General features: G+C 38.0%; 2 protein-coding genes across 2 annotated transcripts; one reads left to right on the top strand and one right to left on the bottom strand.

The window, feature by feature from the left end:
- Positions 1–136863: 136863 nt before the first annotated feature.
- Positions 136864–139283, top strand: LOC122307715 (probable O-methyltransferase 3). Its single transcript, XM_043120774.1, has 2 exons — positions 136864–137706; positions 138776–139283. The coding sequence occupies exons 1-2, from the start codon at positions 136912–136914 to the stop codon at positions 139079–139081; spliced, it is 1101 nt and encodes a 366-aa protein (XP_042976708.1). The 5' UTR covers positions 136864–136911; the 3' UTR covers positions 139082–139283.
- Positions 139284–210226: 70943 nt separating this feature from the next.
- Positions 210227–210951, bottom strand: LOC122306349 (secreted RxLR effector protein 78-like). The gene is made up of 2 exons (XM_043118777.1): positions 210831–210951; positions 210227–210675 (listed from the first exon to the last, which is right to left on the bottom strand). Exons 1-2 carry the CDS (start codon positions 210949–210951, stop codon positions 210227–210229), a joined length of 570 nt encoding a protein of 189 aa, XP_042974711.1.
- Positions 210952–288358: the final 77407 nt, after the last annotated feature.

The raw sequence follows: 288358 nt of genomic DNA, 5'->3' as shown, positions 1-288358 counted from the left end.
ATAATGTTCGGACGTTCTTTCCAACGTTAAGAAACTAGAGTTCGAACGCAAGAAGTACATTCGGAGGTTTGGAACGTTAAAAGTTTAAACATTCGAACGTAATTTTCATTTGTCGGTGTAAACGTTCGAACGTTATGTTACAATTTTGTGTGATTACGTTCGAACGTGTGTTCGAATGTGGAATACTGTTCAAACGTATTTATTTACATTCGAACGTACATATCATAAATACTAAACTCATCCCATTAATAAACATACCAATTATACCAATTGTATCATATTACATAACATATTTCACAACCAACAATGTTTGTAATTGTTTTCCAAGTAGATATTAAAAATTAATACACTAATAAAATTCATTTCTTTTTCTTTCTTCGTCCACCACGATTCTGTTGCAATGACATAACACGCTCCATTTGCAGCATCATCTCCCGTTGCACTTGCTCGTGGACTTCACTATATATTCTTTCCTCTTGGTCTCTTTGTTGATCCTGCAAACGCGTCTCTAAATGAGACTGTCGCTTAAGAGGGACTCCAACTCTTGCTGTCTGGACCTCATATACTCATTCTAGTGTCGTGCAGCTTCTAACTCTTTGCTAAGATTATTAATTTGTGAAGTCGATGAGGTTGAGGAGGATGAACCAGAATGCTTGAAAGATCATCCCAAACCTCTTGCCATACTAGAGTTGGGCCTGAGCACTTGTGTGAAAATGTCTATGTCACTAGTAGAGGATGCCCCAAAAGCTGACTGCAACTCCATCATTTTTTCCTGCAGTTTGAAAGATCAAAACACACAATAGGTAACGTATTAAAAGAAATACAAATAAAAAAGAATTTAACCATATGTTGCATAATTTATTTAACAAAAAGAACATTGATTACATAATTAATTGCAGCGGCAAGATCCATCCACTCATTATGCTCATTAGTGTGAGCAGCAGCATAAACATTAACAAGGGAAAAGTTTTCAGGATCATCATGTTTCTAACAAAACAACATTAGCAAAAATTAAAAAGATAGTGTTAGTACTTATATGAAAGAATAACAGGAAAATAAATGAATTATATAGATTATTAATTACCATTTTTTTAGCAAGACGATGGGATGATCTTGAACCAGCATGATGGTCAATAGTCAGAGCGGATCTATTATGTGCATTTGTAGAACTTAAGTGCTAAAAATGCACATTAAGGATGTTAATTGTAATATATATATACATATAAGATAAACAACAAATATTAATGGAAATAAATCTAGAATACCTGATATTCTAGAAATGCAAAAAGATCACAATACTTTATCCAGTCATCTAACTTCATCTACTGGAAAGGTGATTGCGCAGCCTCTTCAAACAACTCAAACTTCTTGAAGTGGTTGTGACATCGGAATAGTGTAGCCATTAACTTATTCACAGTTCTCAAATCCTCGTTACTACCAAAGTCGAGGTCAAATTCATCCTAATTATAAATTAATTAGGTAAAAAATATGATATACTAATGTAGGTGAAAAAAGTGAACTGTCAAAATAAATTTACCAGCACACGACTTCGAATATGTTTCTTAATCTCATTCGGCACATCTTGCTAGGAGCGCACATAAAATGGAGTATAAGCTCGAACTACTGTACCAATATAGGAGGAAAGCGCTGCTGGACTATCATCTACTCCTCCAGTGGAATTATCAGGAATTGTGACTTTCAGTTTGTCATACGTTCGGTTTTTCTCAAGTGAGATGCCGCGTGTATAGCCACGACCGCGACGAGCGGATGCATTAACTAATATAGATAATGCGTATAATTTTTATAGTTATATAGTTATTGAGACCAAAATATTAAATATATAAATAATTATCAATGACATTTCCTTACTAGTAGGTGTCGATTGGGCATCGTTCTCTGTAGTGTTAACTTCATATTCAAGAACGGACTCTTTAGGTGGGTGGGGAGCCCTCAAGGGATTCGGGACTTGGACTTGGCGGAGGAGGTACATTTCTTCTTTGTCTTTTTGGCGGCATACTTGAAATTGATTATATATACCAAAAAAATTTAATTAGATGAAATTAATTATTATTATAAAATTCTATACTCATATATGAATAAAGATTTTAGTACTTTTAGTCTTCATCTTCGGATGTATTTTCCATGCTTGTTTTAGAATCTCTCTCTATAACATCTTCATCATCATCGTCAACCTCTTCTTCATCGTCCTTATCCACTTCCCCTCCGGATTCTAAATCGTCTTCTTATTCTGACTCTTCTACTTCTTTCTCACTTTCTTGAATTGAATGATCATTTAATACATAGGGATCAAGATGGATGGGTGGGACGTCATCTCTACATAAGGGGAGCAACTCGAGTGCACCGAGGTCAGCAAATAAGTTAATACCCCCTCCATCTTCCTGGTAGGCCTCTACATTCAGAGTGTCATCTTCATCTCCACTAGTATCGTAATTTGCATTCATTCCTACCTTATATATATTTCAAGGGACAAATTTTTGTACGACTCGCCAAGTTATCTCTCCACTATCTTCATCAGCACTTTTCATTGGATCAATCAAGTAATAGATTTGAGTAGCTTGACAAGCCAATACGAATGGATCATCTTTGTATCATTTATATGCAGTATTTAACCTCGTACAATGATTATCCCTATATATCGAAACTCTACCACCGCCTAGATCCCACCAATCACATTTAAAGACATGTGTTATAGACCTACCCAGATATTTCAATCCAATAATATCACGAATGACACCATAATAATCAATATCATCTGTTCCATCACTCCCCTCGACCAACACACCACAGTTTTGAGTCTTTCTATTACGTTCAAGGTCCAGAGTATGGAATCTATAACCTTGAACCGTGCATGCAGTGTATCGAAGTACTCTATTTGAAGGACTACGGGCCAATGCATACAATTCAAAAGAGGACGTTATTCCAAAATCTAACAATTGAAATAATGTTATTAATTAAATATTACCTAGAGTTAAAACTTTTATAATCTAACATATCAAGTAGAGTTTAGTTCATACACGTTGTTCAAACCATCCAGAAAATTCTTTCTCGTGTCTTGCCACTATATTCTCTACGTCTTCCTGTGCTCACTATATATATATATATATATGCAAAATCATATTATTTTATGTCACAAAAGCTATAGTTAACCCCATTGAATCTAGAAATATTTAAACCTTTTACAACGACATACCTGGGATAGTGATCAATCTCCCAACAATTATTTAACACGTACCACCAAACTTTACCCAACTCTGTATCAAGTAAATCATAACTTGTTTATGCACCCAAGGGTCGTACATTCTGAGAAAACACTGATAGCTCATGAGGAGGTGGAGATATAAAGAGCAAAATGTTAACTATTCATCGTGTATATAGGCCTCTACTATTGAACCCTCAGTTCTAACTTTATTCCCAATAGTGCGCTTTAGTCGACCCAAATATCTTTCAGCTAGATACATCCAATGGAACTGCACCGGTCCACCCAACATTATCTCCCGGGGTAAATGTATTGTTAAATGGACCATAACATCAAAAAATGATGGTGGAAAGATCTGCTCGAATTTACATAATATAGTAGCAATGTCTTCTTCCAGTTTCTGCAGCATATCTCGCTTTACTACCCGAGCACACAAATCCTTAAAAAACATACATAGTTCGGTTATGGCAACACTTACGGCAGATGTTAGCTTCCCACGAATTCCCACTGGTAATAACTTCTACAAAAATACGTAACAGTCTTGACTTTTCAACTCACCAATTTTCTAGTCATCAGGGCTTACGTATCTACTGATATTTGAAGCATAACCATCTAGCAGCTTCACACCTTGCAACCACTTGCAGAAGTCCATCCTTTCCTCCCTTGTCATCGTAAAACATGCATGTGGCATGACCACCCTATCACCTTCCACCCGTAAATGCAAATTATGTTTAATTCCCATTCTCTCAAGATCTTTCCTCGTCTTAATAGTATCTTTCATCTTTTTACTAATGCTCATCAATGTACCCAGTATATTATCACAAATATTCTTCTCTATGTGCATTACATCCAAACTATGTCGCAACATGCAAGATGACCAATACGGCAAGTCAAAAAAAAATACTATGCTTTGTCCAATTGAATTCTACTGCACCTCGTTTTCTCTTGTTCTTTCCCCAACCTTTGCCAAAATTGCTCGCTGCCACATGTACCAATTGTTCCAGTATCTCTTCCCCAGACAACTCATTTGGCTCAATTCTATCCTCTACTCACCCATCAATTTAGCAGATTCTGTTCTCCATGCATGATTTGTTGGTAGATAACGTCGATGACCCATTAAACACAACTTTTGAGAATATTTTAACCACTCACTAGTAGTTTCTTTATTACACGTTGGACACACTAACTTCCCTTTAGTACTCCAGCCGAAAAGATTCCCATATGCCGGAAAGTCATTTATCGCTCACATTACTGCAGCATGCATCTGAAAAGTTGTCGACGTCGATGCATCATAAGTTCTGACGCCTGTTTCCCATAACTCTTTCAGTTCTTCAATCAACGGCTGCATATATACGTCAATGTCATTCCCAGATGATCTCGGGCCAAGGATAAGTAAAGTTAACAAAAAGTTGGGCGCGTTCATGCACCTTCATGGTGGTAGGTTGTATGGAATCGACATTACAGGCCAAGTGCTATAACTTGTACTCATATTCCCAAAAGGGTTGAATCCATCGGTTGTGAGTCCTAGATGCACGTTCCGAGCTTCTATCCTAAACTCTGGATACTGATTATCGAAAGATTGTCATGCAAGTGAGTCAGCTGGGTGCCTCATAAATCTGTCATTATTAACTCTTTTCTCCTTGTGCCGCTTCATATCATGAGTTGTTTTCTTATACATACATAATCTTTGCAACCTAGGTCTCAATGGAAAATATCGCAAGACTTTAATTGGCAGGCTTTTCTTACCCTTCCACCTCAACTTTTTGCATACAGGACATGCTTGTTTTTCCTTGTTCTCATTCCAAAATAAAACACAATCATTCTTACATGCATGTATGGACTTATACTCAAACCCTAATCTATTTTTCAATTGTTTCGCTTTATAAAAGTTCTTCGGCAATGCGGACCCTTCAGGAAGCACTTTGTTAAATATATCTAATACCATGTTTATTGCTTTGGTTGACATCCCACACAGTGACTTAATGTGAAGCAACCGTACAATAAATGACATTTTGTAATGTTTTGTACAGCCTGGATACAGCTCGTGCTTTGCATCTTCCCATATTGCAGAAAAATTCCCAGAATCATTCCCTCGGCCACTTGAGGCATTATCGTCAACCTCATCCATAAACATCTCAGCTCCAATATCACTCAACACCTCCTCAATCTCATCTTGCTCATAATCATCATCCACGTGCCCAGAATAATTCGGATGATTGAATAATCCATCCGCTAATTGTTCATATGGCTCACCATGCAGTACCCATCGAGTATACCCCAAATCCATACCATTCACAAATATATGACTTTTAACTTCATCTAACCCTATTGCACACAAATTTTTACAACCTTGACATGGACACTTAATGTAACCACGACTATCAGCAGATGTCCTTGCAAAATCAATAAAGGTTCTTACTCCACGTGCATAGGGTATGTAATCCTTTCCAAGTTTATCACCTAGTCACATCCAACTTTTATCCATTTCTATAAACATCTAATTATTAGTAACACGTAGTATACTATAATACACATGCATGTCATGCTCCCATTCAAATTACTCTTTCTCAAGGTAGTTGGTCCTATCTCATTCAAGATTATATTATTCATATTGCACAAGTTCCGTCACTCTACTACTTTCCACGTCAGTAGAAATTTTGCTAGCACCTCCCAATAGTTCTCCAAGTATACATGTTCACATAGAGGGATTGTGACCCTATGAATAGTATACCCGAAGAACAATAAAGGAGGACACCGAAACTTCATACTAAACGTGTTCAGTAGGAATAATAAGAATGTGCAATACAGATAATATAATCTCAAACTATCCACACTGGACAATTCAGGAATTAGTGTATATCTAAATGTACACTAATTCCCAAACGGGTCCAAGGTTATTTATGCAATGTCATACAATATCTTACAAAAAACACTACAAACAAATTCTCAACCATGTTCATTGAATTAAAAACTACAAACAAATATTCCCATGTGTTATATATTGTTAAACAATAGGTTAGATAGAATAACATACTTACACTTTACCTTTCTTGTAAAGAATGATTAAGAATTACCTAAAAGAACATGCCTAACAAGAATGTCCAATTACTTAACTGTCACAAACTATTTGACCTTGATAACCCTCAAGGCCGGATAGACTTTGAGAGTCAAGTAACTTGATAGACATTTCTTCAAGATAATTCTTAACCATTCTCTACAAGACGGGGAAGCCTATGAGCATATTTACAATATCTCTCTCTAGTTTAACAAAATAACACCTATTGGCTCACTATATTTATTATAGATAAATACTATATATAATTTTTATTATACTTAGGGATTCTTAATCTAATAAATTTTAATTGTTATTATATAATTATATTATACTATATAGTACTTATTTATATTATATTTACTAATAATATACTATATATTAGATTATAATATGTATTAGGGATTCTTAATCTAAAAAATCTTAATGTTATTATATAATTTCAAATATAATAAATATATAATCCACATATTACAACAAATAATCACACTACATAAATACTATAATATATATATATATATATATAAATTCTTTAATCACACATATTACACAATAAACAATCCTTCACACATATTACACAAATAATCCACAATAAACTATATATCAAAAAATTCACAACAAACAATCCTTCAACAAAATTGACAACAAAATTTAACAATAGAGTTTAGTATAACATACATTGTGCTCACAATATCCTCCTCTTGCAAATCACAAGTTTTCAACAATCCACAACAAATAACCTTCAAAACATTCACAAAACTAGGTAGTTAAATACATATAAAACAAATTGACAAATATAATATAAATTGTAAATACATTTACAGTTGAAAAATTTACCTTACTTTCTCCTTTGGGAGGGAAAAAATATACACAAAAAAATAAACACAAAATCTCTCCCTAACTCAATCTATCTCACTCTCACTCTAACTCTATCTCACTCTAACACTCTCTCTATCCTCTCTCACTCTAAGCCTCCTCTTTTTCCTCTCTCTCTCTAAAACTCTATCTCCCTCTCTCTCAATTCACGCATGGGATGAAGCAGAATGGTTCTGCTTTCTCGTGTGTGAAAATTTTATTTTTTGCTTCTAATACAATAAACATTCGGACGTTCATTAATGAACGTCTGAATGTTTCACTCTCTTGCTAACGTAACTAATTTTACGTTCGAACGCTAAGTTATCCAGCCCAGATTCTGCACAATACATTCGAACGTCTTTCCAATCCTGCCCACGATGTCAATTTAACATTCGAACATAAAAACAAAACATTCGAACGTTTTATGGTTCCACCTTAAAGCACAAAAAATCCCGCCCATTTTTCTAATGCGTTCGAAGTATAACATGTATGTTCGAACGTATTGGGACAAAAAAATATATATATATATATTATTATATATAATAATATATAATTTCATGTAAACCTAATTTTCATTGATTAAATGAAAAAATAATCTTCATTAATTGTATATTATATATCATTTATATATATAGTTGATATATATTATATAATATATATTCATAATATAGTAGTATATTATACTACTATAGTCTATATATAGTATATATACTACATATACTATAGTACATATAGTAGTATATGTACTATATATATTCCATACTATACTATTAGATACTACTATAGTAAATGTAGTATATATATACATAGTAGTATATAGTTATTATATTATATTAAATATTATACGTTATTATATATTAATACTATTATACAACCAAATATGATATATATATTAATAGTATTATATATACTATATTATATAATATATATTACATACTATAGTAGTCTTATATAATATACTACTATAATCTATATATAGTATATCTACTATATACTACTATAGTAAATGTAGTATATATACTACTATAGTAAATTAAATATTATATATATTTAATATATATATTATATATACTAGATAGTATATATATTTATACTATTATATATACTATATGATATAGATAGTATCTATACTATATATATAGATAGTATATATATTAATATAATATACTATTATATATACACTAGATTATAGATTAGTAACTATACTATATATATACTATATTATATAATATATATTATATATTATAGTACTCTAATATAATAAACTACTATAGTATATTATATTAGTAATAATATAGTTATAATATATATACTATAATATATTAATAATGTAAAATATATAATATATACTATAATACAGTATAGTATATATCTACATAATATACGAGCATATAATATATACTATATAATATATAATATAGAATATTATATATATTATAATATATCATCTACTGATATTTAATAAATTATATATATATACTATACTATCCCCTGTTATATATTAGTACTATTATATATAATATATATTAATATGTACATATTATATATAATATATATTTTAGAGTTATTATAATACATAACATATTATATATTATAATATATATAACTATATAAAAAAATATAATTTACTGGGTACGTTCGAATGTCATTTGTTATACGTGCGGACGTTAATGTGAAATGTCCGAACGTTAAACACCATACATTCGAATGTTTAATAAACGTTCGAACATATGTATGTACACGTTCGAACGTTAACTGTATATAAAGTCTTCTCTGACGGCAGCGGAAGACTCATTTCATCCAAAAACAATTCGAAGGTCGTTCCCTCTGCCACGCACGCCGCCGCATCCGCTGTCATACGCCGCCGCAACCGTCACTAAAAGGTAATGTGCCCTCCCCGTCTCATATAGTGACTGTTAATTTTATCGGTGGGTTTCAAACATTTGAAACCCACCAAGGCCAAATTTTCTTCTTGATTTTCCAGCCACCATTGGTTGTTAAGTGGTAAACAACCACCGTTGAAACATTCCCCATAGCCTATAGAGTAGTTTTATGGTTTCTTTTTGCTTTGAAACGCACGTTTCGAAGCTTTAGGAATGGCTGAGTTGACGTCTCATAACATTCAGACGTTAAAAAGCAAAGTTTGAACGTGTGACGTTATAGTTTATTTATGTCCGAACGTTACGTCATAACATGCGAACGTAAATGTTAACATTCAAACATTTTTATCCAACTGTTTTAGAGGACGTTGGATAAAACAGTTTAATGTAAACCATTCATATTCTTTCATTAGCAAATACGTCCGAACGTGTGACGTTTGAAATTCGTTACGTTTGAACGTTACAGCCACTCCCTTCATCAGCCCTCTCATTTCATCTTGATGGTAGTAATGTACTGAGACCTTCAACACATAATAAGAATATATAAGGTGAAAATGGATTACCTTGTCTTAGTCCTCTTGAGGGAATAATGGTCTCTCCTAGGTTTCCATTAATGATAACTGGATAACTGAATAGGATACAGACCTGACACATTTCATCAATAATTCTATCCATTTCTGTCCAAAACCCATTCTTAATAACACAGCCTCTAGAAAATCCCATTCAACCCTATCATAGGCTTTAGATATGTCTAACTTTATTGCCATGGCACCTTCTTTCCTTTTTTTTTTATTCTACATTGAATGAAGGACCTCATAAGCCACCATTATGTTGTCAGTTATCAGCCTTTTGGGGATGAAAGCGCTTTGATTCCACGAAATCACCTTATATAGCATACCTGTCATTTTGTTTGCCATAACCTTTTAGATGAGCTTATAGACCACATTGCAAAGAGAGATAGGTCTGAAATCTTGTACTGAAATAGGAGAGCTAACCTTAGGAATTAAAGCCAAATGTGTTTGATTTAACTCCCTTGGTAAAACTCCTGAGTTAAAGAAATTCAGTACTGCCTGTGAGATCTCATGCCCAACTAGTCCCTAATGTTCTTGGAAAAAGCCTGCATTGAACCCATCAGGGCTAGGAGACTTGAATGGGGACATTTGTTTAAGAGCCACCTCCACTTCCCTTTCTGTAAAAACCCTGTCTAGCCTTTGATTCATTTCAGCTGTAAGCCTTGGTTCCAGGCCCTGCAGACTTTGCTCAATACATGCTGAACTAGGTTGTGTCGACTTGTATATTACTGTGAAATGGCTCTTAAAACCTACTGCTTGACTCACTCAAAAATGAGTAGCACGAATGCTATCCCAAGTGCAGGAGGATGTCGTGTAATAATTAGGAATAAATTTCTAGATCGTCTCCTCAGGGAAAGTTACTTAAAATTAAACTCGTTGAAAAATGTGTGAAAAACTTCACAAAGAAAAAATAAAATGATGGTATGTGCAATGGATGGAAAAGGGTACTAGTCATGGACTAGATTCATGTCTTTTGATTTTGATTGTCGAATTGGAATGTGAAGGACTAATAGATTAAACTCAGAAATTAATAAAACTAAATTAAGAATTAAACTAAATTAGAAAGTAATTGACAAAACATGCACTGAAAATTAAAAATGCATAAAATCAAGATTCTAGAATTCGTCTTTGTATTTAAATCACAAATTCTTAAAATAACACATAACAATTGTAATCACTATTAAATGAAAGCTTAAAGAAACAATAAAAATAAATAACATGAAATAAGTAAACAATAATTAAATTACCCAACTAAAACAAAAAACAAAAGTTCTCCACCAAAACTTTTCTTGCAATAAATTAAACTAACATACTTGATTAAAAACTTAAAACAATTCTCTTGTTGCATGAAACCAACTAGCACACTTGAAAGAAATTAAGGTATTACAATTAATGAGATAAAATTCTAAAACAATTCTTAATACTTAAAAAAAATTCTTAAAACAACAAAGCATTATAGCCAAAAATAAAAACTGCTGAACACAACACTATGTTTAAGTTAAAACAAAAAAAAAAATTGCCGAACACAACTCTCCCCTAGAACAATCAAGTTCAGTCCGCAACGTGACAAGGAATGAGCACCAAATAAGAGACAAATAAACAAAGGAATGAACCGAAGTAAAATAAAATGAGAGACTTCCGGAGTTCTGTCCGTCCCTCCCTCCAACTAAAAGGAACCAAAAGTAAAAATGTGTCTGGAACGAGAATAAAATAAAAGCAAAGAAATCTGCTGCTGCCGCTAGCTTCTAAACAAAGAGAAAATAAGTCCAAAACAAAAACTGCCTCCTGCTGCTGCTGCTACCAGTTAATAAATAGCTGCACGTCCAGCTGCTCCAGCTAACCGAATACTCATTCCCTGCTGCTGCTGCTTCCCGTCCACATGAGAAAGAAAAAAAAACTCTGCTGCTGCACGTTTACTGGTCTGCATGTTTACTGCATGTGTGTTGCACTTTTCTGCATGTGTGAATGGGTGTCTTTCTGCTGCTGTACAGCGCGTGTGAGCTGGTGTGAGTGGCTGCTCTTTTTTTCTGCAACGTGCTGTGTTCCTACATGTGTGAATCCGAATGCTTTGCTGGTCTGCATGTGTGAACTGGTCCGAATGATTGGTTGCTGTCCTCCTGCTGCACGTCCAGCTACACGAAAAAGAAGGAATCAATTTGTTGCTGCTGCACGTTCAGCTCCAGCTCAATCCATGTGCTGTTGTATGTGTACTGCATGTGTGAATGGTCTGCATGTTTGCTGTCCGAAGGCTGGTTTGCTGTGTATTGCATGTGTGAGTGGCTGCTGTCACGTTTATTGCATGTGAGCTGCATGTGTAAGTTTGCAATGTGCTGTATGCTTTCTGTCCAGGTTGCTGCACGTTCAGGTTGCTGTCCATGTGGTCCGAATGAGTTGCTGTCTGCATGTGCATGGTTTGTTTGAGTGCTGTCCGAATGATGTTGCATGTCTGCATGTGTGTTGTCCGAAAGATGCTTTCTGTCCTGCATGTGCATCATCCATTTCTTCTCCTGCTGCTTGCTGTCTGCATGTGCATGGTTTGTTTGAGTGCTGTCCATGTGCTGCATGGTTGCATCGTGTGAGTGGCTGCTATCACGTTTATTGCTGCATGTGTGATTGGCTGTCAAAGCATGTCCATTTCTTTTGCTGTCCATGTGCTGCATGGTTGATTGGCTGTCAAAGCATATCCGAGTGAGTGTTTTGCTTTGCTGCTGTCCGAGTGAACACGTGTTTGTTCTGCTGCATGTGCATTGTGTGAGTGCAGTTCCGAGTGAGTGGTTGCTGCATGGTGTTTGTTCTTGATTTTCCTCAGCATAATCTCTCTTTGCTGAGATAACTTTGAAGCTCAACAAAAACAAGCCTCAACCGTAGCCTTCCATGATCGACTAGCGACATAAGGAATGCCTAGCAAATGTGAGCTAAACTTCCATATGGCCACTGCTATATTACCTCCGTAGAGAACATGGTTGAGATCCTCAAAAGCACCTTCATGGCAGCATTTGCACTTGGAAACTAGAGGGACACCAATTCTTCTAATCTGATAATCCATAGAAAGGTTATTATTCAATGCCTTCCACATGAGTATGGAAAATTTCTTTGGCAAAATACCATGCCAAATCCAATGAGACCATTGAGATTTAGGAGCAGTAACTCGAACAAAAGACCAAACACTCTTGGTAGGGAAAGACCCATCCGACGTAACTAGCCATATAAGACGGTCATCACCTTGCTTTCGACTCCCAAGATTAGAAACAATTGCCTCCGCTACATCAGTCCCCACCAACTACACTAGCTTCTCTACATCCCAACTATTGTTTAGGAAGCACAAGGAGAACAATGGTACAAAGATAAATGATAATAGAAAGCAAGAAAAATTATGGACTAGAATGCACAGTAATCAATAGTTGGTAGAATTCAAGCAGAAATTCATGCTTTTAATCAATTAAAATCACAACTTTGATTTATTCACTTTAACCATTTTTTCATTTAAAACCAATAATAATGTCATGATGAATTTAAAATACATTGGTTTTAAATAGTTAAAATATGCAATATTTCAGCTCAATCACACTCCCCAACTAGCATTTTGCTAATCCTTGAGCAAAATAGTGAAAATTAATTGAGATGAACATTGCATAAAACTTGAAGTTCAAACAAAAGCAATCAAACATAATTCTGAATTCTCACAAAAGTGACATGTTACCACTAAACCACCAGGGGCTATACCCATCAAGACTATCTCAACAATCTTTCACGTAGAATTGAGGCAAATTCCTCATAACTCAAATGTGTGTGTGGAGCTAAACTGGCTGTGCGTTCCTTATTACTAGTCATTATTTGTCATAGGATTTTTCAACCTTAAGATTAATCGTTGCTGATTCTAACTACCTTAAAGCCCAAGGGACTAGCAGTTTTCACGCCAGCTCTGTTTTTTAAAGGTTGGACACTCAACCCCCAAAGTCTTGGGTAACTGTTTCTAGCCCTTTTTACTTAGGAAAGTTCACTAAGTTGCCTTTATGCCTTTTCTCTCTCTCTTTTTTTTTTTCCTTTTCATTTTAATCTTTTCATCAATTTTTTTTTTTGGCATGGCTCGGTAGTCCTGCAGTTTACTTCTCCAGTGTTAAATCAATGAATGGTAAATAAGGAACACTACAAGTGTAAGCATGTACAAAATGTCCTTCAAAATTTGTCTTTCGTTCTACAAAAATTTTATCAAGTTTCATTTCAATAAGCATAACATCCCGGTGTTTCAAGCCACATATCAACAAAACATGATGCATCAAAAATCATGCTCTATGTTTAAGCTTGAAAATAAATTTTTCACAAATGATCCCGCTCAACTACTCCACCAAGATGCTCAAATTTCACAAATCTTAAATTTCAATTTTTTTTTTATTTTTTTATTTTTTTTTATTTTTTTATTATATGTGCACATATGCTACCCCCCAACTAGTGAGATACATAGTCCTCAATGAATCGAACGAAAGAAAAAAAAGTGCACAGAACTAAGCAAGCAAAACAAACAATCAACATGAAATATAAAATCAAAACAAAAGAACAAATAAAAACAAAGCAAGTAAAGAAAACTGTAAAGAAGGAAAAACAACTTAAAGCACTCCCATGGGGTCTTGCACAAGCAAGATCTCTTCATGTGGATCAAAGACCTTCAGAAAGGACTTTAGACGTTGTCCGTTGACAGTGAAGCTATTACCATTCTTCGGATTGACAATGTCTACCGCACCATGAGGATGAACGGTCTTTACAATGTACGGCCCACTCCATCGGGATTTCAACTTTCCAGGAAAAATATGCAAGCGAGAGTTGTAAAGAAGAACTTCCTGGCCAAGTGTGAAATGCTTTGGATGAATTTTTTGATCATGCAGAATTTTCATGCGTTCCTTTGCCAGTTGCGCGTTGTCATAAGCATTCCGACGAGCTTCATCCAATTCATTGATCTGCAATTTTCTCAACCCTGAAGCTTCATCAAGTGACATGTTAACATGTTTTATGGCCCAAAGAGCTCGATGCTGAATGTCAACAGGTAAATGACAAGCTTTACCATAAACTAATCGATAGGGAGACATCCCTAGATTTGTTTTAAAAGCTGTCCTATAAGCCCACAAAGCATCAATAAGCTTAATCGACCAATCTTTCCTATTAGGATTTACTGTTTTCTCCAGAATGATTTTTATCTCTCTGTTTGCCAATTCAGCTTGCCCATTTGTTTGAGGGTGATAAGGGGTAGAAACTTTGTGTGTGATACCATATTTCTTCATAAGTGTAGAAAATGGTTTATTGCAAAAATGAGAACCCCCGTCACTAATGATAACCTTGGGCATGCCAAATCGAGCAAACAAAGATTGTAAAAACTTTAGTACAACATGATGGTCATTGGTTTTGCAAGCGATGGCCTCAACCCACTTTGAAATATAGTCCACAGCCAATAAAATATATGTGTTTCCAAAGGAAACCGGAAAAGGTCCCATGAAGTCTATTCCCCAACAATCAAAGATTTCTAAAGTAAGAATGGGGGGCATCATGTTTCTTTTGCTAATGGCTCCCAACTTTTGACAAGACTCACATGCTTTACAAAAATTGTAAGCGTCCTTAAACATGGAAGGCCAATAAAAACCGCTTTGCAAAATTTTTGCCACTGTTTTATTTGCTGAAAATTGACCACCACATGCACCAATATGACAAAATCTCAATACCGAAGAAAACTCATCATCAGGAATGCATCTCCGAATCAATTGGTTCGAACAATATTTGAAAAGATAAGGGTCATCAAAGTAGAAATGTTTTACCTCAGATAAAAACCGACGCTTATCTTGGGTTGACCATTCAGAAGGCATTCGCTCAGTCACCAGATAATTGACTATGTCAGCATACCAGGGAGCTCTATCAACCATAAACAGCTGCTCATCTGGGAAACTATCATCAAGAGAAAGGCTGACATGTGAAGAAGGAGATGATGACAATCTAGAGAGGTGGTCAGCTACCACGTTTTCAACTCCTTTCTTGTCCTTAATGTTGATGTTGAACTCTTGAAGTAATAGAATCCAGCGAATCAAGCGTGGTTTTGTAACAGGAGAACCAAGAATATATGTGACGCCCCCAAATTCCATTTGGGATCGAACGGAAATTTGAAGCGTCGAGACATGCAACACAAGGTTACCTGTCCCCGTTCATGACATATAAGATGCAATGTTCCTAACATGCATCTAACAATATGCAATATTCGCAATGGATATTTTTTTTTTTTTCTTTAGCAATACTATGCACCAAATTGAAAATATCCCAAATGCTTAAAACATACTCCATACATAAAAACCTATTGAACAACTAAAATCACAACACTAGTCCAAAATAGTTATGATCCAAAAGTACTGGAGATGCAACTCCATCGTAAAAGTAGTAATTTAACTACTATATTAACATTAACGACGCACCGTCGTTCAATCGACTGTGTCTAGTTGGTCAGCTCCTGATCCTCCTTCAGGTCCTGTAACAAGATCTACCATTCGAAGGGAATGGTAGTTGGGACTACCACAGTGAGATTTGATTTCAAATCTCAGCAAGTTAACAAAAAACTTCCACACATGCTAATGATGCATGGATGACAGTAAAAGCATAAATGTATAATCAAATTCATAAATAATTAAAGCATAATTGACATAACTTAAATTGAAACATGAACTGAACTTGACTTAGTATGAACTTACTCTGAAACTTGAATTAACATGAAAAATACATACTCCACAGTTGTTGTGGCCCCATGTATTCTACATCTAAATACATACTCCACAGTTGTTGTGGCCCCATGTATTCTACGCAAACTTGACTTAACATGAAAAATACATACTCCACAGTTGTTGTGGCCCTATGTACTCTACGTGTAAATACATACTCCACAGTTGTTGTGGCCCCATGTATTCTACACAAACTGAATGTACTCAAGATGAAACGTGACTAGAAAACTAAAGGACTGGAGCCCTGACGTAACATAACTTGATTTGAATATAACTTGAAATACATGACCAACTTGAGATAGAAACATTTCGTAACATGGCATAACATATAATAGACAACATATTTAACATGACATACTTGTAATGTACAGTAATACATGACAGAATATATTATGTAACAGATAAAAATTGATGACAGAATAAATTCTGTATAATAGATAATTACGTGATAACTTGGCATGGCATGACATATATGATAACATACATACATACACTATAGTTCCTTTACTTAGCACACATACACAGTAGACTGCTAGTAAATTAAAAGCTAACTTACCTCGATCTCCGCGTTTCTTATAAAACTTCAAGTGCGATCACGAGGAACTGTAATTAGTGATTCTAAAAGTTAGAACTAAATCACTAATAATTTGAAATATGGAAAATACTAACTTAAAGAGTAAAATTTTCATTTTACTCTCTACATGTGGGAAAATGACCGTTTTACCCATAACTTAAGGATTTTGCGTACTAACTCCAAAAGTTTCCAAAATTTACATTCCTCATGTAAATTTTGTCCTAAACTTAAATATCAACTCAGAAAAATTTAAAACAAAACACAACTATGAAGAACACACTATGGTTGAAACATCCATAGGCCATTTCCCTTTATTTTTGTTGCAATTCCTTCCAACTTCAAAACTCATGCTTAAACCAAAATTTTGCAACAAACATCTTCCAATCCTAAGTTCAAAATCATACTTAAAACATCCATTTAGAAAAAGCTAATAATCAACACCAAACTTTTTTGTAAAAAGATCCAAGCACTTGAATCACAAGTTTTGACCTTAAATCAAAACATCTCCAAGAATTTCAAAAATCAAATCTTACTTCTAACATATTCATAATATCATCCTAACATCAACCATGCTTTAAATCATCAAACTAAAGTCACCAAAATCACAAAATAACATTTGGAGTTTTTGGTTTTACACTTAGTCCAAAAACAGGAACTTTTTCCTCAACTAGTTTTGATAAATCTCTTGATCTATGACTTATAAATATATGATCTTCAAACCAAACCATTACATGGTTTAAAAAGATGTCCTAAAACATATACAAGCTTCTAATTCAAGATCACATGGTTAGAAATTAACCAAAACATAAATTTAGCCAAGAATATCCACACTTTGGCTTATCTGAATATCTCTTTGCATAAAATTTCATATCTTTGAAACTAACATCAAATATCTACAAAATAATAATATAACATGTATATAAGATGTTTAGGATCCTCCAATAAAATTATCAAAGTCATTAGAATAGGTTTAGACCACCAAAGAGTTAAACTTTCTCAAAACAGAAACTGTTTTTCCTCTTCCAGTTTCTAAGTTTCTAAATCTAAGAACATCTTTCATCAAAACCTTTAATCATGCAAAAATCCTCAACCAATAGTCACATATACATGTTAACAATACTCCATAAAAATTTCGGACCAATATCTATCCATTAGCTTGGTCAAAACTTCAAACTATAACATATTCTCCAGTTTATCTCCCAGAATGACCTTTCTATAGTTTACACAATATTTGACTGACCAAATGATCTTCAAATGGGGAAAATAAGATATCCATGTAAACTAGACTCAAAAAGGAACAACTTATATGAAGAAGACTTTATGATAAAACACTTACAACAGCTTCGAAATGGGCGTGCAAAAGATCTCCTAAAATCTGTCCGAGAGAGAGTGTTTGATAATCTTTTATTAGAAGGAGTAATTGAAGATAAGTTCATGGGTGCTGGCTGGACACATTTATGGACGAGATAAGGGAGGTGATAAGGCTTGAGTTGAGAGTTGAGTGTGGTTTTCTCCTGCCCAAAATATCTATACAAGATTATCTCATAATATTCTATCCAATAATATCTACAGTTTTGAACAGACGTTTTGTCCGAAAATATGAAAAAATGTTATTGCGCCATAAGACTTTAAATAACCCTCCGAGTCTAATGGTACAAATCATAATACATTTTGACACTTCTAACTATCTCCAATAATAAAAAATACACTTCTTATACCATAGTAAATAATAACACTAACTATGTAGTTAGACAAAAATCTATACGATTAATGGATTCGTGAAAACTTATGGGTTTTTCACGAGATTCCTAAAGTTAATAGAAATTTCACAATTGAATTTCTAGCGGGCTATTACAATATAAGCCCGGAATTTATCAAGTGCAAAATCCACTGCAAGCAATTCTTTTTCAGTAGTGGTATAATTTTTCTGGGCATCATTCAAAGTTCTACTGGCATAATAAATCACAAAAGGTCTGTTATCCACTCGCTGCCCCAAAACAGCTCCTAAGGCATAGTCACTAGCATCTGTCATAATCTCAAAGGGAAGGTCCCACTGCGGGGGTTGCACAATAGGGGCAGTGGTAAGCGACTTTTTCAAGGTGTCAAAGGCTTTTTGGCACTCATCAGTCCAAACAAATTCAATATCATTTTGTAGAAGAGTGCACAAAGGTTTTGCAATAGAACTAAACCCTTGAATAAACCGCCTATAAAAGCCAGCATGACCAAGAAAAGAACGAATATCCCTAACTGTCCTAGGTATAGGAAGTTTAGATATTAATTCAATCTTTGCCTTGTCAACCTTTATACCCTCAGAAGAAACAATATGCCCCAATACAATGCCCTGAGTAACCATAAATTGGCATTTCTCTCAATTAAGTAAAAGATTTTTTTCCTCACATCTCTGGAGAATACATGCCAAATTATGCAAACAACTCTCAAAAGATTTTCCAAAAACAGAGAAATCATCCATGAATATTTCACAAATGTCATCAATCATATCAGAAAAAATACTCATCATGCATCTCTGAAAAGTAGCTGGAGCATTACACAGACCAAAAGGCATTCTAGTAAAAGCAAAAGTGCCAAAAGGACAGGTGAAAGTGGTTTTCTCCTGATCCTCAGGTGCTACAGCAATTTGATAATAACCAGAATAGCCATCCAAGAAACAATAATATGCATTACCAGCTACTCTTTCCAAAATTTGGTCCAAGAATGGTAAAGGAAAATGATCCTTCCTACTGGCTGAGTTAAGTTTTCTATAGTCAATGCACATTCTCCAGCCAGTAATCATTCTAGTTGGAATCAACTCATTTTTATCATTTTTTATGACAGTCAAACCAGATTTCTTTGGTACCACTTGAGTTGGACTTACCCACTTACTGTCTGAGATGGGATAAATGATACCCATTGCGAGTAGCTTAAGCACCTCCTCTTTCACAACTTCCTTCATGGTAGGATTGAGCCTACGTTGAGCATCACGAACTGGTCTAGCATCGTCTTCAAGATGGATTCTGTGGGTACATACAGCGGCATCAATGCCTTTGATGTCAGCTATTGTCCAACCAATTGCGCCTCGATGCTTCCTTAATACTTCAATCAACTGGGCTTCATCCTTCTGATTTAGCTTTGAGGAAATCACCACCGGAAAAGTTGACTCACACAAAAATGAGTAGCACTAATGCTATCCCAAGTGCAGGAGGATGTCGTGTAATAATTAGGAATAAATTCCTAGATCGTCTCCTCAGGGAAAGTTACTTAAAATTAAACTCGTTGAAAAATGTGTGAAAAACTTCACAAAGAGAAAATAAAATGATGGTATGCGCAATGGATGGAAAAGGGTACTAGTCATGGACTAGATTCATGTCTTTTGATTTTGATTGTCGAATTGGAATGTAAAGGACTAATAGATTAAACTCAAAAATTAATAAAACTAAATTAAGAATTAAACTAAATTAGAAAGTAATTGACAAAACATGCACTGAAAATTAAAAATGCATAAAACCAAGATTCTAGAATTCGTCTTTGTATTTAAATCACAAATTCTTAAAATAACACATAACAATTGTAATCACTATTAAATGAAAGCTTAAAGAAACAATAAAAATAAATAACATGAAATAAGTAAACAATAATTAAATTACCCAACTAAAACAAAAACAAAAGTTCTCCACCAAAACTTTTCTTGCAATAAATTAAACTAACATACTTGATTAAAAACTTAAAACAATTCTCTTGTTGCATGAAACCAACCAGCACACTTGAAAGAAATTAAGGTATTACAATTAATGAGATAAAATTCTAAAACAATTCTTAATACTTAATAAAAATTCTTAAAATAACAAAGCATTGTAGCAAAAAATAAAAACTGCCGAACACAACACAATGTTTAAGTTAAAACAAAAAAAAAAAACTGCCGAACACAACTCTCCCCTAGAACAATCAAGTTCAGTCCGCAACGTGACAAGGAATGAGCACCAAATAAGAGACAAATAAACAAAGGAATGAACCGAAGTAAAATAAAATGAGAGACTTCCGGAGTTCCGTTCGTCCCTCCCTCCAACTAAAAGGAACCAAAAGTAAAAATGTGTCTGGAACGAGAATAAAATAAAAGCAAAGAAATCTGCTGCTGCCGCTAGCTTCTAAACAAAGAGAAAATAAGTCCAAAACAAAAACTGCCTCCTGCTGCTGCTGCTACCAGTTAATAAATAGCTGCACGTCTAGCTGCTCCAGCTAACCGAATACTCATTCCCTACTGCTGCTGCTTCCCGTCCACATGAGAAAGAAAAAAGAACTCTGCTGCTGCTGCACATTTACTGGTCTGCATGTTCACTGCATGTGTGTTGCACTTTTCTGCATGTGTGAATGGGTGTCTTTCTGCTGCTGTACAGCGTGTGTGAGCTGGTGTGAGTGGCTGCTCTTTTTTTTCTGCAACGTGCTGTGTTCCTACATGTGTGAATCCGAATGCTTTGCTGGTCTGCATGTGTGAATTGGTCCGAATGATTGGTTGCTGTCCTCCTGCTGCACGTCCAGCTACTCGAAAAAGAAGGAATCAATTTGTTGCTGCTGCACGTTCAGCTCCAGCTCAATCCATGTGCTATTGTATGTGTACTGCATGTGTGAATGGTCTGCATGTTTGCTGTCCATGTGTTGAATGGTCTGCATGTTTGCTGTCCGAAGGCTGGTCTACTGTGTATTGCATGTGTGAGTGGCTGCTGTCACGTTTATTGCATGTGAGCTGCATGTGTAAGTTTGCAATGTGCTGTATGCTTTCTGTCCAGGTTGCTGCACGTTCAGGTTGCTGTCCATGTGGTCCGAATGAGTTGCTGTCTGCATGTGCATGGTTTGTTTGAGTGCTGTCCGAATGATGTTGCATGTTTGCATGTGTGCTGTCTGAAAGATGCTTTCTGTTCTGCATGTGCATCATCCATTTCTTCTCCTGCTGCTTGCTGTCTGCATGTGCATGGTTTGTTTGAGTGCTGTCCATGTGCTGCATGGTTGCATCGTGTGAGTGGTTGCTGTCACTTTTATTGTTGCATGTGTGATTGGCTGTCAAAGCATGTCCATTTTTTTTGCTGTCCATGTGCTGCATGGTTGATTGGCTGTCAGAGCATGTCCGAGTGAGTGTTTTGCTTTGCTGCTGTCCGAGTGAACACGTGTTTGTTCTGCTGCATGTGCATTGTGTGAGTGCAGTTCCGAGTGAGTGGTTGCTGCATGGTGTTTGTTCTTGATTTTCCTCAGCATAATCTCTCTTTGCTAAGATAACTTTGAAGCTCAATGAAAACAAGCCTCAACCGTAGCCTTCCATGATCGACTAGCGACATAAGGAATGCCTAGCAAATGTGAGCTAAACTTCCATATGGCCACTGCTATATTACCTCCGTAGAGAACATGGTTGAGATCCTCAAAAGCACCTTCATGGCAGCATTTGCACTTGGAAACTAGAGGGACACCAATTCTTCTAATCTGATCATCCACAGAAAGGTTATTATTCAATGCCTTCCACATGAGTATGGAAAATTTCTTTGGCAAAATACCATGCCAAATCCAATGAGACCATTGAGATTTAGGAGCAGTAACTCGAACAAAAGACCAAACACTCTTGGTAGGGAAAGACCCATCCGACGTAACTAGCCATATAAGACGGTCATCACCTTGCTTTCGACTCCCAAGATTAGAAACAATTGCCGCCGCTACATCAGTCCCCACCAACTACACTAGCTTCTCTACATCCCAACTATTGTTTAGGAAGCACAAGGAGAACAAGGAGAACAATGGTACAAACACAAATGATAATAGAAAGCAAGAAAAATTATGGACTAGAATGCACAGTAATCAATAGTTGGTAGAATTCAAGTAGAAATTCATGCTTTTAATCAATTAAAATCACAACTTTGATTTATTCACTTTAACCATTTTTTCATTTAAAACCAATAATAATGTCATGATGAATTTAAAATACATTGGTTTTAAATAGCTAAAATATGCAATATTTCAGCTCAATCACTGCTATATCTTCCTTCTCTCTCATTTCTGTTTCTTCCATATGAAGAATTCTAGTGATGGTATTCTTTTTTCTTCTATGATTTACACAGGCATGATAGAGTTTTGTGTTTTTGTCACCACCAATCAGCCAATGTCTCTTTGCCCTTTGCCTCCACCTTATGTCTTCTTGTTCCAATAGAAAGTCAAGTTCTTGCTGCAGGCTTTTTTGTTTCTTTATGGTATTGGGAATTTCTCGGCATTGCAACTCACTTAACAGCTGAGTCTTTTATCGTATAGCTCTATTTTTGTCTCTAACCAAGTGTCTACTCCATTTTTGAAGCCCCTTCCTAGTTCTGTCTAGCTTGTTTAAAACCTTTTTCAAACCAGTCTCTCCTCCATTATTGCTATGCCATGCTTCAAATACTACCTCACTGCATCCTACTTCATTGATCCAGTTGGCCTCATACTTAAAGGAAGAGTGATTTCTGTATGCTGAGCACCTCCCAAAACTACAGGAAAGTAATATTGGACTGTGATCAGAACAGATAGTTGGAAGTGTTTCCACTGAGGCCTTTGAATAATTTGCTTTCCACCTTGGATTGACTATGGTTCTATCAAGTCTTTCCTTTGTGAAAGACTCATCTTCATGTCAGTTGCACCGTGTGAATTTATTATTTTTCCACCCTAGATCAAATAGATTTCCTTCTTCTAAAGGGTTTCTAAACATCCTCATGAGATTTTCATTCCTGTATTTCCCCCCCACTTTTTTGTCATTAAACAAGATCTCATTAAAACCACCTATCACTCCCCACCCCTCATCACCAGGCTTGAAAGATGAAAGCAAATCCCAAGTCTGTTTTCTCAAGTTTGTATTTGGGTGCCCATAGAAACAGGTCAGAAGCCATTTAAAGTTGCACTGAGTATCATTTACCAATACATTAAAGTGATGTCTTGAAAAATTGACCAACTCAAGTTGATCCTTTTGTTTCCACAACAGGATAAGGCCTCCACTTCTACCAACCGCCTCACTTACATAACAGTCCTCAAAGTTTAAATTTTTTTCAATCCCATATGCTCTAGTATATGGAAGTTTGGTTTCCATAAGAAAAACCACATCAGGCAGCTTCTTCTTCACAACCATGCGAAGGGTTTGAATTGTTCGGGGGTTCCCAGGCCCCCGATAGTTCCAACTTAGGATCTTCATAACTTCCAGTGGGGCTGACTGGCAGCCACCACCTTCTCCAACTGTTCATTGTTAAGCTCCAAAGAGCCCAACACAGCAAGTTTTTTGGATTTCTTATGAGAAACATGATTAGTGGTACTTACCTCTATACCACGTTTTGCCCCTTCAGATCTTGTGGAGAGTGAAGAGCTTGTTGAGCATTTCTGCACCCTGGCCTGGCATTTCCATCTACGTAATTCTTGATGCATTGACTGGTTTTGATCATGGTTCGGTACTTCCTCAATTTCAATTCCTTCCAGGCTAGTCACCGTAAGAGGGCTGGGCCCTTTCTGTTTGAGGTGATGGCCCAGAGTACCATAAAAGCCCAATCTCTTCTCTTGGTCCAGAGTTAACTTCAGTTACCCTTTCATCTTCCAGCCTAAAACTGTCCCGCCCAGCATTGTACAGTTCTTTTCCTTTCAAGGTAGTAAGAAGATCAGCTTCCATCATGTCTCTACCTTCCTCAAGATTTGCCACCTTCTAACCCTGACAGGTAGTATCTACCTTGTCACCCCTCATGGATTCTATAGGTTTCTGTGCGTGAGGGGGAACAGAGCTCACCCGTCCTCCATCCTCTTGCAACACTTCCATCTGGTATTTCCTCCCTTCCCCCACTGTCGTTGTTCCGATTTTCCTTTGCTCCCCTTCCACTTGGGAAGCGCGACTGACCAGACCACCGTCTAGGAGCAATCTCAGCCCAAAGCCATGGTCTGAACTGTGACTTGCCATCATAGTCCTCATCTCTCTGTATTCCTTTTTTCGCTTGACACCCCTGCTCATCATGAAGGATCCAGCCACAATGGAAACGAATCCTTGGTAACATTTCATACTGAAAGTGGACCCAATGTTTAGTACCCTGGATGTTGATGTATCGGCCCCTGGCAATTTGCTTTCTAAGTTTTAAATCCACCTTAACCCGTAAACACTTGTCCCATCCCGTGCCATCCTCCTCCACGTCAACTTCTACGACCTTTCCCACCGAATTTCCTATTTGATTGCCCCATTCCTTCGACATGCAGCTCAAAGGTAGATTATGGACTTGCATCCAAAAAACTGCATTGTCGAAATCTATTTTCCCCGGTTTCATGATTCCGTTATAGTGCAAAAGAAGAAACAGAGCGTTGTCAAAAAACCATGGTTTACCATCCAATATTTTGTGTAGATCCGCATGTGTTCCAAAAGTAATAACATAGGTATTTTTATTGACTTCTTGGAAGGAAGCCTTCTTGCTAATCCTCCATATCCTTGCCATGGTATTGCTTATCAAGTCCTTCCCTATCACTCGGTCAAAGCAAACCCTCCCAATCAGACTCATTTCACCTTTCCGACATATGTCTTCATTCCCATTGCCCTCCACTTCTAGCACCTCCTCCTCCTCTTTTGTTAACTTTAAATTTCTCCATAGATCCTCTAGATCTTCGGCTCTGTGACTCTCTCCCCCATGCATGACGAAACTTTAGAAGGTTTCCAGTTAAGGAAACTGAACTATAATACTGAAAAAACTCCACCTCTGGTTTTGCTCGAGAGCTAACCTGAGAGGAGACTCCATAAATCCAATGGAAAAATAAAAATAAAAATCCAAACCCTTTAAAGTTATAATTCATCCACAAACAATAATTTAAATTTTTGTTTAAAATATTCACTAGCGTAATAGTTCAAAACATAAGAAAAAACATTGAATAGTTAAGTTTGTAAATAGAAGTGAAAGAAAAAAGTAATAAAGAAATAATAGAGAAATATTATTTTAATAGAATAGAGAAATGATAGGGAATGAGATCTAAGAGGCTTTTGAAAGATGAGTAAAATTTAGGAAAAATTTTTAGGGAATGTCATTTTTAGTTAAATTATAGAGAATTTTATGGGAACCCAAATCGGAAAAACAAATATTTAAAAAACTCTGCATAATGTAATCGGATAAAAACAAAATTAAGATTTGAATGATAAAAAACTGTATTCAATCAATTAATGAAAACCAAAGAAAACAGAACAAATCATATTAACCAAAAGCCCCACTTCGCGTGCATCAACCATAAAATCAAGTGAATTAACAAAGGAGCAAATGGACTTACTGTAGCCTCTAAAGCAGAGTTGATTAATATAGAAGAATTGACTCGGTCACTCGATCTTATTCGTAGGTTTTCTTGTAACCGGCCATGAAAATAGTAGAGGAGGGGCTTCTAATTCATGTAAAGAGAAAATACCGAAAGGTCTGGGTTTTAGAAACTAATTCACACGGAGAAAAACTCTCTCTCTCTCTCTCTCTCTCATACTTTTTTCCTTGAATGCTATTATCTTGGAATTGGTTTTTGATGGCATTATCTTTGAGTATCTTTTGATTATTTGTTTTGATTTTTCTGGATTTGGAAAGTAAGTCTTTTTTCAATGAAGGAGATTCATTGCTATGCAGGTTTTTTTATGGCCAGTAACAGGATATCTTTCATTATATGTGTTGATTTTTTTAGATTTGTTCTACAGATATATATGTAGAGTATCTGTTTGAGTATTTCTCTGATGGATACTTGTGATCAATTTTTTACACACTTATCTCTGAGTATATCTATATATGCTGTGCGAGTCTCTCTCTTACGTAATATATATTATACGTAGATCGACTAGATCGGTTTGGATCTGATCATCTGATTTTGGCATTTTATATTACAGTTTTGCCGTGGTTTGTTATACGCTGGACACTCTAGCTTAGAAGCAAGGAAGACATACATGGCTAAGTGCAGAAGTTATCGCAGAAGTGGGAAGCATGTCGGCAACGAGAAGGAGACCTAACATCTAAGAGTTGGGTATTCGGGTTATGGGCTTAAAGGGGAAACATAGCAGCCTGGGTTAGCATCAAAGGCTCGTGAACTATTATTAGTAAATAGAATAAAACAATGTATTCGGAAGCCCATTAAACTAAGGGCAGTTTAGTATTTCAGTCATTTCCTTTATTTAGTATAAAAGTCCTATTACGTCCCTGGAAGAAACATCTGGAATTATACTGTACAGTTCAATTGAACGTGGAGGTGCTCCCCTCGAAGAGAGCTTATTTTCATAGATCTAAATACAGTTACAATTGCAATCCCTTATTTCCATTACAATTACTAGTTGGTGGTAACAAAGTGGTATCCAGAGCCTCCGATTCTGCAATCATGGCTGAAGGAACTCGTCTCAAAGATTTGCAGGAAGGGTTTCAGACGTTCAAGAAGTCCACCGAAGTTCACATTCAACAATCTGTTTCTCAGTTCACCACCATTGAAGTTGAGATGTTGGCAATGCGAAGACAAATGGAAGCTATGATGCAGCAATTTTCAGCTGTAGCAGCAGACCTACACAACGTGAACAAGATTGTTTCAGCAAGAGCAAATCATCAGGAGGATAACAGTAGTTCACACCAACTCACACCTCATACTGGTGAGATTTTGCCTAGAACTCTTAGGCTGGATTTTCCAGTTTTTACGGGAGAAAATCCCCTTGGTTGGCTTTATAGGGTCAATCAATTATTTGCATTCCATAACACACTACCACAACATCGCTTAAGGCTAGTTTCATTTCATGTGGAGGGCAAGGCCCTTGTATGGTTCCAAGATCTAGATGAATCAGGCGTTTTATCAAGCTGGGAAGATTTTGTGAAAGCCTTATTACTTAGATTTGGTCCTAGTAGTTATGATGATCCAGTGGAGCAACTGACTAGGTTGAGGCAACTAGGCACGGTGGAGGAATATAAGTCCAACTTTGAAGCATTATCAAACAAGTTAAGGGGCATACCTGATTCCTTTAAATTGAGTTGCTTCCTTAGTGGCCTTACTGATGAAATTCGCTTAACTGTGAGGATGTTTGAGCCAGCCACTTTAATGGCAGCTTATGGGCTTGCTAAAATACAAGAAGAAAAAGTGTTACTCCATAAGAAGTTCAACCACAAATCCACCAACTCCACATACACTGACCCAGCCATCATCCAATATAAACCATCATACCATACACCACAGCCAATTTCCCATACACAACTCCAAACATCAATCAAATCTCCAAACACAGCCTATCCCAAAGCCATTGTTCCTGTCCAAAAGATTTCTCAAAACCAAATGAAAGAACGCAAGGAGAAGGGTCTTTGTTATCACTGTGATTCCAAATGGCATCCAGGTCATAGATGTAACAGCCCCAAATTATACTTGATTGAGGAAGTGGAAGAGGACCAACTTCCTATAGACCAAGATACGGGCCAAGTCTCACATCCTAAACAAGTGGTGGAAACGCTTGATATGGGTAAATCTCCAGAAATTTCATTGCATGCCATTTCGGGTTCTCTTAGTCCCAAAACAATGCGAATTCAAGGTAAAATTGGTACTCAAGCAGTGACTATTTTAATCGACTCGGGGAGTACACATAATTTTCTTGACCCTACCATACTAGCCCGAGTTCCCTTAGCTGTTAACGAAGAAGAGAGGGTGAAAGTGAAAGTTGCTACTGGGGATCAAATCAAAAGTGAAGGCAAAGCAATGGGTGTTAATGTTCATGTGCAAGGGCATCTTTTTACCATGGATATGTATGTTCTAGTCTTGGCTGGGTGTGATATTGTCCTTGGAGTTCAATGGTTGCAAGGCTTGGGGTCCATCCTTTGGAATTTTCAACAGCTCACTATGCAGTTTAATTATAAAATTGCAGTGGTGGTTTTGAAAGGGCTTAGCAGTACAAGTTTTATTGAAGAAGGGAAGCTTCCTAAATCTAATAGTTTAGAACATAAAGGGCTCCTGTTACAGTTAATAGAAGACACACCAGCTACAAAAAGCCCACCTATTCCTGCCCCTATACAGTCCCTTCTTAATCTTTATCCTGACATTTTTGCTACCCCTACTAGCCTACCTCCAGCAAGATCCCATGACCATAGCATCACCCTCCAACCAAACACTAACCCAATCTCAGTCAGGCCATACCGGTACCCATATTTTCAGAAAGATGAAATTGAAAAAATAGTTAAAGAGTTGCTGGAAACAGGGGTCATTCGCCCCAGTCAAAGCCCCTACTCCTCACCTGTGCTACTAGTGAGGAAAGCAGATGGATCTTGGCGTCTGTGTGTGGATTACAGGGCCTTGAACAGTGTTACTATCAAGGACAGGTTCCCTATTCCAGTGGTGGAAGAGCTCATGGATGAGTTGCATGGCGCTCAAATATTCTCAAAATTGGACCTGCGATCAGGGTACCATCAGATCAGGGTGCGGCCTGAAGATACCCCTAAGACGGCCTTCCGAACACATGAGGGCCACTACGAGTTTTTGGTGATGCCATTTGGTTTAACCAATGCACCATCCACATTCCAAAGTCTTATGAACCAGGTTTTCAAATCTCATCTCAGAAAATTTATTTTAGTTTTCTTTGATGATATTTTAATTTACAGTAAAAACACTGCTGACCATGTGAGGCATTTGCAAGTGGCTTTTGATATTCTAAGGGAGAATCAACTGTTTGCTAAGTTGAGTAAGTGCAGTTTCGGCTGCAAAGAAATATCCTACTTGGGACATTTAATTTCAGGAAATGGAGTGCGTGCAGACCCAGACAAGTTACAGGCCATGATTGATTGGCCCGTCCCAAAAAACTTGAAGGCCTTGAGGGGGTTCTTAGGCCTCACAGGTTATTACAGAAGATTTGTCAAGGGTTATGGCTCTATTGCAACTAAGCTGACCAGTTTACTGAGAAAGGACAGCTTTCAATGGGATGAGGAGGCCCAAGCCTCATTTGAGGAGTTAAAAAGAGCCATGACGGAACCACCGGTGCTAGCTCTACCTGATTTCCAATCTAATTTTGTCATTGAGTGTGACGCATCTGGGACAGCCATCGGCGCTGTTTTAATGCAAGGGGGCCGACCCCTAGCCTTTTTCAGTCAAGCTTTAAAAGGCAGGGCTATAGCACTCTCCACCTATGAGAAGGAACTACTGGCATTGGTTTCCTCAGTGCAGAAATGGAGACACTATCTCATGGGGCAACCCTTTGTAGTCAAAACAGATCACCAAAGTCTCAAATTCCTTTTAGACCAAAGAGCAGGTATAGTCATGCAGCAGAAGTGGATTTCTAAACTCATGGGGTACGATTTCATAGTTGAGTATAAAAAGGGCAAAGAGAACCTCGTTGCTGATGCTCTCTCTCGGCAAGGGGGTGAACCGAATATTCAAGTGTCTATGCTATCTTTACCCACATGGGATTGGATGGTTGAGATTAAATCCTATTATTTTTCTGACCAACAAGTCCAAACTCTTTTCAAGAAACATCAGGAGGGCCTATTACCATCACCATATTCAGTGAGAGATGGTTCACTATTTTACAAAAATAGAGTTTATATTCTTGCCCATAAGCCCCTCTTCCATAAGCTTTTGGAGCTAGTGCACAGCAGCCCCATGGGAGGACATATGGGATTTGACAAAACCATGCATAGACTACGGAGAGATTTTCATTGGCCAGGACAGAAATCAGATGTCAAAGAGTTCTTAAGGAATTGTGAGATATGTCAAACTGTAAAGGTGGACAACACTTTACCTAGTGGCCTTCTTCAGCCCCTACCTCTACCTTCCATACCATGGTCTGACATCACCATGGATTTTGTTGATGGGTTGCCGAACTCAGGAGGGTTTAATGCTCTATGGGTTGTTGTCGACAGGTTTACTAAATACGCTCATTTCATTCCCTTAGCCCACCCATACACTGCTAAAATTGTTGCCCAACTTTTTGTTAAACATATCTTCAAACTCCATGGCCTACCCCACACCATTATCTCAGACAGAGACCCGACCTTTACTAGTAAATTTTGGAAAGAACTCTTCCTTCTACAGGGGGTGCAATTGGCCTTTAGCACTGCGTACCATCCTCAAACGGATGGTCAAACAGAGGCAGTAAACAAATGGGTAGAAAATTATCTACGCAGCTATGTGGGGGACAGGCCTAAAGAATGGTCTCAGTGGGTGGCCCTAGCCAAATGGTGTTACAATTCTAGTGTCCATACATCAACAAAGATCACGCCTTTTGAGGCTCTGTATGGGTATAAACCCCCCAGGTGGGTGAGCTACACTAAGGGCACAACAAAAATACAAGAAGTCGAAGAGACCTTATTGCACCGTGACCAACTTTGGCTACTGCTCAAACAGAATCTGGTTCGGGCTCAAGATAGAATGAAGAAATATGCAGACAAAGGAAGAAAAGAGCAAATTTTTAATGAAGGAGACTGGGTCTACCTGAAATTACAACCTTACCGACAGTCCTCTGTGCGACACCGTCAAAATCTCAAGCTCTCACCTCGCTTTTATGGACCTTTTCAGGTGATTCAACGGGTGGGGGAAGTCGCTTATCGTCTCCAGTTACCAGATTCGGCTCAGATACACAACGTGTTTCATGTTTCACAGTTAAAACCAAAACTCGGTCAGCATCACGCAACACTCCCACGCTTACCACCAGTGGATAAAAGAGGAATCTTTAAACCAGAACCGATAGAGGTGCTTACCCGGAGGATGAGGAAGGTGAAAAATCGTCCCATGGTTGAGCTCCTGGTACGTTGGCAGGGACAATCTCCAGAGGATGCTTCATGGGAACCGTACCACTCTCTGTGTGCGGACTACCCCCACCTTGTGGGCAAGGTGTTTTAAAGAGGGGGACAGTTGTTATACGCTGGACACTCTAGCTTAGAAGCAAGGAAGACATACATGGCTAAGTGCAGAAGTTATCGCAGAAGTGGGAAGCATGTCGGCAACAAGAAGGAGACCTAACATCTAAGAGTTGGGTATTCGGGTTATGGGCTTAAAGGGGAAACATAGCAGCCTGGGTTAGCATCAAAGGCTCGTGAACTATTATTAGTAAATAGAATAAAACAATGTATTCGGAAGCCCATTAAACTAAGGGCAATTTAGTATTTCAGTCATTTCCTTTATTTAGTATAAAATTCCTATTACGTCCCTGGAAGAAACATCTGGAATTATACTGTACAGTTCAATTGAACGTGGAGGTGCTCCCCTCGAAGAGAGCGTATTTTCATAGATCTAAATACAGTTACAATTGCAATCCCTTATTTCCATTACAATTACTAGTTGGTGGTAACATGGTTTATCCCGGCCATTTGCAGATCTCTTGCATATACGACCCGTTTAAATGTAATTTATTAGGAGACTTTGGATTTGTTTTTTTTTACCACGCTCTCTATCTGTTCTCAGAAAATCTCTAAACCCAATCGGAGCCTTTCGATCTTTCACGAAATCCATTTTTTTTTTTTTAATGTTAAATATGAGATCTTGTTTTGAAATCGTTAGGTTGATTTGTAATTGTACAGCATAGATCTGATTTATATTAAATACGAGATCCCGTTTAAATTTTTTAATTTTTTTTATCAATTACCACAAATTTTTAAAAACCAAAAAGATAAACACGTGTATAAGAATTTAAAAGAGACGTGATATGTTAAGATTTGAAACCACAATCTTATTATTAAGGAATCAGAAAGAGGGAACTGTGGGTTTGACATTAAAAAATAAGGAATTTAAAAGAGGAAATTATTCATTAATCACATGTTTTTTTTTAAATAATATAAACATTAATATAAATTTAAAATACAAATAAAAGTTTAAGTTAATAGAATTACCAGTACAAAACTAATCAATTTTTGGTGAACAATTATATGCTATAATTACTAAGGTGATAATATAAACGTTGGAAAATTTTCTATTTTACCGGCACATATAAAAATGCTAGATATATAAACGCTAACAAAACTTATTATTTATCGTGCAAAATTAATAAATTAGTGGCAATTTTATAAACATCGGTGCAATTATATATTTGTGCCAGCACAACAATGTAAACACAATAAAAATTTTTATTTATTAGCGCAAAAAATAAGTACAGGCAATAATATATATATATCAACACATACAAAAATGCTATAAATATAAATGCCGGCAAAACTTATTATTTACCGATGCAAAATTAAAAAATTGGCAGTAATTTTATAAACATCGAAACAATTATATATTGTTGATAGAGCAATAATGTAAATCCCGACAAAACTTCTTATTTATTGGTACAAAAAATAAGCATTTGCAATATTATATATTTACCGGCGCAAACAAAAAATGCAAAAAATATAAACGTTGGTAAATCAATTTTTATTTATTTATTTTTATTTTTGTAGTGAATTAATCTTTCCAAAAAGACTAAATTATGAGCATATTATCAAGAAAAATGATAGGTCCATCGAGAATTTCTACTAGCATTTTGTTTTAAAAAAAGAATTGAAATTTATTTAAAAAATGTTTGTAGAAAAAAAAAAAAAACTACACTGTTCGTTACCTATTCATTACCGAGTTTTCCGTTGGAGTAGTACCGCAAATGATTTTGTGGATTTTTTTTAATTTTAAAAATGTTTAAATGATTTTTAAAAAGTGTGGTGGCGATAGCAGTAGCACCGTACCCCTCTCTATTGTAAATACATTTATTTCTAGAGAGAGAGAACGTGGTAAGAGTTCCAAAATACTTGAGGTCTGCTGAAATGATGAAAGAGAAGAGTCCTGCTATGGAACGTGAACCTAACTCCAGAGAGCAACCCCAATTAGCCCTCGACAGTACTACACCAGAGAACAACGACAGTTCATTGATCAGAACGAATAATGTTGCAGTTGCTCATGATCAAACGGTTCCTACAGATATCAATGATGAGTCAAACAATTTCAACAGCAACGGCAAGATTAAGAAACAAGATGTTCATGCCAATCTCCCTCCCGGGTACAGATTCCGCCCAACTGACGAAGAGCTCATCATATGTTACTTGAAGAAGAAACTATTGAACCAGCACCTCCCAATTCACAAGATCGTGGAGGTTAACCTATATGCATATAACCCAGATTTTCTTGCAGGTATATTACCGATCTTGTTCAAACGTCCTGTTTCTTTCTTGGTATTCTTTCATGGTTTGAGCTGTTTGGAACTGGATCTTTTCCAATGAATATAACGTCGCATGATATAAAGTTTCATTCTTGCTAATTATTTTTAATCTGAACGAGAGAATCCGGGTATATAGGATCAGATATTGTGCAGATACCTTTTCTAGATGTGCTTGTTTTGCTTGGAACTAATATTCCTGATGGGAACCATTTTCTTCTTTTTCATGTCGAATGCAGTACTTAGCAAAACTAGAAGGGAATAGATAAATAAATGAAATTGAAAGAAATATTCAATTTTGTTTAATTCATCGTGTTGGATAGTGCTTCATTTCGTTTGACTAAATGTGCATTAATTATGCTTGTGCTTTTGTACAGTGTTGCTCTGTCCAGTTAGATATATATTATCCAAGGGTGTAATGGAGTGTAATATGTAAAAAGGAGTATTTTCGCAGCAAAAATATGTTCCAATAAGCATTTTTCTTGTAGTCATGTACGTACTTAGGATTTTACTTGAAAATAAATTATATACATTTCAACATACAAAGTTTTATGTGAAGCTATGATATCAGTTAAGTACATATATATGTGTAGACGCAGACCAGATCAATGAGCTTTTAATTAATTCAATAATAATCCACTGGCATTTCGTGTTTCACTGCTTTCAAGTGGAACTATTTATCTTGCTTGTGAGTGCATATCACACTGCATGCATGTGGTTACACACAGTCATGACTTTCAATGCTACGAGCTTAAATTAAGACTATTTCACATTAAAGATCAGAAGTTGAACTACGAAAATAACGCTTTAATTTCTTCCATTAAAAGAAAAATACAGGGATTATCAACAACAATATCGATCATATAAAGGAGAATATCAATTATTCATTTTTACCGCAAGAAATCGAAAGTATCCAAAAGGAAGACGGCCAAATAGAGCGGCTGGTGATGGATATTGGAAAGCCAGGGGACCTGACAGGAAAATAATATCCAATGAAACCGTAGTTGGGTATCGCAGGAGACTGGCTTTTTATATAGGAAAGTCTCCAATGGGTGCCGAGACCGACTGGACTATGCACGAATTTAGAGTCGAGGATTCACCCTGTAGCTAAAGGGGCCCAAATGGCATGAAGGTATGTAGTTTTTCAACCTTTCACTAATTAATATGTTCGTTTTAAAACTCTTAGTTCTATTCTCAAAAAATGACCATTATCAGCACCAAATCTTGTACCATGCAGTTGGATGACTGGGTCTTATGCAGGACTTATAAAAAGCCTGCTAAATCAACCCGAACTCAAACTGAAGATAATGTTCCTGCGATGGTTGGTTCAACTTCTCTGCAAGATGATTATGATGGGGGCGGGGGGGTATGATGATCATATATGACTAGGATGAATTGTGCAAGTCTCGAAGGTGCCGCCATTGCTGACGTTAAAGTACCAATAATAGGTGCCAGGGATAGTATGCAGATCACCACCAGTACCTGCCAAAATGGGTTCGAGCAGCCAGAATCTGCTGCTCAATGCAGTAATGCAGCCAGAATCTGAAACACTACTATTGTTGAGTCATGACCACGATAAAAATGTACTATATATACATTACAACACAATTGAGATTTTGTGATGGTTTTGAATTTGTAATAGTCCCCGAATTGTCACAAAAAATTATTTTCTGTGACGGGTTCATGAAACCATCAATAAAGATGGACAAAAGAAATGGTTATACGTTCAAACTATAATAATATTTCGTTCGAACATAACTTAGACGGTGTACCACTAAAAGTTAAAACTATCTCATCTCTTCTTACTATTCAAATGTACACTTTTTTACAAACTATCTCATCTCATTTTAACTAAAAAATCTCATTACTATTCAAAACATCTCATCTCATCTTATCTGAACTATGTAATCAAATGAGGCCTTAGCATTCTACTTCAAGTTCCTATCATTTAAAGCGAACCTCCTTGATTCACTTTAAAGAATAAGACACACAATTGCCTCCATCATTCTCTCTACTTACTGAATCATCCATTTCGATGCATAATTGACACATTACCATAACCTTAACCATGCATAATACACAACTTTAAGCCGACCTTGAGGTTTAAACATCATGTACTCATGCTTAGGACAGATTATCCATTACATATAGTAAATCTGTTTGACACATATGTTCAATCAATTTGAACATGTACCGTACCCCTTTTATCACCTAAAATTAGCATTTAAGCCACTATACCTCTACTTGCTTACACAAGCTGCACACACTCCAATGCTAACATCTAACCAACACCTCACAACCCATAGCACCTCCAAACTATATAACTTATCTCGACACAGTTTATACGGTTTGTAAACTTAAATACCACCATGTTAGGATTACACAACATCCAATTACTTTACACAGTTTGTAAACACGAACTGTACAGTGACCCCATCACATCACATAGCATCCAACCATTTCACAAACTGCGTAGCAATCACATCGCTATGCACAACACCATCACATCACAACCCCATCACTTAATCCCATCAATTCACAACATACTGCCACATCGCCCACTACATTATGGCTGCACAACAACCCTATCACTTCACACAGTGCACAATCACAACACAATCTGGCAATAATACCCAACACTTCGACTAGATCACCACAGAGTACACTTCACAACTACACAACCATTTCATTAGTTCACAAATTACAGTCCACTACACAACTTCAAAATTACCAACAACTCAGTCCCAAAATCCGCAGTTCACAACACAGCACAAACCCAACATTATTCCATCCCAACTTTGCAATAGTATATTTGAAATTATTCCATAACGAGAGGTTGACATTGCTGCATCGCTTACTATCCGACAAGGTCCCGTAATGGCGGTTACACGCGTGTGAGGAGGGGTAATTGAGGTGCAACGATAACTGTCGTGACCTTAAAATGACAACTATTTGGGTGGAGCTAGGGTTTGGTGGGCTACATGGTGGCGATAGGAGGTGGAGAAAGGTGGCACTTGGTGGCTGGCTGAGATACCCACACCTTGATGTGGTGGTTTACGGCGGCTTGGGAAGGAGCTAAGGCGACGGGTTTAGTGACTCACTCAAAAATGAGTAGCACTAATGCTATCCCAAGTGCAGGAGGATGTTGTGTAATAATTAGGAATAAATTCCTAGATCGTCTCCTCAGAGAAAGTTACTTAAAATTAAACTCGTTGAAAAATGTGAAAAACTTCACAAAGCGAAAACAGGAGGATGATATGTGCAATGGATGGAAGAGGTTTCTAGTCATGAACTAGATTCATGTTTTTTTAGATTTTGATTGTCGGATTGGAATGTAAAGGACTTAATAGATTAAACTCAGAAATTAATAAAACTAAATTAAGAATTAAACTAAATTAGAAAGTAGTTGACAAAACATGAACTGAAAATTGAAAATGCCCAAAACCAAGATTCTAGAATTCATCTTTATATTTAAATCACAAATTCTTAAAATAACACATAACAATTATAATCACTATTAAATGAAGGCTTAAAGAAGTAAGAAAAATAAATAACACGAAATAAGTAAACAGCAAATAAATTACCCAAACTTCTAAGCCAAAAAAAATCTCAAAAGTATTCAATAAACTTTAAACTGAAGTTAAATAAAAATAGAGAACGAAAAGTCTAGATGAAGACTCCCCTTCACCATTCTATTGAAATCTAAAGCAAAAAGGAAACAACTTCTCACATACCACTCTTGAAAATTAATCTCCAAACCTTTAATGAAAACTTTAGAACAACTCATCTACTCCCCACGTATGATATTTCAAAAAAATCAAAAACAAAAGCTCTCAACCGAACCTTTCTTGCAATAAATTAAGGTAACACACTTAATGAGAACTTCTAAAACAATTCTTTTTGTTTAATGAAACGAACTAGCACACTTGCAAGAAATTAAGGTATTACACTTAATGAAATAAAATTCTAAAACAATTCTTAGCACACTAAAAAAAAAAAACTCTAAAACACCAAAGCATTTCAGCTCCCTAAAACTGCCGAACATGCACACTTCAATTTCAGCCCTATTCTCCTCCTTTTATAGCAAGGAAAATACCTCTAAAAATAGCCGAACTCTCTGAAAATTCAAACTGGAACAACGCCAGCTAGCTGCCTCTTGTTACATTCACACTCCACTAGCCGCCTCCTGAAGAATAAAGAAATAATCCCACCGATTTCTCCTCTCTCATCTATTCAATCAAGCACCGATTTCTTTTCCTCAATTCAAACCAAGCATGCTCAAACCATGTCCAACACGGCTACACACCTCCCCTCACGTCATCTGCAGCTTCAAAAAAAACTCATGCATCTACTTCCTCAATTACCACACGTCTCCTTCCTAACATAAAAGAGTAGAACCAGCCAATTAGATTAATCCAGCTGATTCCCTTCAATCAATTACCTCTAGCACCGACTCTCTCTTTCATTTCATGAATCTCTTTCACTCACACGTTCTCTCAATTCCAGCTGACCGACTGCACACTTTCAATTCCAGAAAATTCTGCTGGTTCACGTCAACTCAAGCACCACCGACTCTAAGAGAATAAACTCACCAAGCAAAAAATTAAGTTCATGCACACCGATTCCAAGCACAGCTCACTCTCCCTCCAATCAAATCATGCACCGACTTTGCTTTCTTTCCTTTTTATTTTTTAGTTTCAGCACAACACATTAAGCACCCACCGACTTCTCTCAATTAATTAAAGCACATCACACTTCAGCTCAAGCAAATTATGCACCGAACACCAATCACGACATCTCTCCTTTCACACCTTTATTCTATCGTCCAGCCACACACACATACACACACACACACACACATATATATATATATATATATAGATGGTTGAATTCGGTGCTTCTCCATTCCATCCAGCAATATATATATATATCAAGTCGACGCCAAACTCCCCCAACTACAATTCACTCCAGCCGACTTCTCTTCACAAGTCAAGCACGTCATCTCTCCTTTCTTTTCTTCATCCAGCCATATATATATATATAAATAAATAGCTGCCCCAAGTTGCAAACTCATTCCTCCAATTCACGGCTCTTCATTAATAATCACCACAAACTCCACAAGTCAAGTAATGCACGACACCTTTTTATTTCTTCTATGAGATCACATTTCAGCTCCTTCTTCCAGCTTGCCAAGTTGTTGCCATGTGAATGGATTAAATTCATGTGATATGCAAACACTTGGAAGACAAAAGAAGTATTTTTTTGTGGGTTGGAAAGGAGTTGGTGGATGATTGACGAGAGTGACTTGGGTTGAGTTGGTGGGATGAAGTGCATACGACACTCTTCAATCTAGAGGTGGTCAACAAGTCAATATATCTTTCCATGCCATGTGTATAGGACCTACAAGCCAAAATTCATTGTTTTGAGTCATGCATGCGTTAATGACTTCCAACCTATTCAAAAAGTTTAACATATGGATCACACACAAAATTTATCTCATACCAAGTTTTCTAAATAAAATATGCATATGAATAAACATTATCCAATTAAATCTCAAGTTATAAAATTAAGCATAAACTCATGCTATTAATCAATTTAAATCACAACTTGTATTTATTCTTATTAACCATTTTTCCTTTTAAAACCAATAATAATGTCATGATGAATTTAAAATACATTGGTTTTAAATAGTTAAAATATGCAATATTTTAGCTCAATCACACCCCCCAACTAACATTTTGCTAATCCTTGAACAGAATAGTGAAAATTAATTGAGATGAATATTGCATAAAGATCGAAATCCAAACAAAAACAATCAAACACAATTCTGAATTCTCACAAAAGTGACATTTTACTACTCAACCCCCAAGGGTTATACCCACCAAGACTATCTCAACAATCTTTCACATAGAATTAAGGCAAATATCTCAGGACTTAAATGTGTATGTGGAGCTAGACCAGTTATGTGTTCCTCATTAATAGCCATGATTTGCCATAGGATTTTTCAATCTTAAGATTAATCATTACTGATTCTAACTACCTCAAAGGCCAAGGGACTAGCAGTTTTCACGCCAACTCTGTTTTTAAAGGTTGGACACTCAACCCCCAAAGTCTTGGGTAACTGTTTCTAGGCCTTGTTACTTAGGAAAGTTCACTAAGTTGCCTTTATTCATTTTCTCTCTCTTTTTTTTTTCAATCTTTTCTCTTTTCTTTTTGGCATGGCTCGGTAGTCCTGCAGTTTACTTCTCTAATGTTAAATCAATGAATGGTAAATAAGGAACACTACAAGCGTAAGCATGTGCAAAATGTCCTTCAAAATTTGCCTTTCGTTCTACAAAAATTTTATCAAGTTTCATCTCAATAAGCATAACATCCTGGTGTTTCAAGCCACATATCAACAAAATATGATGCATCAAAAAAATCATGCTCTATGTTTAAGCTTAAAAATAAATCTTCACAAATGATCCCGCTCATCTACTCTACCAAGATGCTCAAATTTCACAAATCCTTTTTTTTTTTTTTATATATATATATGTGCACACATGCTACCCCCACCTAGTGAGAGACATAGTCCTCAATGAATCGAACAAAAGAAAACAAAGTGCACATAACTAAGCAAGCAAAACAAACAATCAAAATTAAATATAAAACCAAAGCAAAAGAACAAATAAAATAAATGCAACTAAAGAAAATTGTAAAGAAGGAAAAGCAACTTAAAACACTTCCCTGGGGTCTTGCACAAGCAAGATCTCTTCATGTGGATCAAAGACCTTCAGAAATGACTTTAGACGTTGTCCGTTGACAGTGAAGCTATTACCATTCTTCGGATTGACAATGTCTACCGCGCCATGAGGATGAACAGTTTTTACAATGTACGGCTCACTCCATCGGGATTTCAACTTTCCAGGAAAAATGTGCAAGCGAGAGTTGTAAAGAAGAACTTCCTGGCCAAGTGTGAAATGCTTTGGATAAATTTTCTGATCATGCAGAATTTTCATGCGTTCCTTTGCCAGTTACGCATTGTCATAAGCATTCCGACGAGCTTCATCCAATTCATTGATCTGCAATTTTCTCAACCCTAAAGCTTCATCAAGTGACAAGTTAATATGTTTTATGGCCCACAAAGCTCGATGCTGAATATCAACAGGTAAATGACAAGCTTTACCATAAACTAATCAATAGGGAGACATCCCTAGATTTGTTTTAAAAGCTGTCCTATAAGCCCACAAAGCATCAAGAAGTTTAATTGACCAATCTTTCCTATTAGGCTTGATGGTTTTCTCTAAAATGATTTTTATCTCTTTGTTTGCCAATTCAGCTTGCCCATTTGTTTGAGGGTGATAAGGGGTAGAAACTCGGTGTGTAATACCATATTTCTTCACAAGTGTAGAAAATGGTTTGTTGCAAAAATGAGAACCCCCATCGCTTATGATAACTTTAGGCATGCCAAAACGAGCAAACAGAGATTGCAAAAATTTTAGGACAACATGATGGTCATTTGTTTTGCAAGTAATGGCCTCCACCCATTTTGAAACATAATCCACAGCTAAAAGAATGTATGTGTTTCCAAAAGAAATCGGAAAAGGTCCCATGAAGTCTATTCCCCAACAATCAAAGATTTCTAAAGTAATAATGGGGGAAAGAGGCATCATGTTTCTTTTGCTAATGGATCCCAATTTTTGACAAGGCTCACAAGCCTTACAAAAAATTATAAGCATCTTTAAACATGGAAGGCCAGTAAAAACCGCTTTGCAAAATTTTTGATACTGTTTTCTTTGCTGGAAAATGACCACCACATGCACCCATATGACAAAATCTCAAAACCGAAGAAAACTCATCATCAGGAATGCATCTTCGAATCAATTGGTCCGAACAATATTTAAAAAGATATGGGTCATCAAAATAGAAATGTTTTACCTCAGATAAAAACCGACGCTTATCTTGGGTTGACCATTCAGAAGGCATTCGTTCAGTCACCAGATAATTGACTATGTCAGCATACTAGGGAGCTCTATCAACCACAAACAGCTACTCATCCAGGAAACTATCATCAAGAGGAAGGCTGACATGTGAAGAAGGAGATGGTGACAATCTAGAGAGGTGGTCAGCTACCACGTTTTCAACTCCTTTCTTGTCCTTAATGTTGATGTTGAACTCTTGAAATAATAGAATCCAGCGAATCAAGCGTGGTTTTGCATCTTTCTTAGCCAACAAATACTTAAGAGCAGAGTGGTCAGTGAAAATAGTAACAGGAGAACCAAGAATATAAGCCCGAAATTTATCAAGTGCAAAAACCACTGCAAGTAATTCTTTTTCAGTAGTGGTATAATTTTTCTGGGCATCATTCAAGGTTCTACTAGCATAGTAAATCACACATGGTCTATTATCCACACGCTGCCCCAAAACAGCTCCTAAGGCATAGTCACTAGCATCTGTCATAATCTCAAAGGGAATGTCCCACTGTGGGGGTTGCACAATAGGGGCAATGGTAAGCGACTTTTTCAAGGTATCAAAAGCTTTTTGGCACTCATCAGTCCAAACAAATTCAATATCATTTTGTAAAAGAGTGCACAAAGGTTTTGCAATAGAACTAAACCCTTGAATAAACCACCAATAAAAGCCAGCATGACCAAGAAAAGAATGAATATCCCTAACTGTCCTAGGGATAGGAAGTTTAGATATTAATTCAATCTTTGCCTTGTCAACCTTTATACCCTCAGAAGAAACAATATGCCCCAAGACAATGCCCTGAGTGACCATAAATTGGCATTTCTCTCAATTAAGTAAAAGATTTTTTTCCTCACATCTCTGGAGAATACGTGCCAAATTATGCAAACAACTCTCAAAAGATTTTCCAAAAACAGAGAAATCATCCATGAATATTTTACAAATATCATCAATCATGTCAGAAAAAATACTCATCATGCATCTTTGAAAAGTAGCTGGAGCATTACACAAACCAAAAGGCATTCTAGTAAAAGCAAAAGTGCCAAAAGGATGAGTGAAAGTGGTTTTCTCCTGATCCTCAGGCGCTACAGCAATTTGATAATAACTAGAGTAGCCATCCAAGAAACAATAATATGCATTACCAGCTACTCTTTCCAAAATTTGATCCAAAAATAGTAAAGGAAAATGATCCTTCCTACTGGCTGAATTAAGTTTTCTATAGTCAATGCACATTCTCCAGCCAGTAACCATTCTAGTTGGAATCAACTCATTTTTATCATCTTTTATGATAGTCAAACCAGATTTCTTTGGTACCACTTGAGTTGGACTTACCCACTTACTGTCTAAGATGGGATAAATGATACCCACTGCGAGTAGCTTAAGCACTTCCTCTTTCACAACTTCCTTCATGGTAGGATTGAGCCTACGTTGAGCATCACGAATCGGTCTAGCATCGTATTCAAGATGGATTCTGTGGGTACATACAGCGGCATCAATGCCTTTGATGTCTACTATTATCCAACCAATTGTGCCTCGATGCTTTCTTAATATTTCAATCAATTGGGCTTCATCCTTTTGATTTAGTTTTGAGGAAATCACCACCGGAAAAGTGCCTTCTTTAGGTCCAAGAAACACATACTTTAAATCTTGAGGAAGCGGTTTCAGGTCCAACTGAGGAACTTCTTCCTCTGAAGATCTAAGTATGTCTAGTGGTGGTAGAGCTTCAACTGGGGTTTCCATCTTGCTCCCGCAAATTGTACTTCAAGTGGTAAAGATGAATCTGCAAAACAATCAAAAAAATCAAAGTCATCTTCATTGATATGATCAATTTTCTCATCAAGTAAAAGTTCAGGTGTCTGAAAAATATAATCATCATCAGAGAAGGGAGAAGTTGAGCAAATAAAATCTGTTGGTGTCAAACTCTCCACAACATTCAAATCACTTGTGTCATCAAAATATGCTGGCATCTTGCAAGCGTTGAAAACGTTCAACTCAAGTGCCATGTTCCCAAAGGTAAGCTTCAAAACTCCACTTCTGCAATTGATCAAAGTATTTGATGTAGTTAGAAATGGTCTTCCTAGGATGACAAGAGCTTGGTAATTAGTGGAGACCGGCTGCTGCATGTCAAGAACCACAAAATCTACTGGGTAGTAGAATTTGTCCACCTGGACCAACACATCCTCTACAATACCCCTCGGTACATTAATTGATCTGTCAGCCAACTGTAGCATGATGGAGGTCTTTTTCAGCACACCCAATCCCAACTGCTCATATACTGAGAACGGTAGCAAGTTCACACTACTCCCCAAATCAAGTAAAGCTCTCCCAATGCGTGATTCACTAATCATAATGGAAATATTGGGAGAGCCGGGATCTCCAAACTTCTGAGGAGTCTTGCTCAATATCAATGCACTAACTTGCTCCGTTAGGAAAGCTTTCTTCTTTACATTCAGCTTCCTCTTCACTGTGCACAAGTCCTTCAAAAATTTTGCGTATAAAGGCACTTGTTGTATGGCATCCAAGAGTGGAATATTGATCTTCACTTGCTTGAAAATCTCTTGAATCTCCGTGTGATACTTGTTCTTTTGGCTAGCTGCCAATTTCTGAGGATAGGGAACCACAGGTTGGTATCCCTTACTAGTCTCAGCATCTGCACTCATAGGCTTCTTCAGTTCTGGTCTTACTACCTCTGGTTCTTTTTCAACTTCATCCGTCTCTGCTGCATCTTTAGGCGTAGGAGCAACTACCTCTGTGTCTATGGTCATCTCAGGTCGGGGAACTTCCTTCCCACTTCTCAAAGTAAGAACAGCTTTCGCTGTATGTATACTTGAGGATTAGGTTGAGGCTGTGCTGGAAATTTTCCTTTCTCTAGGGTGCTCAAGGTTGTGCTCATGTTATTAATAGTGCCTCGCAACTCATTTATGGCTTGAGTGTTCTGATTATTTGTGGTGTCCTGAATCTACATGAATTGCTGAAGTGTATTGGTCATCTGTGCCATACTGTCATCTAGAGTCTTCTTTGCAGATGATGAAGGTTGAGAACTTTGTACAGCTACATGAGGCTGAAATCCAGAAAGAGCTACATGAGGATAACTCTGAGGATTCTGATACGACGGATACTGATGCTGAGAAGCACCTTGATGAAATGGCTGCTGCTGAGGTGGTGGGAACCGAACTGGCTGATCATTTCTCCATGAGAAATTTGGGTGATTCCTCCACCCTGGATTATATGTGTTGGAGAAGGGCTGATTCTGTGCTCTATTGACCCAGTTAGCTGATTGCATCGGCTCAGACCCAGTTTCTTGAAATACTGGCATTATCGGGCAGTCTTAGGTCTTATGGGTTGAATCAGCACATATAGAACATGCCTCCACTACTTTCATAGTCTTCACTTTTTCCATTTCCATGACCTCCATTCTTCTAGTCAATTTAGTTATTCGGGCTTGAACATCAGTGTCTCCCTTAAGCTCATATCTACCCCCTCCAGAAATAGCCTTCAGTGGCTGTGCTGTTAATGGAACTCGATCAGTACAAGTGTTCCACTGTTGTGTGCTCTTAGCAAGGTAGTCAAAAAATGATAGTGCTTCATCAGGTTCCTTGCTAAAGAACTCCCCATTGCACATTGTCTGAACAAACTGATTGCATTTTGGAGTGAGACCAGTGTAAAAATAGCTCACTAGCCTCCAAGATTCAAAACCATGATGTGGATAGATGTTCATCAAATCCTTAAATTTTTCCCAACTGGCCTGAAAGATCTCATCAGGTCTCTGATTGAACTGGCTGATTTGCTCTTACAAAAACTGAGTTCTTTGAAAAGGAAATTTTTTTTGTAAGAATTCATGCTACATATCAGACCAACTAGAAATAGAATTAGGTCTCAAAGAATTAAACCAAATCTTCACTTTATCCTTTAAAGAGAAAGGAAATAAACGAAGTCTAATGAATTCATCAGTAACAACCCTAGTGATAAAAGTAGCACACGCCAACTCAAAATCTGTCAAGTGCTGGTAAGGACTCTCAGAATCCATCCCGTGGAATTGAGGTATCACTGACATCATGCCATGCTTAATAGAGAAATTAGGTGCATTTTCTGGTAAAACTATACATGAAGGTGTAATGGTACGAGTGGGTTGCAAATAGTCCTTAAAAGTGCATGGTGCAGGTGCAACCATGTTTTCTGGTTCAATTTCAATTTCGTCACCTGGCTCACTCAAAGAAAAGACAGACGAGCTATCTACCTCCAAGCTGTGTATACTACTCTCAACACTCGATGTGACTTTAAGCAACCTATTTGAAGTGTCTCTCACCCATGACATGAAACATCAATCTAATATGGTAGAGATGAGTGGTTGATGCAAATGAGATGAGTAACCGGAGATAATATGGTAGAGAAAAATAAAATAAAATAACAAGTTTAAATTTAAGTTAGACAACTGTTTCCCGGCAACAACGCCAAAAACTTGACTCACTCAAAAATGAGTAGCACTAATGCTATCCCAAGTGCAGGAGGATGTTGTGTAATAATTAGGAATAAATTCCTAGATCGTCTCCTCAGGGAAAGTTACTTAAAATTAAACTCGTTGAAAAATGTGAAAAACTTCAAAAAGCGAAAACAAGAGGATGATATGTGCAATGGATGGAAGAGATTACTAGTCATGAACTAGATTCATGTTTTTTTAGATTTTGATTGTCAGATTGGAATGTAAAGGACTTAATAGATTAAACTCAGAAATTAATAAAACTAAATTAAGAATTAAACTAAATTAGAAAGTAATTGACAAAACATGAACTGAAAATTGAAAATGCCCAAAACCAAGATTCTAGAATTCATCTTTGTATTTAAATCACAAATTCTCAAAATAACACATAACAATTGTAATTACTATTAAATGAAGGCTTAAAGAAGTAAGAAAAATAAATAACACGAAATAAGTAAACAGCAAATAAATTACCCAAACTTCTAAGCCAAAAAAAAATCTCAAAAGTATTCCATAAACTTTAAACTAAAGTTAAATAAAAATAGAGAATGAAAAGTCTAGACAAAAACTCCCCTTCACCATTCTATTGAAATCTAAAGCAAAAAGGAAACAACTTCTCACATACCACTCTTGAAGATTAATCTCCAAACCTTTAATGAAAACTTTAGAACAACTCATCTACTCCCCACGTATGATATTTTAGAAAAATCAAAAACAAAAGCTCTCAACCGAACCTTTCTTGCAATAAATTAAGGTAACACACTTAATGAGAACTTCTAAAACAATTCTTTTTGTTTAATGAAACGAACTAGCACACTTGCAAGAAATTAAGGTATTACACTTAATGAAATAAAATTCTAAAACAATTCTTAGCACACTTAAAAAAAAACTCCAAAACACCAAAGCATTTCAGCCCCCCTGCACACTTCAATTTCAGCCCTCTTCTCCTCCTTTTATAGCAAGGAAAATATCTTTAATAATAGCCAAAGTCTCTGAAAATTCAAACTGGAACAAGTCCAGCTAGCTGCCTCTTGTTACATTCACACTCCACTAGCCGCCTCCTGAAGAATAAAGAAATAATCCCACCGATTTCTCCTCTCTCATCTATTCAATCAAGCACCGATTTCTTTTCCTCAATTCAAACCAAGCACGCTCAAACCAAGTCCAACACGGCTACACACCTCCCCTCACGTCATCTGCAGCTCCAAAAAAAACTCATGCACCGACTTCCTCAATTACCACACGTCTCCTTCCTAACATAAAAGAGTAGAACCAGCCAATTAGATTAATCCAACTGATTCCCTTCAATTAATTACCTCCAGCATTGACTCTCTCTTTCATTTCATGAATCTCTTTCACTCACACGTTCTCTCAATTCCAGCTGACCGACTGCACACTTTCAATTCTAGAAAATTCTGCTGGTTCACGTTAACTCAAGCACCACCGACTCTAAGAGAATAAACTCACCAAGCAGAAAATTAAGTTCATGCACACCGATTCCAAGCATAGCTCACTCTCCCTCCAATAAAATCATGCACCGACTTTGCTTTCTTTCCTTTTCATTTTTTAGTTTCAGCACAACACATTAAGCACCCACTGACTTCTCTCAATTAATTCCAGCACATCACACTTCAGCTCAAGCAAATCATGCACCGAACACCAATCACGGCATCTCTCCTTTCACACCTTTATTCTACCGTCCAGCCACACACACAGACACACACACACACACACATATATATATAGATGGTTGAATTCGGTGCTTCTCCATTCCATCCAGCAATATATATATATATATATCAAGTCGGCGCCAAACTCCCCCAACTACAATTCACTCCAGCCGACTTCTCTTCACAAGTCAAGCACGTCATCTCTCCTTTCTTTTCTTCATCCAACCATATATATATATATATATATATAAATAGCTGCCCCAAGTTGCAAACTCATTCCTCCAATTCACGGCTCTTCATTAATAATCACCACAAACTCCACAAGTCAAGTAATGCACGGCACCCTTTTATTTCTTCTATGGGATCACATGTCAGCTCCTTCTTCCAGCTTGCCAAGTTGTTGCCTTGTGAATGGATTAAATTCATGTGATATGCAACCACTTGGAAGACAAAAGAAGTATTTTTTCATGGGTTGGAAAGGAGTTGGTGGATGATTGACGAGAGTGACTTGGGTTGAGTTGGTGGGATGAAGTGCATACGGCACTCTTCAATCTAGAGGTGGTCAACAATTCAATATATCTTTCCATGCCATGTGTATAGGACCTACAAGCCAAAATTCATTGTTTTGAGTCATGCATGCGTTAATGACTTCCAACCTATTCAAAAAGTTTAACATATGGATCACACACAAAATTTATCTCATACCAAGCTTTCTAAATAAAATATGCATATGAATAAACATTATCCAATTCAATCTCAAGTTATAAAATTAAGCATAAACTCATGCTATTAATCAATTGAAATCACAACTTGTATTTATTCTTATTAACCATTTTTCCATTTAAACCAATAATAATGTCATGATGAATTTAAAATACATTGGTTTTAAATAGCTAAAATATGCAATATTTCAGCTCAATCATTTAGAAAACAAGGGTAAAGATCCATGGGCTTCGGGGGTTTGGTAGTGGAGCAACGGTGGCCCATGGCATGGAGAAGGCTCATGGCGGTGCTGGGTTGGGGCCAAAGTGGAGCTACGTTGGTGCGTGGCGTTGGAGGGAGCCCGAGGGAAAGGAGAAATCAGGGTGCTCAAATTCGTGGGGGTTGACCGTGACAGGGGAGGGGGTGCCTTGTTAGCCCATGGTGGCACTAGGAAGGTGTGGTAGCGGCGCTAGGCACGACAGCTAATAGAGAGAGAGAGAGAGAGAGAGAGAGAGTTTCGACTCAGCATGGGTGCAGGGAGATAAGGAGAGCGAGGATCCTTGAGGTGGGGCCATGAAGGGGCTGTTATTGACTGGTGAGGGGTTGGGTCTCATGGCAGTGCATGGTGGGGCATGAAGGAGAGGGAGATCGAGGTAGAGAAACTCGTTGGTTTCAGGTTGGGCTACTGTGGGGTCAAGCTAGTGAAGTGGGGCCGTCGACATGCTATGAGGTTGGGCTGGGTGGCTGTGGTGGCATGTGGCCATGGAGGAGGAGAAGCTACGATGGGGGATGGAAAATCAGGAGAGAGAGAGAGAGAGGGAGAGAGGGGGCAACTAATTTTTTTTTTGGGGGGGGGGGGGGGTAGAGAAGGAGAGGGAAAAAAGTGAATGGTCTAGAGTTTTTTTTTTGTTGAAAGAAATGCCAGTTCATTGATCATATAGCATGGCTATCAGCCAATACAAAGTGACTAATACAATTAGCTAAGGAATCAACATCCAAAAGCTCAAATGTAAGGGTTACAACTTCTCTAGCCAGAGTGTGTGCTACTCTATTTGCTCCTCATTTAACATGCTGCAACTTTCAAGAAAAGCTTCCAAGTGCTCTTCATATCACAGCAACCGGACAATGTAAATGTCCATCTGATTTCTTTTGGTGTGGAGCAGCATCAACAACTTGTAAAGAGTACCCTTCGAATATAACATTCTGCATATGAAAGTCTTTACAGAATGTAACTGCTTCCAACCCATACTAGTTTATCTGAAACCTTATGACTCACCACAGCAATCTGCAAGATCTGAGCTATATCATCTGGAGTAAAAATAGCTTGAAGTAGCTCCATGTTCCACCATCCCACACTTGTATCAATGAGTTATGAAACTAAAGCATGCTCAGATAAAATACTGACAAGAGATTGAATCCGATGAGTGTTGGTTTGAGGCAGCCACTTAGCTTCCCAAATGTGGACTAGCTGGCCATCGCTAATTCTGCATACCAGACCTGCATTCAGTAATTGTGATGCCTACAAGACACTCTTCCAAATGTAAGAGGGCTTCGAGCCTAGAGTAGCAGCTAGGACTGATGAGTGTGGATAGTATTTGGCCTTGAAGATCTGACTTGGAAGGTAGGTTGGAGAATGTAACAATCTCCATGCTTGCTTAGCCAAGAGTGCATAATTAAAAGAATCTAGTTCCCTAAAACCCATTCCACCATAAGGCTTCCCCCATACACATTGCATTCTAGTTTTCCAATGAAGCTTAGTCACCCTATCTTGATTACCCCACTAGAAATTGGAGATCAAAGAGTTTAACTCCTTAACGAGGCATTTGGGCAACATAAACACAGTCATGTAGTATGTGGGAAGGGCTTGCAACATAGTTCTAATGAGAATTTCCTTCCCTGCCATTGATAAAAATTGAGTCTTCCAGATGAGCAGTCTACACCTCACTCTATCTACCAACTCAGTGAAAGCAATAGATTTTGATTGACCAATTAAAGAGGGGAATCCAATGTACTTATCCATATTAGATTGAACCCAACCTACAACCTCCATTGAATAATGCTTAGTAGTAGGAACAGTGTTGTTGATTAAAAAGAGGGATGTTTTATCTCTATTGAGGTGCTGTCCTGATGCAGATTCATAAAGGCCCAAAGTGGTATTGAGTCTCAACCATTCGTGTATATTGGCTTTACAAAATAAAAGGCAGTCATTGGCAAGAAATAAGTTACTCATTTGCACCACCCTTTTGGCTATAGGCACACTAGATAACACTGTTGCATAGTAGAAGTTAATTGAGAGCTTAAAGCCTCAGCACAAAGGATGAACAAATATGGGGACAACGAGTAGCCTTGTCTTAACCTGCTTTGTAGAAAGAACCATTGGAAAGGAACCCCATTCACCATGACTGAGAAGGATGAAGAATTAATGCAGGTGAGAACTAAATCAACCCATTGATCGGCAAATCCCAGTTTAGACAGGATAGATGCTAAACAGTCCCACTCCACTCGATTATAGGCTTTGCTCATGTCCAATTTTAAAGCCATATAGCCTTGCCTACCACTTAATTGGGTTTTCATAGTATGGAGTGTTTCATATGCCGCCATGATATTATCACTAATTAGTCTCCCAGGAGCAAAAGCAATATCAGGCAAGATCAAAGTTTCTCTATTGGCAAGCATCTTGGTGATAGCTTTGTAAACTACATTACACAAGCTTATTGGTCTATATTTAGTGATAGACTTGTCGTTTTTACCCTTAGGGATCAATACTATATAAGTATAGTTGATATCGGCAATATCTCCTCCATTTCAGAAAGACAGCACTACAGTACACACCTCTTTGCCAACAACAAACCATGAGTCTGATAAAAATAGGCCCTATAACCAACTGGACCAGGTGCTTTTAAAGGGCCCATCTGAAATATAGCTTCCTTGGCGTCTTCGCTCATGAAAGGCTTCAACAACTCAGCATTCATCTCAGGAGTTACTTTCTCTGTAGGAGCAGAAAGACGAGTGACAATATTAGTAGGAGAGGATGAAGTAAATAACTATTTGTAGTAGTTAGTGAAAGCACAACCAATCCCTTGTTGATCATTGAACACATTGGCCTACTCATCCATTACTTGCACTATTTTATTCCTTTTCCTCCTCTAGCTTGCACACTTATAGAAATATTTAATATTTTGATCTCCTTGCTACAACTAGTGGACTTTAGCTCGTTGTTTCCATTTGAGATGCATTCTTTTAAGATGGCTATTAATCTCCCTTTGAAGACCAATGTACTCCTCCATAGTGTCTGCAGTCAAGTGTTGCTGCTGATTCTCAAGCTTTAGAACTTATAGTATTCAACCATGCATTAGTAACAGGATGTTGACTTCTGCTCCATTTCTTCAGACTCAGCATACAACACTTTAATTTATTTTGTAACCTATCAAAACCCCCTCCTGAGTGGTGAGTTTGATCCCATGCTGTCTTTATTACCTGTCCACATTCAGCATAAGTTGACCAATTAGCCTCAAACCGAGCTAATCTATTTCCAGACTGTATCTAGTTAGTACTAGCTCTAGTGTTAACTAAGATTGGGAAATGGTTAGATGAAGAGGAAGGCAGCACTTGAACTTCCCCATCACCATAAGCATCGCACCAGCAGCTATTTGCAACAAATCTATCGAGTCTCTCTTTTGTGAAAGTACCATCGCTTCTTCTATTTGACCATGTATAATTCCTAACCAAGAACCCCAAATCACATAACTGGCATGTGTATAAGGCATTCCTAAACATCTCTAGCTGGTTATCACTTCACTTACTTCCACCAAACTTCTCCTTATGACAGAGTAATTCATTAAAATCACCAAGGCACAACCACTGCATAGGTTTTATTCTTGCCAAATGCTATAGAATAGAGTAGCCTTCATGTCTTTTAGCAACCTCAGGATGGCAATAGAAACAGGTTAGCATCCAAGAGGTATGATGAAATTCATCTCTGATCGAGGAATTGATGTGCCACTGAGAATAACAGTGAATGGTCAAGTGAACATCATCCTTCCACAACAAAACCAAACCACCCCCTCTGCCCCTACCAGCAACACTAGAAAAGCACTAATACCCCCAATAACCTTTTCAGTCTATCGAACTTACTATCACGTAACTTAGTTTCTATCAAGAATATAATACTAGGCTTTCTATCCTTAACCATAAGGTTAAGATCATAAACCGTCCGAGGGTTGCCTACGCCTCAGTAGTTCCAACTTAAAAGCCTCACAACTCCTGGTGGGGCTAAGTCTCAGCCTCCATCGATAAAGTCAAAATTGGACCTAGGGAACAAGTCCTTCTTGTTGATTTTGAGTTTACATCATCAACCAGAGCAGCACCCATAGATAGCTTCCTTTTTCATTCACCAGCCAACCTTTTTTGAACAGTGCTAGAACACCCTAAAGTACCCCTTAACTTCCTCTTCCACTTAAGTAGAGAATCTGATGAGTCTGATTCATCCACCTTCGGCAACATCTCCAATTGTCGTGCATCAAATTGGCATTGTCCACTACAATAGATTTTCCTTTTAGAACCACTTGAGAGCATTGGGCTACACTGTCATTTGATTCTATAAGTGTGTTAGTCATGTCTAGCTGAGGAGAAACACCAGCATCCCCTCTGTTAAGTCCAGAAGTGCTCTTACTAACCATCACAATAGCAGTTAAAAGATAATCCACCCCTTTAGAAACAAATCTAGATGAAAAGGTAGTCACAAACCTACCAATTCCACCACGTTGTAAACCAGTTGTGGCCCTCAACCAATACCCCGTATTGTTTAACAGATGATGCTCCTTCAAAATTTAATAATATCTTGCCTAGACAAACCCCTCCAGTATGCATTATCCTTCCACAATTGAAACAGAACCTGAGCAGTCTCTCATACAGGAAAGAGATGCAAATAGATTTTCCATCCAAAAGTGGCATCTTCCCTCATGGCAAAGGGTTCTGTATATCCAATTCAACTAGAACACGCATAAACTTTCCCCATCCATGACCCTTAGAGTCAGATTCCATATGAAGCACATTGCCAATAGACATACACAATTTGAAACCAATATCAGAGTTCATACATCCAAATGGTAAATTGTGCAACTGTACCCAAATGTAAATAGAAGAAAATAGCATAACTTTTGGTGGGGTAGTGCCATCAAACCACTTCAAACACAACAGATACTAGTCAAATAACCATGGTTGCCCATCCAAAATACGAAATAGTCCCCCCTCAGACACAAACTCAAAGAGAAATAGGTTTGCACCCACTTCCATGATGTTACTCGCAACAACAATGTTCCAAACTTTGAACATCATGTTTTTAAATGCATCATAGTTAATGCATTTTTCAGACATTATCTTCGCCACCAAACAACACTTCCCATGATCAAGAGTGGATTGCATATCTTGCCCCATAATCGGAAGTTAACTCCTTTCAATTTCTGTGAGACAGAGTTTATCCCATAATTGAGTGATTTCTTCAGCCATTAACCCATAATTCTTCAACCTTAATTACTAACAGAGACAGACTGGAAACCAACAAAACACAAAGGAAAACCTGCCTGTAGCAAAATCGAAACTTCCACCTTGTAGTGAAAGATCAAACTCCTTCTCAAGCGAAAATGAGAAGCAGGCCAAGCATAAAAATTGTCTCCTTAATCGCTGGAGCACATAATAACTGCTAGACGGTTTTATTTTGACTTGAAAGGTCCAAAGTTTTGATCTAGGATGTTCATCCTAGATTTCTTAATCTAATTCAATGGTGAAGATTTTAAACAAGATCAAACTTTGTTTTATAAAATCACAAGGCACCATTTTCATCATAAATAATAGAATTTACTAAATATGTTTAAGAAAAATAAATCCATCTAAATAATAGAGTTTTTAACATAAATTAAAATAAAATAAAAAAGATTACATAATATTCTTCAAGAAATTAAATCATTTAAATAAAATGAATTTCTAAACTAGACATTATTTTTGGAGCTTCAAAAAATAAAAAGACTTACTTTAAAAATTACGTTTGGTTGAATAATATAAAAAATACCCCTCTTTAAATAATTTTTAGACTTTTAAATATTTCAAAGATTTTAAAACACTTGGCTCCATTTAAAAATCACCCACTATATTTAAAAACGCAAACTTGATATTTAAAAATGCCAACATGAGACTCATGACCATCAAGAGAAAAATGAGCGGTTGGTCACATAGTAAGTGTTATGTTCATACTTTTATGAAATTTTCTAAATGATATTAAATGAATGAAAATGAAATGTTTTCTTTATGATGCTTTATAAAATGATTTATGACGGTATGCTATGTATGATTTTTAAAATTATATGTATGTAATGGCCTCATGTGGCAACCCATTTTTATGCACCCAAAGTAATAAATTATAAGCATGTGAATGGATAATATACGTAGTATATATTGTCTTTATTTTCATAAAAAGAAATGTTGGGGTTTATGCTTGATGTTTTTAAATGTTATTTAAAGTGACGCGATGACAGTGAATTTTTAAATGATGCTATGAAAGAGATTTTATACGATGCTATAAAATGGATTTTGAACAATGCTATGAACTGATGTTTACCATAATGATCATGTTTATGCTTTTAAAGAATACTTTAAATGTTGAGGTTTAAGTCTATGCTTTTAAATGATGTTTATGAAATAAATAAAATGATGAAAGAAAGGAAATGAAAACGAAAGGACTAAATGAATGAAAAGATAGAAATGGTTAATGTATGAAAATATGTAATGGATATGGCTGAATGAATGGGTACCAAAGGATTGGGTAGATTGCAAAGCCTGGTACATAGTACTGGCAATGCACCTAGTGCTACCCCCTGACTAAGGGATTCTTAACCCGCGATCACGGGTGGAATCAAGTCCAAAAGACTACTAACCCAACACATGAGGCATAACAGTGTGTATCGGCCAAAGGAAAATGAAAAGAATGAATGAATGCATGTATGCCCTAGATGTAGGAATATTTTTATGAAAGGAAAATCTTTTTAAGGAAAAACCCCACCTTGTAATACTTTCAAATGAAATGTATGCTTATGTTAAGTATGTAGAGAAAAAAAAAATTCTAATTTCGGTTTCCAGTTTTACCCTTTTTTCTCTCTACGTGAGAATTAGGGTTCCCGTTTGCTGCCTACGTCTGGACCTTTGGTGGGCTACATGGCACCGGTCGGCCCTCCTTTGTTGACCTGGTGGCCGCTGTCCCCCAGCCTATTCCGAAGACCTTTCTTCCGTTTAGAGCCCATAAGATGCTGTATGCTCGTTTATCCATAACAGATGGGGTCTCTCAACCTCTCCCGTTGTCTCCTCCATCTGACGGCTGAGGCATGTGTTTGTTAGGATGGCAAATGATGCAGATTTCACTAAGGCATTATCTAGAGATGTTTGTGAGATAAACGATATTCCTTACCGTGCGTTCAGGTGGACTCTAGATTTCACAGAGGATGAGGAGCCTTTGAAAGTTCCAGTTTGGATTTCTCTCCCAGGTCTTCCTCCTAATTTTTATTGTGAATTGTTCTTAACTATTCTAATGGCCCCGATTGGCACTTTCATTCGTCGGGATAATCCGACGTAGTCTGCTACTAGAACCGACGGAGCTAGACTTTGTGTTGAGGTCGATGCTGCCAAGGAACCGCTTGGCCATTTCTGGATTGGAGCCCCAGGGCTATCATCTAGCAGGAAGCAAGAAGAAGTGTATGAAACACTTCCTGCCTACTGCTGTAAATGTCGCATGCAGGGCCACAATTTACGTACCTGTTGGGCTGAACAAATCTCTCAACGAAACAAGACACAGGTAGGGGTGATAGGGTCGCAAGGCATGAAGACTCATGAGGATCTTGTTGATGTTCACGGGATGAAAGAAAACTCTGGAGTGGTGTCTGTTGTAAACCATGGTGTAGTGGGTGCAGTCGGGGGGAATGAGGAACCGGTTGCAGTTCTTGAGAAGGAACCGAATGGAGTGGGTGCAGTGGAGGTCTTGGAGATAACTGCAAAAGATGTTCTTGATAATAATGCAGATCCAGTTGGTGCAGCTGGGTTGAACGTCGATCCAATGGGTGCAGCTGGGGGGAATGAGGCACTGGTTGTTAGGCTGGAAGTGGAACCGAGCGTAGAACAGATGGGCATTTCTATGACAGAAAATGGTGTGGAAATTGATGCTACAATAGAGGAACTTCCTGCTCTAGGGGTGCTCCCAAATGGTGTTGGGGTTGTGAAGAGTGGTGGAGAATGCGTGGCTGGTTCTCAGGTGGATTCTTTTCCTGTTTTCTCTAACTCTGTAAATGTTGTCTCTCTTACAGGGAATGGGATTTCTATTTCTGCTGTGCCTACTTTGATTGCGCAAGAAAATGAGATAGTTGATATTGTTGTTGCTCCTGAGATGGAGGTGGTTGTGGGTGCACTGGACTATGGAACAGAGGAGACTAATGTTTTTCTTGAAGACACAGTTTCTGAACCGGACCCAGAACTGCATCCGGAAGTCTTATCTCAAGAGAAAGAATACCTGACTGAATCTGAAAGTAAAGAAGGCAAGAGAAAATACAAGAAAAAGAGTTTTGTTAAAATTCGAAGTTCTTCTCGGGTTCTTGCTCGAGTCTCTAATCCAACTCAATGATTGATCCAATATTAGTTTGGAACATTAGGGGTGTTGGGACCTCAAAAGGTAGACTAAAAAAATTGATTAGTAAGTGGAGGCCGAAAATTGTTGCTTTGTTGGAACCATTTCAAAATATTGATGTTGCTAAGCGTTTGGGTCGTGGTTTGAGGTTTGATAATTTTATTTCAAATGAGGCAGAGGGTGGTAAAATATGGGTTTTTTGGGATAGTATTATTGAGGCTAGATTGGTTCGAATGGGAAGGCAATTTATTATTCTCAAAGTGGGCAAAGGTTCTGAAATCTTTTTGCTTACGATCATCTATGCTAAATGTACCATGGTGGAACGGCATAGTTTATGGGATGCTCTGAGTTTTCAGAACATGGATTCTGAACCTTGTATTTTTGTGGGTGACTTCAATATTATTCGGAATGATTTTGAGCATCGAAGAGGTAGATCTCGACCTATTCAAGCTGTGGAAGATTTTAATAATTGGATTCAACAGGGGGGTTGATTGAAATGACCTCGAAGGGGAATATGTTTTCCTGATGTGATGCCAATATGGTCTTGCTCACTCTTGGGCAAGGTTGGATCGTGCTCTGATGAATGCCTCTTTTCTCTCGGTATTTTCTAATGCTATATGTTCTTACTTGCCTCGTTCTACTTTGAATCATGCCCCTATGATGATAGAGTTGAAGAAAGACCCTTGTTCTTATGGTCCTTCCCCTTTTCATTTTCAACAAATGTGGGTTGATCATCATAATTTTCTGAATTGTGTTCGGCAAGGTTGGACCGTTCGTGTTGATGGAACAGCTATTCAGAAGTTGGTTATCAAGTTGAAACAGACTAAAGTGGCTTTGCGGGCGTGGAATAGATGGGTGTTTGGTTACACTTTGGAACGGATTTCTACCCTTGGAAATCAGATTGAGGAGCTTGAGCTTTAGTCTCAATTAAATTGGGATGCTAATCTTGATAATGATTTACAGATGGCCAATGCTGATTTGGCAATGTGGCATCGTCGAGAAGAAATCCGTTTAAAACAAATGGCAAAAATAAAATGGGCAACTGAGGGTGACCAGAATATCAGGTTTTTTCATGCTTGTCTTGCCTTAAAGAGAAGTAAGCGGGTTCTTAGTATGCGGTCGAATGATGCAGTGTTTGAGTCTCCAGAGAGCATCCATCAAGGTGCTGTTGATTATTTCTCTTCTTTTTTACAAGGTGAGCCAACTTCTGAACACCCTAATTTTGATGGTCTTATTGATCCGGTTATTTCTGATGAGGAGAATGTCTCTTTGCTTTGTGCTCCTTCATTGGAGGAAGTTTATGCTGCCTTGCTATCTATTCCGGTTAACAGTGCTCCGGGTCCTGATGGCTTTGGGTCTGGTTTTTATAAAAGTTGCTGGGAGATGGTTAAAAATGATTTGTGGAAAGCAGTGTTGGAATTCTTTGATTCAAAATCCCTTCCGAAGTTTTTTACTGCTTCTTTTTTGGTGCTAATCCCCAAAGTGGACTCTCCAACAGGTTTTGATAAGTTCCATCCCATCAGTCTTTGTTTGGTTTTTCATAAACTTTGCTCCAAAATTATTGTCAACCGTTTAACTAGCCTTCTGCCTCGTCTAGTCTCAATGGAACAAGGAGCCTTTATTCCAGGTAGAAGTATCTTTGAGAACATTAGTCTCACTCAGGAAATGGTTCAGTCTATTAATAAGAGGAACCATGGTGGCAATATTATGTTAAAATTAGACATGGCAAAAGCTTATGATCGTGTGAATTGGAATTTCTTGATAAAGATTATGTTGCGGTTTGGTTTTTCGCTTCCGTTTTGTGACTTGATATATTTTTGCATATCTAGTCCCTGGTATTCAGTTATGATGAATGGGACAACAAAAGGTTTCTTTCTAGGAGGCCGGGGCATAAGACAAAGTGATCCCTTATCTCCTTATCTATTTATTATTCAACAAGAGCTCCTTACTCGGATGATTCATCGTAGTGTGGTTAAGCATAGATTTGGGCAATTTCACCAGGGTAGAGGTACGCCTATTATTTCTCATTTGATGTATGCTGATGATGTGGTTATTTTTTCTAATGGGAGCCAGAGATCGGTTCGGGAGCTTCTAAGTATTCTGGGACAATATGAACGATGGTCGGGACAAGCCATCAATAAACATAAGTCTGCTATGTTTTGTTCTAGTAAAATTTCCCTTTCACGGAAGAGATGTCTTCTTCGCACCACTGGTTTTGTAGATGGTCATTTTCCTCTCAAATATCCTGGAGTGCCCATTATACTGGGTCATCTTAAGCAAGTACATTTTGAAGATATGATGAATAAAATAAGGAAGAAACTAAGTGGCTGGAAAATGAGACTTCTTTCTTTTGGAGGGAAACTGATTTTATTACGTCATGTTATTTCTAGCATGGCTCTTCATCTTTTTACTGTTTTGCAGATCCCTCAAGTTGTCATAAATAAGATTCATCAAATGATGAGTTCGTTCTTTTGGGGTGAGTTGAATGGGAAGGATAAGAAGAAATGGGTAGCCTGGAAACATATGGGTATGCCTGTGGCAGAAGGCGGCATTGGGGTGAGGCTTCTCCATGAGGTTCAGACAGCCTTGCACATGAGGTTTGCCTGGAATCTTCTACGAGGTAATTCTCTATGGGCCAATTTCTTCAAAGCTAAATATGTTGGATCGAAACCTTGGTTATTAATAGATGATGCTAAAGGTTCAAGACTCTGGAGGATGATTGCTCGCTATATTCCTTTGGTTTTGAATAGTTCTAAATGGAGAGTTAAAGAAGGAGATATTTATTTTTGGTATGATAAATGGCGGGATAATGGTCCTTTGATAAATGAATTGCCTCTTGTGGGTCAACCTTTGATGAAAATCAAAGAATGCCGTTTGTCTGATGGATGGGATGTGAACTTGCTTGAAAATTTAGTGGGATTAGAGAATGTTGATGATATCCTTGTCTCCTTATCTGGTCCTAATTCGGGTAAGGATGTTCTTGTCTGGACCCAATCTGAGGAAGGGTTGTTTTCAGTTTAGTCTGCATGGCAGTGTATCAGAGTCAGAGGCATTTCTTTTGAATGGCATTCTTGGATTTGGCATAATAGTCTTCCTTTGAAAATGTCTATTCTTTTCTGGAAGGCTTGGCACAGGGCTTTGAGTGTGGATGATAGGCTGCGTCGAGTTGGAATTCCTATTGTCTCCAAATGTGATTGTTGTTGTATTGGTCACTATGAAGACATAAATCATGTTCTCTTTGAGGGCGATTTTCCAAGAAAAATTTGGTTAACATTCTCTACTCTTTTTGGGGTACCAATGGGTAGAAATTGGGAACAGCATGTTTCCTCTTGGTTCCGGCTTGCTAAGTCATCTTCTCAGGTGGGAGTTATTGTGGGCCTCATGCCTGTCATTATTACCTGGAGACTTTGGAGGCGAAGATGTCTAGCACGAATAGAGGGATCTTTAGAATCCTATGATACGGTTATCAAGTCGATATCTTTTTGGGTTCGATCGCTTGGTCTTATGGGTAATAAGTATCATACTTTATCTCATTTTGATGGCATGATCCAGGAGGCTTTACGCATTAGACCAATTCCTTTAAAAGAAAGGACTTGTAAAGTGGTGCAGTGGCATAAACCTCCATCAGGATGGTTTAAATTGAACATAGATGGAAGTAGTCTTGGGAACCCGAGCTCTTGTGGTACGGGTGGTGTCATTCGCAATGATACTGGACAACTAGTGAAAGCCTTTGCCTCTCCTAGTGGTATGGTTCTAATAATAAAGCAGAACTCCTTGCTCTTTTATATGGCCTGCGGGTGTGCATTTCTCTCCATCTTTCTAATATAATTGTAGAGGTTAACTCAATGGTGATTATTTCATGGTGGCATAGAGGTCGTTGTGGGGTTTGGTATTTGGAGGATTATTGGGATGAAATTGTTGTTTTAGCCCATTCCATTAATTGTAAATTCCAGCATGTCCTATGGGAAGGTAACAAAGTAGCGGACTGGTTGGCTAAAGTTGGTGCGGCTGGTGTTTCTTCAGATTATTCTACTACTTCTTCCATGCCTCGGGTTCTTCGAGGCTTGATTCGGTTAGATTTATTAGGGATTCCTTCTATACGTTGTTGTTAAGGTTTGTAGTTTCTTTTTTCGGTTAGTGTTTCTTTCTTGTTTTGTTTGGATGTATTTATTTTTGTTACCACAGTTTTCCTCTGCCATAAGTGAGGGTTTTATTAATAAATTTGGGCGGGCATCACTATTGGACAGGTGATGGCCCACTCTTCTTAAAGAAAAAAGAAATATGCAGATGAATGTGAATGCATGACTAAAAATCTATGTTAGTATATTTTGACTGTATGGAGTAATGTTTACTGAGTATTCGACTTACTTTAGCTTTTATGTTAGTCCCTCCCCCTCTTAGGGACAAAGTGAAGAAGAAGTGATAGGACAGATATGGCCCAAGAGAAGAGTGATTGAAGCCTAGAAGGGTTTTGTGTAATGTTTGAAATGGTAATTTTGTAAAAGGCCTTTTATTTTAATTTAAGATTTCCGCTGCAAGCTCTCTTTTAACTTATAGAGTAGGTTTTCATTTTAAACTTAGAATTCTTTCATATCCTGGGAAGGAAAGAATTTTTTTTTTTTTAAAAGATCAGTAATTTCCATCTCTTTTCCTAAAGTTATTTTTCCAAAAGTCCCACCACAACGACACAGGTGTTACATTTCAATCCTTTGCTTTTGATTCATTTCAGTCAATACTCCATTTCAATCATAAACATCATTTACAAGCATAGCTTAAACATCACCATTTAAAACATCATTTCAAAGCATAAGCATCATCATAAACATCAGTTCATGGTATCATTTAAAATCATTTCATAGCCTCGTTTAAAATCCCTTTCATTGCGTCATTTAAAAATACACTTTCATTGTGTCATTTTAAATATCATTTAAGAGCATCAAGCATAAACATTAACATTTCATTTCGTGGAAAATAAGCACAAGAACTACTACATTTAACATCCATTATCATGCATACAACTATTAGTTTGGCTGAGTAAATAGGGCTACCAAAGAAGGCATTTACATACTTATACCTTTAAACATTCATACATTCCATACTTTCATAAAACGTCATTTTATTTCATTTCATAAAACATCATAAAGAGAACATTTCATTTTCATTTCATATCATTTAGAAAACTCTATAAGAGTATGAGCATAGTACTTACCCACTCCATACTTTTCTCATTTCATGCAGTCTATTCATGTGCGTGTCAAATGGCAACCTACATGCATACAATAACTTACGTCATTCCTTTTTCTCAAGTGCATAAGCAACTAAAACATAGAATTTACATAAATTGCTCTTGACTTCTTTCAATTAGACAAACTCTTTGATCTAAGTACATCTTCTATGTTTTCCTTTATCACGTTTCCTAAATTCTCAAGCCCATAGCTTCTGACCCACTTGAGGTTACCTTTGCAACACATAGCACTCTATTTCGAGTTCTTATCCGTTTAAAGTGAACCTTCATACTTCAATCTAAAAGTTAAAACACACTATCACCTTTATCATTCTCTTCCTACCAAACTATCCATTTAGATACATAACTCAGACCAACTAAGTCATACATCTCAACCTTAGCTTTTTAGGACTAGGGTCTGGTGAGGCTTTGTGGTGGTGGTAGGAGGTGGGCTTTGGTTTGGTGGTGGCTAGTTTGCTTTAATGGAGGGGATAGGGGTGCACGACGATGAACCTAGAGAGAGAGAAGGTGGTCGTGGTGGTGCGATATAGCAGCTTGTAGCAGTTCGGTGCTATGATTTAGGCGGAGCTACAGTGGTGATGGAAACTCGAGGGGAGAAAAGAGAGATTGGGAGAGAGAGAGAGAGAGAGAGAGAGAGAGAGAGAGAGAGAGAGAGAGAGAGCTACAAGGTAAGGTTTTAAGCCTAGGGGGAGGGGCTGTTGACGAGGCTCGAAGGTGAGTTCTTAAGCTGCTCACAATGGCATAGCGTAGCACCATGGAGTGAAAACTAAGAGAGGAAGGAGAGAGGGGTTGCAACGTGGCTTCGGGAAGGAGCTACAAGATCTAAGGTGAGAGGAGGGTTGATGAGAGGTGGTGGAGTGGTTAGCGACGTCTTGAGGGGGAGGGTCGAAGGTGGCGTTGCAATGTCTAGCTAGCTACATTAGGGGTGTCGGGGAGAAGGGGGAAACATCAGTGGTATCAGAGCAATTACGTCTCTAGACAAACCCACAAGTTGTCCTAGGGATACATGGTACCTGATGCTAGATTTCAACTGTCATAATTATAGGCTTGAATCTTATAGCTATAGGTTTGAATCCTTGAGGAAGTGCGAATGGAAGTGAAGTATGCAGTTTAGACTATGATTGTGAAGTGAAGAAGTAGTTCCTCAATGAGAAGAAGCTGAAGAGCATTGGTTTTATGCATTTCATAAGGGAAAGAATTGATGGAGGGCAGACCACATGAGGATACTTCTCCAAGATCCCGAGATCAGGAGGCTAGGAACCCTTCACTGGAAAGAGGACAAGCAATAACGGAAGTTATCTGCAGATGAGGGAAGTAATGCAATACCAAACTTCATGGGTATGGAAGGAGCTCTGAGAGCCAACAAGTGGCTTATTGACTTGGATAGGACCTTTGATATTAGTGGGTGTACGGAGGAACAAAAGGTCCAGTACATTGACACTTGCTTCAAGGTGAAGTTGGCATATGGTGAGATACGAAGAGACAACTTTTGGCACGAGAGTTGGGGGACATAGCTACTCTCACTTGGGAACAATTTAGAAGAGAGTTCAATAATTGTTTATTTCCAGAGATGACCAAGTAGCAAAAGGCATTGGAGTTTGTGAACCTGACTCGAGGCTACATGATGATAGAATAGTATGCAGCTCAATTTATAAAATTAGGAAGATACCTCCCCTTCTTATGAGTACTGAGAAGATGCAAGCTAGAAAATCCCAAGATGGACTGCAACCACGAATCTGAAGTCAAGTCGCATGTTTGCAGATTGAGAACTTCAATGAATTAGTTAACATTGCTTTGATAGTAGAGACGGAGCAACGAAGTCTAATTTCTCAAGTCCACATGGATCAAAAAAAGGGGAATGCCTTACTCTTTGGAAATAAGAAGATTCCCTATACCAAGGACAAAGGGAAAGGGAAAATAGTCGAGAATGTAGTACCCGTTACACCACCACCCTGCCATGCAGATGAAGGCACAACAGTGAATGTCGATTCTCCATGAGAGCATGTTTTAGATGCAGTCAGACTAGCCACATGGTTCGAGACTATCCATAGAACACACCTAGAGGAACAACAATGCCAGGACGTAAAGGGAAAACCCCTTGAAGGCCAAAGTTCATGCTATCATGCCATGAGAGGTAGACTTAGAAACCAATGAGGCAAATGATGCCGGAGTGATTACTGGTAATATTTCCAAACCTAATCTAATTCGTAGCTTGTGTTTGTCAAAAATTCTTGAGTAATAGTTACCCTTTTAGGTAAGGTTAAATTGATGTAACACATGGCTTGTGCTCTGTTTGATTTTGGAACATCATGGTCTTTTATGTCTTATGATTGTGTGCAAAGCTATAAGTTGAGTGTGGAGTCCTTTTTTCAAAAACTTCAGTAGCTATTTTGGACAGGGAAGATAGTTGGATGCACTCGTACAGTTAAGGACTATCCATTGGAAGTCGTGGGTTTAACTTTAACCGATCACTTAGTCATTTCTCATTTTATGGAATTCAATTTGATCTTAGGAATGGATTGGCTATCTAAGAATTATGCTAAGTTAGATTGTCGAAGGAGGGAGGTAATTTTTGATTTACCTTTTAAGGACAAAATCTGTTATATGGGGGAAGTAATTGGGTCAATTCCATCAGTGGAAATAGCAGGTTGGTTGAAGAAAAGAATGAGGAAAGGAGGTGCTGCTTATCTCATAGTTATGACCATCTCGTAGTTTCTGTTGATGATTTACCTTGATTACCCCAGATTGGGAAACAGAGTTTGTGGTTGAAATAGAGCTAGCAAGGCACTTTATCGAATGGCACTAACATAATTAAACGCTTTGAAGGTACAAATTGAGGAACTCCTCAAGAATGGATTTATTCAACCTAGTTCATCTCCTTGGGGTGCACCAGTCTTATTTGTGAAGAAGAAGGATGAAACCAAGAGGATGTGCATTAGTTATTGGGATTTGAATAAAGTAACTATCAAGAATAAATATCCCTTACCACAAATTGACGATCTATTGGATTAGTTACAAGGAGCGTCAGTATTTTCTAAGATAGATCTTCGATCAGGGTATCATCAACTTAAGATCAAGGACCAAGACGTACCTAAGAAAGCCTTTCGAACTTGTTGAAGACACTTTGGATTCTTAGTGATGCCTTTCGGATTGACGAACACCCCAGCAGCATTGATGGATTTGATGAATCAAATCTTTAGGCAATACTTGGATAGTTTTGTGGTAGTGTTCATAGATGATATATTGATATATTCTCGTAGTGAAGAGGAGCATAGGGAGCATTTGAAGATAGCGTTGGAGACATTGCAAGAGCATTAGCTTTACGCCAAAGTTAATAAGTGTGACTTTTGGCTTTGAGAAGTGAGATTTTTAGGACATGTCAATTCTAGTAAAGGAATGGTTGTTGACCCTGCTAAGATAGAAGCCATGACAAAATGGCAGAGACAAACTAATGCCCACGAAATACGTGGTTTTCTTGGATTAGCAGGATAATACTGGAGATTTGTTGAAGGACTAAGCTCATTGACAAAAAAGAATGCCGAGTATGTTTGGAGTGAGGAGTGTGAAAGAAGTTTCCAAGAATTAAAGAGAAGGTTACCCATGGCACTAGTATTGGCTTTACCGAACCTTATAAGTCATATGTGGTTTACAGTGATGCCTCTAAGATGGGATTAGGATGTGTATTGATGCAAGAGGAATGAGTCGTCGCTTATGCTTTGCGACAACTCAAGGATCACAAGCAAAATTATCCTACTCATGACATGGAGTTGGTTGTAGTGGTTTTTGCATTAAAGAAATGGAGACATTATTGATATGGAGAAAAATGTGAGGTATACATAGATCATAAAAGTTTCAAGTACTTATTCAGTTAGAAGAACTTGAATATGTGGCAAAGAAGATGGGTTGAGATGATTAGTGATTATCAATGTGAGATTAACTATCATCCTGGAAAGGCCAATGTAGTAGCGGATGCCTTTAGCCACAAGACTCAGACTGACACGCCATCATTATTGGTAGGAATGAGAAATTTGTTGATCAAGAACCCGCCAAGAGATGTTGTATTGATAGGGTTACAGGAGATTGTACCATTAACTGAGAAGGAAATCATAGAGGGGTAGAGTAAGGATGATAAGCTGGATGAGCTTCGATAAAGATTCTAAGAGCTGAAGGACCACAACACTTTACGGCTAGAAAGGGTGGAGTGTTGTGTTATAAAGGATGGAAAATAATTCCTAATACCACCGAATTGAAGGATAAGATTTTAAGGGAAGCACATTGTACCCCTTATACTGTGCATCCCGCCAGCACGAAGATGTATTTGGATCTAAAAAGTTAGTTTTGTTGGGATGGAATAAAGAGGGATGTAGCGGAATTCATTGCAAAGTGCTCAATTTTCCAACTAGTGAAGGTTGAACATCAAAGGTTAGTCAGAGAATTGAAATCACTGCCAATCCCAAAATGGAAATGGTAGGATGTGTCTATGGATTTTGTGATTGGTTTGCCAAGAACGTCTTCAAGGAATAACTCAATTTGGGTCATAATTGACAGACTAACAAAGAGTGTGCATTTTCTACTCAAAGCTAACATAGACTCCATCGATAAGTTTTCTTGGATTTGTGTTAAAGAGGCAGTTTGACTACATAGAATACCTAAGTCCATAGTATTAGATAGAGATATGCGATTCACTTCACGTTTTTGGCAGAGTTTGCAAAAGATGTTAGGCATAAATATGAGGTTTAGTAGTTCATATCATCCATAGACAGACAGACAGACCGAGTCTACCACTCAAACATTGGAGGATATGTTAAGTGCCTGAGTGATGGAACTAAGCGACAGTTGGGAAAGCCATTTGTCATTGATAGACTTTGCTTACAACAACAGCTTTCAAGCCACAATATAGATGGCGCCTTATGAGGCATTGTATGAAAGAAAGTGTAGATCCCTTCTATATTAGGATGAAGTTGGAGAAAGGAAGATTTTAGGGCCTCAATACTTGTAGGAGGTGCGAAATCAAGCAGCACTGATCCAAGAAAGGATGAAGGCAACCCAAAGTTGTCAGAAAAGTTATGCCAATAAACTAGAAAGAAATTTGGAGTTTGCTATAGGTGATTAGGTATATGTTAAGGTCTCACCTATGAAAGGAGTTGTATGATTTGGAAAGAAATGAAAACTGAGTCCCTAGTATCTAGGACCATATGAAGTTGTGGAAAGAGGTGGTGCAGTGGCATACCAATTAGATCTACTAGTCATAATGCAAGGAGTAGATGATGTCTTGCACAAGTCATCTTTAAAGTAGAGCTTCGGAGAAAGAAAACTCGTGATAATAGAGCCCAAAAATATTTGACTTCAACCTAACTTATCTTACATGGAATGGCCAATGTAGATTGTGGATAGCATGGAGCTAGAACTAAGGAATCGAAAAATAACCTTAGTGAAAGTGCTTTGCGACAATCCAGCCTTCTAGGAAGCAACATGGGAAAGAGAAGACTTAATGAGGGCTAAATACACTCATCTGTTTGTATCTTGCAAATAAATATAATTGAGCACAAAATTTATAGTTAAACTTTTTTAACTAGAATTATTCGAAGCATGCAACGACATACCTGAGATAGTCTTCAATCTCTCGATAATTATTTAGCACGTACCACCGAACTTTACCAAACTCTCCATCAATTATATCGTAACTCGTTTGTGCACCCAATGGTCATACATTCTTAGAAAACACTGATAGCTTATGAGGAGGTAGAGCAACAAGATCAATATTTCACTATTGACGATTAAATCGTGTCTCAACATCACGAAGATATAGAGAGAAAAATGTTAACCATTCCTCATGTATATAGGCCTCTACTATTGAACCCTCAGCTTTGGCTTTAGTCCCAATAGTGGACTTCAGGGGACCCAAATATCTTTCAATTGGATACATCCAACGGAACTGCATCGATCCACCCAATAGTACCTCCCAAGGTAAATGTATTGCTATATGGACCAGGACATCAAAAAATGATGGTGAAAAGATCTGCTCGAATGTACATAGCATAGTAGCAATGTCTTCTTCCATCTTCCTTAACATATCTTGATTTACTACCTGAGGCACAAATCCTTAAAGAATATACAGAGTTCAAATATGGAACACGTACATTAGATGTCAGCTTCCTATGAATTCCCACCGGTAATAACTTCTACAAAAATACGTGATAGTCATGACTTTTCAATTCACTAATTTTCCAGTCATCATGGCTCACGCATCTACCGATATTTGAAGCATACCCATCTAGCAACTTCACACCTTGCAACCATTTACAAAAGTCCATCCTCTCCTCCCTCGTCATCGTAAAACATGCATGTGGCATGACCACTTTGTTGCCTTCCACCCACAAATGTAGATTATGTTTAATTCTCATTCTTTCAAGATCTTTCCTCGTCTTGATCGTGTCCTTCGTCCTTTTATTAATACTCATCAATGTACCAAGTATATTATTACAAATATTTTTCTCTATGTGCATTACATCCAAATTATGTCGAAACATGCAGGACGACCAATACAACAAGTAAAAAAAAAAAAAAAATACTACACTTTGTCCAATTCAATTCTGATGTGCCTCATTTTCTCTTGTTCTTTCCCCGACCTTTGCCAAAATCGTTCACTCTAACATGTACCAATTGTTCCACTATCTCTTCCCCATAAAACCCATTTGTCTTCTACTCTCCCATCAAATTTAGCACATGTTATTCTTCATGCATGATTTGCAGGTAGATAACGTTGATGACCCATGAAACAGAGCTTCTAAGAATATTTTAATCGCTTACTAGCAGTTTCTTTATTACACATCTGATAGGCTAACTTCCCTTTAGTACTCCAACTGGAAAGATTCCCATATGCCAGAAAGTCATTTGTCGTTCACATTACCACAGTATGCATCTGAAAAGATGTCGACGTGGATGTCTCATAAGTTTTGATGCCTGTTTCCCATAACTCTTTTAACTCTTCAATCAACTGCTACATGTATACATCAATGTCATTCCCGAGTGATCTCAAGCTGGGGATAAGTAAAGTTAACAAAAAGTCGGGTTCCTTCATCCATCTCCATGGTGGAAGATTCTATGGAATCAACACTACGGGCCAAGTGCTATAACTTGTACTCATATTCCCAAAATAGTTGAATCCATCAGTTGTGAGCCCCAGGGCATGTTCCAAGCTTCCATCCCAAACTCTGAGTATTGATCAACGAAAGATTGCCACACAAGTGAGTCAGTTGGGTGCCTCATATATGCGTCATCTTTAACTCTTTTCTCCTTATGCCATCTCATATCGTGAGCTATTTTCTTATACATATACAGTCTTTGCAACCTAGGTCTCAAGGGAAAATATCGCAATATCTTAACCGAATAGTTTTTCTTACTCTTCCGCCTCGACTCTCCACATATAGGACATGCTTGTTTCTCCTAGTTCTCATTCCAGAGAAAAACATAATCATTTTTGCATGCATGTGTGGACCTATACTCAAACCCTTATCCCTTTCTCAACTGTTTCACTTCATAAAAATTCTTTAGTAATGCTAAACCCTTCAGGAAGCACCTCATTAAATAAGTCCAATATCATGTTTATTGCTTTCTGTTACGCCTAAACTTTGACTCAAATTAATGAACCAAAAATTTAGTGTAGTTTTACCTGCAAGTATACAGGTATTGTAGTATCTTACAGGATCGAATCCACAGGGATTGACTTTTGTGATAAAGAAAATAAATTCAGACAATGAAATGAAATTACTAAAAGAAACGTGCAATCAAATGAAGATTGATAAAATAACTGAATCAAACTAAAATGATAAAATGAATTGATATGGAGAAAGACTAGGGTTTCTAGGATCCGTCTAATAATTTATGATATTGTTTTCGATCGATTTACTTCAATTAAACTAGAATAATAATTCCGTTTAATTGGAAGATTTAGCATTTAAGATCAAGAAAAATAATTTCTTATGATTGAGCGCGAACGATTGATGATTAAAACATTCACAAATCTATTTCACTGTATTCGGAAATCACAACGAATCAAGATGAGTATATAGATAATCAAAATATCCAATAATAAAATCCTTCAATCGATCAAGCTCGCAGAATAAATTTTACGTGGATCTAAAAATAATATTTAAAACATTAAACTTCACCTCTCACCTTAGTATTAAAATTTAGCCAAACATATTTATTACAAGTACTATAAAAATCACATAAATATCCTTCATTAGAAAAGTAAAATAAATTACAAGAAATACTAGGAAATAACTTAGAAACAACAAAATCTGAAAATCTAGCTGATACAGAGGAATAAATCAGAATCAGAAATTGAATTGTAAAAAATAAAAATGAAATCAATGGACGAAAACTCTCTTCACATCAATCCTTTTTTCTTCGTAAATGAAAAAACATGAAGCCGAAAGAAATTAAATTCAATCCGACTTTCTCCAAAAAATTCAACTCACGGACTCTCTACATTAATTCCAAACTCTCTCCACTCAATACTCTACTTCCCTCTCTATGCCCCTCTACTCTCAACCAAGATAAACCCCAACCAATTAAATTACTCCAGCTGATTCCCTTCAACCCCAGAAAAAGCATGCACCGACTCACTCATTACTCACCCTCTCTACTCACTTTTTCTCACCCTCTCCTATCTCTTCTCTCCCCACCGACTGACTCCTTTCAAAAACAGAACTGACCCCTTGCAAATTTCCTGCACCACACATCGTTTACTCAGCAAAATAAAATTCACCAAATAGAAAATTAAGTTCCTGCACCGACTCTCACTTCCTTTTCAACTAAAAGCATCCACCGAAAAAAAAATCCACACTCAAAACTTCCACCGCCTCACGTACTCTCTTTTCAAAAATAGCTGGACACCTCTCTTAACTCCAAGCACTGACCGACTCTCCCTTATGAAAACTCAAGAGAAACTCTTCCAACCGTACCCCACGTAACTCTCTCTATTTCTAGAAACTCCCCACCGACTCCCCTCAATTCTCCTACTCAACTTTAACGTCCCTCCTTTCTTTTCTCATCTTCCGTCCAACAATATATATATATATATATACAGCTGCCTCAAGTTGGTGCTGCCAAACTCCTTCCTCCAAGTCAAGCACAGCACGACACTTCCTTTTCTTTACACACCAACTAACTAATATTCAACTCATGCACCGATTTCTCTCTTCAATTCCTTTCAATCACGACACCTCACCAAGAATATAAATTCCCTTTCACGTACAACCTCCAACCGTCCTCACACAGTCCCCCCACCGATTATGATCTCTCCTCCAAAGTTAATACTTTCTCAGCACAATAAAACTCCAGCACGTCTCCCTTGGTTGAAAACTCAAGCACAACACTTCTCTACTCACCCACTCTCCTATCTCTTCTCTCCGTCCACTTTAGCTGCACCAACCTTCTTTCTTTTTTATTTTTTTCCAGCCCACATGCCTTCACGTTTCAGCTCCCTTTTTAGACTTTGACTTTGCATGTATTTGTCCACCGCAAAACATTTTCTTCATCGCATGTGTTTATAAACAATCAAGATAAGAAAGTCACCACCGAAGAGTCATCTTTAGTATCTTTTTTCAACTGCCAAGTACACTTCCTTCCTTCTCTTCTCAATTAATATGCACTTTTAGTCGAAAGTTCCAACCGAATTCCATTGAATTTTATTTAAGCTGAAAATAAAAAAAAGAAAAATAACACTCAAAAATAAAAAAAAAAGAAAAATAACACTCAAAAATAAATTAAGAAAATAGATTATAAAAATAGACTATATATGTGAGGAAATATTGTCCCATTAAATCATAGTTATAAAATTAAGCATAAACATGATATCAATCAATTAAAAATCACAACTCGTATTTATGCTTATTAACCATTTTTTTATCTAAAACCAATAATAGTGTCAAGAAGAATTTAAAATACATTGGTTTTAAATAGCTAAACTATGCAATATTTCAGCTCAATCACACCCCTCAACTAGCTTTTTGCTAATCCTTGAGCAAAATAATAAAAATTAATTGAGATGAACATTGCATAAAACTTGAAATTCAAACAAAAACAATCAAACATAATTCTGAATTCTCACAAAAATTGATTCGTGACACTCAACACCAAGAGTTGTTTTCATAAGGAAAGTCTCAATAACTGTTCACATAGAATTGGGGCAAATGTATTAGAACTTGGATATGTGTGTGTGGCTAAACCTGTGTGTGTTCCTCACTAATAAGCATGATTTATCATAAGATTTTTCAACCTTAAGATTAATCATTATTGATTCTAACTACCTCAAAGCCTAAGGGACTAGCAGTTTTCACGCCAACTCTATTTAAAGGTTGAACACTCAACCCCCAAAGTTTCGGGTAACTGTTTCTAGCCCTTTATTCAGGAAAAATTACATGATTTTTTTTTTAATTTCTTTCTTTTTTTCTTTCTTTCTTTTTTTCCTTTTTTTTTTCATAAGGCTCGGTAGTCCTGCAGTTTACTTCTCCTGTTTTAAATCAATGAACATTAATGAGGAACACTACAAGTGTAAGCATGTGCAAAATGTTCTTTCAAAACTTGCCCTTCATTCTATATAAATCATACTAATTCTCATTTTTGTAAATATTGCATCCCGGTGTTTTAAGTCACTCCTCAACAAAATATGATACATCATAAATCATGTTCTATGCTTAAGGTTGAAAATAAATTTTCACAAAATAATTCCGCTCAACTACTCCACCAAGATACTCAAATTTCACAAAAGTGCCAGAAGTGTGTTTATGTTTCAATGCACCTCACAAATTCTTTTTTTTTTAAATATTAATAAATTTTCAACAGAAAACCCTCCCCCCAACTAAATGTGACATTGTCCTCAATGTTCAGCAATTGAATGTTCGATAATATATGCTATACAAGCATGAATTGGAGCAAGATAAACACTGCAGAACATATATTGAGACAAAAATGATTAAACAGAGAGGAAATAATTCACCTGAGATACTCGAGCGCACATAAGAAGTAGATTTCTGTCAAAGTTAAAAACACAAAAAGCAAAAGAAAGAAAAACAAAACAAACAAATACGGTATATGCAATGGGGAATCAGAAACTAATTCTGATAAGCAGGATCCTCCAGAGTAGTGGACTCAATCTCTAGAGTAAAATCATCCAAAAATGGTTTCAACCTTTGTCCATTAACTTAAAAAATATTACCATTCTCTAGATTTTCTATCTCAACGGCCCCAAAAGGATAAACAGTTTTTACAACAGAGGGGCCGATCCATCGGGATCGAAGCTTGCAAAGAAACAAATGGAGCCTTGAATTATACAACAAAACTTTTTGGGAAGGCTCAAAAGATTTTTGAAAAATATTTTTGTCATGAAAAATTTTCATTCTCTCATTGGCAATGCGAGAGTTTTCGTTAGCTTCGTTCCTGATTTCCTCTAACTCATTAAGCTGAAACTTACGAAGAGAGCAAGCTTTATCCACATCAAAATTAAATTGCTTGATTGCCCAATAAGCTTTGTGTTCCAATTCCACAAATAAGTGACATGCCTTTCCAAATGTGATGACCCGCTTTCGCTTGTTTTTTTTTTCGCTGAAATGGTTGTTTTTATTTTAATTAATATATTAGTTATTTATTTTAATTTATTGCATTTTAAAATTTGTTTTTAATTTAATTGATGTTGTGTTTTATTTCTTTTCGTTGTTTACAGTTTTTAATATCTTTGCGGCGGTTTAGTGTTGTTTTCCCGGAATGAGGATTAGACCTCATCTTCTTTCCCTACACCTCTTTTCTTTTTCTTTTTTCTTTTTTTCCTTTTTCTCTTTTTCTTCTTTCTTTTTCCTTTCTTTTTCTCTTTTTTCTTTCTTTTCTTTTTTTTTTCTCTCTCTCCCCGCGTCGACCCCCCCGGTCTCTCTCTCTCTTCTCTTTCTCTCTCACGCCGGAAAGCTTCCCGCCCTCGAACCGCCGCCGTCCGGCCACCGTGCAGCTCACCGCCGGCACCGGTCGACTCGTCTCCCTCCGGCGCACCTCCCCACCAAAACCCACTCCCATCCGGCCGGCCATTTGGCCGGAAAAGCCCTCCAAAGGCTGCACGGTTTTTGCTCCGATCCGCCGCCGTCGCTCCACCTCCGGCCACCATTTCTTCACCACTTCATCCCCGGTCCCTTGCCGTCCTAACCCACCTATTTTCGGCCTCCAACGACCACCGGAACAGCTCCCACGAGCTAGCTTTCCTTTTTGGGAAATCTGGCCTCTCTCCGGCATTTTTGCTGCCACCCACGGCCAACCACCACTTCCAATAGCTTCACAATCATCCCTAGACCATTCCCTATCAATCCCAAGCCCTGGTTTGTCCCCGTTCAAAAGTGGGTATTTCACAACCCACGGCCACAGTGATTTTTCACTGTAACGTTGCTTTTTCATCGCTGTTTGCAACGCCGGGTGTTTTCTAAAATTACCGTATAGCGCTGTAGGTATTTTCCAAACCCTATTTTCAGATTTAAATATATCTCGCTCATTCAATTTATTTTATCTGCTGGTTGGTTGATTCCGGACTGAGTCCAAGGAGTTCGGGGTCGGATGGATGGAGGACGGAGTTGCTTGATTTATTGTTTTGTGCATTGATAATTGCATTTGCATGGTGCATGCACGTGTATTGTATTTTATTTGAGAAATCCTGTTTTGCTGGCGTGATTGAATTTTCGGGTGCGTGTGTCTCACGAGCCCAAGCCGGGATGGGTTATTATCTCGGTGGAGCTCCTCTGGTCACTTGGGAGTAGATAATACTGAGTGACGTCCCCTGAGTTGTGGCTGGGCGACGACGGGAGCGGGGCTAGAGGATGGGGCGCGAGTCTGGTCATCGCTCTACTCACCGACTCCGTGGCCCTTCGCTGGCGAGGGCTAGAGGATGGCCTGGCCAAGTGCGCGCGGGGCGCGAGTCTAGGCATTGCTCGTTTAGGTGTCACATGCGTAGTCGTTACCTGCGGTGTGGCACAGAGCCAGGGTGTGCGGATGATCCCTAGGGGAGATCATGGTGCATGCATAACCGGTTTGTTTTTATGGTTTTCGGATGTGGGCCATTTCCTGGGAAAATGGCGATGTTGGTTTTTCGAGGCTTTTGATCCATTTTCTGGGAAAATGGTGGAATAGCTTTGTATGTTTTCGAATAACTTTGTATTAAATAAGAAAAAATTCTGGTACTTAGTTATTGACTTGCTTTTCGCTGCGTTTTTCTCATGCACTTTGTTGCCTGTGCACACACTTGGCAAAAGTCGTTAGGGTGGTGACCCGTGATGTAATCATCCGGACGTCTCGATTTCCCCGTGTCCGTGCGTGGGGATTTGGGGGCGTCACACCAAAAATGAGTCTATATGGGGACACACCAATTGGGGTTTTGAAAGCAGTGCGGTATGCCTAAAGTGCGTCAGTTAGTCGTAAAGACCAATCTTTGCGGCTTGGGTTAACCGTCTTTTCTAAAATTTTTTTGATCTCCCGATTAGATACCTCAACTTGGCCACTTGTTTGTGGATGATAAGGGGTAGCAACCTTATGAGTAATACCATATTTTCACATTAAGGCCTCGAAAGACTTATTACAAAAATGTTTACCCCCATCACTAATAATGGCTCGAGGTGTTCCAAACCTTGATAAAATATTTTCTTTCAAAATTTTCATTACCACTTTGTGGTCATTGTTTTTGCATGGAACAGCCTCAATCCATTTGGACACATAATCCATAGCTACCAAAATGTAGAGATTGCCAAAAGAAACTGGGAAGGGTCCCATGAAGTCGATGCCCCAACAGTTAAATATTTCAACAACCAAAATTGGATTTAATGGCATCATACTCCAGCGGGTAATACCTCCCAACTTTTGACAACGCTCACAAGTTTTACAAAATTCATGGGTGTCCTTGAAAATGATAGGCCAATAGAAACTACATTGCAAAATTTTAAAAGCAGTTTTCTTTCTAGAAAAGTGGCCACCGCATGCCCTAGAATGACAAAAAGCTATCACGCTTTGAAATTCGTTATTGGGAACACATTGCCTAATTATCTGATTTGGGCAATATTTGAACAGATATGGATCATCCCAAAAGAATTTTCTTACCTCCACAAAAAATTTCCTCTTATCTTGTTGCGTCCAAATGTGAGGAATTTTACCTGTAGCAAGAAAATTAGTAATGTTAGCGTACCATGGCACTTGAGATATATCAAAAAGTTGCTCATCTGGAAATGTGTCTTTAATAGGAATTGTCTCTATGGAATCCGAAAGAACAAGTCTAGACAGATGATCAGCAACAACATTCTCAACTCCTTTTTTATTTTTAATTATCAAATCAAATTCTTGTAGCAAAAGGATCCATCTAAGCAACCTGGGCTTTGCATCTTTTTTCGCTAAAAGGTAACTTAACGCAGCATGATAAGTAAAGATGACAATTTGAGAACCAATCAAATAAGAGCGAAATTTGTCAAGTGCAAAAATTACTGCAAGTAGCTCCTTTTCAGTTGTTGAATAATTCATTTGAGCACTGTTTAAAGTTCTACTTGCATAATAAATAACACAAGGCTTTTTGTCCTTACGTTGGCCCAACATAGCTCCAACAGCATAATCACTAGCATCACACATAATCTCAAATGGTAAATTTCAATCAGGTGATCGCATAATTGGGGCTGAAATCAACATACCTTTTAGCTTTGTAAAAGCTAACTACAATCATCAGTCCACACAAAAGAATTTTCCTTTGACAATAAATTGCACAAAGGTCTAGAAATTGTGCTGAAGCCTTTGATGAACCTCCTGTAAAAACCTACATGACCTAGAAAAGATCTGATATCCCTGATGTTCTTTGGGATGGGCAATTTAGAAATTAATTCAATTTTGGCCTTGTCCACTTCAAAACCTTGAGAAGAAATAATGTGACCAAGAATAATCCCTTGAGTGACCATAAAATGACACTTCTCCCAGTTTAAAATCAAATTATTTTCTTTGCATCTAATCAGCACTCTTTCCAAATGAGTCAAACATTCATCAAATGAATCACCAAAAATAGAAAAATCATCTATGAATATTTCAACGAAACGCTCTACCATGTCACTGAATATGCTCGTCATGCATCGTTGAAATGTAGCAGGAGCATTATAAAGTCCAAATGACATCCTTCGATATGCAAAGGTATCAAATGGACATGTAAAAGTGGTATTTTCTTGATCTTCAGGAGCAATCTCAATTTGGTTATATCCAGAATAACCATCTAGGAAGCAATAGAATTTATGGCCCGCTACACGTTCAATGATTTGATCCATGAATGGTAGGGAAAAATGATCATTTCTAGTAACAGAATTCAGTTTTCTGTAGTCAATGCACATACGCCAACTAGTAGTAACTCTAGTTGGGATCAATTCATCATCAGCATTCTTAACTACAGTCACACCAGATTTCTTGGGTACCACCTGCGTGGGACTAACTCATTTGTTGTCAGAAATAGGGTAAATGATCCCTACATCCAGAAGTTTTAACACCTCTGCTCTGACAACCTCTTTCATGTTGGGATTCAGTCTACGCTGCATCTCTCTAGAGGGTTTAGAATTGTCCTCTAGATAAATCCTGTGGGTACAAATCAAAGGATTGATACCTTTGATATCAGCTATGGTCCATCCTATTGCTTCTTTGTGTTCAATGAGAACACCAATCAATTTGCTCTCCTGAATTTCATCCAGTTTTGATGAAATGACCACTGGTAATGTTTCTGCTTTGCCTAAAAATGCATATTTGAGATCAACAGGTAGAGGTTTCAAGTCGAGTTTTGGTGTTTGCACACTTGAGGGGAGAGACACGACATCATGAGGCGGTAATTCCTCAAAACATGTTCTCCATTTATCAGTGTCCATTATAGGAGTAGATTCTAGCAAAAAATTCATAGATGCAAGACAGAATCATCATCAAAATTTGCACCATGAACCAAACAAACCTCAAGAGGGTCAGAAAAACTTGACAAATCAAATTTATTTTGAACAAGAGTTTGGATCAGATTTACTTCATGCACATCATCATCATCGCCAAGTTGTTTACAAATATTAAAAATATTCAACTCCAAAGTCATGTTGCCAAAAGATATTATCATCACACCACTCCTACAATTTATTAAAGCATTTGAGGTCGCAAGGAACGGCCTACCCAAAATTATAGGAATTTGAGTGCAAACATCAAAGACAGGTTCCGTGTCCAAAACAATGAAATCCACTGGGAAATAAAATTTGCCTACTTGAACTAGCACATCCTCAACTATCCCTCTCGGTATTTGAATTGATCGGTCTGCAAGTTGGAATGTTACCTTGGTGGGTTTAAGTTCACCAAAACCCAACTCCTCATATACCGAGTAGGGTAGGAGGTTAACACTAGCTCCGAGGTCAAGTAAAGCTTTTTCAATTTTAAAATTTCCAATAATGCAGGAAATTGTTGGACAACCCGGGTCTTTGTACTTTGGTGGAGAATTGTTCTGGAGGATGGCGCTTACTTGCTTAGTGAGAAAAGCCTTCTTCTACACCTTCATTGTACGCTTCACTGTGCACAAATCTTTCAAAAATTTAGCATACGATGGAATTTGTTTGATTGCATCTAACAAAGGAATGTTGATTTTTACTTGTTTGAAATTTTCAAGAATATCAGCATTTTGAACCAACTTGTGAGAATGTTGCAATCTTTGGGAAAATGGGGCAGGTATTGGGGCTTTCACAGGCATATTTAATTCAAGCTTCTCAAGTTCACCATCACTCTTGGAATTTAAAGAGTTGTTGATCTCATCAACTTTCGTTGTTGAAATACTCTTATCAATTATTTTTTCACTGCGTAGAGTGGTGATGGACTTGGCATGTTCAAATTTTGAATTAGAAGGATTTGAATTTCTTACCTCAAATTTACCTTTGGGATTCGGCTGAGGTTGAGCTGGAAACTTACCCTTTTCTTGAGCATGCGATGCAGAGGTCAAGTCGCTAATAGAACTTCTCATCTCAGTAATGGTCTGCATTGTCTGAGTGCTGATATTGACTTGTCCCTACATAAAAGCTTGTAATGTCTCCTCAAGGGTTTTCTTATGTGGAGGCACATAAGGAGTAGAAGAAGATGGCCGTTGAGGATTTTGATTTAAATTGGACTCATTTCTCCAACTAAAATTGGGGTGATTTCTCCATCCCGGTTTTAAATCAAAATTTCCTATATTCATAGGAAAAATCATGCAAGATGGAGTACTTGTCCTTGTAGGCTGCAAATATTTTCGTAAAGTTCTCATTGGAGGATTATTTTGTGCCTCATCATTTTCTTGTTCATCATGAATACTATGATTGTCAGCCATGGTATTAGAATGATAAGTTTTAGAATCACCTGACAAAATATCAACCAATTCTTTTAAAACAATTTTCTCTCTTCTCAATCTACCCGTTTGACCACGTTGCCACGAGATCATTCATCATAGAGGATCGAGCACATTCAGAAAGTAAAAACAAAATGCAAAACAAGCAAGAAAGTAAAAGAAAAAACAAATTGGAATAAGATTACCAAATGGTATGAATATGGAAGCAATGTTACATGCTCTATTTTCCGTAAAAAATTGTACCTGCAAAAAGAATATGAAAAACAATTAGCAAAAGATTACTAATTGTTTTTCTTCTTTTCTTTTCTAAAAAACAATTATCACACGTTGCAATCCCCGGCAACGGCGCCAAAACTTGTTGCGCCTAAACTTTGACTCAAATTAATGAACCAAAAATTTAGTACAGTTTTACTTGCAAGTATACAGGTGTTGTAGTATCTTACAGGATCGAATCCACAGGGATTGACTTTTGTGATAAAGAAAATAAATTCAGAAAATGAAATGAAATTACTAAAAGAAACGTGCAATCAAATGAAGATTGATAAAATAACTTAATCAAACTAAAATGATAAAATGAATGGATATGGAGAAAGACTAAGGTTTCGAGGATCCGTCTAATAATTTATGATATTGTTTCCGATCGATTTACTTCAATCAAACTAGAATAATGATTCCATTTAATTAGAAGATTTAGCATTTAAGATCAAGAAAAATAATTGCTTATGATTGAGCGTGAACGATTGATGATTAAAACATTCATAAATCTATATGAATACCACAGAGATTCCTCAAGCATTCACTGTATTTGAAAATCACAATGAATTAAGATGAGTATATAGATAATCAAAATATCCAATAATAAAATCCTTCAATCGATCAAGCTTGCAGAATAAATTTTACGTCGATCAGAAAATAATATTTAAATCATTAAACTTTACCTCTCACCTTAGTATTAAAATTTAGCCAAACATATTTATTACAAGTACTATAAAAATCACATAAATATCCTTCATTAGAAAAGTAAAATAAAATACAAGAAATACTAGGAAATAACTTAGAAACAACAAAATCTGAAAATCTAGCTGATACAGAGGAATAAATCAGAATCAGAAATTGAATTGTAAAAAATAAAAATGAAATCAATGGACGAAAACTCCCTCCACATCAATCCTTTTTTCTTCGTAAATGAAAAAACATGAAGCCGAAAGAAATTAAATTCAATCCGACTTTCTCCAAAAAATTCAACTCACAGACTCTCTACATTAATTCCAAACTCTCTCCACTCAATACTCTGCTTCCCTCTCTATGTCCCTCTACTCTCAACCAAGATAAACCTGGTAAAGGGTTAGAATTGCATAATTAAGTTGTTTAAATGAGTGATTTCTTTTATCAAATAAGAATTGAACACTTAATTATGCATCAAATTCTAATATTGAATGTCAAATTAATTGATGCCAATATTTTTGCACATCAAAGTCTCATATTTGCCCTTGAAATACTTAAACTATAATATCATTTCATTTATATATTGTAGGGCATTTATGGAAGGAAAGAAAGAATGGGACCTATGAGAAAATAGAGAAGTTAATTATGGTTTTATGGAATCTCATCTAATAGAGATCAAATGCAACATCATTCGGATCACACCAATTCTCACATGAAGAAAGAAAATCACATGGACATCAACCACTCACTCGGGCACCACACGGACACCATGCAGCGGACTCACACATGCAAACATGCAGACCATTTACACAAGCAAAATCACATGGACAGCAACCACTCATTCGGACACCATGCAGCGGACTCACACATGCAAACATGCAGACCATTTACACAAGCAGCATCACATGGACAACACGTTGTAGAAAAGTGACACACCCACTCACTCGGATGTGCAGCAGCTGCTACAGCAGGAGAAGAGAAATAACACATGCAGAAAATGTGGACCAGCTCACACATGCATGCACACATGTACACATGCAGACCAGTAAATGTACAGCAGCAGAAAGACACCCAGATCACTCGGATGTGCAGCAGCTACTAGAGCAGGAGAAGAGAACTTACATGTGCAGCAACAAGACCACTCAGGCAGCACGTTACAGTAGACACACACATGCAGTAGACTCACACACGCTATACAACAGCAGAAAGAAACCCATTCACACATGCAGAAAGGCACTCGGACCTTACAGCAGACAGCAAAGTATTCGGACTAGTTCACACATGCAGACCAGCAAAGCTGTTCACTTCACCTTTCTTGCTTCTGCACATGGAAGTTGAACGTGCAGCAACAAAGCTTTTTATTTCTTTTTATTTTTTCATGTGGACGGGAAGCAGCAACAGCAGGGAATAAGCCATTTATTTAGCTGGAAGTTTCAGACACTAGAGGAGAAAAATTCTTGTTTTTGTTTTGAGAGGAGTGTAGTAGCTTAGTTTTGGAGCTTTTGCTTTTACTTTTCTTTCATTTCAGACGCTAAGGGGGGGGAGTAGTGCAGAGTTTTTATTTCCTTTCTTTTTTTCATTTAAGTAGCAGTCGGGTGGTTTCATTTGAGGGACAACTCTGTTTTCGTTAGAATCTCGGGGCAGCAGTCTTTAGTTTTTCTTTTCTTTTCATATAGACGGAAGGCCTAGAATAATAGAAAATCCCTTAGGAAAATATTGCAAAATCTTGAGCTTAATTTTTTTATCTTCCGATTATCAATACCTTCATTGGGTTGTTAATCGAGAAAATTATCTAGAATCCAAAATAAAGAGAGTCTCATGCCCAACCCAAGTGTTCGTTAATTTATTTTTTTTTAGAAACTCTAATTTCAACTTCGATTGTCTTTTTGGATTGCTTTTGAATTTTATTTTCATCACTCATACTTGATTCATTTGTTACTCACAAATCTCTTATACGCTTTGATAACCCATTGTCCCTGTGGAATACGATCCTAGACTTATCCTTGATACAACTTGACACTTCTACACTTGGAAGCACATTCGATCACGAGTCAAAACCCCAACCAATTAAATTACTCCAGCTGATTCCCTTCAACCCCAGAAAAAGCATGCACCGACTCACTCATTACTCACCCTCTCTACTCACTTGTTCTCACCCTCTCCTATCTCTTCTCTCCCCACCGACTGACTCCTTTCAAAAACAGCACTGATACCTTGCAAATTTCCTGCACCATCTTTTACTCAGCAAAATAAAATTCACCAAATAGAAAATTAAGTTCCTGCACCGACTCTCTCTTCCTTTTCAACTAAAAGCATCCACCGAAAAAAAAAATCCACACTCAAAACTTCCACTGCCTCACGTACTCTCTTTTCAAAAACAGCTGGACACCTCTCTTAACTCCAAGCACTAACCGACTCTCCGTTATGAAAACTCAAGAGAAACTCTTCCAACCGTACCCCACGTAACTCTCTCTATGTCTAGAAACTCCCCACCGACTCCCCTCAATTCTCCTACTCAACTTTAACGTCCCTCTCTTTTCTCATCTTCCGTCCAGCAATATATATATATATATATATATACAGCTGCCTCAAGTTGGTGCTGCCAAACTCCTTCCTCCAAGTCAAGCATGGCACGACACTTCCTTTTCTTTACACACCAACTGACTAATATTCAACTCATGCACTAATTTCTCTCTTCAATTCCTTTCAATCCCAGCACCTCACCAAGAATATAAATTCCCTTTCACGTACAACCTCCAACCATCCTCACACAGTCCCCCCACTGATTATGATCTCTCCTCCAAAGTTAATACTTTCTCAGCACAATAAAACTCCAGCACGTCTCCCTTGGTTGAAAACTCAAGCACGACACTTCTCTACTCACCCACTCTCCTATCTCTTCTCTCCTTCCACTTTAGCTGCACCAACCTTCTTTCTTTTTTATTTTTTTCCAGCCCACATGCCTTCACGTTTCAGCTCCCTTTTTAGACTTTGACTTTGCATGTATTTGTCCACCGCAAAACATTTTCTTCATCGCATATGTTTATAAACAATCAAGATAAGAAAGTCACCACCAAAGAGTCATTTTCAGCATCTTTTTTCAGCTGCCAAGTACACTTCCTTCCTTCTCTTCTCAATTAATATGCACTTTTAGTCGAAAGTTCCAACCGAATTCCATTTGAATTTTATTTAAGCTAAAAATAAAAAGAAGAAAAATAACACTCAAAAATAAATTAAAAAAATAGATTATAAAAATAGACTATATATGTGAGGAAATATTGTCTCATTAAATCATAGTTATAAAATTAAGCATAAACATGATATCAATCAATTAAAAATCACAACTCGTATTTATGCTTATTAACCATTTTTTTATCTAAAACCAATAATAGTGTCACGAAAAATTTAAAATACATTAGTTTTAAATAGCTAAACTATGCAATATTTCAGTTCAATCACTTTCGTCGACATCCCACACAATGACTTAATGTGAAGTAACCACACAATAAACGACATTTTGGAAGGTTTTGTACAGCCTGGATAAAGCTCACGCTTTGCATCTTCCCACATTGCAGTGAAATTTTAATAATCCATGTCTCAGCCACTTGTGGCATTATCGTCAATCTCATCCATAAACATACCAGATCCAATGTCACCCAACATCTCCTCCATCTCATCCCTCTTATAATCATTATTCACGTGCCGCAAATAATTCGTATGACCAAACAATGCATTCGCTGACTGTGCATACGGCTCACCATGCAGTACCCATCGGATATAGCCCAAATTCATACTGTTCACAAATATATGGCTTTCAATTTCATACAACCCTATCGCACACAAACTTTTACATCCTTGACATGGACACTTAATGTAACCACTACTATCAACAGAGGCCCTTACAAAATCAATGAACGTTCTTAGTCCATGCACATAGGGTATGTAATCCTTTACAAGTTTATCGCCTAGACACATCCAATTTTTGTCCATTTCTTAAAAAAATTTCTATTAGTAACATGTGCAGAGAAAATTCACATGCACTTTATGCTCCAATTCGAGTTGCTCTTTCGATAAGGTAGTCGGTCCTATCACATTTGAGAATATATTATCCATATTGTACATATTTCGTCAATCTACTACTTTCCACATCAGTAGAAATTTCGGCAGCACCTCTCCATAATTCTCCAAGTATACATGTTGACATAGAGGGATTGTCACCCTACGAACAGTATGCCCAAAGAAATGTATAGGAAAATACCAAAACTTCATACTAAACGTGATCAGTAGGAGTAATAAGAATGTGGAATATAGATAATGTAATCTCAAACTGTTCACACTGGACAATTCAGGAATTAGTGTACACCTAAATATACACTAATTCCTAAATGGGTCTAAGGTTATTTATGTAATGTCACACAATATCTTACAAAAAACACTACAAACAATATTTCCATCTTGTTTGAATTAACAATGTCAAACAAATATAATAGTGTTATATTGTTAAACTAGAGCTTATATGGAAAAATGTGCTCACAAGCTACCTATCTTGTTGACAATGATTGAGAATGATCTTGAAGAAATGTCTAAATTTATGTCTAATTACTTAACTGTCACAATCGATCTAGCCTTGACAACTCTCAAGGCTGGAGAGACTTTGATAGACAACAATTTGACGGATATTTCTTCAAGATAATTCTCAATCGTTCTCTCCAAGACAAGAAGCTTGTGAGCATATTTACAATATCTATATCTAGTTTAATAATATAACACTACTATTTGTTTGACATTGTTAATTTATATAAAAACTAAAAATTATTAGTTATGGAAAAGAAGCTTCAAGATTTTCAACAGGCAACAAAGTATTTTAATTGGAAGTTCCTAAATTATAATTTTAATTATTATTATCAATTCGAGATTATATATATGTTAGTTGTTATTATAGAATTGTTATGATAATTGTTATTATATTTGTTATTATGAATTGTTATTATATATATTTTATTATAATTGATACTTATTTATTTCTTATAATTTATATTATAACATAATGTAAGCACATATTAGTTATAATTAGTTATTATGTCTAAAATGTTTACTAATATCTATATACTTACTTGAGTGAGTTATTTATTTATAGAGACAATAAGTATATAGCATCTTCTAATTAAATATTTATTTGATCCATTGTTATTTACTCTCTATTTTATATTAAATACAGAGTAATTTATTCCTTCCAACTCTCAACTTATTTGGTTGGTTCAATGTCTCTTTTTTTAAGAGTATTTTACTTTCTTAATATATATATATATTTAATAATATTGTGATTTGGAAAGTCGTAAGGGTAGGAATATTTACTGTGTTACCACCAAATATACTTATTATATGTATATATATTATACTTTATATATAGTTAAGGTATTTACTTATAAGTTGCATAATAATCATATTCTAATTAAACTAGTATGAATATATTATATATACTTATTACATATTAAATATTTATTCACATATTAAATGTATATTAAATGTTAACAATAATCACAACAATTTCACATATTCACAACATATTTAATAAATATTCACACACAATAATCACAAAAATTTCAGATATTCACAATATACTTAATAAATATTCACACACAATTTCACAATCTATAAACATATTCCCCACATATTCAATAAAAAGTCAGAAACAATAATCACAATATATAAACATATTCCCAACATATTCAATAAAACAAAAAATAATCACAATATATGTATATATTAACACATTCACAATAAATTTACAACAAAATTTAGAAATATACCTAACCCAACAAAAAAAATCTAGCAAATCAAATAGTTGATTACAAGCTCTACAAATAATCATTCAAAAAATATACAAACATAATTAGTTCACTTAGAATAAATTTATTAACAAATAACTCAAAAATTTCTAAGTGAAAGTAATCTCACATTACCTCTTCAAGAACAAACTAATTTTTGTGAATTAGTAATTACTTTCTAACTCTCTCTCACACTCTAACCCTCTCTCACAGAATTTCTCTCTCTCTCTCTCTCTCTCTCTCTCACACACACACGCACACACGCACACACACACTCAAGCTCTCTCACTCTAACCCTCTCCCACAGAGCATCTTGCTCTCTCTCACTTTGTTTCGCGCACGAGATGAAGGAAAAATGAGGCCACTTTTCATCCCAAGCGTGATTTCATTCTAAAACATTTTGTGACACCCCCAAATCCCCACGCATGAACACGGGGAAATCGAGACGTCCGGATGATGGCATCACGGGTCATCATCCTATCGACGTGTGCCAAGTGTGTGAAAAAGCGACGAATGTGCACGAGAAATACGCAGCGAAAAGCAAGTCAATAACTAAGTATCAGAATTTTTCTTGTTTAATACAAAACTATTCAAAACATACATAAATAAATATTACAGGACACAAATATAATTTTAAACTAAATACAAAACATGACATCAGCACCCCGGCGGAGCCGCATCCTTGGGCTCAGCCTCCTCCTCCTCATCCTCGATCTCTGCACCAAAATCTACGGTACCAAAAAAATGGTGCCACAAGTAAGTAAACTCCAAACACCACTAGATAAAAACATATAAAACTCAAACAATATGCCTGAAATAAAAACCAATGCACATGCGCCATAAAACATAATTTTTCCCACGCAGGCCAAAAAACCCATTTGCCTCACAAAAAACACATATGCTTAAAACCAAGCCTCGCCATTATCCCAAATAATGGCCCAAACCACCATTTTCCCAAAAAATGGATCAAAACCTTGGAAACCAAGCATCGCCATTTTCCCAGAAAATGGCCCACATCCGAAAACCATAAAAACAATCCGGTCATGCATGCACCATGATCTCCCCTAGGGATCATCCGCACACCCTGGCTTTGCGCCACACCGCAGGTAACGACCACGCATATGACACCTAAACGAGTGATGCCCGGACTCGCGCCCCGCGCGTACCTGGCCAGTCCATCCTCTAGTCCCCGCCACTCTAGGGACCACGGAGTCGACACGACAGCGTTACAGTATCGTGCGATCCGGTCGTCACCCTGCGACAACCCAGGGGATGTCACTCAGTTTTATCCACTCCCGAGTGACCAGAAGAGCTCCACCGAGATAATAACCCATCCCGGCTTGGGCTCGTGAGACACACGCACCCAAAAACCATTTACGCCAATAAAACGAGATTTTCTCGATTAAAATAATATGCACATAAACACAATATGCAACTCACGCCTCATGGCTCAAATAATCAAGCAAACACAAATAAGCAAAACCAAGCACTCCGTCCTCAATCCATCCGACCCCCGAATTCCTCGGACTCAGTCCGGAATCAGCCAACCAACAACAATTAATTATTGAATGAGAAAAATATATTTAAATCTAAAAGTAGGGTTTGGAAAATACTTACAGTGCTATACAGTATTTTTAGAAAGCTTGCGGAGTTGCAAACGGCAGAGAAAAAGCAACGTAACAATGAAAATTCACTGTGGCCGTGAGTTGTAAAATACCAATTTTTGAACAGGGACAAACCAAGGCTTGGGATTGATAGGGAATGGTCTAAGGATGATTATGAAGCTAGTGGAAGTGAAGTTTGGCCGTGGGTGGCGGCGAAAACGGTGGTTGATGGCCGGATTTCCCAAAATGGAAAGCTAGCTCGTGGGAGCTGTTCCGGTGGCTATTAGAGGCCGGAAATGGGTGGGTTAGGACGGCAAGGAACCGGTGATGAAGTGGTGAAGAGGTGGTGGCCGGAGGTGGAGCGACGGCGGCAGATCGGGGCAAAAACCGTAGGGCTTCTTGGACGTTTTCCGGCCAAACGGCTAGCCGAATGGGGCTGGGGTTCGGTGGGGTGGTGCGCCGGCAGGATGGGGTTCGACCGGCGGGAGTGGTGTCGACCACAGTGGCCGGACGGTGGTGGGTCGGGGTTGGGCTGCAACTGGCGTGGGAGAGGAGAGAGAGAGAGACGAACAGGACGCGCAGGAAGAAGAAAAAGAAAAGGAAGAAGAAAAAGAAAAGAAAGAAAAAAGAAAAAGACAAAAAAGAAAGAAAAGAGAAAAAGAGAAAAAGGAAAAAAGGGAAAAGAAGAGATGTAGGAAGAAATGAGGTCCAATCCTCACTCCAGACAACAAAACAAATCCGCCGAAAACGAGATTAAAAATAGTAAAATAAATAAATAAATAAAACACAACATCCAACAAATAAAAACCAATTTTAAAACGCAATAATTTAAAATAAATAAACCAATATATTAATTAAATTAAAAACAACCCTTCAGTGAAAATACACGCAAAAGCGGGTCATCACATCCTCCCCCCCTTAAAACAAATTTCGTCCTCGAAATTTGTAAGATCAACTACCAACTTAAAGCAAGCCACATAAAATCACATAAACCAACTATGACCAAGATTAAGATACGTACCTTCATTACTCAAACAAGTATGGGTACTACTCCCTCATGTCCGCTACTCGCTCCCAAGAGAAGTCTTGAGCTAACGGATCTCCCCACGCCACCTTAACCAAAGGTATCGTCTTGGACCTCAACTGTTGCTCCTTCCTCTTGCTGTCCAAAGCTCTTCTTCAGGGATGATACGTGGAAGACATCATGAATGTCCCCAAAATACTCTGGCAAAGCAACTCTATAGGTGACGGGCCCTACCTCCTCCAGAATCTGAAAAGGGCCGACATACCTCGGATCCAGTTTCCTCTTCTTACCAAAATGCTTAACACCTCTCATGGGAGAGACTTTGAGATAAACCCAATCACCAACTTCGAAAGACAACTCTCTCCTCCTGGTATCAGTGTAGCTTTTCTGGCAACTCTGAGCTGCCACCATTTTATCTCCGATGATCCGGACTTGGCTTTTCATCTCTTGAATTATTTCGGGTCCAATAATCTTACTCTCCCTGACTTCATCCCAACACAAGGGCGATCTACACTTCCTCCCGTAAAGAGCTTCATAGGGAGCCATCTGAATGGTCGCATGGAAGCTATTATTATATGTAAACTTTATGAGCGGCAAATGGTTTTCCCAACTCCCTTGAAATTCCATGACACAAGCTCGCAACATGTCTTCAAGGGTCTGAATGGTGCGCTCCAATTGGCCGTCTGTCTGAGGGTGGTAAGCAGTACTGAACTTCAACTTAGTACGCAAAGCTGCCTGCAAACTTTTCCAGAACTGCGACGTAAACCTTGGGTCTCGATCCGACACTATACTCTTTGGTATGCCATGCAGCCGCACTATTTCTTTCACGTACAAGCATGTCAACTTACCCAAGGAATCGGTGTTATTAACAGGCAAGAAATGAGCACTTTTCGTTAATCGGTCAACAATCACCCAAACAGAATTTTTCCCACTAGGCGTTCTCGGCAAACCCACTACAAAGTCCATCATGATGTCATCCCATTTCCACTCAGGAATAGGGAGGGGTTGGAGCATACCTGCAGGTCTTTGATGCTCGGCCTTCACTTGACGGCATGTGTGGCATTTCTCAACATACAAGGCAATATCCCTCTTCATTCCATCCCACCAGTAATTTTTTTTCAAGTCCCGATACATCTTTGTACTGCCGGGATGAACTGATAAGGGGCCACATGAGCTTCTGCCATGATCCGCTCCTTGAATTCTGAATCCTTGGGGACCACTCTGCGCTCTCAGAACCGAAGTATCCCATCTTTATCCATGCTATAATGCAACGGCCCTCGAGATTTTCTGACACTTTTTCTGATATTCAGCAGCTTTGGATCCTTCCTTTGCAGAGTCTTCAATTTTTCAAAATCAGTTACCCGAATATCAAGAACTGAAGATAAAATCTCTTCTTGCTGCACACTCTCAATAAGGAGCTTTCTCATCCCACAAAGCAACGAATTCAATTCCGATGGCTCGGCTTCATCTTCCAAGTGCGATTTTCGGGTCAAAGCATCAGCAACTATATTAGCCTTCCCCGGATGGTATTTGATCTCACACTGGTAGTCACTAATTAGCTCTAGCCATCGCCTCTGCCTCATGTTCAGATTTTTCTGGGAAAACAAATGCTTCAAGCTCTTGTGATCAGTGTACACCTCGCAAGCTTCCCCGTACAAGAAGTGCTGCCAGATCTTGAGTGCAAAAATAATCGCAGCCAACTCTAAATCGTGCATCGGATAATTCTTCTCATGGTCCTTTAGCTGACGAGATGCATAGGCAACAACCCGTCCTTGCTGCATAAGGACACAACCCAAACCAAACTTAGACGCATCACTGAAGACTACGAATGGCTTATGCGGTTCTAGAAGCGCTAACATTGGTGCCGTCGTCAACCTGTTCTTTAATTCTTGGAAGCTTCTCTCACACTTATCTGACCAAACAAATTCTATATTCTTCCGAGTCAGAGCTGTGAGAGGTCCGGATAGGCGAGCAAATCCCTCCACAAATCTTCGGTAATAACTAGCAGGCCCCAAGAAACTCCGGATCTCGCACACTGTAGTCGGACGCGGCCATGACAAAATGGCTTCCACCTTACTAGGATCAACAGCCACTCCGTCTCGAAAAATCACATGCCCAAGAAATCTGACTTCCTCCAGCCAGAATTCACACTTACTAAGCTTGGCATATAGCTGGTGTTCTCTCAATTTCCCAAGTACCAGACGAAGATGATACACATGTTCTTCAACATCTCGGGAATAAATCAGAATATCGTCAATAAATACTACCACAAAGGAATCTAGATAAGGTCGAAATACTCGATTCATCAAATCCATGAAAGTGGCAGGGGCATTAGCTAACCCAAATGGCATCACCTTAAATTCATAATGCCCGTACCTCGACCTGAAAGCAGTTTTAGGCACATCCTTGTCTCTGATCCTCAGCTGGTAGTATCCTGACCTCAAATCAATCTTCGAGAACACGGTTGCTCTTTGAAGCTGATCAAATAAATCATCGTTTCGCAGGAGAGGATATTTATTTTTTATGGTCACCTTGTTTAATTCCCGATAATTTATGCACATTGACTCGATTTCGAATATGCTTCCAAGTGTAGAAGTGTCAAGTTGTATCAAGGATAAGTCCAGGATCGTATTCCACAGGGACAATGGGTTATCAAAGCGTATAAAAGATTTGTGAGTAACAAGTGAATCGAGTATGAGAGATGAAAATAAAATTAAAATGTAATGCAAAAAGATAATCGAAATTGAAATTAGAGTTTCTAAAAAAAAACAAATTAACGAACACTTGGGTTGGGTTTGGGACTCTCTTTATTTTGGATTCTAGATAATTTTCTCGATTAACAACCCAATGAAGGTATTGATAATCGGAAGATAAAAAAATTAAGCTCAAGATTTTGCAATATTTTCCTAAGGGATTTTCTATTTTACTAGCCGAACACACATTAACAAACAAACAAGAGAAGCCTTGATAATTTTCAAGCTTTTGTTGTGCCTTATGTCAACAACAAAACAAGAGCAAGAGCTTCAATCTATTTTCAATTTAAATCCAACTAGTAACTTAGTGAAATCAACATTATCAACAAAATATTGCATCGATCTAAAATCCAAAACAAATCACGTCCCATTCCGCAACCCAAGCTTAAGAAATTAGCTACACATGATATTTCTAACAACAAATATTAATCTAAACAAAGCCATATTAAAATCTGTGAGAAAATATTTAAATGAGATGAAAACTAATATTGTCCGGACGAAAGAGAAAGGAACAAGTATAAAAAAACTACAACAAGTAACGTAAACGAAAAGGTAAAAGTAACAGAAAATAAATTCGAATGTCTCTTAAACTCTAAACTAACAAGAACGAAAAGAAAAAAAATAAACAAGCCACCTGCGTCTAAATCAAAAGAAAAGAAAATAAAATAAAACTCAAAGCTAAGAACAAAATTCTGTTGCTGCCACTAGCTTCCTAAATGAAAAATAATCAATGCATAGAATTCAAACAGCTCGCCTTCAGTCAAACGGAAAGGAAGATAAAATGAAACTCCAAGCTACTGCAAGGTCCAAACGAAAAGTAAAGGAAAAAATAACAAGCTACCACTGCTAGAGCTAAACGAAAACAAGAAGGAAAGAAAAGAAAATCTGCTGCTATCGCATCTGAACAACAAAATAAGCACACCCCCCAAAACTAAGCTACTTAAACAAAAAAGAAATTGAAAGAACACCCCCCGGGTCCAAACGAAGACACAGTTTTTTTTTTCCCACCCAAAAAAAAACAAAACAGCCGACTACTAAAGAAAAAAGAATCCCCCCGAAAATAAACTAAGCTACTGCACTCCCTTAAACGAAAAAGAAAGAAAGAAAGAAGGTCTACCCTCCTGTCCCCCGAATTCCTAACAAAAGAAGTGATCAATAAAGACTTTTTCCAGCGTGATTCACGATCCAGCTATATCCATGTGCTGAGGACCTGCTGTTTCAGCTGCTGCCAAACCGAAAGCAAGAAGAAAAGAATGAAAGATAAAAGTCAAGAAAAACAGCCCAAAAACTTGACTCCTGCTGCTGCCAAACAAAGACTCCCAGCCGTATAAAACAAGTTGAGAAGTAAAGAGTCATCTCCTGCTGCTTTCGGTCCAGCTATCCTCCATCTTCCATGTGCAAAAACAAGAAAAACTTGCCTTCCATCAACATGTTTTCTGCATTGGTGTGCTGCTGGTCCACGTTTGAGGTTGCATGTGTAAGTTTTCTGCTCCAGCCGTCCAAGGGTCTGCATGTGTGAGCTGCTGTGGGTCCAGCTATGTGTTGTCCATGTGGGTTTGGTCTGCTGCATGGTTGCTGCACATGTGATTTTTCTGCAACTGTGTTTGTATGAGTGCTGTCCGAGTGAGTTTCTGCTGTCTTGGTGTAGTAGCTGCTGCACATGTGTGAGTTTCCAGCGTGTTGGTCTTTGCTGCATGAAAATTTTTCTACAAGTGCTGTCCGAGTGAGTTTCTGCAGGTTATGTTCCTGCTGCATGTGTGCTGTGTTGCAATGTGCATGTGATGTCCACTGCATATGTGTATTGCCGAGTGATCTCTTTGCTGCACGTTCATTTACTCTAAAAAGAAGAACAAAGTTGTTGTCCTGCATGTGCATTTTTCTGCATGTGTATTGCCCAAACTATCCCTGTTATGAGAGGAAAAAAATGAAATATTTATTTTCATGTGAAACAATTGCATTATAAATCTTTTTAAGCACCAAAATACTAGAATTTATCAATTGACTCAAGTAATGTGATCTATTGCATAATTAAGTACTTAAATCATTTTTTATTAAACAATTTGTTCGCTTAAGTAACTTAATCATGCAATTTTAGCGCTTCATCACACATACGGAGGGTTCCATCTTTCTTTTTAACGAACAACACTAGGGCACCCCACGGCGAAGTACTAGGTTGAATAAATCCCTTATCTACCAGCTCTTGCAACTGAGTCTTCAACTCTTTTAATTCAGCCGGTGCCATGCGATAAGGAGCTTTATGTACAGGAGCCGCTCCAGGTTCCAAGTCTATAACAAACTCCATTTCCTGAACAGGGGGTAGTCTGGGTAAGTCATCCACAAACATATCGAGAAATTCTTCCACAACTGGAATGTCTACTAAAGACTTCTCCTCGGACGGCTTGGACACCATCTGAACTAAGAATGCATCCGCTCCCCATGCAATCTCTCTTCTTGCTTGAATTGCCAATATAATTACCGGCTTTTCTTTTAACTTACTCCCTGCAAATTCCAGACAATCACCATTTGGAAGCTGAAAGGTAATTACCCGACTTCTGCAATTAATACTCGCAGAATATCGGTATAGCCAATCCATCCCGAGGATGATATCAAAACCCAACAGCTTAAACACAACCAAATCAGTATCCAAGAACCTTCCATCAAAATTTAACGGGCATCCCAACACAACCTTGGAGCACCATACCATTTCACCATCAGGTAAAACCACCACCAATGACTTTGGCAAAGGTTCCGTGACCAAATTACACATCCGCGCAAACGTGGAAGATACAAATGACTGTGAAGCACCAGAGTCAAACAAAGTGTAAGCATAAAACTCATACAAACGGACTCTCCCTGAACCAAACACACAACCCATGAAATCCAAAAAAAACAAAGAAGAAACCAAATACACCAAAATTAAATCCAACATAGAATCAAATTAATCCATACCTGTAATTACTCCAGCATCATGGGTCACTGGCGCCTCATCATCCACATCTCCGGGTGTGACAGCATAAACCCGGGCTTGCACTGCTTGCCTTGGATTTGTTCTTCCAACGCGTCTACCTCCACGGCTTCCTTGAGCTGTTCTTGGACATTCTCGGGCAAAGTGACCCTGCTGGCCACAATTATAACATCGAGCCCCACCAGAAGGGCACTCACCCACATGGGCTCTATTACAAACTCCGCAAACAGGCACACGTCCTCCCATGCGAACACCTGAGGATGCTTGTGGTTGAATTCCGGTCCGTTGAACAAATTTCTGAGGCGAACCCGAGCTGCTTCCTTTACCAGAAAAACTCCGCCTCTTATGACCCAGAGGGGAGCCCATACTCAGATTATTCTCTCGCTCCATAAGGGTGGCCACATCCACTAATTCCTGAAAAGTAAATATCCGATGGCTGACCACCATACGGCGTATTTCAGGGCGTAGTCCCTCCTGAAAACGATCAGCTCGCATCTCCTCTGTGGCGATAAGGTGGGGAGCAAATCGCCCAAGTTCTATAAACTTTCGGGCGTACTATTCCACTGTCATGCCTCCTTGGACCAAATTTGAAAACTCTCTTGCCTTTTGCTTCCTTACTGATGCGGGAAAGAAGCGGTCATTAAATTCTTTCTTGAAGCACTACCAGGTTACAGCGGTGAATGAACCCAACTCTGCTTCTAGCATCACCCTCTTAGTATCCCACCAATCAAAAGCGGTGCCTTGCAACAGATAGCTGGCGTAGAGTACCTGTTATGCCTCGGTGCAACCACACACCTCAAAAGTTCTTTCCAGGTCTTTGATCCACTTTCCAGCTTGAAACGGATCCTCTTCTCCAGTGAAGTGTGGGGTCCTATGCGCCAGAAAGCGCTCATAGGTGCATCCGGCTTGCACCATGCTGCTAGATCCTCCCGGGTAAAGCCAAGGCCCTCCCTGATATGGCCAAGGACCTCCTGGTTGCGGCCAAAGTTCTACTTGTTGCGGACAAGACCCTCTTTGTGGCGGCCAGGGACCCCCTGGTTGTGGCCAAGGCCCCCCTGGTTGTGGCCAAGGCCCTGTCTGTTGTGGCCTAAAATTTTGCTGCATAAACTCCGTCATCTACCGTATGGCTTAGGCTATGGAGTCATCTCTTGATGTATTGTCCCGTGGCTCCTGAGTAGATTTCTTTGGCCTCCCCATTTTCCTGCCACCACAACCTTTGACCCCCTTTCAGAAAACAAAAACAAATAAAACCAACAACAAACAAAAACAGAACCAAAGACCAACACCACATAACACAAAACAAAAGAAACCAACTTGCAAAAACATAACTAAATAAATAAAAACAAACAAACAAGTTCAAACAAATAAAACAAATAAAACAATTTAAATAACTTTACTTAACATAAATTTTAAAACACAACTTTAAAAGCATTCTGGTACTACCTACGGGACATGTGGTTTTACCCAGAGCCAAACCGCTCTGATACCACCTGTGACGCCCCCAAATCCCCACGCATGAACACGGGAAAATCGAGACGTCCGGATGATGACATCACGGGTCATCATCCTATCGACGTGTGCCAAGTGTGTGAAAAAGCGACGAATGTGCACGAGAAATACGCAGCGAAAAGCAAGTCAATAACTAAGTACCAGAATTTTTCTTGTTTAATACAAAACTATTCAAAACATACATAAATAAATATTACAAGACACAAATATAATTTTAAACTAAATACAAAACATGACATCAACACCCCGGCGGAGCCGCATCCTCGGGCTCAGCCTTCTCCTCCTCATCCTCGATCTCTGCACCAAAATCTACGGTACCAAAAAAATGGTGCCGCAGGTAAGTAAACTCCAAACACCACTAGATAAAAACATATAAAACTCAAACAATATGCCTGAAATAAAAACCAATGCACATGCGCCATAAAACATAATTTTTCCCACGCACGCCAAAAAACCCATTTGCCTCACAAAAAAAACATATCCTTAAAACCAAGCCTCGCCATTATCCCAAATAATGGCCCAAACCACCATTTTCCCAGAAAATGGATCAAAACCTTGGAAACCAAGCATCGCCATTTTCCCAGAAAATGGCCCACATCCGAAAACCATAAAAACAATCCGGTTATGCATGCACCATGATCTCCCCTAGGGATCATCCGCACACCCTGGCTCTGTGCTACACCACAGGTAACGACCAAGCATGTGACACCTAAACGAGTGATGCCCAGACTCGCGCCCCGCGCGTACCTGGCCGGGCCATCCTCTAGTCCCCGCCACTCTAGGGACCACGGAGTCGACACGACAGCGTTACCATATCGTGCGATCTGGTCGTCCCCCTGCGACAACCCAGGGGATGTCACTCAGTTTTATCCATGCCCGAGTGACCAAAGGAGCTCCACCAAGATAATAACCCATCCCGGCTTGGGCTCGTGAGACACACGCACCCAAAAACCATTTACGCCAATAAAATGGGATTTTCTCGATTAAAACAATATGCACATAAACACAATATGCAACTCACGCCTCATGGCTCAAATAATCAAGCAAACACAAACAAGCAAAACCAAGCACTCCGTCCTCAATCCATCCGACCCCCGAACTCCTTGAACTCAGTCCGGAATCAGCCAACCAACAACAATTAATTATTGAATGAGCAAAATATATTTAAATCTAAAAGTAGGGTTTGGAAAATACTTACAGCGCTATACGATATTTTTAGAAAGCTTGCGGCGTTGCAAACGACGGAGAAAAAGCAACGTAACAGTGAAAATTCACTGTGGTCGTGGGTTGTAAAATACCCACTTTTGAACGGGAACAAACCAAGGCTTGGGATTGATAGGGAATGGTCTAAGGATGATTATGAAGCTAGTGGAAGTGAAGTTTGGCCATGGGAGGCGAATTTCCCAAAATGGAAAGTTAGCTCGTGGGAGTTGTTCCGGTGGCTATTAGAGGCTGGAAATGGGTCAGTTAGGATGGCAAGGAACCTGTGATGAAGTGGTGAAGAGGTGGTAGCCGGAGGTGAAGCGACGGCGGCGGATCGGGGCAAAAACCGTGGGGCTTCTTGGGCGTTTTCCGGCCAAACGGCTGGCCGGATGGGGCTGGGGTTCTGTGGGGTGGTGCGCCGGCAGGAGGGGTTTTGACCGGCGGGGGTGGTGTCAACCACGGTGGCCAGACGGCGGTGGGTCGCGGCTGGACTGCAACCGGCGTGGGAGAGGAGAGAGAGAGAGAGACAAACGGGACGCGCGGGAAGAAGAAAAAGAAAAGAAAGAAAAAAGAAAAAGTAAAAAAGGAAAGAAAAGAGAAAAAGAGAAAAAGTAAAAAAGGGAAAAGAAGAGATGTAGGAAGAAATGAGGTCCAATCCTCACTCCGGACAGCAAAACAAATCCGTCAAAAATGAGATTAAAAACTGTAAAACAAATAAATAAATAAAACACAACATCCAACAAATAAAAACCAATTTTAAAACGCAATAATTTAAAATAAATAAACCAAGATATTAATTAAATTAAAAACAACCCTTCAGTGAAAATACACGCAAAAGTGGGTCATCACACATTTCATTTGTTCTAACGTTCGAACATAATTTTTATACATTCGAACATTAACATTTATAGCCCAATTCTCATATAGAACATTTGGACATTCAAAAATATATATATAACTTTTACGTTCGAACGTAAATAATGTAGCATTCAAATGTTTATTATACGAGCTAACAGCATAAGTGGGAATTTTCCCGCATTTTTTAACATCCGAATGTAAATAGTGTAATGTTTGAACATTTATTATTATATCTGGGAAAATGAGCGGGAGATTTTCCTGCATTTTTCTAATTTCCAAACGTAAATAATGTAGTGCTTGAACGTTTATAATAAGAGTTGAGGAAATGAGCGGGAATTTTTCCGCACCTTTTTCACATTCGAATGTTAATAATTTAACATTCAAAAATTAAATAGGAACACCTATTCACATTCAAACGTTAAATAGAAACATTTTCCCGTTTCATATTTTATAACTAATATTATGTTGTTAATATATTAATATTTTTTTTTTTTGATAGGAAAACATACTTCATTAAAAAAACTTACAAAGTACTTGAATCACTCCAAAGAATGTTAATATATTAATATTAATATGCTATAACTATTAGTTATATATCTTCTAACTAATATATAATATGTTTTATTAATATATAACATAATCTATATAGTTATAGATACTAATACAATATCTTATAAATAATATATAAATTTGTTGCCTCCCATATGCAAATTTATAGTATATTACATATATAGTATATTATATATATACTTATATAATATAGTATATACTAGACAATATGTATAATATATATTATATACTTTACGAGTATAATTGTAGACTATCTATGTTTATACTATGTAGTAACAATTTTTTTTATGGAAACATACTTCATTGCATTCATTTAACAAACGAAGTTACATTTGTGACTTAGCAATATAGGAGAACTAGACTATAGGCCAACTAATGCATCTGCCCTGGAGCTTCCCCGCACGCAAAATGGAAAATGGCTTAACTTCTAAATCTCTCCAAAGAGAGAGAAAGCGCTCTGTATGTATAGAACATGATGGCCTACTCCAACCTCCAGGGAGGCAAAATATGGGGTACTGCTGCTATGGACACTACTTCCAATAGCATATTTCTACACTATAACTAATTAAACATAAAAAACTATAGTACAAAACACACAACAAAACAACCGAACCATGAGCACAGGCATGAGTCCCGACGGCACACCCACTGCAAGCATTGACATCACGAGCACCTATCACGCATATGGACCACAACAATCTCCGCACCTAACGCCGGCCGTACGGCCATCGGCCATAATATCGCCCGCCACTCTCAACCTTGCCCCAGATTGCGACTGATCAAGCAGCTCATCACCACACTTCTGTCAAAACATGAAACGAAAAGAAAAAAAAGCCAAAAAAACATCTCTAAAGCCGGAGGGACATACCACAACAACGGCTACTCTAGGACGAGAGCCAATGGTCTATATGTGAAGATCCAGAGTCCAAGGTCCCAAAAAAGTCAACCTAAATGACAGCCACTAGCCTACAAAGTCCGAGTCTTCATGTCGCACGTGCGGCCTATGCTCCACTTTGTGTAGCTCCACATTCGGTGGTCTTGAAGATCGACGGCTGGCCAACATCTTAGTGGGGCGCGTGTTGATGTTCAGCAGCTGGAAGAGTCGATCGGTGCTCCTCCCTTATTGTCCTGAAACAACCAAAACAAAAACAAAGCAAAAAATGGACATTGTACAGAGCAGAGAAAGGGAAGGGGGAGGGAAGAGAGGGGGGAGCCGAAGCTCCCACCCCCTGTCGCACGCCTCTAGTTTTTGGGGAAGTTTAGAGAGAAGTTCGAGAGTTTAGAGAAAGAGCGGGACAACAACTGTTTCTATAATATATGCTAATAAACTATATATATATTTATATAAACTTATATAATATACTAGATACTCATATATAATTATATAATATACTTTTTATATATATAAGATGCTATATACTAGACTATATATATAATATATATTATATACTTTACTAGTATAATTGTAGACTATATATGTTTATACTATATAGTATTAGACTATATATATATACTTATATAAACTTATATAATATACTAGATACTTACTTATATATACTTATATAATATACTATATATAGTATAATATACTATATACTAGACGATATATATAATATATATTATATAGTTTTAATTTCCCATAATTTGTCAAAATGAAGAAACCAGGAATAGCGCAAACTTTTGTTCTGTCTTAAAAATATTTTGTCCATGCCTGCTAGAAATCATAATAATCAAAATTTTGTGGATCATATGGTTGAGAGAATCTTCTTGTCGAATAAGGACTTTTTCCCACTATTCTAAGGTAAGGACTTGTTTAATAGTAACTTTATGAAAAGCAATAATCAGAAATGCAAGTAGAGAAGATTGAGACTCATTATATATTTACTTATTATAATAAGAGGCGATATAACCAGCCTGATAGAATAAAGAAGAAAAACAAATATTAAAAGGCGATGAACATGTCCTTTGCTTATATAAAAGATAGAATCTGATAAAATAGATTTCATTGAAAATATAATACTTACAAGGAGATTAATTCTCAAAGACGTTGAGAGCAGTTGACATGAAAAGAGGTTTAGTTTACTAGAGAGGATATTATGAGGGTAGGAAGAGCGAGAGAAGGTAAGGCTTCAGACGAGGATTTCTGAATGTCTTTCTTTGCTTACAAACTATCTATTTATAGACTAGTACCGTAATTATCAATAATATGTCCCTGACATCTTATCTTATTCTGGCAACTAATAATGGTTGAGTTTCAAAGATAGACAAAGTCTTTTGGACTTCTACTAGACTAAAGACTCTTGCTAGACTTCATCTTACAGAAACTAAAATGGACAACATCTTCTAGAATATAGTGAACAATTAATTTAGACAAAGTCATTTGTCTTTTCTTTGAGTAATTCCTGTCCGTCTTGACCTCTGAACAATATCTCGACAGTGGATAATAATGGACATGATCTTTGAGTCTGGTCATGATCTTTGAATGTTGACAAAAATCTGACAGTAGATAATAATTTTGACAATGGACAAAATTTTTTGTCTTGTTTTATAAGGAGATAATGTTGCTGATGACTGAAAAGATAACGGTTCTGACAACTTTAACTTGTCATGTTAAATAATTGGGAAAGCAATATTCTTCTGAAATCACATAACTTATTATATAAACTTATATAATATACTAGATACTTTTACGTATATATACTTATAATATATATAAAACCAACTATATTTATACTTATACAATATACTTTATATATATGGTATAATATACTATATACTAGACTATGTATATAATATATATTATATACTTTACTAGTATAATTATAGACTATATATGTTTATACTATATAGTATTAAACTATATATATACTTATATATACTTATATAAACTTATATATATATATTTAAAATGTGACACCCCATTTTTACATGTATTTTCACTGAAAGAATATTTTAATTTAATTAACATAATAGTTCTTTTAGTTTAAAATATCAGATTTTAGGTAGATTTTAAATTGCTGTTCAGTTTACATTGCTGTTTAATTTATTTTAGCTTGTCTTTGGTTTTAAAATTAAGTAGTCAGTTTTTACTAGTTATTTATTGTATTTTAGCTTTACGTTGTGTTTAAAATATTTTCTTGATTTTATTGCTTTTAAAGTTATTTTAGTTGGATCAGTTGTTAGACTCTAGAGGTGAGGATTGGACCTCATTTCTTTTCTCCCATCTTTTCTTTTTCTCTTTTTCTCTTTTTCCTTTCTCTTTCTTCTCTTTTTCTTTCCTTTTTCTTTCTTTCTCCCGCTGGCTTTTCCCCCGTGCAAATTCTCTCTCTCTCTCTCTTCTCCCTCACGCCATTCATGTCCAACCGCGCACACCTGCCACCGGCCGCCGCCGTGTGGCACACCGCCCCTCCCACCTGATTCCCCTCTAGCCGGCGCACCTCCCCACAAAATCTTGGCCCCATCCGTGCCGTCGTTTAGCCTGAAAGGCTCATCTAAGCCGAACGGCTTTTACTTCGATTTGCCGCCGTTGCTCCACCTCCGACCACCACCTATTCACCACTTCATCTCCCGCTCCTTGCCGTCCTAAACCACCCATTTCCAGCCTCGATCAGTCGTCGGAGTAGCTCCAACGAGCTAGTTTCTGATTTGGATGTTTAAGACTTCCACCACCATTTTCGCCGCCACCCACGATGAACCTTCAGTTCCACTAGCTTCATAAATACCCCGAAGCTATTCCCTATCAATCCCGAACCTTGGTTTGTCTCCGTTTAAAAGTGGGTATTTTACAACCCACGGCCACAGTGTTATTACACTGTTACATTGCTTTTCTTCTGCCATTTGCACGCCGCGAGCTTTCGAAAAATACCATATAGTGTTGTAAGTATTTTTCAAACTCTACCTTTAGATTTAAATGTATTTTGCTCTTACAATAAATATTTATCTGCTAATTGGTTGATTCCAAACTGAGTCCGATGAGTTCGGGGGTCGGATGGATTGAGGACGAAGTGCTTGGTTTTGGTTGTTTGTGATTGGTTGGTTATTTGTGCCATGAGGTGTGCGTTACATATTGCATACATGTGCATTTTATTTTAATTGAGAAAATCATGTTTTATTGGCGTAAATGGATTTTCTGGTACGTGTGTCTCACAAGCCCAAGCTGGGATGGGTTATTATCTCAGTGGAGCTCCTCTGCTCACTCGAGAGCGTAATATACTGAGTGACATCCCCTGAGTTGTCGCTGGGCGATGACGGGAGCAGGGGCTAGAGGATGTTTGGTTACAAACGCGTCGGGTGCAGAACTGGGCATCCCTCTATGCACCGACTCCATGGCCCTTCGCTGGCGAGGACTAGAGGATGCTTGGCTACAAACGCGTGAGGCGCAGAACTGGGCATCGCTCATTTAGGTGTCACACCCGTGGTCGTTGCCTGTGGTGTGGCACAGGAGACAGGGTGTGCGGATGACCCCTAGGGGAGGTCATGGTGCATACGGATTAATCGGTTAATGGGGGAGTTTGGCACTGACTTGATATATATATATTGCTGGATGGAATGGAGAAGCACCGAATTCAACCATCTATATATATATGTGTGTGTGTGTGTGTGTGTGTGGCTAGACGGTAGAATAAAGGTGTGAAAGGAGAGATGTCGTGATTGGTGTTCGATGCATGATTTGCTTGAGCTGAAGTGTGATGTGCTGGAATTAATTGAGAGAAGAGAGAAAAAGTCAAGTCGGTGCTGGGTCATTAAATCAGTTGCTTTGAATTGACTGGAAAGTGTTACGTGGAGAGGCAGGGACACATTAGAGTTAAGTAGAATAAAGGTGTGGTCGGTCAGCTGGAATTGAGAGAAGTCGGTGGGTGCTTAATGTGTTGTGCTGAAACTGAAAAATAAAAAGGAAAGAAAGCAAAGTCGGTGCATGATTAGAGAGAAGCATGTGAGTGTTGTGCTGGAATTAATTGAGAAAAAGGAGTGAAGAGCAAAAGCAATGCATGATTAGAGGAAAGAGAGCTGTGCTTGACTTGTATAAAGCAATGCATGATTAGAGAGAAGCATGTGAGTGTTGTGCTGGAATTAATTGAGAAAAAGGAGTGAAGAGCAAAGTCGATGCATGATTAGAGGAAAGAGAGCTGTGCTTGACTTGTATAAAGCAATGGATGGTGAGAGAGACGTGGGATTGGTGGGAATTTTCTAGAGGTATACATACCGTGTTGGACTTGGTTTGAGTGGTTTGAATTGAGGAGAAGAAATCGGTGCTTGATTGAATAGATGAAGAGGCGTGATTGAAGCTTTCCACCGAATTGGACATCATTGAAGTCGGTGGATTAGCTCTTTAAATAAGGGGTGCAGTCCGAAAGTGAACCAGAGAACTTTGTGCTTTGTTATTTCTTTGTTATGTTCTTTAAATAATTGGCTCCTTCTTGTGTTCGGCAGTTTGTTATTCATTTTGGCTTCAATGCTTTGTTGTTTTAGAATTTTTATTAAGTGTATTAAGAATTGTTCTAGAATTTTATTTCATTAAGTATAATACCTTAATTTTCATCAAGTGTGCTAGTTGGTTTCATGAAACAAAAGAATTGTTTTAGAAGTTTTCATTAAGTATGCTACCTTAATTTATTGCAAGAAGGGTTTGGTTGAGAGCTTTTGTTTTTGATTTTTTTGAAACATGATACATGGGAGTAGAGGGAATTGAGCTTTTCATTCGTAAAGTAAAGTGAGTCGGTTTAGATTATTTTTCCAGAGGAGATTTAGTTGGTTTGAATTATATTTTTCAGAAAGTGAAGAAGAGAGCTTTTGTTTTTGTTTTAGTGGGGTAATTTATTTGTTGTTTACTTATTTCATGTTATTTATTTTTATTGTTTCTTTAAGCTTTCATTTAATAGTGATTACAATTGTTATGTGTTATTTTGAGAATTTGTGATTTAAATACAAAGACGAATTCTAGAATCTTGGTTTTAGGCATTTTCAATTTTCAGTGCATATTTTGTCAATTACTTTCTAATTTAGTTTAATTCTTAATTTAGTCTTATTAATTTTTGAGTTTAATCTATTAGTCATTTATATTCTAATCCGACAATGAAAAATCTAAAAACATGAATCTAGTCCATGACTAGTAATCTCTTCAATCCATTGCACATATCATCCTCTCGTTTTCTCTTTGTGAAGTTTTTCACATTTTTCAACGAGTTTAATTTTAAGTAACTTTCCCTGAGGAGATGATCTAGGAATTTATTCCTAATTATTACACGACATTCTCCTGCACTTGGTATAGCATTAGTGCTACTCATTTTTGAGTGAGTCAAGTTTTTGGTGCCGTTGCCGGGAAAAGTTGTCTAACTTAAATTTAAACTTGTTATTTTATTTTATTTTTCTCTACCATATTATCTCCGTTTACTCATCTCATTTGCATCAACCACTCATCTCTACCATATTAGATTGATGTTTCATGTCATGGGTAAGAGACACTTCAAATAGGTTGCTTAGAGTCACATCGAGTGTTGAGAGTAGTATACACAGCTTGGAGGTAGATAGCTCGTCTGTCTTTTCTTTGAGTGAGCCAGGTGACAAAATTGAAATTGAACCAGAAAACATGGTTGCACCTGCACCACGCACTCTTAAGGACTATTTGCAACCCACTCATACCACTACACCTTCATGCATAGTTTTACCATAAAATGCACCTAATTTCTCTATTAAGCATGGCATGATGTCAGTGGTACCTCAGTTCTACGAGATGGATTCTGAGAGTCCTTACCAGCACTTGACAGATTTTGAGTTGGCTTGTGCTACTTTTATCACTAGGGTTGTTACAGATGAATTCATTAGACTTCGTTTGTTTCCTTTCTCTTTAAAGGATAAAGCGAAGATTTGGTTTAATTCTTTGAGACCTAATTCTATTTCTAGTTGGTCTGATATGCAGCGTGAATTCTTACAAAAAAATTTTCCCTTTCAGAGAACTCAATTTTTGCAAGAGCAAATTAGTCAGTTCAATCAAAGACCTGATGAGACCTTTCAGGCCAGTTGGAAAAAATTTAAGGATTTGATGAACATCTGTCCACATCATGGTTTTGAATCTTGGAGGTTGGTAAGCCATTTTTACACTGGTCTCACTCCAGAATGCAAACAGTTTGTTCAGACCATGTGCAATGGGGAGTTCTTTAGCAAGGAACCTGATGAAGCACTATCATTTTTTGACTACCTTGCTGAGAGAGCACAACAGTGGAACACTCGTACTGATCGAGTTCCATTAACAGCACAGCCACTGAGGGCTATTTCTGGAGGGGGTAGCTATGAGCTTAAGGGAGACACTGATGTTCAAGCCCGAATAACTGCATTGACTAGAACAATAGAGGTCATGGAAATGGAAAAAGTGAAGACTGTGAAAGTAGTGGAGGCGTGTTCTATATGTGCTGATTCAACCCATAAGACCAAGACTGCCCGATAATGCCAGTATTTCAAGAAAGTGGGTCTGAGCCGATGCAATCAGCTAACTGGGTCAATAGAGCACAGAATCAGCCTTTCTCCAACACATATAATCCGGGGTGGAGGAATCACCCAAATTTCTCATAGAGAAATGATCAGCCAGGTCGGTCCTCACCACCTCAGCAGCAGCCATTCCATCAGGGTGCTCCTCAGCATCAGTATCCGTCATATTAGAATCCTCAGAGTTATCCTCATGTAGCTCCTCTTGGATTTCAGCCTCATGTAGCTGTACAAAGTTCTCAGCCTTCATCATCTGCAAATGAGACTCTAGATGACAGTATGGCACAGATGGCCAATACACTTCAGCAATTCATGCAGATTCAGGCCACCACAAATAATCAAAATACTCAGGCCATAAATGAGTTGCGAGGTACTATTAATAAGATGAGCACAACCTTGAGCACCCTAGAGAAAGGAAAATTTCCAGCACAGCCTCAACCTAATCCTCAAGTATACAGACAACAACAACATCAAGTGCATAATGTCTTAGGAGACGTTATTGAGACAGCGAAAGCTGTTCTTACTTTGAGAAGTGGGAAGGAAGTTCCCCGACCTGAGATGACCATAGACACAGAGGTAGTTACTCCTATGCCTAAAGATGTAGTAGATACGGATGAAGTTGAAAAAGAACCAGAGGTAATAAGACCAGAACTGAAGAAGCCTATGAGTGCAGATGCTGAAACTAGTAAGGGATACCAACCTGTGGTTCCATATCCTCAGAGATTGGCAGCTGGCCAAAAGAGCAAGTATCACACGGAGATTCAAGAGATTTTCAAGCAAGTGAAGATCAATATTCCACTCTTGGATGCCATACAACAAGTGCCTTCATACGCAAAATTTTTGAAGGACTTGTGCACGGTGAAGAGGAAGCTGAATGTGAAGAAGAAAGCCTTCCTAACGGAGCAAGTTAGTGCATTAATATTGAGTGAGACTCCTCAGAAGTTTGGAGATCCTGGCTCTCCCAACATTTCCATTATGATTGGTGATTCACGAATTGGGAGAGCTTTACTTGATTTGGGGAGTAGTGTGAACTTGCTACCGTTCTCAGTATATGAGCAGTTGGGATTGGGCGAGCTGAAAAAGACCTCCATCATGCTACAGCTGGCTGACAGATCAGTTAAGGTACCGAGGGGTATTATAGAGGACGTGTTGGTCCAGGTGGACAAATTCTACTACCCAGTAGATTTTGTGGTTCTTGACATGCAGCAGCCAGTCTCCACTATTTACCAAGCTCCTGTCATCCAAGGAAGACCATTTCTAGCTACATCAAATGCTTTGATCAATTTCAGAAGTGGAGTTTTGAAGCTTACCTTTGGGAACATGGCACTTGAGTTGAACGTTTTCAACGCTTGCAAGATGCCGACACATTTTGATGACACAAGTGATTTGAATGCTGTGGAGAGTTTGACACCAACAGATTTTATTTGCTCAACTTCTCCCTTATCTGATGATGATTATATTTTTTAGACACCTGAATTTTTAATTGATGAGAAAATTGATCACATCAATGAAGATGACTTTGATTTTTTTGATTGTTTTGCAGATTCATCTTTACCACTTGAAGTACAATTTGCGGGAGCAAGATAGAAACCCCAGTTCGAAGCTCTACCACCACCAGACATACTTAGATCTTCAGAGGAAGAAGTTCCTCAGTTAGAACTGAAACCGCTTCCTCAAGATTTAAAGTATGCGTTTCTTGGACCTGAAGAAGGAACTTTTTCGGTGGTGATTTCCTCAAAGCTAAATCAAGAAAGCATCGAGGCGCAATTGGTTGGACAATAGCAGACAGCAAAGGCATTGATGCTGCTGTATGTACCCACAGAATCCATCTTGAAGACGATGCCAGACCGGTTCGTGATGCTCAACGTAGGCTCAATCCTACAATGAAGGAAGTTGTGAAAGAGGAAGTGCTTAAGCTACTCGCAGTAGGTATCATTTACCCTATCTCAGACAATAAGTGGGTAAGTCCAACTCAAGTGGTACCAAAAAAATCTGGTTTGACTATTATAAAAAATGATAAAAATGAATTGATTCCAACTAGAATGGTTACTGGCTGGAGAATGTGCATTGACTATAGAAAACTTAATTCAGCCAGTAGGAAGGATCATTTTCCCTTACCATTTTTGGATCAAATTTTGGAAAGAGTAGCTGGTAATGCATATTATTGTTTCTTGGATGGCTACTCTGATTATTATCAAATTGCTGTAGCACCTGAGGATCAGGAGAAAACCACTTTCACCTGCCTTTTGGCACTTTTGCTTTTACTATAATGCCTTTTGGTTTGTGTAAAGCTCCAGCTACTTTTCAGATATGCATGATGAGTATTTTTTCTGACATGATTGATGATATTTGTGAAATATTCATAGATGATTTCTCTATTTTTGGAAAATCCTTTGAGAGTTGTTTGCATAATTTGGCACGTATTCTCCAGAGATGTGAGGAAAAAAATCTTTTACTTAATTGGGAGAAATGCCAATTTATGGTCACTCAGGGCATTGTCTTGGGGCATATTGTTTCTTCTGAGGGTATAAAGGTTGACAAAGCAAAAATTGAACTAATATCTAAACTTCCTATCCCTAGGACAGTTAGGGATATTCGTTCTTTTATTGGTCATGCTGGCTTTTATAGGCGGTTTATTCAAGGGTTTAGTTCTATTGCAAAACCTTTGTGCACTCTTTAACAAAATAATATTGAATTTGTTTGGACTGATGAGTGCCAAAAGGCTTTTGATACCTTGAAAAAGTCGCTTACCACTGCCCCTATTGTGCAACCCCTACAGTGGAACTTTCCCTTTGAGATTATGACAGATGCTAGTGACTATGCCTTAGGAGCTGTTTTGGGACAGCGGGTGGATAATAGGCCATTTGTGATTTATTATGCTAGTAAAACCTTGAATGATGCCCAGAAAAATTATACCACTACTGAAAAAGAATTGCTTGCAGTGGTTTTTGCACTTGATAAATTTCAAACTTATATTCTTGGTTCTCCTGTTACTATTTTCACTGACCACTCTACTCTTAAGTATTTGTTGGCTAAGAAAGATGCGAAACCACGCTTGATTCACTGGATTCTATTACTTCAAGAGTTCAACATCAACATTAAGGACAAGAAAGGAGTTGAAAACGTGATAGCTGACCACCTCTCTAGATTGTCATCATTTCCTTCTTCACATGTCAGCCTTCCTCTTCATGATAGTTTCCCGGATGAGCAGCTGTTTGTGGTTGATAGAGCTCCCTGGTATGCTGACATAGTAAATTATCTGGTGACTGAGCGAATGCCTTCTGAATGGTCAACCCAAGATAAGCGTCGATTTTTATCTGAGGTAAAACATTTCTAATTTGATGACCCATATCTTTTTAAATATTGTTCGGACCAATTGATTCGAAGATGCATTCCTGATTATGAGTTTTCTTCGATTTTGAGATTTTGTCATATGGGTGCATGTGGTGGTCATTTTTCAGCAAATAAAACAGTGGCAAAAATTCTGCAAAGTGATTTTTATTGGCCTTCCATGTTTAAGGACGCTTACAATTTTTGTAAAGCATGTGAGTCTTGTCAAAAGTTGGGAGCCATTAGCAAAAGAAACATGATGCCCCTTTCCTCCATTCTTACTTTAGAAATCTTTGATTGTTGGGGAATAGACTTCATGGGACCTTTTCCGGTTTCTTTTGGAAACACATATATTCTTTTAGCTGTGGATTATGTTTCAAAATGGGTGGAGGCCATTGCTTGCAAAACAAATGACCATCATGTTGTCCTAAAATTTTTGCAATCTCTGTTTGCTCGTTTTGGCGTGCCTAAAGTTATCATAAGCGATGGGGGTTCTCATTTTTGAAACAAACCATTTTCTACACTTGTGAAGAAATATGGTATTACACACAGAGTTTCTACCCCTTATCACCCTCAAACCCCTTATCACCCTCAAACAAATGGGCAAGTTGAATTGGCAAACAGAGAAATAAAAATCATTCTGGAGAAAACAGTAAATCCTAATAGGAAAGATTAGTCGATTAAGCTTCTTGATGCTTTGTGGGCCTATAGGACAGCTTTTAATACTAATCTAGGGATGTCTCCCTATCGATTAGTTTATGGTAAAGCTTGTCATTTACCTGTTGATATTTAGCATCGAGCTTTGTGGGCCATAAAACATGTTAACTTGTCACTTGATTAAGCTTCAGGGCTGAGAAAAATGCAGATCAATGAATTGGATGAAGCTCGACGGAATGCTTATGACAAAGCTCAACTGGCAAAGGAACGCATGAAAATTTTACATGATCAGAAAATTCATCCAAAGCATTTCACACTTGGCCAGGAAGTTCTTCTTTACAACTCTCGCTTGCACATTTTTCCTGGAAACTTGAAATCCCGATGGAGTGGGCCGTACATTGTAAAGACCGTTCATCCTCATGGCGCGGTAGACATTGTCAGTCCGAAGAATGGTAATAGCTTCACTGTCAACGGACAACGTCTAAAGTCATTTCTGAAGGTCTTTGATCCACATGAAGAGATCTTGCTTGTGCAAGACCCCAGGGAAGTGTTTTAAGTTGTTTTTCTTTCTTTACAGTTTTCTTTACTTGCATTTATTTTATTTGTTCTTTTGCTTTGGTTTTATATTTCATGTTGATTGTTTGTTTTGCTAGCTTAGTTCTGTGCACTTTGTTTTCTTTCGTTCGATTCATTGAGGACTATGTCTCTCACTAGTTGGGGGGTAGCATGTGTGCACATATATATATATATATATATAAAAAGATTTGTGAAATTTGAGCATCTTGGTGGAGTAGTTGAGCGGGATCATTTGTGAAGATTTATTTTCAAACTTAAACATAGAGCATGATTTTTTTTTGATGCATTATATTTTGTTGATATGTGGCTCGAAACACCAGGATGTTATGCTTATTGAGATGAAACTTGATAAAATTTTTGTAGAACAAAAGGCAAATTTTGAAGGACATTTTGCACATGCTTACGCTTATAGTGTTCCTTATTTACCATTCATTGATTTAAAATTAGAGAAGTAAACTGCAGGACTACCGAGCCATGCCAAAAAGAAAAGAAAAGAAAAAAGAAAGGATTTCCAAAAAAAAAAAAAAAAAAGGCAACTTAGTGAACTTTCCTAAGTAAAAAGGGCTAGAAACAGTTACCCAAGACTTTGGTGGTTGAGTGTCCAACCTTTAAAAACAGAGCTGGCATGAAAACTGCTAGTCCCTTGGGCTTTGAGGTAGTTAGAATCAGCAATGATTAATCTTAAGGTTGAAAAATCCTATGGCAAATCATGGCTAGTAATGAGGAACACACAAATGGTCAAGCTCCACACACACATTTGAGTCCTGAGATATTTGCCTTAATTCTATGTGAAAGATTGTTGAGATAGTCTTGGTGGGTATAACCCTTGGGGGTTGAGTAGTAACATGTCACTTTTGTGAGAATTCAGAATGGTGTTTGATTGTTTTTGTTTGAATTTCGATCTTTATGCAATATTTATCTCAATTAATTTTCACTATTCTGCTCAAGGATTAGCAAAATGTTAGTTGGGGGGTGTGATTGAGCTGAAATATTGCATATTTTAGCTATTTAAAACCAATTTATTTTAAATTCATCATGACATTATTATTGGTTGTAAATGAAAAAATGGTTAATAAGAATAAATAAAAGTTGTGATTTAAATTGATTAATAGCATGAGTTTATGTTGAATTTTATAACTTGAGATTTAATTGGATAATGTTTATTCATATGCATATTTTATCTTATTTAGAAAGCTTGGTGTGAGATAAATTTTGTGTGTGATCCATATGTTAAACTTTTTAAATAGATTGGAAGTCATTAACGCATGCATGACTCAAAACAATGAATTTTGGCTTGTAGGTCCTATACACATGGCATGGAAAGATATATTGAATTGTTGACCACCTCTAGATTGAAGAGTGCCGTATGCACTTCATCCCACCAACTCAACCCAAGTCACTCTCATCAATCGTTCACCACCTCTTCCGTTCACACTCAAATAAATCCATGAACTCCTTTCCAACCCACGAAAAAAAAAATACTTCTTTTGTCTTCCAAGTGGTTGCATATCACATGAATTTAATCCATTCACACGGCAATAATTTGGCAAGCTGGAAGAAGGAGCTTAAATGTGATCCCATAGAAGAAATAAAAAGGTGTCGTGCATTACTTGACTTGTGGAGTTGGTGGTGATTATTAATGAAGAGACGTGAATTGGAGGAATGAGTTTGCAACTTGGGGCAGCTATTTATATATATATATATATATATTGCTAGATGAAGAAAAGAAAGGAGAGATGATGTGCTTGACTTGTGAAGAGAAGTCGGCTGGAGTGAATTGTAGTTGGGGGAGTTTGGCACCGACTTGATATATATATATATATATTGCTGGATGGAATGGAGAAGCACCGAATTCAACCATCTATATATATATATATATGCGTGTGTGTGTGTGTGTGTGCGTGTGTGTGGCTGGACGGTAGAATAAAGGTGTGAAAGGAGAGATGTCGTGATTGGTGTTCGGTGCATGATTTGCTTGAGCTGAAGTGTGATGTGCTGGAATTAATTGAGAGAAGAGAGAAAAAGTCAAGTCAGTGCTGGGTCATTAAATCAGTTGCTTTGAATTGACTGGAAAGTGTTACGTGGAGAGGCAGGGACACATTAGAGTTAAGTAGAATAAAGGTGTGGTCGGCCAGCTGGAATTGAGAGAAGTCGGTGGGTGCTTAATGTGTTGTGCTGAAACTGAAAAATAAAAAGGAAAGAAAGCAAAGTCGGTGCATGATTAGAGAGAAGCATGTGAGTGTTGTGCTGGAATTAATTGAGAAAAAGGAGTGAAGAGCAAAAGCAATGCATGATTAGAGGAAAGAGAGACGTGCTTGACTTGTATAAAGCAATGCATGATTAGAGAGAAGCATGTGAGTGTTGTGTTGGAATTAATTGAGAAAAAGGAGTGAATAGCAAAGTCGATGCATGATTAGAGGAAAGAGAGCCGTGCTTGACCTGTATAAAGCAATGGATGGTGAGAGAGACGTGGGATTGGAGGGAATTTTCTGGAGGTATACATACCGTGTTGGACTTGGTTTGAGTGGTTTGAATTGAGGAGAAAAAATCAGTGTTTGATTGAATAGATGAAGAGGCGTGATTGAAGCTTTCCACCGAATTGGACATCATTGAAGTCGGTGGATTAGCTCTTTAAATAAGGGGTGCAGTCCGAAAGTGAACCAGAGAACTTTGTGCTTTGTTATTTCTTTGTTATGTTCTTTAAATAGTTGGCTCCTTCTTGTGTTCGGCAGTTTGTTATTCATTTTGGCTTCAATGCTTTGTTGTTTTAGAATTTTTATTAAGTGTATTAAGAATTGTTCTAGAATTTTATTTCATTAAGTGTAATACCTTAATTTTCATCAAGTGTGCTAGTTGGTTTCATGAAACAAAAGAATTGTTTTAGAAGTTTTTATCAAGTATGCTACCTTAATTTATTGCAAGAAGGGTTCGGTTGAGAGCTTTTTTATTTTTATTTTTCTGAAACATGATATATGGGAGTAGAGGGAATTGAGCTTTTCATTCGTAAAGTAAAGTGAGTCGGTTTAGATTTATTTTTCTAGAGGAGATTTAGTTGGTTTGAATTATATTTTTCAGAAAGTGAAGGAGAGAGCTTTTGTTTTTGTTTTAGTGGGGTAATTTATTTGTTGTTTACTTATTTCATGTTATTTATTTTTATTGTTTCTTTAAGCTTTCATTTAATAGTGATTACAATTGTTATGTGTTATTTTGAGAATTTGTGATTTAAATACAAAGACGAATTCTAGAATCTTGGTTTTAGGCATTTTCAATTTTCAGTGCATGTTTTGTCTTTTACTTTCTAATTTAGTTTAATTCTTAATTTAGTCTTATTAATTTCTGAGTTTAATCTATTAGTCATTTACATTCCAATCCGACAATCAAAAATCTAAAAACATGAATCTAGTCCATGACTAGTAATCTCTTCAATCCATTGCACATATCATCCTCTTGTTTTCTCTTTGTGAAGTTTTTCACATTTTTCAACGAGTTTAATTTTAAGTAACTTTTCCTGAGGAGACGATCTAGGAATTTATTCCTAATTATTACACGACATCCTCCTGCACTTGGGATAGGATTAGTGCTACTCATTTTTGAGTGAGTCAGAGTACTGAAGTGGATTATATGTGATTGTATTAAATTCAATAGATCTTAACTTCGAGTTCTTGGTGAGTTGATCGGAGTGTACGATTGAAGTGAGTTACCAATTAGAGTGATGGTTGGTATTAATTGTTGAGACTATCTTCAAGAATTAATTGTGACTTGGGGTCACATAGGAATTTAAATTTTGAGGCTATACTTTCCTTTGGAGTTTGAGTGTCCAGTTGGGAGAATTATAGACATTTTTATTTAACTTGAAGTGAGATTGTTGGGTTGCAATGTGTAGTGGATAATAAAATCTTGAAAGTGGCCGCTTGGGAATCAACGGTGATTAGCCTAAACAGGTACGTGAGGTAATAAGCAGTAGGAGTTAGAAGGGTAGTGCAATAGTTTTGATGGATTGGAGATTTGAACAGCATGGCCTATCTTGAGATTTAATTTTGTATACAATTGAGGGAAATAGTCGTGCTACTACTAGGGTTATGGGAATGGAAGTAGGTAAGTGAGCTTTCAAGAAGGGTTCATTAAGGTTATGGTGAATTCAATCGTGGTTTGTAGTGAATTTAGTCATCTCTAAATTTAGTGAATGTAGTTGGTCGGGATGGATTCGAGCCTTATGTTCTTTATCTTAGATGAGATTGGCGTATTTTGAGATAATGTTACTTGATTTTAATTTGGAAGTTGCAATTGGTTGATATTGTCTTTTTGTTGATGATCATGGGTGTCATTGCAGAATTTTGATTTTATTAAGGTAGCTAGAGATAATTGAGGGATAGGAGTGATAATTCATGATTTTGGGAGACTATATTTTCTATCAAAATGTGGTAAAGGATTTTCTTGCTTTCAGGTGTTAAGAGTTAGCTTATACTCAAGGGTATTAATTTATGAGGATATAGTCTTTTTGTATTTTGGCGAGTTATCAGAGTGCGAAACGTGATTTTTGGAGATAATTAGATATTTAAATTTTGTGCTGAATTTGGGTAATTAGTGATGACTCGAAATTTCGAGAAGGTACTTGTAATTGGAGAGTAGTATTTTGGTTGGGCAAATTATGCTTATTGATAGTTAATTTGAGAAGTGGCTATTAGGTTACCAAGGTGTAGTATACAATGAAAGTTTGGAGATTATAGCATAGGAGTTGATTGAGGTTAACACAGTTTATTGTGGAAAGATACTAATTGTTGGAATTTACTTGGGTGCGGTTTCGAAGTTCTTGTGGATATGGTGATTTCGGTTTACGTGGCTGCTTTACGAGTTCTAGACATGATGTATTTATGGGAGATTAGTGCGAATATGATGGAGTTGCTTATAGGAGTATATTTGGGAAGTGCATTCTTCATACTTGTGTGGAAATGGTTGATGTTATGATTTTCTCAAGTATAATCTGAGTTGTATATGGTATCTTGCTTGGCGTTGATGTATCATCTCGCAAATTTCAAGGACCAAATTTATTTTAAGGGGGAGAGGATGTGACACCCCGTTTTTACGTGTATTTTCACTGAAGGAATATTTTAATTTAATTAAAATAATAGTTTTTTTATTTTAAATTATCGAATTTTAAGTGGATTTTAAATTGCTGTTGAGTTTACATTCCTGTTTAATTTATTTTAGCTTGTCTTTGGTTTTAAAATTAAGTAGTTAGTTTTTATTAGTTATTTATTATATTTTAGTTTTACGTTGTGTTTAAAATATTTTCTTGATTTTATTGCTTTTAAAGTTGTTTTCGTTGGATCAGTTGTTAGACTCTAGAGGTGAGGATTGGACCTCATTTCTTTTCCCCCATTTTTTCTTTTTTTCTTTTTCTCTTTTTCCTTTCTCTTTCTTCTCTTTTTCTTTCCTTTTTCTTTCTTTCTCCCGCTGGCTTTTCCCCCGTGCGAATTCTCTCTCTCTCTCTTCTCCCTCACGATGTTCACGTCCAACCGCGCAGACCTGCCGCCAGCCGCCGCCGTGTGGCACACCGCCCCTCCCACCTAACTCCCCCTCTGGCCGGCGCACCTCCCCACAAAATCCTGGCCCCATCCATGCCACCGTTTAGCCGGAAAGGCTCATCTAAGCCGAATGGCTTTTACTCCGATTTGCCGCCGTCGCTCCACCTCCAATCACCACCTCTTCACCACTTCATCTCCAATTCCTTGCCGTCCTAAACCACCCATTTCAGGCCTCAATCCATCGTCGGAGCAGCTCCAACGAGCTAGTTTCCGATTTGGGTGTTTAAGCCTTCCACCACCATTTTTGCCGCCACCCACGGCCAACCTTCACTTCCACTAGCTTCATAAACACCCCTAAACTCTTCCCTATCAATCCCGAGCCTTGGTGTGTCCCCGTTCAAAAGTGAGTATTTTACAACTCACGGCCACAGTGTTATTACACTGTTACATTGCTTTTCTTTCACCGTTTGCAACGCCGCGAGCTTTCAAAAATTGCCATATAGCGCTGTAAGTATTTTCCAAACTCTACCTTTAGATTTAAATGTATTTTGCTCTAACAATAAATATTTATCTGCTGGTTGGTTGATTCCGGACTGAGTTCGAGGGTCGGATGGATTGAGGACGGAGTGCTTGGTTTTGGTTGTTTGTGCCATGAGGCATGCGTTACATATTGCATACATGTGCATTTTATTTTAATTGAGAAAATCCTGTTTTATTGGCTTAAATGGATTTTCGGATGCGTGTGTCTCACGAGCCCAAGTTGGGATGGGTTATTATCTCGGTGGAGCTCATCTGATCACTCGGGAGCGTAATATACTGAGTGACGTCCCCTAAGTTGTCGCTGGGCGACGATGGAAGCGGGGGCTAGAGGATGTTTGGCTACGAACGTGCGAGGCGCGGAAATGGGCATCGCTCGTTTAGGTGTCACACGCGTGGTCGTTACCTGCGGTGTGGCATAGGAGCCAAGGTGTGCGAATGACCCCTAAGGGAGGTCGTGGTGCATACGGATTAATCAGTTAATGGTTTGAGTTGGATATGGGCCAAATGTGACTTTTGGCGTGATATTTGGAAAGGATATATTTTTGGGCCAAATGGGATTTTTGGCGTGTGGAAAAATTATGGTTTTATGGTACATGTACATTGCATTCTTTCATGCATGTTGTTTGAGTTTTATATGTTTTTATCTAGTGGTGTTTGGATTTTACTTACATGCAGTACTATTTTTGGTTTCGTAGATTTTGGTGCAGAGTTCGAGGAAGAGGAGGAGGCTGAGCCCGAGGATGCGGCTCCGCCGGAGTTCTGAGTTGATGTTTAAGCTTTGTTGTTGGTTTAAAACTATATTTGTGTTTTCTAATATTTTAATGTGTAAGTTTTAAACAGCTTTGTATTAAATAAGAAAAATTCTGGTACTTAGTTTATGACTTTGCTATTCGCTGCGTGTTTCTTCATGCACATTTGTTGCTTAACACACACTTGGCACACATCGATAGGGGGTGACCCGTGATGTCATCATCCGGACATCTCGATTTTCTCATGTCCGTTCATGGGGATTTGAAGGCGTCACATGAAAGATAGACCATTCATTCATTAGACCAAATGTTGAATACAAAGAGGATAATCCTCAATCAAAATGTTTTCATCCAAGAATAATAAAGCATGCTTGGCCAAACAGTGAGCAACAGTATTTCCATTCCTAGAAATATGTCAGATAGACCAGCTGCTGGTCTTTGAGAGAAATAGCTTGATATTCCTGATTAAGAGGCCAACTGAGCTCCAGCTTTCCTCTAAGTGCTATACCGCCTTGACTACGGCTAGGGAGTCACCTTCAAGCATGACTTGGTTTAAGCCCAGCTCATCACAAAAGCATGTTGCTCGTAGGGTGACTACTGCTTCCCCAAGCATGGGATCCGGGGTCATTAGTTTGCTTGACCATAGAGTAGCTGTAATGTAGCCATTGGAGTCTCGGATTACTACACTGATTCCAACCTTCAAATTTAACTTATCTATAGTTGGATCCCAATTAGCTTTGAAAACCCCTAGGGGAGGGAAGGCCCATTGGTTTCTAGCTTGCTCTTGGTTCTGCTGCTTCTACACTCTAATTTCTTGCCATGATCTAAGGAAAGATATCTTTGCCTTAATCTTGTTAGAGATTTGGGTTGGTGAAGTGAATGAGTTCTATAATACATAGGTGTTCCTTCTGTGCCACACGAACTTAGTAGTGATAGCCACTTCACAGATTTCCTTGGGAAAAAGTTGGCCCAGCATAAGTTCAAGAAGTTCTTTGAAAGGGCCTTCTATGATACTCAGTTTTTGCAGTCTCCTCAAGCTTAAATACCACATATCTTGTACTACCCTGGATGACCAAAGGGCATGAGAAACTGATTCAGGAACATTGAGACAGAGAGAGCACATGGGAGAGTCCATCACTTTCTTTTTTTGCAGATTGATATTCGTAAAGCGAGACTCCTGAGCTGCTCTCCACAGGAAGGATTTTATCCCATTAGGAACCTTGAGACTCCACAGCTTGTCCTAGTATTTCGAGCCAAGGTTCTGTCTAGAGGACAGTCTAGCCCTTTCCTCCCTCATTGTACCTTACAAATGGTAGGCACTACGAATAGAGAACTTACCATTGCTTAAGCACCTCCAAGAGAGAACATCTTGGTTTCTGTAGGGACTAATAGGCATGTTCCAGATCATCCTCGCCTCTTCATCTAAAAAGATTGAATAAATTAGGGGAAGGTCCGATTGCATTGTTTTTGAGTTAATGAGTTGAGCTATTGTTGCCTCATAGTCCAGTATGCTTACTAGGGATTGGATTATATAAGATGAAGGCCTTGGAAGCCATTTATCAAGCTAAGTCATGATCTTATGAGCATTGGCCACTTTCCATAACAGACTCTCCTCTAGTATAGGCCTAGCTGCTAGGAAGCTTTTCCAGACATAAGAATCTGTGACTCTCTTCTTGGCCAAGAAGAAGTCTAAGTTGGGGTAATACTTTGCTTTTAGCACCTGTGCAACAAGAGAAGACTGGTTCTGGATGAGTCTCCAACCTTGCCTAGCAAGTAAAGCAAGGTTGAACTATTCAAAGTCCCTGAATCCCCAATCCCCCTTTAATATTGGATTTCCCCAGAGACTTCCAGTTGATCCAATGAATTTTGGATCTATTTTCCTTTTGACCCCATGAGAAAGATTGCAGGAGTTGGTTAAGTCTTCTCGGAATGACTTTAGGCAGCAGGAAAATGCCCATACTATATGTGGGAATGGATTGTAATACATTTTAGTAAGATCTCTTTGCCTCCTTTGGATAGCATGTTGGTTTTCCAGTTGGTAATTTTGCCTTTGATTCTGTTTAACACTGAACTAAAGGCCTTCTGTTTATTCCTTCCAATATAAGTTGGTAAGCCAAGGTATTTGTCAAAGGCTCCAGATGCTTTGATTCCTTCTAGCTCTAAGATAGCTAGTTGTGTATCTTGCTTGGTGTTACTACTGAAGAAAATTGAGGTCTTCTCAAGATTAAGGAGCTGCCCAGATGTCAATTCATAAGAGTTTAAGATATGATGCAATCTACTCCACTCCTCTGGGTTAGAATTTGCATAATACTAGACTGTTGTCTACAAAAAATAGGTGAGTGACTCTCATGGCACCTCTTGCAATTGGTATGCCTGTTATTACCCGTTGTTGCTTAGCTTGATTCAAACAGAAGGTTAGTAGCTCAGAGCAGATAATAAAGAGGTAGGGGGAAAGGGGATCTCCATGTCGGATGCCTCTTGTAGGTTGGAAAGAGGTTTGAGGGATTCCATTCACTAAGATTGAATAGCTTACTATTCTGACACAGTTCATCACTAACTCCACCCAGTTGCTATCAAGGCCCATTCTAAGCATTGCAGTCTGTAGAAAGCTCCATTCTATGTTATCATATGCTTTGCTCATATCAAGCTTGAGAGCCATGTACCCATTATGCCTGCCTTTAAGTCTATGTTTCATCGAGTGCAGAAGCTCATAAGCCACAACCACATTATCTAAAATTAATCTCCCTAGAACAAAGGCACTGAGTAGAAGATATTACACTAGGCAAGATAAGTTTGAGTCTGTTTGTAAGCACCTTAGCAATGATCTTATAAAAAACATTGCATAGGCTTATAGGTCTATAGTCATTTACAGACTTGGGAACTTTCTTCTTTGGTATAAGAGAGATGAAAGTGTGGTTTATGTCTACGAACCCCTCCCTTGTATTCAAGTATTCAGTGACTGCCTCAGCAACTCCTATACCAACAATTGGCCAATGCTAGTGGTAGAATATTGCTGGAAACCCATTAGGTCCAGGGAAACCTAATGGGTTCATGTCAAAGATTGCACTTTCAATTTCCTCTTTTGAATAAGGTTTGGTTAACTTCCTATTCATTTCAGTGGTAACTCAAGGTTGATAGGATTGTAGGAGGTCACAAGTACCTCTAGGGAATGAGGTAGAGCGGAGGTTCATATAATAGTCTTGAAAGGCCTGGGCTATTCCCTCCTGGTTATTGACTAATAAACCTTCCTCATTGGCAATACTCCTAATGGAGTTCACCTGTTTTCTGTGTGAGGCACATTGGTGAAAACACTTCATGTTCCCGTCTCCTTCCTTAAGCCACCTTTGCTTGGCCCTTTGACACCACTTTATTTCTTCATCCTCTAGCAGTTTGTCCACCTCTGTCGATAATTGTTTGATCTGTTCATTGAGTTGTCAAGTATTAGCTTCCTGCAACACCCTTAAGCTCTCTCTTTTTTGTGTAAGCTTCCTTTTGTGTTCTTTAAAGGTTTCCTGCTCCAAAGTTTTAACTTGTCTCTACACACTTTAAGGCCTTCTCGAGAAACTGCAGCCATGGGACTGTAAGACTGGCCTTGAGGCCAAGCTTGTTGGATAATAAGGCTACAATCCTCTCTCTTACCCCATGCTGCTTCATGTCTAAAAACCCATGGTCTATAGATTTTTTCTGAACTAGGATTTGAATAGGTAATAAGGATGGGGTTATGATCAGAGCACTAATTTGGTAAGACATGAACTAAGTTGAGTTTTTGGAGGTCCAATCATTCCTTGTTAACAAAAGCCCTGTCCAAACGAGCTTTGGTAAAGTCTACACCCTCCCTTCTGTTGCACCATGTAAACCTAGACCCTATAAAGCCAACATCCACCAAGCCACACTCCTCAATGAATATCCTCAAAGCTTCCATTTGTTGATAGGGTTTGGCATGGGATCCAAGTTGTTCATCTTGTAGGAGGATTTCATTGAAATCCCCCAAACATAGCCAAGGACTATGAATGTGGGAGTGCATAAGTTGAAGTAAATTCCAGCTTTCTTTCTTCCTAGCAGCAACTGGTTTTCCATAAAAACCAATGACAATCCACATTTGATTTGTTGGTGGAGAACGTACGAACAATGAGATATGGTGATTTCATAAGAGTCCAATTCAGCTTCCACCTCTTTCTTCTAGAGGAAGGCAAGACCCCCACTTTTTCCCCCTTAGTCAACAATGAAACTGTGATCAAAATTCATTTTATTTCTGCTGCTTTCCATTCTTTCTCTTTTACACTTTGTCTCACACAAGAAAACAAACACCAGGCTCTTTTCATTCACCATAAGATGAAGCTCATGAACTAACCGAGGGTTCCCAAGCCCTCAACAGTTCCATGCTAGGTGTTTCATGGGGATTGGCAGGGTTGTTGAGCAGCTGCTGCCATGCATACTAGCTTAGACCTCTTCCTGGTCATGATGGGTCTTGGAGGGGTCTCTCTAGGTCTCTTCTTTTGCTTGGGCTTGCTAGTCTCCCTCATAGGTAGATCACATGGGCCATGATGGGTTGAGAGCCCAAGGCCTCTCTAGCCCTCCTTTTCCATGTGGGCCCTCTTCTAGTTGGGCCAACTTTCAGAGGCTTGAGAGGAAAGGTTTGGGAGGGAGAGCTGACTTGGGTTTCTTCCCTAACTGGGCTACCAAATCGGAGGAAACTGAAAACTAAGTGGGGGGAAATGGCTGGTGAGTCTATCATTGACTCAGTAGGTTCTTCTAGGTGCATGTCAGAGTGAGAATAAGGAGGCTCGAGAGTAATTGGAGTTACCTAGTTTGAGAGCCCACACTTTCTTGTAGCACCAAGCGTGTTGCCCCTTCTCAGATAGGGACTCTGAGATTGGTAAGTGTTAGAACTTTCTCTGTCAATGTGATTCGAAGTCTCAGAACTAATACCTTTTGCACCACTCCCCAGCCCATAATCCTTGTACTTGCTAGGTTCCTTTTTGTTTTGGCGCCAATCTCCTGAACCTGCAAATTCATCTTTCTTCTTGGTGTAAGACAGGGAGCTTCTCACCTGAGGACTGACACATAGCCAAGAACCATATTGAGCTCCTACTCTTTCTCACAATCTTCCATCTTGTGAAAGGTTTGGGCATGCAGGCCCAGGATGCTTGATCACCCTACATTGGAAACAAAATAATGGTAGACGATCATACTTAAATGGAATCTAGAAACGTTGTGCCCCCATGTTGATAAATCTACCTCTTAACAAAGGTTTAGTAATGTTGACTTGAACTTTCACCCTAAGGAAATTGTCCCAAGCAAGTTTCTCAGCATCAACATCCACGACTAGAACATCTCCCAATGCAGCACCCAGTTTCTCTCCCGTTGTTTAGTTCATCCCTACTATGACGCCCCCGACTCTCACGTATAGAAACATGGGAATCAAGACTTCGGAATGATGACAACAAGGGTCACACATCCCATCGCCAAGTGTCAAGTGTGTGTACATGTAAAAAGTGTACAACAAAAATAACGCAGCAGAATAAGTTAAGTCGATTACTAAGTACTAGAATTTGTTTAAACACAAGCGTATCAAAATACTACATGTTTCCAGTAACAGCATAAAACCAAAATACATAAATTAAGACAGGGAAATAATTTCCAATAAATGAGCAAGATCACCAAATCAAGCCTCCGACAGAGCCACTTCTTTAGGCTCAGCCTTCTCATCATCTGCATCAAAATCTACAGTACCATAGATGGCACCGTAGGTAAGTAATAATCCAAACAACTCACACGATAAAAATACATTAAGCAACAACAATATGCATGAACATGATGCCATATGCATGGGGTCCGAAAATCCACATTTTCCATGTACACCAAAATTCTATTTTAGCCCAAAACATTTACAATCCAATAAAACATCTGTCATCTTTTCAGAAAATGACCCATTAACCAAACCATTAGAGCACTGTAGGCAGGAATCACACGCGAAACTTTACCAACATTCTTGCTTACCACCATCCCTATGCGTGCATCGTAAGTTGGAATTGCAGGGGGGACTCTACCACCGTCCTTCCTTACCACCATCCCTACAAGTCCATTTGTATGTGGGAATCATATGTGAGACTCTACCACCATCCCTATAGTACCTCTTACTCAAACCAGTGAATTCATTCATTTCAAACATACCCAAAATCATTTATCACATAAAAATCCAGTTTCCAATTCCAACACATGATCATGCATGCAATTAGGCGAAAACCTAGTTTTCATTTTACAAACATGAACATGTGTGCCCTATGCAATGTATGACACGAAACCAATATCCAATAACCGAAAAATTCCAACATCAACCAATCACACAAATATCTCCATCCTCCAATCTAACCGACCCCCAACTCCTCGAACTCAGTCCAGCACAACCAACCAAATCACAGTATATTTGTTAATTGCAAAATATATTTAAATCTCAAAGGGTAGTTTGGAAAATACTTACAGTGCTATAAAATAATTTTTGGATGATCAAGGAGTGGCAAAAGATGGCGAAAAGGCAACGTCACAGTGCACAATGCACTGTGGCCGTGGGTCACAATAAACCCAAATTTCAACAAAGCAAGCAAAGACTAGGGAAAGCTAGGGTATGGTTTAGAGATATCGTTGAAGCTAATGGAAGTGGCGGCTGGCCGTGGGTGGCGGCATAAACGGCGGTGGAAGGCCAAAAAGGCCAAATCTGAGAGAGGTTTGGTTGAGCTTCTCCGATGACGGATTGGACCTGGTGTTGGGTGGGTTAGATAGCTGGGATGCTGGTGATGATGTACTGAAGAAGTGGTGGCCAACAGTGGATGCACATCGGTGCAGGGAGCACAAAACTATACGGCTTGGTGGAGCTCACGGTGGCTAACGGCGGCATTTGAGGCTGAAAATGGATGGGTGAGGTCACCAGTGGGTGGGGAAGAGAATGGAAGCAATGGCGACGGCAATGGGTGGCACACAGCAGAGCTGGAAGAAAAGGAGGCCGCAGCTTCCAGCCGTGCGTGACGTCTAACGGCTGCATGGGGTGGTCTGAAAATGGAGGGAGAGGTTGCCGGCCAGAGGGGAAGAGAATGGATCGAGCTGTGAGGTACACGACGGCGTGACAGTAACATTAGGGGAAGAGAAATGGATGGTGAGAGAGAAAGGGACATCGCGCGGGCTGGGGGAAATAGAGGAGAAAGAAGAAAAAAGAGAAAGAGAACAAAAAAGAGGAGGAAAGAAAAAGGGAAAAAGAAAAAGGAATGAAAAGAAATGAGGTCCAGTCCTCACAACTTGGGGTCACAAAACTGATCCAATGAAAATTGTTTTCAAAATAGTAAGTTAAATAAAATAATTTAAATGTCGTGATTAAATAAAATAAATTAATAAAATCCCAAAAACACAATAATTTTTAAAGCCCAAAAATAACTAATTTAAATTAAAAATCAATTAAAATATAATATAATAATAAATAGCAAGAAAATTGTTTTCACGACGTTTTTCATTTCTCTCCACCGTCAATGTAGTCGTCAAACACTCACAGCCATCCCAAAAAGGTAGGCATCCCTATTTTGTCATTTTATATGTTTTCTTTTTAGATTTAGATGAAAAAATGAGAATATTTAAGAAATTTATGTAGCCGGAGTTTCAACTCCATTTTTCATCCACCACGGGTTGCCATTTTTTGAAGTGCATACTTTATTTCTATGGTGGCAGTCGACCATTTAGACCAAAATGTAGTGATTTTCGACGACTCAGCCATTCTGTGTCATAATGTTCAGATGTTTCAACAAGAACATTCGAACGTACGACGGTTCAAATGCAAAGCCGTTTGTATTCCACGTTTGGATGTACATTTTAGTACATTTGATCATTACTTTTATTAGTAGTTACGTTTGAACATTTAATATAAACATTCGGATGTAGTACTTCCCACGTTTATTCATCGTTCTACCTTTTATATTCAAATGTGTATATTTTATATTCACATGTAAATCTTTACGTTTGACATCCCCACTAATACATTCAAACATTTAAGGAATAATGTTTGAACACACACATTTCAAAAATTTTAGCTATTATGCAATTAACTTTTGAACGTGTATGCTATACGTTCGAGCGAGTAGTAATTATGTTTTAATGTTAAAAACATACATCCCAACGTTTTAACATAACGTTCAAACATACGTCATATTATGTTTGAATGTTAATGCAGAGTAGTTTGAAATTAATACTACTCTGATGCTAATATTTTTTTCCTTTTCTATTTTTAGGATATGGCTTATCCTTTGTAAACTAGGAAAATGGAGAGGGAAGTAGCCACTGAGGATACTACTTGGATCGAGGCTAGCACTGTTATGGTAGAGCAAGAGGTTTTGATTAATCAGTTTGACAAGCTTAGATGGGAGCAGACGAGCCTCAGAGATGCCTTTCTCAGTAGAGGCTGAGAAAATATTTGCACATTAAGGGGGAAGGCATACCCCTCAATGGTTCGGGAGTTCTATATGGGGGTGTGCTCTATGCCTCAAGATGCATCCTCTTACACCGTGACTGTATGCGGTGTGTCGTTTGAGATTTCATCAGATGTCATTGCCGACCACCTCAAGATTCTTCAAATAGTTGAGACATTGACTACAACTGATTCTCAGACTGGGAACACAATTGTGGTTTGCACATCTATATTTGCACATGGCACCCCCGAAGCAGGTGAAGGCAGTTATATTGGCCCAGTTAAGTGATCATCAACTAGAGGTGCAAATCAGTCAGAGGTCGAGGGTATTGATCGTGAGGCTCGGGATGATGGCCGAGATGAGGATTTCTACTTCCTCACTGGGAGAGACCGCATGCCGATCGAGAGGAAGAACACCTTCAACCAAATACATCTACTGCCTTTCTTCCACATGTTGCAACAAACGTGGATCCTATGGCAGATCAAACCACATTTAATCAGACTCAGGCACATAAAACGTGGATCCTGTCAATTTTCCACGACACATTTTTGAGAGGATCTGTTATGAGTTGAGAATCATCTACACGGACAACCTCCCATACGGTGTCATCATCAACTAGCTATTACTTGATCAGAGTGTGCCAGTCCAACTGGGTGAGAGGGTCACAGAGCAGATGAGCCCCCTCGACATGACCATGCATCAACGTAGAGTTGGACAAGCGAGGGGTCATCCTCGACATCAGCCACCCCCGATAGCGGATCTAGTTCCTCCGACGTAGCCCAGGCTCGGTGTGGGGAGTAGTAGTCAGCAACCGGTGAGTACATCTGCAAGAGATGCAATGCTTGCTTGGGTGGATGCAGTGACCTCACAGCTGACTGCACATATCAATCAATAAATCGTGGCTATAGAGAAGTTTGTCACCGAGATAGCCCATCGCGTAGATATCCTCAATGAAAAGGTTGAATCCTTGCTGAGGAGATACAGAGTACAAATTCGTGAACAACACGTTCACCTGAGTGTTGTTTATGAAATTCTATCATATTTTGTATTTTACTTTTAATATATGTAATGAACAATATTATTTAATATATCTTTTATTTTTTAATTTCAATTCTCAATCTTCTTAAATATTATATTTTTCAACTATCACGATAAGGATTTAGGGTTTTTGCAGCGCCTAAAATCTTTGCAAATACTATATAAAAATGCTGTAATTGATCAATTGTAGCATTATTACCCTCCTTGCATGTTTGACAGTATAAACCCTTTATTTTTTATCAATAGCAATGTAATTGAAAAAACGCTATAAAAGCTATCTTTTGCAGCGTTTCTATACCGCTGCAAAGACAAAAATATCACGCTGCAAAAGACCACTCCATCTGAGTGCATTGGCGCTGCAACTGATTTGTTGCAACAAAATTTATCCTTGCTATATCATTAAATTTCGCTGCAATGGCCTCCCAACAACAGCAGCGCTACATTCTGTTCGTTGCTTTTGTAATTTTTTGCAACACTTAAAATTGCTGCAATTGATTTATAAACGCTGCAAAAGGGTATGCCAAAAGCAACAATTTTATCTCCATTGGTTTAGTTCTCTTGCAACGTAATTAAATTGCTGCAAATACTTAAAAAGCATTGCAATCGAGTGAAACCAAACGCAACATCTTTATTTTCGTTGCTTTGAATTGTAGTTGCAACACTATGTAATTCTTGCTTTAGAGGTCTTGCAACGTTAAAAAACACTGCAAATGATCAATTGCAGCAATTTTGAAAATTATTTTGCAACGCTTGGGAATGTATCGCTCGGTATTTGCAGTGATCAAAAATCGCTACAAAAAGCTATTTTTACAATTTTTTTTCCCTCCACTTCGTCTTATGACGTGGGTATCTGAAAGTTCTATCTTTAGACAATCAACTAACTTATTTAAATGTCCAATTTAGTGACTAACTTAAAATAATAAATTAATATGTCCAAATAATATTATTAATTGTTAGTTATTTATATGTCCAAATAATAAGTTATTTTTGTTTTAATACCTTAAACCGAATTTATGAATTTTCAATATTTTTTCACCTATATGAAACGACCACACCTAGCTGAAACCCAATATTAAGTACTTATAAATTAGTAAACATAATAAAAAATCCTGGAACTTCCCTTATATGCACTAATAAATATCTTGGATTCAAATCTTGTGATATAACATCAAACACATTCATTCATCTAATCCTTTTTGGGAATTCACATTAATATAGTTATGGGCTATACAATGGGGTGGACCAAATGGAACCAAGAACCTGCAACTTTTCTAACTACTAAATATATAGTGCAACCAGTTCTGCTATTTTATATTTAAAAATGTTATCTAGACCAAGTGCACCTGGGCATTGTAGGCAGGATATAACAACTTCTCAACTGCATCATGCGGGGGAAATTGATCTGTTGCATTCTTTATAACGTCTTTCTCTCCAACTCCAACCTAGCAGTGATAAATAAAATGACTAGTTAGGTGATTGCAAATACTTAGTAGTAGCGATTTGTGGTATGCACAAACACATATTTATCCCGACCCTCGCTGTAAATAGAATGATACAAAAAATGTAACTAAAGAAGATATGCAAGATACCCAAGAAGATACCTGAAAACACACATCTTTGGTTTTTGTAGAACACTTGATCAAGTTATATTTGAATTTTTTCATCATAACTTGAGCATTACAGCAAAAACATCTCCTATAGTTGGCCACACATTATTCTTTTATGAGTATCTTTTGCCAAATTTTAGCCATCCAATCTCATCACTCACCAGTCAAAATAAAAAAATCAGTGTCCAAGAGCATTAGATAGTTACAACTTAAACAGCCCAAACACGTGTTTTTAACAGCTCAACTGCTCAGTGCAGAACTTCTACAAGTATCATTAGCTATTATTTGGTTTTTCCTTTAACTACAAACAAAGAACCAAATCACCAAATCAGTAGTGTTATACCAAATCATCAATAAAAAAATACCAAATCAATGTGACACTACTTTAACTACCACAGTAGTGTTTTTTTGTTTTTTTTTTGTCTATGTTTGCGATCGTGGTTACAGCAAAACAGTTTCTCTGCAGTAATGGAATTTTATTAGCCAAGAAACTTTATAAGGCAGTCATTTCACATATTTTCCCTTCTTATTAACATATCTTAACTCCAACATGTAAACCCAATGTCTAAAAACTCCTGCTAAAGTACTATAGATACTTCAAAGTTCTATAGTCATGGAGATGTCCAATGACTGATGAAGAATTTGCAAGGGAAATGCTGGCTGGAGTAGACCCCATCATCATTCGTTGTCTCCAAGTAAACATAAGCTTTCAATAAGGATCTATGTCTAAGATACTCTTTGAATACACTGTGATTTTGCTTGGGATACTTGGAATCATTTTTTTAGCAGAATGAGGTTAGCTTATTTTGCACCACAGCAACCTAAGAGCTAGACAAATGAAATGCAGAGATACTTTCTATATCATTTTGATCTATACTCTATGTGGACCTATCTCTTTTAGCTAACCAAAAAATCGAGTCAGAGCAAAAGCTTTCACTAAAACAGAGGGCTATCTTCAAATGATGCCCATCATCTCAAAACAGAACCAAAACACTTTGTAGTTCTTCTTCAGAAATCTAATAGTTAGATGTTTACATAAACAATTACTTGTTTATGTAATGATATACACAAGAAGAAAATTATAAATATGAATTGATATTGGAAAACACAAGCAGTAACAATACCTCCATTTAAGCTAAGAGCTAGGGCAACATAGCAAAAAAGAGAAGAAGAAAATATGTAGTATTGGGGAAGAGAGTTACTTTAAAGAAGAAAACAAGAATTAAACAAACAGCTGGTGCCACAAAACAGTCAATGGAACACCCAGCCCTCTGACATCTATCAGAACATCTTATCAAAAAATTTCCCAAACGTTATTATGTTTCATATACTTATAATCTACAATTAAACCATGTGGAAATTAATGTCCTCCGTCTAGAGGCTTATGCTAGCAAATCATTTTAAGTGTTATAACCTTTGTAGATATAGATTTCCATATCCTTTAAATCAAGTGTTAACAGTAGGGAAAGCCAATTTTGATATAAAAGAGCATTTCATTAAAGCATAAAGTGAAATTTATAAGAAAAAAAGAAGAATAGGTAAACAAACTGAGTGATGAGAATACTCGTTCAATTGTTGAAGGATTCTACTTAAAGCATAAAGTGACTTATTATTCCATCCACGAGAAGTGACAAAAAGGATATAAAATAAGACAACACATGGAAGAAAAAAAACATAATCAAAATAACCTTCTAAAACTGTGCCTTTGTTGGATGACTTTAACCCCTCACTTTTCAAGTGATCATCTTTAAAGTAGTTTGAGAGATTAGAGATGCATGCAAATCACTCCGTGCCCCATATATAATAATTAAAGTGATAATGAGTGAAAAGAAAAAAAAAAATCAGAATGAAAGGTCTTAAATAATTATAAAATAATGCCTAATTAATTCTTGGGGTTTCAAAAATTTTAACTAATTTCCATTAAAAAGGTTTCATATAAGACCAAAAAATATCTTTAATAATATAGCTTCATATATATGATCTATTTATTCATGTCAACTTCCTATACTAAATTCTCTGAAGATAAGGATAATGAGCATCTTATAATTTTGATGAGATTGCAACTAAGTTGATGGAAAGCTAGAAATACAATGAGCATCTTAGGAATGCAACATACTGCTTGTGTCCATCCTAATCTAATATAAGCAGTACAACATTATATCTATATAGATATATATACGCACACAAAACCTCAATGCATGGTACAATGAAACATATTGACCAAGAAAGTATACCAACACAACAGCCCATATAAAAAAAAAAAATAGAGCTTTATACCTTCAACTGTTAACAATTAACTAAATCCTACAACTGAAAACAAAGCTTACATACAAAAAAAGATGAGCAAAACCTGAGGCTAATCATTTCTAACAAGATGAGCAAAACATGAGGCAAAAATCTGAAGCAAAAAAAAAGACCAAAAAGATGAGCAAAACAGAGCTTCATTACAATCACATAACAAATCATTTCTAAATTCCAAGAGTCATCACAATTACAATCGGTGATGTCATTTTACCCTATCAAAAGCATAGTTACAGGGTAGTATTTATGTATATAAGGAAAACACAAGGAAGAAAGGGAAAAACTGGAAGTTTATCAAGCATTCTCGTGGTCAATAGAAACTTGTGGTTCTCATTTGCATTTTCACAAACACTTCAATTTCATTATCTGTTTTCACAGCCATATCCACCATTCCATTTCCATTCCCTTCCTTAGTTACAATACGGTGACTCATAGCAAGGATCGTAACAAACTCCCACCAAATAAACAATTAAAAAATTAAACATACATGGGGCACTGAAATGATGCATGCTGCACGGTTGCATTAAGAAGAAAAAAAAAAAGAGTATCTTACCATTGTTAATCGGCTACAATCGAGTGGAGGAGAGGACAGCAAGGAGGCCAGTTGGAAAACCGTTTGCAATCAGAAAAGAAAAGGGGCTTACTCGATGTCGACTAGCGGCTTAAGAAATGTCTTCAAGATTGATTTTTGAACTGGAAAAGGTTGCTACTGTCTACTTCTCCCAGGAAATTGGTATTTATCGCGCTAAGAGGAAATGTAGCACAATACCTTCTGTGGGCGCCAAATCGATGGGGACATTGCTGTTAGTGGTGGTTTTCGGTGGAAGAGGATAGCCGTGTAGCAACATTTTTGGGTGGGTTTTGCTTAATGTGCAGGTACGTGGAGAGAAAATGGGGAAGAAGTTGGGGAAGAAGTCTACATTTGGAAGTGTACAGGGTAAAATCAAAGGCGCAATTTTTATTTTCGGGCGTTTTGACTCGCCATCATCTATGATTTAAACATAATTACAGCGATCGTAAATGTCGCAACAAGTTTTGTACTTTTTGCAGCGCATTTTTCTGTCACATTAGGAGTTACAATTGCTACAAAAGGAATTTTAGAAAAGTTGAAGTTAAAAGCTGCAACGAAGTAGAAGCTCGTTGTAATTAATCTCCTTTAGCAGCGAATTTATTTGCAACACTATAAAAATCGCTGCAAAAGACCGAATTTCTTGTAGTGTATAATATTAAATCACTGCACTTCAAATATAGATAAATATAAATATATATTTATATATGTAATATAAATATATATTACAAGTTTTTAGACTTGTTCATAAATTATGCACTATAAAAATCACATAATTTTTAAATTAGAGTCATATTTAACTTAAAGGTACAACTAACATTCGAACGTTAATTACTAACGTTTGAACATTGGTGCCAAATCATTTCACATTCGCACGTCAGCAGCCTCAATGTTCAAACATATATGTAACATTCGAATATAAAAAAAATTTCATCTATCTTTAGTGACGGTTTTAGAAAATATATTTTAGTGACGGTTTGAACACTGTCACAATTTCTCAACTATTACTAAAAATCAAATATGTTGTAGTGTATGATGCTAAAACAATTCATTCACTATAGTAATTACAAGTAACAATCTGTGACTAGGAAAATGCTGAACGTGATATTGTAATTAACTCATTAATAAAATTTAAAGATAAAGAATAAAATTAGTTAAGCAAATATTTAGGTGGTAAAATAGAAAAGAAAAGACATTATTTTAAAAGTTATATATATATATATATATATAAAATAGATACTTCAATATTCAATCGGAGATACTTTTAAGAAGTCAAACAAGAACTATATTTTAGTTTTCATGAACGTGAAAGAACGTGAATGTTTCGGTTTAGAAATGGAAATTGATTGGCCTGGGTTATTTCCCTTCGAAAGAAAATATGAAAATATTAATTTAGAATGGGTAAATAAATCATTGGTTGCCCGATGATAAGATCCTAGAGCATCCTATCCTGTGTTCAAACCACGTTGCAAATTCTTCTTCATACTTATTTTCTACATCAGCTACACCCTCCATTCAGACACACGTGTTCACTCCTAATGTAAAAATATTGCAATACACGAGGAAAACAAAATTAACTGACGTGCAATAAAAATAGAAGAGAAAGTCTACTTGCAACCGGCCTGGGGAATCCCCGTGTAACCGGGCGCTGCTTTTAATGAAATTTTTATTTTTTTAACATTTCTTCTCTTCATTTCGTTCACTCTCTCTCTTTATCAATTTTTTTCCACACTCTCTTCCTCTCATCCTCCCTCTCGATTTCTCCCCTCCCCCCCCTCTCCCGTCCCAAGCACAGAGTTCTTCGTCTGAAAAAGTAATCCTGCAATAGGGCCAGTTGTTGTGGATAAGTAGCACTGCAAAGCTTTCTGAATTCCAATAGCATTCAGAAAGTTGTCTGAATGCTATTGCAAATGCTATTGCAATGCTATTGTGGATAAGTAGCATTGCAAATCCTGCAATAGGTCAACATTGCCCTCGTTCTCTAATTCCAAAAAGTTGTCTGAATAAATTCTCCCTCCCTTGAATTATTTTTGCCCCCAACTGTAGCTTTTCCTTCACAGTTTCTGAGAGCTTGGGCACCAATTTCACTGCGATTTCAAATAACACCAAGCCCCATCCACTATCATCAATCTTAGTTTCCCATACGAAAATTGAGGAGAAATTAAAGACCTTTCTTTCTTACGCTGGACACGAATCTTGCATACAAAGCTGTTATTTTTCTTCCCATGTTTTTTCCCTTATGTGATCCTCTTTATCTTGACTTTTCAGGAAAATTCAATCTCTTTGTTGGGGGAGAGAGAGAGAGAGAGAGAGTAGCTTACGGGGTTTGAACGAGAGAGCCATATGAGAAAGGTGGACTATGAAGCAAGCTGCTGGGTTCAAATAAATCAGAGTGCCTCCACGGCTTTGTGTCATAAATTCACCAACGGAATCAACAAATTGATCTGCATATGTATTCAGTTTTCAGAAGATTCCATTCTCAATATGAGTTGTTGCCTTTAGCCTTACGTCTTTCAAAAGAAACCAAGATAATGAAGAAGAGATAAGCTATTTAGAAGCTCTCTTTGAACTTACATCTTTGTACATCAGTGTTACTGTGTCATAATAATTACCTCCTCCATATATATTCATGGAAAAGGAGGCCGTAGACCAATGAATTTTCTAAGACTCTTCTTCGTTTCATCAAAAGGCGTGCCGGTTCCGCGGGCGTTCCCCAGGCCGGTTGCAAGTAGACTTTATCAAAATAGAATACATTTCTCATACTGTTATGCAGATGGGTGCCCACGTCTCTAACCCTCACGTGAAATTAATTAAATTAAATCAACGAGGGTCACTTTCACATCATTAATCATACAGCGACACACTAGATTTGACATACAATAATTATATTTATTTAAAATATATAAATATCATATAATAATTATAAAAAAATTAAATTTATTATTAAAAAATTAATTTTTTATACAAATTTTCTATTTATCCATTTTTATTAATATAATTACACTCCCACTTACATATTTAAAATTATCAAAATTTTCTTATATATAAATAAATATACCTACTAATATGTAAATTAATATTTATTTTTTTATATTTAAAATTTAAATTAATAATATTTTTAATAAAATTTATTGTTTAATTAATCACATTAAATTAATATATATATATTATTTTATAATTATATTTATAATTAAATTTTTTTAAACTGTCACTACCAATTTTTCTATAACAAATGGGATATATTTTCTTTGAATTTTTTTTTAACAGAAAAACACGTGATCCCGGTAGCTCCACGTGATTTGATGATAGTACGGTTATTTGTTACTGCACTATTTGATCGTACGTTAACCTTATCCCCATTCTCCATGCATGCATAAGGACATTCTAGTTGAATTGCTCAAAAGTAAATTTAAATTTTAGTTAATATCATATAAATTAAAATTTTTCTATTCCTTTTAAATCTAATTATTACATTATATTATTTATCTACTCTATATAATAATTAAATATTATTAACTTAATAATTTATTAATTTAATTTATTTTTATCACATTTTACATTTAATAATAATAAATCAAACTAAATTTCTTAATTACAGAAAACACTTGCATGTTTGGTGACAATAGTGAGAAATGAATATTATAGTGTTTGGCTAAGTTATTGTAGTTTATGTCTAAATTTATATAGACGTGCCTAATAAAATGTAGGGTATTTTATGTCTTGTTAGCTAAATATGAATAAAGTTAAATTTTAAACTAGCCAATAAGATTGCTCTAGCATGCAGCAAGCCCTCATGTGATAGTGGCGTAACCACAATATTGATGTTTGAGGGGGCCATAAAAATTTTTTAAAATTCAAGATTCTTATTAAATTTTATGAAATGGCTTCCTAAAAAATTTATAATTCTCGTGTGCTCTCTAGGATCTTCTAAAATTTCAATATACAAATAATTCTCTTTTCAATTTTTTTTCCTATATATATATAGTCCCAATTACATTTTGTAAAATTTTTATATATTATCTATTTTCTAGGATATGGTTCCTCCAAAATTAAATTAAAATTAGGTTTAGGAGAAACAATAAACTTACTAATTTGTATCCCAAAATCTTTTATTATACAATATTAAGCTTCGTAATATAAAACCCGAAATAAAATAAATTCAATAAATTGTTTAAATTTGATGATCTATATATAGGAAAAATAATTGAGAAGATTTTATTCCCTAAACTTTATCTAAGCAAAAAAATATTTATTTGACATCTTAATTGTAATATTGTATGCTTAATGTGACGCTAAATAAATATCTAGATTTTATATTAAACTTGATAAATTAGTTTACATACTACAATGAAATATAAGATTCTAAAAGAGGTCACTTGATAGTTTTTATTAAGACAACAAATTCTAGATATTTTATTGCAAAAGTAATAATAGATGAATATCTATCCATGAAACATTGTCATCAGAAATTTAGAATAGATGTTAAGTTGTACTTTTAAAATTTTATCTTTGCATGTATATAGCAAATTATTGAGATCGGACTTTTTATATATAATTCGGTTTTTATGCTATTTTGTGAAATTAATATTAAAATTTTTCTTTTTTTATTTTACATTCATCTGTCATAAATTAGAAAATTGGCCTCCCTTAAATACTTTTCTGGCCACTGCTCGTGTCCACTCTATATATAGGGCTCAAGAGTGTTGCATCTGGAGCTATAACTTCGCATGAAAAATAAGCAAACCAATGAGTAGTTTCAGACAGCATAGCTTCAAATTGGTTCCTGGAGAACAGGCTACTGAGCTGCTTAATGCTCAAGCCCACATATGGAACCATATTTTCAACTTCATAAACTCCATGTCTCTGAAATGTGCAATCCAGCTCGGTATACCAGACATCATCCACAACCACGCCAAGCCCATGACTCTATCTGAGCTCCTCGTAGCACTCCCTATCCACCCAACAAAAGCTCGTAATATTCCTCGTCTCATGCGCATTCTCATCCACTCTGGCTTCTTTGTTGCAGAAGAAATGATTGGAAATGACGAAGAAGAAAGATATGCACTCACTGATGCTTCTAGGCTCCTTCTTAAGGAGAATCCCTTGAGTGTAACCCCTTTCTTACTTGCCATGCTCGATCCCGTTTTGACAACGCCCTGGCAGTTTCTGACCGCATGGTTCCAAAACGAAGATCTTACGCCGTTTGATACGGCACATGGACAGATGTTTTGGGATTATGGGTGCCATGACCCAAAGCTTAACAATTTTTTCAATGATGCCATGGCTAGTGATGCTCGCTTGGTGATAAGCGTGGTGATCGACAAGTGTAGCGCAGTGTTCGGTGGATTGGAGTCGTTGGTTGATGTTGGTGGCGGTACGGGAACTATGGCCAAGGCCATTGCCGACGCATTCCCAAGTATGGAGTGCACGGTGCTTGATCTCCCACATGTGGTTGCTGGCTCGGAAGGGAGTAAGAACTTGAAGTATATTGGAGGGGACATGTTTGAGGCAGTTCCCCCTGCAGATGCAATTTTACTTAAGGTAAATGTATCGCTTTCAGAGCTAGCATATACCAACCAGGTATATACTCGCATAAATATGAATACATCCCCAAAGCAAAGTGATCGTATATATATGGTACATATTTTTCCGACGAAAATGATATTTGTTGAAAAATTATGTCTAAAAACAAAACATTTCCATCGTAATCAGACCAGAGTACTTTTGAATTTCATTCTGTTCTACTCATTCCGTTCCGAATTTTTCGTTCCAGTGCAGTACACTATACATTATATCTCCTCATTTTGTTTTGTTCTAAGTTCCGGCCTTTTCTAGTTATTTCGGTATATTCGGCCAGAACCTAGACGCTTTTCTATTTTGGACTATTTTAATATCAAATTTGTAATTCTTAAGTTTGGATGAAATTTTTGTAAATTTAAAATCCATATATTTATATAATTTTAGAATCTAAAATGTATTTATATAATTTGAGCTCTTTTTGTAAGTTTAAATATGTGCCGCCAATGATTCTCTCCTTTTTTAGATATTATTATTTTTAATAATTCTTCCGCGCACTTTTTTTAGTTTTTCTTTGTTCGTTTTTTCTTTTTGTCTCAATGCAAGTTTGTTATTTTTTTAATATTATCTTGTAACACCCATATCTGTAATTGTTTATAATATTTTTAACATATATTCATTTTATAAATCATCAATTATCCTACATACACACACATACATGGTACATATGACTTATATGTACATATATTTATTTTATTAATTATCAGTTTATATATACATATAAATATATATATATATATATAGTTAATCCCATAATGATATACCATAACGTACCGATATCAAAAAAATTTTAATTCAGTGCTTTAACTAAATTGATAAAGGAAACGAAATTATAAAAAAAATAAAAAATAAAAATAGAAAGAGTCATAGAGTTTGCTTCCGGCTATTAGTTAGAACTATTTATTGGGCAGGATCTAAGAATATGGCTCAAAACCCTAATTGATGTTTTAAAAAATAATAATATGTTATCGAAGAATTTATTAAAAAAACATATATTTTCCCTGAATTGATTGTGAATGCAAATGACAAGCAGTGGATATTGCATGACTGGAACGATGAGGAATGCGTTAAAATACTTAGAAGATGCAAGGAGGCAATCACGAGCAATGACAAGAAAGGAAAGGTGATAATCATTGAAATGATAGTACAGAACCAGAAGGAAGATGATAAGGAATCAAATGAGACGCAACTCTTCTTTGACATGTTGATGATGGTATTGGTAACTGGGAAAGAGAGAAACGAGAAAGAATGGGCAAAGCTGTTTTTCGATGCTGGTTTCAGTGACTACAAGATAACCCACATATTGGGTTTAAGGTCTCTTATTCAGGTTTATCCTTGAATTAATAAGCTAGCTAGCTCTTTCAAGAGAGATAAACTGCATGTCGTGGATATATATATATATACATTATTAATATATATAGTACTACTATGGCATGTCTTTTATATATTTGCCCTTCATCTATGCCTTCGTGCATTGTACGCTGTCAAAGTGGCTTGCTTTCTCCCACTTTATATAATACTGAAGAATGAGTCTTCTCTCATTTGTTGGTGGCGGCTTTCCATTATATATATGTTCATTACGTTGTGACCAGTATGAACGGAAAAGAACAAGAAACAAGCTTTTCTCTCTCTCTCTCACTCTCTGACTCAAGTTCAAGAAACAGGCTTGCGTAATGTTTCGCTGTAAAAAATAAAAAATAAAAAGTGATGTTGAGATCAAGTTGGAAAATGATTGGTAGGCCGGCGCTTGGCTGAACACTACTCAATGAAGTATTACATATAGGGTTTTACGAAACTCGTGGATCTCACCATGAAAATATGTTTGAATATTAAATTTATGAAAAAAATTTAAAATGTAAGAACAAAAAGAGAAACACTACAATCACTGAAATTATTTAGCGAAATTTTTTTCCGAATTTTGGTTTTTTTTTTTTTAAATTTTATTTTTACTTAAAGATAAAGAAAATATTTTTTTCGTATTTTTTTTTTATTTTTAAAATTTTTAAAGTGATTAAAGAGTGTTTGTAAAAAAAATGAAAAATGAAAAATAATTTACATTGTTTGATACCCATTCAGTACCAAATTTTCGGTGGGAGTAGCAGTGCTCAAACAAAACATATTGGAACAGTCCGCCGGGATGGCTTCTTGAGGAATGAAAAGGTTTTTGAGACGCAGATGTTTTGAGTTTTATATGTATAGAAAATAGTAATGTTAACAAGTTTCAAATAGACAAACTTAAACATAATATAGTCAAATATATAAGAGATGCATTCTACACTTGGTGCATTTATCAAGGTTACTATTTACTCTATAAAAGTGAATAAGAAATTTTATACTATAAAATCTTAAATATTCATACAAACCTAATAGTGAATTTTTTTTTTTTTTTTATCAAAATTAAACCTTGAAGTGCCCCTAACAATAAAAACACAATTTTAAATAAGCATTTCATCCAAAAATATGAAAATAGGATTATTGCGCCATAAAATCTTAAATAATCAATCGAGTCCACTGGCACAAACTATAACGCATTCTAAAACTTCTAACCATCTTAAATAAATAAAATCACACTTTTGACACCAAGTGATAACACTAATTATGCTGACAGACTAAAACCCAGGCGATTGGTCAATTTATGAAAACTTACAGAATTTTTACGAGCTTCCTAAAGCCTATAAAAATTCTAACATTGAATTTTTAGTGGAATGTTACATTACCACCATCTGAGCATTTGTGTGTTGTTCCTAAAAGCTCTTGTATTTGCCACAGTCCTTTCTTGATTGTTGTTTGCCTTAGGTGGCTATCTCTCTTTCTCACCCAAGCTACCAGCATCTTCGGCTCCTCTTTCGCACCTTCACACGGTAGGTGGCTTTTCTAGCTAGCTTGCCTACCATAAGGTGAAAGCTCATGTTCACGTTGCAATGGGATGTGTCTGCCCCACTTGTCTACAAAGTGTTTCCCATCCATGTGCTGGACTAGTTGCACTTTGCCACACCTATAGCTATTTTTCACGAAACTAATCAAATGTTTCTCATCTTTGCCTTCCACTCACAATTGATTGGCTGTATGTCCCCTTGTGCTGAAATGGTCCTCATAGTTTATGTAGGCTATAGGCAAACGACAGTAGGTTGGAAACAAAAATTGAAGGCCAATCATGTTTTGCCACATAATTTATATTTTATAACATCATATATATAGGCCAGCTTCTTTTTAGTTTCTCTTTATTCATTTTCTATCTCCTTTCAATTGGAATCTTAACTGCCCTATTTTAGCTAGGAGGTTAATTTTGTTTGGTGAAGAGTTTTTGTTTTAAAATGTATGCCAAATAAATTGCTATTTTATTTTTTTATAACTCTGCCATTAAATGTTTATAAAATAAATACTCTTATTGTTATTGCTGATTAATATATGCAAGAATAACTCTTACGTTATCAACGTTATATATGCAAATGCAGGTAAATATATTTTTAATTTGTTAATTGGAGGGGTGCCCACATGGGGCAGAGCCCTCCTTTCCTCTGCCTAATGCATGGCTTTAAGCCATGCATTATTTGCTTGTAACGCATGGCTTAAAGCCATGCGTTTCTGCCAAATAAATGGCAGATTAAGGCTGGCCTTTAAGGCCAGCCGTGTAGGGGGCTATATATAGCCCCCCTCTTTTGATTCTTGGGAATAATCTGATTTAGAAAAAAGCTTTCTCTATTTTTTTCTTTTAAAATATTATTTAGGCTTTAGATTTGTTAAAGCATTACTCTAGTTTTACACTACATAGTATGCTGTACCACTAAGTAAAAACTCTTGAGATTTGTCGATCTGGAGAAACTTGTGGAGCAACTTTATAAGCTGAGCTTGAGGTACTTTCCGCTGTGCTTTCTTACATTGGTATTAGAGCTTTTATAATTACTTCCAGTTTCTTTTTGGCATATGCATGTAAACTGTGTTTTTTTTATTCGCGCACATGTGGTGCTGCAGTGTTTTCTTAAAAGAAATTTTTTTTTTTTTTTTTTTTCTGAACCGTTGTGCAGCGGTGCTACGCTCACCACCCACACATGGTGGTGCAGCGAGCACCACCTCTACTGTACGTGGGAGGTGCAGCGCGCACCAGCAGGTGCCCGCGGTGCTCCATGCACAGTGGAGGCACCTGCAGCACCACCTCGGTGCTGTGTGCACCAAAGGGGTGCTGCAAGCACCAGAGCAGTGTCGGCTCGGTGCTGCGCGCACCAGAGCAGCGTCGGTTCGGTGCTGCCAGCACCACCTAGGTGCTACGGCAACACCCAGCTTCCTCTGGAAGCAGTTTTCGGCGATTGGTGGCGCCGGTGAATTTTTTTTTTTCGAGTTACTGTTCACGGGAATAGTACTTGCAGGAGGAAGGAGATGACTTGAGTCATCTACCCTCTAATGGGCCGGGTTGGGCTTGGGCCCTTCGACCCACTATGTTTTGGGTTTAAGAAGAAAGAAAAAAACAAAAGGGGCTAGGCTTTTAATCCCAATGTTTTTTTTTTTTTGTATGTTTTTTTTATTAAAAATCGAAAAAAAAAAAAAAAAAAACATAAAGTGGCACAATGGGTTTTGAACCCAACACCTACCACTAAACTAAGGAGAGGGTGCACCACTGGGGTGCAAATATTCTTTGGTTTATGTGGGGGTTTTAAATGTTTTTATAATAGTTTTTTGGGTTAAATAATAACAAAAAAACACATAATTTTTTTTTTTTTTGGGCATGATTTAATATATGCTTAGATATATTGTTATATTACGTGTGATCTTTTATTTAATATTATGGATTAAATGTGATAACATGTGAATATTTGTTTATTTTCATGCTATTTTTCCATAATGTTTTATTAATTGTGATCTTTTATTTAATTTTTAGATTAAATGTGATAACATGTATGTGTGTATTGAACATATGGAAATATGATTATTGTATCATCTATGAATGTTAGACTTGAATGTTTAAACATTAGTATTTATTTCTTTTAGTGATAAAATAGAAAATCCCACTAAGTAGTCTTAGTAAGAATTGTCAGTGTGGATGATAGGCTGAAGGAATTGCAGTGACCCCAGTAAGAACTGTAAATGCATTGTATGGCCAAAAGACCATGGTGACTCCAGTAAGAATTGTAAATGCACTGCATAGCCAAAAAGACTACAGTGGCCCTAGTAAGAACTGTAAATGCACTGATGGAACAAGAAAAATAGACTGTAATGGTCTCATATGAACCATCTTTGTAGACTGGCTGAACATGTTGTTGTAGTCTGGCTGTCTTTGTAGACTGGCCCAATAGGTTGCTATGGTCTGGGTAACTGTCCTTGTAGACTGGCCCAAAAGGTTACTGCGGTTTTAGTAGGTTATGTCTTTATATGTGACTAGGCCTAGATGACTACTTAAGATAGTGAGAGTATAGTTGAAATTTGTGATGATAAATTCTCCCATATTCATTTTTTAAAATTTGCGTGGGAATTGAGCTAGAAATCTAATAATTGGATATTGTGGCACAAGAGATGATTCTGAAGCCTAGCGATTTTTCAATCTTGCGACATGTCTAAATTATTCTTTTTCTAACTTGAAAGGACACGGCAGATTTCTTAGATGTGTGAGTAATATCCCTTCTTTGCGTATTGTAGTGAAATGACATCCAAGAATATTGTTACCGACTTAAACAAAGGGGAGAAATTAGATGGGGAAAACTATGACATATGGTATCGCAAGATCCAATATGTCTTAGATGAGCAAGAGGTCTTGGAGGCCTTATCTCACACCCTTACTATGCCCGAGGAAGGGAACTCGGAACAACACAAGATAGATCAACAAGCCTATACCCAATGGGCTAAGAAAATTGGTGCGCGCGCATAATTATGTTAAGCAGCATGCACAATGATTTAATGTATAAGTTCGAGGTCTATGACACTGCCCAAAGCATGTGGGAGGCTTTGAAGTTGAAGTTTGGTGGAACTTCAGCCACTAGGTTGCATAGATTAACCATGAGGTTCGACTCTTATAAGATGCGGTTTGACCACACGATGAAGTAGCATCTTAGGGCTATGTCAACTATGATCCGCGAATTTAGGTTGGCAGGAAACAACCTGATAGATGAGCAGCAAATACACGTAGTGGTAAGATCACTACCAAATTCTTGGGAGAATATGAGCCAGAACCTGATGCATAACGAGAATATCAAAGACTTTGATGATGTCTTGCATCATTTGGAATTGGAGGCTGAGTGCCTAGGGGCTGCTAAGCCCAATCATACAGCCTATGTGGCTAATGCTGGTTCGCGCAAGGCATCAAGGCCTAAGCGCAAGAAGTCCAAGAATGGAGTGGTTGCTGGACATATTAAAAAGGTGTCAGGAACTTCTCAGGGCACCAATAGGGGCAAGCGTGGGAAAAACAAGTCAAAATTAGAGTGTTTCAATTGTGGAAAGATTGGCCACTTCGCTCGTGACTGAACTAAGCCAAAGAAGGTACACTTTGACTTTTCTCGCATTGTTTTTGTAACTAGCCATGTGATGGTTGCTGACTCCTATCCTTTGTTGACTGTTGATTCAAGAGCGACCGAACACATAGCGCGAGATAGAGTCAGATTTGTGGAGTATCGCCGAATTTCAACTGGGAGTCGTGATATCAAGGTGGGGAATGGAGCTAGCGTGGAGGTACTGGGACTTGGTACCTACAAGTTGGATTTGCAGGGTGGCCGCACTCTTTTCCTCCACAATGTGCTATACGCTCCCGAAATCCGACGAAACTTACTTTCAGTTGTTACTCTATTAAAACTTGGTTTTCGGATTATTTTTGAAAACAATTATGTTTCTTTTCATTTGAGCCATGTGTTTTATGGCAATGCTTTTCTTCAAGATGGTTTTATGATATTGGATTTGGTTTATTCTAATATAAATGAATCTATTGCTTTTCTTTCTTCATCTATTAATAATTTTGGATTCATAGACATGGTATGCTAGGCTTGGCCATATAGGGCAAGATAGAATGACTCGATTAGTTAGAGAAGGCCTGATAGGCAATCTCGCTAAGGTAATCTTGCCCACGTGTGAACATTATCTAATAGGAAAAGTTAAGAGAAAACCGTTTGGAAAAGTCACTAGGGCATCTTTTCCACTGCAATTAGTCCACTCAGATATCTGTGGTCTAATGAGTGTGAGGGCAAGACACGGAGGTGTCTACTTCATCACTTTTATAGATGATTTTTCATGTTACGGTCATGTCTACTTAATCTCCTATAAGTCTGAAGCATTGGAATGTTTTAGGTGATATCTAAGAATGGTCGAGAATCAGTTAGATAAGAGTTTAGAAACTCTAAGAACTAACCGAGGACGATAATATCTCTCTGAGCAATTTAAAAGGATCTGTGATAAAAAAGGAATCAAAAGACAGTTAACGATGCCGAGTACACCACAGCAAAATGGCGTGGTAGAAAGGAGAAATCGAACACTGCTTGAGATGGTTAGGTCAATGATGGCGCAAGCAAACCTACCAATTTCTTTTTGAGAGGATGCACTTTTGACTAGTGCCTACATTCTTAACCGAGTGCCCTCCAAATCAGAAACTTCCACCCCATATGAACTATGGACTGGCAAGAAATCCAATTTGAGTAACTTGCGGCCATGGGGTTCAACGGGTTTTGTTCATGATCTTTCTCATAAGTATAGAAAATTAGGCCCTAGAGGGAAGAAGTGCATCTTTATAAGATACTCAGAACACTCTAAAAGGTATGTATTAATAGGTGAACAAACTGATGGAAGCGTAACTGAGATTGAATCACGAGATGTGGACTTCATTGAAAATAAATTTTCAAGTAGAGGTGAGGTTGATAAGAGTTTAGAACTTCATGAGATTGTGGAACAAGAGGAAAGTGCTCCAAGGAATTTAGTTGAGAATGAGGAAGAAATTCTTCAAGCTCCTACAAATGATAAAAGGGACTTAAATTCAAGTGGGAGCACACCTCTTGTCAATCAATCACAACAATCTCAACCGCGTAGAAGTACACATGAAAGTATTCCCCGTCGTCGTTTTGAGATTGAAGGGGAAGCTTTTATGGTAGCTCCACATGATGATGATGAGCCTAGGACAATTCATGAGGCTCTCTCATCTTTTACTAAAGATGAGTGGATGAAAGCTCTTAATGATGAAATTGAGTCTATAAAGGCAAACCAGGTTTGGGAGCTGGTTGATCTACCGACAGGGCGTAAGACTACTAGGAGCAAATGGGTTCTTAAAGTCAAACGCAAGTCGGATGGATCGATAGATAAGTACAAAGCTCGCTTAGTGGCGAAAGGATATACTCAGCAGGAGGGTATAGACTATCAGGAAACTTTTTTACCAGTGGTGAGGTTTGCTTCAATTCGTCTGATTCTAGCTATAGTAGCAAATATGGATTTGGAACTCTACCAAATGGATGTTAAAACAGCATTTCTCAATGGAAAACTAGATGAGGAGATCTATATGGATCAACCAATGGGTTTTGTGGTCAAAGGTCAAGAGCGCAAAGTGTGCAAGCTCAAACATCACTATATGGCCTAAAACAATCATCTAGGCAATGGTACCTCAGATTCCATCGAGCCGTTCTTTCAAATGGGTTTACGATGATCACAAAGGACCATTGTGTCTATGTTAAAAGGACCAAGAAGAGTTTCATTATGTTTTTATTATATGTTGACGACATACTACTAGCTGGAAATGATAAAGGGTTGATAGTTGCCATAAAAGAGTGGTTATCTTTCAATTTTGAGATTAAGGATATGGGTGAAGCAGAATACATTCTGGGAGTTAAGATCTACAGAGATCGCTTAAAGAGAGTTTTGTGTTTGTCCCAACAGACTTACATAAAGAAATTTCTCGAGTGTTTCCTAATGAATGAATGTAAACCCATTGACACCCCTGTTGCAAAAAGCAAGAACTTATCTAAAGAATTGTGTCCTAAGACTCAAATAGAAAAGGAAAAGATGGCCCGTGTCCCTTATGCTAATGCTGTGGGTAGTCTGATGTACGCAATGATGTGTACTCGGCCTGACATACGCTATGCAGTTGGCTTAGTGAGTAGATTCCAATCTAACCCCAGACTAGCTCACTAGAAAGTAGTCAAGAGGATTATGCGATATCTCAAGGGAACTGTAGATTATGTGCTATGCTATCAAGGTTCAGATTTGCAGCTAAAAGGTTACAGCGATAACGATTGGGGCAGTGACCTAGATGAGCGTAAATCAACCATTGGGTATGTCTTTCTGCTCAACAATGGCGCCATTACATGAAGCAGCAAGAAACAACCCTGTATAGCTTTATCCACTATGGAGGCAGAATACATAGCTTGTTCTGTAGCGGTTCAAGAAGTTGTTTGGTTACGAAGATTCTTCAAGCATTTAGACATTGGCACGAATTCTTCAGATCCGATGACAATATTCTGCGATAGCATGGCTGCTCTCGCATATGCTAAGGACTCTAAGTACCATGGAAGAACCAAACATATAGATATCAGATATCACTACATTAGAGACATGGTAGCGCAAAAGGAAGTGGTTCTAAAACACCTCTCTATAAGTCGCATGGTTGCTGATCCCTTAATGAAGCCCATAGCAAGAGATGTCTTTGCGGCTCATGTTAGGAATCTAGGATTGCGTAGACTGTAAATGTTTTTGTGTTTCAAATGACATTGAGATGTAATCTTTCCTTTGGGATATTAATACAATATGATTCAGTTATTGTCTTTATCGTATTGTCTTTCTAATTCACACACAAGATATGTCAACACGATTAGATTGGCTCACTCACACGAGCGATCGCCTCTAGCGCTTAAGAAGCGAGTAGAGATGAGACATTGTGTTCTTAGATACTTGTCCAAATGCATAAGTTAGTTGATACAAAGATATGTCGTTTTAGTGGGAGCTAAGATCAGGTCCAATGAGAAGACTATGCATAGGTTATCCCACAACCTATGTAGCCTGTGGTTAGCCAGATGTGAGATCCTCTTTGACGCCTTGGAGGCGAGCAAATAGAGGAACTCGGGTTAGACACTTAAGGAGCAGCTAGACTAAGATCTGTACGGTGTTGATATAGACATGTGCTCTTTAAGAAAGAGAAATCTACCGTAGCATATGTTTCATACTACATGTGCTTATTCGACCAAATGAGTAAGTGAGTAAATGGTTCCCCTCTTTCTCACTGTGTGAGTCTCATGTTTTTTAAGTGTCCTTTACTTTTGACTATGTCACAAGATGAAGGTTATGATATCTGCTACTTTGGCATGTTGTCTATGGCCATGATCAATACGGTCAAAAGAAGCATTGCTAGGAAAGTGGTTTGACCAAAATTGAATGATATGAGTGCAAAGGGAAGATTCTTCGATATCGCATCTTTGATAGTGTTTGCTGACGTCAAACTATGACACTACATACTGGTAGCGACTAAGGTTGTGAACATATTGAAATGATTTAGAGATAGTCAAGCATTGTTTTGAGTTTTCTAAAACTCAAGAGGGTTCGAAAATGCTTGAAACTGATGCGATCAAATGAGTCTAAGACATAACCAGACACTTTAGGGATGTTACTATGCTAGTCTTCTCTGGGAGAGATTTAGTATATGTACTCCCACCTTTCTATAAATATGCTTGGTGGTCGCACGGCCTATTTACTTGTATGAATAAAATTAAGAACATTAGAGAGATGCTGACCTGGGGTCCTGCCCACTGTGTGTGAGTGGGAGATGTTAATTGGAGGGGCGCCCACATGGGGCAGACCCCTCCTTTGCTCTGCTTAACGCATGGCTTAAAGCCATGCGTTATTTACTTGTAACGCATGGCTTAAAGCCATGCGTTTCTGCCAAATAAATGGCAGATTAAGACTGGCCTTTAAGGCCAGTTGTGTATAGCCCCCCTCTTTTGATTCTTGAGAATAATCTAATTTAGAAAAAAGCTCTCTCTTTTGTTCTCTCTTAAAATAGTATTTAGGTTGTGGATTTGTTAAAACGTTACTCTAGTTTTACACTACGTAATACGCTTTACCACTAAGTAAAAACTCTTGAAATTTGTCGATCTGGAGAAACTCGTGAAGCAACTTTATAAGCTGAGCTTGAGTTACTTTCCGCTGTGCTTTCTTACATAATTGCTGGTGTAAAGGCATACTACACATACGCCAATTACAACCGGAGTAAATGTGATTCATTAGCAAAATGCTACGACGCTAAAACAATTCATTCACTATAGTAATTACAAATAACAATTTGTGAGTAAGAAAATGCTGGACGTGAAATTGTAATTAACCCATTCATAAAATTTAAAGATAAAGAATAAAATTAGTTAAGAAAATATTTAGGTGGTAAAATAGAAACAAAAGACATTATTTTAAAAGTTAAATAGATATATAATAGATACTTCAATATTCCTAGAGTTAATCAAACATAAAACTGCATCTTATTTTTCAGCCGGGAGATCACATGAGTAACGTGATGATCAAGGTTTTGGCCACTTAAAAATGGAAAAATTGATTATATGAACATGTGAAAATAGGACATTCCTAGCTAGAGGGTTCTTTTCCATTGAAAGAAAATATGAAAATAGGATTGTTATATCAAATTAAAGAGAGAACCATAATTATGTAATTCACTACAACAAAAAAGACTTTTTGGGACGATTTCATTTTGGATTGAAATGAAAATCGTCCCAAAAAGTGAGATTTAGGGACAATTTCATATTTTGTTCCAAAAAAACAACATAAGGTCTATACTGTTCGAACGCGTTCGACGGTCTAATTAGGGACGAAATATTTTATCCCAAATAATTAAACCGTTCAAATAGTAATGATTCAACATTCGAATGGTTAAATTTAACTGTTCAAACTGAAATTTTGGTGTGTTAAATAAAATTTTTTAAAGTGAAATTGCTATACTGTTCGAACGTACCAATTTAACCATTCGAATGATGAATTAACACTGTTTGAACCTAATTTGTAGGGTTCTAACGGTGATCATAGGTTTTTTTTTTGGCATAATTATATTTATATTAACTAGTAATTACAAGAAATTTATCAATTATTAATAGGAATAATATAACTCAATAATTCGTTTAGAAAATATAAAATAATACTAATTCATAATTAAATACTAAATCTACATACAGAACACAAAATATTGTCCACTCTAATAACAAAAAAATAAATAAATAAAAGATAGAAAATACTAAGACCCCAAGTCTTTGCACACTTCCTGGACTACAGCTAAGCGGTCCTCTATTTGTATCAGTCGAGTACTAATGGTGAATTGGGTCGCAGACATGGTATCAAACTTTGTACGAAATACAGACACAGCATAATGGATTTCCATACGCACTGCATCGATCACCGCTAATGTTTGTCCGCTGATCGCTGCATGCATGATCTCGGCCAGTAACGCTCTGTACTGATGCCTCGGCCTGTGTGGATGTCTCAGTAGCCGATACTCCATGATCTCCCTGTTGTGCATCTTTCTGAAGATCAACTAGGTCTAGAATATGTCCACGAAAATGCAATCTCGAGTGTCCCATGCTGTGTGAGAGGGTGGTCCTGTTTATCGGTCCTATTGGCTCCCGTTTATGCTCAGCAACATCAGTTACGGCATCGGCAAATAGCAGAAATCAGGTGATAAGGATTTCGAATGGCAGTATATCTATTGAAATGTATTGAGACTCTGATCAAATCCTATCGAATATATACCCCACTAGGTCAATAGGAATGCCACGAGCAACCCGTATCATAAATTTCATCCTATCAATGCCAACCTCTTTCTTGTGCTACCAAGGGTTAATGTTGTTGGCGATTATCAAATTCAGGATCTTGGAAAAAGGAGATAGATTTGCGTGTTCGATGCTCTTCGTCCCGTCATACGAGGGAGCATCTAGACCAACAACCAAATCCCTCACCTTATGATCAGTGAGGGCATCGACCTTATCAGTATAAACTGATGCCTCCTCTTCAGTTGTCTCCACCTCAGCTGAAGGATAAGACTCTCTTGGCACCACGTTTGGATATGAATCTAGTAGCCTAGGAATACCGAGATGATCAACAAGTCCATCCCGTGAAAATACAATTGAAACTCTCAAACAGAGATCCTGTATGCCCATCCGTCATCTGGGCTGGCACCACCGAGCTCTTTATAGAACTCAACAACAATGTCAATATATGATAGAAGCTCCTATGCTTCGTCCTGCTCATCTAGGATAGGTCCCTAATCACGATCGCTGAAGACTGGTGGTAGAGAATGACCCTCCCAGACAAGACTCTAGAAATCAAAAATATTCACCGATCGCTCTAGTGAAACAGTCCTCTCATTATGTGGATTGCTACTAGTCTCAGCTGGATTGCGTCGCTTACATCCTGCCCTAGAAGAAGATATTATAATCAACCTGAAATTTAAAATTTAAAATTATATATACAATATTAACGATAAAAACATAATAAATAACTATTCACTAAATTACATACAAATAGCAATTTAATAAAGTGAGACATTGTGAATAATATAATTTTTAATAAATAATATCACATTATTTAGTATTATTTAGATTAATATTAATAGAAATTTAATATTTAACAAAATGTGATAAATTTCTATATTAATTTAATTATAATATAGAAATTATTCTCGTTACGATTTAATAGAAGTACTACAATATGAAATAAAAATAATGATTAACTAATATTACTAAATTCAATTATACCATTCAAATGCCTAAAATAATGTTTGAACGATACCTATTTGGGTGTATCTTTTGAATGTATAAAACAACGATCAAACTGGATTGGATTGGCTCCTACAGTTCAAATGTCTTAAATAACATTCGAACGGTTAATTATTACCGTTCGAACACTGGTTAGGGTGTTCGAACGGTATGCGAATTAACCTTAGAAACGATGCTGAGTCAAGTCAGTGATAAAGTGTCGAAAACTACATGATTAGGCTGCTAAATTAAATAAATTATTTAACCAAAAGTGAATTAAACACTTAATTATATAGTGATTTTTAGTATTTGACTCATTGACAAAATTCTGAGGTTTGTGCACTTAAAGAGATTTATATTACAGCTGATAAGCCACATCAAATTTAATATCTCAAGTTTACCTTTCTTGATGCTAACACAAACACGGGATGGCAGGGGCATTTCGGATTTTATACAGGATCTCTTGCTCATTTTTAATTTTTTATCTTTTTGTTTTTGGGGCTTCCAGACGCGTATTTTTGGCTTTACTTGATCCAAACGATTTTGAGGAGGGGATCTTCATGCGGCACTTTTTTCTTTTTGGTTTTTACTTGGGGTAGACGGCGTGGGAGGCTCACACTGACGCTGGAATGAGAATTATTGTTCAATTAACCGATCATAATTTCTTGGAATGAGAAAATGGTTGAGATAAGATGGAACTAGCGATAAATCCAACTTCAAATTAGAAACGAGTGAAAATTACATCTCAAGTGTTTGCTTTATTGCTTCTTACAAGTTTAATTCAACTTCTATACATTTTCCTTAAATCTTTTGGTTCTTGGTAATTTTAGAAACATATATTCACATTTATTTTCATCTCTCATAGTCGATACATCTTTTACAAAAAAAAAATATCACAAATACTTTGATAACCCTTTGTCCCTGTGGAATACGATCCTGAACTTATCCTTGATACAAATTAACACTTCTACACTTAGGAGAACACATTTGAGATTGAGTTACTCAGCCATTGAAATCCCTGGAATCCTAGATTTTTCTGTAAAATAATACATAGAAACCTAAATAAACCTACCTACAATGGATAAAAGTAAATCTACGATGAGTATTGATGGATAAATTGTTTTATCCTAATTCAAACAAATAATCCATCAAAAACCTAAATATAAATGGTAAAATGGTTAAAAAAAAGCATATTGGTACTTAAAGGAAGAGGCTTCGATTGGTACTATTCATAGCGGCGAGGACAACTTTAAATGGCAGAAATGAACAGTTGAAGCCTTGAAAGCAACATTGGAAATTCCCGTTTGGCGTTCATGAAGATGACTATCCGCGGCAAGTTATATATACAATACCGCTTGAACGGTTATTTTAATACGTTCGAATAGTTAACTGAAAAACATTTAAATACTATATATACTATATTATTTAATATATTATAATTTATCACAATAATTTATTGTGATATTAAATATTATATATTATAATATATGTTATTATATATAAATGTACTATATATAGTTATTATATTTAATATAGTATATATTATATTATATTATATTATATTTAATATATTATATTATATATATATATATAATATACTATAAGTTATATGATGTAGTATAATATAGTATATAATATATTATATACTAGTATATATTATATAACATATGTGTGATATTAAAGATCACACTATATATAATAGTAAATATATGTAATATATAGTCTAGTATATTAACATATTATATTTTAGTTATAGTCTAGTTAGATGACACGAAATATTCTAGCACTATAGATGACACTATATATGATAATATATATATGTTAATATATATACTTTACTATAATATATGATGTAGTATGATATTACTATGTTACTAAACTATAGTATCATCTAATATGTCTATATATATTAATGTTGTTCTTTTATTTAAAGGTATAGTGTAAAAAAAATATTGTTAAACATTTACCAAACTGTTCGAACTATCAATAATAAGAGTTCGAATAGTTAGTTCCAGATGTAGGAATGCATCCATTACTTTTCGAACGTACTATTTATCAGTTCAAACATGAAACTTGAGGAGGGAAATTTTTGCCGCTTCATTGTTTCACGTTCCAAATGGTAAAATTTCTACAAGCACAGGATAGAGCCTCACAATCTTGCTCTCCTCCCACCACTCTCAGTCTTGCTCCCGACAGAATCAGAGTAGAATCACCCAACCAGCGCAATTCTCCCTCAATCCTACCCTCAAATACTACTAGTTTTAATCACACTCTTATATTTTAATGGATACAAACTAACCACTCACTAGAGTAGATCAAGCTACAGCACTAAGTCTGTAAAACTAAGAACTCAATTCTTATAATAAATCAGTCCTTCAACTCTGCAATTCTAAAACCTTAAATCAAATAAGAATCATCTTCCAGAACTTCTAAGATCAAAGAACTTACACTCCATAAAAGAAAAAAAAAATCGACTCCCAAATCTTTCAAATTCTAAAACATCAATAGATAATAAATCATTTTCTAAAATTCTCAAGATTGGTGGCTTTAATCTAAAACATTCACCTTAACAGCTTGTAAAATCTAAAGCCTCAATTGCCACCAATTTACTCATCCAAATCACGAAATCTCCAACTCGAAATTTAATTATTTCCCCCCCAAAACTTGTAGAACCTAACACCTTAATTACCATAAACTTATTTTCCTAAAATCTATAAGGCCCCAAACTTTAAAACTTTGCTGAAACTTCATAAAATCTAATATTGAAATTTGTTGAACTTACAACCTACTACGTTATAGACCATTATCATAAATTCCACGGAACCAAAGAACTCAATTATTCTACTTCCCTAAAAGATCACCCAGATCATGCCACTCTCTCTAAGCCTCGATAATATAAAAAAACAAACCACACAAGGCGTTCATCACTAAAGATTAGATTAGACCCTTACCTGCCATGACTCTAGCATTCTGAGTCTCTGTAACCTCGCCTCCAACGGTACCAAGAGTCACTACGTACATTTAAGCCCGAGCTAATTGCCTCTGGTTAGCTCTACCACCGCGACGAGCTCCATGGCTTTCTTGAACTCGACTAGGGCATGCCCCGTCTGATCGCATTCAAAACATTGGTTACTAGCCAGACGACACTCGCCTCAGTGAGCTCTATTACATCTTCCACAAACTGGCACTCGCCTTCCCATACGCACTCCCGAGGCTACTAATGGTCGAGTCCCGGTCCGCTGAACAAACTTCTAAGGTGAACCCTAACTACTTCCTTAACTAGAAAAACTCTGTCTCTTATGTCCTGAAGGGGAGCCCATACTCAAATTATTCTCTCGCTCCACAAGAGTGGCCACATCCACTAAATCCTGAAAGGTAGATATCTGGTGGTTGACCACCATACGGCGTATATCAGGACGTAGACCCTCCTGGAAATGCTCGGCTCGCATTTCCTCTGTGGCGATGAGGTAGGGAGCAAATCGCCCAAGTTCTATAAATCTTCGGTGTACTCCACGGTAATACTCCCTTGGACCAAGTTTGAGAACTCTCTTACATTTTGCCGCCTCACAGAAGTGGGAAAGAAGCAATCATTAAACTCTTTCTTGAAGCGCTGCCAGGTCACAGCGGCGAAAGACCCCAAATCTTAAATAAAATTTCCTTAAACATATCCTTAAAATTTGTTGAACCTACACTCTCCTATACTATAGCCTCGTTACGTAAATTCTACAAAACCTTGACCTCAATCATCTTAAGCGACTTAAAGCTAATTCCTCTCCTCATTGCTACGTAAGTTCCCACCTTACAAAGATTGCCTAAACCATGAAATTCCCTTAGATCTCAACATCATACAAGCAAACCACATCGCTAAAAAATTCAAGCCTACTACACTAAATGTTCATGCCTAATAATAGTATCCCCGATTATACTGCCTTCCTGCCACAACACAACCTTTGACCCCCTTTAATAAAAACAAATAAAACCAACAACATAAAACCAAAAACCAAAAACCAACACCACATAACAAGAAACAAAAAGAAACCAGCATGCAAATAACATAACTAAATAAATAAAACAAGCAACAACAAGCATCAAACAAATAAAACAAATAAAACATGTCAAATAGTAACTTTACTTAAAATAAATTTTTAAAACACAACTTTAAAACCATTCTGGTACTACCTACAGGACATGTGGTTTTACCCAGAGCCAAACCACTCTAATACCACCTGTGACGCCCCCAAATCCCCACACACGGAAATGGGGAAATCGAGACGTCCGGATGATGACATCACGGGTCACCACCCTATCAACGTGCGCTAAGTGTGTGTATAAGCAACAAATGTGCATGAAGAAACACGCAGCAGATAACGAAAGTCATAACTAAGTACCAGAATTTTTCTTATTTAATACAAAGCTGTTCAAAACTTACATATTAAAATATTACAAGATACAAGTATTATACAAAGCAATAACAAGATATTGACTTCAACTCAGAACTCCGGTGGAGCCGCATCCTCGGGCTCAGCCTCCTCCTCCTCTTCGATCCCTGCACCAAAATCTACGGTACCAAAAATGGTGCCGCAGGTAAGTAAAATCCAAACACCACTAGATAAAAGCATAATAAACTCCACAAAAGAAAGTAAATGCTCACATCCCATAAAATCACATTTTTCCATGCACGCCAAAATCTCATTTGGCCCCAAAAACGTATTCCTCACCAACTCAGGCCAAAAGTCTCATTTGGCCCAAAACATATCTTTTAAACATAAGCTTGCCATTATCCCCGATAATGGCCCAAAAACCAGACCGTCAGAGCACTGTAGGTGGGACTCTACCACTATCCCTGCTCACCGCCGTCCCTACGCGAGCACCGTAGGCGGGAATCACAGGCGGGACTCTACTACCATCCCTGCTCACCACCGTCCCTACGCGAACACCGTAGGCAGGAATCACAGGCAGGATTCTACCATCGTCCCTACTTACCACCAACCCTACGCGAGCACCGTAGGAGGGAATCACAGGTGGGATTCTACCACCTTCCATGCTTACCACCATCCCTACGCATGCCTCTGACTCCAACCAGTCAGTCTAACCATTCACATATACCATAAATCATTTATCGCTTACCGGCACAGCTTTCATTTTTCAAATACATGTACATGCATGCAACTACACGAAAAACCCGATTTTCCCTTTTTAAACATGAACATGCGTGCACTATACAAAGCAAACATCAAGGCACAAATATCTCAAACAAACATCAACATCAACCCACCAACTCCGTCCTCAATCCATCCGACCCCCGAACTCCTTGGACTCAGTCCCGAATCGACCAACCAATCCAATAATTATTATAAGAGTAAAATATATTTAAATCTAAAAGTAGAGTTTGAAAAATACTTACAGCGCTATATGGTAATTTTCAAAAGCTCGTGGCGTTGCAAACGGTGGAGGAAAAGCAACGTAACAGTGTAATTTACACTGTGGCCGTGGGTAATAAATTACCCACTTTCGAACGGGGACAAACCAAGGTATGAAATTGATAGGGAATGGTCTTGAGATATTTATGAAGTTAAGGGAAACAAGTTTTGACCGTGGGTGGTGGTAGAATTAGCGGAGGAAAGTCAGAAAGGGCTGAACGGAGTTGAGCTCGTGGGAGCTGCTCCGGCAACGGATCGAGGCCGGAAATGGGTGGGTTAGGTCGGCAAGAGGTAGGGAAGAAGTTTTGAAGAGATGGTGGCCGGAGGTGGTGCGACAGTGCCAAAATCGGTGAAAATTCGTGTGGCTTGGAGGAGCTCGTGGTGGCTAACGGTGGCTCGGATGGAGGTAAAACTTGGTGAGGATGTTCACAGGTGAGAGTGGAAGAAAATTGGGTGGGTGGTGTAGCCCATGCCACCGGCAAAAGGCGATTCTGGGCTGAGAAAACAACCTGCGACAGAGAGGAAAAACAGGGCTGGTGCCATGACTTCCAGCCGTGCGTGGCGGCTAACAGCTGGTCCGATGGTTCTAAAAATTGGTGAGGATGATCTCTGGTGGGAGGGGAAGAGAATGGTGGGAGTGGTGTACTACACTGTGCTGGTACCCAGGCGGCGATGGGAAGGGGAAGGAGAAGGGGGCTATGCGGGAGAGAGAAAACGGGGAAGAAAAGAAGAAGAAAAAGAAAGAAAGGAAAGAAAAGAAGAAAAAGAAAAGGAAAAAGAGAAAAAAAAAAGAAATGAGGTCCAATCCTCACTCCGGGATCCAAAAACTGATCTGCCGAAAACGATTTGAAAAACTGTAAAACGACTAAAATAAATTAAACACCGCATCAAATAAATTAAAACCAATTTAAAATACAATAATTTAAAATAAATAAACCAATATACTAATTAAATTAAAAACAACCCTTCAGTGAAAATACACGTAAAAGTGGGTCATCACCTTTCTTTTACAAGACTTAATTTGGTTAATTACTGTTACAGTCACGCTGTGAAAGAGCAAGATTAGGTAGAGAAATGGAATGGAAATTTGTATTGAATTCTAACAAAGCTCTCTTCGAGGGGAGCACCTCCAAATTGTAACTGAATTAAAACAATAATATTCTGGATGATTCTTTCAGCATAGTCCATTAGGCTATATACTAAAACAGGTAGAAATACTAAACTGTCCTCAATACATGGGCCCATGGATCTTTATTACATAGAAAAGAAATAGCAGGTCATAGTTGGGTCAAAGCGCCACATGTAAGCCTTCCATTCAACCCATGAGTCATCACTTCTTCTAAAGTCTTCTGAATATGTTTTCCCTAATCGCTTTCCCTTTCCAGCCGCCACTCACATCTCTTTCTCCCAACATTACTCTCATCTCGTACGCCATAGCTCCGTAAGCTTCCTGCAGCAGCGTATAACAAATACCCTCCCCATTAAATCACCTTGCCCACAAGGTGAGGATATTCAGAACACAATTTGTGATATGGTTCCCATGATGCCTCTTCAGGGGGTTGGCCTTGCCAACGAACGAGGAGCTCAGTCAAGGGTCGATTATTCATCTTCTTCAGGCATCTGGTAAGTATCTCTTCTGGTTCGGGCTTAAATACTCCATTTTTATCAACGGGTGGTAAGCTTGGAATGGTTGTGTGATTCTGACCAAGCTTTGGTTTTAACTGTGATACATGGAATACATTGTGTATTTGGGCTGACTCTGGCAAGTGGATGCGGTATGCAACTTCCCCCACCCTCTGAAGCACTTGAAAAGGCCCATAAAAACGTGGTGACAGCTTGAGATTTTGACGATGGTGCACGGAAGACTGTCGATAGGGCTGTAATTTCAGGTAAACCCAATCTCCCTCTTTAAAAGCTAGTTCCTTTCTTCCTTTGTCTGCGTATTTCTTCATCCGATCCTGAGCCTTAACCAAATTTTGTTTGTGCAGCAGCCAAAGTTGGTCACGGTGCAGCAAGGTATCTTCTACTTCTTGTACTTTGGCTGTCCCCGTAGTGTAGCTCACCCACCTAAGGGGTTTATACCCATATAGAGCTTCAAAAGGCGTGACCTTTGTTGATGCATGCACACTAGAATTGTAACACCATTCTGCTAAGGCCACCCACTGTGACCATTCTTTTGGTCTGTCCCCCACATAGCTTCGTAGGTAATTCTCGACCCATTTATTCACGGCTTCTGTTTGTCCATCCATTTGAGGATGGTAAGCAGTGCTAAATGCCAACTGCACTCCTTGTAGCATGAAAAGTTATTTCCAAAATTTACTGGTAAATGTTGGGTCTCTATCTGAGATAATGGTGTGGGGTAGGCCATGGAGTTTGAATATGTGTTTCACAAAGAGTTGGGAAACAACTTTAGCAGTGTAGGGGTGGGCTAAGGGAATGAAATGGACATATTTAGTGAACCTGTCTACAACTACCCATAGAGCATTAAACCCTCCTGAAGTTGGTAGCCCATCAACGAAATCCATAGTAATATCAGACCATGGGATGGAAGGTAAGGGTAGAGGCTGAAGGAGGCCACTAGGTAAAGTATTGTCCACCTTTACCGTTTGACATATCTCACAGTTTCTTAAGAACTCCTTAACATCAGATTTCTGCCCTGGCCAGTAGAAATCTCTTCTTAATCTATGCATGGTCTTGTCAAATCCCATGTGTCCTCCCATGGGGCTGCTGTGCACCAGCTCCAAAAGCTTATGGAGGAAGGACTTATTGGCAGGGATATAAACCCTATTCTTGTAAAACAGGGAGCCATCTCTCACTGAGTATGGTGATGGTAAAAGGCCCTCTTGGTGCTTCTTTAGTAGAGTTTGGACTTGTTGATCAGAAAAATAATTGGATTTAATCTCAGTCATCCAATCCCATGTGGGTAGAGAGATCATAGAAACAGTAATTTCCTTTTCACCCCCTTGTCGAGAAAGAGCATCAGCCACTAGGTTCTCTTTCCCTTTCTTGTACTCAACTATAAAATCATAACCCATTAGTTTAGAGATCCATTTTTGTTGCATGATTGTGCCCACTCGCTGGTCTAAAAGGAATTTCAAACTTTGGTGGTCTGTTTTGACCACAAAAGGCTGCCCCATGAGGTAATGCCTCCATTTTTGGACTGAGGAAACCAGCGCTAGTAACTCCTTCTCATATGTAGAGAGCCTTAAAGCCCTGCCTTTTAGTGCTTGACTAAAAAAGGCCAGGGGTCTGCCCCCCTGCATTAAAACTGCCCCAATGGCTGCCCCTGAGGCGTCACATTCAATGACAAAGTGAGACTGAAAATTAGGGAGAGCTAGCACAGGTGGTTCTGTCATGGCTCTCTTTAAACTCTCAAAGGCTGCTTGGGCCTCTTCATCCCACTGAAAACTGTCCTTTTTCAGTAAACTGGTCAACTTAGCAGCGATAGAACCATATCCTCTTACAAATCTTCTGTAGTAACCAGTGAGGCCTAGGAACCCCCTCAAAGCCTTTAAATTTCTTGGGACTGACCAGTCAATCATGGCTTTTATCTTTTCTGGGTCTGCTCTCACCCCATTTCCTGAGATTAAGTGGCCCAAGTAGGAGATTTCAGTGCAGCCAAAACTGCACTTGCTCAACTTAGCAAATAGTTGATTCTCCCTTAAAATGTCAAAAGCTACTTGAAGATGCCCCACATGGTCAGCAGTATTTTTGCTGTAAATCAAGATATCATCAAAGAAAACTAAAATAAATTTTCTGAGATGAGGTTGGAAAACCTGGTTCATGAGGCTCTGGAATGTTGATGGGGCATTGGTTAAGCCAAATGGCATCACCAAAAATTCGTAGTGGCCCTCATGTGTTCGGAAGGCTGTCTTAGGGATGTCTTCAGGCCGCACCCTAATCTGATGGTATCCTGACCTTAGGTCCAGTTTTGAAAACACTTGAGCTCCATGTAACTCATCCATGAGCTCCTCCATCATTGGGATAGGGAATTTGTCCTTGATAGTAACACTATTCAAGGCCCTATAATCCACACACAAACGCCATGAACCATCGGCCTTCCTCACTAGCAGCACAGGTGAGGAGTAGGGGCTTTGACTGGGTCGAATGATCCCTGATTCCAGTAATTCTTTAACTGTTTTCTCAATCTCATCTTTCTGAAAATAGGGGTAGCGATATGGCCTGACTGAGATAGGGTTAGTGTCTGGTTTAAGGGTGATACTGTGGTCATGGGATCTTGATGGGGGTAGGCCAGTAGGTGTGGCAAAAAAGTCAGGATAGAGAGTGAGAAGTGACTGGACAGGTTCAGGAATAGGCGGGTTCTTTGTAGCTGGGATGTCTTCAATTAATTGTAAGAGAAGCCCTTTCTGTTCTAAACTGTTAGACTTAGGCAGTTTCCCTTCCTCAATTAAATTGGTACTGCTGAGGCCTTTTAAAATCACTACAGCAGACTTATAAGTGAACTGCATAGTAAGCTGCTGAAAATTCCAAAGAATAGATCCAAGGCCTTGCAACCACTGAACCCCAAGGACAATATCACAACCAGCCAATACTAAGACATACATGTCCATGTTAAAAAGATGCCCCTGCATATTAACACTAACTCCTACTGCCTTGCCTTCACTTTTGATTTGATCCCCATTAGCAACCTTCACTTTTACCCTTTCCTCTTCATTAACAGCTAAAGGAACTCGGGCTAGTATTGCCGGATCCAAGAAATTATGCGTACTACCCGAGTCTATTAAAATGGTCACTACTTGAGTACCAATTTTACCTCGAATCCACATTGTTCTGGGATTGAGAGATCCCAAAATGGCATGTAATGAAATTTCTGGGCATTTTCCTTTGTCAATAATTTCCACAACTTCATCATTGTTTGACACTTGGCCAGTATCATGGTCTATAGGGATTTGGTCCTCTTCCACTTCCTCAATCAAATAAAGTTTGGGGCTGTGACATCTATGTCCTGGATTCCATATGGAATCACAATGATAACAAAGGCCTTTCTCCCTGCGTTCTTTCATTTGGTTTTGAGAAATCTTTTGGATAGGAACAATTGCATTTGGATAGTTTGTGTTTGGCTGTTTGGCTTGTGTTTGGGTTTGTGTTTGGGTCAAAGGTTGTGGTGTGTGGTAGGTTGGCTTATATTTGATAATGGATGGATCAGTGTATGTGAAGTTGGTGGATTTGTGGTTGTATTTCTTATGGAGTAACACTTTTTCTTCTTGTATCCTAGCAAGCCCGTAAGCTGCTATCAAACTGGTTGGTTCAAACATTTTCACAGTCAGACGGATTTCATCCTTAAGACCACTAAGGAAGCAACTCAACAAAAAGGACTCAGATAAGCCCCTCAATCTGTTTGATATCTCTTCAAAGTTTGTTTTATATTCATCCACCGTGCCTAGTTGTCTCAGCCTAGTAAGTTGCTCTACAGGATCATCATAGCTACTAGGACCAAACCTTATTAACAAGGCCTTCACAAATTCCTCCCAACTTGATAAAACTCCTGATTCATCTAGATTTTGGAACCACACAAGGGCCTTGCCCTCCACATGGAATGAAACCAGCCGTAAACGGTGTTGAGGTAGTGTGTTGTGGAATGAGAAAAATTGTTTGACCTTATAAAGCCAACCATGGGGATTGTCTCCCCTAAAGATTGGGAAATCCAACCTTATTGTTCTTGGATAGATCTCACCAGTATGAGGTGTGAGCTGATGTGAGTTGCTGTTGTCCTCATTGTGATTTGCTCCTGCTGAAATAATTTTGTTCACGTTGTGCAGATCTGCTGCAATTGCTGAGAATTGCTGCATCATAGCTTCCATCTGCCTTCTCATTGCCAGCATCTCTACTTCAATGGTGGTGAATTGAGATTGAGTATGTTGAACATGATTTTCTGTGGACGTCTTGAACGCCTGGAACCCTTCCTGCAGATCCTTTAAACGAGTCCCTTCAACCATTGGTGCAGGATCAAAGGCTCTGGATACCACTTTGTTACAGTCACGCTGTGAAAGAGCAAGATTAGGTAGAGAAATGGAATGGAAATTTGTATTGAATTCTAACAAAGCTCTCTTCGAGGGGAGCACCTCCAAATTGTAACTGAATTAAAACAATAATATTCTGGATGATTCTTTCAACATAGTCCATTAGGCTATATACTAAAACAGGTAGAAATACTAAACTGTCCTCAATACATGGGCCCATGGATCTTTATTACATAGAAAAGAAATAGCAGGTCATAGTTGGGTCAAAGCGCCACATGTAAGCCTTCCATTCAGCCCATGAGTCATCACTTCTTCTAAAGTCTTCTGAATATGTTTTCCCTAATCGCTTTCCCTTTCCAGCCGCCACTCACATCTCTTTCTCCCAACATTACTCTCATCTTGTACGCCATAGCTCCGTAAGCTTCCTGCAGCAGCGTATAACAATTACTTGGGGCTTGGGATTGAGTTCTAGCTCTGAAGGGGATAGGGTTCGAGGGAGACTTTAACTGTTGATGCATGGGGGAGATATTTTTAAACCAATCCTTGCTGAATTAAGTGCAATGGACTGGAATTTTGAAGTGATAACAAGTTGACAGTAATTTAATTAAGAAAATCAGAAATGAAACTATATACACGTAATTTATTAATCCCGAATATGCTATTCGTGTAATTAAGAGAATAAAGAAAAATAATAATAGAATTAATTGATAAAATATTCAGGTGGCACAAAAGAAACCAATTAAGGACATTTCTTTGAAGATTTAATAGATAAATCTGATCTACATACTTTTAAGAAGTCAAACAAGAACTATATTTTAGTTTTCATGAACGCGAAAGAACGTGAATGTTCGGTTTAGAAATGGAAATTGATTGGCCGGGGTTATTCCCGTTGAAAGAAAATATTAATTTAGAATGCGTAAATAAATCATTGGTTGCCCAATGATAAGGTCCTACTAGAGCATCCTATCCTCTATTCAAACCACATTGCAAATTCTTCTTCATGCTTATTTTCTACATCAGCTACACCCACCATTCAAACACACCTGTTCTCTCCTAATGTAAAAATATTGCAATACACGAGGAAAACAAAATTAACTGACGTGCAATAAAAATAGAATACATTTCTCATACTGTTGTACAGATGGGTGCCCACGTCTCTAACTCTCACATGAAATTAATTAAATTAAATCAACGAGGGTCACTTTCACCTCATTAATCATACAGCGACCCTAGTTTTGTTTGCGATGCAAAAATATCACGATTTGGCATACAGTAATTACATATAGTGGTAGAGTGTATAAGTGTCGTTTAATTGTTTTAAAAAATAGTAGAATATTCTACTGTTAAAATATTAATTTTTTTTATATAAATTCTATATTTATTCATTTTTATTGAAATAATTACACAACACTTATATACTCAAAACTACAACTATCATTTTTTTTTTTTTTAATCAAAGTGACAATGGGCAAAGTTTCATGATCGAGTCTGGGCAAAGTGAGAATGTTCAATTCTCTGTAATTTTTGTCTAGCATTTTGAGTTCTTCTCACGAGTGCAAGCTTTCAAATAAGCTTTACAGTGAAGATTTAACTGTAAAACTAGTTCTTTGTGCCTCTATGATATCCATGTGCATGGCACCACCTGCTATCTCTATTGGATTCTCTATACAAAATACACTATCAAGAACCATCTCATTTGAATATAATTGACTACATTTATCTAAAGAAATGTGGCACCACCTGCTATATCATTTGTTGCATACAATTAAATATATTTCTACAGAATTATGTTAGGTTCTTCACATGTCATTGAGTCTACCAATCACCAAAAAAGTTTTGGTGTGGTCCCTCCCAAAAAGTTGTAGTTTCATTACAAAACTAGCAACCAAAAAAGTGGTCCCTCACAAAAATTGTATTTTCATTACAAAACTAGCTCCCAAAAAGTGGTCCCTCCCAAAATCAACCAACTAGCCTCCAAAAGTACAGCATAGCATCTACCAATCACCAAATTCCTGATGATCGAAGAGCCTCCTTAGTATATTCTTAATCAGTTTTGTCCTCTGAGGACATCCCTAAAATCTTAAAAGTGGCAATGCAATTCACTAAAAATATTAACAAAATAACTTATAAAAAAATATTACCAAAATATTTTAATTTTACATTACCTGTGAGTTATGAGCAGTTTGTCCAGTGCCAAAATAATCCATAGTAGTCGAAGGAGTTACAAAATAATCTAGTCATGTGTTCAAACTTGACTTTGTTGATCCTAGCGTTAAAAATATAATTTGGTAATAAATGAAATAAGGAACAACAAAAACATTCAATCCAAGTAGTGTGCCTAAAAAAATACAAAAAATCTAGCCGTTTTGAAGAGGAAACATTTACCTAGGTTTGAGGAGCCTAATCTTGTGTGCCACTCACAATGCATTCATCTAGAGTGTGACAACTCCCCTGTGCATTAGAATGAATATAATATTTTAGCAGATGTCTATAGTATAATGTTCTAAAATTAATTATACTGCAACTAAAAAAAAAAGGAACCTCTCTTTACTTCATCTCACAAATTCTGATCTTGCTTGCTAATGATATAGATTCATACTAGATTCATTTAACGATCTAAAACTATAAAGTCTAAGGAAAAGAATCAAATAAAGAATAAATATAAATAAAAAAACTCTTGTCAATGGAGTGCATTTTTCTCTTAGACGGTGGTCTTCCCATACTTCGAACGATAACAGACTAAGAACTCTATCTGTCGTTCCCACCATGGAAGTACCTGGATCAACTTCTCCGCTAGTATCATGATTAGCCAGACCAGGGTACTATGTCTTCAATCTGCCATGGAAAAGAATCCTTGCAATTCTTCTTGTACTTCTTTGAATTTAGCACAAGTGTATGCTTTTTGAAATTGCTTCTCAAGATGATAGCGACTGATGAAGGAATGTCCGTGTTAAATGAATTGAGGTTAGCAATTTCTTCATTTTCTACCTTCCTTCTAAGGGCGGAATCAAATTGCTCAACAAATTGTTTTAGAGTTGTTCTAGAGTGCACGTAGTCTTAAAAAAATGTATTCATTCCTTCACTCTGCTGTGTAGTTGACATTCCTTCCAGAATGTGTCTCTAACATAGGCTGGCACCCAAAAATGCCGATCATTATACAATGATTCCAACTATGCATTATCATGCAAACCATAGGTATCGAGTATATTATTCCAATGTTCCTCAAATTCATGCTCACTGAAAGAGTTATAAACACACCTATGTAGAATACTCTTGATTTCCCCATATCAACAATGTGATCCAAAGTTCTCAGGAAGCTTTTTTATTATATGCCACAAGCAGAAGCGTTTTGAAGTTGGAAACACCCTCGAAATTGCAATTTTCATAGCCTTGTCTTGGTTTGTGATGATTGCATTTGGCAATCAGTCATTTATACACTGCAACCATGACTTAAACAACCACTTGAATGTATATGCATCCTCACTAGATATCAATCTACACTCGAGTAGGATTGACTATCCATGGTGGTTCACACCCACAAATGGTTCAAAAGGCATTTTATACGCATTAGTTAGATATGTTATATCAAATGTAACCACATCACTGAATGATTCATATGTAGCTCTACTCTGGGTGTCTTGCCAAAAAACATTCTTTAATCGCATTTCATTGTCAACATCTATCTTAAAATAAAACTTTGGATTTTTTTTTTTCATTTTTTTGAAATAGTTACATAGAGCTACACTGCCTCCAACCCCGAGGTGAAGTCGTCGTGCTTTGTTAATATAGTTTCGACACTCCTCTCCAAATGGTACGTTCTCATAACCCCCCGCCTCAACAACCACAGACTTGAAATTTTTTGATAACCTTATTCTTGCCTCACCATTTATTTCAAGTCTCTTAGCAACACGAGCATCAACCTTCTTAAAGCATCTAAAATGCCTTGCCTTTCCCAGACTACAAGCGTGTGTGTGATCCAACATCACTTTGGATACGATATATCCACCTTCATCATAGAATACGACATTAATCCTAGTCATACACCCCATCTTCACTGTTTGTCTTGGTTTCATAATATTGGCAGCCCTACTCTTTGATATACCTCCTCACACCATGCTAAGCAAAACCATCTTATATTCCCATCGTCATCCTGTCTGGAATTTCTTTTGGATACCCCAGACCCATTTTTCTTACCATACTTCATATAGTAAGCATACACTTCTTCTACGGATGAAAATTTCATTCCAACCGTAGGTGCTTCAATAGTTTTATCACCTCCAATCTCCTTATCAATTCCTACCTTATCACACTCATTATCTGAATATTCCATATCGGCATCCATTGCAACGATCGAATTATTACGAAAACATTCCAAACTTGTTTGAGAACATGGGAGATGCATTGTATAGGAAAGAATAAGCAAAAAAAAATAAAAATACCATAATAGTTTGAAAAACTTTGTTGAATTTGCAAGTCATTTGGGATTGCAGGCCCACAAAAAGAATGCAGTTACTAGGCCCTTGCATCACATAATTATTTAATGATCTATCTAAAATCCATCCTTCTTTGATTGGTTAGAGTTGATTCAAAGATAGTTTTATTTTAAGTTGGTTAAAGTTTTTAAACTGAAATAACTTCAATAATAGAAGAAACTATGTTTACATCTACTTTAGAAGACTTGCTTGAATTTGATCTAGTTCATCACTTCTTTTTAAATATTTAACAAGCATAATGCTTTCTTCTGAACCTAGCAAGCCGATTAAGTTGAAAATCATCTTATTAGTTTCTCCTGCATTCTGATCTTCCTACATGGTATCCCATAATTAAGTTAAATTCATTTCCATAAAGGTTGGTCTGAGTGATGAACATTTTTTCTTGGCCAACTATAGAAAGTTAATCCCATGTACGTGTGTCTTGGCTAATTACAAGTAGATTTGTAATCCAATTTATGCATACTCTACATCAGGTAATCAAAAAAAAAAAAAAAAATTTACATTCTATGTAATGCTTACCTTTTGCAAACACCAGAACTTGGAAGATACTGGAGGACCCTACACCCACATGCACACAAAGTTGGCTACCGATTCAGCCACAAGGTTGGAGGATGCTGGAAGGGGGCTTGTTGGGGGTTTGGAGGATGATGGAGGAACGGGTGTCGGGGGTTTGGAGGTTCCGATGCAAGGGAGGCACCTTCCATCTTTGTCGAGGGGTTTGTTGGTGGTTTGGAGGAGGATGATGGAGGGGTCACTCAATCGGGAAGTCTCTCGATGGCTTGGAGGAGGACGATGGAGGGATCTGATGGAGGGGTCTGTTGGGGGTCTCTATTGGGTTTCTCCTGGGTCTCTATAAGGGGTGATTTTGGAAGGAAAAGGAAACGAAAGGATGGAAGGCTGAGACCGGTCCCGTGTTGTGGTGAAAAAAAGAAAAAAGAAAAAAAAAGCCAGCCAGGTGGTGTGTCCAGCTCAAGCAGGACTTCTAAATGGGAAGAAGGAGCGGGTTCACTAGCATTATCCTTTTTATATATTATCTATTTTCTATGATATGGTCCCTTCAAAATTAAATTAAAATTAGGCTTTTGAGAAATAATAAACTTACTAATTTGTATCCCAAAATTTTTTATTATATAATATTAGGCATCTTAATATGGAACCCGAAGTGAAATAAATTCAATAAATTATTTAAATTTGGTGATCTATAGGAAAAATAATTGAGAAGTTTTTATCCCCTAAACTTTATCGAGCAAATAAATATTTATTTGAGATCTTAACAGTAATATTGTATGCTTAAGTGACACCAAATTAATATCTAGATTTTATATTAAACTTGATAAACTAGCAGACATAGTACAATGAAATATAGGATTTTAAAAGATCACTTGAAAGTTTTTACTAAGGCAACAAATTCTAGATATTTTATTGCAAAAGAAATAATAGATGAATATATATCCATGAAACATTGTTGTCAGAAACTTAGAATAGTTGTTAAGTTATAGTTTTAGAATTTTATCTTTGCATGTATATAGCAAATTATTGAGAAATATATGGTACATATTTTTCTGACGAAAATGATATTTTTCAAAAAATTTTGTCTAAAGTTTTGAATTTCATTCTATTCTAGCCACTCTAGTTAGAATTTTTCATTCCAGCGTAGTACTGATATATTATATCTCCTCATTCTATTTTGTTCTAAATTTCGGCCTGTTCTAGTCATTTCTGTATATTGGTCCAGAACCTGGACGCTTTTCCATTTTGGACTATTTTAATATCAAATTTGTGACTCTAAGATTTTGGTTGAAATTTTTCTAAATTTAAAATCCATATATTTATGTAATTTTAGAATCTAAAATGTATTTATATAATTTGAGCTTTTTTGTAATTTTAAATATGTCCCACAATGATTCTCTCATTTTTTATATATCATTATTTTTAATAATTCTTCCGCGCATGCTTTTTAATTTTTCTTTGTTCGTTTTTTCTTTTTGTTTCAGTTCAAGTTTGTTATTTTTTTAATATTATCTTTTAACACCCATATCTCTAATTTTTAAAATGTTTTTAATGGATACTCATTTTATAAATCGTCAATTATCCAACATACACACACACATACATGATACACATGACTTAGATGTACATATATTTATTTTATTAATTATCAGTTTGTTTATACATATAAACATATATATATATATATATTTAATCCCATAATGATATACCAGAATGTACTGATATAAAAATATTTTAGTTTTGAGGAATGAAAAGGTTTTAGAGAGGGAGGTGTTTTGAGTTTTGTATGTATAGAAAAATAGCAATGTTAAAAAGTCTCAAATAGACAAACTCAACCATAATAAAAAATATTGTTACAACATAATTTTTTAATATTAATTTTGTTTTGTGATTTGAAAAAATTGAATTGTTTATTATATTTTATATGAAAATTTTAAAAAATTATAATGTTGGGATGATATGAGATAGTTTAAGTTTGGATAAACAAACGATGCCTAGGAATTTCGTTTGCAATCCATTTAAGTTTCATGATAGGTAGTAATTTATTTAAAACAAATCATTCTTTTTCGATTACATGCAACAACAAAAATGTTCTACCTAAACTCAATTTATTTTTTCTCAAAAAATATTTTTGCCGAATATTTTTATACAAGATACTGAGAAAGATATGCATAATAATAATAATAATAATAATCTTTATTTTTTAAATCTTTTCATGCATAAAGCTTAGTAATAATTGAGGTGAATGCATAAAACTAAAATAGCTGCTTTAGAATTAGCTACAATTTGGCAACTGAGAAAAAGCAATTCACAAAACAAAGTAAAAATCATCCTAGAGAGAGAAGTTCCCACCACTCTAAAAGAAAACTTAGAGCCGTCCCAAGGGGAGGTGGGACTCCCACCTCCCTTTCTCCCTCCCTCCCTCTTCTTTCTATTTTACTATTTTTTAGTTAGTTTGTTTTCTTTGTCTGGTGTTTTGAATAAGGTTGCTTGGTGATGGTCTGCTGTGAAGGCGTGATGCCATGGCTCATGTGCCTAGCCTAAGATCTTGGTGGTTCATCTCTCTCTCTCTCTCTCTCCCCCTCTTTTCAGTCGAAAACTGTGATGACCTGCTTTTACATATATTTTCACTGAAGGTTTGTTTTTAATTTAATTAATATATTGATTTATTTATTTTAAATTATTATATTTTAAATTGGTTTTAATTTATTTGATGTGGTGTTTAATTTATTTTAGTCGTTTTACGGTTTTTAGTATCGTTTTCGACGGATCAGTTTTTTGTTTCCGGAGTGAGGATTGAACCTCATTTCTTTTCTTTTCTCTTTTTTCTTTTTCCCTTTTCCCGTTTTCCTTTTTTTCCTTTTGTTTCCTTCTTCTTCTTTCTTTTCTTCTTCTTCTTTTCCTCTCTTCTCTCCTGTGCAAGCCCAGCTCCTTTTCCCCTTCCCGTCGCTGGTCCTTTGACCGCCCGGTTCGCTGCCGTCTGGCCTCCGTGTAGTGCACCACCCCCACCAAAATCTTCCCCTTCCACCAGAGATCATCCCCACCAATTTTCAGGGACATCCAACCAGCCGTTAGCCGCCACGCACGGCTGGAAGTCACGGCACCAACCCTGTTTTTCCTCTCTGCAGCCGGTTGCTTTCTCAGACCAGAACCGCCGCTCGCCGGTGGTGTGGCCTACACCACCCACCCAGTTTTCTTCCCCTTCCACCGATGAACATCCCACCAAGTTTCACCTCCATCCGAGCCACCGTTAGCCGCCACGAGCTCCTCCAAGCCACATGGTTTTCTAGCTTTTCCGACGCCGTCAATCCACCTCCGGCCACCACCTCTTCACAGCTTCTTCCCCTACCTTTTGCCGAGCTAACCCACCCATTTTTGGCCTCGATCCGTTGCCGGAGCAGCTCCCATGAGTTCAACTCCGATTTGGCATTTTTCCACTTCCTCCGCTGTTTCCACCATCACCCACGACCAAAACTCATTTCCTTTAACTTCATAAACATCTCAAGACCTTTCCCTATCAATTTCGTGCCTTTGTTTGTCCCCGTTCAAACGTGTCACATGTGTAGTCATTACCTGCGGTGTGGCACAGAGCCAGAGTGTGCGGATGATCCCTAGGGGAGATCATGGTGCATGAATAATTGGATTGTTTTTATGGTTTTCAGATACGGGCCATTTTCTGGGAAAATGGTGAGGATGTGTTGAGGCTTTGTGATCTATTTTCTGGAAAAATGGTGGTTTATTGATTTGGGCCATTATCTGGGATAATGGCGAGGACTGGTTTTAAAGGTTATGTTTTTGGGCCAAATGGGTTTTTGGCATGCATGGAAAAATGAGGTTTTACGGGACATGTGCATTGGCTTTTCTTTCATGCATATTGTTTGAGTTTATATGTTTTTATCTAGTGGTGTTTGGATTTTACTTACCTGCGGCACCATTTCTGGTATCGTAGATTTTGGTGCAGAGATCGAGGAAGAGGAGGAGGAGGCTGAGCCCGAGGATGCTACTTCGCCGGAGTTCTGAGTGGAAGTTAATGTCTTGTTGTTAGATTTGAATAATATTTGTAGTTTGTAATATTTTGTTATATATGTTTTGAACAGATTTGTATTAAACTAAGAAAAATTCTGGTACTTAGTTATATGGCTTCGTTATCCACTGCATGTTTGTTTTGCACATTTGTTGCTTTTACATACACTTGGCACTCGTTGTTAAGGTGGTGACCCGTGATGTCATCATTCAGACGTCTCGATTTTCCCGTGTCCATGCGTGGGGATTTGGGGGCGTCACAAAAACAGAGTTGAAGTGCAGCTAGGGCCACGCAAAAGAAGTGGTCAGAGAAAGAAAGGGATGGCCTTTGGTTTCTTGGGGTTAGTGGCAATGCGGAACAACATGGAGGCTCCTGCGGATGTGCATGACCCCTATTTCAGAAAGGGGAGGTTGTTCTAGGTAGGGGAGGTTGCTCCCGGTCGGTTGGGTTCAACCTGGACTGGCAGCGTTTGGGATCGGTTCATGCAAATGCTTTATTTTTAGAGCATAAACTAGAGGAATATTTTCCAGTGGATGGCGTTTTGGATGGTCTGCCCAGTAGACGGCAACTCCACGGTGGACATTACCAAAAGGTAATGATGGCCTCTGGAGTGGTGGTATGTGGTGTAGATAAGGGGGAAGTATATTTTCTTGAGTGATGGGCAGTTGCGGTGCAAGATGGGATGGGTCCTCAGTGCGAGGGGGAACATGTGAGCGAGAGATGTGCAAAATCATGGACTTGCGGATGTGCAGAAGCCAGTGCTCGTGCCAAAACATGGCTCTAGTGAACTTCTTGCAGAAGCCAGTGCTCGTGCGTTGGTGGACTTGCTGAGGAAAGGGAGGCGGCGGCAACACAAAGATTATGATGAACCCTAAGAGCTCCCACTTGCAATTAGACATGGTCCATGTGTTTTGTTGTTTAGTGGGCCCATGTGTTTTTTTTTAGATACTTTGCTTTTGTTTTATTTTATAAATAAAAAGAAATAAGCTATTGGACTTGAGGTCTATAGCAGAAGAGCCTCACTCCTCTTTGGAGGAAGGTGGGTGATTGTTTCACTCCTCAATTGGAGGAAGGTGGGTGATTTTACTCCTCCTCCTTGGGAGTACAGAGCCTACTAGTACCTCTCTTTTTTATGAAAAAAGGTCGTTTCAGTTTTGTTTTTAACAAAACGCTTTCACTATTGACTGTTGTTAGGGAAGAATTTATAAAAGTTAAGACAATATTTGCCATAAAAGAAATTTATGGGAGGGGAGCCCCTAAGATGGGTAGTTTGGTTGGTAATCTGGGTGTTTTCCTGTATTGATTAGTTACAGTTGTAACTTTGGTTTCATTGAATTAAATGAAATTAAGTCTATTTCAAAAAGAAAGGAAAAAAAAAAAAAGAGAATTAGCTACGATTTTCTACAATATTATTATGTATCAAATAGAAAGAGACACAACATGTACTAAGCTTCACCGTGCTAAGATCTGCATATATAATTACACGTAATATTTAATTTTGTAGTGTCCACAGCTTAAACCAATTTTCATTAAATTGTAAAAAATATTAGAAGAAAGAAAAGGACAAGAAGTCGTATCCGTTTCCTATAACTTACCTCGATCACTTGTTGAATATTGAAATTAGTAAGAAAGTACTTCAATCTCCAACGTGTGCAAATCTCAAAATTTCAAATCAAATCGCTAGACTTTGTACGAGCGCAATTAAAATATTGAATCGTATCATGAGTGCGGGTGCAGGCTAGGTCATGCCAAGCCACTACAACAAAAGAGGCTTTCGTTAACTCTGATTTTGTTTCAAAATATTTTTTAAGAAGGAAAAAAAAATCGTCCCAATGACATCTCAATATCACTATTTTAAAAGGGGTTTTGGGATGAAAATTGAAATTTTGAACAAAACAATTCAATAGCCTTCAAATAGAAACTTGTTTGGGGACGATTAAGTTTCATCCTAGATATACAGTCAAACGTTGGAATGTGAATTATGTTTGAACGCATTGGGGTGAGTGGTTGATTGAAATAAATTCATTCGAACATATTGACATGAAAAAACATTCGAACGTCAAATTTAATAGTCGAACATACAACTATGTTCGAACGCATTATATCTAGTGTTTGATCTGATTATGATACGCTCGAATTAACGATATAGTAGGAGATGACATTCGAACATGGAAAGTAGTCTTCAAACGTATATGTCAAGTTTGAAGTCTTCATTAAAGCATTCAAATGCTTATTACATTTGAACATAGTCCAATTGATGTTCAAACTATGATCACGAATTACATTTGAATGTTATGTGTAACTGTTCAAATGGTTTAACTGACTCTGTTCAAATGGTTTTTGGTCATTCGAACATTAGGAATTTGATTTTTCCAAAATAATGAAAAACCAAATATATATATATATATATAATCTTAAAAATTAGAATACAATTTGTTCAATAAACATAAAAATAATCTTATAAGTGAGAACTAAATAAACAAAATAGTAGTGTTCATCATACAAAAAAAGTTGTAAAATCTGTATATTATAAATCAGTTGTTTGAGGCCTGAATTGTTCCATAAGCATCTGCATTTGGAATCGCATTTCCCTCCTCAACTCCTCTTGTTGATGTTCTTGTTGTTTCAATCGCATTGCCATACCTACTAGTTGCACCATCTGAGCCTCTAACTCAGGCTACCTAGTCCTCAATTCCTTGATCTTAAACCTCGCTTCCTCTAATGCTCTAGAGGTGTTGGAGGTATTGTTAGATGATGAGAACGAGCTAGAAGACTTGACACAATGACCCAAACCTCTCAAATGTCCTAAACATGCATGGACCCATAACTTTTGTAAAAATGTCAACATCACTTGTTGAGAAATTTTGATTTGACATAGATTCAGAACGTAGGGAAACTATTTTTCCTACTCAAATAATCAAATATATTTAATTAAAATAGATAATAATACTTACATAATTTTCAAGGGAGTTAGTCAAGATGAGTCTACTCTGCATAACGATCAGTATGTGATGTAGCATATAATTTTGTTAGATCGTAATTTGTATTTGACTCTTTCTACAAGACACATATATGATAGATATAAAGTCATTAGGATACAACAAACAATAAACTTAAGCAATCAAATATATAAAATAGAATTACCAATTTCTTATAAAGGAGATTGAAAGATATTAAGCCTACATGATGATGAATCTTCAAGTTTGATATATTTATTTTATTTATAGAACTTCACTCTTACATAGAAGTTGTAAATATTAGCAAGATAAAATAATAAAATATGACACATAAAACGAGTCATTTACCTTATATGTAGGATCCTTAAACATATTACAAAGTTTTTCCCAATCAGAAAATCGAACATCCAGAAAAGGATGTTGGCATGCCTTGTCTTTGTTCTTGAACTTATTATAATGCTTATGACATCTCACCTTATATTTGTGGACATTACAACAAATTTCTATTTTTGGAACGAAGTTTTTTGGGACATAATGAAAATTGTCCCAAAAAAAGCTTTTTAGGTCAAAATTCAAATTTTGTTCCAAAAAAGGGATAGATGTCGATATCTGTTTGAACAAATTGAACATAAAATTTTCTGTTTGAACAACATATATTGGGATGAAAATTTTTTTCCCTAATAGAAATTACGTTCAAACGTTTACCTAGCCATTCAATCTTAAATTACTTTCGAATGGTTATTTGGAACTGTTGAACGTTAAATTGGTCGGCCAAGTTATGAAATTTAGCAGGAACTTAAGTATCCATTCAAATAGTATATTTAATTGTTCGAACACAAAGGAGTTACCATTCCAGTATGGTAAGTTAACACTCGAACGCCAATTGAATGGTTCGAACAAAAATTCTAGTGGGGTATATTAATAAATGTTGGCTAGAGTAGAAAATACATTCGAAGGCTTCTATAGTACTTTCAAACAGCGGTAAAATTTTTACAAATTTTAATGGAAAAAAAATACTTCTTAATTAGTTATTGGTAAGTATTTAATTTATATACAAAAATAGCATTTAAAGAATATAAATACATAAAGGAACTCAATAGCTAATTTAGAAAATAAAAGGACGATTTATATTTAAATTAATTGTACAAAACACAAATAGCTAGTGTCAATACAAAAAACAAAAAAATGCAAATAAAAGATATACACTACTAGCCCAAATCTTGTAGCACCGTCTCGACTCCACTAAGGCTTGTCTTCATATTTGTCAAATGAGACATGATCTTCAACTCAGGGCAATCCAGACTTCCGTACGTGTGATGCCCCCAAATCTCCATCCACGGACACGGGGAAATCGAGACGTCCGGATGATAATATCACGGGTTACCACCCTAACGACGTGTGCCAAGTGTGTGCAAAAGCAACAAATGTGCACGAAGAAAGACGCAGCGGATAACGAAAGTCACAACTAAGTACCAGAATTTTTCTTAATTTAAATACAAAGCTGTTCAAACATACATATAATAAAATATTACATAACACAAATATTATTCAAATCGACAACAAGATATTAACTTCAAACTCAGATCTCCGGCAGAGCCGCATCCTCGGGCTCATCCTCCTCCTCCTCTTCAAACCCTGCACCAAAATCTACGGTACCAAAAATGGTGCAGCAAGTAAGTAAAATCCAAACACCACTAGATAAAAACATATAGAACTCAAACATGTGTGCAAGAAAAGCCAATCTATATGTCCCGTAAAACCACATTTTTACCACACACGCCAAAAACCCATTTGGTCCAAAAACATATCCTTTAAACATAGCCTCACCATTATTCCAGATAATGGCCCAAAAACTAAACCATCAGAGCACTGTAGGCGGGAATCGCAGGCGGGACTCTACCACCATCCCTGCTTACCACCATCCCTGCACGTGCCTCTGAATCAAACCAATTAAACCGTATGCACCATGACCTCCCCTAGGGGTCATCCGCACACCCTGGCTCCAGTGCCACACAGCAGGTAACGACCACGCATGTGACACCTAAACGAGCGATGCCCAGTTCCGCGCCCCGCGTGTTCATAGCCAAGCATCCTCTAGCCCTCGCCAGCGAAGGGCCACGGAGTCGGTGAGTAGAGCGATGCCCAGTTCCGCGCCCGGCGCATTTGTAGCCAAGCATCCCCTAGCCCCGCTCCCGTCGTCGCCCAGCGACAACTCAGGGGACGTCACTCAGTATATTACGCTCCCGAGTGACAAGAGGAGCTCCACCGAGATAATAACCCATCCTGACTTGGTCTCTTGAGACACACGCACCCGAAACTCATTTACGTCAATAAAACAGGATTTTCTCAAATTAAAATAAAATACACATGTATGCAATATGTAATGCACGCCTCATGGCTCAAATAACCAAGCAATCACATACAACCAAAACCAAGCACTCTGTCCTCAAACCATCTGACCCCCGAACTCCTCGACTCAGTCCGGAATAAGCCAACCAACAGCAAATATTTATTGTATGAGCCAAATATATTTAAATCTAAAAGTAGAGTTTGAAAAATACTTACAGCACTATACGGTATTTTTTGAAAGCTCTCGGCGTTGCAAACGGCGGAGGAAAAGCAACGTAACAGTGTAATTTACACTGTGTTCGTGGGTAATAAATTACCCATTTTCAAATGGTGACAAACCAAGTCACGAAATTGATAAGGAATGGTCTTGAGATGTTTATGAAGCTACAGGAAGTGAGTTTTGGCTGTGGGTGGTGGTGGAAATGGCGGTCGAAGGCCAAAAAGGGGCTGAACAGAGTTGAGCTACTGGGAGCTGCTCCGGCATCGGATCGGGGATGAAATTAGGTGGGTTAGGTCGGCAAGAGGTAGGGGAAGGAGCTGTGAAGAGGTGGTGGCTGGAGGTGGTGCGACGGTACTGAAATCGGTGAAAAACTGTGTGGCTTGGAGGAGCTCGTGGTGGCTAACGGTGGCTCGGATGGAGGTGAAACTTGGTGGGGATGTTCACCGGTTAGAGAGGAAGAAAACTGGATGGGTGGTGTAGGCCACGCCGCCGGCGAGCGGCGATTCTGGGCTGCGATAGAAACCGGCGACAGGGGAGAAAAACAGGGCAGGTGCCGTGACTTCCAGGGGCTCGTGGCGGCTAACGGCTGGTCCGATGGCTCTGAAAATTGGTGGGGATGATCTCAGGTGGAAGGGGAAAAGAATGGTGGTGGTGGTGCACTAAACGGTGGCCGGACGGCGGAGAACTGAGCGGTCAAAGGGGCGGCAACGGAAATGGAAAGGAGAGCTGTTGCGCATGGGGAGAGGGAGAACCGGGAAGAAAAGAAGAAGAAAAAGAAAGAAAAGAAGAAAAAGAAAAGGAAAAAAGGAAAAAAAGAAAAAGAGAAAAGAAAAGAAATGAGGTCCAATCCTCACTCCGGAACCAAAAACAGATCCGCCAAAAACGATTTTAAAAACCATAAAACGACTAAATAAATTAAACACCACATCAAATAAATTAAAACCAATTTAAAACACAATAATTTAAAATAAATAAACCAATATATTAATTAAATTAGAAACAACCCTTCAGTGAAAATACACGTAAAAGCGGGTTATCACATCCTCCCCCCTTAAAACAAATTTCATCCTCGAAATTTACAAGATCAAACACCCGCACCAAAAAGATACAAGATACAACTCTGAACATAATTGAGAGATACCTATCATCGACAACTCCCAACAAACCCAATGGTTATTATCTTCTCACTATAAATTACTAAAATCAACGACATCTCTGCTTTACCTTCCAAACTTTCATCCTATTCCAACCTTGATAACCTAATAGCCACTTCCCAAAATTAACCATCAATAAATAAAATTTGCACGACCAAAAGATTAATCTCCCATTAAAACTTCGAATCACTACTAATTCCTCAAAATCAACACAAAATTTGAATTTCTAAAGAATCTCCAAAAATCATGCTTTCGTGCGCACTCTGATAACTCACCAAAATACATAAAGGCCATATCCTCAAAAATTAATATCATGAAGTATAAGCTCAATCCACACCTAATCACAAGAAAACTTTTACCACATTTCCATATAGAATCATATACTTCCAAAAACCACAAATCTCCACTCATTCCTCAGTTGGCCATCACTGCCCTTAACGAAAACCAACATTCCGCAAAAATACATCCATTAATTGATGACAAAAACCAGTACTAATCAACCTCTAGGCCCCAATTTGCAAACACATAACATCATCCCAAAATACACCTGTCTCTTCTAAAGATAAGGAACATCTCCAAAAGGCCCAAGTCCTTCCCAGCCAACCAACAAGAGCGCCTATAACCTCTATCCGATATCCCACACTTCAAGCTCATAACCTATATTTTGAATTACATCTAATCTTGCAATAACTAACTCACCATAAACTACCATTGACTTCACCTAGACATAGTCGAAACGCTCTTGGTAACTCACCCACCTACTTATACTCTCAAAAACTCTAGTTTTAGTACAACTAATTCCTTCAATAGCACTTCACAAATAAATCTCAAGACAGGCTATACTATTTAAATCTTCAATCCATCAAAACTATTAAACAACATTCATGGATCCTACTGCTTTATTACTTCATACATATGATTATGCTACCCATCGTTGATGCACAAGTTTCAACTTCCAAGATTTATTACTTCATACTCCACATATAGTGACCTAACGATCTCCTTTCAAGCTATATAACCATATCCCCAATTCTCCCAACTAGATACTTGATCTCCAAAGAAAAGTATAGCCTCACCAATTTAAATTCCTATGACTTCAAGTCGCAATTACTTCTCAAGATAAACACAACAGTCATTTCAAACCATCATCCCAATGGGTAACCCGCTTCGACTGCACATTCCGTTCAACTTACCAAACAACTCAAAGCCAAAATCTCTTGAATTTAATATTACCACACAGATTCCTCTTCAACTCCTACCAAGCCAAAAAAAAAAGATAAGACTAGGACCAGCACTCCCCGAAATCCATACGCACTTACCATTACTACTCATCGATCTCATGTACTCTTAGCCAACACCAAAAATCATTCAAACATACAAGTGATCCATTATCACATTTCCATCACCTGGACTTATATCCTCAACTCAACAAGAATCATTCCTGAATCTACTCAACTTATATCCTTAAATCAGCAACTAGCCATTGCTTAAATTTTGGTACCGAGAATGACCTTAGACCTACTACGAATCCATTCTCAAAAGTCTACGGATCATATAACCTCAAATTCAATTGTATTCAATACCAACACAAAATCTACTATTTCCAACACCATGATGGACCTATATCTTTCGAATTGATAAAATCATTTCCTAAAATCTGCTACTACAATCTCGAGTTAACAATAATTATTTCTTAAACTAGCTCGATATCTTCAATCCTCAAAAAAATCTACTCTAGAAAAATTTTCATATCAATAACTCAACTCTAATCAACCTCATTTTTAATGGTTACAAACTAATCACTCACTAGAGTAGATCAAGCTACAGCACTAAGTCTATAAAACTAAGAACTCAACTCTTATTATAAATCAGTCCTTCAACTCTGCAATTCTAAAACCTTAAATCAAATAAGAATCATCTTCCAGAACTTCTAATATTAAAGAACTTACATCCCATAATAGAAAAATCGACTCCCAAATCTTTCAAATTCTAAAACATAAATAGATAATAAATCATTTTCTGAAATTCTCAAGATTGGTGGCTTTAATCTAAAACATTCACCTTAAAAGCTTGTAAAATCTAAAGCCCCAATTGCCACCAAATTACTCATCCAAATCACGAAATCTAAAACTCGAAATTTAATTATTCCCCCCCAAATCTTGTCGAACCTAACACCTTAATTACCATAAACTTATTTTCCTAAAATCTATAAGGCCCCAAGCTTTAAAACTTTGTCGAAACTTCATAGAATCTAACATCGAAATTTTGTTGAACTTACAACCTACTACGTTATAGACCATTTCATAAACTCTACGGAACCAAAGAACTCAATTATTCTACTTCCCTAAAAGATCACCCCGATCATGCCATTCTCTCCAAGCCTCGATAATATACATATACAAAAGAAAACAAAACCACACAAGGCATTCATCACGAAGGATTAAATTAGACCCATACCTGCCATGACTCCAGCATTTTGAGTCTCCGTAACCTCGCCTCCAATGGTACCAAGAGTCCCTGCGTACATTCAAACCCGAGCCAATTGCCTCTGGTTAGCTCTACCACTGCGACGAGCTCCACGGCTTTCTTGAACTTGACTAGGGCATTCACGAGCAAGATGTCCCGTCTGACCGCATTCAAAACATTGGTTACTACCCAGACGACACTCGCCTCCGTGAGCTCTATTACATCTTCCACAAACTGGCACTCGTCCTCCCATACGCAGTCCCGAGGCTACTTGTGGTCGAGTCCCGATCCGCTGAACAAACTTCTGAGGCGAACCCAAACTACTTCCTTCACCAGTAAAACTCTGCCTCTTTTGTCCTGGAGGGGAGCCCATACTCAGATTATTCTCTCGCTCTATAAGAGTGGCCACGTCCACTAAATCCTGAAAAGTGGAAATCCTGTGGCCAACCACCATTCTGCGTATATCAGAATGCAAACCCTCCTGGAAACGCTCGGCCTGCATTTCCTCCGAGGCGATGAGGTGGGGAGCAAATCGCCCAAGTTTTATAAATCTCCGAGCGTACTGTTCCACGGTCATACTCCATTGGACCAAGCTTGAGAACTCTCTTGCTTTTTGCAGCCTCATGGAAGCGGGAAAGAAGCGATCATTAAACTCTTTTTTGAAGCGCTGCCAGGCCACAGCGGCAAAAGACCCCAAACCTTAAATAAAATTCCCTTAAACATATCCTTAAAGTTCGTTGAACCTACACTCTCCTATACTATAGCCTCGTTACATAAATTCTACAAAACCTTGACCTCAATCATCTTAAGCTAATTCCTCCCCTCATTGCTACGTGAGTTCCCACCTTACAAAGATTGCCTAAACCATGACATTCCCTTTAGACCTCAACATCATAGAAGCAAACCACATCACTAAAAATTCAAGCCTACTACACTAAATGTTCATGCCTAATAATAGTATCCTCGATTATACCGCCTTCCTGCCACAACACAACCTTTGACCCCCCTTAAGAAAAACGAATAAAACCAACATAAAACCAAAAACCAAAACCAAACCACATAACAAGAAACAACAGGAAACCAGCATGCAATAACATAACTAATTAAATAAATACAAGCAAACAAACTCAAATAAATAAAACAAATAAAACACGTTAAATAGAAACCTTACTTAAAATAAATTTTAAAACACAACTTTAAAAAAAAAACATTCTGGTACTACCTACGGGACATGTGGTTTTACCCAGAGCCAAACCGCTTTGATACCACCTGTAACGCCCCCAAATCCCCACGCATGGACACGGGGAAATCGAGACGTCCGGATGATGACATCACGGGTCACCACCCTAATGACGTGTGCCAAGTGTGTGCAAAAGCAACAAATGTGCATGAAAAAACACGCAGCGGATAACGAAAGTCACAACTAAGTACCAGAATTTTTCTTAATTTAAATACAAAGCTGTTCAAACATACATATAATAAAATATTACATAACACAAATATTATTCAAATTGACAACAAGATATTAACTTCAAACTCAGATCTCCGGCGGAACCGCATCCTCGGGCTCAGCCTCCTCCTCCTCTTCGAACCCTGCACCAAAATCTACGGTACCAAAAATGATGCCGCAGGTAAGTAAAATCTAAAAACCACTAGATAAAAACATATAGAACTCAAACAACATATATGCAAGAAAAGCCAATGCACATGTCTCGTAAAACCACATTTTTACCACACACGCCAAAAACCCATTTGGCCCAAAAACATATCCTTTAAACATAGCCTCACCATTATCCCAGATAATGGCCCAAAAACTAAACCATCAGAGCACTGTAGGCGGGAATCGCAGGCGGGACTCTACCACCATCCCTACACGTGCCTCTGAATCAAACCAATTAAACTGTATGCACCATGACCTCCCCTACGGGTCATCCGCACACCCTGGCTCCAGTGCCACACCGCAGGTAACGACCACACATGTGACACCTAAACGAGCGATGCCCAGTTCCGCGCCCTGCGCGTTCGTAGCCAAGTATCCTCTAGCCCTCGCCAGCGAAGGGCCACGGAGTTGGTGAGTAGAGCGATGCCCGGTTCCACGCCCGACGCGTTCGTAGCCAAGCGTCCCCTAGCCCTGCTCCCGTCGTTGCCCAGCGACAACTCAGGGGACGTCACTCAGTATATTACACTCCCGAGTGACCGGAGGAGCTCCACCGAGATAATAACCCATCCCGACTTGGTCTCGTGAGACACACGCACCCGAAACTCATTTACGCCAATAAAACAAGATTTTCTCAAATTAAAATAAAATGCACATGTATGCAATATGTAACGCACGCCTCATGGCTCAAATAACCAAGCAATCAGATACAACCAAAACTAAGCACTCCGTCCTCAAACCATCTGACCCCCGAACTCCTCGGACTCAGTCCGGAATCTACCAACCAATAGCAAATATTTATTGTATGAGCAAAATATATTTAAATCTAAAAGTAGAGTTTGAAAAATACTTATATCACTATACGGTATTTTTTGAAAGCTCTCGGTGTTGCAAACGGTGGAGGAAAAGCAACGTAACAGTGTAATTTACACTGTGTCCGTGGGTAATAAATTACCCATTTTCAAACGGTGACAAACCAAGGCACGAAATTGATAAGGAATGGTCTTGAGATGTTTATGAAGCTAAAGGAAGTGAGTTTTGGCCGTGGGTGGTGGTGGAAATGGCGGTCGAAGGCCAAAAAGGGGCTGAACGGAGTTGAGCTCATGGGGGCTGCTCCGGCAATGGATCAGGGCTGAAATTAGGTGGGTTAGGTTGGAAAGGGGTAGGGAAAGGAGCTGTGAAGAGGTGGTGGCCGGAGGTGGTGCGATGACACCGGAATCGGTGAAAAACTGTGTAGCTTGGAGGAGCTTGTGGTGGCTAACAATGGCTCGGATGGAGGGGAAACTTGGTGGGGATGTTCACCAGTGAGAGGGGAAGAAAACTGGGTGGGTGGTGTAGGCCACCCCGCCGACGAGCGGCGATTTTGGACTGCGAAAGAAACCAGCGACAGGGGAGAAAAACAGGGCAGGTGTCGTGACTTTTAGGGGCTCGTGGCGGCTAACGGCTGGTTCGATGGCTCTGAAAATTGGTGGAGATGATCTCAGGTGGAAGGGAAAGAGAATGGTGGTGGTGGTGCACTAAACGGTGGCCGGACGGCAGAGAATTGGGCGGTCAAAGGAGCAGCGATGGAAATGGAAAGGAGAGCTGCTGCGCACAGGGAGAGAGAACCTGGAATAAAAGAAGAAGAAAAATAAAGAAAAGAAGAAAAGAAAAGGAAAAAAGGAAAAAAAGAAAAAGAGAAAAGAAATGAAATGAGGTCCAATCCTCACTCCGGAACCAAAAACAGATCTGCCGAAAACGATTTTAAAAACCGTAAAACGACTAAATAAATTAAACACCACATCAAATAAATTAAAACCAATTTAAAACACAATAATTTAAAATAAATAAAATAATATATTAATTAAATTAAAAACAACTCTTCAGTGAAAATGCACGTAAAAGCGGGTCATCACAGTACGCACTGCATCAATCAACTCTACTATCTGTGTGCAGATCTCTACAAGCACTATATCTGCAATCTCCTCACAAATAACAATTCGTGATGCACCCTGTGTAGATGCTTCACCCGATATGTCATTATCTCTTAGGCGTGCATCTCTTAGGCTGTAGTGGGTGCACAAATATGAAATCTCAAGTGTCTTGTGTTGCGTGACAAGGCTGAGGAAGCAGCTACCAAGAACAACCCTTCCATAGAAAATCTTGAAAGTCTTTGATCTTTACCTGATGCTCCAATGAAGCAGTCCTCTGTCGGACTTCTTCGTTGAAGGGTTGCCTTGACTTGTCCAACTTCCTTCCCCAAGAAGCCCTTGTGTAACGCTCGAGTCCTTGCAGTGGGACTTTTAGAAAATGAATTTGAAAAAGAGACGGGTATTACTGATTCGTTAAAACCTTTTTCTCTTTCATTCCCAAGATATGAAAGGTTCTAAGTTTAAATAAAAATTTACTTTATAAATTAAGAGAGGGTTTGCAATGAAAATCTTTAAATTAAAAATGAAAGTGTTTTTAAAAAAATACCATTTTCTACATTACACAAAACTCACATAGGCTGCAGTCACCTACCTTGGCCAGCACCACAGACACCCTAAACCACCATAGTCCTCTGCCCCTCAGCTCAGCACCATTGTCCATGGCCAAGCAACCACCACACAAACGTAGTCCAACAGCTACTATAACCCACCCATAACGGCCAAAACCTAGCTCCAACCACCCAAACTACCACTGTTTTAAAGCCAAACCAATGACCACCAACTCCTCCTTGCATGTACATAGCCATCAACGTCATACATGCCAGCCAGCAAACGATGCAACAATATCAGCCCCCACATTATGATATAATTCATATCCCTTTATATTAAGAATTATTCTGTTGTGAAGCTAAAATTGAAATGGTGTTGTGAATATGTTGTGTTGTGAACTATGAGCTGTGGTTGGTGTAGTTATGATTTGGCTATGGAGTGTGAAGTTTGTGGTTTGGTTGTGCCTTGTGAAGTATTGGGATGGTTGTGTAGTTGTTTAGTGTGCTCTATGGTTGTGTAGTTTGAAGTGATAGGCATTTTGTGCAGTATGTTGTAGTTGGTGATATGGTAGTTTATTGTTTGAAATGACGAGGTTGTTTAGATGCGATGCAACTGGTGATATGGCAGGATGTTATGAAGTGTTGGGATTGAATGTGAAGCTGTGATGTGATTGTGAATGGTGTAATTGTGATGGAGTTGTGATTGTGAAGTGGCAAGATGATGGTGAATGTGCTTTGTGTAGTGAGCTGTGCATGTGAAGTGATGGGATTACTGTACAGTTTGGAAGTAGTTGTGAACTGTGTGAAGTGATGGGATGTTATATAGTTGGTGATGTAGTTGTACGTTATGTATGTCGTGTGAAGTGTTGGGATAAGTTATGTAGTTTGGATGTACTATATACAATGATATGTTACTTGGGACTGTATTGGCTGGTAGGAAGCTTGCCTTTGGCAACCCCTATTTACGCACCCAAAGTAATATTTATATATGCATGTGAATGGATGTTATATGTAGTAACTATTGACTTCTTTTTTCCATGAAATGAAATGTTGAAATTTATGCTTGATGCTTTGAAATAATGTGTATATGAAGTAACGAAAGTGTATTTAAATGACATTATGAAATGATTAAATGATGCTATGAAAGGATATTTAAAGAATGCTATGAACTTATGTTTACGATGATGCTTATACTTTGAAATGATGTTTTAAATGATAATGTTTAAGCTTATGCTTTTAAATGATGTTTATGAATGGAAAGAACTAAGGAATAAATGAAAAGGAAATGATTGAAAGGAATGAATGAATGAAAGGAAATGAATGAATGAAAGAATGAAAAGAAAGGAATGAATGTTTTAATGTATGAAAATACATAACGGCCATGATGAAATGAATACATGTTGGTACCAATGGACTTGGCAGATTGCAATGTCAGGTAAGTAGTATTGGTTGTGCACCCAGTACTATCTCCTCACTAAAAGGGATTCCCAACCTATAGCCATAGGCAGAATCCAGATCCAAAAGACTATTAACCTCAACACACGGGGCGTGACAATATGTACCAGCCAAAGGAAAAGTGAAGAGAATAATTGATTGTATGAATGTTTTAGTGTCTTTATGAATGACTGTACAAGGAATGGGAAATGTTTTAGGAGAAATGAAAACATTTTTTAAAGAAAAACCCCACTTTGTAATATTTTTTAAGAGAATGAATGGTTTATGTAAAGTATGTAGATGAATGTTAAATGTATGAATTAAAACCTATGTTAGTATATTTTTACAATATAATGTAATGCTTACTGAGTATTTGACTCACTTTATTTTTATGTATGTCCCTCCCCCTCCCAGGAACAAAATGAGTAAGAAACATTAGGATAGATATGGCCAAAGGGGAAGGAAATATAATCCTGGTCAGGTTTTATGTAATGTATGAAAGCAAAATTTTGTAAAAGGACTTTTAATTCAATTTAATGATTTCCTCTACAAACACTCTTTTAATTTATAGAATAGATTTTAATTTTAAACATAGAATCTTTCATATCTTGGGAAGGAAAGGGAAAAAGTTTTAAAAGGTTTAGTAATTCCCGTAAAATTTTCTTAAATAATTTTCTAATGTCCCACCACAAGATGGTCATTAATTGGATGGTCTGCACGCCTCTTACACAATCTAAAGGGTGAAGGGAGGGCTTCAGTGATAGTTGAGTCATGGTGTTCCTAACCAAAACAGGGGGCGAACTACCCATAGTATTAGGCTACCTAGAGCTACTGTGTGGGTGGTTGTGATGAGGTGGACTTTTCTTTCCCGTCAAGTAACATTTAAGGGCTGCATTGGTCAAAGGTTGGTCTGCCATGGGTGGGAGGAAACTTCGTCAAGAAGCTTTGCCAAGGTGGTCTAAAGGGCCTAACCGAATGGCCTCATTTTGGGGTTTAAAAAGAGTTTGGTTAGGGTTTGAGATGCTATCAAACTTAAATCTAATTTTTCTTCATCCAATAAAATTTTTAAGATTTAAAGAGTTTAGTAATGATGTCATAATATGAATTTTAGTGGTTAATAGCATGTGAAAGTGAATTAATCAAATGATCAATCACTAAGCTAGATACCTTACCCATTTAAGTTTGGAAGTAAATTTGGAATTTGATGAAACCATTTAGGTTTTGGTTGTAACCAAACTTTTGGGGTTTCAATTAGATTTCAAATGTTTAGGGCTTGGATTGAAACCCTCTTTGATTAGGCACAAATTGGATCGTTGGATGGAATAGAGCTTTGCTTAGGTGGCATTATATCAATGCTTCATTTCCTTAACATTTCCATGTCATGGTTCTTCTTGGTGTCAAGTGTCAAATACTATTTATTAAGTGTGGCTAAGATCTTATGTTAAAATAAAACTTCTCTCCAACTCTTTCTTAATCTTACCCACTGTATCTCTATCTCTCTCTCTCTCTCTATCTATTTGTCTCTAAAGAGAAATCCGGTTCCCTCTCTCTCGTTCTTGTTCTCTCTCTCTCTCTCCCTCTCTCTCGTTCTTGTTCTCTCTCTCTCTCTCCCTCTCTCTCATGCTCAATATCTATATCTCTCTCTATGAAAATCTCAGTGTCCTCTCTCTCAAAACAAATGAAGAAGTGTGCTTGGCATTCTGGGGGTATTAAAGTGAAAGGGCTTTTTCTTAAACTTATTATAGCGAAACAAGTCATTGTAACAAGTTTTACATATACGAAATGATGTCGTCAATTTTTAAAAAAGCATTACTACGGTGATAAAAGTAGTCACCTATGCATCCTATTAATTTTTTTTTTTTTTTATCATTTGAACAATTTTCATTCCCGTTCGAATGTGAAATTGTTTCAAAGCCATCTTTTTCCCATTGACAAAATTTTCACTACAGGTGTGTGAACAATAAAAAGAAGCATTCGATCGTTCCTTTGCTGTGGATGGCTTGGCAAGACAGATTCCCGATACTATTTCAAGAGGTGGTAGAACCGAAAGTTTCATTCGAACGTACTTTCCATTGACAACAACATTCAAACACAAACATGGTGTTCAAACGTCCGATTTTAACGTTCAAATGGATTTTCATATTTTTTTAACTATATTTCCATATGATAATAGTATATATTCTAGTATTAATAGTATATCACTAGTATTAATACTTTGCCACCATATGATACATAACATATAGTCTATTACTATATATCACTCTATATATATATCACCTAGTCTCATATTATATACAAAATTCTACTAGTCAACCCTATACCATACACCTACTTAGAGAAAAAGAAAATAAAAAGATAAAAATAAGTGATGTAGCATATATGGTTTATATTATATATATTACAATATATAATATATGTACAATATACTTACATGATATATATATAATATTAATACTATTATATACTAAATTTCAAATCAAAATTAATTTATTTAGGTTAAAATAGTCATTGATATATCTTCAACCAGTATACGTAGCAGTCGAACGCAAATGAATTACATTCAAACACAAAAAATATCATTCCAACGGTATAACACATACAACAATTTTCATGCGAGGGCTGGAGGTATCATGCTCACTATTTCAAATACCCAAAAATCCCAAATCTCTCTCCCTCCCTCTTTCTCAATTTGAACGCTTTGCACCATTTCAGTTGTCATCATCACCGCTACAATCAGTTACCACTTCTACTCAAGAGGTACACAACTTAGATGGTTTTAATGGGTTTATTTCAAGTTGTTTGAGTTGATTATTTGAAGAAAATAGGGATTATTTTTATATTTCTATTTTCCATTAATGGATACCATAGGTGGTCAGAAAACACAAGGCCATGATGCCTCTATGCTCACCCCGGTTTTGTATGCTTGTTATTTGCAAAAGAACAAAAGGAACACTCCACTAATTCCTTTTGTTTTAATGGCCACTGAGTTGATTTAATCATTGCTGAGTTTGATCCAGAAACCCTTTGAACAATGTTTAATGTGTTTGAATGGAAGAAAGTCACGCCTCGAAAGGTTTTGCAACTGTTTGAACAGTTGTTCAATTAGTGTGCTCGATCACATATGTTATACGCTTGAACATTAATCAAATACAATTTCCATGTTGGAACGATTATCTGACCATTCAAACATTTATTGAAATAGTGTGTTCGATGGCATATGTGTTATGTTTGAATGTTAAGCTATATGTTGGAATGGTCAATTATTCGATCGAACGGTTTCCAAACAAAACAGTTTGTCATTATTTTAGTTACCATATAATTTTGTGAAACTTCATGTATTATATATTATAACCAATTTTCTCAGTATTATTTTTTAAATTTCAAGCTCACAATGACTTACAAGACAAGGAAGTGTGGCAAAATAGGGCAACCCTCTGGCAAAGAAGTTGAAGAGAGGACTATTTTATTGGAGAGTCAAGTGAAGATCTCCAACTTTCATGATCTTCTTTGGGAGGGTCGTTCCATCACAGATGTCTTTGTCAAATGTGTTTAGGCACCAATGATCAACTAGAAGGACAAAGGGAGGGACATTATTTCCTACATCGACATGGTATCTGAGTTTTATATAGAGCTTGGTCATGCCAGCTGAGGTGATGAGGCATACATGATCTTGCCGGGGCATATCAGTTACATTTTTAGTAGACGCAGTCGCCAATTTTATGGGTATCCCTCAATTGCCCACTACATATTCGAATGTGGTGCTCAAGGAGTCAACAAATGCGGGTGATGGGTTGAAGACTGAGGACGAGGGCACTAATATAGATGGATTGAATGGCCTCGCTGATCATGAGGTCCAACAGTTGCTTGTTAGTCTAGATGCTCCTCCCTATGATTGGTCAAAGAACATAAAACAAGCTGATTTATCTAATTTTTTCAAGATTATGAACCTAATCATTGCCAACAACATTGATCATCGGCACCACAACACTGAGGTTAGCATGGATCGAGTAAGGATTATGATACGCTTCACTCGTGGGGTGCCTATTGACCAAGTGAGTGATATATTCGCTAGGATTCTATCAAAGGTCCACTACATTACAACAGATATATTGGCATTTAGGGTCCTTATCACCCAATTTCAATTAGTTGTGGGAGTCTTGCCAGATATTGTTGAGCATGTTCAAGAGTCGATTGAACTGATCAACTCATCAACCTTGTCACACAACACAAGACACTAGAGATTTCGTCTTCATGCCCCCATTACAGAGCTAGTCAAGACTTAAGGGAGATGCACACCCGAGATATCATGGCATATCAGGTGAGACATCTACATAAGAGGCATCATGCACTACTATTCGTGAGGAGATTTTAGATATACTACATGCAAAGATTTGCACACATACAACAGAGGTGATTGATGCAGTGCGTATAGAGATATAAGTGATATCTCTGACTTACGTACATAGATTGCTAGCATCTCTGAGACTAAGATGGCGATCAGTACTTGGCTAACATAGCTGGAGGCATGCCTAGTTGGAGTTGGGGATGTGGTAAAAGAATTCGGGTAGTACTATATATCTTTTATTTGCATTTTTTTTTTTTTGGCCTTTTGTCTTGGACAATATTTTGTGTTTTGTTAAATTAATTTAATTATAAATCGTCTTTTTTAAAAAAATATTAATTAATTATTGATTTCCATTATATATATTCTTTAACGATTAATTTTTTATTTAAATTAAGTATTTCTCCATAATTAAGGTATTGTTTTGTCATCAAAATTTGTAAAAATTCCAGCACTGTTTGAATGAAACATATAAGCTTTTCCATTGCAGCTAAAGATTTCTACAATTAATCAATCCCACCATAATTTCCGTTCAAACAACTATTAATACAAATCAAATAGTTATAACCCATTTCCAAACTATAATTAATTGGCGTTTGAACAATTTAACAAACTGTTTGAATGGTAAGTCCATTTCCTGCTAAATTTAGTAACTTAAGCCACCAATTTCTCGTTCGATTGTATTTAATATCCAATCAAAAGTTTATTTTATTTACGATCGAACAATTTAGCAAGGTACCGTTTGGCCACTGAGATAAGATACGAATTTCTTATCCCAGTTTTCATCTTAGCTAAAACCATATTACCAAACGGTGAGATCGGATACAACTCAAAGCTAAAATTTTGAGTCTCAGTGTACTGTAGTGGAATTGATTTCCGTCTGATAGGAACACTGGTTACATAATGAGTACTGTCCTTGAGCTCAGGAACGGCTACCATTGTGGGACTTTCCCAGTCACCAAAAAACCTCACTGCAAACTTTCCCAAGTCACTCCAAAAAACCTCACCACAAACCCAGCTAGCATTTTCACCGACAACAACCTCCTTCTTCCTTCTAATGAAGAAATCCTCAAGTGAGAATAACTTCCTTAGCATTTGTTGGTCACGTCGCAGCCCAGAGTGTTTTCACTCTATACTCATGGGATGGAGGTTGAAGGTGAGGAAAAACTGAGGCCATTGACTACTTGAAGGTGAGCTTATCGAAACTAGTAGATTTTCAGTAGATTTTTTCCTGTGTAATTTTCATGTTATTCAATTTTTACAAAAAATGCCCAAATTCATTTCTAGTATGTACCTTCATTGTTCGGAATTAAGTATGGCTGTGCGAATATTTGACACACCCAAAATATGGTAGGTTTTCGTATCCTTGATTGGCATCAATGTTGAGGCCATGCGAATATCAGTACAGAAAACCCATGTGTAGGACACCTTCTCCTCTTTATATTAGAGCAGAATCTCTCCGTAAAGACTGTTTCGGTTAGCCTTGAGGGTGAGTGATCTGACCTCTATGCACACAGTAACCATGCATGGTTTCTCTGTACGATTTGGTGCGGCTTTTCTCAATTGTAAAATCTCAAATGTTGTATAAAAGCATTCACCCCAACCTGAGGGGAAAAACTGCCGTGAACTCCATCAACAAAATATCTGGTGCACACAAACCTTCCCTTCATTGCCCACAGTTGTGGACCACCACAGGTCGTAGGACAATGTCCTACTAGGTAACCTTCTTGGCCCCTATTAATTGAGGTAATTTTGAATTTTTGGTGAAATTTGGTTGGCTGAATAATTGAATAAAATTTTCACATATTGTATGATGCCTTTCTTGAATCTCCTCTTCTTTCTTCTCTTTCTATCTCTGTCTCTGTCTCTCTCTCTCACAATTATGTTGATCACTGTCATAATGTGTTTGATAGAATCTGAACTCTTCTTGCTTTTCTGAATCCTTCACTTGCCTTTCCTTCACAACCTAGAGGTGTAGTTGTTGTTGGACTTTCCTTAGAGCCTCTCGATTGCGTATGAGGTGGAGAGAGAGCCATGTCAAGGTCACAATTGGTAGGACCTTTAAAATAACAGATAAGGTTCTACAAAAGTGGTAAAATTAGACTATTATTGGAATATCCCTTTCAGGACATAGTCAAGTGTGCGAGTATGATGTATTACGAAGCAAATGTGTACATATATGGAGCTTGAGATCGTGGACTTGGATTTCTAAACTTGTATAGTCACAAATTGCTACTTGTACAAATAATATTTTAACAACATGCTAAAACATTGAGGAGAGATGAGAAATCACACTACCAAGTGGTAAAGAAATTACCTATGTTGTTAATGTTACTTAGGTGACGTGGGGTCCTTTTCTATATATGATACTGCTAGAGTATGAGCAAGTTATAACCTTTAGAAATTGATCCTAGGAGAAAATAATAATTAATGAGAAAATAGAGAAATACAGTATAGTAATTAATGAGAAAATAGAGAAATTTGCCCCAAAATTTCTGATATCACTAGTGTCGATACTAATTCATTGATGAGGATCCAACTCGATCCAACTCAATCCAACTCCAGTTGGTGATTAATTTAGAAACAGCCTTGTGTGATGGAGAATCGAGCAGGTATTGTCCTATGTTGGTCACCAGTTCGGTTGACTAACATATCTAGGTCCATCCACTCAATTTGAATCATTGCCAATCCAATGCTCTTAAAGGCTAAGCGTAATGCCCAGCCAATAGTAAAGGCTTAGGCTATAGATCACGTCCCTTGGTGAAGAGTAGGAATGATGTAAAAATCCTATCTTAAAGTGTCTATCGAGTATGTTGCATTTAGGTCATGGAGAGATGGGCATCAATCAGTCTCTATAATTTGTTCCAAGCTGGAAAGATATTTGGAGCTGGAAATCTCATAATACATGGAGCAATTCCTATGATCCTGATTTTGGTGCAAAGACTTTGTTTCTATTTTATTTCAAAGGAGAACTATCATGCGAAAGTCAACATATAAAGCTGCTTAACCTATTGTCTTTGGCAGTATTGCCCCAAGGTAAAGTGAGAGACCCAATGAGTAAATTGATTTTAGAGTCCATTTCTCTGTTGCACTGTCCCAGAAAATGTTATAGCTTAGAGACCAAAACACTCATGATCGATCAGAGAGAGAGAGAGAGAGAGTCCCTGTTTCCAAGGACGACAAACGCCTTTCAAATTTGTCTAAACGATAGTGTTCAAAGTTAAAAACCCCTTCCCAGCCAATATTGTTACCCTGCATTTTTGGATTCGTCTGCAATCACATGGATTGGAATACTAAACGATATAATAATTACTATTGAGTTCACATTATATAGGAAAAATTTATTTATAAACCTTCAAATCATCTTATTAAACAAAAAACTAATAGCTGGAATGAGTATCATGGATCCACTTGCGTAGTGCAGGAAACAGATGTGCATGGGGTAGATATGGAGGTTGATGGGTTTCGTAGAGGGGCTCTATTCTCTAGTATTTTGCTAGGCTAAGGAAGAAGTGGTAATTAAAGTGTGGATTCCATTGGATATTCCTCAAGAAAAGAGCCCCCCACCTCTGGTCAACTACTCACAAGATTTTGTGTATATTTTCCATTAAATTACTGCAGTCACTGTTTAAACCAGACTAGCCAACTTCTTTATGACCTGCATTGTATTATTACTAGAAACGAAATTTTGTGTCAGCTAAAATGGAGGGAGTTTTGAAGTTTCTACACTCCCTGGTTAGACCAAAGTATCCAACTTGTTTATGACCTTCAATTTATTGTTATCAAACCCAAAAACTTGTTGTTTAGAGAAAAGATGTCAGTTTAATCCGTGTTTAATTTATTTTTTTCCTAACTTCTTACATGGTTTTATGTTGTGTAGCCTTACTACTTGTGCTCATCATCTATGTCATCATCTCGACAGGTAACATTATTTCATTTATTATTTATGTATAATGGTGTTTCTTTGTATTAAAATAATAGGAATCGTCTTGATATGCCTATGTAGCCGACTATAAATGACTGAGAAATTATAGAACATTATACTCATATTATTTTAATATACATGTCTACATCTACCATGTCTAAAATAATAAATCATAATGCACATTTATGCCTATTATGGGTCAATCTATTCAAATGCACTATGGTACTCGGTTTACTTTTTGAACATCTGATAGCACCATATGGATGACCTGAATGAAGTGATACGTGATCGGCTATTGTGGGATGATGGGATGGAGGATGTCCTCATTAATTTCTTGTACGATGATACCATTGCCGGAAGAATTCGGGGTGGAAAGATCACCCACAATGACCATGTTTAGCTTGTTGAACGATTGTCCGATTATGGGATGAACAAGTTTAACTTTGAGCAAGTCAAAGGAAAAATTGGTCGCTTGAAAAAAAGGCAGAGAGAATTCACAAATTTGATGAGGCAAACAAGGTTGGGCTGGGATTTAGATAGGAAGGCTCCTATGGCTAGCGAGAAACACTGAGCAAACGCAATCAAGGTGCATATCATTATAATTATATGACAAACTTCAAATTTTTCCCGAGCTTACATTTAGTTACTAATTTTTATTATTTACGTATTTTTGTTTTTTCTTTAGGTGAGAAACTCATTCAAGCATTTTAAGAGTAATGGATGCCCTCTGTATGAAGAACTATCTACTATCTTTGGGTGTTCTGTTGCTATGGGAACCCTCCATCAGGCATCGACTGAGCCTACCCCAACTACTGAGGAGGACAACCTACTTGACGAGGAGCTGCGAAACTGAGGAGGGCCATCCCAAGATGATGAATGGGGCCCATCACCACCTTTTCCCATGTACGGATCCACGAAATCAAGACGACCATTATCCGCCACATATAGTAGTGGATCTCGTCGACGCCAGAGGGCCGGGCCTTCCCACTCAGCTATCATGAATGAACAAATGAGCAGGACCTTGGAGGCAATGGAGAAAAGTTCTGAGGTGAGGAGAATGGCCGTTGAGGAGTGGAGGGCCTCGAAGCACAGTAGAGACAACAACATGGAGACTGAAGGTGTTGTGTCTAGCGATACTCGTACGCGATGCTTTCAGTTGCTTGATGAAGTTGAGCCTCGCCTACCTTTTCATCAATGGAACAAGGCCTTTAGTAAATTAACCGGTGATGAGGCATTGTAGAGATCATTTGTTACGATCTCTGTAGAGCGCAGAGCAGAGTGGGCCTAGAGTTTATAGCTGGGTGCTCTTGTTGATGACTGTTTTAATAGATCTCTTAGGGTTTAATTTATTTGCACGCGTTTAGTTGACCACCTTTATCAGGAACATTTGAATCTTAAAACCAGAGTTATCATTTCGTTATGTATGTTTATTCAGACAATGACGGCCTGCTACTGCTACTTGGATGAGTTTTTTTATAAAATTTACGCTATTAAGTACATGGAATGATTTCGCATAGATATCCCTGTTACTTAAGTTGGAAAATTTTGTTAATGCATGCGCATAATAATTTCTTTCTGAATGTCCGATAATGAATTTACAAACAATGATCATCCTTTGCTAGGAGATGGAGATGCTGATGCAATAGATGAGGCGTACATGGTGTGGCTGATGTGGATGACAAATGAGAATGGTGGCCGTCGATACCCTCTGCCCCAACACAATATTGGCCTTTGGAGGGATCAATATATCCAGGGTGTTTTGAATGGAAACCCTCAGGACTACATTGAAATGTTTCGCATGGAAGTTACCGCATTCGAGTATATATGCCAAGTGTTGTGGGAAACTATGATAATGGGGCCTACTGAGAGAATCGAGTTGGAGGAATCATTGGCCATCTTCTGCCTTATTGTTGGTCATGGACAAGGTCAGCGTGTTGTTGCGGACCGCTTTCAACATTCAACTGAGACTATTAACCGACACGTAAAGACGGTGACGCGGGCACTGCATGAGTTAGGGAGGAGTGTGATTAGGCCTACACACACAGTTGGGGTCCATCCATACATTGCATCCAATCGGCACAACTATCCATGGTTTTAGGTAAACACTTCTCGTCTTTATTACATTTTTTGTGTAATTAAAAGGTTGTGATAGGGTTACTATGATGTACATGCCCTTTTAGGGATACAAAGGCGGAAATAAGTTTATTATTTCTTCCACATTATTCTTTCCTTTTTTAACATCATTAATTAATCACAAAAATATTATTACCGCATATCATTACATTAATCGTTAGTTAAAAAAAATTATCATCAATAAATAAATAAATGAGAAGGAATTTATGGGTACTAAAAGGGTATGGGTACTAAAAAATCTGAGATATTTTAATTTAATTATAATGTTATATGTATGTTATGCTTGAGATGCGTTATATAATCCCAATTTTGTAGATATGTCTTGGGGCAATGGACGGCACAATGATCTCAAATGTTGCACCCACTTGTCTAGGTAATGCATACAGAAATCGACATGGCCGGATTGCACAAAATGTTTTGTGTGCATGAGACTTTGATATGAAGTTCACATATGTGTATACTGGATGGGTGGGAACAGCCCACGATGCACGGATTTTCATGAATACGTTGAGTAGACCTGATAACCAATTTACATGGCTAGCACCAGGTACAATTTCTTTTGGTTAATAAAATGAAACAATGTTGCCCATGGATGACTTTCTAGTTATTTATTTGAAAAAATCACTGATTCTAGTTGATTTATAATGGGGTAGGTTATTATTATCTTGTCGATGCGGCTTTTCCTTACATTGAAGTGTTTATGCCGCCTTATCCAAGAGAAAGATATTGCTGATCAGATCATTATAATGAAGGTGGTTTTCGGGGATATAAAGATTATTTCAACTACTGACATGACTCGCTATGAAACGTTATTGAACACACATTCTCTTTGTTGAAAAGGAGGCTTCGAATTTTGTATCCCATGCCTCCCTATCGCCCTGTCAGGCAAGGCATGATCGTTACTGCATGTTGTACACTACACAACATGATAAAAGCGGTGACTCCTAATGATGAAATCATTCAGGGTATAATGAATCATAGATCAGAAATGCAGAATATGGCTACTGAAAATGAATCAGGGGAAACATCTCATGTAGTCGACATGTCCAGTGAATCGGCCCAAGCAATGGGGGCAATGAGGGATGCAATTGCTTTACCGATATGGGCACATAGATTTGGCCAATGAATGTTCTTGTTGACAAATCTCAAGAGCGTGTAAATACAAGATGCGAGTTTTCAAATATATGTTTCGAATGTAGGCCATATATATAAAATTCGAATGTAGGCCATATATATTAATGTATGATCGATGGAATGTAGGAAGACATTTATGACATTCTGTAATTTTGATACTCACTCGAACTAAGCGTCGAGCGACTATTGAGCATTCAACTCTGCCTAAGGTCGCTTGAGCGTTATGTCGAGTGAGTGTCGAGCGTTCACCTCTGCCTAATTTCGCTCAAGTGACCTGTCGAGTGACTATCGAGCATTTAACTCTGCCCGAGTTTGCTCGAGCGACTATCTAGCGTTCAACTCTGCCTAAGTTCGCTCAAGCATCCTCTCGAGTGACTGTCAAGCGTTCAACTCTGCCTGATTTCGCTCGAGCACCAAGTCGAGCGAGGGTCGAGCGCTTACTTTTGTTTTGACCAATGATGCGCACACTTGAAGCCTTTTCACTTCAATACTCGTTATAATCTCAATTTTTCCCTCAGGTTCTTATAAGAACATGCTAATCAAACAATTGTTTGCAAATCACAAACCATAATTCATGAATAGACATGACAAGTACAGGTTTTAGAAACGAAAAATTTTTGCACATGTGTATAATCAGATATTGAGTTCAAGAACAGTCGGCAAAATGAGATGACAAAAACATCCAAAAGAGCCATTCAAATCTCAATACAAAATTAATATTCAAAAATTATATTATAATAATATTTTATTCATTACTATTTAAAACATCTCATCTCATCTCATCTCATCTGTGTAACTAAACGGGGACCTAGAGAAAATATCTTCGGCTGAATTTTGTATATTGTATTGGGTGGAAAAGACCAACACTTAGACTTCATTCCTGCCATATCCTCTTCCATTACTTGTGTAAGAAGCCCTCCTACCCACTTCCCACGAAAATCATCTCTCCTTTATACTTTTCATTGAAAGAACCCAAAAGACACTCTACCATTTTTCTAAACTCTTTTACATGCCTTATGTGAAGTTTTTGTAAGTGTTTTATTATAAAGTTTCCTTCATGAAAGTTTTTTTTTTAGTTTATTTTATATGGATACCCTATTTGTTCCATTTGAATATCGTTGAATTGGTCAAATATTGTTTAAACTTCATAAAGGTCATTCTGGGCAATAAACTAGAGAGTATGTTATATTTAGGAGTATTTGATGAAGCTAATGGATAGATCTTGATCTGAAATTTTTATGGAGTAATGTTAACATGTGTACATGATTATTGGTAGAATATTTGTTGCATGATTAAAGGTTTTAACGAAATATTTTCTTAGTTCTAGAAACTGAGACTGGAAGAGGAAAAATAGTTTATGTTTTTAGAAAGTTTAGATCTCTTCTAGTTTAAACGTGTTTCATTGGTTTTGATAATCTTATTGGAGGATACTAAGTCTCTTATATACATGTTAGAATGTTATTTTGAATATTTTTTATGTTATATTCAAATATATGAATTTTTATGCAATGAGATATTTGGATAGGCCAAAGTGTTGATGTTCTTCGTTAAATTCATATTTTGGTTGATTTTTTACCATGTGATCTTGAGTTTGAAGGCTAGATCTATTTTAGGACACGTTTTTCAAATCATGTGATATTTTGTTTTGAAGACCACATCTTTATAAGCTATGGATCAAGAGGTTGATAAAAACAAGTTAGAAACAAACATGTTTCTGAACTAAGAAAGAAACTGAAAACATCAAGTATTGTTTTAGTGATTTTGATGAGTTTTGTTCATAATTCAAAACATGATTATTCTTAGGAATATGTTATAAATATGTTAGATGTAATATTTAGATTTTATAAAGTTTTTGGAGATGCTTTAAAATAGATCAAACCAGATATGATTCAAGGATTTGCCTTTTTAGTTAAAAAGTTTGGTGTTGATGACTAGCATATTTGTAGTGGATTTTTAAGTATGTTTTTAAACTTAAGATAGGAAGATATTTGTTGCAAAAATTTAGTTTGATCATAAGTTTTGAAATTGGAATGATTGCAACAAAAATCAAAGGAAAAAACCTATGCATGTTTCGGCTCCTATGGAGTTTTCATAGTTGTCTTTAGTTTTACATTTTTCTAAGTAAATAATTGAGTTTAGGACAAAATTTACATGAGGTATGTAAGTTTTAGTGAATTTTAGAGTTAGGATGCAAAATCCTTAAGTTATGGGTAAAATTGTTATTTTTCACATGTAGAGGGTAAAATGGTAGTTTTGCTCTAAGTTAGTATTTTTTCATATTTCTAATTTTTAGTGATTAATTTCTAACCTTAAGAATTACTATTTTTCAGTTTCTTGTGATCACGCTTGAGTTTTACTTAAAAATACGAAAATCGAGATAAGTTAGCTTTTAACTTACTAGAAGTTTACTATGTATGGATGATAAGTAAATGAACTATAGTGTATATTTGTATATTGTTATATATGTCATGCCATGCCAAGTAATCACATATTTATCTATTATACAGAATTTATTCTGTCATAAGTTATTCATCTGTTATTAAAATATTATATCACGTATTGCTATACATTGCAAGTACTTCATGTTAAGTATGCCATATATTACATGTATGTCTTGTCATGTAATATTCACTATTGCGAGTATGTCATGTTAAGTGTATTGTTTGTTACATGTGATGTCATGTTATGAAATATTGTCTGTTGCATGTTATGTTATGTTATTAAATGTTCTTATCTCAAGTAAGTTATATCTTTCGAGTTAGGTTCAAGTCATGTTATGTTATGTCAGGACTTCTGTCCTTTCTTATTGTAGTCAAATTATCCATGTCAATCATGACCCTAAGGGTTAGGATGAGATAATATCCTAGTGAAATTATATTGTACACACTGGAGTGTCTAAATAGGTGTAAAATTTTCTAAGTTGATGAAATACTATCAACGAGTAGCAGGTGGGGACCTAACTAGCTGGTCACCGAAGCGCGCCAGGCACTAAAGCAGATAGAGCCACATTCAGTTGTTGTGGGGTCCACAGTGAGTGTGGCACATGCAAATCACTCACAGCTGGCGTAGATACCTGTGTTGTGATGTAATAATCGGCAAGGACACGTCTCTAAAGGACCCATATAGCACCCAAGAAGTTGAGTTTAAATAGTTAAAGAATAAGATTCCAAGTTCATATTAAGTTAAGTTTCAGATCAAATTCATATTAAATCAAATTTCATATCAAGTTTATGTTTAGTTAAGTTTCAAATCAAATTCACATCAAGTCAAGTTCAGTTCACATTTCTGGTTAAGTTATATCAGTTATATTATGTTGTATGCCAAGTTATGCTATGATTACTTATGAATTTGATTATGCATTCATACTTTTACTGCCATGGATGTATCATTAACTTGTGTGAAGATTTTCTGTTAACTTGTTAAGATTTGTAATCAAATCTCACTGTGATAGTCTCAACTACTATTCCCCCTGAATAGTAGATCTTGTTACTGGACTGAAAGAGAATCGGGATTCGATCAACTGTACACGGTCGATTGAGTGACACTGCAGTGTCAATATTAATATAGTACTTAACTTAAATTACTACTTGTACTATGGCGTTGAATTTCCCGTACTCTTTTGATCATAACCATTTTGGACTAGCATTGTGATCTCAGTTGTTTAATATATCATTATGTATGAAGTATATTTTAAGTATTTGAGATATTTTCAGTTTGGCACATAATATTATTAAAGAAAAAAATTATCCGTTGCAAATATTCCATAATATTATATACATGTTACGAATAATGCATCTTCTATGTCATAAACGAGAGCAAGTAATTTTGTGTTGCATGTCTCGACGCTCCAAATATCCGTCACAATAAATATTTTATTATGATTCATAATTAATTTATATTAATCAATATTAAAAGTAACTAATCGAGTCGAGTTTCTGTTTATTGTAAATACATTTATTTCTAGAGAGAGAGAACGTGGTAAGAGTTCCAAAATACTTGAGGTCTGCTGAAATGATGAAAGAGAAGAGTCCTGCTATGGAACGTGAACCTAACTCCAGAGAGCAACCCCAATTAGCCCTCGACAGTACTACACCAGAGAACAACGACAGTTCATTGATCAGAACGAATAATGTTGCAGTTGCTCATGATCAAACGGTTCCTACAGATATCAATGATGAGTCAAACAATTTCAACAGCAACGGCAAGATTAAGAAACAAGATGTTCATGCCAATCTCCCTCCCGGGTACAGATTCCGCCCAACTGACGAAGAGCTCATCATATGTTACTTGACGAAGAAACTATTGAACCAGCACCTCCCAATTCACAAGATCGTGGAGGTTAACCTATATGCATATAACCCAGATTTTCTTGCAGGTATTACCGATCTTGTTCAAACGTCCTGTTTCTTTCTTGGTATTCTTTCATGGTTTGAGCTGTTTGGAACTGGATCTTTTCCAATGAATATAACGTCGCATGATATAAAGTTTCATTCTTGCTAATTATTTTTAATCTGAACGAGAGAATCCGGGTATATAGGATCAGATATTGTGCAGATACCTTTTCTAGATGTGCTTGTTTTGCTTGGAACTAATATTCCTGATGGGAACCATTTTCTTCTTTTTCATGTCGAATGCAGTACTTAGCAAAACTAGAAGGGAATAGATAAATAAATGAAATTGAAAGAAATATTCAATTTTGTTTAATTCATCGTGTTGGATAGTGCTTCATTTCGTTTGACTAAATGTGCATTAATTATGCTTGTGCTTTTGTACAGTGTTGCTCTGTCCAGTTAGATATATATTATCCAAGGGTGTAATGGGAGTGTAATATGTAAAAAGGAGTATTTTCGCAGCAAAAATATGTTCCAATAAGCATTTTTCTTGTAGTCATGTACGTACTTAGGATTTTACTTGAAAATAAATTATATACATTTCAACATACAAAGTTTTATGTGAAGCTATGATATCAGTTAAGTACATATATATGTGTAGACGCAGACCAGATCAATGAGCTTTTAATTAATTCAATAATAATCCACTGGCATTTCGTGTTTCACTGCTTTCAAGTGGAACTATTTATCTTGCTTGTGAGTGCATATCACACTGCATGCATGTGGTTACACACAGTCATGACTTTCAATGCTACGAGCTTAAATTAAGACTATTTCACATTAAAGATCAGAAGTTGAACTACGAAAATAACGCTTTAATTTCTTCCATTAAAAGAAAAATACAGGGATTATCAAGAACAATATCGATCATATAAAGGAGAATATCAATTATTCATTTTTACCGCAAGAAATCGAAAGTATCCAAAAGGAAGACGGCCAAATAGAGCGGCTGGTGATGGATATTGGAAAGCCAGGGGACCTGACAGGAAAATAATATCCAATGAAACCGTAGTTGGGTATCGCAGGAGACTGGCTTTTTATATAGGAAAGTCTCCAATGGGTGCCGAGACCGACTGGACTATGCACGAATTTAGAGTCGAGGATTCACCCTGTAGCTAAAGGGGCCCAAATGGCATGAAGGTATGTAGTTTTTCAACCTTTCACTAATTAATATGTTCGTTTTAAAACTCTTAGTTCTATTCTCAAAAAATGACCATTATCAGCACCAAATCTTGTACCATGCAGTTGGATGACTGGGTCTTATGCAGGACTTATAAAAAGCCTGCTAAATCAACCCGAACTCAAACTGAAGATAATGTTCCTGCGATGGTTGGTTCAACTTCTCTGCAAGATGATTATGATGGGGGCGGGGGGGTATGATGATCATATATGACTAAGATGAATTGTGCAAGTCTCGAAGGTGCCGCCATTGCTGACGTTAAAGTACCAATAATAGGTGCCAGGGATAGTATGCAGATCACCACCAGTACCTGCCAAAATGGGTTCGAGCAGCCAGAATCTGCTGCTCAATGCAGTAATGCAGCCAGAATCTGAAACACTACTATTGTTGAGTCATGACCACGATAAAAATGTACTATATATACATTACAACACAATTGAGATTTTGTGATGGTTTTGAATTTGTAATAGTCCCCAAATTGTCACAAAAAATTATTTTCTGTGACGGGTTCATGAAACCATCAATAAAGATGGACAAAAGAAATGGTTATACGTTCAAACTATAATAATATTTCGTTCGAACATAACTTAGACGGTGTACCACTAAAAGTTAAAACTATCTCATCTCTTCTTACTATTCAAATGTACACTTTTTTACAAACTATCTCATCTCATTTTAACTAAAAAATCTCATTACTATTCAAAACATCTCATCTCATCTTATCTGAACCATGTAATCAAATGAGGCCTTAGCATTCTACTTCAAGTTCCTATCATTTAAAGCGAACCTCCTTGATTCACTTTAAAGAATAAGACACACAATCGCCTCCATCATTCTCTCTACTTACTGAATCATCCATTTCGATGCATAATTGACACATTACCATAACCTTAACCATGCATAATACACAACTTTAAGCCGACCTTGAGGTTTAAACATCATGTACTCATGCTTAGGACAGATTATCCATTACATATAGTAAATCTGTTTGACACATATGTTCAATCAATTTGAACATGTACCGTACCCCTTTTATCACCTAAAATTAGCGTTTAAGCCACTATACCTCTACTTGCTTACACAAGCTGCACACACTCCAATGCTAACATCTAACCAACACCTCACAACCCATAGCACCTCCAAACTATATAACTTATCTCGACACAGTTTATACGGTTTGTAAACTTAAATACCACCATGTTAGGATTACACAACATCCAATTACTTTACACAGTTTGTAAACCCGAACTGTACAGTGACCCCATCACATCACATAGCATCCAACCATTTCACAAACTGCGTAGCAATCACATCGCTATGCACAACACCATCACATCACAACCCCATCACTTAATCCCATCAATTCACAACATACTGCCACATCGCCCACTACATTATGGCTGCACAACAACCCTATCACTTCACACAGTGCACAATCACAACACAATCTGGCAATAATACCCAACACTTCGACTAGATCACCACAGAGTACACTTCACAACTACACAACCATTTCATTAGTTCACAAATTACAGTCCACTACACAACTTCAAAATTACCAACAACTCAGTCCCAAAATCCGCAGTTCACAACACAGCACAAACCCAACATTATTCCATCCCAACTTTGCAATAGTATATTTGAAATTATTCCATAACGAGAGGTTGACATTGCTGCATCGCTTACTATCCGACAAGGTCCCGTAATGGCGGTTACACGCGTGTGAGGAGGGGTAATTGAGGTGCAACGATAACTGTCGTGACCTTAAAATGACAACTATTTGGGTGGAGCTAGGGTTTGGTGGGCTACATGGTGGCGATAAGAGGTGGAGAAAGGTGGCACTTGGTGGCTGGCTGAGATACCCACACCTTGATGTGGTGGTTTACGGCGGCTTGGGAAGGAGCTAAGGCGACGGGTTTAGTGACTCACTCAAAAATGAGTAGCACTAATGCTATCCCAAGTGCAGGAAGATGTCGTGTAATAATTAGGAATAAATTCCTAGATCGTCTCCTCAGGGAAAGTTACTTAAAATTAAACTCGTTGAAAAATGTGAAAAACTTCAAAAAGCGAAAACAAGAGGATGATATGTGCAATGGATGGAAGAGATTACTAGTCATGAACTAGATTCATGTTTTTTTAGATTTTGATTGTTAGATTGGAATGTAAAGGACTTAATAGATTAAACTCAGAAATTAATAAAACTAAATTAAGAATTAAACTAAATTAGAAAGTAATTGACAAAACATGAACTGAAAATTGAAAATGCCCAAAACCAAGATTCTAGAATTCATCTTTGTATTTAAATCACAAATTCTCAAAATAACACATAACAATTGTAATTACTATTAAATGAAAGCTTAAAGAAGTAAGAAAAATAAATAACACGAAATAAGTAAACAGCAAATAAATTACCCAAACTTCTAAGCCAAAAAAAATCTCAAAAGTATTCCATAAACTTTAAACTAAAGTTAAATAAAAATAGAGAATGAAAAGTGTAGACAAAAACTCCCCTTCACCATTCTATTGAAATCTAAAGCAAAAAGGAAACAACTTCTCACATACCACTCTTGAAGATTAATCTCCAAACCTTTAATGAAAACTTTAGAACAACTCATCTACTCCCCACGTATGATATTTTAGAAAAATCAAAAACAAAAGCTCTCAACCGAACCTTTCTTGCAATAAATTAAGGTAACACACTTAATGAGAACTTCTAAAACAATTCTTTTTGTTTAATGAAACGAACTAGCACACTTGCAAGAAATTAAGGTATTACACTTAATGAAATAAAATTCTAAAACAATTCTTAGCACACTTAAAAAAAAACTCCAAAACACCAAAGCATTTCAGCCCCCCTGCACACTTCAATTTCAGCCCTCTTCTCCTCCTTTTATAGCAAGGAAAATATCTTTAAAAATAGCCAAACTCTCTGAAAATTCAAACTGGAACAAGTCCAGCTAGCTGCCTCTTGTTACATTCACACTCCACTAGCCGCCTCCTGAAGAATAAAGAAATAATCCCACCGATTTCTCCTCTCTCATCTATTCAATCAAGCACCAATTTCTTTTCCTCAATTCAAACCAAGCACGCTCAAACCAAGTCCAACACGGCTACACACCTCCCCTCACGTCATCTGCAGCTCCAAAAAAAACTCATGCACCGACTTCCTCAATTACCACACGTCTCCTTCCTAACATAAAAGAGTAGAACCAGCCAATTAGATTAATCCAACTGATTCCCTTCAATTAATTACCTCCAGCATTGACTCTCTCTTTCGTTTCATGAATCTCTTTCACTCACACGTTCTCTCAATTCCAGCTGACCGACTGCACACTTTCAATTCTAGAAAATTCTGCTGGTTCACGTTAACTCAAGCACCACCGACTCTAAGAGAATAAACTCACCAAGCAGAAAATTAAGTTCATGCACACCGATTCCAAGCATAGCTCACTCTCCCTCCAATAAAATCATGCACCGACTTTGCTTTCTTTCCTTTTCATTTTTTAGTTTCAGCACAACACATTAAGCACCCACTGACTTCTCTCAATTAATTCCAGCACATCACACTTCAGCTCAAGCAAATCATGCACCGAACACCAATCACGGCATCTCTCCTTTCACCCCTTTATTCTACCGTCCAGCCACACACACAGACACACACACACACACATATATATATATATAGATGGTTGAATTCGGTGCTTCTCCATTCCATCCAGCAATATATATATATATATCAAGTCGGCGCCAAACTCCCCCAACTACAATTCACTCCAGCCGACTTCTCTTCACAAGTCAAGCACGTCATCTCTCCTTTCTTTTCTTCATCCAACCATATATATATATATAAATAGCTGCCCCAAGTTGCAAACTCATTCCTCCAATTCACGGCTCTTCATTAATAATCACCACAAACTCCACAAGTCAAGTAATGCACGGCACCCTTTTATTTCTTCTATGGGATCACATGTCAGCTCCTTCTTCCAGCTTGCCAAGTTGTTGCTTTGTGAATGGATTAAATTCATGTGATATGCAACCACTTGGAAGACAAAAGAAGTATTTTTTCATGGGTTGGAAAGGAGTTGGTGGATGATTGACGAGAGTGACTTGGGTTGAGTTGGCGGGATGAAGTGCATACGACACTCTTCAATCTAGAGGTGGTCAACAATTCAATATATCTTTCCATGCCATGTGTATAGGACCTACAAGCCAAAATTCATTGTTTTGAGTCATGCATGCGTTAATGACTTCCAACCTATTCAAAAAGTTTAACATATGGATCACACACAAAATTTATCTCATACCAAGCTTTCTAAATAAAATATGCATATGAATAAACATTATCCAATTAAATCTCAAGTTATAAAATTAAGCATAAACTCATGCTATTAATCAATTGAAATCACAACTTGTATTTATTCTTATTAACCATTTTTCCATTTAAACCAATAATAATGTCATGATGAATTTAAAATACATTGGTTTTAAATAGCTAAAATATGCAATATTTCAGCTCAATCATTTAGAAAACAAGGGTAAAGATCCATGGGCTTCGGGGGTTTGGTAGTGGAGCAACGGTGGCCCATGGCATGGAGAAGGCTCATGGCGGTGCTGGGTTGGGGCCAAAGTGGAGCTATGTTGGTGCGTGGCGTTGGAGGGAGCCCGAGGGAAAGGAGAAATCGGGGTGCTCAAATTCGTGGGGGTTGACCGTGACAGGGGAGGGGGTGCCTTGTTAGCCCATGGTGGCACTAGGAAGGTGTGGTAGCGGCGCTAGGCACGACAGCTAATAGAGAGAGAGAGAGAGAGAGAGAGAGAGAGAGAGAGAGAGAGAGAGAGTTTCGACTCAGCATGGGTGCAGGGAGATAAGGAGAGCGAGGATCCTTGAGGTGGGGCCATGAAGGGGCTATTATTGACTGGTGAGGGGTTGGGTCTCATGGCAGTGCATGGTGGGGCATGAAGGAGAGGGAGATCGAGGTAGAGAAACTCGTTGGTTTCAGGTTGGGCTACTGTGGGGTCAAGCTAGTGAAGTGGGGCCGTCGACATGCTATGAGGTTGGGCTGGGTGGCTGTGGTGGCATGTGGCCATGGAGGAGGAGAAGCTACGATGGGGGATGGAAAATCAGGAGAGAGAGAGAGGGAGAGAGGGGGCAACTAAGTTTTTTTTGGGGGGAGGGGTAGAGAAGGAGAGGGAAAAAAGTGAATGGTCTAGAGTTTTTTTTTTTTTGAAAGAAATGCCAGTTCATTGATCATATAGCATGGCTATCAGCCAATACAAAGTGACTAATACAATTAGCTAAGGAATCAACATCCAAAAGCTCAAATGTAAGGGTTACAACTTCTCTAGCCAGAGTGTGTGCTACTCTATTTGCTCCTCATTTAACATGCTACAACTTTCAAGAAAAGCTTCCAAGTGCTCTTCATATCACAGCAACCGGACAATGTAAATGTCCATCTGATTTCTTTTGGTGTGGAGCAGCATCAACAACTTGTAAAGAGTCCCCTTCGAATATAACATTCTGCATATGAAAGTCTTTACAGAATGTAACTGCTTCCAACCCATACTAGTTTATCTGAAACCTTATGACTCACCACAGCAATCTGCAAGATCTGAGCTATATCATCTGGAGTAAAAATAGCTTGAAGTAGCTCCATGTTCCACCATCCCACACTTGTATCAATGAGTTATGAAACTAAAGCATGCTCAGATAAAATATTGACAAGAGATTGAATCCGATGAGTGTTGGTTTGAGGCAGCCACTTAGCTTCCCAAATGTGGACTAGCTGGCCATCGCTAATTCTGCATACCAGACCTGCATTCAGTAATTGTGATGCCTACAAGACACTCCTCCAAATGTAAGAGGGCTTCGAGCCTAGAGTAGCAGCTAGGACAGATGAGTGTGGATAGTATTTGGCCTTGAAGATCTGACTTGGAAGGTAGGTTGGAGAATGTAACAATCTCCATGCTTGCTTAGCCAAGAGTGCATAATTAAAAGACTCTAGTTCCCTAAAACCCATTCCACCATAAGGCTTCCCCCATACACATTGCATTCTAGTTTTCTAATGAAGCTTAGTCACCCTATCTTGATTACCCCACTAGAAATTGGAGATCAAAGAGTTTAACTCCTTAACGAGGCATTTGGGCAACATAAACACAGTCATGTAGTATGTGGGAAGGGCTTGCAACATAGTTCTAATGAGAATTTCCTTCCCTGCCATTGATAAAAATTGAGTCTTCCAGATGAGCAGTCTACACCTCACTCTATCTACCAACTCAGTGAAAGCAATAGATTTTGATTGACCAATTAAAGAGGGGAATCCAATGTACTTATCCATATTAGATTGAACCCAACCTACAACCTCCATTGAATAATGCTTAGTAGTAGGAACAGTGTTGTTGATTAAAAAGAGGGATGTTTTATCTCTATTGAGGTGCTGTCCTGATGCAGATTCATAAAGGCCCAAAGTGGTATTGAGTCTCAACCATTCGTGTATATTGGCTTTACAAAATAAAAGGCAGTCATTGGCAAGAAATAAGTTACTCATTTGCACCACCCTTTTGGCTATAGGCACACTAGATAACACTGTTGCATAGTAGAAGTTAATTGAGAGCTTAAAGCCTCAGCACAAAGGATGAACAAATATGGGGACAACGAGTAGCCTTGTCTTAACCCGCTTTGTAGAAAGAACCATTGGAAAGGAACCCCATTCACCATGACTGAGAAGGATGAAGAATTAATGCAGGTGAGAACTAAATCAACCCATTGATCGGCAAATCCCAGTTTAGACAGGATAGATGCTAAACAGTCCCACTCCACTCGATTATAGGCTTTGCTCATGTCCAATTTTAAAGCCATATAGCCTTGCCTACCACTTAATTGGGTTTTCATAGTATGGAGTGTTTCATATGCCGCCATGATATTATCACTAATTAGTCTCCTAGGAGCAAAAGCAATATCAGGCAAGATCAAAGTTTCTCTATTGGCAAGCATCTTGGTGATAGCTTTGTAAACTACATTACACAAGCTTATTGGTCTATATTTAGTGATAGACTTGTCGTTTTTACCCTTAGGGATCAATACTATATAAGTATAGTTGATATCGGCAATATCTCCTCCATTTCAGAAAGACAGCACTACAGTACACACCTCTTTGCCAACAACAAACCATGAGTCTGATAAAAATAGGCCCTATAACCAACTGGACCAGGTGCTTTTAAAGGGCCCATCTGAAATATAGCTTCCTTGGCGTCTTCGCTCATGAAAGGCTTCAACAACTCAGCATTCATCTCAGGAGTTACTTTCTCTGTAGGAGCAGAAAGACGAGTGACAATATTAGTAGGAGAGGATGAAGTAAATAACTATTTGTAGTAGTTAGTGAAAGCACAACCAATCCCTTGTTGATCATTGAACACATTGGCCTACTCATCCATTACTTGCACTATTTTATTCCTTTTCCTCCTCTGGCTTGCACACTTATAGAAATATTTAATATTTTGATCTCCTTGCTACAACTAGTGGACTTTAGCTCGTTGTTTCCATTTGAGATGCATTCTTTTAAGATGGCTATTAATCTCCCTTTGAAGACCAATGTACTCCTCCATAGTGTCTGCAGTCAAGTGTTGCTGCTGATTCTCAAGCTTTAGAACTTATAGTATTCAACCATGCATTAGTAACAGGATGTTGACTTCTGCTCCATTTCTTTAGACTCAGCATACAACACTTTAATTTATTTTGTAACCTATCAAAACCCCCTCCTGAGTGGTGAGTTTGATCCCATGCTGTCTTTATTACCTGTCCACATTCAGCATAAGTTGACCAATTAGCCTCAAACCGAGCTAATCTATTTCCAGACTGTATCTAGTTAGTACTAGCTCTAGTGTTAACTAAGATTGGGAAATGGTTAGATGAAGAGGAAGGCAGCACTTGAACTTCCCCATCACCATAAGCATCGCACCAGCAGCTATTTGCAACAAATCTATCGAGTCTCTCTTTTGTGAAAGTACCATCGCTTCTTCTATTTGACCATGTATAATTCCTAACCAAGAACCCCAAATCACATAACTGGCATGTGTATAAGGCATTCCTAAACATCTCCAGCTGGTTATCACTTCACTTACTTCCACCAAACTTCTCCTTATGACAGAGTAATTCATTAAAATCACCAAGGCACAACCACTGCATAGGTTTTATTCTTGCCAAATGCTATAGAATAGAGTAGCCTTCATGTCTTTTAGCAACCTCAGGATGGCAATAGAAACAGGTTAGCATCCAAGAGGTATGATGAAATTCATCTCTGATCGAGGAATTGATGTGCCACTGAGAATAACAGTGAATGGTCAAGTGAACATCATCCTTCCACAACAAAACCAAACCACCCCCTCTGCCCCTACCAGCAACACTAGAAAAGCACTAATACCCCCAATAACCTTTTCAGTCTATCGAACTTACTATCACGTAACTTAGTTTCTATCAAGAATATAATACTAGGCTTTCTATCCTTAACCATAAGGTTAAGATCATAAACCGTCCGAGGGTTGCCTACGCCTCAGTAGTTCCAACTTAAAAGCCTCACAACTCCTGGTGGGGCTAAGTCTCAGCCTCCATCGATAAAGTCAAAATTGGACCTAGGGAACAAGTCCTTCTTGTTGATTTTGAGTTTACATCATCAACCAGAGCAGCACCCATAGATAGCTTCCTTTTTCATTCACCAGCCAACCTTTTTTGAACAGTGCTAGAACACCCTAAAGTACCCCTTAACTTCCTCTTCCACTTAAGTAGAGAATCTGATGAGTCTGATTCATCCACCTTCGGCAACATCTCCAATTGTCGTGCATCAAATTGGCATTGTCCACTACAATAGATTTTCCTTTTAGAACCACTTGAGAGCATTGGGCTACACTGTCATTTGATTCTATAAGTGTGTTAGTCATGTCTAGCTGAGGAGAAACACCAGCATCCCCTCTGTTAAGTCTAGAAGTGCTCTTACTAACCATCACAATAGCAGTTAAAAGATAATCCACCCCTTTAGAAACAAATCTAGATGAAAAGGTAGTCACAAACCTACCAATTCCACCACGTTGTAAACCAGTTGTGGCCCTCAACCAATACCCCGTATTGTTTAACAGATGATGCTCCTTCAAAATTTAATAATATCTTGCCTAGACAAACCCCTCCAGTATGCATTATCCTTCCACAATTGAAACAGAACCTGAGCAGTCTCTCATACAGGAAAGAGATGCAAATAGATTTTCCATCCAAAAGTGGCATCTTCCCTCATGGCAAAGGGTTCTGTATATCCAATTCAACTAGAACACGCATAAACTTTCCCCATCCATGACCCTTAGAGTCAGATTCCATATGAAGCACATTGCCAATAGACATACACAATTTGAAACCAATATCAGAGTTCATACATCCAAATGGTAAATTGTGCAACTGTACCCAAATGTAAATAGAAGAAAATAGCATAACTTTTGGTGGGGTAGTGCCATCAAACCACTTCAAACACAACAGATACTAGTCAAATAACCATGGTTGCCCATCCCAAATACGAAATAGTCCCCCCTCAGACACAAACTCAAAGAGAAATAGGTTTGCACCCACTTCCATGATGTTACTCGCAACAACAATGTTCCAAACTTTGAACATCATGTTTTTAAATGCATCATAGTTAATGCATTTTTCAGACATTATCTTCGCCACCAAACAACACTTCCCATGATCAAGAGTGGATTGCATATCTTGCCCCATAATCGGAAGTTAACTCCTTTCAATTTCTATGAGACAGAGTTTATCCCATAATTGAGTGATTTCTTCAGCCATAACCCATAATTCTTCAACCTTAATTACTAACAGAGACAGACTGGAAACCAACAAAACACAAAGGAAAACCTGCCTGTAGCAAAATCGAAACTTCCACCTTGTAGTGAAAGATCAAACTCCTTCTCAAGCGAAAATGAGAAGCAGGCCAAGCACAAAAATTGTCTCCTTAATCGCTGGAGCACATAATAACTGCCAGACAGTTTTATTTTGACTTGAAAGGTCCAAAGTTTTGATCTAGGATGTTCATCCTAGATTTCTTAATCTAATTCAATGGTGAAGATTTTAAACAAGATCAAACTTTGTTTTATAAAATCACAAGGCACCATTTTCATCATAAATAATAGAATTTACTAAATATGTTTAAGAAAAATAAATCCATCTAAATAATAGAGTTTTTAACATAAATTAAAATAAAATAAAAAAGATTACATAATATTCTTCAAGAAATTAAATCATTTAAATAAAATGAATTTCTAAACTAGACATTATTTTTGGAGCTTCAAAAAATAAAAAGACTTACTTTAAAAATTACGTTTGGTTGAATAATATAAAAAATACCCCTCTTTAAATAATTTTTAGACTTTTAAATATCTCAAAGATTTTAAAACACTGGGCTCCATTTAAAAATCACCCACTATATTTAAAAACGCAAACTTGATATTTAAAAATGCCAACATGAGACTCATGACCATCAAGAGAAAAATGAGCGGTTGGTCACATAGTAAGTGTTATGTTCATACATTTATGAAATTTTCTAAATGATATGAAATGAATGAAAATGAAATGTTTTCTTTATGATGCTTTATAAAATGATTTATGACGGTATGCTATGTATGATTTTTAAAATTATATGTATGTAATGGCCTCATGTGGCAACCCATTTTTATGCACCCAAAGTAATAAATTATAAGCATGTGAATGGATAATATACGTAGTATATATTGTCTTTATTTTCATAAAAAGAAATGTTGGGGTTTATGCTTGATGTTTTTAAATGTTATTTAAAGTGACGCGATGACAGTGAATTTTTAAATGATGCTATGAAAGAGATTTTATACGATGCTATAAAATGGATTTTGAACAATGCTATGAACTGATGTTTACCATAATGCTCATGTTTATGCTTTTAAAGAATACTTTAAATGTTGAGGTTTAAGTCTATGCTTTTAAATGATGTTTATGAAATAAATAAAATGATGAAAGAAAGGAAATGAAAACGAAAGGACTAAATGAATGAAAAGATAGAAATGGTTAATGTATGAAAATATGTAATGGATATGGCTGAATGCATGGGTACCAAAGGATTGGGTAGATTGCAAAGCCTGGTACATAGTACTGGCAGTGCACCTAGTGCTACCCCCTGACTAAGGGATTCTTAACCCGCGATCACGGGTGGAATCAAGTCCAAAAGACTACTAACCCAACACATGAGGCATAACAGTGTGTATCGGCCAAAGGAAAATGAAAAGAATGAATGAATGCATGTATGCCCTAGATGTAGGAATATTTTTATGAAAGGAAAATCTTTTTAAGAAAAAACCCCACCTTGTAATACTTTCAAATGAAATGTATGCTTATGTTAAGTATGTAGAGAAAAAAAAAATTCTAATTTCGGTTTCCAGTTTTACCCTTTTTTCTCTCTACGTGAGAATTAGGGTTCCCGTTTGCTGCCTACGTCTGGACCTTTGGTGGGCTACATGGCACCGGTCGGCCCTCCTTTGTTGACCTGGTGGCCGCTGTCCCCCAGCCTATTCCAAAGACCTTTCTTCCGTTTAGAGCCCATAAGATGCTGGACAGTGAGGTTTATTTCCAGTTTTCACGTGAGGAAATTTCAAACTCTGCAGAGCCTTTCTGTTACTCGGTTGTATTGAAGTTCTTGAAACAGAGACCATCCCTTGATGCTGTATGCTCGTTTATCCATAACAGATGGGGTCTCTCAACCTCTCCCGTTGTCTCCTCCATCTGACGGCTGAGGCATGTGTTTGTTAGGATGGCAAATGATGCAGATTTCACTAAGGCATTATCTAGAGATGTTTGTGAGATAAACGGTATTCCTTACCGTGCGTTCAGGTGGACTCTAGATTTCAAAGAGGATGAGGAGCCTTTGAAAGTTCCGGTTTGGATTTCTCTCCCAGGTCTTCCTCCTAATTTTTATTGTGAATTGTTCTTAACTATTCTAATGGCCCCGATTGGCACTTTCATTCGTCGGGATAATCCGACGTAGTCTGCTACTAGAACCGACGGAGCTAGACTTTGTGTTGAGGTCGATGCTGCCAAGGAACCGCTTGGCCATTTCTGGATTGGAGCCCCAAGGCTATCATCTAGCAGGAAGCAAGAAGCAATGTATGAAACACTTCCTGCCTACTGCTGTAAATGTCGCATGCAGGGCCACAATTTACGTACCTGTCGGGCTGAACAAATCTCTCAACGAAACAAGACACAGGTAGGGGTGATAGGGTCGCAAGGCATGAAGACTCATGAGGATCTTGTTGATGTTCACGGGATGAAAGAAAACTCTGGAGTGGTGTCTGTTGTAAACCATGGTGCAGTGGATGCAGTCGGGGGGAATGAGGAACCGGTTGCAGTTCTTGAGATGGAACCGAATGGAGTGGGTGCAGTGGAGGTCTTGGAGATAACTGCAAAAGATGTTCTTGATAATAATGCAGATCCAGTTGGTGCAGCTGGGTTGAACGTCGATCCAATGGGTGCAGCTGGGGGGAATGAGGCACTGGTTGTTAGGCTGGAAGTGGAACCGAGCGTAGAACAGATGGGCATTTCTATGACAGAAAATGGTGTGGAAATTGATGCTACAACAGAGGAACTTCCTGCTCTAGGGGTGCTCCCAAATGGTGTTGGGGTTGTGAAGAGTGGTGGAGAATGCGTGGCTGGTTCTCAGGTGGATTCTTTTCCTGTTTTCTCTGACTCTGTAAATGTTGTCTCTCTTACAGGGAATGGGATTTCTATTTCTGCTGTGCCTACTTTGATTGCACAAGAAAATGAGATAGTTGATATTGTTGTTGCTCCTGAGATGGAGGTGGTTGTGGGTGCACTGGACTATGGAACAGAGGAGACTAATGTTTTTCTTGAAGACACAGTTTCTGAACCGGACCCAGAACTGCATCCGGAAGTCTTATCTCAAGAGAAAGAATACCTGACTGAATCTGAAAGTAAAGAAGGCAGGAGAAAATACAAGAAAAAGAGTTTTGTTAAAATTCGAAGTTCTTCTCGGGTTCTTGCTCGAGTCTCTAATCCAACTCAATGATTGATCCAATATTAGTTTGGAACATTAGGGGTGTTGGGACCTCAAAAGGTAGACTAAAAAAATTGATTAGTAAGTGGAGGCCGAAAATTGTTGCTTTGTTGGAACCATTTCAAAATATTGATGTTGCTAAGCGTTTGGGTCGTGGTTTGAGGTTTGATAATTTTATTTCAAATGAGGCAGAGGGTGGTAAAATATGGGTTTTTTGGGATAGTATTATTGAGGCTAGATTGGTTCGAATGGGAAGGCAATTTATTATTCTCAAAGTGGGCAAAGGTGCTGAAATCTTTTTGCTTACGATCATCTATGCTAAATGTACCATGGTGGAACGGCATAGTTTATGGGATGCTCTGAGTTTTCAGAACATGGATTCTGAACCTTGTATTTTTGTGGGTGACTTCAATATTATTTGGAATGATTTCGAGCATCGAAGAGGTAGATCTCGACCTATTCAAGCTATGGAAGATTTTAATAATTGGATTCAACAGGGGGGGTTGATTGAAATGACCTCGAAGGGGAATATGTTTTCCTGGTGTAATGCCAATATGGTCTTGCTCACTCTTGGGCAAGGTTGGATCGTGCTCTGATGAATGCCTCTTTTCTCTCGGTATTTTCTAATGCTATATGTTCTTACTTGCCTCGTTCTACTTTGAATCATGCCCCTATGATGATAGAGTTGAAGAAAGACCCTTGTTCTTATGGTCCTTCCCCTTTTCATTTTCAACAAATGTGGGTTGATCATCATAATTTTCTGAATTGTGTTCGGCAAGGTTGGACCGTTCGTGTTGATGGAATAGCTATTCAGAAGTTGGTTATCAAGTTGAAACAGACTAAAGTGGCTTTGCAGGCGTGGAATAGACGGGTGTTTGGTTACACTTTGGAACGGATTTCTACCCTTGGAAATCAGATTGAGGAGCTTGAGCTTTAGTCTCAATTAAATTGGGATGCTAATCTTGATAATGATTTACAGATGGCCAATGCTGATTTGGCAATGTGGCATCGTCGAGAAGAAATCCGTTTAAAACAAATGGCAAAAATAAAATGGGCAAGTGAGGGTGACCAGAATATCTGGTTTTTTCATGCTTGTCTTGCCTTAAAGAGAAGTAAGCGGGTTCTTAGTATGCGGTCGAATGATGCAGTGTTTGAGTCTCCAGAGAGCATCCATCAAGGTGCTGTTGATTATTTCTCTACTTTTTTACAAGGTGAGCCAACTTCTGAACACCCTAATTTTGATGGTCTTATTGATCCGGTTATTTCTGATGAGGAGAATGTCTCTTTGCTTTGTGCTCCTTCATTGGAGGAAGTTTATGCTGCCTTGCTATCTATTCCGGTTAACAGTGCTTCGGGTCCTGATGGCTTTGGGTCTGGTTTTTATAAAAGTTGCTGGGAGATGGTTAAAAATGATTTGTGGAAAGCAATGTTGGAATTCTTTGATTCAAAATCCCTTCCGAAGTTTTTTACTGCTTCTTTTTTGGTGCTAATCCCCAAAGTGGACTCTCCAACAGGTTTTGATAAGTTCCATCCCATCAGTCTTTGTTTGGTTTTTCATAAACTTTGCTCCAAAATTATTGTCAACCGTTTAACTAGCCTTCTGCCTCGTCTGGTCTCAATGGAACAAGGAGCCTTTATTCCAGGTAGAAGTATCTTTGAGAACATTAGTCTCACTCAGGAAATGGTTCAGTCTATTAATAAGAGGAACCATGGTGGCAATATTATGTTAAAATTAGACATGGCAAAAGCTTATGATCGTGTGAATTGGAATTTCTTGATAAAGATTATGTTGCGGTTTGGTTTTTCGCTTCCGTTTTGTGACTTGATATATTTTTGCATATCTAGTCCCTGGTATTCAGTTATGATGAATGGGACAACAAAAGGTTTCTTTCTAGGAGGCCGGGGCATAAGACAAAGTGATCCCTTATCTCCTTATCTATTTATTATTCAACAAGAGCTCCTTACTCGGATGATTCATCGTAGTGTGGTTAAGCATAGATTTGGGCAATTTCACCAGGGTAGAGGTACGCCTATTATTTCTCATTTGATGTATGCTGATGATGTGGTTATTTTTTCTAATGGGAGCCAGAGATCGGTTCGGGAGCTTCTAAGTATTCTAGGACAATATGAACGATGGTCGAGACAAGCCATCAATAAACATAAGTCTGCTATGTTTTGTTCTAGTAAAATTTCCCTTTCACGGAAGAGATGTCTTCTTCGCACCACTGGTTTTGTAGATGGTCATTTTCCTCTCAAATATCCTGGAGTGCCCATTATACTGGGTCATCTTAAGCAAGTACATTTTGAAGATATGATGAATAAAATAAGGAAGAAACTAAGTGGCTGGAAAATGAGACTTCTTTCTTTTGGAGGGAAACTGATTTTATTACGTCATGTTATTTCTAGCATGGCTCTTCATCTTTTTACTGTTTTGCAAATCCCTCAAGTTGTCATAAATAAGATTCATCAAATGATGAGTTCGTTCTTTTGGGGTGAGTTGAATGGGAAGGATAAGAAGAAATGGGTAGCCTGGAAACATATGGGTATGCCTGTGGCAAAAGGCGGCATTGGGGTGAGGCTTCTCCATGAGGTTCAGACAGCCTTGCACATGAGGTTTGCCTGGAATCTTCTACGAGGTAATTCTCTATGGGCCAATTTCTTCAAAGCTAAATATGTTGGATCGAAACCTTGGTTATTAATAGATGATGCTAAAGGTTCAAGACTCTGGAGGATGATTGCTCGCTATATTCCTTTGGTTTTGAATAGTTCTAAATGGAGAGTTAAAGAAGGAGATATTTATTTTTGGTATGATAAATGGCGGGATAATGGTCCTTTGATAAATGAATTGCCTCTTGTGGGTCAACCTTTGATGAAAATCAAAGAATGCCGTTTGTCTGATGGATGGGATGTGAACTTGCTTGAAAATTTAGTGGAATTAGAGAATGTTGATGATATCCTTGTCTCCTTATCTGGTCCTAATTCGGGTAAGGATGTTCTTGTCTAGACCCAATCTGAGGAAGGGTTGTTTTCAGTTTAGTCTGCATGGCAGTGTATCAGAGTCAGAGGCATTTCTTTTGAATGGCATTCTTGGATTTGGCATAATAGTCTTCCTTTGAAAATGTCTATTCTTTTCTGGAAGGCTTGGCACAGGGCTTTGAGTGTGGATGATAGGCTGCGTCGAGTTGGTATTCCTATTGTCTCCAAATGTGATTGTTGCTGTATTGGTCACTATGAAGACATAAATCATGTTCTCTTTGAGGGCGATTTTCCAAGAAAAATTTGGTTAACATTCTCTACTCTTTTTGGGGTACCAATGGGTAGAAATTGGGAACAGCATGTTTCCTCTTGGTTCCGGCTTGCTAAGTCATCTTCTCATGTGGGAGTTATTGTGGGCCTCATGCCTGTCATTATTACCTGGAGACTTTGGAGGCGAAGATGTCTAGCACGAATAGAGGGATCTTTAGAATCCTATGATACGGTTATCAAGTCGATATCTTTTTGGGTTCGATCGCTTGGTCTTATGGGTAATAAGTATCATACTTTATCTCATTTTGATGGCATGATCCAGGAGGCTTTACGCATTAGACCAATTCCTTTAAAAGAAAGGACTTGTAAAGTGGTGCAGTGGCATAAACCTCCATCAGGATGGTTTAAATTGAACATAGATGGAAGTAGTCTTGGGAACCCGAGCTCTTGTGGTACGGGTGGTGTCATTCGCAATGATACTGGACAACTAGTGATAGCCTTTGCCTCTCCTAGTGGTATGGTTCTAATAATAAAGCAGAACTCCTTGCTCTTTTATATGGCCTGCGGGTGTGCATTTCTCTCCATCTTTCTAATATAATTGTAGAGGTTAACTCAATGGTGATTATTTCATGGTGGCATAGAGGTCGTTGTGGGGTTTGGTATTTGGAGGATTATTGGGATGAAATTATTGTTTTAGCCCATTCCATTAATTGTAAATTCCAGCATGTCCTATGGGAAGGTAACAAAGTAGCGGACTGGTTGGCTAAAGCTGGTGCAGCTGGTGTTTCTTCAGATTATTCTACTACTTCTTCCATGCCTCGGGTTCTTCGAGGCTTGATTCGGTTAGATTTATTAGGGATTCCTTCTATACGTTGTTGTTAAGGTTTGTAGTTTCTTTTTTCGGTTAGTGTTTCTTTCTTGTTTTGTTTGGATGTATTTTTTTTTGTTACCACAGTTTTCCTCTGCCATAAGTGAGGGTTTTATTAATAAATTTGGGCGGGCATCACTATTGGACAGGTGATGGCCCACTCTTCTTAAAGAAAAAAAAATATGCAGATGAATGTGAATGCATGACTAAAAATCTATGTTAGTATATTTTGACTGTATGGAGTAATGTTTACTGAGTATTCGACTTACTTTAGCTTTTATGTTAGTCCCTCCCCCTCTTAGGGACAAAGTGAAGAAGAAGTGATAGGACAGATATGGCCCAAGAGAAGAGTGATTGAAGCCTAGAAGGGTTTTGTGTAATGTTTGAAATGGTAATTTTGTAAAAGGCCTTTTATTTTAATTTAAGATTTCCGCTGCAAGCTCTCTTTTAACTTATAGAGTAGGTTTTCATTTTAAACTTAGAATTCTTTCATATCCTGGGAAGGAAAGAATTTTTTTTTTTTTAAAAGATCAGTAATTTCCATCTCTTTTCCTAAAGTTATTTTTCCAAAAGTCCCACCACAACGACACTGGTGTTACATTTCAATCCTTTGCTTTTGATTCATTTCAGTCAATACTCCATTTCAATCATAAACATCATTTACAAGCATAGCTTAAACATCACCATTTAAAACATCATTTCAAGGCATAAGCATCATCATAAACATCAGTTCATGGTATCATTTAAAATCATTTCATAGCCTCGTTTAAAATCCCTTTCATTGCGTCATTTAAAAATACACTTTCATTGTGTCATTTTAAATATCATTTAAGAGCATCAAGCATAAACATTAACATTTCATTTCGTGGAAAATAAGCACAAGAACTACTACATTTAACATCCATTATCATGCATACAACTATTAGTTTGGTTGAGTAAATAGGGCTACCAAAGAAGGCATTTACATACTTATACCTTTAAACATTCATACATTCCATACTTTCATAAAACGTCATTTTATTTCATTTCATAAAACATCATAAAGAGAACATTTCATTTTCATTTCATATCATTTAGAAAACTCTATAAGAGTATGAGCATAGTACTTACCCACTCCATACTTTTCTCATTTCATGCAGTCTATTCCTTTTTCTCAAGTGCATAAGCAACTAAAACATAGAATTTACATAAATTGCTCTTGACTTCTTTCAATTAGACAAACTCTTTGATCTAAGTACATCTTCTATGTTTTCCTTTATCACGTTTCCTAAATTCTCAAGCCCATAGCTTCTGACCCACTTGAGGTTACCTTTGCAACACATAGCACTCTATTTCGAGTTCTTATCCATTTAAAGTGAACCTTCATACTTCAATCTAAAAGTTAAAACACACTATCACCTTTATCATTCTCTTCCTACCAAACTATCCATTTAGATACATAACTCAGACCAACTAAGTCATACATCTCAACCTTAGCTTTTTAGGACTAGGGTCTGGTGAGGCTTTGTGGTGGTGGTAGGAGGTGGGCTTTGGTTTGGTGGTGGCTAGTTTGCTTTAATGGAGGGGATAGGGGTTCACGATGATGAACCTAGAGAGAGAGAAGGTGGTCGTGGTGGTGGGATATAGCAGCTTGTAGCAGTTCGGTGCTATGATTTAGGCGGAGCTACAGTGGTGATGGAAACTCGAGGGGAGAAAAGAGAGATTGGGAGAGAGAGAGAGAGAGAGAGAGAGAGAGAGAGAGAGAGCTACAAGGTAAGGTTTTAAGCCTAGGGGGAGGGGCTGTTGACGAGGCTCGAAGGTGAGTTCTTAAGCTGCTCACAATGGCATAGCGTAGCACCATGGAGTGAAAACTAAGAGAGGAAGGAGAGAGGGGTTGCAACGTGGCTTCGGGAAGGAGCTACAAGATCTAAGGTGAGAGGAGGGTTGATGAGAGGTGGTGGAGTGGTCAGCGACGTCTTGAGGGGGAGGGTCGAAGGTGGCGTTGCAATGTCTAGCTAGCTACATTAGGGGTGTCGGGGAGAAGGGGGAAACATCAGTGGTATCAAAGCAATTACGTCTCTAGACAAACCCACAAGTTGTCCTAGGGATACATGGTACCTGATGCTAGATTTCAACTGTCATAATTATAGGCTTGAATCTTATAGCTATAGGTTTGAATCCTTGAGGAAGTGCGAATGGAAGTGAAGTATGCAGTTTAGACTATGATTGTGAAGTGAAGAAGTAGTTCCTCTATGAGAAGAAGCTGAAGAGCATTGGTTTTATGCATTTCATAAGGGAAAGAATTGATGGAGGGCAGACCACATGAGGATACTTCTCCAAGATCCCGAGATCAGGAGGCTAGGAACCCTTCACTGGAAAGAGGACAAGCAATAACGGAAGTTATCTGCAGATGAGGGAAGTAATGCAATACCAAACTTCATGGGTATGGAAGGAGCTCTGAGAGCCAACAAGTGGCTTATTGACTTGGATAGGACCTTTGATATTAGTGGGTGTACGGAGGAACAAAAGGTCCAGTACATTGACACTTGCTTCAAGGTGAAGTTGGCATATGGTGAGATACGAAGAGACAACTTTTGGCACGAGAGTTGGGGGACATAGCTACTCTCACTTGGGAACAATTTAGAAGAGAGTTCGATAATTGTTTATTTCCAGAGATGACCAAGTAGCAAAAGGCATTGGAGTTTGTGAACCTGACTCGAGGCTACATGATGATAGAACAGTATGCAGCTCAATTTATAAAATTAGGAAGATACCTCCCCTTCTTATGAGTACTGAGAAGATGCAAGCTAGAAAATCCCAAGATGGACTGCAACCACGAATCTGAAGTCAAGTCGCATGTTTGCAGATTGAGAACTTCAATGAATTAGTTAACATTGCTTCGATAGTAGAGACGGAGCAGTGAAGTCTAATTTCTCAAGTCCACATGGATCAAAAAAAGGGGAATGCCTTACTCTTTGGAAATAAGAAGATTCCCTATACCAAGGACAAAGGGAAAGGGAAAATAGTCGAGAATGTAGTACCCGTTACACCACCACCCTGCCATGCAGATGAAGGCACAACAGTGAATGTCGATTCTCCATGAGAGCATGTTTTAGATGCAGTCAGACTAGCCACATGGTTCGAGACTATCCATAGAACACACCTAGAGGAACAACAATGCCAGGACGTAAAGGGAAAACCCCTTGAAGGCCAAAGTTCATGCTATCATGCCATGAGAGGTAGACTTAGAAACCAATGAGGCAAATGATGCCGGAGTGATTACTGGTAATATTTCCAAACCTAATCTAATTCGTAGCTTGTGTTTGTCAAAAATTCTTGAGTAATAGTTACCCTTTTAGGTAAGGTTAAATTGATGTAACACATGGCTTGTGCTCTGTTTGATTTTGGAACATCATGGTCTTTTATGTCTTATGATTGTGTGCAAAGCTATAAGTTGAGTGTGGAGTCCTTTTCTCAAAAACTTCAGTAGCTATTTTGGACAGGGAAGATAGTTGGATGCACTCGTACAGCTAAGGACTATCCATTGGAAGTCGTGGGTTTAACTTTAACCGATCACTTAGTCATTTCTCATTTTATGGAATTCAATTTGATCTTAGGAATGGCTTGGCTATCTAAGAATTATGCTAAGTTAGATTGTCGAAGGAGGGAGGTAATTTTTGATTTACCTTTTAAGGACAAAATCTGTTATATGGGGGAAGTAATTGGGTCAATTCCATCAGTGGAAATAGCAGGTTGGTTGAAGAAAAGAATGAGGAAAGGAGGTGCTGCTTATCTCGTAGTTATGACCATCTCGTAGTTTCTGTTGATGATTTACCTTGATTACCCCAGATTGGGAAACAGAGTTTGTGGTTGAAATAGAGCTAGCAAGGCACTTTATCGAATGGCACTAACATAATTAAACGCTTTGAAGGTACAAATTGAGGAACTCCTCAAGAATGGATTTATTCAACCTAGTTCATCTCCTTGGGGTGCACCAGTCTTATTTGTGAAGAAGAAGGATGAAACCAAGAGGATGTGCATTAGTTATTGGGATTTGAATAAAGTAACTATCAAGAATAAATATCCCTTACCACAAATTGACGATCTATTGGATTAGTTACAAGGAACGTCAGTATTTTCTAAGATAGATCTTCGATCAGGGTATCATCAACTTAAGATCAAGGACCAAGACGTACCTAAGAAAGCCTTTCGAACTTGTTGAAGACACTTTGGATTCTTAGTGATGCCTTTCGGATTGACGAACACCCCAGCAGCATTGATGGATTTGATGAATCAAATCTTTAGGCAATACTTCGATAGTTTTGTGGTAGTGTTCATAGATGATATATTGATATATTCTCGTAGTGAAGAGGAGCATAGGGAGCATTTGAAGATAGCGTTAGAGACATTGCAAGAGCATTAGCTTTACGCCAAAGTTAATAAGTGACTTTTGGCTTTGAGAAGTGAGATTTTTAGGACATGTCAATTCTAGTAAAGGAATGGTTGTTGACCCTGCTAAGATAGAAGCCATGACAAAATGGCAGAGACATACTAATGCCCACGAAATACGTGGTTTTCTTGGATTAGCAGGATAATACTGGAGATTTGTTGAAGGGTTTTCTAAACTCTTTGGTCCACTAAGCGCATTGACAAAAAAGAATGCCGAGTATGTTTGGAGTGAGGAGTGTGAAAGAAGTTTCCAAGAATTAAAGAGAAGGTTACCCATGGCACTAGTATTGGCTTTACCGAACCTTATAAGTCATATGTGGTTTACAATGATGCCTCTAAGATGGGATTAGGATGTGTATTGATGCAAGAGGAATGAGTCGTAGCTTATGCTTTGCGACAACTCAAGGATCACAAGCAAAATTATCCTACTCATGACATGGAGTTGGTTGTAGTGGTTTTTGCATTAAAGAAATGGAGACATTATTGATATGGAGAAAAATGTGAGGTATACATAGATCATGAAAGTTTCAAGTACTTATTCAGTTAGAAGAACTTGAATATGTGGCAAAGAAGATGGGTTGAGATGATTAGTGATTATCAATGTGAGATTAACTATCATCCTGGAAAGGCCAATGTAGTAGCCGATGCCTTTAGCCACAAGACTCAGACTGACACGCCATCATTATTGGCAGGAATGAGAAATTTGTTGATCAAGAACCCGCTAAGAGATGTTGTATTGATAGGGTTACAGGAGATTGTACCATTAACTGAGAAGGAAATCATAGAGGGGTAGAGTAAGGATGATAAGCTGGATGAGCTTCGATAAAGATTCTAAGAGCTGAAGGACCACAACACTTTACGGCTAGAAAGGGTGGAGTGTTGTGTTATAAAGGATGGAAAATAATTCCTAATACCACTGAATTGAAGGATAAGATTTTAAGGGAAGCACATTGTACCCCTTATACTGTGCATCCCGCCAGCACGAAGATGTATTTGGATCTAAAAAGTTAGTTTTGTTGGGATGGAATAAAGAGGGATGTAGCGGAATTCATTGCAAAGTGCTCAATTTTCCAACTAGTGAAGGTTGAACATCAAAGGTTAGTCAGAGAATTGAAATCACTGCCAATCCCAAAATGGAAATGGTAGGATGTGTCTATGGATTTTGTGATTGGTTTGCCAAGAACGTCTTCAAGGAAGAACTCAATTTGGGTCATAATTGACAGACTAACAAAGAGTGTGCATTTTCTACTCAAAGCTAATATAGACTCCATCGATAAGTTTTCTTGGATTTGTGTTAAAGAGGTAGTTTGACTACATAGAATACCTAAGTCCATAGTATTAGATAGAGATATGCGATTCACTTCACGTTTTTGGCAAAGTTTGCAAAAGATGTTAGGCATAAATATGAGGTTTAGTAGTTCATATCATCCATAGACAGACAGACAGACCGAGTCTACCACTCAAACATTGGAGGATATGTTAAGTGCCTGAGTGATGGAACTAAGCGACAGTTGGGAAAGCCATTTGTCATTGATAGACTTTGCTTACAACATCAGCTTTCAAGCCACAATATAGATGGCGCCTTATGAGGCATTGTATGAAAGAAAGTGTAGATCCCTTCTATATTAGGATGAAGTTGGAGAAAGGAAGATTTTAGGGCCTCAATACTTGTAGGAGGTGCGAAATCAAGCAGCACTGATCCAAGAAAGGATGAAGGCAACCCAAAGTTGTCAGAAAAGTTATGCCAATAAACTAGAAAGAAATTTGGAGTTTGCTATAGGTGATTAGGTATATGTTAAGGTCTCACCTATGAAAGGAGTTGTATGATTTGGAAAGAAATGAAAACTGAGTCCCTAGTATCTAGGACCATATGAAGTTGTGGAAAGAGGTGGTGCAGTGGCATACCAATTAGATCTACTAGTCATAATGCAAGGAGTAGATGATGTCTTGCACAAGTCATCTTTAAAGTAGAGCTTCGGAGAAAGAAAACTCGTGATAATAGAGCCCAAAAATATTTGACTTCAACCTAACTTATCTTACATGGAATGGCCAATGTAGATTGTGGATAGCATGGAGCTAGAACTAAGGAATCGAAAAATAACCTTAGTGAAAGTGCTTTGCGACAATCCAACCTTCTAGGAAGCAACATGGGAAAGAGAAGACTTAATGAGGGCTAAATACACTCATCTGTTTGTATCTTGCAAATAAATATAATTGAGCACAAAATTTATAGTTAAACTTTTTTAACTAGAATTATTCGAAGCATGCAACGACATACCTGAGATAGTCTTCAATCTCTCGATAATTATTTAGCACGTACCACCGAACTTTACCAAACTCTCCATCAATTATATCGTAACTCGTTTGTGCACCCAATGGTCGTACATTCTTAGAAAACACTGATAGCTTATGAGGAGGTAGAGCAACAAGATCAATATTTCACTATTGACGATTAAATCGTGTCTCAACATCACGAAGATATAGAGAGAAAAATGTTAACCATTCCTCATGTATATAGGCCTCTACTATTGAACCCTCAGCTTTGGCTTTAGTCCCAACAGTGGACTTCAGGGGACCCAAATATCTTTCAATTGGATACATCCAACGGAACTGCATCGATCCACCCAATAGTACCTCCCAAGGTAAATGTATTGCTATATGGACCAGGACATCAAAAAATGATGGTGAAAAGATCTGCTCGAATGTACATAGCATAGTAGCAATGTCTTCTTCCATCTTCCTTAACATATCTTGATTTACTACCTGAGGCACAAATCCTTAAAGAATATACAGAGTTCAAATATGGAACACGTACATTAGATGTCAGCTTCCTATGAATTCCCACCGGTAATAACTTCTACAAAAATACGTGATAGTCATGACTTTTCAATTCACTAATTTTCCAGTCATCATGGCTCACGCATCTACTGATATTTGAAGCATACCCATCTAGCAACTTCACACCTTGCAACCATTTACAAAAGTCCATCCTCTCCTCCCTTGTCATCGTAAAACATGCATGTGGCATGACCACTTTGTTGCCTTCCACCCACAAATGTAGATTATGTTTAATTCTCATTCTTTCAAGATCTTTCCTCGTCTTGATCGTGTCCTTCGTCCTTTTATTAATACTCATCAATGTACCAAGTATATTATTACAAATATTTTTCTCTATGTGCATTACATCCAAATTATGTCGAAACATGCAGGACAACCAATACAACAAGTAAAAAAAAAAAAAATACTACACTTTGTCCAATTCAATTCTGATGTGCCTCATTTTCTCTTGTTCTTTCCCCGACCTTTGCCAAAATCGTTCACTCTAACATGTACCAATTGTTCCACTATCTCTTCCCCAGAAAACCCATTTGTCTTCTACTCTCCCATCAAATTTAGCACATGTTATTCTTCATGCATGATTTGCAGGTAGATAACGTTGATGACCCATGAAACAGAGCTTCTAAGAATATTTTAATCGCTTACTAGCAGTTTCTTTATTACACATCGGATAGGCTAACTTCCCTTTAGTACTCCAACTGGAAAGATTCCCATATGCCAGAAAGTCATTTGTCGTTCACATTACCACAGTATGCATCTGAAAAGATGTCGACGTGGATGTCTCATAAGTTTTGATGCCTGTTTCCCATAACTCTTTTAACTCTTCAATCAACTGCTACATGTATACATCAATGTCATTCCCGAGTGATCTCAAGCTGGGGATAAGTAAAGTTAACAAAAAGTCGGGTTCCTTCATCCATCTCCATGGTGGAAGATTCTATGGAATCAACACTACGGGCCAAGTGCTATAACTTGTACTCATATTCCCAAAATAGTTGAATCCATCGGTTGTGAGCCCCAGGGCATGTTCCAAGCTTCCATCCCAAACTCTGAGTATTGATCAACGAAAGATTACCACACAAGTGAGTCAGTTGGGTGCCTCATATATGCGTCAACTTTAACTCTTTTCTCCTTATGCCATCTCATCTCGTGAGCTATTTTCTTATACATATACAGTCTTTGCAACCTAGGTCTCAAGGGAAAATATCGCAATATCTTAACTGAATAGTTTTTCTTACTCTTCCGCCTCGACTCTCCACATATAGGACATGCTTGTTTCTCCTAGTTCTCATTCCAGAGAAAAACATAATCATTTTTGCATGCATGTGTGGACCTATACTCAAACCCTTATCCCTTTCTCAACTGTTTCACTTCATAAAAATTCTTTAGTAATGCTAAACCCTTCAGGAAGCACCTCATTAAATAAGTCCAATATCATGTTTATTGCTTTCTGTTACGCCTAAACTTTGACTAAAATTAATGAACCAAAAATTTAGTGTAGTTTTACCTGCAAGTATACAGGTATTGTAGTATCTTACAGGATCGAATCCACAGGGATTGACTTTTGTGATAAAGAAAATAAATTTAGACAATGAAATGAAATTACTAAAAGAAACGTGCAATCAAATGAAGATTGATAAGATAACTGAATCAAACTAAAATGATAAAATGAATTGATATGGAGAAAGACTAGGGTTTCTAGGATCCGTCTAATAATTTATGATATTGTTTTCGATCGATTTACTTCAATTAAACTAGAATAATAATTCTGTTTAATTGGAAGATTTAGCATTTAAGATCAAGAAAAATAATTGCTTATGATTGAGCGTGAACGATTGATGATTAAAACATTCACAAATCTATTTGAATACCACAGGGATTCCTTAAGTATTCACTGTATTTGGAAATCACAACGAATTAAGATGAGTATATAGATAATCAAAATATCCAATAATAAAATCCTTCAATCGATCAAGCTCGTAGAATAAATTTTACGTGGATCTAAAAATAATATTTAAATCATTAAACTTCACCTCTCACCTTAGTATTAAAATTTAGCCAAACATATTTATTACAAGTACTATAAAAATCACATAAATATCCTTCATTAGAAAAGTAAAATAAATTACAAGAAATACTAGGAAATAACTTAGAAACAACAAAATCTGAAAATCTAGCTGATACAGAGGAATAAATCAGAATCAGAAATTGAATTGTAAAAAATAAAAATGAAATCAATGGACGAAAACTCTCTTCACATCAATCCTTTTTTCTTCGTAAATGAAAAAACATGAAGCCGAAAGAAATTAAATTCAATCCGACTTTCTCCAAAAAATTCAACTCACGGACTCTCTACATTAATTCCAAACTCTCTCCACTCAATACTCTACTTCCCTCTCTATGCCCCTCTACTCTCAACCAAGATAAACCCCAACCAATTAAATTACTCCAGCTGATTCCCTTCAACCCCAGAAAAAGCATGCACCGACTCACTCATTACTCACCCTCTCTACTCACTTTTTCTCACCCTCTCCTATCTCTTCTCTCCCCACCGACTGACTCCTTTCAAAAACAGAACTGACCCCTTGCAAATTTCCTGCACCACACATCTTTTACTCAGCAAAATAAAATTCACCAAATAGAAAATTAAGTTCCTGCACCGACTCTCACTTCCTTTTCAACTAAAAGCATCCACCAAAAAAAAAATCCACACTCAAAACTTCCACCACCTCACGTACTCTCTTTTCAAAAATAGCTGGACACCTCTCTTAACTCCAAGCACTGACCGACTCTCCCTTATGAAAACTCAAGAGAAACTCTTCCAACCGTACCCCACGTAACTCTCTCTATTTCTAGAAACTCCCCACCGACTCCCCTCAATTCTCCTACTCAACTTTAACGTCCCTCCTTTCTTTTCTCATCTTCCGTCCAACAATATATATATATATATATATAAATATATATACAGCTGCCTCAAGTTGGTGCTGCCAAACTTCTTCCTCCAAGTCAAGCACGGCACGACACTTCCTTTTCTTTACACACCAACTGACTAATATTCAACTCATGCACCGATTTCTCTCTTCAATTCCTTTCAATCACGACACCTCACCAAGAATATAAATTCCCTTTCACGTACAACCTCCAACCGTCCTCACACAGTCCCCCCACCGATTATGATCTCTCCTCCAAAGTTAATACTTTCTCAGCACAATAAAACTCCAGCACGTCTCCCTTGGTTGAAAACTCAAGCACAGCACTTCTCTACTCACCCACTCTCCTATCTCTTCTCTCCGTCCACTTTAGCTGCACCAACCTTCTTTCTTTTTTATTTTTTTCCAGCCCACATGCCTTCACGTTTCAGCTCCCTTTTTAGACTTTGACTTTGCATGTATTTGTCCACCGCAAAACATTTTCTTCATCGCATGTGTTTATAAACAATCAAGATAAGAAAGTCACCACCGAAGAGTCACCTTTAGTATCTTTTTTCAGCTGCCAAGTACACTTCCTTCCTTCTCTTCTCAATTAATATGCACTTTTAGTCGAAAGTTCCAACCAAATTCCATTGAATTTTATTTAAGCTGAAAATAAAAAAAAGAAAAATAACATTCAAAAATAAATTAAAAAAATAGATTATAAAAATAGACTATATATGTGAGGAAATATTGTCCCATTAAATCATAGTTATAAAATTAAGCATAAACATGATATCAATCAATTAAAAATCACAACTCGTATTTATGCTTATTAACCATTTTTTTATCTAAAACCAATAATAGTGTCAAGAAGAATTTAAAATACATTGGTTTTAAATAGCTAAACTATGCAATATTTCAGCTCAATCACACCCCTCAACTAGCTTTTTGCTAATCCTTGAGCAAAATAATAAAAATGAATTGAGATGAACATTGCATAAAACTTGAAATTCAAACAAAAACAATCAAACATAATTCTGAATTCTCACAAAAATTGATTCGTGACACTCAACACCAAGAGTTGTTTCCATAAGGAAAGTCTCAATAACTGTTCACATAGAATTGGGGCAAATGTATTAGAACTTGGATATGTGTGTGTGGCTAAACCTGTGTGTGTTCCTCACTAATAAGCATGATTTATCATAAGATTTTTCAACCTTAAGATTAATCATTATTGATTCTAACTACCTCAAAGCCTAAGGGACTAGCAGTTTTCACGCCAACTCTGTTTAAAGGTTGAACACTCAACCCCCAAAGTTTCGGGTAACTGTTTCTAGCCCTTTATTCAGGAAAAATTACATGATTTTTTTTTTAATTTCTTTCTTTTTTTCTTTCTTTCCTTTTTTTTTTCATAAGGCTCGGTAGTCCTGCAGTTTACTTCTCCTGTTTTAAATCAATGAACATTAATGAGGAACACTACAAGTGTAAGCATGTGCAAAATGTTCTTTCAAAACTTGCCCTTCATTCTATATAAATCATACTAATTCTCATTTTTGTAAATATTGCATCCCGGTGTTTTAAGTCACTCCTCAACAAAATATGATACATCATAAATCATGTTCTATGCTTAAGGTTGAAAATAAATTTTCACAAAATAATTCCGCTTAACTACTCCGCCAAGATACTCAAATTTCACAAAAGTGCCAGAAGTGTGTTTATGTTTCAATGCACCTCACAAATTCTTTTTTTTTTTAAATATTAATAAATTTTCAACAGAAAACCCTCCCCCCAACTAAATGTGACATTGTCCTCAATATTCAGCAATTGAATGTTCGATAATATATGCTATACAAGCATGAATTGGAGCAAGATAAACACTGTAGAACATATATTGAGACGAAAATGATTAAACAGAGAGGAAAGAATTCACCTGAGATACTCGAGCGCACATAAGAAGTAGATTTCTGTCCAAGTTAAAAACACAAAAAGCAAAAGAAAGAAAAACAAAACAAACAAATACGGTATATGCAATGAGGAATCAGAAACTAATTCTGATAAGCAGGATCCTCCAGAGTAGTGGACTCAATCTCTAGAGTAAAATCATCCAAAAATGGTTTCAACCTTTGTCCATTAACTTAAAAAATATTTCCATTCTCTAGATTTTCAATCTCAACGGCCCCAAAAGGATAAACAGTTTTTACAACAGAGGGGCCGATCCATCGGGATCGAAGCTTGCCAGGAAACAAATGGAGTCTTGAATTATACAACAAAACTTTTTGGGAAGGCTCAAAAGATTTTTGAAAAATATTTTTGTCATGAAAAATTTTCATTCTCTCATTGTCAATGCGAGAGTTTTCGTAAGCTTCGTTCCTGATTTCCTCTAACTCATTAAGCTGAAACTTACGAAGAGAGCAAGCTTTATCCACATCAAAATTAAATTGCTTGATTGCCCAATAAGCTTTGTGTTCCAATTCCACAGGTAAGTGACATGCCTTTCCAAATGTGATGACCCGCTTTCGCTTGTTTTTTTTTTCGCTGAAATGATTGTTTTTATTTTAATTAATATATTAGTTATTTATTTTAATTTATTGCGTTTTAAAATTTGTTTTTAATTTAATTGATGTTGTGTTTTATTTCTTTTCGTTGTTTACAGTTTTTAATATCTTTGCGGCGGTTTAGTGTTGTTTTCCCGGAATGAGGATTAGACCTCATCTTCTTTCCCTACACCTCTTTTCTTTTTCTTTTTTCTTTTTTTCCTTTTTCTCTTTTTCTTCTTTCTTTTTCCTTTCTTTTTCTCTTTTTTCTTTCTTTTCTTTTCTTTTCTCTCTCTCCCCGCGTCGACCCCCCCAGTCTCTCTCTCTCTTCTCCTTCTCTCTCACGCCGAAAAGCTTCCCGCCCTCGAACCGCCGCCGTCCGGCCACCGTGCAGCTCACCGCCGGCACCGGTCGACTCGTCTCCCTCCGGCGCACCTCCCCACCAAAACCCACTCCCATCCGGCCGGCCGTTTGGCCGGAAAAGCCCTCCAAAGGCTGCACGGTTTTTGCTCCGATCCACCGCCGTCGCTTCACCTCCGGCCACCATTTCTTCACCACTTCATCACCGGTCCCTTGCCGTCCTAACCCACCTATTTTCGGCCTCCAACGACCACTGGAACAGCTCCCACGAGCTAGCTTTCCTTTTTGGGAAATCTGGCCTCTCTCCGGCTTTTTCGCCGCCACCCATGGCCAACCACCACTTCCAATAGCTTCACAATCATCCCTAGACCATTCCCTATCAATCCCAAGCCCTGGTTTGTCCCCGTTCAAAAGTGGGTATTTCACAACCCACGGCCAGAGTGATTTTTCATTGTAACGTTGCTTTTTCATCGCCGTTTGCAACGCCGGGTGTTTTCTAAAATTACCGTATAGCGCTGTAAGTATTTTCCAAACCCTATTTTCAGATTTAAATACATATTGCTCATTCAATTTATTTTATCTGCTAGTTGGTTGATTCCGAACTGAGTCCGAGGAGTTCGGGGGTCGGATGGATGGAGGACGGAGTTGCTTGATTTATTGTTTTGTGCATTGATAATTGCATTTGCATGGTGCATGCACGTGTATTGTATTTTATTTGAGAAATCCTGTTTTGCTGGCGTGATTGGATTTTCGGGTGCGTGTGTCTCACGAGCCCAAGCAGGGATGGGTTATTATCTTGGTGGAGCTCCTCTGGTCACTCGGGAGTGGATAATATTGAGTGACATCCCCTGAGTTGTCGCTGGGCGACGACGAGAGTGGGGCTAGAGGATGGCCCGGCCAGGTACGCGCGGGGCGCAAGTCTGGGCATCGCTCTACTCACCGACTCCGTGGCCCTTCCCTGGTGAGGGCTAGAGGATGGCCTGGTCAGGTATGCGCGGGGCGCGAGTCTGGGCATCGCTCGTTTAGGTGTCACATGCGTAATCGTTACCTGCGGTGTGGCACAGAGCCAGGGTGTGCGGATGATCCCTAGGAGAGATCATGGTGCATGCATAACCGGTTTGTTTTTATGGTTGTCGAATGTGGGCCATTTCCTGGGAAAATGGCGATGTTGGTTTTTCGAGGCTTTTGATCCATTTTCTGGGAAAATGGTGGTTTGGGCCATTATCTGGGATAATGGCGAGGCGTGGATTTTAAGGATACGTTTTTATTGGGCCAAATGGGTTTTTTTGGCGTGCGTGGTAAAAATGTGGTTTTGCGGGACATGTGCATTGGCTTTTCTTGCATCCATGTTGTTTGAGTTCTATGTGTTTTTATCTGGTGGTGTTTGGGTTATACTTACCTGCGGTACCATTTTTGGTTCCGTAGCTTTTGGTGCAGAGTTTGAGGATGAGGAGGAGGAGGCTGAGCCTGAGGATGCGGCTCCGCCGGGTTGCTGATTTTATGCTTTGTATTTGATATTATATTATATGCGTGTTTTGTAATATTTTATTTATGTACGTTTTGGAATAGTTTTGTATTAAATAAGAAAAAATTCTGGTACTTAGTTATTGACTTGCTTTTCGCTGCGTTTTTCTCGTGCACTTTGTTGCCTGTGCACACACTTGGCACACGTCGTTAGGGTGGTGACCCGTGATGTCATCATCCGGACGTCTCGATTTCTCCGTGTCCGTGCATGGGGATTTGGGGGCGTCACAGGTGGTATCAGAGCGGTTTGGCTCTGGGTAAAACCACATGTCCCATAGGTAGTACCAGAATGCTTTTAAAGTTGTGTTTTAATTATGTTATGTACAGTTATTTTATTTGTTTTATTTGTTTGAGTTTGTTTATTTGTTTTTATTTATTTAGTTATGTTTTTGCAAGTTGTTTCTTTTGTTTTGGTATGATGTGGTGTTGGTCTTTGGTTCTGTTTTGTTGGTTGTTGGTTTTATTTGTTTTTGTTTTCTGAAAGGGGGTCAAATGTTGTGGTGGCAGGAAAATGGGAAGGCCAAAGAAATCTACTCAGGAGCCACGGGACAATACATCAAGAGATGACTCCATAGCTCAAGCCATACGGCAGATGATGGAGTTTATGCAGCAAAATTATAGGCCACAACAGACAGGGCCTTGGCCACAACCAGGGGGACCTTGGCCACAACAAGGGGGTCCCTGGCCGCCACAAGGAGGGCCTTGTCCGCAACAAGAAGGATTTTGGCCGCAACCAGGAGGTCCTTGGCCATATCAGGGAGGGCCTTGGCCTTACCCGGGAGGATCTAGCAGCATGGTGCAAGCCGGGTGCACCTATGAGCGCTTTCTGGCGCATAGGACTCCACACTTCACTGGAGAAGAGGATCCGCTTCGAGCTGGAAAGTGGATCAAGGACCTGGAGAGAACCTTTGAGGTGTGTGGATGCACCGAGGTGCAACAGGTACTCTACGCCAGCTATCTCTTGCAAGGCACTGCTTCTGATTGGTGGGATACCAAGAGGGTGATGCTGGAATCAGAATTGGGATCTTTCACTGCGGTGACCTGGCAGCGCTTCAAGAAGGAGTTTAATGACTGCTTCTTTCCCGCATCGGTAAGGAAGCAAAAGGCGAGAGAGTTCTCAGATTTGGTCCAAGGGGGCGCGACAGTGGAACAGTACGCCCGGGGATTCATAGAACTTGAGCGATTTGCTCCTCACCTTATCGCCACAGAGGAGATGCGAGTTGATCGTTTTCAGGAGGGACTGCGCCCTGATATACGCCGTATGGTGGTCAGCCATCGGATATCCACTTTTCAGGAATTAGTGGATGTGGCCACCCTGGTGGAACGAGAAAACAATCTGAGTATGGGCTCCCCTCCAGGACATAAGAGGCGGAGTTTTTCTGGGGAAGGAAGCAGCTCGGGTTCGCCTCAGAAATTTATTCAGCAGACCAGGACTCGTCCGCAAGCATTCTCAAGTGTTCGCATGGGAGGACGTGTGCCTGTTTGCGGAGTTTGTAATAGAGCCCATGTGGGTGAGTGCCCTTCTGGTGGGGCTAGATGTTATAATTGTGGCCAGCAGGGTCACTTTGCTCGAGAATGTCCAAGAACAGTTCAAGGAAGCCGTAGAGGTAGACGCGGTGGAAGAACAAACCTGAGACAAACAGTGCAAGCCCGGGTTTATGCTGTCACACCCGGAGAGGTGGATGATGAGGCACCAGCGACCCATGATGCTAGAGTAATCACAGGTATGGATTAATTTAATTTTAAGTTGGATTTAATTTTTGGTGTATTTGGTTTATTCTTTACTTTTTGGATTTCATGGGTTGATGTGTTTGGTTCAGGAAGAGTCCGTTTGTATGAGTTTTATGCTTGTACTTTGTTTGATTCCGGTGCATCGCAGTCATTTGTATCTTCCACGTTTGCGCGGGTGTGTAATTTGGTTACGGAACCGTTGCCGAAGTCTATGGTAGTGGCTCTACCCGATGGTGAAATGGTGTGGTGTTCCAAGGTTGCTTTGGGATGCCCGTTAAATTTTGAGGGAAGATTCTTGGATGTTGATTTGGTGGTGTTCAAGCTGTTGGGTTTTGATATCATCCTCGGAATGGATTGGCTATACCGATATTCTGCTAGTATTAATTGCAGAAGTCGGATAATTAGCTTTCAGCTTCCAGATGGTGATTGTCTAGAATTTGCAGGGAGTAAATTAAAAGAAAAGCCGATGATTATATCGGCAATTCAAGCAAGAAGAGAGATTGCATGGGGAGCGGATGCATTCTTGGTTCAGATGGTGTCCACGCCGTCCGAGGAGAAGTCTTTAGCAGACATTCCAGTTGTGGGAGAATTCTCCGATGTGTTTGTGGATGACTTGCCGGGACTACCCCCTGTTCGGGAAATGGAGTTTGTTATAGACTTGAAACCTGGAGCGGCTCCTGTGCATAAAGCTCCTTATCACATGGCACCGGCTGAATTAAAAGAGTTGAAGACTCAGTTGCAAGAGCTGGTAGAGAAGGGATTTATTCAGCCTAGTACTTCACCGTGGGGTGCACCAGTTTTGTTTGTTAAAAAGAAAGATGGAACCCTCCGTATGTGCATTGATTATCGGGAATTAAACAAGGTGACCATAAAAAATAAATATCCTCTCCCACGGATAGATGATTTATTTGATCAGCTTCAAGGAGCAGCCGTGTTCTCTAAAATTGATTTGAGGTCGGGATACTACTAGCTGAGGATCAGAGACAAGGATGTGCCTAAAACTGCTTTTAGGTCGAGGTATGGGCATTATGAATTTAAGGTGATGCCGTTTGGGTTAGCTAATGCCCCTGCTGCTTTCATGGATTTAATGAATCGAGTATTTCGACCTTATCTGGATTCTTTTGTGGTAGTATTTATTGATGATATTCTGATTTATTCCCGAGATGTTGAAGAGCATGTGTATCATCTTCGTCTGGTACTTGGAAAATTGAGAGAACACCAACTATACGCCAAGCTCAGTAAGTGTGAATTCTGGTTGGAAGAAGTTAAATTTCTTGGGCACGTAATTTCCCAGGACGGAGTGGCTGTAGATCCTAGTAAGGTAGAAGCCATTTTGTCATGGCAGCGCCCGAGTACAGTGCTCGAGATTCAGAGTTTCTTGGGGCTGGCCGGGTATTACCGAAGATTTGTAGAGGGTTTTGCTCGCCTATCCGGACCTCTCACAGCTTTGACCCGAAAGAATACAGAATTTGTTTGGTCAGAGAAATGTGAGAGAAGCTTCTAGGAATTAAAGAACCGGTTGACGACGACACCAGTGTTAGCGCTCCCAGAACCGCATAAGCCATTCGTAGTCTTCAGTGATGCGTCTAAGTTTGGTTTGGGTTGTGTCCTTATGCAGGAAGGACGAGTTGTTGCCTATGCATCTCGTCAGCTAAAGGACCATGAGAAGAATTATCTGACGCACGATCTAGAATTGGCTGCGATTGTTTTTGCCCTCAAGATCTGGCGGCACTTCTTGTATGAGGAAGCTTGCGAGGTATTTACTGATCACAAGAGCTTGAAGCATTTGTTTTCCCAGAAAAATCTGAATATGAGGCAGAGGCGATGGCTGGAGCTAATCAGTGACTATCAGTGTGAGATCACGTACCATCCAGGGAAGGCTAATATAGTTGCTGATGCTTTGAGCCGGAAGTCGCACTTAGAAGATGAAGCCGAGTCGTCAGATTTGGATTCGTTGCATTGTGGGATGAGAAGGCTCCTTATAGAGAGTTTGCAGCAAGGAGAGATTTTATCTTCAGTTCTTGATCCGAAGCTGCTGAACATCAGAAAAAGAGAAAATCTCGAGGGCCATTGCATTATAGCATGGATAATGATGGGATACTTCGGTTCTGAGATCGCAGAGTGGTCCCCAAGGACTCAGTTTTCAAAGAACGGATCATGGCAGAAGCTCATGCGGCCCCTTATTCAGTTCATCCCGGCAGTACAAAGATATATCGGGACTTGAAGAAAAATTACTGGTGGGATGGAATGAAGAAGGAGTATAGTGTCAGATCGAGACCCGAGGTTCACGTCGCAGTTCTGGAAGAGTTTGCAGGCAGCTTTGGGTACTAAGTTGAAGTTCAGTACTGCATATCACCCACAGACAGACGGCCAGTCAGAGCGCACAATTCAGACCCTTGAAGACATGTTGCGAGCATGTGTCATGGATTTTCAAGGGAGTTGGGAAAACTATTTGCCGCTCATCGAGTTTGCATACAATAACAGCTTCCATGTGACCATTCAGATGGCTCCCTATGAAGCTCTTTATGGGAGAAAGTGCAAGTCGCCCTTGTGTTGGGATGAAGTCGGGGAGAGTAGGATAATTGGACCCGAAATAATTCAAGAAATGCAAAGCCAAGTCTAGATCATCAGAGATAAAATGGCGGCAGCTCAGAGTCGCCAGAAAAGCTACGCTGATACCAGGAGGAGAGAGTTGTCTTTTGAAATTGGTGATTGGGTTTATCTCAAAGTCTCTCTCATGAGAGGTGTTAAGCGTTTTGGTAAGAAGAGGAAGTTAGATCCGAGGTATATCGGCCCTTTTCAGATTCTGGAGAAGGTAGGGTCCGTCGCCTATAGAGTTGCTTTGCCAGATTATTTTGGGGATGTTCTTGATGTCTTCCACGTATCATCCCTGAAGAAGAGCTTTGGACAGCAAGAGCCACGCTTTGTCGACCCAGCGGGTATTCAGTTGCAACCGGATCTCACTTATGAGGTTGTTCCATCGCAGATCATGGATTGGAAGGAGCAACAGTTGAGGTCTAAGACGATACCTTTGGTTAAAGTGGCTTGGGGAGATCCGTTAGCTCAAGACTTCTCTTGGGAGCGAGTAGCGGACATGAGGGAGCAGTACCCATACTTGTTTGAATAATGAAGGTATGTATCTTAATCTTGGTCACAGTTGGTTTATGTGCTTTATTGTGGCTTGCTTTAAGTTGGTGGTTGATCCTGCAAATTTCGAGGACGAAATTTGTTTTTAAGGGGGGGAGGATGCGATGACCCGCTTTCGCTTGTTTTTTTTTTTCGCTGAAATGGTTGTTTTTATTTAATTAATATATTAGTTATTTATTTTAATTTATTGCGTTTTAAAATTTGTTTTTAATTTAATTGATATTGTGTTTTATTTCTTTTCGTTGTTTACAGTTTTTAATATCTTTGCGGCGGTTTAGTGTTGTTTTCCCGGAATGAGGATTAGACCTCATCTTCTTTCCCTACACCTCTTTTCTTTTTCCTTTTTCTTTTTTTCCTTTTTCTCTTTTTCTTCTTTCTTTTTCCTTTCTTTTTCTCTTTTTTCTTTCTTTTCTTTTTTTTTTCTCTCTCTCCCCGCGTCGACCCCCCCAGTCTCTCTCTCTCTTCTCTTTCTCTCTCACGCCGGAAAGCTTCCCACCCTCGAACCGCCGCCGTCCGGCCACCGTGCGGCTCACCGCTAGCACCGATTGACTCGTCTCCCTCCGACGCACCTCCCCACCAAAACCCACTCCCATCCGGCCGGCCATTTGGTCGGAAAAGCCCTCCAAAGGCTGCACGGTTTTTGCTCCGATCCGCCGCCGTCGCACCACCTCCGGCCACCATTTCTTCACCACTTCATCACCGGTCCCTTGCCGTCCTAACCCACCTATTTTCGGCCTCCAACGACCACCGGAACAGCTCCCACGAGCTAGCTTTCCTTTTTGGGAAATCTGGCCTCTCTCCGGCGTTTTTGCTGCCACCCACGGCCAACCACCACTTCCAATAGCTTCACAATCATCCCTAGACCATTCCCTATCAATCCCAAGCCCTGGTTTGTCCCCGTTCAAAAGTGGGTATTTCACATCCCTAGGGGAGATCATGGTGCATGCATAACCGGTTTGTTTTTATGGTTTTCGGATGTGGGCCATTTCCTGGGAAAATGGCGATGTTGGTTTTTCGAGGCTTTTGATCCATTTTCTGGGAGAATGGTGGTTTGGGCCATTATCTGGGATAATGGCGAGGCGTGGATTTTAAGGATATGTTTTTATTGGGCCAAATGGGTTTTTTTGGCGTGCGTGGTAAAAATGTGGTTTTGCGGGACATGTGCATTGGCTTTTCTTGTATCCATGTTGTTTGAGTTTTATGTGTTTTTATCTGGTGGTGTTTGGGTTATACTTACCTGCGGTACCATTTTTGGTTCCGTAGCTTTTGGTGCAGAGTTCAAGGATGAGGAGGAGGAGGCTGAGCCCGAGGATGCGGCTCCGCCGGGTTGCTGACTTTATGCTTTGTTTTTGATATTATATTATATGCATGTTTTGTAATATTTTATTTATGTACGTTTTGGAATAGCTTTGTATTAAATAAGAAAAAATTCTGGTACTTAGTTATTGACTTGCTTTTCGCTGCGTTTTTCTCGTGCACTTTGTTGCCTGTGCACACACTTGGCACAAGTCGTTAGGGTGGTGACCCGTGATGTAATCATCCGGACGTCTCGATTTCCCCGTGTCCGTGCGTGGGGATTTGGGGGCGTCACACCAAAAATGAGTCTATATGGGGACACACAAATTGGGGTTTTAAAAGCAGTGCGGTATGCCTAAATTGCGTCAGTTAGTCGTAAAGACCAATCTTTGCAGCTTGGGTTAACCGTCTTTTCTAAAATTTTTTTGATCTCCCGATTAGATACCTCAACTTGGCCACTTGTTTGTGGATGATAAGGGGTAGCAACCTTATGAGTAATACCATATTTTCACATTAAGGCCTCGAAAGACTTATTACAAAAATGTTTACCCCCATCACTAATAATGGCTCGAGGTGTTCCAAACCTTGATAAAATATTTTCTTTCAAAAATTTCATTACCACTTTGTGGTCATTGTTTTTGCATGGAACAGCCTCAATCCATTTGGACACATAATCCATAGCTACCAAAATGTAGAGATTGCCAAAAGAAACTTGGAAGGGTCCCATGAAGTCGATGCCCCAACAGTTAAATATTTCAACAACCAAAATTGGATTTAATGGCATCATACTCTGGCGGGTAATACCTCCCAACTTTTGACAACGCTCACAAGTTTTACAAAATTCATGGGTGTCCTTGAAAATGATAGGCCAATAGAAACTACATTGCAAAATTTTAAAAGCAGTTTTCTTTCTAGAAAAGTGGCCACCGCATGCCCCAGAATGACAAAAAGCTATCACGCTTTGAAATTCGTTATTGGGAACACATTGCCTAATTATCTGATTTGGGCAATATTTGAACAGATATGGATCATCCCAAAAGAATTTTCTTACCTCCACAAAAAATTTCCTCTTATCTTGTTGCATCCAAATGTGAGGAATTTTACCTGTAGCAAGAAAATTAGTAATGTTAGCATACCATGAGACTTGAGATATATCAAAAAGTTGCTCATCTGGAAATGTGTCTTTAATAGGAATTGTCTCTATGGAATCTGAAAGAACAAGTCTAGACAGATGATCAGCAACAACATTCTCAACTCATTTTTTATCTTTAATTATCAGATCAAATTCTTGCAGCAAAAGGATCCATCTAAGCAACCTGGGCTTTGCATCTTTTTTCGCTAAAAGGTAACTTAACGCAGCATGATAAGTAAAGATGACAATTTGAGAACCAATCAAATAAGAGCGAAATTTGTCAAGTGCAAAAATTACTGCAAGTAGCTCCTTTTCAGTTGTTGAATAATTCATTTGAGCACTGTTTAAAGTTCTACTTGCATAATAAATAACACAAGGCTTTTTGTCCTTACGTTGGCCCAACAGCATAATCACTAGCATCACACATAATCTCAAATGGTAAATTTCAATCAGGTGATCGCATAATTGGGGCTGAAATCAACATACCTTTTAGCTTTGTAAAAGCTAACTACAATCATCAGTCCACACAAAAGAATTTTCCTTTAACAATAAATTGCACAAAGGTCTAGAAATTGTGCTGAAGCCTTTGATGAACCTCCTGTAAAAACCTGCATGACCTAGAGAAGATCTGATATCCCTGATGTTCTTTGGGATGGGCAATTAGAAATTAATTCAATTTTGGCCTTGTCCACTTCAAAACCTTGAGAAGAAATAATGTGACCAAGAATAATCCCTTGAGTGACCATAAAATGACACTTCTCCCAGTTTAAAATCAAATTATTTTCTTTGCATCTAATCAGCACTCTTTCCAAATGAGTCAAATATTCATCAAATGAATCACCAAAAATAGAAAAATCATCTATGAATATTTCAACGAAACGCTCTACCATGTCACTGAATATGCTCGTCATGCATCGTTGAAATGTAGCAGGAGCATTATAAAGTCCAAATGACATCCTTCGATATGCAAAGGTATCAAATGGACATGTAAAAGTGGTATTTTCTTGATCTTCAGGAGCAATCTCAATTTGGTTATATCCAGAATAACCATCTAGGAAGCAATAGAATTTATGGCCCGCTACATGTTCAATGATTTGATCCATGAATGGTAGGGAAAAATGATCATTTCTGGTAACAGAATTCAGTTTTCTGTAGTCAATGCACATACGCCAACCAGTAGTAACTCTAGTTGGGATCAATTCATCATCAGCATTCTTAACTACAGTCACACCAGATTTCTTGGGTACCACCTGCGTGGGACTAACTCATTTGCTGTCAGAAATAGGGTAAATGATCCCTACATCCAGAAGTTTTAACACCTCTGCTCTGACAACCTCTTTCATGTTGGGATTCAGTCTACGCTGCATCTCTCTAGAGGGTTTAGAATTGTCCTCTAGATAAATCTTATGGGTACAAATCAAAGGATTGATACCTTTGATATCAGCTATGGTCCATCCTATTGCTTCTTTGTGTTCAATGAGAACACCAATCAATTTGCTCTCCTGAATTTCATCCAGTTTTGATAAAATGACCACTGGTAATGTTTCTGCTTTGCCTAAAAATGCATATTTGAGATCAACAGGTAGAGGTTTCAAGTCGAGTTTTGGTGTTTGCACACTTGAGGGGAGAGACACGACATCATGAGGCGATAATTCCTCAAAACATGTTCTCCATTTATCAGTGTCCATTATAGGAGTAGATTCTAGCAAAAAATTCATAGATGCAAGACAGAATCATCATCAAAATTTGCACCATGAACCAAACAAACCTCAAGAGGGTCAGAAAAACTTGACAAATCAAATTTATTTTGAACAAGAGTTTGGATCAGATTTACTTCATGCACATCATCATCATCGCCAAGTTGTTTACAAATATTAAAAATATTCAACTCCAAAGTCATGTTGCCAAAAGATATTATCATCACACCACTCCTACAATTTATTAAAGCATTTGAGGTCGCAAGGAACGGCCTACCCAAAATTATAGGAATTTGAGTGCAAACATCAAAGACAGGTTCCGTGTCCAAAATAATGAAATCCACTGGGAAATAAAATTTGCCTACTTGAACTAGCACATCCTCAACTATCCCTCTCGGTATTTGAATTGATCGGTCTACAAGTTGGAATGTTACCTTGGTGGGTTTAAGTTCACCAAAACCCAACTGCTCATATACCGAGTAGGGTAGGAGGTTAACACTAGCTCCGAGGTCAAGTAAAGCTTTTTCAATTTTAAAATTTCCAATAATGCAGGAAATTGTTGGACAACCCGGGTCTTTGTACTTTGGTGAAGAATTGTTCTGGAGGATGGCGCTTACTTGCTTAGTGAGAAAAGCCTTCTTCTACACCTTCATTGTACGCTTCATTGTGCACAAATCTTTCAAAAATTTAGCATACGATGGAATTTGTTTGATTGCATCTAACAAAGGAATGTTGATTTTTACTTGTTTGAAATTTTCAAGAATATCAGCATTTTGAACCAACTTGTGAGAATGTTGCAATCTTTGGGAAAATGGGGCAGGTATTGGGGCTTTCACAGGCATATTTAATTCAAGCTTCTCAAGTTCACCATCACTCTTGGAATTTAAAGAGTTGTTGATCTCATCAACTTTCGTTGTTGAAATACTCTTATCAATTATTTTTTCACTGCGTAGAGTGGTGATGGACTTGGCATGTTCAAATTTTGAATCAGAAGGATTTGAATTTCTTACCTCAAATTTACCTTTGGGATTCGGCTGAGGTTGAGCTGGAAACTTACCCTTTTCTTGAGCATGCGATGCAGAGGTCAAGTCGCTAATAGAACTTCTCATCTCAGTAATGGCCTGCATTGTCTGAGTGTTGATATTGACTTGTCCCTACATAAAAGCTTGTAATGTCTCCTCAAGGGTTTTCTTATGTGGAGGCACATAAGGAGTAGAAGAAGATGGCCGTTGAGGATTTTGATTTAAATTGGACTCATTTCTCCAACTAAAATTGGGGTGATTTCTCCATCCCGGTTTTAAATCAAAATTTCCTATATTCATAGGAAAAATCATGCAAGATGGAGTACTTGTCCTTGTAGGCTGCAAATATTTTCGTAAAGTTCTCATTGGAGGATTATTTTGTGCCTCATCATTTTCTTGTTCATCATGAATACTATGATTGTCAGCCATGGTATTAGAATGATAATTTTTAGAATCACCTGACAAAATATCAACCAATTCTTTTAAAACAATTTTCTCTCTTCTCAATCTACCCGTTTGACCACGTTGCCACGAGATCATTCATCATAGAGGATCGAGCACATTCAGAAAGTAAAAACAAAATGCAAAACAAGCAAGAAAGTAAAAGAAAAAAAAAATTGGAATAAGATTACCAAATGGTATGAATATGGAAGCAATGTTACATGCTCTATTTTCCGTAAAAAATTGTACCTGCAAAACGAATATGAAAAACAATTAGCAAAAGATTACTAATTGTTTTTTTTTCTTTTCTTTTCTAAAAAACAATTATCACACGTTGCAATCCCCGACAACGGCGCCAAACCTTGTTGCGCCTAAACTTTGACTCAAATTAATGAACCAAAAATTTAGTACAGTTTTACTTGCAAGTATACAGGTGTTGTAGTATCTTACAGGATCGAATCCACAGGGATTGACTTTTGTGATAAAGAAAATAAATTCAGAAAATGAAATGAAATTACTAAAAGAAATGTGCAATCAAATGAAGATTGATAAAATAACTTAATCAAACTAAAATGATAAAATGAATTGATATGGAGAAAGACTAAGGTTTCGAGGATCCGTCTAATAATTTATGATATTGTTTCCGATCGATTTACTTCAATGAAACTAGAATAATGATTCCATTTAATTGGAAGATTTAGCATTTAAGATCAAGAAAAATAATTGCTTATGATTGAGCGTGAACGATTGATGATTAAAACATTCATAAATCTATTTGAATACCACAGAGATTCTTCAAGCATTCACTGTATTTGGAAATCACAATGAATTAAGATGAGTATATAGATAATCAAAATATCCAATAATAAAATCCTTCAATCGATCAAGCTTGCAGAATAAATTTTACGTCGATCAGAAAATAATATTTAAATCATTAAACTTTACCTCTCACCTTAGTATTAAAATTTAGCCAAACATATTTATTACAAGTACAATAAAAATCACATAAATATCCTTCATTAGAAAAGTAAAATAAAATACAAGAAATACTAGGAAATAACTTAGAAACAACAAAATCTGAAAATCTAGCTGATACAGAGGAATAAATCAGAATCAGAAATTGAATTGTAAAAAATAAAAATGAAATCAATGGACGAAAACTCCCTCCACATCAATCCTTTTTTCTTCGTAAATGAAAAAACATGAAGCCGAAAGAAATTAAATTCAATCCGACTTTCTCCAAAAAATTCAACTCACAGACTCTCTACATTAATTCCAAACTCTCTCCACTCAATACTCTGCTTCCCTCTCTATGTCCCTCTACTCTCAACCAAGATAAACCTGATAAAGGGTTAGAATTGCATAATTAAGTTGTTTAAATGAGTGATTTATTTTATCAAATAAGAATTGAACACTTAATTATGCATCAAATTCTAATATTGAATGTCAAATTAATTGATGCCAATATTTTTGCACATCAAAGTCTCATATTTGCCCTTGAAATACTTAAACTATAATATCATTTCATTTATATATTGTAGGGCATTTATGGAAGGAAAGAAAGAATGGGACCTATGAGAAAATAGAGAAGTTAATTATGGTTTTATGGAATCTCATCTAATAGAGATCAAATGCAACATCATTCGGATCACACCAATTCTCACATGAAGAAAGAAAATCACATGGACATCAACCACTCACTCAGGCACCACACGGACACCATGCAGCGGACTCACACATGCAAACATGCAGACCATTTACACAAGCAAAATCACATGGACAGCAACCACTCATTCGGACACCATGCAGCGGACTCACACATGCAAACATGCAGACCATTTACACAAGCAGCATCACATGGACAACACGTTGTAGAAAAGTGACACACCCACTCACTCGGATGTGCAGCAACTGCTACAGCAGGAGAAGAGAAATAACACATGCAGAAAACGTGGACCAGCTCACACATGCATGCACACATGTACACATGCAGACCAGTAAATGTACAGCAGTAGAAAGACACCCAGATCACTCGGATGTGCAGCAGCTACTAGAGCAGGAGAAGAGAACTTACATGTGCAGCAACAAGACCACTCGGGCAGCACGTTACAGTAGACACACACATGCAGTAGACTCACACACGCTATACAACAGCAGAAAGAAACCCATTCACACATGCAGAAAGGCACTCGGACGTTACAGCAGACAGCAAAGTATTCGGACCAGTTCACACATGCAGACCAGCAAAGCTGTTCACTTCACCTTTCTTGCTTCTGCACATGGAAGTTGAACGTGCAGCAGCAGAGCTTTTTATTTCTTTTTCTTTTTTCATGTGGACGGGAAGCAGCAACAGCAGGGAATAAGCCATTTATTTAGCTGGAAGTTTCAGACGCTAGAGGAGAAAAATTCTTGTTTTTGTTTTGAGAGGAGTGCAGTAGCTTAGTTTTGGAGCTTTTGCTTTTACTTTTCTTTCATTTCAGACGCTAAGGGGGGGGAGTAGTGCAGAGTTTTTATTTCCTTTCTTTTTTTCATTTAAGTAGCAGTCGGGTGGTTTCATTTGAGGGACAACTCTGTTTTCGTTAGAATCTCGGGGCAGCAGTCTTTAGTTTTTCTTTTCTTTTCATATAGACGGAAGGCCTGCTCTCTCTCTCGATTTTAGTATTTTTTTTTTTTTACTTTTGAGTTTTATTGTTGGGTTGCTTTCATTAGGCAGTAGGAGTAGTCCTTATTTTTGTTTTTCTGCAATTCAAACCTTGAGGCAACAGGGAATGTTTAACTTTTTTTTTTTCTTTACACTTTGAAGCTTTTCGAACAGCTTTTATTTTGGCCTTCGGTAGTTTTTTTTTATGGTTTTATTTTTCCTGTGCTGCGATTTTTTCCTTCGTTTAGGCTCATTTTTATTTTGGGTTTATTTTTGCTCTCAGATTTTGTTATGGCTTTAAATAGATTAATTTTTGTTGCTAGAAATATCATGTGTAGCTAATTTTTAAAACTTGGGTTGTGGAATGGGACGTGATTGTTCTGGATTCTAGATCGATGCAATATTCTGTTGATAATTGTTGATTTCACTATGTTACTAGTCGGATTTAAATTGAAAATAGATTGCGGCTCTTGCTCTTATTTTGTTGTTAACGTAAGGCACAACAAAAGCTTGAAAACTATCAAGGCCTCTCTCAGTTGTTTGTTAATGTGTGTTCGGCTAGTAAAGTAGAAAATCTCTTAGGAAAATATTGTAAATCTTGAGCTTATCTTTTTATCTTCCGATTATCAATGCCTTGATTGGGTTGTTAAACGAGAAAATTATCTAGAATCCAAAATAAAGAGAGTCTCATGCCCAACCCAAGTGTTCGTTAATTTGTTTTTTTTTAGAAACTCTAATTTCAACTTTGATTGTCTTTTTGGATAGCTTTTGAATTTTATTTTCATCACTCATACTTGATTCATTTGTTACTCACAAATCTCTTATACGCTTTGATAACCCATTGTCCCTGTGGAATACGATCCTGGACTTATCCTTGATACAACTTGGCACTTCTACACTTGGAAGCACATTCGATCACGAGTCAAAACCCCAACCAATTAAATTACTCCAGCTGATTCCCTTCAACCCCAGAAAAAGCATGCACCGACTCACTCATTACTCACCCTCTCTACTTACTTGTTCTCACCCTCTCCTATCTCTTCTCTCCCCACCGACTGACTCCTTTCAAAAACAACACTGATACCTTGCAAATTTCCTGCACCATCTTTTACTCAGCAAAATAAAATTCACCAAATAGAAAATTAAGTTCCTGCACCGACTCTCTCTTCCTTTTCAACTAAAAGCATCCACCGAAAAAAAAATCCACACTCAAAACTTCCACTGCCTCACGTACTCTCTTTTCAAAAACAGCTGGACACCTCTCTTAACTCCAAGCACTAACCGACTCTCCGTTATGAAAACTCAAGAGAAACTCTTCCAACCGTACCCCACGTAACTCTCTCTATGTCTAGAAACTCCCCACCGACTCCCCTCAATTCTCCTACTCAACTTTAACGTCCCTCTCTTTTCTCATCTTCCGTCCAGCAATATATATATATATATATATACAGCTGCCTCAAGTTGGTGCTGCCAAACTCCTTCCTCCAAGTCAAGCATGGCACGGCACTTCCTTTTCTTTACACACCAACTGACTAATATTCAACTCATGCACTAATTTCTCTCTTCAATTCCTTTCAATCCCAGCACCTCACCAAGAATATAAATTCCCTTTCACGTACAACCTCCAACCATCCTCACACAGTCCCCCCACTGATTATGATCTCTCCTCCAAAGTTAATACTTTCTCAACACAATAAAACTCCAGCACGTCTCCCTTGGTTGAAAACTCAAGCACGGCACTTCTCTACTCACCCACTCTCCTATCTCTTCTCTCCTTCCACTTTAGCTGCACCAACCTTCTTTCTTTTTTATTTTTTTCCAGCCCACATGCCTTCACGTTTCAGCTCCCTTTTTAGACTTTGACTTTGCATGTATTTGTCCACCGCAAAACATTTTCTTCATGGCATATGTTTATAAACAATCAAGATAAGAAAGTCACCACCAAAGAGTCATTTTCAGTATCTTTTTTCAGCTGCCAAGTACACTTCCTTCCTTCTCTTCTCAATTAATATGCACTTTTAGTCGAAAGTTCCAACCGAATTCCATTTGAATTTTATTTAAGCTAAAAATAAAAAGAAGAAAAATAACACTCAAAAATAAATTAAAAAAATAGATTATAAAAATAGACTATATATGTGAGGAAATATTGTCTCATTAAATCATAGTTATAAAATTAAGCATAAACATGATATCAATCAATTAAAAATCACAACTCGTATTTATGCTTATTAACCATTTTTTTATCTAAAACCAATAATAGTGTCACGAAAAATTTAAAATACATTAGTTTTAAATAGCTAAACTATGCAATATTTCAGTTCAATCACTTTCGTCGACATCCCACACAATGACTTAATGTGAAGTAACCACACAATAAACGACATTTTGGAAGGTTTTGTACAGCCTGGATAAAGCTCACGCTTTGCATCTTCCCACATTGCAGTGAAATTTTAATAATCCATGTCTCAGCCACTTGTGGCATTATCGTCAATCTCATCCATAAACATACCAGATCCAATGTCACCCAACATCTCCTCCATCTCATCCCTCTTATAATCATTATTCACGTGCCGCAAATAATTCGTATGACCAAACAATGCATTCGCTGACTGTGCATACGGCTCACCATGCAATACCCATCGGATATAGCCCAAATTCATACTGTTCACAAATATATGGCTTTCAATTTCATACAACCCTATCGCACACAAACTTTTACATCCTTGACATGGACACTTAATGTAACCACTACTATCAACAGAGGCCCTTACAAAATCAATGAACGTTCTTAGTCCATGCACATAGGGTATGTAATCCTTTACAAGTTTATCGCCTAGACACATCCAATTTTTGTCCATTTCTTAAAAAAATTTCTATTAGTAACATGTGCAGAGAAAATTCACATGCACTTTATGCTCCAATTCGAGTTGCTCTTTTGATAAGGTAGTCGGTCCTATCACATTTGAGAATATATTATCCATATTGTACATATTTCGTCAATCTACTACTTTCCACATCAGTAGAAATTTCGGCAGCACCTCTCCATAATTCTCCAAGTATACATGTTGACATAGAGGGATTGTCACCCTACGAACAGTATGCCCAAAGAAATGTATAGGAAAATACCGAAACTTCATACTAAACGTGATCAGTAGGAGTAATAAGAATGTGGAATATAAATAATGTAATCTCAAACTGTTCACACTGGACAATTCAGGAATTAGTGTACACCTAAATATACACTAATTCCTAAATGGGTCTAAGGTTATTTATGTAATGTCACACAATATCTTACAAAAAACACTACAAACAATATTTCCATCTTGTTTGAATTAACAATGTCAAACAAATATAATAGTGTTATATTGTTAAACTAGAGCTTATATGGAAAGATGTGCTCACAAGCTACCTATCTTGTTGACAATGATTGAGAATGATCTTGAAGAAATGTCTAAATTTATGTCTAATTACTTAACTGTCAGAATCGATCTAGCCTTGACAACTCTCAAGGCTGGAGAGACTTTGATAGACAACAATTTGACGGATATTTCTTCAAGATAATTCTCAATCGTTCTCTCCAAGACAAGAAGCTTGTGAGCATATTTACAATATCTATATCTAGTTTAATAATATAACACTACTATTTGTTTGACATTGTTAATTTATATAAAAACTAAAAATTATTAGTTATGGAAAAGAAGCTTCAAGATTTTCAACAGGCAACAAAGTATTTTAATTGGAAGTTCCTAAATTATAATTTTAATTATTATTATCAATTCGAGATTATATATATGTTAGTTGTTATTATAGAATTGTTATGATAATTGTTATTATATTTGTTATTATGAATTGTTATTATATATATTTTATTATAATTGATACTTATTTATTTCTTATAATTTATATTATAACATAATGTAAGCACATATTAGTTATAATTAGTTATTATGTCTAAAATGTTTACTAATATCTATATACTTACTTGAGTGAGTTATTTATTTATAGAGACAATAAGTATATAGCATCTTCTAATTAAATATTTATTTGATCCATTGTTATTTACTCTCTATTTTATATTAAATACAGAGTAATTTATTCCTTCCAACTCTCAACTTATTTGGTTGGTTCAATGTCTCTTTTTTTAAGAGTATTTTACTTTCTTAATATATATATATATATATATATATTTAATAATATTGTGATTTGGAAAGTCATAAGGGTAGGAATATTTACTGTGTTACCACCAAATATACTTATTATATGTATATATATTATACTTTATATATAGTTAAGGTATTTACTTATAAGTTGCATAATAATCATATTCTAATTAAACTAGTATGAATATATTATATATACTTATTACATATTAAATATTTATTCACATATTAAATGTATATTAAATGTTAACAATAATCACAACAATTTCACATATTCACAACATATTTAATAAATATTCACACACAATAATCACAAAAATTTCAGATATTCACAATATACTTAATAAATATTCACACACAATTTCACAATCTATAAACATATTCCCCACATATTCAATAAAAATTCAGAAACAATAATCACAATATATAAACATATTCCCAACATATTCAATAAAACAAAAAATAATCACAATATATGTATATATTAACACATTCACAATAAATTTACAACAAAATTTAGAAATATACCTAACCCAACAAAAAAAATCTAGCAAATCAAATAGTTGATTACAAGCTCTACAAATAATCATTCAAAAAATATACAAACATAATTAGTTCACTTAGAATAAATTTATTAACAAATAACTCAAAAATTTCTAAGTGAAAGTAATCTCACATTACCTCTTCAAGAACAAACTAATTTTTGTGAATTAGTAATTACTTTCTAACTCTCTCTCACACTCTAACTCTCTCACTCTAACCCTCTCTCACAGAATTTCTCTCTCTCTCTCTCTCTCTCTCACACACACACACACTCGCACACACACTCAAGCTCTCTCACTCTAACCCTCTCCCACAGAGCATCTTGCTCTCTCTCACTTTGTTTCGCGCACGAGATGAAGGAAAAATGAGGCCACTTTTCATCCCATGCGTGATTTCATTCTAAAACATTTTGTGACGCCCCCAAATCCCCACGCATGAACACGGGGAAATCGAGACGTCCGGATGATGGCATCACGGGTCATCATCCTATCGACGTGTGCCAAGTGTGTGAAAAAGCGACGAATGTGCACGAGAAATACGCAGCGAAAAGCAAGTCAATAACTAAGTATCAGAATTTTTCTTGTTTAATACAAAACTATTCAAAACATACATAAATAAATATTACAGGACACAAATATAATTTTAAACTAAATACAAAACATGACATCAGCACCCCGGCGGAGCCGCATCCTTGGGCTCAGCCTCCTCCTCCTCATCCTCGATCTCTGCACAAAACTCTACGGTACCAAAAAAATGGTGCCGCAGGTAAGTAAACTCCAAACACCACTAGATAAAAACATATAAAACTCAAACAATATGCCTGAAATAAAAACCAATGCACATGCGCCATAAAACATAATTTTTCCCACGCAGGCCAAAAAACCCATTTGCCTCACAAAAAACACATATGCTTAAAACCAAGCCTCGCCATTATCCCAAATAATGGCCCAAACCACCATTTTCCCAAAAAATGGATCAAAACCTTGGAAACCAAGCATCGCCATTTTCCCAGAAAATGGCCCACATCCGAAAACCATAAAAACAATCTGGTTATGCATGCACCATGATCTCCCCTAGGGATCATCCGCACACCCTGGCTTTGCGCCACACCGCAGGTAACGACCACGCATGTGACACCTAAACGAGTGATGTCCGGACTCGCGCCCCGCGCGTACCTGGCCAGTCCATCCTCTAGTCCCCGCCACTCTAGGGACCACGGAGTCGACACGACAGCGTTACAGTATCGTGCGATCCGGTCGTCACCCTGCGACAACCCAGGGGATGTCACTCAGTTTTATCCACTCCCGAGTGACCAGAGGAGCTCCACCGAGATAATAACCCATCCCGGCTTGGGCTCGTGAGACACACGCACCCAAAAACCATTTACGCCAATAAAACGGGATTTTCTCGATTAAAACAATATGCACATAAACACAATATGCAACTCACGCCTCATGGCTCAAATAATCAAGCAAACACAAATAAGCAAAACCAAGCACTCCGTCCTCAATCCATCCGACCCCCGAACTCCTCGGACTCAGTCCGGAATCAGCCAACCAACAACAATTAATTATTGAATGAGAAAAATATATTTAAATCTAAAAGTAGGGTTTGGAAAATACTTACAGTGCTATACGGTATTTTTAGAAAGCTTGCGGCGTTGCAAACGGCAGAGAAAAAGCAACGTAACAATGAAAATTCACTGTGGCCGTGAGTTGTAAAATACCAATTTTTGAACGGGGACAAACCAAGGCTTGGGATTGATAGGGAATGGTCTAAGGATGATTATGAAGCTAGTGGAAGTGAAGTTTGGCCGTGGGTGGCGGCGAAAACGGTGGTTGATGGCCGGATTTCCCAAAATGGAAAGCTAGCTCGTGGGAGCTGTTCCGGTGGCTATTAGAGGCCGGAAATGGGTGGGTTAGGACGGCAAGGAACCGGTGATGAAGTGGTGAAGAGGTGGTGGCCGGAGGTGGAGCGACGGCGGCGGATCGGGGCAAAAACCGTAGGGCTTCTTGGACGTTTTCCGGCCAAACGGCTGGCCGAATGGGGCTGGGGTTCGGTGGGGTAGTGCATCGGCAGGATGGGGTTCTACCGGCGGGAGTGGTGTTGACCACAGTGGCCGGACGGTGGTGGGTCGGGGCTGGGCTGCAATTGGCGTGGGAGAGGAGAGAGAGAGAGACGAACAGGACGCGCAGGAAGAAGAAAAAGAAAAGAAAGAAAAAAGAAAAAGAAAAAAAAGAAAGAAAAGAGAAAAAGAGAAAAAGGAAAAAAGGGAAAAGAAGAGATGTAGGAAGAAATGAGGTCCAATCCTCACTTCGGACAACAAAACAAATCCGCCGAAAACAAGATTAAAAATAGTAAAATAAATAAATAAATAAAACACAACATCCAACAAATAAAAACCAATTTTAAAACGCAATAATTTAATATAAATAAACCAAGATATTAATTAAATTAAAAACAACCCTTCAGTGAAAATACACGCAAAAGCGGGTCATCACATCCTCCCCCCCTTAAAACAAATTTCGTCCTCGAAATTTGTAAGATCAACTACCAACTTAAAGCAAGCCACATAAAATCACATAAACCAACTGTGACCAAGATTAAGATACGTACCTTCATTACTCAAACAAGTATGGGTACTACTCCCTCATGTCCGCTACTCGCTCCCAAGAGAAGTCTTGAGCTAACGGATCTCCCCACGCCACCTTAACCAAAGGTATCGTCTTGGACCTCAAATGTTGCTCCTTCCAATCTATGATCTGCGATGGAACAACCTCATAAGTGAGATTCGGTTGCAACTGAATACCCTCTGGGTCGACGAAGCGTGGCTCTTGCTGTCCAAAGCTCTTCTTCAGGGATGATACGTGGAAGACATCATGAATGTCCCCAAAATACTCTGGCAAAGCAACTCTATAGGTGACGGGCCCTACCTTCTCCAGAATCTGAAAAGGGCCGACATACCTCGGATCCAGTTTCCTCTTCTTACCAAAATGCTTAACACCTCTCATGGGAGAGACTTTGAGATAAACCCAATCACCAACTTTGAAAGACAACTCTCTCCTCCTAGTATCAGTGTAGCTTTTCTGGCAACTCTGAGCTGCCACCATTTTATCTCCGATGATCCGGACTTGGCTTTTCATCTCTTGAATTATTTCGGGTCCAATAATCTTACTCTCCCTGACTTCATCCCAACACAAGGGCGATCTACACTTCCTCCCGTAAAGAGCTTCATAGGGAGCCATCTGAATGGTCGCATGGAAGCTATTATTATATGTAAACTTTATGAGCGGCAAATGGTTTTCCCAACTCCCTTGAAATTCCATGACACAAGCTCGCAACATGTCTTCAAGGGTCTGAATGGTGCGCTCCAATTGGCCGTCTGTCTGAGGGTGGTAAGCAGTACTGAACTTCAACTTAGTACGCAAAGCTGCCTGCAAACTTTTCCAGAACTGCGACGTAAACCTTGGGTCTCGATCCGACACTATACTCTTTGATATGCCATGCAGCCGCACTATTTCTTTCACGTACAAGCGTGTCAACTTACCCAAGGAATCGGTGTTATTAACAGGCAAGAAATGAGCACTTTTCGTTAACCGGTCAACAATCACCCAAACAGAATTTTTCCCACTAGGCGTTCTCGGCAAACCCACTACAAAGTCCATCATGATGTCATCCCATTTCCACTCAGGAATAGGGAGGGGTTGGAGCATACCTGCAGGTCTTTGATGCTCGGCCTTCACTTGACGGCATGTGTGGCATTTCTCAACATACAAGGCAATATCCCTCTTCATTCCATCCCACCAGTAATTTTTTTTCAAGTCCCGATACATCTTTGTACTGCCGGGATGAACTAATAAGGGGCCACATGAGCTTCTGCCATGATCCGCTCCTTGAATTCTGAATCCTTGGGGACCACTCTGCGCTCTCGGAACCGAAGTATCCCATCTTTATCCATGCTATAATGCAACGGCCCTCGAGATTTTCTGACTCTTTTTCTGATATTCAGCAGCTTTGGATCCTTCCTTTGCAGAGTCTTCAATTCTTCAAAATCAGTTACCCGAATATCAAGAACTGAAGATAAAATCTCTTCTTGCTGCACACTCTCAATAAGGAGCTTTCTCATCCCACAAAGCAACGAATTCAATTCTGATGGCTCGGCTTCATCTTCCAAGTGCGATTTTCGGGTCAAAGCATCAGCAACTATATTAGCCTTCCCCGGATGGTATTTGATCTCACACTGGTAGTCACTAATTAGCTCTAGCCATCGCCTCTGCCTCATGTTCAGATTTTTCTGGGAAAACAAATGCTTCAAGCTCTTGTGATCAGTGTACACCTCACAAGCTTCCCCGTACAAGAAGTGCTGCCAGATCTTGAGTGCAAAAACAATCGCAGCCAACTCTAAATCGTGCGTCAGATAATTCTTCTCATGGTCCTTTAGCTGACGAGATGCATAGGCAACAACCCGTCCTTGCTGCATAAGGACACAACCCAAACCAAACTTAGACGCATCACTGAAGACTACGAATGGCTTATGCGGTTCTAGAAGCGCTAACACTGGTGCCGTCGTCAACCTGTTCTTTAATTCTTGGAAGCTTCTCTCACACTTATCTGACCAAACAAATTCTGTATTCTTCCGAGTCAGAGCTGTGAGAGGTCCGGATAGGCGAGCAAATCCCTCCACAAATCTTCGGTAATAACTAGCAGGCCCCAAGAAACTCCGGATCTTGCGCACTGTAGTCGGACGCGGCCATGACAAAATGGCTTCCACCTTACTAGGATCAACAGCCACTCCGTCTCGAAAAATCACATGCCCAAGAAATCTGACTTCCTCCAGCCAGAATTCACACTTACTAAGCTTGGCATATAGCTGGTGTTCTCTCAATTTCCCAAGTACCAGACGAAGATGATACACATGTTCTTCAACATCTCGGGAATAAATCAGAATATCGTCAATAAACACTACCACAAAGGAATCTAGATAAGGTCGAAATACTCGATTCATCAAATCCATGAAAGTGGCAGGGGCATTAGCTAACCCAAATGGCATCACCTTAAATTCATAATGCCCGTACCTCGACCTGAAAGCAGTTTTAGGCACATCCTTGTCTCTGATCCTCAGCTGGTAGTATCTTGACCTCAAATCAATCTTCGAGAACACGGTTGCTCCTTGAAGCTGATCAAATAAATCATCGATTCGCAGGAGAGGATATTTATTTTTTATGGTCACCTTGTTTAATTCCCGATAATTTATGCACATTGACTCGATTTCGAATATGCTTCCAAGTGTAGAAGTGTCAAGTTGTATCAAGGATAAGTCCAGGATCGTATTCCACAGGGACAATGGGTTATCAAAGCGTATAAAAGATTTGTGAGTAACAAGTGAATCGAGTATGAGAGATGAAAATAAAATTAAAATGCAATGCAAAAAGATAATCGAAATTGAAATTAGAGTTTCTAAAAAAAAACAAATTAACGAACACTTGGGTTGGGTTTGGGACTCTCTTTATTTTGGATTCTAGATAATTTTCTCGATTAACAACCCAATGAAGGTATTGATAATCGGAAGATAAAAAAATTAAGCTCAAGATTTTGCAATATTTTCCTAAGGGATTTTCTATTTTACTAGCCGAACACACATTAACAAACAAACGAGAGAAGCCTTGATAATTTTCAAGCTTTTGTTGTGCCTTATGTCAACAACAAAACAAGAGCAAGAGCTTCAATCTATTTTCAATTTAAATCCAACTAGTAACTTAGTGAAATCAACATTATCAACAAAATATTGCATCGATCTAAAATCCAAAACAAATCACGTCCCATTCCGCAACCCAAGCTTAAGACATTAGCTACACATGATATTTCTAACAACAAATATTAATCTAAACAAAGCCATATTAAAATCTGTGAGAAAATATTTAAATGAGATGAAAACTAATATTGTCCGGACGAAAGAGAAAGGAACAAGTATAAAAAAACTACAACAAGTAACGTAAACAAAAAGGTAAAAGTAACAGAAAATAAATTCGAATGTCTCTTAAACTCTAAACTAACAAGAACGAAAAGAAAAAAAATAAACAAGCCACCTGCGTCTAAATCAAAAGAAAAGAAAAGAAAATAAAACTCAAAGCTAAGAACAAAATTCTGCTGCTGCCACTAGCTTCCTAAATGAAAAATAATCAATGCATAGAATTCAAACAGCTCGCCTTCAGTCAAACGGAAAGGAAGATAAAATGAAACTCCAAGCTACTGCAAGGTCCAAACGAAAAGTAAAGGAAAAAATAACAAGCTACCACTGCTAGAGCTAAACGAAAACAAGAAGGAAAGAAAAGAAAATCTGCTGCTATCGCATCTGAACAACAAAATAAGCACACCCCCCAAAACTAAGCTACTTGTCCAGCTTAAACAAAAAAGAAATTGAAAGAACACCCCCCGGGTCCAAACGAAGACAGAGTTTTTTTTTTCCCACCCAAAAAAAAACAAAACAGCCGACTGCTAAAGAAAAAAGAATCCCCCCGAAAATAAACTAAGCTACTGCACTCCCTTAAACGAAAAAGAAAGAAAGAAAGAAGGTCTACCCTCCTGTCCCCCGAATTCCTAACAAAAGAAGTGATCAATAAAGACTTTTTCCAGCGTGATTCACGATCCAGCTATATCCATGTGCTGAGGACCTGCTGTTTCAGCTGCTGCCAAACCGAAAGCAAGAAGAAAAGAATGAAAGATAAAAGTCAAGAAAAACAGCCCAAAAACTTGACTCCTGCTGCTGCCAAACAAAGACTCCCAGCCGTATAAAACAAGTTGAGAAGTAAAGAGTCATCTCCTGCTGCTTTCGGTCCAGCTATCCTCCATCTTCCATGTGCAAAAACAAGAAAAACTTGCCTTCCATCAACATGTTTTCTGCATTGGTGTGCTGCTGGTCCACGTTTGAGGTTGCATGTGTAAGTTTTCTGCTCCAGCCGTCCAAGGGTCTGCATGTGTGAGCTGCTGTGGGTCCAGCTATGTGTTGTCCATGTGGGTTTGGTCTGCTGCATGGTTGCTGCACATGTGATTTTTCTGCAACTGTGTTTGTATGAGTGCTGTCCGAGTGAGTTTCTGCTGTCTTGGTGTAGTGGCTGCTGCACATGTGTGAGTTTCCAGCATGTTGGTCTTTGCTGCATGAAAATTTTTCTACAAGTGCTGTCCGAGTGAGTTTCTGCAGGTTATGTTCCTGCTGCATGTGTGCTGTGTTGCAACGTGCATGTGATGTCCACTGCATATGTGTATTGCCGAGTGATCTCTTTGCTGCACGTTCATTTACTCTAAAAAGAAGAACAAAGTTGTTGTCCCGCATGTGCATTTTTCTGCATGTGTATTGCCCAAACTATCCCTGTTATGAGAGGAAAAAAATGAAATATTTATTTTCATGTGAAACAATTGCATTATAAATCTTTTTAAGCACCAAAATACTAGAATTTATCAATTGACTCAAGTAATGTGATCTATTGCATAATTAAGTACTTAAATCATTTTTTATTAAACAATTTGTTCGCTTAAGTAACTTAATCATGCAATTTTAGCGCTTCATCACACATACGGAGGGTTCCATCTTTCTTTTTAACGAACAACACTAGGGCACCCCACGGCGAAGTACTAGGTTGAATAAATCCCTTATCTACCAGCTCTTGCAACTGAGTCTTCAACTCTTTTAATTCAGCCGGTGCCATGCGATAAGGAGCTTTATGTACAGGAGCCGCTCCAGGTTCCAAGTCTATAACAAACTCCATTTCTTGAACAGGGGGTAGTCTGGGTAAGTCATCCACAAACACATCGAGAAATTCTTCCACAACTGGAATGTCTACTAAAGACTTCTCCTCGGACGGCTTGGACACCATCTGAACTAAGAATGCATCCGCTCCCCATGCAATCTCTCTTCTTGCTTGAATTGCCGATATAATTACCGGCTTTTCTTTTAACTTACTCCCTGCAAATTCCAGACAATCACCATTTGGAAGCTGAAAGGTAATTACCCGACTTCTGCAATTAATACTCGCAGAATATCGGTATAGCCAATCCATCCCGAGGATGATATCAAAACCCAACAGCTTAAACACAACCAAATCAGTATCCAAGAACCTTCCATCAAAATTTAACGGGCATCCCAACACAACCTTGGAGCACCATACCATTTCACCATCAGGTAAAACCACCACCAATGACTTTGGCAAAGGTTCCGTGACCAAATTACACATCCGCGCAAACGTGGAAGATACAAATGACTGTGAAGCACCAGAGTCAAACAAAGTGTAAGCATAAAACTCATACAAACAGACTCTCCCTGAACCAAACACACAACCCATGAAATCCAAAAAAAACAAAGAAGAAACCAAATACATCAAAATTAAATCCAACATAGAATCAAATTAATCCATACCTGTAATTACTCCAGCATCATGGGTCACTGGCGCCTCATCATCCACATCTTCGGGTGTGACAGCATAAACCCGGGCTTGCACTGCTTGCCTTGGATTTGTTCTTCCAACGCGTCTACCTCCACGACTTCCTTGAGCTGTTCTTGGACATTCTCGGGCAAAGTGACCCTGCTGGCCACAATTATAACATCGAGCCCCACCAGAAGGGCACTCACCCACATGGGCTCTATTACAAACTCCGCAAACAGGCACACATCCTCCCATGCGAACACCTGAGGATGCTTGTGGTTGAATTCCGGTCCGTTGAACAAATTTCTGAGGAGAACCCGAGCTGCTTCCTTCACTAGAAAAACTCCGCCTCTTATGACCCAGAGGGGAGCCCATACTCAGATTATTCTCTCGCTCCACAAGGGTGGCCACATCCACGAATTCCTGAAAAGTAAATATCCGATGGCTGACCACTATACGGCGTATATCAGGGCGTAGTCCCTCCTGAAAACGATCAGCTCGCATCTCCTCTGTGGCGATAAGGTGGGGAGCAAATCGCCCAAGTTCTATAAACTTTCGGGCGTACTGTTCCACTGTCATGCCTCCTTGGACCAAATTTGAAACCTCTCTTGCCTTTTGCTTCCTTACCGATGCGGGAAAGAAGCGGTCATTAAATTCTTTCTTGAAGCACTGCCAGGTTACAACGGTGAATGAACCCAACTCTGCTTCTAGCATCACCCTCTTAGTATCCCACCAATCAAAAGCGGTGCCTTGCAACAGATAGTTGGCGTAGAGTACCTGTTATGCCTCGGTGCAACCACACACCTCAAAAGTTCTTTCCAGGTCTTTGATCCACTTTCCAGCTTGAAACGGATCCTCTTCTCCAGTGAAGTGTGGGGTCCTATGCGCCAGAAAGCGCTCATAGGTGCATCCGGCTTGCACCATACTGCTAGATCCTCCCGGGTAAAGCCAAGGCCCTCCCTGATATGGCCAAGGACCTCCTGGTTGCGGCCAAAGTCCTTCTTGTTGCGGACAAGACCCTCCTTGTGGCGGCCAGGGACCCCCTGGTTGTGGCCAAGGCCCCCCTGGTTGTGGCCAAGGCCCTGTCTGTTGTGGCCTAAAATTTTGCTGCATAAACTCCGTCATCTACCGTATGGCTTGGGCTATGGAGTCATCTCTTGATGTATTGTCCCGTGGCTCCTGAGTAGATTTCTTTGGCCTCCCCATTTTCCTGCCACCACAACCTTTGACCCCCTTTCAGAAAACAAAAACAAATAAAACCAACAACAAACAAAAACAGAACCAAAGACCAACACCACATAACACAAAACAAAAGAAACCAACTTGCAAAAACATAACTAAATAAACAAAAACAAACAAACAAGTTCAAACAAATAAAACAATTTAAATAACTTTACTTAACATAAATTTTAAAACACAACTTTAAAAGCATTCTGGTACTACCTACGGGACATGTGGTTTTACCCAGAGCCAAACCGCTCTGATACCACCTGTGATGCCCCCAAATCCCCACGCATGAACACGGGAAAATCGAGACGTCCGGATGATGACATCACGGGTCATCATCCAATCGACGTGTGCCAAGTGTGTGAAAAAGCGACGAATGTGCACGAGAAATACGCAGCGAAAAGCAAGTCAATAACTAAGTACCAGAATTTTTCTTGTTTAATACAAAACTATTCAAAACATACATAAATAAATATTACAAGACACAAATATAATTTTAAACTAAATACAAAACATGACATCAACACCCTGGCGGAGCCGCATCCTCGGGCTCAGCCTCCTCCTCCTCATCCTCGATCTCTGCACCAAAATCTACGGTACCAAAAAAATGGTGCCGCAGGTAAGTAAACTCCAAACACCACTAGATAAAAACATATAAAACTCAAACAATATGCCTGAAATAAAAACCAATGCACATGCGCCATAAAACATAATTTTTCCCACGCACGCCAAAAAACCCATTTGCCTCACAAAAAAAACATATCCTTAAAACCAAGCCTCGCCATTATCCCAAATAATGGCCCAAACCACCATTTTCCCAGAAAATGGATCAAAACCTTGGAAACCAAGCATCGCCATTTTCCCAGAAAATGGCCCACATCTGAAAACCATAAAAACAATCCGGTTATGCATGCACCATGATCTCCCCTAGGGATCATCCGCACACCCTGGCTCTGTGCTACACCACAGGTAACGACCAAGCATGTGACACCTAAACGAGTGATGCCCAGACTCGTGCCCCGCGCGTACCTGGCCGGGCCATCCTCTAGTCCCCGCCACTCTAGGGACCACGGAGTCGACACGACAGCGTTACCATATCGTGCGAACTGGTCGTCCCCCTGCGACAACCCAGGGGATGTCACTCAGTTTTATCCATGCCCGAGTGACCAGAGGAGCTCCACCAAGATAATAACCCATCCCGGCTTGGGCTCGTGAGACACACGCACCCAAAAACCATTTACGCCAATAAAATGGGATTTTCTCGATTAAAACAATATGCAACTCACGCCTCATGGCTCAAATAATCAAGCAAACACAAACAAGCAAAACCAAGCACTCCGTCCTCAATCCATCCGACCCCCGAACTCCTTGAACTCAGTCCGGAATCAGCCAACCAACAACAATTAATTATTGAATGAGCAAAATATATTTAAATCTAAAAGTAGGGTTTGGAAAATACTTACAGCGCTATACGATATTTTTAGAAAGCTTGCGGCGTTGCAAACGACGGAGAAAAAGCAACGTAACAGTGAAAATTCACTGTGGCCGTGGGTTGTAAAATACCCACTTTTGAACGGGAACAAACCAAGGCTTGGGATTGATAGGGAATGGTCTAAGGATGATTATGAAGCTAGTGGAAGTGAAGTTTGGCCATGGGTGGCGAATTTCCCAAAATGGAAAGTTAGCTCGTGGGAGTTGTTCCGGTGGCTATTAGAGGCTGGAAATGGGTGGGTTAGGACGGCAAGGAACCGGTGATGAAGTGGTGAAGAGGTGGTAGCCGGAGGTGAAGCGACAGCGGCGGATCGGGGCAAAAACAGTGGGGCTTCTTGGGCGTTTTCCAGCCAAACGGCTGGCCGGATGGGGCTGGGGTTCTGTGGGGTGGTGCGCCGGCAGGAGGGGTTTTGACCGGCGGGGGTGGTGTCAACCACGGTGGCCAGACGGCGGTGGGTCGCGGCTGGGCTGCAACCGGCGTGGGAGAGGAGAGAGAGAGAGAGACAAACGGGACGCGCGGGAAGAAGAAAAAGAAAAGAAAAAAAAAAGAAAAAGAAAAAAAGGAAAGGAAAGAAAAGAGAAAAAGAGAAAAAGTAAAAAAGGGAAAAGAAGAGATGTAGGAAGAAATGAGGTCCAATCCTCACTCCGGACAGCAAAACAAATCCGTCAAAAATGAGATTAAAAACTGTAAAACAAATAAATAAATAAAACACAACATCCAACAAATAAAAACCAATTTTAAAACACAATAATTTAAAATAAATAAACCAAGATATTAATTAAATTAAAAACAACCCTTCAGTGAAAATACACGCAAAAGTGGGTCATCACACATTTCATTTGTTCTAACGTTCGAACATAATTTTTATACATTCGAACATTAACATTTATAGCCCAATTCTCAGATAGAACATTTGGACATTCAAAAATATATATATAACTTTTACGTTCGAACATAAATAATGTAGCATTCAAATGTTTATTATACGAGCTGACAGCATAAGTGGGAATTTTCCCGCATTTTTTAACGTCCGAATGTAAATAGTGTAATGTTTGAACATTTATTATTATATCTGGGAAAATGAGCGGGAGATTTTCCTGCATTTTTCTAATTTCCAAACGTAAATAATGTAGTGCTTGAACATTTATAATAAGAGTTGAGGAAATGAGCGGGAATTTTTCCGCACCTTTTTCACATTCGAATGTTAATAATTTAACATTCAAAAATTAAATAGGAACACCTATTCACATTCAAACGTTAAATAGAAACATTTTCCCGTTTCATATTTTATAACTAATATTATGTTGTTAATATATTAATATTTTTTTTTTTTTGATAGGAAAACATACTTCATTAAAAAAACTTACAAAGTACTTGAATCACTCCAAAGAATGTGAATATATTAATATTAGTATGCTATAACTATTAGTTATATATCTTCTAACTAATATATAATATCTTTTATTAATATATAACATAATCTATATAGTTATAGATACTAATACAATATCTTATAAATAATATATAAATTTGTTGCCTCCCATATGCAAATTTATAGTATATTACATATATAGTATATTATATATATACTTATATAATATAGTATATACTAGACAATATGTATAATATATATTATATACTTTACAAGTATAATTGTAGACTATCTATGTTTATACTATGTAGTAACAATTTTTTATGGAAACATGCTTCATTGCATTCATTCAACAAACGAAGTTACATTTGTGACTTAGCAATATAGGAGAACTAGACTATAGGCCAACTAATGCATCTGCCCTGGAGCTTCCCCGCACGCAAAATGGAAAATGGCTTAACTTCTAAATCTCTCCAAAGAGAGAGAAAGCGCTCTATATGTATAGAACAGGATGGCCTACTCCAACCTCCAGGGAGGCAAAATATGGGGTACTGCTGCTATGGACACTAATTCCAATAGCATATTTCTACAATATAACTAATTAAACATAAAAAACTATAGTACAAAACACACAACAAAACAACCGAACCATGAGCACAGGCATGAGTCCCGACGGCACACCCACTGCAAGCATTGACATCACGAGCACCTATCAAGTATATGGACCACAACAATCTCCGCACCTAAGGCCGGCCGTACGGCCATCGGCCATAATATCACCCGCCACTCTCAACCTTGCCCCAGATTGCGACTGATCAAGCAGCTCATCACCACACTTCTGTCAAAACATGAAACGAAAAGAAAAAAAAAGCCAAAAAAACATCTCTAAAGCCGGAGGGACATACCACAACAACGGCTACTCTAGGACGAGAGCCAATGGTCTATATGTGAAGATCCAGAGTCCAAGGTCCCAAAAAAGTCAACCTAAATGACAGCCACTAGCCTACAAAGTCCGAGTCTTCATGCCGCGCGTGCGGCCTATGCTCCACTTTGTGTAGCTCCACATTCGGTGGTCTTGAAGATCGACGGCTGGCCAACATCTTAGTGGGGCGCGTGTTGACGTTCAGCAGCTGGAAGAGTCGATCGGTGCTCCTCCCTTATTGTCCTGAAACAACCAAAACAAAAACAAAGCAAAAAATGGACATTGTACAGAGCAGAGAAAGGGAAGGGGGAGGGAAGAGAGGGGGGAGCCGAAGCTCCCACCCCCTGTCGCACGCCTCTAGTTTTTGGGGAAGTTTAGAGAAAAGTTCGAGAGTTTAGAGAAAGAGCGGGACAACAACTGTTTCTATAATATATGCTAATAAACTATATATATATTTATATAAACTTATATAATATACTAGATACTCATATATAATTATATAATATACTTTATATATATATATAAGATGCTATATACTAGACTATATATATAATATATATTATATACTTTACTAGTATAATTGTAGACTATATATGTTTATACTATATAGTATTAGACTATATATATACTTATATAAACTTATATAATATACTAGATACTTACTTATATATACTTATATAATATACTATATATAGTATAATATACTATATACTAGACGATATATATAATATATATTATATAGTTTTAATTTCCCATAATTTGTCAAAATGAAGAAACCAGGAATAGCGCAAACTTTTGTTCTGTCTTAAAAATATTTTGTCCATGCCTGCTAGAAATCATAATAATCAAAATTTTGTGGATCATATGGTTGAGAGAATCTTCTTGTCGAATAAGGACTTTTTCCCACTATTCTAAGGTAAGGACTTGTTTAATAGTAACTTTATGAAAAGCAATAATCAGAAATGCAAGTAGAGAAGATTGAGACTCATTATATATTTACTTATTATAATAAGAGGCGATATAACCAGCCTGATAGAATAAAGAAGAAAAACAAATATTAAAAGGCGATGAACATGTCCTTTGCTTAAATAAAAGATAGAATCTGATAAAATAGATTTCATTGAAAATATAATACTTACAAGGAGATTAATTCTCAAAGACGTTGAGAGCAATTGACATGAAAAGAGGTTTAGTTTACTAGAGAGGATATTATGAGGGTAGGAAGAGCGAGAGAAGGTAAGGCTTCAGACGAGGATTTCTGAATGTCTTTCTTTGCTTACAAACTATCTATTTATAGACTACTACCGTAACTTCAATAATATGTCCCTGACATCTTATCTTATTCTGGCAACTAATAATGGTTGAGTTTCAAAGATAGACAAAGTCTTTTGGACTTTTACTAGACTAAAGACTCTTGCTAGACTTCATCTTACAGAAACTAAAATGGACAACATCTTCTAGAATATAGTGAACAATTAATTTAGACAAAGTCATTTGTCTTTTCTTTGAGTAATTCCTGTCCGTCTTGACCTCTGAACAATATCTCGACAGTGGATAATAATGGACATGATCTTTGAGTCTGGTCATGATCTTTGAATGTTGACAAAAATCTGACAGTAGATAATAATTTTGACAATGGACAAAATTTTTTGTCTTCTTTTATAAGGAGATAATGTTGCTGATGACTGAAAAGATAACAGTTCTGACAACTTTAACTTGTCATGTTAAATAATTGGGAAAGCAATATTCTTCTGAAATCACATAACTTATTATATAAACTTATATAATATACTAGATACTTTTACGTATATATACTTATAATATATATAAAACCAACTATATACTTATAATATATATAAAACCTCCCCACAAAATCTTGGCCCCATCCGTGCCGCCATTTGGCCTGAAAGGCTCATCTAAGCCGAACGGCTTTTACTTCGATTTGCCGCCGTTGCTCCACCTCTGACCACCACCTATTCACCACTTCATCTCCCGCTCCTTGCCGTCCTAAACCACCCATTTCCAGCCTCGATCAATCGTCGGAGCAGCTCCAACGAGCTAGTTTCCGATTTGGATGTTTAAGACTTCCACCACCATTTTCGCCGCCACCCACGGTGAACCTTCACTTCCACTAGCTTCATAAATACCCCGAAGCTATTCCCTATCAATCCCGAACCTTGGTTTGTCTCCGTTCAAAAGTGGGTATTTTACAACCCACGGCCACAGTGTTATTACACTGTTACATTGCTTTTCTTCTACCATTTGCACGCCGCGAGCTTTCGAAAAATACCATATAGTGTTGTAAGTATTTTTCAAACTCTACCTTTAGATTTAAATGTATTTTGCTCTTACAATAAATATTTATCTGCTAATTGGTTGATTCCAGACTGAGTCCGATGAGTTCGAGGGTCGGATGGATTGAGGACGAAGTGCTTGGTTTTGGTTGTTTGTGATTGGTTGGTTATTTGTGCCATGAGGTGTGCGTTACATATTGCATACATGTGCATTTTATTTTAATTGAGAAAATCATGTTTTATTGGCGTAAATGGATTTTCGGGTGCGTGTGTCTCACAAGCCCAAGCTGGGATGGGTTATTATCTCAGTGGAGCTCCTCTGCTCACTCGAGAGCGTAATATACTGAGTGACATCCCCTGAGTTGTCGCTGGGCGACGACGGGAGCAGGGGCTAGAGGATGTTTGGTTACAAACGCGTCGGGTGCAGAACTGGGCATCCCTCTATGCACCGACTCCATGGCCCTTCGCTGGCGAGGACTAGAGGATGCTTGGCTACAAACGCGTGAGGCGTAGAACTGGGCATCGCTCGTTTAGGTGTCACACCCGTGGTCGTTGCCTGTGGTGTGGCACAGGAGACAGGGTGTGCGGATGACCCCTAGGGGAGGTCATGGTGCATACGGATTAATCGGTTAATGGGGGAGTTTGGCACTGACTTGATATATATATATTGCTGGATGGAATGGAGAAGCACCGAATTCAACCATCTATATATATATGTGTGTGTGTGTGTGTGTGTGTGTGTGGCTGGACGGTAGAATAAAGGTGTGAAAGGAGAGATGTCGTGATTGGTGTTCGATGCATGATTTGCTTGAGCTGAAGTGTGATGTGCTGGAATTAATTGAGAGAAGAGAGAAAAAGTCAAGTCGGTGCTGGGTCATTAAATCAGTTGCTTTGAATTGACTGGAAAGTGTTACGTGGAGAGGCAGGGACACATTAGAGTTAAGTAGAATAAAGGTGTGGTCGGTCAGCTGGAATTGAGAGAAGTCGGTGGGTGCTTAATGTGTTGTGCTGAAACTGAAAAATAAAAAGGAAAGAAAGCAAAGTCGGTGCATGATTAGAGAGAAGCATGTGAGTGTTGTGCTGGAATTGAGAAAAAGGAGTGAAGAGCAAAAGCAATGCATGATTAGAGGAAAGAGAGCTGTGCTTGACTTGTATAAAGCAATGCATGATTAGAGAGAAGCATGTGAGTGTTGTGCTGGAATTAATTGAGAAAAAGGAGTGAAGAGCAAAGTCGATGCATGATTAGAGGAAAGAGAGCTGTGCTTGACTTGTATAAAGCAATGGATGGTGAGAGAGACGTGGGATTGGGGGGAATTTTCTAGAGGTATACATACCGTGTTGGACTTGGTTTGAGTGGTTTGAATTGAGGAGAAGAAATCGGTGCTTGATTGAATAGATGAAGAGGCGTGATTGAAGCTTTCCACCGAATTGGACATCATTGAAGTCGGTGGATTAGCTCTTTAAATAAGGGGTGCAGTCCGAAAGTGAACCAGAGAACTTTGTGCTTTGTTATTTCTTTGTTATGTTCTTTAAATAATTGGCTCCTTCTTGTGTTCGGCAGTTTGTTATTCATTTTGGCTTCAATGCTTTGTTGTTTTAGAATTTTTATTAAGTGTATTAAGAATTGTTCTAGACTTTTATTTCATTAAGTATAATACCTTAATTTTCATCAAGTGTGCTAGTTGGTTTCATGAAACAAAAGAATTGTTTTAGAAGTTTTCATTAAGTATGCTACCTTAATTTATTGCAAGAAGGGTTTGGTTGAGAGCTTTTATTTTTGATTTTTTTGAAACATGATACATGGGAGTAGAGGGAATTGAGCTTTTCATTCGTAAAGTAAAGTGAGTCGGTTTAGATTATTTTTCTAGAGGAGATTTAGTTGGTTTGAATTATATTTTTCAGAAAGTGAAGAAGAGAGCTTTTGTTTTTGTTTTAGTGGGGTAATTTATTTGTTGTTTACTTATTTCATGTTATTTATTTTTATTGTTTCTTTAAGCTTTCATTTAATAGTGATTACAATTGTTATGTGTTATTTTGAGAATTTGTGATTTAAATACAAAGACGAATTCTAGAATCTTGGTTTTAGGCATTTTCAATTTTCAGTGCATATTTTGTCAATTACTTTCTAATTTAGTTTAATTCTTAATTTAGTCTTATTAATTTTTGAGTTTAATCTATTAGTCATTTATATTCTAATCCGACAATGAAAAATCTAAAAACATGAATCTAGTCCATGACTAGTAATCTCTTCAATCCATTGCACATATCATCCTCTCGTTTTCTCTTTGTGAAGTTTTTCACATTTTTCAACGAGTTTAATTTTAAGTAACTTTCCCTGAGGAGATGATCTAGGAATTTATTCCTAATTATTACACGACATTCTCCTGCACTTGGTATAGCATTAGTGCTACTCATTTTTGAGTGAGTCAAGTTTTTGGTGCCGTTGCCGGGAAAAGTTGTCTAACTTAAATTTAAACTTGTTATTTTATTTTATTTTTCTCTACCATATTATCTCCGTTTACTCATCTCATTTGCATCAACCACTCATCTCTACCATATTAGATTGATGTTTCATGTCATGGGTAAGAGACACTTCAAATAGGTTGCTTAGAGTCACATCGAGTGTTGAGAGTAGTATACACAGCTTGGAGGTAGATAGCTCGTCTGTCTTTTCTTTGAGTGAGCCAGGTGACAAAATTGAAATTGAACCAGAAAACATGGCTGCACCTGCACCACGCACTCTTAAGGACTATTTGCAACCCACTCATACCACTACACCTTCATGCATAGTTTTACCAGAAAATGCACCTAATTTCTCTATTAAGCATGGCATGATGTCAGTGGTACCTCAGTTCTACGAGATGGATTCTGAGAGTCCTTACCAGCACTTGACAGATTTTGAGTTGGCTTGTGCTACTTTTATCACTAGGGTTGTTACAGATGAATTCATTAGACTTCGTTTGTTTCCTTTCTCTTTAAAGGATAAAGCGAAGATTTGGTTTAATTCTTTGAGACCTAATTCTATTTCTAGTTGGTCTGATATGCAGCGTGAATTCTTACAAAAATTTTTTCCCTTTCAGAGAACTCAATTTTTGCAAGAGCAAATTAGTCAGTTCAATCAAAGACCTGATGAGACCTTTCAGGCCAGTTGGAAAAAATTTAAGGATTTGATGAACATCTGTCCACATCATGGTTTTGAATCTTGGAGGTTGGTAAGCCATTTTTACACTGGTCTCACTCCAGAATGCAAACAGTTTGTTCAGACAATGTGCAATGGGGAGTTCTTTAGCAAGGAACCTGATGAAGCACTATCATTTTTAGACTACCTTGCTGAGAGAGCACAACAGTGGAACACTCGTACTGATCAAGTTCCATTAACAGCACAGCCACTGAGGGCTATTTCTGGAGGGGGTAGCTATGAGCTTAAGGGAGACACTGATGTTCAAGCCCGAATAACTGCATTGACTAGAACAATAGAGGTCATGGAAATGGAAAAAGTGAAGACTGTGAAAGTAGTGGAGGCGTGTTCTATATGTGCTGATTCAACCCATAAGACCAAGACTGCCCGATAATGCCAGTATTTCAAGAAAGTGGGTCTGAGCCGATGCAATCAGCTAACTGGGTCAATAGAGCACAGAATCAGCCTTTCTCCAACACATATAATCTGGGGTGGAGGAATCACCCAAATTTCTCATGGAGAAATGATCAGCCAGGTCGGTCGTCACCACCTCAGCAGCAGCCATTCCATCAGGGTGCTCCTCAGCATCAGTATCCGTCATATCAGAATCCTCAGAGTTATCCTCATGTAGCTCCTCTTGGATTTCAGCCTCATGTAGCTGTACAAAGTTCTTAGCCTTCATCATCTGCAAATGAGACTCTAGATGACAGTATGGCGCAGATGGCCAATACACTTCAGCAATTCATGCAGATTCAGGCCACCACAAATAATCAAAATACTCAGGCCATAAATGAGTTGCGAGGTACTATTAATAAGATGAGCACAACCTTGAGCACCCTAGAGAAAGGAAAATTTCCAGCACAGCCTCAACCTAATCCTCAAGTATACAGACAACAACAACATCAAGTGCATAATGTCTTAGGAGACGTTATTGAGACAGCGAAAGCTGTTCTTACTTTGAGAAGTGGGAAGGAAGTTCCCCGACCTGAGATGACCATAGACACAGAGGTAGTTACTCCTATGCCTAAAGATGTAGTAGATACGGATGAAGTTGAAGAAGAACCAGAGGTAATAAGACCAGAACTGAAGAAGCCTATGAGTGCAGATGCTGAAACTAGTAAGGGATACCAACCTGTGGTTCCATATCCTCAGAGATTGGCAGCTGGCCAAAAGAGCAAGTATCACACGGAGATTCAAGAGATTTTCAAGCAAGTGAAGATCAATATTCCACTCTTGGATGCCATACAACAAGTGCCTTCATACGCAAAATTTTTGAAGGACTTGTGCACGGTGAAGAGGAAGCTGAATGTGAAGAAGAAAGCCTTCCTAACGGAGCAAGTTAGTGCATTAATATTGAGTGAGACTCCTCAGAAGTTTGGAGATCCTGGCTCTCCCAACATTTCCATTATGATTGGTGATTCACGAATTGGGAGAGCTTTACTTGATTTGGGGAATAGTGTGAACTTGCTACCGTTCTCAGTATATGAGCAGTTGGGATTGGGCGAGCTGAAAAAGACCTCCATCATGCTACAGCTGGCTGACAGATCAGTTAAGGTACCGAGGGGTATTATAGAGGACGTGTTGGTCCAGGTGGACAAATTCTACTACCCAGTAGATTTTGTGGTTCTTGACATGCAGCAGCCAGTCTCCACTATTTACCAAGCTCCTGTCATCCAAGGAAGACCATTTCTAGCTACATCAAATGCTTTGATCAATTGCAGAAGTGGAGTTTTGAAGCTTACCTTTGGGAACATGGCACTTGAGTTGAACGTTTTCAACGCTTGCAAGATGCCGACACATTTTGATGACACAAGTGATTTGAATGCTGTGGAGAGTTTGACACCAACAGATTTTATTTGCTCAACTTCTCCCTTATCTGATGATGATTATATTTTTTAGACACCTGAATTTTTACTTGATGAGAAAATTGATCACATCAATGAAGATGACTTTGATTTTTTTGATTGTTTTGCAGATTCATCTTTACCACTTGAAGTACAATTTGCGGGAGCAAGATAGAAACCCCAGTTCGAAGCTCTACCACCACCAGACATACTTAGATCTTCAGAGGAAGAAGTTCCTCAGTTAGAACTGAAACCGCTTCCTCAAGATTTAAAGTATGCGTTTCTTGGACCTGAAGAAGGAACTTTTTCGGTGGTGATTTCCTCAAAGCTAAATCAAGAAAGCATCGAGGCGCAATTGGTTGGACAATAGCAGACAGCAAAGGCATTGATGCTGCTGTATGTACCCACAGAATCCATCTTGAAGACGATGCCAGACCGGTTCGTGATGCTCAACGTAGGCTCAATCCTACAATGAAGGAAGTTGTGAAAGAGGAAGTGCTTAAGCTACTCGCAGTAGGTATCATTTACCCTATCTCAGACAATAAGTGGGTAAGTCCAACTCAAGTGGTACCAAAAAAATCTGGTTTGACTATTATAAAAAATGATAAAAATGAGTTGATTCCAACTAGAATGGTTACTGGCTGGAGAATGTGCATTGACTATAGAAAACTTAATTCAGCCAGTAGGAAGGATCATTTTCCCTTACCATTTTTGGATCAAATTTTGGAAAGAGTAGCTGGTAATGCATATTATTGTTTCTTGGATGGCTACTCTGATTATTATCAAATTGCTGTAGCACCTGAGGATCAGGAGAAAACCACTTTCACCTGCCTTTTGGCACTTTTGCTTTTACTATAATGCCTTTTGGTTTGTGTAATGCTCCAGCTACTTTTCAGATATGCATGATGAGTATTTTTTCTGACATGATTGATGATATTTGTGAAATATTCATAGATGATTTCTCTATTTTTGGAAAATCCTTTGAGAGTTGTTTGCATAATTTGGCACGTATTCTCCAGAGATGTGAGGAAAAAAATCTTTTACTTAATTGGGAGAAATGCCAATTTATGGTCACTCAGGGCATTGTCTTGGGGCATATTGTTTCTTCTGAGGGTATAAAGGTTGACAAAGCAAAAATTGGATTCATATCTAAACTTCCTATCCCTAGGACAGTTAGGGATATTCGTTCTTTTATTGGTCATGCTGGCTTTTATAGGCGGTTTATTCAAGGGTTTAGTTCTATTGCAAAACCTTTGTGCACTCTTTAACAAAATAATATTGAATTTGTTTGGACTGATGAGTGCCAAAAGGCTTTTGATACCTTGAAAAAGTCGCTTACCACTGCCCCTATTGTGCAACCCCTACAGTGGGACTTTCCCTTTGAGATTATGACAGATGCTAGTGACTATGCCTTAGGAGCTGTTTTGGAACAGCGGGTGGATAATAGGCCATTTGTGATTTATTATGCTAGTAAAACCTTGAATGATGCCCAGAAAAATTATACCACTACTGAAAAAGAATTGCTTGCAGTGGTTTTTGCACTTGATAAATTTCAAACTTATATTCTTGGTTCTCCTGTTACTATTTTCACTGACCACTCTACTCTTAAGTATTTGTTAGCTAAGAAAGATGCAAAACCACGCTTGATTCACTGGATTCTATTACTTCAAGAGTTCAACATCAACATTAAGGACAAGAAAGGAGTTGAAAACGTGATAGCTGACCACCTCTCTAGATTGTCATCATTTCCTTCTTCACATGTCAGTCTTCCTCTTGATGATAGTTTCCCGGATGAGCAGCTGTTTGTGGTTGATAGAGCTCCCTGGTATGCTGACATAGTAAATTATCTGGTGACTGAGCGAATGCCTTCTGAATGGTCAACCCAAGATAAGCGTCGATTTTTATCTAAGGTAAAACATTTCTAATTTGATGACCCATATCTTTTTAAATATTGTTCGGACCAATTGATTCGAAGATGCATTCCTGATTATGAGTTTTCTTCGATTTTGAGATTTTGTCATATGGGTGCATGTGGTGGTCATTTTTCAGCAAATAAAACAGTGGCAAAAATTCTGCAAAGCGATTTTTATTGGCCTTCCATGTTTAAGGACGCTTACAATTTTTGTAAAGCATGTGAGTCTTGTCAAAAGTTGGGAGCCATTAGCAAAAGAAACATGATGCCCCTTTCCTCCATTCTTACTTTAGAAATCTTTGATTGTTGGGGAATAGACTTCATGGGACCTTTTCCGGTTTCTTTTGGAAACACATATTCTTTTAGCTGTGGATTATGTTTCAAAATGGGTGGAGGCCATTGCTTGCAAAACAAATGACCATCATGTTGTCCTAAAATTTTTGCAATCTCTGTTTGCTCGTTTTGGCATGCCTAAAGTTATCATAAGCGATGGGGGTTCTCATTTTTGAAACAAACCATTTTCTACACTTGTGAAGAAATATGGTATTACACACAGAGTTTCTACCCCTTATCACCCTCAAACCCCTTATCACCCTCAAACAAATGGGCAAGTTGAATTGGCAAACAGAGAAATAAAAATCATTCTGGAGAAAACAGTAAATCCTAATAGGAAAGATTAGTCGATTAAGCTTCTTGATGCTTTGTGGGCCTATAGGACAGCTTTTAATACTAATCTAGGGATGTCTCCCTATCGATTAGTTTATGGTAAAGCTTGTCATTTACCTGTTGATATTTAGCATCGAGCTTTGTGGGCCATAAAACATGTTAACTTGTCACTTGATTAAGCTTCAGGGCTGATAAAAATGCAGATCAATGAATTGGATGAAGCTCGACGGAATGCTTATGACAAAGCTCAACTGGCAAAGGAACGCATGAAAATTTTACATGATCAGAAAATTCATCCAAAGCATTTCACACTTGGCCAGGAAGTTCTTCTTTACAACTCTCGCTTGCACATTTTTCCTGGAAACTTGAAATCCTGATGGAGTGGGCCGTACATTGTAAAGACCGTTCATCCTCATGGCGCGGTAGACATTGTCAGTCCGAAGAATGGTAATAGCTTCACTGTCAACGGACAACGTCTAAAGTCATTTCTGAAGGTCTTTGATCCACATGAAGAGATCTTGCTTGTGCAAGACCCCAGGGAAGTGTTTTAAGTTGTTTTTCTTTCTTTACAGTTTTCTTTACTTGCATTTATTTTATTTGTTCTTTTGCTTTGGTTTTATATTTCGTGTTGATTGTTTGTTTTGCTTGCTTAGTTCTGTGCACTTTGTTTTCTTTCGTTCGATTCATTCAGGACTATGTCTCTCACTAGTTGGGGGGTAGCATGTGTGCACATATATATATATATATATAAAAGATTTGTGAAATTTGAGCATCTTGGTGGAGTAGTTGAGCGGGATCATTTGTGAAGATTTATTTTCAAGCTTAAACATAGAGCATGATTTTTTTTTTGATGCATTATATTTTGTTGATATGTGGCTTGAAACACCAGGATGTTATGCTTATTGAGATGAAACTTGATAAAATTTTTGTAGAACAAAAGGCAAATTTTGAAGGACATTTTGCACATGCTTACGCTTATAGTGTTCCTTATTTACCATTCATTGATTTAAAATTAGAGAAGTAAACTGCAGGACTACCGAGCCATGCCAAAAAGAAAAGAAAAGAAAAAAGAAAGGATTTCCAAAAAAAAAGGCAACTTAGTAAACTTTCCTAAGTAAAAAGGGCTAGAAACAGTTACCCAAGACTTTGGTGGTTGAGTGTCCAACCTTTAAAAACAGAGCTGGCATGAAAACTGCTAGTCCCTTGGGCTTTGAGGTAGTTAGAATCAGCAATGATTAATCTTAAGGTTGAAAAATCCTATGGCAAATCATGGCTAGTAATGAGGAACACACAAATGGTCTAGCTCCACACACACATTTGAGTCCTGAGATATTTGCCTTAATTCTATGTGAAAGATTGTTGAGATAGTCTTGGTGGGTATAACCCTTGGGGGTTGAGTAGTAACATGTCACTTTTGTGAGAATTCAGAATGGTGTTTGATTGTTTTTGTTTGAATTTCGATGTTTATGCAATATTTATCTCAATTAATTTTCACTATTCTGCTCAAGGATTAGCAAAATGTTAGTTGGGGGGTGTGATTGAGCTGAAATATTGCATATTTTAGCTATTTAAAACCAATTTATTTTAAATTCATCATGACATTATTATTGGTTGTAAATGAAAAAATGGTTAATAAGAATAAATAAAAGTTGTGATTTAAATTGATTAATAGCATGAGTTTATGTTGAATTTTATAACTTGAGATTTAATTGGATAATGTTTATTCATATGCATATTTTAACTTATTTAGAAAGCTTGGTGTGAGATAAATTTTGTGTGTGATCCATATGTTAAACTTTTTAAATAGATTGGAAGTCATTAACGCATGCATGACTCAAAACAATGAATTTTGGCTTGTAGGTCCTATACACATGGCATGGAAAGATATATTGAATTGTTGACCACCTCTAGATTGAAGAGTGCCGTATGCACTTCATCCCACCAACTCAACCCAAGTCACTCTCATCAATCATTCACCACCTCTTCCGTTCACACTCAAATAAATCCATGAACTCCTTTCCAACCCACGAAAAAAAAAATACTTCTTTTGTCTTCCAAGTGGTTGCATATCACATGAATTTAATCCATTCACACGGCAATAATTTGGCAAGCTGGAAGAAGGAGCTGAAATGTGATCCCATAGAAGAAATAAAAAGGTGTCGTGCATTACTTGACTTGTGGAGTTGGTGGTGATTATTAATGAAGAGCCGTGAATTGGAGGAATGAGTTTGCAACTTGGGGCAGCTATTTATATATATATATATATATATTGCTAGATGAAGAAAAGAAAGGAGAGATGATGTGCTTGACTTGTGAAGAGAAGTCGGCTGGAGTGAATTGTAGTTGGGGGAGTTTGGCACCGACTTGATATATATATATATATATATTGCTGGATGGAATGGAGAAGCACCGAATTCAACCATCTATATATATATATATGCGTGTGTGTGTGTGTGTGTGTGTGTGTGTGTGTGTGTGCGTGTGTGTGGCTGGACGGTAGAATAAAGGTGTGAAAGGAGAGATGCCGTGATTGGTGTTCGGTGCATGATTTGCTTGAGCTGAAGTGTGATGTGCTGGAATTAATTGAGAGAAGAGAGAAAAAGTCAAGTCAGTGCTGGGTCATTAAATCAGTTGCTTTGAATTGACTGGAAAGTGTTACGTGGAGAGGCAGGGACACATTAGAGTTAAGTAGAATAAAGGTGTGGTCGGCCAGCTGGAATTGAGAGAAGTCGGTGGGTGCTTAATGTGTTGTGCTGAAACTGAAAAATAAAAAGGAAAGAAAGCAAAGTCGGTGCATGATTAGAGAGAAGCATGTGAGTGTTGTGCTGGAATTAATTGAGAAAAAGGAGTGAAGAGCAAAAGCAATGCATGATTAGAGGAAAGAGAGACGTGCTTGACTTGTATAAAGCAATGCATGATTAGAGAGAAGCATGTGAGTGTTGTGTTGGAATTAATTGAGAAAAAGGAGTGAATAGCAAAGTCGATGCATGATTAGAGGAAAGAGAGCCGTGCTTGACCTGTATAAAGCAATGGATGGTGAGAGAGACGTGGGATTGGAGGGAATTTTCTGGAGGTATACATACCGTGTTGGACTTGGTTTGAGTGGTTTGAATTGAGGAGAAAAAATCAGTGTTTGATTGAATAGATGAAGAGGCATGATTGAAGCTTTCCACCAAATTGGACATCATTGAAGTCGGTGGATTAGCTCTTTAAATAAGGGGTGCAGTCCGAAAGTGAACCAGAGAACTTTGTGCTTTGTTATTTCTTTGTTATGTTCTTTAAATAGTTGGCTCCTTCTTGTGTTCGGCAGTTTGTTATTCATTTTGGCTTCAATGCTTTGTTGTTTTAGAATTTTTATTAAGTGTATTAAGAATTGTTCTAGAATTTTATTTCATTAAGTGTAATACCTTAATTTTCATCAAGTGTGCTAGTTGGTTTCATGAAACAAAAGAATTGTTTTAGAAGTTTTTATCAAGTATGCTACCTTAATTTATTGCAAGAAGGGTTCGGTTGAGAGCTTTTTTATTTTTATTTTTCTGAAACATGATATATGGGAGTAGAGGGAATTGAGCTTTTCATTCGTAAAGTAAAGTGAGTCGGTTTAGATTTATTTTTCTAGAGGAGATTTAGTTGGTTTGAATTATATTTTTCAGAAAGTGAAGGAGAGAGCTTTTGTTTTTGTTTTAGTGGGGTACTTTATTTGTTGTTTACTTATTTCATGTTATTTATTTTTATTGTTTCTTTAAGCTTTCATTTAATAGTGATTACAATTGTTATGTGTTATTTTGAGAATTTGTGATTTAAATACAAAGACGAATTCTAGAATCTTGGTTTTAGGCATTTTCAATTTTCAGTGCATGTTTTGTCTTTTACTTTCTAATTTAGTTTAATTCTTAATTTAGTCTTATTAATTTCTGAGTTTAATCTATTAGTCATTTACATTCCAATCCGACAATCAAAAATCTAAAAACATGAATCTAGTCCATGACTAGTAATCTCTTCAATCCATTGCACATATCATCCTCTTGTTTTCTCTTTGTGAAGTTTTTCACATTTTTCAACGAGTTTAATTTTAAGTAACTTTTCCTGAGGAGACGATCTAGGAATTTATTCCTAATTATTACACGACATCCTCCTGCACTTGGGATAGCATTAGTGCTACTCATTTTTGAGTGAGTCAGAGTACTGAAGTGGATTAGATGTGATTGTATTAAATTCAATAGATCTTAACTTCGAGTTCTTGGTGAGTTGATCGGAGTGTACGATTGAAGTGAGTTACCAATTAGAGTGATGGTTGGTATTAATTGTTGAGACTATCTTCAAGAATTAATTGTGACTTGAGGTCACATAGGAATTTAAATTTTGAGGCTATACTTTCCTTTGGAGTTTGAGTGTCCAGTTGGGAGAATTATAAACATTTTTATTTAACTTGAAGTGAGATTGTTGGATTGCAATGTGTAGTGGATAATAAAATCTTGAAAGTGGCCGCTTGGGAATCAACGGTGATTAGCCTAAACAGGTACGTGAGGTAATAAGCAGTAGGAGTTAGAAGGGTAGTGCAATAGTTTTGATGGATTGGAGATTTGAACAGCATGGCCTATCTTGAGATTTAATTTTGTATACAATTGAGGGAAATAGTCGTGCTACTACTAGGGTTATGGGAATGGAAGTAGGTAAGTGAGTTTTCAAGAAGGGTTCATTAAGGTTATGGTGAATTCAATCGTGGTTTGTAGTGAATTTAGTCATCTCTAAATTAGACGATATTCAGAATTTAGGTGATGATCTTGAAAGTGTAAGTTGTTGGGTAGGAGTTATAGGTTCTTTATTAGTTGGTCGGGATGGATTCGAGCCTTATGTTCTTTATCTTAGATGAGATTGGCGTATTTTGAGATAATGTTACTTGATTTTAATTTGGAAGTTGCAATTGGTTGATATTGTCTTTTTGTTGATGATCATGGGTGTCATTGCAGAATTTTGATTTGATTAAGGTAGCTAGAGATAATTGAGGGATAGGAGTGATAATTCATGATTTTGGGAGACTATATTTTCTATCAAAATGTGGTAAAGGATTTTCTTGCTTTCAGGTGTTAAGAGTTAGCTTATACTCAAGGGTATTAATTTATGAGGATATAGTCTTTTTGTATTTTGGCGAGTTATCAGAGTGCGCACGGAAACGTGATTTTTGGAGATAATTAGATATTTAAATTTTGTGCTGAATTTGGGTAATTAGTGATGACTCGAAATTTCGAGAAGGTACTTGTAATTGGAGAGTAGTATTTTGGTTGGGCAAATTATGCTTATTGATGGTTAATTTGAGAAGTGGCTATTAGGTTACCAAGGTGTAGTATACAATGAAAGTTTGGAGATTATAGCATAGGAGTTGATTGAGGTTAACACAGTTTATTGTGGAAAGATACTAATTGTTGGAATTTACTTGGGTGCGGTTTCGAAGTTCTTGTGGATATGGTGATTTCGGTTTACGTGGCTGCTTTACGAGTTCTAGACATGATGTATTTCTGGGAGATTAGTGCGAATATGATGGAGTTGCTTATAGGAGTATATTTGGGAAGTGCATTCTTCATACTTGTGTGGAAATGGTTGATGTTATGATTTTCTCAAGTATAATCTGAGTTGTATATGGTATCTTGCTTGGCGTTGATGTATCATCTCGCAAATTTCAAGGACCAAATTTATTTTCAGGGGGGGAGGATGTGACACCCCGTTTTTACGTGTATTTTCACTGAAGGAATATTTTAATTTAATTAAAATAATAGTTTTTTTATTTTAAATTATCGGATTTTAAGTGGATTTTAAATTGCTGTTGAGTTTACATTCCTGTTTAATTTATTTTAGCTTGTCTTTGGTTTTAAAATTAAGTAGTTAGTTTTTATTAGTTATTTATTATATTTTAGTTTTACGTTGTGTTTAAAATATTTTCTTGATTTTATTGCTTTTAAAGTTGTTTTCGTTGGATCAGTTGTTAGACTCTAGAGGTGAGGATTGGACCTCATTTCTTTTCCCCCATTTTTTCTTTTTTTCTTTTTCTCTTTCTTCTCTTTTTCTTTCCTTTTTCTTTCTTTCTCCCGCTGGCTTTTCCCCCGTGCGAATTCTCTCTCTCTCTCTTCTCCCTCACGATGTTCACGTCCAACCGCGCAGACCTGCCGCCAGCCGCCGCCGTGTGGCACACCGCCCCTCCCACCTAACTCCCCCTCTGGCCGGCGCACCTCCCCACAAAATCTTGGCCCCATCCATGCCACCGTTTAGCCGGAAAGGCTCATCTAAGCCGAATGGCTTTTACTCCGATTTGCCGTCGTCGCTCCACCTCCAATCACCACCTCTTCACCACTTCATCTCCAGTTCCTTGCCGTCCTAAACCACCCATTTCAGGCCTCAATCCATCGTCGGAGTAGCTCCAACGAGCTAGTTTCCGATTTGGGTGTTTAAGCCTTCCACCACCATTTTTGCCGCCACCCACGGCCAACCTTCACTTCCACTAGCTTTATAAACACCCCTAAACTCTTCCCTATCAATCCCGAGCCTTGGTGTGTCCCCGTTCAAAAGTGAGTATTTTACAACTCACGGCCACAGTGTTATTACACTGTTACATTGCTTTTCTTTCGCCGTTTGCAACGCCGCGAGCTTTCAAAAATTGCCATATAGCGCTGTAAGTATTTTCCAAACTCTACCTTTAGATTTAAATGTATTTTGCTCTAACAATAAATATTTATCTGCTGGTTGGTTGATTCCGGACTGAGTTCGAGGGTCGGATGGATTGAGGACGGAGTGCTTGGTTTTGGTTGTTTGTGCCATGAGGCGTGCGTTACATATTGCATACATGTGCATTTTATTTTAATTGAGAAAATCCTGTTTTAAATGGATTTTCGGATGCGTGTGTCTCACGAGCCCAAGTTGGGATGGGTTATTATCTCGGTGGAGCTCATCTGATCACTCGGGAGCGTAATATACTGAGTGACGTCCCCTAAGTTGTCGCTGGGCGACGATGGAAGCGGGGGCTAGAGGATGTTTGGCTACGAACGTGCGAGGCGCGGAAATGGGCATCGCTCGTTTAGGTGTCACACGCGTGGTCGTTACCTGCGGTGTGGCATAGGAGCCAAGGTGTGCGAATGACCCCTAAGGGAGGTCGTGGTGCATACGGATTAATCAGTTAATGGTTTGAGTTGGATATGGGCCAAATGTGACTTTTGGCGTGATATTTGGAAACGATATATTTTTGGGCCAAATGGGATTTTTGGCGTGTGGAAAAATTATGGTTTTATGGTACATGTACATTGCATTCTTTCATGCATGTTGTTTGAGTTTTATATGTTTTTATTTAGTGGTGTTTGGATTTTACTTACCTGCAGTACCATTTTTGGTTTCGTAGATTTTGGTGCAGAGTTCGAGGAAGAGGAGGAGGCTGAGCCCGAGGATGCGGCTCCGCCGGAGTTCTGAGTTGATGTTTAAGCTTTGTTGTTGGTTTAAAACTATATTTGTGTTTTCTAATATTTTAATGTGTAAGTTTTAAACAGCTTTGTATTAAATAAGAAAAATTCTGGTACTTAGTTTATGACTTTGCTATTCGCTGCGTGTTTCTTCATGCACATTTGTTGCTTAACACACACTTGGCACACATCAATAGGGGGTGACCCGTGATGTCATCATCCGGACATCTCGATTTTCTCATGTCCGTTCATGGGGATTTGAGGGCGTCACATGAAAGATAGACCATTCATTCATTAGACCAAATGTTGAATACAAAGAGGATAATCCTCAATCAAAATGTTTTCATCCAAGAATAATAAAGCATGCTTGGCCAAACAGTGAGCAACAGTATTTCCATTCCTAGAAATATGTCAGATAGACCAGCTGCTAGTCTTTGAGAGAAATAGCTTGATATTCCTGATTAAGAGGCCAACTGAGCTCCAGCTTTCCTCTAAGTGCTATACCGCCTTGACTACGGCTAGGGAGTCACCTTCAAGCATGACTTGGTTTAAGCCCAACTCAGCACAAAAGCATGTTGCTCGTAGGGTGACTACTGCTTCCCCAAGCATGGGATCCGGGGTCATTAGTTTGCTTGACCATAGAGTAGCTGTAATGTAGCCATTGGAGTCTCGGATTACTACACTGATTCCAACCTTCGAATTTAACTTATCTATAGTTGGATCCCAATTAGCTTTGAAAACCCCTAGGGGAGGGAAGGCCCATTGGTTTCTAGCTTGCTCTTGGTTCTGCTGCTTCTACACTCTAATTTCTTGCCATGATCTAAGGAAAGATATCTTTGCCTTAATCTTGTTAGAGATTTGGGTTGGTGAAGTGAATGAGTTCTATAATACATAGGTGTTCCTTCTGTGCCACACGAACTTAGTAGTGATAGCCACTTCACAGATTTCCTTGGGAAAGAGTTGGCCCAGCATAAGTTCAAGAAGTTCTTTGAAAGGGCCTTCTATGATACTCAGTTTTTGCAGTCTCCTCAAGCTTAAATACCACATATCTTGTACTACCCTGCATGACCAAAGGGCATGAGAAACTGATTCAGGAACATTGAGACAGAGAGAGCACATGGGAGAGTCCATCACTTTCTTTTTTTGCAGATTGATATTCGTAAAGCGAGACTCCTGAGCTGCTCTCCACAGGAAGGATTTTATCCCATTAGGAACCTTGAGACTCCACAGCTTGTCCTAGTATTTCGAGCCAAGGTTCTGTCTAGAGGACAGTCTAGCCCTTTCCTCCCTCATTGTACCTTACAAATGGTAGGCACTACGAATAGAGAACTTACCATTGCTTAAGCACCTCCAAGAGAGAACATCTTGGTTTCTATAGGGACTAATAGGCATGTTCCAGATCATCCTCGCCTCTTCATCTAAAAAGATTGAATAAATTAGGGGAAGGTCCGATTGCATTGTTTTTGAGTTAATGAGTTGAGCTATTGTTGCCTCATAGTCCAGTATGCTTACTAGGGATTGGATTATATAAGATGAAGGCCTTGGAAGCCATTTATCAAGCTAAGTCATGATCTTATGAGCATTGGCCACTTTCCATAACAGACTCTCCTCTAGTATAGGCCTAGCTGCTAGGAAGCTTTTCCAGACATAAGAATCTGTGACTCTCTTCTTGGCCAAGAAGAAGTCTAAGTTGGGGTAATACTTTGCTTTTAGCACCTGTGCAACAAGAGAAGACTGGTTTTGGATGAGTCTCCAACCTTGCCTAGCAAGTAAAGCAAGGTTGAACTATTCAAAGTCCCTGAATCCCCAATCCCCCTTTAATATTGGATTTCCCCAGAGACTTCCAGTTGATCCAATGAATTTTGGATCTATTTTCCTTTTGACCCCATGAGAAAGATTGCAGGAGTTGGTTAAGTCTTCTCGGAATGACTTTAGGCAGCAGGAAAATGCCCATACTATATGTGGGAATGGACTGTAATACATTTTAGTAAGATCTCTTTGCCTCCTTTGGATAGCATGTTGGTTTTCCAGTTGGTAATTTTGCCTTTGATTCTGTTTAACACTGAACTAAAGGCCTTCTGTTTATTCCTTCCAATATAAGTTGGTAAGCCAAGGTATTTGTCAAAGGCTCCAGATGCTTTGATTCCTTCTAGCTCTAAGATAGCTAGTTGTGTATCTTGCTTGGTGTTACTACTGAAGAAAATTGAGGTCTTCTCAAGATTAAGGAGCTGCCCAGATGTCAATTCATAAGAGTTTAAGATATGATGCAATCTACTCCACTCCTCTGGGTTAGAATTTGCATAATACTAGACTGTTGTCTACAAAAAATAGGTGAGTGACTCTCATGGCACCTCTTGCAATTGGTATGCCTGTTATTACCCGTTGTTGCTTAGCTTGATTCAAACAGAAGGTTAGTAGCTCAGAGTAGATAATAAAGAGGTAGGGGGAGAGGGGATCTCCATGTCGGATGCCTCTTGTAGGTTGGAAAGAGGTTTGAGGGATTCCATTCACTAAGATTGAATAGCTTACTATTCTGACACAGTTCATCACTAACTCCACCCAGTTGCTATCAAGGCCCATTCTAAGCATTGCAGTCTGTAGAAAGCTCCATTCTATGTTATCATATGCTTTGCTCATATCAAGCTTGAGAGCCATGTACCCATTATGCCTGCCTTTAAGTCTATGTTTCATCGAGTGCAGAAGCTCATAAGCCACAACCACATTATCTAAAATTAATCTCCCTAGAACAAAGGCACTGAGTAGAAGATATTACACTAGGCAAGATAAGTTTGAGTCTGTTTGTAAGCACCTTAGCAATGATCTTATAAAAAACATTGCATAGGCTTATAGGTCTATAGTCATTTACAGACTTGGGAACTTTCTTCTTTGGTATAAGAGAGATGAAAGTGTGGTTTATGTCTACGAACCCCTCCCTTGTATTCAAGTATTCAGTGACTGCCTCAGCAACTCCTATACCAACAATTGGCCAATGCTGGTGGTAGAATATTGCTGGAAACCCATTAGGTCCAGGGAAACCTAATGGGTTCATGTCAAAGATTGCACTTTCAATTTCCTCTTTTGAATAAGGTTTGGTTAACTACCTATTCATTTCAGTGGTAACTCAAGGTTGATAGGATTGTAGGAGGTCACAAGTACCTCTAGGGAATGAGGTAGAGCGGAGGTTCATATAATAGTCTTGAAAGGCCTGGGCTATTCCCTCCTGGTTATTGACTAATAAACCTTCCTCATTGGCAATACTCCTAATGGAGTTCACCTGTTTTCTGTGTGAGGCACATTGGTGAAAACACTTCATGTTCCCGTCTCCTTCCTTAAGCCACCTTTGCTTGGCCCTTTGACACCACTTTATTTCTTCATCCTCTAGCAGTTTGTCCACCTCTGTCGATAATTGTTTGATCTGTTCATTGAGTTGTCAAGTATTAGCTTCCTGCAACACCCTTAAGCTCTCTCTTTTTTGTGTAAGCTTCCTTTTGTGTTCTTTAAAGGTTTCCTGCTCCAAAGTTTTAACTTGTCTCTACACACTTTAAGGCCTTCTCGAGAAACTGCAGCCATGGGACTGTAAGACTGGCCTTGAGGCCAAGCTTGTTGGATAATAAGGCTACAATCCTCTCTCTTACCCCATGCTGCTTCATGTCTAAAAACCCATGGTCTATAGATTTTTTCTGAACTAGGATTTGAATAGGTAATAAGGATGGGGTTATGATCAGAGCACTAATTTGGTAAGACATGAACTAAGTTGAGTTTTTGGAGGTCCAATCATTCCTTGTTAACAAAAGCCCTGTCCAAACGAGCTTTGGTAAAGTCTACACCCTCCCTTCTGTTGCACCATGTAAACCTAGACCCTATAAAGCCAACATCCACCAAGCCACACTCCTCAATGAATATCCTCAAAGCTTCCATTTGTTGATAGGGTTTGGCATGGGATCCAAGTTGTTCATCTTGTAGGAGGATTTCATTGAAATCCCCCAAACATAGCCAAGGACTATGAATGTGGGAGTGCATAAGTTGAAGTAAATTCCAGCTTTCTTTCTTCCTAGCAGCAACTGGTTTTCCATAAAAACCAATGACAATCCACATTTGATTTGTTGGTGGAGAACGTACGAACAATGAGATATGGTGATTTCATAAGAGTCCAATTCAGCTTCCACCTCTTTCTTCTAGAGGAAGGCAAGACCCCCACTTTTTCCCCCTTAGTCAACAATGAAACTGTGATCAAAATTCATTTTATTTCTGCTGCTTTCCATTCTTTCTCTTTTACACTTTGTCTCACACAAGAAAACAAACACCAGGCTCTTATCATTCACCATAAGATGAAGC

This window comes from Carya illinoinensis, chromosome 4, assembly GCF_018687715.1.
Source record: "Carya illinoinensis cultivar Pawnee chromosome 4, C.illinoinensisPawnee_v1, whole genome shotgun sequence".
NCBI classification, from domain to species: Eukaryota; Viridiplantae; Streptophyta; class Magnoliopsida; order Fagales; family Juglandaceae; genus Carya; species Carya illinoinensis.
This window is presented reverse-complemented; position numbering and strand designations above follow the sequence as displayed.

Excerpts from the sequence above, each read along its gene's own strand:
- LOC122306349 (XM_043118777.1), bottom strand. The coding sequence starts at position 210,951 with ATGAATGCTGAGTTGTTGAAGCCTTTCATGAGCGAAGACGCCAAGGAA. Across the intron at positions 210,676-210,830 it reads CTATTTTTATCAGACTCATG|TTTACAAAGCTATCACCAAG; the intron begins GTTTGTTGTTGG and ends TGTGTAATGTAG.
- LOC122307715 (XM_043120774.1), top strand. The coding sequence starts at position 136,912 with ATGAGTAGTTTCAGACAGCATAGCTTCAAATTGGTTCCTGGAGAACAG. Across the intron at positions 137,707-138,775 it reads CAGATGCAATTTTACTTAAG|TGGATATTGCATGACTGGAA; the intron begins GTAAATGTATCG and ends AATGACAAGCAG.